Source organism: Cydia fagiglandana, chromosome 12 (genome assembly GCF_963556715.1).
Source record: "Cydia fagiglandana chromosome 12, ilCydFagi1.1, whole genome shotgun sequence".
Lineage (NCBI taxonomy): Eukaryota > Metazoa > Arthropoda > Insecta > Lepidoptera > Tortricidae > Cydia > Cydia fagiglandana.
This window is the reverse complement of record NC_085943.1, coordinates 2,781,462-3,069,819: the sequence shown is the minus strand read 5'-3', so window position 1 is coordinate 3,069,819 and position 288,358 is coordinate 2,781,462. Positions and strand designations below refer to the sequence as shown.

The window sequence follows — 288,358 nt, the reverse complement described above, 5'->3', positions numbered from 1 at the left end:
CTTTCTAAACACAATATGTAAGTACGTACAATTGGGTGTATACAATACCACTTAATCCAAGTCACTACAAACTTTAATTAACAAACGAAACACTGGATAAATGATATCAGTCTGGTCATTAATAACGACAGTACGAACAATTTATTAGCCTTCATACCCTCGTCACTGTTAATTTACCCCACTAGTGTATTAACATCTCAGACTGTTCAGAAACCGAGATTCAATGCAATACAATCATAATAATGGAGGATGATTCTGAGCGGCTACCGCGAAAACGGAAATTCACAAATTGCGGGGACCTTTCTCTTTTACTCCAATGAAGGCGTAATTAGAGTGACAGAGAAAAATGCCCGCAATTTGCGAACTTCGATTTTCGCGGTTATAGCCCTGATTTCACAATAAAATGAATTTTCATCAATTTTGAACGGTCTTGAATCGTGGATTCGTGCACCAATCAGCGTGTGCCGCTAAGGGTATTTTTCAGAGGGCCTACCGCGAACGACGTTCGACATGTTGCCTCCCTGTCACACTTACGTACGAATTTACAAGTGCGACAGAGAAGCAACACGTTGAACGTGGTTCGCGGTAGGCCCTCTGCTTGTAAACGGTCGTTTCGGTGGTATAGTCGCACCAAACAAAGTCTGCAGCGGATTTGATAACCCACGCGGTGTAAGTGTTATGTATACGTCATAATTTCATAGAAGTTTGACGTTTAAAATGACACTTGCACTGCGTGGGCTATCAAAATCGCTGCAGACTTTTTACGGTCTGACTATACGAGCTTACACGCGCGTTACATTTCCCTACATTTGGTTTTTACCTACGAGTGAGCGTTACTTTTCCTCACGTTTGGCCTTAAACGCGCGTACGCGAACTGGCGCGTCGCGTACGCTCGTAGTATAAAACGCTAATCTGAAACCGCCCAAACGCTGATCGGTGCTTAATACCTACGGATATGTTCGTCGTTCTTGTCTACGTGACAGCGTGATAATGATGAAACAGTACTGTTTTATCACGCTGTCATGTCGACAAGAACGACCATCATATCGGCACAGCGGGCCTATTATGGATGGCTTTATCCACGTGACAAAATGTCCGTCACTTTTTAACAGAGCGTGATTTAAAGTGACGGATACGTGTATCCGTCACGTGTGTGACGGATATTTTGTCACGTGGATAAAGCCATCCATAATATGTTATACCATTCGTGTCATATGTATAAAATAAAATCAGTTGGTCGTCACTGTCCCTATTAATTTACTTTAGCAACGTATCACTTTTTTTCAGTAGGTAGCTATTTCTTTTTCTTTTCAATATAATGCGTTTCAATTTTTTTTGTATACACTAAATGAAACGTTTCATTAGCAAGTTTGGCAAGTAAACGCTCAGTGATTTCCTCGCAGGTGCTCCACTCGAGCGGGTTTTATTCAATTTTTTACGTGACTTCCTCCGCGCGCCTCCGCTTCCGGCTGCTATTACTTGACTGCTACAGAACGGGCACAGCCAGTACTGTCTTTTCCATAAGGGCACACGGGGCCCGTGCCCAGGGCCCCAATACTCAGGGGGCCCGAGGGATAGATAGAAACAATATATTTGATTACCCATAATAAATAGGAGACCATAGTAGAACAATGTCAGTTTAATTCGCTCTCTTTACTTTCCAAAAGGGCCCCCAAATTTTATAATATGTGACCAAGGGCCCCAGTAAAGTTGAAGACGGCCCTGGGCACAGAACACCCTAGTAGCATTTTCGTTGGGGCCCACGGTGCCAACGGTAGGGAAAACGTTGGGATGAGGTTCGTTCCGTAGCCAACGTTAATTTTGTATTGGCCCACCATCGCATTTACCAACATTCGCTGTGGCACAGATGCCCAACAATGGGCCTTTGTGTATTTTGGTACCGTTGGCTAAACAACGATAATATTCGTTGGCCCAATGATGACATATATCGCATTTACCAACATTGGCAGTGGCAGTGATGCCCAACAATGGGCCTTTGTGTATTTTGCTACCGTTCGCTAAACAACGATAACATTCGTTGGCCCAATGGTGACGAATACCGCATTTACCAACATTGGCTGTGGCACGGATGCCCAACAATGGGCCGTTGTGTATTTTGGTAACGTTGGCTAGTCAACGATATCATCCGATGGCCCAATGATGACAAATATCGCATTTACCACCATTGGCTGTGGCACTGATGCCCAACAATGGGCCTTTGTTTATTTTGGTAACGTTGGCTAATCGACGATATCATCCGATGGCCCAATGACGACAAATATCGCATTTACCAACATTGGCTGTAGCATTGATGCCCAACAATGGGCCTTTGTGTATTTTGGTAACGTTGGCTAATCAACGATATCATCCGATGGCCCAATGATGACAAAAATCGCATTTACCAACATTGGCTGTGGCACTGATGCCCAACAATGGGCCTTTGTTTATTTTGGTAACGTTGGCTAATCAACGATATCATCCGATGGCCCAATGACGACAAATATCGCATTTACCAACATTCGCTGTAGCATTGATGCCCAACAACGGGCCTTTGTTTATTTTGGTTACGTTGGCTAATCAACGATATCATCCGATGGCCCAATGACGACAAATATCGCATTTACCAACATTGACTGTAGCATTGATGGCCAATAATGGGCCTTTGTGTATTTTGGTAACGTTGGCTAATCAACGATATCATCCGATGGCCCAATGATGACAAATATCGCATTTACCAACATTGGCTGTGGCACTGATGCCCAACAATGAGCCTTTGTTTATTTTGGTAACGTTGGCTAATCAACGATATCATCCGATGGCCCAATGACGATAAATATTGCATTTACCAACATTGGCTGTAGCATTGATGCCCAACAATGAGCCTTTGTGTATTTTGGTAACGTTGGCTAGTCAACGATATCATCCGATGGCCCAATGATGACAAATATCGCATTTACCAACATTGGCTGTGGCACTGAAGCCTAACAATGGGCCTTTGTGTATTTTGGTAACGTTGGCTAATCAACGATATCATACGATGGCATAATGACGACAAATATCGCATTTACCAACATTGGCTGTAGCATTGAGGCCCAAAAATGGGCCTTTGTGTATTTTGCTACCGTTCGCTAAACAACGATAACATTCGTTGGCCCAATGGTGACGAATACCGCATTTACCAACATTGGCTGTGGCACGGATGCCCAACAATGGGCCTTTGTGTATTTTGGTAACGTTGGCTAGTCAAAGATATCATCCGATGGCCCAATGATGACAAATATCGTATTTACCAACATTGGCTGTGGCACTGACGCCTAACAATGGGCCTTTGTGTATTTTGGTACTGGTGGCTAATCAACGATAACATTCGTTGGCCCAGTGAGCACAAATATCGCATTTACCAACATTAGCTGTGGTACTGATGCCCAACAATACCAGTTGAGTTTGCTTGTGGCGTCACTAGATGGCGTTACTGTCTCCAAACATCGAAGTTATAGTTATTTTCTCGTTATTCCGGATATAATCATAATATTTTTTTAAAGTAACTTATAAATCTAATAGCTATAACTATAAAATTTATACATAAATTTCAAAAATTGTATTTTACCAACATTTTCTCAATTTAAATCTCAAAAAACATAAATCTCGCTTACGAAGTTTCGACTTGCGGTTAGTATATATACAAATTAGAGTGTATAGTAAGTGTACTTGCTTCGGCAGTACATGTACTAAAATTGGAACGATACAGAGAAGATTAACAACAACTGCTGCCTAGGGCCTTCATGTGGATACAACCAATGCCTACCGTAGTGTAATTGTAATATTTATCAGCAAAGGCCCAACGTCGTATTACACAACCACTTACCTAACGTAGGGTAACTGTAGGACTCGTAAACAAAAGCCCATTACATAATTAAGACTGTAGGCCCACTATAAATTACACAACTATTTACCTACGGTAGTATTGTAAGAATCCTACACAAGGCCCAACGTTAAAGTTACAATGTTGGCCCTTTGTGGGACAAGCTGTGTTGGGCCTTCAACCTGGTGCACGACTACCTACCGACCTACCTGACTTGCCGATGGGTAATTGTTGAATTTGCAAACAGAAGCACAACGAAAAAATTGCCCTTTTTTATTTTTTTGCAGGTGGCCCTACAGCAAGCCATACGGCCAAATGTAACAATTAACCAACCATCAAACAAATGAGTATAGGCCCAACCACGGCCCAACCAAAACCACCACCGTTGAATAATTGTATGATTTATTTAAATAGGCCCAACGAAAAAATTACTCTAATGGCCCTCTGTTGGGAATCTTTGGGAGGGCCTTTGTCGAGGGCCCTCCAGCAAATCGTACGGCCAAATGTAACAATTAACCAACCATCAAACAAATGTGTATAGGCCCAACCACGGCCCAACTAAAACCACCACCGTTGAATAATTGTATGATTTATTTAAATAGGCCCAACGAAAAAATTACTCTAATGGCCCTCTGTTGGGAATCTTCGGGAGGGCATTTGTCGAGGGCCCTCCAGCAAATCGTACGGCCAAATATAACGGTTGCCCAACTAATACGTAAACAAAGGCCCAACAGAATCCCTACAAGAAAATGCTATTAAGGCAACCCCGGCCTATTCTAAATTTAAATATTAAACTTGAGTTTATGTTTATTTGACATGGCGGATATGATGGTCGTTCATGTCTACGTGACAGCGTGATAAAACGGTGTCCGTCACTTTCTATCTCTCGGTGTTAAAAAGTTACAGTTATTTTATCTCATGGATAAAATAAAACCATCCGATAATAGCCTACCTGCACACCAATAAGCAAGTAGGTACAGTCAAGAAATTTAATTTCCAAGCCACCTTAGGTTCAATATCGTATGGCAAACTGTCACCTTAAGAGCTAGCACGACGTTGTTTTTGACATTCATGTATTGTTTTATTTTAGTAACTAGGCAACATTAAATATGTTGAACAAGATGAACTGAAGAATTTTCTATAGATGCGACCTTTGGATGGGACACATGAGTGCGCCCGTGAGCGTCAGAGGGGCTACTGCAATAACCGAAATTCGCAAATTGCGGGGATCTTTCTCTTTCACTCCAATGAAGGCGCAATTAGAGTGACAGAGAAAAATGCCCGCAATTTGCGAACCTAGATTTTCGCGGTTATAGCCATAGCCAAGAACATACGCAAAGCGACGAAATTAAAAACACTTTTTAACTTTCCTGACAACATACCAAAAACAACCTACGTCGGTTGGTCGGGTTCATTGTTACCCATCAGAATCCGGTGGGCAACAATAATAATGGCCTCAACCATAGACAATAAAAATAAATATACCTCAACATTTTATTAGGAGTATTAGGACTGTCGACTTTGTAGCGGTAGCGTTATACGGGCACACCGCATGTGAAAACGATTTTCTTCGACTGAAATAGGCAGTGGATGGGTCAGTAAGCTTCGCGAACCAGAGGAAACTTAATTACACGTTCAAACATGTGGGCTTGTACAATGCAGGCGGTAAGTGAGTGAATAAAGGATTTTTTTAACGAAAATTATTGATTTGTTTAGAGATAACTACATATTTTTTGTCGCATGTGCGCGCACCGACATATAAACACAAACGTTTCATTTCTGCGACAAAATTATCCCACGACAAAAATCGTAGTACGCGTTGAGCGTTGAGCTTTATAACTTTCATAAGCTTATAAAATGTATAAACAGAAAAAATACTTACATCATTATCACAGCGATTTTGTACAGTTTATTATGCGCTATAATAGTAAAATTTTCTGCAACCGTGTTTCCCTGTTTCCGTTTCACAATCTTTTCTTTTTTCTTTTTTTTATTTTATCATCTAATGATCGTTCCAACTCACTTCCAACTAAGCTCCTAATGCTGCTATTTTGATTTTTAAACTGGCAGTTTTGACACCAAGGCCCCTACGTTTTCTGTTCTCTTTGACGGCGCAGCAACTAGTATCATTTCTCTCTCCTCGCTCTTTTAAAATGCCATTTATCAAAAAAGGACAACCATACTGTTGACAAGGTGAACTTCAAATCAAGTGTTGCCTTTTTTGATGCATCCAGGCTGTGTATGTGTGCGTAAAAACGTGTATGTGTGCTCTTTTAGGGATGTGAAAAGTCGATTTTAATCATGTTATATATCGATAAACGCTACACAGCGGAACGAAATAGCTATTAATTGAAGCTTCAATATCTTCGTTAAACATATACATAATTGAAATGCTAATGAATAATAAATATATTAGAATATAATAAAATATTTCAATTATTGCGGAACACGTATCTTAGTAGGTATTTATGTATTTTAATTAAATATCTGAACTTTCCCTTGGTTCCCTGCTAGGGCGTGACGATAAAATTGTGATCTGATAACCACAATAAAGAATAAAAGCGTTTTTGTTCATTTTAGATATCGTCAAACCTTTGAAGTAAAATTAAAATTGTAAGAAATGTCGATAGTTTATCGATATGACTTTATCGACATGGCTACAGCAAGGTGGTGTTAAATTGTTAATCGTACACTAACCAAAAGTGGCAACAGTGACAGCACGCTGAGACCGTGGCTGAGACACCGTCTCTATATATTATAAGTCTATGTTTGACACTGACAATTTTGACAGTTTGATGATTAAGTTGCCAGATGTTTTATTTTCTACTAATTCTTACTGCAGTAGAAAAAAAATCCTCATTGAATTTCGTGACGGTATAAAAATAAACCCAGTGCGTTCTGCCAATGAAACGTTACCCGCCAGGCTTACATGGAAACGAGGCCTAAAAGTATTACACCTAGTTATTATAATTACTTATAATACAGTAAAATTATACATTTTGCGTTTGCGTCAAATCCGGTAGTTCTGATTTTTTGCAAGCTTGTTTATGATGTTGGCCCAATGAATAATCCAAGTTTGTGACCTCGAGCGCCGAACGCAACTTTGTCAAAAATCGAATAAACCGCAATTTTTTTTAGATTTGGGCTTTTATAACCCTAAAGTACTAGTTTTTGATAGTAACTTCCTAGAGCGCTTTTAAAGTAGACTAAATTTGCTACAATAAGACACTAGAATTGTCTCTGTACATCTAATATTTTCCGAGATAAAGCCTTTCAAAATTTTATAATTTTACATCAGTTCTTAGCTATAATATAAGAGTTAGGTAGGTAATTTATATAGAATTCATCACCGGCAAGTTCTACAAAATATTTATTTTCCATAAAAAAATTATGAGTGCCTATTTTGAAAAAATATTTAAAAATACATATAAAATTTTGAAAGGCTTTATCTCGGAAAATATTAGATGTAAAGAGAGAATTCTAGTGTCTTATTGTAGCAAATTTAGTCTACTTTAAAAACGCCCTAGGAAGTTACTATCAAAAACTAGTACTTTAGGGTTATAATTGCCCAAACCTAAAAAAAAATGCGGTTTATTCAATTTTTGGCAAAGTTGCGTTCGGCGCTCGAAGTCACAAACTTGGATTATTCATTGGGCCAACATCATAAACAAGTCTGCAAAAAATCAGAACTACCGGATTTGACGCAAAAGAGCCAGGTTACAAAATTCGACAAATTTACTGGATTATTAGTGTTGGTAGCGATTTTGATAGCCCAGACTGTGCAAGTGTCAATTTTAACGTCATTATTTCATAGAAGTTTGTGATAAACACAATGGCATACTGTATCATGGTTCATTGGGTATCTATAATTTTGTTTATTTAAAAAACCGGGCAAGTGCGAGTCGGACTCGCGCACGAAGGGTTCCGTACCATAATGCAAAAAAAAAACAAAACAAAAAAAAGCAAAAAGAAAACGGTCACCCATCCAAGTACTGACCCCTCCCGACGTTGCTTAACCTTGGTCAAAAATCACGTTTGTTGTATGGGAGCCGCATTTAAATCTTTATTTTATTCAGTTTTTAGTATTTGTTGTTATAGCGGCAACAGTAATACATCATCTGTGAAAATTTCAACTGTCTAGCTATCACGGTTCGTGAGATACAGCCTGGTGACAGACGGACGGACGGACGGACGGACGGACGGACGGACGGACGGACGGACAGCGAAGTCTTAGTAATAGGGTCCCGTTTTACCCTTTGGGTACGGAACCCTAAAAAATAGGATTGAGATAGGATAGGATAGGAGGAGGATTGGGAGCGCGGACGTGGCAGGCCCAGAAGGAGATGGCGGGATTGGACGCCTTCATCAGTGGCTGGCAGGAGAAGGCACTACAACGGGAGTCAAGGAAATCAGAGGGAGGAGCCTTTGCCCAGCAGTGGGACACTAAAGCAGACTAAAAAAAAGGATGTGATAATGAAAACAAAATTAAGAGGCGATGTTACATTTTATTTTAATTTGAATCGTTTAGCACAAATGACTAAGACATCGCCACCTCTTTTAGATTTGTAAATTTTCTTGTCAGTTGAAATTGCTGAAATTAAAATAAATTACCGTTAGTGCATTAATTAATTTATATATTTATAGATATAGAAATATAGCCTGTCAAGCCATTTCCTTCAGTAGAAAAAAGCGGCAAATTAAAAAAAACGGGTTGCACTCCAGGAGTGCCGGCAGAAGTGAAAACTCAATGACATTGTAACAGTTTTTCCATCAAGTCACGTGTCCGTCTTACGAAGCGTCTTACGTCTTACTTACGCTGTCGCGAGTTTAACATTTTTTCCCCATCACGAAATCTTACGTCTTACGGACACGTGACCTCTCACGAGTTTAACATTTTTTCCCCATCACAAAAAGTGCGCAGCGCCGTTAAAGAAGTTTTCACTTCAAATATTGGTGCGAAGGGTTACCGTCCCATTGAAAATTTTAATTTCGCGCCTTTGTCTATTGATAAAATTGTTTGACCAGCTTTATTTATAAACCAGCAACACTCTTAAGGGATCATCCATTAATTACGTCACACGAATTTCTAGGTTTTTTGACCCCTCCCCCCCCCTCCTTGCCACACTTGGTCACATTTTGCAAATCCCTCCCCACCTGGTGTGACGTCACATTTTAGGCAATTTTGTTTTCAACGAAATCGGCAATACTAACTCGGCATTATTTTTTTAATATTTTTTTTTGGTAAGTGAAATATTAGTAATTTTATAACACAAAACCAATTAGGAACGAAAACTACCTACATCCAAAACCTCATTATTTAAATGTAAAGCAGAATAAAAAAATATAAATTAATTTTCGGTTACGACCGTGTCGGTTACTGATGAATAGTGATGAAGTTAAAATGACGTCACAATGTTTGTGACTCCCCCCCTCCCCCATGTCACAACATGTCACATTTTCTTGACCCCCTGTCCCCCTCCCACTCCCTAAACGTGTGACGTAATTAATGGATGACCCCTAACTGTCCATCTATGGACCTTATTACAAACGGCATAAGGTCCACCGATGGACAGTCAACAGTGTGGGCGATGGTACTCACCTGAATTTTGGTAAATAGGCAAGTATTTTGTAGACTTTTTGGTAGTTTTTAGTTTTTGCCTATTTTCTTTATGGAATCTGGCTAAGTGATGTGATCCAAGTTTAAGGCCCAATTCGAATATATTGAGTCGTTGCCTTAGCTTTTTATTGGTCAATATGATTTGTTTCCAAGTTTTGGTCACTCTGACAGCAGTCCTTAATGATGCGTCATCTAAGTATCTGAAATGTAGTATTATTTATTTAAATCGCAACTTTTGTAACTGTAACTAAATGTACCTAAATAAAATTTATGTAAAAGACAGTGAAACTACTATAAGGCCAATGTGGCTAATTCGGTTATAGGGGCTATTTCGTCCACGAGCGTAAGTATATTTCTTTGATTTTCAATCGTTGAAAAAAAAAACCATTTGCTTTTGATTGCTGAAACTAAAAGCAATCGCTACTCTGTCGACGAAATTATCAATATTGTTCGTTTTTCGAGAAAAACGCTAGTTGGCGGAATAGTCCCTATGACCGAATTAGCCACATTGAACTTAACGCATATTAAAATATTTTTCACCACACCAGCTCGGAAAGGCTTACTTTGCACTTCGAAAACGAATAGCAAAGTTGCATTTTATCCACATGTGAGGCAAAGTAATCAAATGCAAATTTTGAGTTGTTTTCTTATATTTGCTGGTAGAATTGACTTTTAAATGATGATTTTGGATGATAAATATTTAATAACATTCATTTGGATTTGATTTGGTTTGATTTTGTTTGATATTTTACATTTGCTTCGGGTTGGTGTGGTGAAAAATGTTGTGTTTCACTCGGGGGCAAATTTTGTTTAACCCTCGTGCTTTGAAAACCTCGCAACGCTCAAGATTCCATTTTTCGAACCACTCGCTACGCTCGTGGTTCAATTTTGGAATCTTTCGCTTGCTCGGGTATCAGTATTAGCACGAGCGGTTAAACAACAACTTTGCCCCCTTGTAAAACAAATAACTATTTTCTTACGTAGGTTCACGAATTCACGTCACATCAATAATATTAGTGCGACAGAGACAGAAGCATTTCGTTCGCTACATTGTCTACGCACCCAGGACTTAAGAAACTTACGAAAATATTTTCCAAGACATCTCCAACGGCAAAGACGTTATTGCGTCTTTCTTTATTTCACAAAATCTTTCAGAACCAAATATAAAAATACTGTTAGTATACATGACGTTTCCTGGTTCCATGTAGCGAAAAGAGGGTACATCTATGTAAATAGAAATTATTAATTTGAATCACGTTCAGAAATTGATGGAGACGGTGGCGTCTTTATTTACTCGCATACAGCGTGGGTAATTTAATATTTTATGAACATTTTCATACAAATGTAAATGCGCACATGTGAAACATGTAGGTAGCAAGGTTGGGTTCAGACTCGAACGCTCTTATTTATTTAAATAAAGTAAAAAGATATTTCAATAAAAAAAAAACAAATACAATACTCGTATTGCATTAATTTTGTTTAATAATTTGAAATATTTTTTACATTAATAAATAAAAGCGTTCGCATTAATATAAACATTATCATTATATAGCAAAAAGTTAAAGTGTTTGATCAATTATTAATCAATTTCGTAATTAAAAATGCTCAGTTTGCAATGCCATCTACAGTAGACTTAGGACATTAACTAAAACTGTATAAGGTGTGACTAGTCAGTAGGTGGACATTCTACTACAAGTGCTGCCATCTACATCTTGCAACGTCCATAACACTGGCTACTCAAAGTATTCTACTCGTTTAATTTAAAAATAAAAGGTTAAAGAACCAAAACAATTGTTATCAAAAATAAGAAAAAGTCATTAGAAACAATTTTTGAAACAATCTGCAAAATATTTTGGAAGAATATTTTTAAAGAACCTGGCAACATTAAAAATCAACAAGCAAGCGGGTCGGGGCTGCCGAGCGGCCGACTGTTTGACTTTCTTTCGTCGGTGTTTTTGCTTCACGTGTATTTCTTCGTAACATATTTGCCCTTTTAAATATTCTTTGTGAAATATTGATCGTTATGTATTAATACCAGCTCTTGGTCACGAAAACTTTCTCCGTTTAATTGCTTAGTTGCAAAAATGCCTAGTGTTACGGAGTGACAGATGTTTTGAGTGTAGAATCTCGTCATTTCTGACTTGAATACATAGATATATCATAACACTAAACTCTGGTCGTGTTAAGAGAGCTATCAGCCATGGAGTCCGACCCCCAGGAGACGGGTAAGTAGAGTATTTTCAATGCTAAATTCATTTTATTATCTCAATGAGACTTGACGTTCAAGCATATTAACCGCCAAAATCCAGAAGTCGTTCATGTAATTATGACATGGCATGAATTTCAATGGGCTTTCTTCAGTTGTCTTTTGTTTTACTTAAGTATTCTTTGAAAAATATAACAATTCGGGATATTTAGTACTTAAAATTCTTAATTTTAACGAAACACATTCGATTTTCGTTTTGCCTTGCCCAATTTTTCTCTGTCATTCAGTCCTTATTACTTGGTCGGGTTATAATCCAAACATCAATATTGTTAGCTAACATAGGTTACAAGTGCATTCATATCTAATCTTTTATTGTTTATGAAAACAATTCAACAACAGTCCTTTTATTACAAGTTTAATGCATATATCTTTTAGTTCAAGAGCAAATATCAGTCATTTTGATAAATGACCTGAATTTTTTAAAGTTAAAATATGAGAAATCTAACCTAAAATATTTACATTTCTCTTGACAAGTTCCTACAAGTTCTGTTTTTTATGATGAGGTCCTTGAGTTCGAACTCTCGACTGGTTTTTTATGTAAATTAGAACTTAGAACCTATAATTATGTAACTATTGGTCTGGAAGGTTTTTTTCATACTAGATTCATATTGGAGGTTCGCTTTAAACTTAAAAATAACAAGTATCATAGCTCTGTTGGTACAGTTAGGGTTGCCAGATGGTCGGGATTTGGCGGGATTCTTCCGATTTTTAGCATGTGTTCCCGATTCCCGACAAAGTGAAAATTGTCCTGAAAAACAGCTTCACATTATAAAACAATAATTTCAATAATGGGCAGAGCAGCTGACGTAGTGCGTAGTCGTAGTAGGGTAATGTAAAATATCGTTGTTTTTAATACAATTACTTTAATTAAAATGTTTTTTTTTCTCGACTTAAGTCCCAAAATCCCGAGAAATTCATATTTTTTCCCGATAATAGCGCCTTTCGATCTGGCAACCCTAGGTACAGTCGCCATCAGATCAGATATATCTGAGCGGCCAAGGTAGTCACAAACATCCGCACACGCCTCTATTGTTAAGGCGTTAGAGTGAGTGTTCAGATTTTTTTGAGCACCTCGGCCGCTCCGATATATCTGATGGGGACTGTACCTGTTTTTAAAAGTGTAAAATTATACACTGGTTGGTGGTTGGTGGTTTTTGACGACCGGTCTGGCCTAGTGGGTAGTGACCCTGCCTGCGAAGCCGATGGTCCTGGGTTCGAATCCTGGTAAGGGCCTTTATTTGTATGATGATACAGATATTTGTTCCTGAGTCATGGTTGTTTTCTATGTATTTAAGTATTTGTATATTATATATATTGTTGTCTGAGTACCCACAACACAAGCCTTCTTGAGCTTACTGTGGGACTTAGTCGATCTGTGTAAGAATGTCCTAGAATATTTATATTTATTTATTTATTTTACTGGTATAATGTAAGTATGGTAAACTAGACAATTATTTTTTATTAGACCATTTATTGACATAAGCAAGTGTCAATAAGTCAAGTGTAATAATGACTGGCCTTTCAAGTAAGTTGTATATTTTTAAATAAAGTAAAAAATTAGGGACAAAAACTTTTTTAGTAAGTTAAGGTTAAGCATCTTTTCTGTGGACATTATAAAATAAACCAATTTATAGGCTTACAGGCCTTAACCTTATAGACATGTTAAAGCCTTCTACTTCTTAACTGTTGTGCTGTCAGCAGCAGAAGTTGCTAAGCGGACGAGGTGTTCAAAGTTATCTTGACATTTTCTTAACAATAAAGTTGCATCAAGTTAATTTTGAACACTTCGACTGCTTAGCAACTTCTGCTGTTGTCTGAATGATGAAAGTTGTAGACAAATGTATCTAAATCGTAAACTTTTGTAATGTCCACAGTAAAGACCCTTGATCCTTAATAAATCTGGCAGGGCGCTATTCATGAATTACGTCATTTCAAATTAGGGGCGGGGGGTCTGGACATCGGATGATGGTAACATGGGGTAGGAGGAAACGAGACATGATTTTTGGATGATTTTAGGGGGGGTGGTCAAAAATCGACAAAAATCGATGACGTAATTTATGGACAGCCCCCAGTCGCAGATAGCTCAGTTAATTAATAAGCTTAATTCTTTAACTCAATGGCCTATAATATTTATTTATTTATTTTATTATTTTGTTCCGAACCTCAAGGCCTGTCCTCCGGAGATGCAGTAAAGACAAACGGTAACACGTCACAGCCGCTGTTCCCAGAGAGCCCTGTTTACGAGCCGGAGGAAGATGCTGACTTGGGGAAGGATGAAGTATGTTATTTTTTAATTTTTTTACATTAAAATATCAGGGACCGAAGAGCTGGAGGCTACCTTGCACAATGTATCAGCATTGCGATACAGCGAGGAAATGCCGCCAGCTTGTTACAATGCCTCGAGGGCCTATTATAGATCTAAGCTAATTTTTAATTTCGTTTAGTAATACCACTAGTATATAAAGTTGGTCAAGCAGATCTTGTCAGTAGAAAAAGGCAGCAAATTTGAAAAATGTAGGTGCGAAGGGATAGCTTCTCATAGAAAATTTGAATTTCGCGCCTTTTTCTACTGACAAGATTTGCTTCACCATCTATATCTTATTTGTAAATGATTTATTATTTTATTAACATCTTATTGCCACCAACTAATTATTCATTACCACTGGTTGTTACCAGCTCGGATTTTTTTTTTCTCACCTTTTACCACTGAGAAACAACTTGGTGGTAAATAGTGGGAATGGCCCATTTCACCACACAATCTAGCCTAGCATGACCTGCGTTGTCTGACCCTTGAAGTCTCAGCTTGACATATGGAGTCACGTGTGGTCAGATTTCTAAAATCAATTAAAATTAAAATCAAAATTTATTTGTAAACATAGGTCAAATAAAGATGTTATACAATAATTTATGTTTCACTATGTTTTGCGAGTTCTGTTTTGAATCTCTTGGAAATGATAGGAAGCCGTCTTTCATTCGGCTTTAAACTCTAAAAGAGTTAAGGCAAAAGAGTGTAGTTTTTAAATGACACCTTAATGCTCATATTTTGATCTGGTATGAAAACTGGGTGTAACGTGAATTTTATAAATTTTCAGACGTCAGCCATTCTTCTTGACGATAGCAAAGAAGAACCACTTGAAGGGAAAGGTAAGTCTTGACATTGGATGCGAATTCGTACTCAGGTCAGGTGTGCGAGCGGGACATGGATATACTTGTATAGCACTGTCACGCTCATAAACCGGAGCGACGTGCGAATTCTTATCAGCGTGATATCCGCGTACGATTATTGGGTATGCACTTTTAAGGTCTAATAAAGCCCTAAAAATATGTTTACACGATCTTGTTGCCTACACACTAAGGTGATGTATATATATTTTTGGCCCTTATCCGTATAGTTATTTTAGACCTTGACTGTACAGCCACCATAAAATATATTTTAGAGAAGCTAATGTGCTCCAATATATCTATACGAGCCTCTATTGTGAAAGCGTCAGAGTACATGTTGTGATATGATAATTTTAAGCATCTTGGCCACTCTGATGGCAACCATGCAAACCAGGTACCTATTCCAAAAAAAAAAGAATTAATCACTAACATTATTTAAATAGTTTAAACTAAAAAAAAAAAAAAAAAACAATAAACATAATAAGAGAGACCTCGGTCGAGAGACTGACCCTTGATCCAACCACCTAGCGAGATGCAGAAGGCGGTAATTTTGGACACGGCGCGTATAGTACGTCGATTCCTCACTCTGCGGCCCTGACCACCGGCAGCTTGGGCCCTGCCCCGCTGCCGGCGGCACCCTAGGTTAGGTTTTTTATAATGTGTTTATAACTTTTTTTTTATTGTTTTGTAAGTGTTTTTATATTTTACTTTTATATTCATATTATAATTAACCTAACTTAAGAAGAAAAATAAATAAAGAGAATAAGATACTTTAACTTAGTCAGAATTTAACAGACGAATTATATTTTACAGATGAGAAACCAACATTGCAATCCAAGAGGAAACTCTCAGATGAAGCAGACGACGGCAGCGCTAAAATACAGAAACTCGATAATACCGAATTCACAGTCAACACACAAAACCTCGACGAAGAAGTATCGGAAATCATCAGCGCAGCCAAGAAAGATATCCTACCCAGAGTTCAAACTCCTGTTCGATCCAGTCCTAGACTCAAAAGGAGCAACAGCGCTGATATCACTAAACCTAAAACACCAAGAACGCCTAAAAGCCGCCCAGCCAGTGTCGATATCACTAAAGAAAGAAAGACCCCTAAGAAATTGAAAATAGACGATATAGTTGAGCGTCCAAGCATTGATCCAGGTAAAGAACCATCCAAAGTTCCTGAAACTATTGCGGAAGAAAGTGGATCTGAAATGAATGATTCGCAAAATTTCCATCTAGTACTATCACCGAATACCGATGACGATGCATTGCCCAAAACTATTACTAATAACTACAGCAGTGATCCAGTATTAGTCAAGGATAGAGAAGAAATTATAAGTCCAGGGAAAATCAATGAAACTCGAAGCGAAGGTTATAACTACTCCGATCAGAGCAATCTTTCGCAACCGAAAAGACTGGAATTCAATAAAGGCAAAACCACTGATCAAGAGAGCACAGATAGTGTTGAATCTCCACCGAGTCCTGATCATTTACCTACGGTTGCTTCAAAGTTAATCTCTAAATTATCTAATGGAAATTCCTCGACACCAACTGAATTGTCATCGGGGAAAAGAACAGATGATAGTGACAGTACTCCTGATATGTTGAAGCTGACTAACAATTTAAAGCGTGGTAAAAATGAGTCTTTTCGTGTTAGTAATAACACAACTCCATCAACTATATCGCCGCTGCAAAACGGGCATGGCAGAACGGATCCTTTATCTGAAACTCAGCCGCAACCTATATTCGATGTCCTAGTAAATTATAATGAAGACGGCGAGTTCCTATCACTGTATGTTGTTAAAACGGACAATGATCTGGGCTTGGATATGTGTCGCGAATACCAAAGATTTTCGAAACGCTTCACAATCGACCCGTATTTAGGCGATGTGTCAGTCAGTACTTCGCCCTCTAGCGTTACTAGCACAGGTATGATCAATCTACCTATCAATAGAACATCTTTCGCATCAACCGTTAGTTCTACTTCAAGTTCAAGTAATAGAACTAGTGATGGGGCGTTCGTAGTTCCTCAACCACCAAGAAAATCAGTTGTAAACCCTATCAGCTCAGTTAAAGGTTTTGATGCTGTATTGAAGAAAGTAACTGATGTTTTCACTCACGCTAAAGAGGCTTTCGAGGGCTACCGTTCGTGTAGTGACGATAAAATCTCAGTTGGCGTCCAAACTACTCCCTCTACCGATTCATTAAGCAACGGGAATCTAAGTCCGGAGGAATCCTGCAAAACTGATAAAGCGACACCAAAGAGTTCTCTTAAGAAAACCAGAGTTAGAGGACGACGGAATCTTTCAAGCAAAACTAAAAGGAATATCTTACCGACTCAAGCGGAAGAGCCAGAATATATGCACGGGATGAATTCTCCAGAAATGGTGCCAACGAATGGAGATGCCGAAAAGATTTTGAAGTCTCCTAAATCTGAGAAACCGCTATCATCGCTAGTCGCAACTCCAAAGTCCGTGTCTAAGCTGAAACAGAAACGCAGACCTACATCTCCTAGGCCTGCTACACCGGTTGAAAAGGCTTTAGTTAAGACGGAGTACCCGGGTTATGCTCCTGACACTGCAGTTTTAGCTAAATGGGTGGATAAACGGTACTATTCAGGAAAAGTTTTAGAGATAACGGAGCCTAATAAATACTTGATCAAGTTTGACGATGGGCAGTCGAAAGTTTTGCTGGATGATTTCATTATATTTGGGGATACGAAGACTCTGCCGTTGCTTGGTCAGTCGGTGTATGCAATGGTTGATGAGGAGCAGAATTATGAGCCGGGTTTGGTGCTTGGAGTTGAAGAGAATGATAGTGGTACTGTCACATATAGGTGTACTACTGATGGGTAAGCTTTTTTATTTCTTTGATATTCTATTTTATTTCACGGCTATCAACTTTAGGATCAATATTTTATTAGACTAGGTACTGCAAAATTAAGAAATCAATCAAGTTAACCATTAAAATCATCTCATTTCATAAAGTGCCTTATTTATTTATTTAACCTTTATTGCACAAAAAAAAAACCTTACAGTACAAAAGGCGGACTTAATGCCATAAGGCATTCTCTACCAGTCAACCTTTCAGCCTTATAGTTGAAGGTGGTTATTTATTATGGCTATTTAGTATTTAGTCTTACTCTTCCTTGTATTTTGTAGCTTTATTTGACGTTTAGCTACTTGAAAAATAAACTGTTTTTATCTTTATCTTGTGTGAATGAAAACTCACTTTATTTATAACAATTTTTAATTTCGAGATGTTAAATTTTTCATTTCTGGTCACAAATTTTTCATTTTAGGCATGTATATAAGTCACAGTTTCACTGTCTCATTTATTCTCCCTTTCTTATTCACACTATTTTAAACGGGTTACTCACTTAATTTTAGATAAAACGAATCGTGAGTAACTAACAGGAGTTTTAAAGTTAAAATCCATTCACACTGTCCAAGCACGTATTTAGCATCAGTCTCTATCTTATCAGAGTCTGACAAAGTCATTTAACCTCTAGCCGCCCAGAGACCTATAAAAAGGTCTCCTGTTCCATTCTAATTTGAACTTTGTGTTGACAAAATAAAATTTCATTTTGCTTGGCAAGGTTTGACGTATGGTCGGCTAGAGGATAAGTCGATTTCACGATAGCAGTACCCAATTTTTATTAATATACACAAAAATATGCTCACTTAAATGAGATAATCAAGGTAGGTACACTAGGTACACATTCTAATCTGAATACCTAACTATATTATTTTACAAATTTAGAAACAAAAGTTTTAAGAATACTTACACATACAATTTCAATAATAATTAGTCAAATGGTTGATTCATATATGTTATTTCTTTCTTCCAGCGACACAGTGGTAATGGTGACCGCCAGCGAGCTGTATTTAACAGAAGACCAGGCGAGATCGCTGAAGGAATCATCTCGTCCTCGCTCGCCCACCTCCCCAGCGACGCCTCGCCGGCGACACCATCGAGAATTAGATCTTGACAACATTATACAGGTAAAGATAAAAAGTGCGAGTCGGACTCGCGCACTTAGGGTTCCATACCATTAAGCAAAAAAAAAAAAAGCTGCAAATAATCACGTTTGTTGTATCAGAGCCCCACTTAGATACTTATTTTATTTTGTTTTTAATATTTGTTGTTATAGCGGCAACAGAAATACATCATCTGTGAAAATTTCAACTGTCTAGCTATCACGGTATATGAGATACAGCCTGGTGACAGACAGACGGACAGTGGAGTCTTGGTAATAGGGTCCCGTTTTTACCCTTTGGGTACGGAACCCTAAAAACTCGTGATGATCACAATTAAATACGATATCTTGGTACAATGTGCATTGCGTCTCACTCTCTCATTAAGCCAAATGTGAGACGCAAATACAGGGGACCACCCTTACGCATCTTATTTTATTTCTTGTGTATATGTTTACTTGTAATAAAATGAAGTTATTTCTTATTTTCAGGGTCCTAGAAGTGCAAGATCGCGGGATAAAGGCAACTCCAGTGCGAAGAAACGCGTGACGTCACCGAAAAGTCCGAAGGCATCCACATCAGGTAATATTAATAATTAATATTATTAAGTTCCAAAAAAATACAATGTGAAGTGAATGGTCTCAAGTAATCTACGCTGAATCTTCCAGTATCTTCTTGGCGTAGCCCTTTAAATAGCATCTAATTGCCAAAAATTTGTCGCGTCCCTACAAGTACATGCAGCCCACACCAATTTTGGTGTCAAGCAGTAGTAGTTGCCGCGCACCACTACGGAACGGGCGCCTGCTCGATCTTGCGCCACCTGGCGGTCATATCTGTCGCAATAGATGCGTTTTGTTGACACTACTACCACAGATTGTATAATAGTACCGCATAGTAGTAGTATAGTAGTGTAGTAGTATTGTTGTAGTTGTGTTGCCTATACCGGCATTAAGTCCGCCTGTTGTACTTTTTTGTATGTGCAATAAAGTTTAAAATAAATAATAGTACATTATTGTCGAGGCTCGGAAGTAGCTACTTGCAGGCTGAGGATTCGTTTTAAACGGACGACCTTGGGAGTCCGTTTAATTGAATCCGAAGCCAGCAAGTAGCCTTCTAGCCGAGTCATATATAGTGCTTTTCTCAAACATGGTGCAAGAAATATAAATATCATAGAAATAATTTACAAAAGCAACATTCTTACGTATACATTTTCACAGAAAAAAGCCCTTGCCGCCTTTTTATTTTTTTAATAAAAAAATAGAAGTGTATTTTTCTGCCGAAAATACGCCAACCTATTTGAGACAGCTAAATAGTCGCGGTACTAATCATCTGTTTGGCTGTTTAATGGGCCTGTGCCTTCATTTGATATGGCCATTTCAACTTTTAAAAAGTTTGGAACTCGACAAATAATGGAATTTGTATGCAACATTGCAGTCCCAAAATCGAGACTGCAATGTTTATAACTTTTTAATTTTTGACTGACCATAAACTACGCGCTTCGCGACCTATTTTTAGACGGCAAAGTCGACTTTGCCGTCCATTTTTGAGAAAATAAATAAATAGTTCATACGAACAGATATTTAGGTATTTCAAAGAAACCTACCGTTTTGATACCCACACAAAAATACAATGGAGTGACCTTCGCGCGCCGCTCTCCGCACCGCGCGCACCGGCGCAACGCTAGGGTTGCTGACGCTTAGAAATGATAAATAAATACCTACTTGAGTAGCGGAGTGAAATAAAACGAAAGCTAAATCTTGAATTAAAATATAATATAATCTATTTTTCCAGGAGTAAAAACGAAAAGCACCCCTGTCAGTCGGAAACGCTTAGCGAGCGAAAGCAGCGAAATGAGCGAAAGCAGTAATTCAGCGCCGCCCGTCAGACTAGAGGAGGTTGCTGGCGTGGAGCCGGAGGTTCAGCGGACGCCACGCAAAATAGACGGCGTCAAAGGTAAAATACTGTTTTTTGAATATTATAAATCATGCTGTGGTAGTCTATTATAAGACAATCTAGGCAATATACTCTTAAGGCTCACTTGTACCATCATAATAACCCGGGGTTAAGCGGTTAAACCGTTAACTTAGTGTCAAATGGTACTGGTAACCATGGTAACTCCAGGTTTAGCTGGTTAACCCCGGGTTAGTGGAATGGTGCAAGTTGGTCTAAGACAACTAAATAAGCGAAATGAGCGAAAGCAGTAATTCAGCGCCGCCCGTCAGACTAGAGGAGGTTGCTGGCGTAGAACCGGAGGTTCAACGGACGCCGCGCAAAATTGACGGCGTCAAAGTTAATAGTACATTATTGCAGAGGCCGGGAAAGGGCAATTCGTGGATGAGTTTCGATTCGTGGACGACGCGGAGCGGAGTCCGACAAAGAAGACGAATCCACGAATTGCTATTCCTGCCGAGGCATATATAGTGCTTTTCTCCAAACATGCGAGGAAATAAGCTAAAATAATTATTATTTAACCATCAAGCATCACTCAAATCAAACCTTCACATCCAAAATGTCAAAAACAATTTCCCTCTTTAATTAATTTTTAAAAGTTAAAGTTACAAACTTATTCTGCCATTCAGTATTCGTTCATTCAATATAATTGTGCAATATAGTTGGTCAAACCAACTTTTCAGTCAGTAAGAACCAGGAAAACTATACGCATCCTTTTCTTTTGGGTGCTAGTACTAGTGTAAGACAAAGATAGTATGATTCTCTTTGTCTATGTTTGAAATGAGAAAGTCCTTTGACAAACTATATAAGCTTTATGAACACGGATGAGATTTAAAAAAAATATAAAAATAATCTTTGATTTTATTAAGCAGTATTCGCACGATCATACACGTGAAATGATAGCTGATCGGGTCGTATAGAAGCGGCTCGCGGCAATAATAATTGGCCGTTTGCGTTTTTTATTATTAAAAAGTAAAAAACACTACAGTAATAAGTTATTACTGTAGTGTTTTTTTACTTCCAGTCCGCTAGAACAGGACAGCGATAGTTTGATGTTTTTTAATTAGAGTTTGACATTAACGAAGAACTTCCCGTAGTATTTTTGCTACAGTAAGGTGAACATTTCCGAGCATATTGGAGAAAAACACTGTTTTTGAATATCATTAATCATGCTGTGGTAGTCTATTACAAGACAATCTAGGCATATACTCTTAAGACAGCTAAAGAAGTGAAATGAGCGAAAGCAGTAATTCAGCGCCGCCCGTCAGATTAGAGGAGGCGTAGAGCCGGAGGTTCAGCGGACGCCGCGAAAAATAGACGGCGTTAAAGGTAAAATACTGTTTTTGAATATTATCATAGAGAAAGTAAGAAATGAGTGCCCACTCCATACATCAGTTTTGGTACCAAAACGACTATTGTTTTCCCAGTCGACATCTAGCGTCGAGTAGCGGAATTATCAGTACCGCTAGTCATCATCATCTCAGCCATAAGACGTCCACTGCTGAACATAGGCCTCCCCCTTGGACCTCCATACGTGCCGGTTGGAAGCGACCCGCATCCAGCGTCTTCCGGCGACCTTAACAAGGTCGTCTGTCTATCTTGTGGGTGGACGTCCTACGCTGCGCTTGCTACTCCGTGGTCTCCACTCGAGCACTTTTCGACCCCATCGGCCATCTTCTCTGCGTGCTATGTGGCCTGCCCATTGCCACTTCAGCTTCCTATTCCGGTGGGCTATGTCGGTGACTTAATAAAATTGTAATATTGTTTTAGCCTGTTAAAATTATGGTTATTTGGTCCCTAATGTCCTAACTTTCGACAACAGAAATGACACAAGTCATTTGCCATTTTAACCTTTTCATTGTCCTCAGCGGGCCCTCTACAACTAAAAGGCGCGGCGAAACAAAATATCGGCAAGAAGAACTCCAAACTAACCAAATTTGAGAACGACGAGGACACAGTGTCGACTCTAGGCCCAATCCCAGGGCCAGACAGTAAATTGTTCGCGGGGCTACATTTCTTGCTGACTTGTACTGAGCCGCCGAAGAAACTCAAGTCTGACAAGGTAATAAATAGCGAACGGTCCAGGTTCGAATCCCGGTAAGGGCATATATTTGTGTGATGAACACAAATATTTGTTCCTGAGTCATGGGTGTTTTCTATGAATATAAGTATTATAACTTATAAGTATGTATGTATTTATCTATGTAAGTATATCGTCGCCTAGCAGACAGCTTAGCTTAGGTTTATCTGTGTAAGATATCCCAAGATATTTATTTATTTTGTTTATAACTATCATGAAAATCTCAATGTAAGGTACAGCTATACCACTTGCCCGATTCCAACAATGCTAATAAGAATTCACAGCTGTACGATACCGGTGTCCTTTCTCAAGCACCGACAGTGCGAGCAGCGTTCACGACGGCCGTGTATCGCGTACTGCGACGCGCCGCGTCGCACGCTGCGCGGACGCCTAGAAAACGCCTAGAGGTCGCACTGTTAATGCTTGAGAAAGGAGACCTAGGCTCTACGAAACTAGTCGCGCGAGTGACCTCAAACAAGTGAGTCTAAATCCTAAAATTATTCAATGTTATAGTTCGTTTTTTTTAGCATTAGAAATAAGGTAAACAATCTTGATGTGTCTTTTAATTGAAAAACACATTTTAAAAATAAGTTACGGCAAATATGTAACAATTATGAATGTAATACGATAATTTATATTCTTCTGCTTTCATAAATGGTAGTTGTTGATTTTTAATAAGCGTTTTTCAGTTAAAAGACCTGCCGAAATCGCTTACCTTCTTCCAAGTTCTTTCTAATGCTAAAAAAAACGAACTATAGTATGTCTCACAACAGTTAAAATTTGATTTCTTTTTTATTCCAGTGCCAAGATACGCGGCATTACTCGTCAGAAGAAGATGGCGAGACGACCGCGGGCACAGATTGCGAGGACCTGGAGTTCTCCGACCGACCCTTTAACAAGGAACGGCTCAAAGAGCAGTTGGAGGCAGGCGGCGGCATCGTCTACAGGTGAGGCCCAGGACCCTGTTTATATTCCTCCACAGACAAGACATCCTCCAGACTGAGCATAGAGCATAGTAGCTCTGCCACAATATACGGTAGTTTTACTCCATTTTCGAGTCGAAAGTGTCTTTGTGTGACGTCCGTGTGTTTGAACGGACCAATCACGACACGGGACCTCGCTCACCTCGTCCCCCGCACCCCAGTATTTTTGGCAGCATCGGTTTCATAAAATAATTGCTCTAAACTCCGTCTAGAGGATTCCTAGTCTATGTATTACTCAAAGGTTAACTGGAGAGATCCCTTAAAGGGATAAGTTCGCCTTTGTACTAATGACGAATGTTATTTTTCCTGTTTTGTTTTGAGTTTTGTACAATAAAGTGTTTGACTACTGCTACTACATTTGGCGACTCAGTGGCGTCATAACGGCGACCCTGTGCTGTGATAATGATGTAACGACATAACAGCAACATCTGTTTTGTCGCCCGTTTAATCTGGCAACACTGGAGTGACCGCTAAAGACCGATTAATCCGTCACAGAGCAACACAGACCTACGTGCATATGCATAAAGTTCAAATTCAGTTTTGACACTTCGGTGACGTGGCGTCCGAGTGACAGCTTTTGTGTTTGACACGGCGTCGAAAAGGTTAAATTTGTGCAACTTCAAATATCAGTTCATATCATATTTGGGAACTAGTAATTGGAAAATCGATTTCTGACAAGAAAACACTGTTTTAAAACTTTATTAAACACAAAGGCGTATTTTTATTTGTTTTACAATTAACACGTTCACCGCCAACGTTCGTAACGCTACGCTCGTAGCCGACCCCAGCGTTTTCCCGCGTTGTAGAGGAAAGCGACTACAAACAGACAACCCACCTAGCGGAAATCCGGCACTGAATGTGTTAAATGATTTTGGGTGTCATTACCAGCCATTTCCATTCAAATGTAGCGAACTTTTAATTATTTCTATGCCAATGTAGCAAAGTGCAGGCTTGAGTATTAATTTGAAACGGACGACCTTGGGATGGGAGATGGGGGCACTAATATGAATTGAATTACCGTATAATGTGCTTACTTTGCTAACATTTTATAATATTACATTATATATTATATCAATTCTGGGTGGATATCAAAGTAACACACACAACGCAATAAATAATGATTTTCGTTGGTTTAATTAAAATTTAATTTTAACCATTACCAGCCATTACGACTTAACAATTTAAAGACATGACTGAAAAAGTATCTGTCTGCTTCGCTACTCCACATGTAGTCTACGTGGTTCCATTTCCTGTTGCTTATTGCTTTGTTGTATACAAGATTAGGCAGCAGTTTGGCAAGGCGCTGGACGTCTATCACTGTTGCTACCTGATCATTTTCACCATACATTATAGCTGTTTTTGCACTTACTTTACTCAAATCGTATTCTAGAGGTGTTACATTCCCATAAACGCGTCGATTCTCCACCGGTCCATAGTCAAATTGCGCAAATTTACCGCTTAAAAATATCTGAGCATAATGCTCTAAGCTCTTTCGAGAAGTGCCCGCTGGATATTGAGTAAAAATGACCGAAACGAATTCTAGTTCTATACCATCAGGATTGTAACCACCGATCATACCCAAGGGTACGACTGAACAAATATTCTCTCCTAATACTCCTTGAGAGCAAAGCAGTTCTACTAATTTCTTCTCTGCATTATGATCAGCAAATAATTCATTTATCCGTAGATTTTTTAATGTCCGAAGGACAACAGGCCCTGCCGTCACTGAAGATGCTAAAACTGGTCCTGTATGGTCGAGGAATGCCACCGGGGCCAGAGCAATTAGCAATTCTATTTTCTGATTGTATTCTGGTCTTAGAGACGATAGCACTAAGAAAGAGGTTGATCCTTGCGAATGAGCAATTGCACAGAGTTTAGCTTCATTAGTTTCTTTCAAGACTCGATCGATCATCGCCGGCCAGTCGTAGTAACCTATTTCGTGAAAGCTGTAATCCCAAAAAGTCTCGTCTGTGTCCGGATTGAGAAGGACATGTTTCCTTCCATATCGGTTGCCCCTGACGTTGCCAGCCCACACATCGTATCCCTCACGCGCCAGGGCTATAGCCAAGGATTTGTTGCCTCTGAGGACCCAAGTGTTCGAAGTGTCGCCTATACCGTGCACCAAGAGTACCGGTTTCTTCTTCCCTGGTATGTGGAAGATCGTCAATATATAGCCATCTTCAGTTACCACTTCAAATTCTTTAGCGTTGAAACCGCATTGGCGTGACAGTTCCGTGAAATTCATTCGGACTTGTTTAGCAACCTTTATTTCACTGATAGATTCATTTGAAGCCAACGCGCAAAATATATTTAGTAAAAATACGAGTGTAACTTTATTTACACCCATTTTCACAAGAAATTTGTATTTATACTGACCGTGACTAGACAATGAGCAACATATGTAACCGATCCGATATAATGTCACTAGATTGGCAATAACCGGTCATTAAAACTTCATCATTATTAAATAAAAAAAGTAGAATACATAGCCTATTATTATTCAGTATATTTATTGCATCGTCATGTTATTAAGCGCGTGTATCAACTAGCGATTATCAGATGTCGTATCTCTAACGTTTTAAAATAGTGATGACATGATTGTCATGGCATATAAAAACGGCTATCATTAAATTACATAAAGAAAAAGAGTAGGAATTAGAAAGCTACCTTGTGGTACGCCGAAGGTGTGTCAGGAAGTTAAGATCTACACCGATATTGAAAAGTCGGCTTCATTCCGTCAAGTAGCTTGTAAACCACAGTGTATCCCCCGGAACCGATATGCTTTTAGTTTCCTCCGTAGGATGGGAAAATTGGAGATCGAGACTGTGTCGTACGCTTTGGCTAAGTCCCGTCCCGGGTCTAACCCTCAACTTACAGCGTTGTGACAATAGGGTGGTTGACAATTTTTTTTAAGGACTAAACGCTCCTAACATGATGACAATACATCGTGACGTCACCATGTAATAGAAGTCGTTTCGATGTATGGAAAATAAGTGGTGAAAACTATGACATAGGTATCTATGACATTTCGAATATCGATCGTCTAAGATAGTACTTGCGTTTAGTGGCAAATGTATAAACTGACACTAAATAATAAGGTAATCAATATGTAAACAAAAAGGCCCTAAGCACATGCTCGCAGGGGCCTTATCAGATATAAATAAATCATTATCTCCAAAATGAAGTTAATTAGAATAGCGGTGTTCTTTGAGAAAGTTACTTAATTTAACCTTAAGAATGAACCCTTAAAATAAACGGACTTTAAAAACTTACTAAATTTTTTTTCAGCCACTTCGATGACGTTCCAAAAGCAAAATACAGCGTCACCAAACTGATCGCCCCCCGTCCCTGCCTCACGGCCAAATACATCCAATCGCTGGCGGCGGACATCCGGTCCGTGACCCACCAGTGGGTCATACTGTGCTGCACGAACAACACGCTGCTGGACACCGATGCGTACGCGCTGCCGGCCGGCTGGTCTATTACCAAGCAGGCGTTCGTTAACTGGGTAAGTCTGTAAAACATGGGTCAATTTCTATAAATTCTCGTTAAAGTGACACTTTTTTAGTGCTCTTGAGTTTAGCCTTCCAAGTTGAATGTTGTAATAGTATCTCAGGACATAGGGTACGTATACACATACGCAGAACGCATTCAATGTAGAACGACATCACTATATAAAGTTATAAAGTCATTAAAATGTGAAGAGCGAAGCAACGAGCGAAGCGAGGAAAATTGTGTTGGAAAAAAAGAAAGTTGTTGGGTTAGTTAGGACGAGAGGAGAAGGGAGCAGTATGTACACACTGGTTCTCGGCCTGTCTCGGGGTGTCTCGACGAGTATGTACAGTCGCCATCAGATATATCGGAGCGGCCAAGGTGTTCACAATATCTGAACATGCACTCTAACGCCTTGACAATAGAGGCGTGTTCTGATATTTATGAGCACCTTGGCCGCACCGATATAACTGATGGCGACTGTACAGCCGTGATTAGATACACATTAAAAACAGAAGGACTATTTAAGTATGTTAGTCATCATGTGTCCACGAATGAAGCGAGGATCATTGTTAAATAAGGTACTTACATAGTTAACATATTTTTTCTATCGCAACATAATTACTATTAAAAAAAAGTTCTTTCAAAATTCGGGTTAATTTGCATAAAATTTACTCATTGAATACTTAGGGGTTATCCATTAATTACGTCACACATTTAGGGGGTGGGAGGGGGTCAAGAAAATGTGACATGTTGTGACATGGGGGAGGGGGGAGTCACAAACATTGTGACGTCATTTTAACTTCATCACTATTCATCAGTAACCGAAAATTAATTTATGTTTTTTTATTCGCTGTACATTTAAATAATGAGGTTTTGGAAGTAGGCAATTTTCGTTCCTAATTGGTTTTGTGTTATAAAATTACTAATATTTATTTACCTAAATTTTTTTTTATTTAAAAAACAATGCCGAGTTAGTATTGCCGATTTCGTTGAAAACAAAATTGCCTAAGATGTGACGTCACACCAGGTGGGGAGGGATTTGCAAAATGTGACCAAGTGTGACAAGGAGGGGGGAGGGGTCAAAAACCTAGAAATTCGTGTGACGTAATTAATGGATGATCCCTTATTTCCTGCTTTTTATTACAGGTACCATCATCAGGCCGACGCAACACCCAATTCTTCAAAGACAAGGTCATCCTCCTGTGCGGCGATCAGGACACATTCGTCAAATTCTGGGAACGCGTGTGCACCCTAGTCGGGGCGACCACGCGCGTCGTCAACGAAGAGGACCTAAACATGTCGGGTGCCCTAGCTTTAGTCACCGAATGGGACTGTCCCCACGAAGTCCAGAACAAAGCTAACCAGGACAATATCCCACTAGTTTCAACCACATGGGTGGTACAGTGCCTTATCGAGGCTAAAGTGATCCCCCCAACCAGCCACGATAAGTTCTCATTTATGTATACGGAGCCCGAATGATCCTGGGACTTTAAGAAGATACTCATTATACGTGAAATTTGACACTTTAGTGAGTGGCGGAAGTGACGCTGTGTAGGTTAAGTGATAAGTGAACGGAGTGGTACATTCGGTATTTTTTGTGATAACTTGTGACATGAATTCCTGGCTGGTTTCTATAGTTCGTTTTTTTAGCATTAGAAAGAACTTGGAAGAAGGTAAGCGATTTTGGCATGTCTTTTAATTGAAAAACGCTTATTAAAAATCAGTTACTATCATTTATGAAAGCAGAAGAATATAAATTAACGTATTAGATTTATAATTGTTACATATTTGCCGTAACTTATTTTTAAAATGTGTTTTTAAATTAAGAAACATCAAGATTGTTTACCTTATTTCTAATGCTAAAAAAAACGAACTATTTATAAAGGCCGACGCAATCGAGCAATACATCTAGAAAAAGAAGGATAAAAAAACATACTAACAGTTTTTTTATACTTCATTGGTTGCAAACAAGCATAAGGCTTGCCTCCAAGGCTTGGTTGCAAGTGTGTTACCGGCATTTAAGATGGGCGTATTTTCTTTTTTCGTCGTTCGTCTTTGTCGTTGGTCTATATCTGTCATTTTGACTTATGTATTTGTAAGAAAGGGATCCCGTAAAGTTTTATGAGTAAGGGGGTAAATATATACTTTGGAAAAAATATAGACAAGGTCCTTGTAATTAAAAATTCTATGTATTTTAGAATTCTTTGCGTGATACCTTTGGAGTTGGTCCATAGCTGTGTTAACCGCTTACCATCAGGCGAGCCTTATGCTTGTTTGCCACCGGTGTAGTATAAAATAACTGTTAGGTCATTTACTGTGATTTTTCTACAGTACCTAACATCCAACGTACTTTCTTTAAGTGTGGTTATACGGCCGTCATATGACAACGATGTCACAAGTTACCAAAAAAAGTCTAGAATTGCGCCTCAACAGTTCTGTCTCAGTTTTTAAGTGACGGATGTATTAAGTGATAAGTGAAAGTGAAAGGTACAATAAAGTGAACGATCAAAGTGAAGTGTACATTACGCGGCTTAATGTTAATTTGATACTAGTTTATAGTAAGAAGATAGTTACTGTCAAGATCTGTACTTGAAATTCAAGCGTCTTTTGTAACATATACCTGTGGTGAGATATTGAAACATTTTCGTAAAACAAAATAGGCTTCTTTACTATAAATAAATTAAATTGTTTCTCAAAGCGTTCATCATCATCATCATATGATGACAGTCAACCGACCGCCATAATTAAATAAATAAATAAATATTATAGGACATTTTTACACAAATTGCCCTAAGCCCCACACGGTAAGCTCAAGAAGGCGTGTGTTGTGGGTACTCAGACAACAATATATATAATATATAAATTACATATGTATATAGAAAATAACCACTCGGGAACAAATATCTGTATAATCATACAAATAAATGCCCTTACCAGGATTCGAACCCGGGACCATCGGCTTCATAGGCAGGGTCACTACCCTTTAGGCCAGACTGGTCGTCATAATTAAACTAAATGATCGCATCAAAGGACTATGCGTCAAAATTGCCCCAAAACCAACAGAGTTGAGAATTAGGTCATTAGATAGGTATTTCTATGTACTTCATTTTGTTCTATGAGCACCAAGCGGAATTCCATTGCAGAACTGAGAAATTGGTATTTTAGTCAAAATTCGTCACCCTTATTACCTAGGCAATAGAGTCCACCGCCGGGCGAGCGCGGAAAATCATTCGGTGTGCTCGTCCGGCGGCGCGCGAACATCTACCCTGCAGCAATTAATTTACTTGGACTCTATTGCCTAGGTAATAAGGGTGACGACATTTTGGCTAAAATACCAATTTCTCAGTTCTGCAATGGAATTCCGCTTGGTGCCCATAGAACAAAATGAAGTACATATAAATACCTATCTAATTACCTTACTCTCATTTCTGTTGGCGTTGGGTCCAGGCTCCATACAAAGTTGCCCATGGTCCTTTGTTCTGTTATAGTTTTTACAGTACAAATGGTGCTAAATGCTACTTTACCGTCCTACGGCGGGATTAAGGACAATACGTGTCTAGTCCAACATTTTAAGGGCTATATGTACTGTAAAACGTTGTACAATACACGTGCGAAAAGGTAATTCGCGTGGCAAAGTGGCAATAAATTGAAACACGACCGAAAGGAGGGTTTGAAACCGACACGAGTTCCTACTTTTCGCATTTGTATCGTAATGACTATGTATTATCTACACCCTTTCATGTAAATCATGACACAAGCACGCTGGTGTCACTAAATGCGATTCTGACACCCATGAACTGGCCTTATACGCAGAGCCCGTGCCCGTCTAACGAACGAACGAACGAAGTAGGGAAGACCGAGGAGAGTTGTGACAGAGGATACTTGTGATATTATCGATTTTTTGGAATCTATTAACTAGAAACTAGGTCGCAATAGCGCGCGTTTGTTAGTTCAAGCTACGAGCTAACAAACGCACACTGTTGCGACCTAGTTTCTAGTTAATAGATTCCAAAAATCGACGATGTCACAACTCTCCTCTGTCACAACTCATCTCGGTCTCCCCTAATATATAATTCAATCGATTATAACACGGGATTTTATAGTAAAATAGCCTATTTTATTTGTATTTTATAGTAAAATGTTGATTGATTGTGAAATATAGAAAAATGACGAAAAAGCCAAATGTATACGTCTTGGAACCTTAAGCTGCAGGTATTCCTAATTTTTAATAGAGTTAGACCAAGAAAAGGCTGCAGCGATTTTGATAGCCCACGCAGTGCAAGTGTTATTTTAAACGTCAAACTTCTATGAAATTATGACGTATAAATAACACTGCGTGTGTCAAAATGGCGGCAGACTTTTTTTGGTCTAACTCTAGTTAAACATAATGAAATTATTATCTAATGACTAAATTGTACTGAATGTAATAAAATTGGTATTAATGTTCCATAGGAATGATAGAATAAATAATTTAATTTGACCTCAATAGTTTTAAGTCGCAATTGGTTTCTGGATCTCGACTTTTGTTGCATTTGTTTTCATTATTTGTTACCATAGAAATGACAAGAAAATAATGATTCTTAACCTTGTAGGAGGTAGAGATACAATAGAGAGTACTCTCTCCAGGCGGGCGTTATGCCTGGGGACCGAAGTCCACTGAGAGTTAGTCGGAAGTTATACCGGGTATGGCATGTAACATGAGCAAAAAATTTAACTGTAGGCTGCACTCCTCATACTGACCAACATTTGTTCAGCGACTTTTAAAAATAACTTGTGGTGTGATTTTTAATACACATTAAAGTTTATTCTAAGACGCAATGTATTGCGAATTTTGTTATGTTTAAGACGTGACAAGCAACGTCAATTACAATGAAATGGCGTGGCGATGGCGTCCATTGAAGATAATATTTATTTTGTATGAAAAATAGGGAGTCTAAATACTTCATAATTTTTAAAAGTTGTTGAACAAAACTGTTACCGTTTGAGGAGTGCAATCTATGTTTTAATTATTTGCTCATGTTACAGGCCACACGACCCGGTATAGCAACTGACATTTAAAACTCCGTAAGCGCGATGTAGGTATCTTACTAATTGCGCTCTAGCTCCCTAACGCCATCTGTTAGATTATTAATGGCACGACGTTGGCACTGACAGCTAGAGGATTCGCCACAACCTTTTGACAGTCACGTCAACTGACGCGCGCGGCTACAACCCAATATCAACCGTCGTGCATTCCCATAAGGTTCACTATGGCGTGCCGCACACGATACGTGAATTTCAAAGGACTAATTTACTTTTTTTTATATGTGGACTTTATAGTATTTTTCAAACTGGAAGGCCCGATAGATGTCATCTCCATACAATTGTGACGTCCCACGGGTAAAGGTACTTTATGGCGGTTGGCGCTCACGCTATTATTAACGCCGCTCCAATATTATTGCGGCGCTATGCTACGTAAGCGCCAGCCGCCATAAGGTACCTTTTGCCGTGGAACGTCACAATTTATAACCTAAAAATGCCAAATGTCGCAAAATTGTATTGAATTGACATTTATCATCCTTTCCAGTTTGAATAATACTAAAAAATACCATGGTATAGAACAAAATTAGGTTTTATAATAAAATTATGATTCTTATTCCACTATGTTCGTAACTTTTGGAATTTCCGTAATTATGTAATCAGTATTTTTTGATCTTTTTTTTTTAAATGTATTGAATTGGCGAAGTCATAGGAGTGTATTAAAATTAACATCATTGTAGTGTTAGGTATAATACAATGAGAAAGAATATATCATTCTTAAATATGTATTGTGTTAGAGGATGAATTGCCTATTGACACAAAATGTACTCAATGTATTAAAGTTTACTGTCAAATAAAAGAGCTGTCCAAAACTGCCAAGACCCAGTTTTATAGAAAAAGGCCAAAGCATTCTTTTCAATTTGATTTAACATAATCCGTGTAGACCAAGGTAAGTCTGCAGTGATTTTGATAGCACGCGCAGTGCAATTTATACGTCATAATTTCATAGAACACTTGCACTGAACAACAAAATCGTTGCAGACTTGTCTTGGTCTATTTAGACCTAATATAATGTAAATGAAAATAATATTATAAACTGTTATCAAATGAAAATAAAATGTTTACTGAGGGCCTTCGACGTGTTGCCTCCCTGTCACACTTACGTACGAATTTACAAGTGCGACAGAGAGGCAACACGTCGAACGTGATTGGCGGTAGGCCCTCTGATACACAATGCAATGTTCAAAATTTCAGAGTAACGTGATTTCATATAATTGTTATTATTATGATGATATTTAACATAGGTAGGTATATGTAATCATAGTTGAGCTGTTTGCTCAAGTATTTCGCACATTTAGTCCAGGCAAATGTCCTGTGGCTTTAGGGGCTATTCATAAATTACGTCATTTCAAATTAGGGGGGGGGGGGGGTCTAGACATCGGACGATGGTAGCATGACTTAGGAGGAAACGGGGTCATTCGAATCGTCAAAAATCGATGACGTTATTTATGGACAGCCCCTTAGCATAGAGAAAAAAAATACATCAAATCTGATGTATGGAGTGAACACTCTATTCCTACTATATTTCTCTATGGTTTTAGGCAGTTTTCCGTCAGTGTAATGAGGCGAGATGCAAGGAGTATTACATCATGTAATATATTAAAACCTACAAAACTTTTTTTTTTTATATTTCAGGACATTTTTTACACAAATTGACTGAGCCCCACGGTAAGCTCAAGAAAGCTTGTGTTGTGGGTACTCAGACAACGATGTATATAATATATAAATACTTAAATACATAGAAAACAACCATGACTCAGGAACAAATATCTGTATCATCATACAAATAAATGCCCTTATGAGGATTCGAACCCGGGACCATCGGCTTCATAGGCAGGGTCACTACCCACTATAATTCGTTTTTTTTAGCATTAGAAAGAACTCCACAGAAGTAAGCGTACAGTTATTATAAGGCTCTTTAATTGTTAATAATGATTGAATTATCTAATGTAGCACGGTCAATACATATAATTTACTTCGAATTATTACCGCTAAAATTGCCGGATTTGGAACCACATGCTTACTTCTGCGAAGTTCTTTCTAATGCTAAAAAAAACGAACTATAGGCCAGACCGGTCGTCAACTCTCACTAGTGGTCACAAATAAAGTCTTCTTCCTCGCGTTATCCCGGCATTTTGCCACGGCTCATGGGAGCCTGGGGTCCGCTTGACAACTAATCCCATGATTTGACGTAGGCACTAGTTTTTACGAAAGCGACTGCCATCTGACCTTCTAACCCATAGGGGGAACCAGGCCTTATTGGAATTAGTCCGGTTTCCTCGCGATGTTTTCCTTCACCGAAAAGCGACTGCTAAATATCAAATGATATTTCGTACATAAGTTCCGAAAAACTCATTGGTACGAGCCGGGGTTTGAACCCTCGACCTCCGGATTGCAAGTCGCACGCTCTTACCGCTAGGCCACCAGCGCTTCATAAATAAAGTACTGTAAATAATAAATTGCCATTCGCTATTAATATTTTTTATCTTTATCTTTATTTATTTATTTAATCTTTATTGCACAAAAGAAAAATCTTATAGTGCAAAAGGCGGACTTAATGCCATAAGGCATTCTCTACCTGTCATTTTGTTTTTTTGTGTTTATCTGTCATTTTGACTTATGTATTAGTAAGAAAGGGAGAAAACATAAATTAACTAATTCAGACTCGTAATTTTATAAGGGGGTAGCTCTATATACTTTTGAGAGTAGAGTTAAACTTTAGTGGCGCCATCTATGTTGAGATATCAGTTCTTAACTTTTTGCCTCTTGCATTGACGCTAAGCGCCACTTCCACCATCCCACTGACCCGGGGTTAACCGGTTAAACCTGGAGTTGCCATGGTTACCAGTACCATTTCACACTGGGTTAACGGTTTAACCGCTTAACCCCGGTTTAGTGGGATGGTACAAGTGGGTAGGCCCACAAACCCAGTGCTCTATTTATGTGTACTACCAAAATAATATTTCTTCTGACATTAATATCCTATTCTATTTTTGGTCAAATCGCATGTGTGAAATTTGTACATATATCTAATATTGTAACTTGAATTGTAAATATATTATCTAGGTCCAATACTTTAGTCTGATCGTGTGTTAAACTGTACATAACTCGGTGGTAGAATTATTCTAAAATTTCTAAATGCTATGTATAATTTAAACATTTACTTGAAAGTCTGATATTGTTTAGTTTTCGAATGTATTTTCCGATGATTTAATAGGGTCGGCCGGTCAAATTTAACAGATGACGCCAGCGTAGTTTGCCCTGTCAGTCCCTAGAATTGTGTCAAATGATTGTTTTTTTCTTATTTAACGCCCTAGCGTCCAGGTCCTTAAGCCAAATCTCATGGAACTAAACTAGGGATAGGGGCAGGCTATGATGGCGCCATCTATGCAAACTTGTGACAGTCAACCCTATTGACTGTATATGTCTAGGTAGAATAGATATATGTTTAAAACATAGTTACGATCCACTAAGTATGTATATGGCTCCTAAAAGTACCCATATTTAAAAAAACCTGTCCTATCTTCTTAAAAAGGGGTTGTGCACAAATCACGCGAGGCTACTTTTGGCACAACCCCATTAAGAGGCATTGTGAAATAAAATACAATGTCAAAAAATTATCCAGTTTTTATAAAATCTATACCTACCTAATTTTGTACTGCTGTATTGGTAGCTACGGAATATAATACGAAAAAAATACTGAATATATGATTAATTGACGTTAGACGTAATAGTAATTCACTGATAATGTTTTCATATAACAAAATCAATAGTATATTTTAGAATAAATATGAACGCGCAGAACACAGGTGATTTAGTGAAAAATCGTACGCTTTTACAAATATATTTGTCTGGCTCGCAATGACGATTCTCACAACTAAAAATCTAAGAAGTTTACGAATTATCAATGAAGGCCAGAGCTCACTGGATGTATGTGCACGCACACGGCACGCAAGCGGTGTGCCGTCTCCCATAAAACACAACACGCACATGCACTTATCCGCATATCATTTATATCTAAGGTCTGGCCTTACGGGCACTAAAAATTGTACTAAATAGTTCAGCGGTGTCACTTGCGAATTCGAGCCAATCGTGCAGCCTAACGCAACTAATTGCGACCAATCGCGCCAGTGATGCGAGCTCGTCTACCAATCGCACGCGTGATGCGAACTCACCAACCAATCGCGATGTAGCGGTGTCACACCGCTGTACTGGCCCCATTCTTATTTGGCAAGGCCAGTACTTAGATATCAACGGCAATGCCGCATACGCATCCGGTGTGCACAGGCATATAACATGCAGTACAACAGATAGAGTACGTCTGCCCAATGCGGTCCCGTGTTCTGCGCTTTACCCAGTGTCTTAATCGCGTTCGAGACTCACAATTTTAAACAAATGACATTCTAAAACAAAGTACCTAAGTATTTTAGACGTTGCCTCGACGGGGATCGAATCCCCACCGTGACCCCAACAGGCATCTATTGTATGCTAATTGTTAGTTTAAAACAATGTGCTTAGCTGTAAATGGCATTTGTGAAATGTTTCGATATTTTTAGTTTTTTTTTTATAGGTATTGAACGTGTTAATTATTTTTAAATTACTTATGTTGCATTTTGCAGGCTTTTTTGAATTGTTTTCGTTGACTTGTGTCGTTAAGCGATAGTGGGTGTAATTATGTGTAAACTCAAAATAAAAATCATTAATGAATATCATATTTTTATTATTAATTACCAAAAACCTTTGACTCCAGTAAACCCAGATAGTTTGCAACGGTTAAATAGTTATTTGTTTTACAAGGGGGCAAAGTTGTTGTTTAACCGCTCGTGCTAATATTGATACCCGAGCGAGCGAAAGATTCCGAAATTGAACCACGAGCGTAGCGAGTGGTTCGAAAAATGGAATCTTGAGCGTTGCGAGGGTTTCAAAGCAGGAGGGTTAAACTAAATTTGCCCCCGAGTGAAACACAAAATTTTTCACCACACCAACCCGAAGCAAATATTAAATGTATAATATCAAACAAAATCAAATCCAAATGAATATTATTCAATATTTATCATCCAAAATCATCATTTAAAAGTCAATTCTACCAGCAAACATAAGAAAACAATTCAAAATTTGCATTTGATTACTTTGCCTCACATTTGCATAAAATGCAACTTTGCTATCAGTTTTTGAAGTGCAAAGTAAGCCTTTCCGAGCTGGTGTGGTGAAAATTGAATTATTGCATGATATTTAACGCCACCTAACGAAAAGTAACTAAATTTGTTACCCAGTATAACAGTCTGTAATTTGCGATGATCGTACCAGATGGCACTGAGAACCAACTAAAATTGTTAAGGGTATTTGCTTAATCATATGAATTTGGTACCTATACCGTAATACGAACTATAAAACTTCACGCCAGTTGTTGCCCTCTACAGTTTACACATGCTCCTTTACACGTTAGAGGGTCTGCCACCTCATAATCATCATCATGTCAGCCGAAAGACATCCACTACTTGACAAATATTATGTCCTATTCAACGCGATGGCCCGACCAGGTTAGCAAATCGCTATCCATGAAGGTCCATGATGCCTTAAAAGTCGTAAGGGATCGGATAGACTGGAAATCTGGAATCATGTGCTCCATTAGGCGGTCACGACCCTCGGCACAGGAGAACGAGCAAAGAGGAGGAGGATGTCCTATTCTGCTATCTCCACAACTTGAACAACGATTGGACTTGTGCCAAACTTGTGTGATTGACTGGATTTGGGTTCTGCTCTCATTCAACGCTTCCGGACGATTTTAATCAGATTGTTTCTCCACCCAGGTGCCTCCTGGTTAGCCATCTAATGTGACCTAAATCAGAATGACACCGTGTTGGTCTATATTACAAGCTTTTATTTAGTTTCACCTGACCGTTGTCTGTCTGTCTGTGTGTAATCAAATCTTGCAAGTTAAATTTGATCCAATTCCCGGTTTCCGATTGAGCTGAAGTTTTGCATGCATGTATAAATCGGATGACAATGCAATATTATGGTACCATCGAGCTGATCTGATGATGGAGACAGGAGGTGGCCATAGGAACTCTGTGATGAAACAACGTAACCTAATTGTGTTAAGGGGTTTTTATAATTGTCTCGATGAGTATTAGTTATCAGTCGTAAGAAAAGTACAATCAGCGATAAAAGCTTGTACCAAAAATGAAATTTTTGCCAAAAACTTATTGTTCACACTCGCTTGCCTTTTGTACTCGTAGGTAGTAAAGTAAGTGACACTTGACGTCTGAAGAGTAAAAGGTCTGAGAAACCCCGCGATAGCCTTACCCTATAACCAGCAGGTCACCAGGCTATTATAAATAGCCAGTGTCAAAACCATTTGCGTATCAAGAAACAATAGCGGGGTAAAGGTGAGTGATACAAAAGTGTATCGTCCTCAGGGCCAGTAAGGTTAGTCGCATATAAGACATCATAATGTTTTGTTGGCACAGTGTTGAACCAACTAACGCTTTTGACGGTCGTAGTAGCAATTTGACATTGCTTCTTGGGAGTGAAATGCTTTTGAAGATCTTTACGCGTCCGAGAAGCTTGTATAGCAGTAATGTAGATGAAATACGGCTCAGTACGACGAATAGTGTAGGATGAGTAAAATTATACGACCTAGTGGATCCATTCTAGTCGTCCTTGTAATATCACATTTTTATATTTTTATGGAAAAACCAAAACGCCGCATGGATGCAGTAGCTCCGAGGATTTGGAAACGGTGGTGAACGCCGCAAAAGCGTTTGGGGCAAAGGGGTTTCCAGCATACAGACTACTATTCGAATGTGAATAACACTGCGATTTGTTAACGATTAAGGATGTGTATTTATTTAATTACTCAATCGGGTCTACCGCGATATAATTTCATTGTTTTTACCTTTCATTCCGACGTTTCAGCTGAGTTGCACCAGCTGTGGTCACGGAAAGACTCAACTACGACTCAGCTGAAACGAACAATGAAATTATATCGCGGTAGACCCGTTTGTGTAATTAAATACATAAATATGTGTTCAAAACGCGAGAGATTAAAGTGTGATTAAGGATGTGATAAAAGTGAAATACGTGTAATGGATTTCTTCGGTGTATTTCCATTTGTCTCCGCCGGGCACATCCTCCATGCATGCATGTTGTCCCTGCCTCATGCATGGTTGTGGTCACGTGCGGCGGGGGCAAATGGGAATACGTCCACCATTTCTTCGAACCTCGAACTTGGCAGATACCCGAGCTAAAATACTGATGGAATCAATATATAACATTATCAAACTGCACAACGGGACTTAATCGCGTATTTAAGTTTTAAGATAATATAACAATATATAACATGTTGGTCCAATAGGCAACGTAGGCAAAATCAATCTAACGAAGCTATAAATTCTATTGAATCATTGTTCGTAATGTAAGATTATTATGACGAAATTATCAGTACCTAGGTATATATCACTATATAAAACAAAGTCCCCCGCAGAGGCGTAGCTAGAGGATATGGCGCCCGGGGCAGGCACCAAATTTGCGCCCCCCCCTCCCCCTCAAACGAAATGAACTAACGAAAGAGTTACTTTTTTACTTATTACTTACAGTTTACTTTTAATTGAGACAAAAAAGTGTTTTTGGTACATCGGTGGCTAACAAGCTTACGACCCACCTGATGGTCAGCGGTCACATGCGCGTTGCCGACCATTTTAAAACTTATACACTTATTTTTTGGAGATCTCCTTAGACTTAAAGGTTCAATATCGCTTGTGAGTTTGGGATCGTAGACTATTCACAGGTACATTTGGACTGATTTGAAGGGTCCAAGGTGGCATCCAGATGCTCCTGCCCAAAGGTGACAGCAGTACTCAATAAATGGGATCTGTCTACCCCAGAGTAAAGTATCGCCTCCCTTTATTGAGCACACCGAGTTTTTTTTTGGATACGAGCGCAGCCTACCCAGCAAGGTGGCTACGAAATTATTGGACGTCACTGATGGAGATCTCAACACCGAGGCTCCCAATACTCTCTGAGATGGGAAGGCTTGTGCCTTGAAAAATGAGGTTTTCTTAGCCCTAAACGCGCAAAATTGAGTCTTGGTGGGATTGAATTGGACTAGTTTGTCCCGATCCCACATCGAAACCTGACACAGGTTTTTCACGACATTCTAGTATCACAGAACGAGCGATGTTATCACGGCATGTCTTATACAGGGTGGTCCAAACCTTGACGTCCATAATTTTTTTAAATTTCTCACGCTGTGGGCTATCAGAATATGTACGTTAGCCGACGTTTCGTAGTTTTCGAATTATGATTTTTATTACTTTTAACGTTTGTTAAGAAATTCTGGGGTGATGATTTAATTTTAAAAAAAACTATTGAACTTTATTGTTTCTTTTTGTAACATAATCCTTGACCAACGGCGCAGTTGCTAAAACAACAGCATCCTCACTTGGCTGAGTTGAGCTGAGTTCAAGCTTAGATGTTGCCCTTACCTAAATAAATAAAAAATAAATAATGATAAAATAAAATACAAGCGATTTCAAGGACTTTTTGTTATTTTAGAAACTGCTAGACCCTAAGTTTTTTTAAAAGGTCAAAAAAGTGATACTTAATAGTCCTAATTTTTCAGAGTCGCCGGTCAAAGGAACTGAGGTGGAAAGCTTCCAAATTAGTAATTCATTAAAAAAGTCCTCTTTTGTTATTTCTACTATTATTTTATGGTGTCACTTCCCCATCGCTATTTCATGTTATATGTGCAAATACCACGAACATGTATTAGAAGACATAAAAGCAAAGCAAAGCTTCACCCCGGAATTTCTTAACAAAAGTTAAACTCGTAAACTACGAAAAATCGGCTAATCATGGGGTATATATATTCTGATAACCCACGACGACGATACTAAAAAAAATTTTTGGACGTCAAGGTTTGGACCATCCTGTATACAGGTTGGCTAAAAAATAACTGCATTTTCCTTGCCAGGGAGATTTTGGGATTACACCTACTGAGCAAGTCGCGAAAAAAAAATTTGGCTGTGTCCTACATTTTGGCTGGTCCATTTTCTATGGGAGGTATTTTGCCCATTTTGGCGCCCCCCCCTTGGACGGCGCCCGGGGCACGTGCCCCCTCCAACCCCCCCCTAGTTACGCCTCTGGTCCCCCGATGCGTCTGTCTGTTTTTTGTGTTTGTATGTTTGTTCGCGATAAAATCAAAAACTACTGAACGTATTTTCATGCGGTTTTCACCTATCAATAGAGTGATTCTTGTGGACGGTTTAGGTGTAAGTATAATTTGTTAACCCGTGCGAAGCTGGGGCGGGTCGCTAGTTAGGTATAATATTTGAATGGAATTAGGTACCTAGAGGAGACCGAGGTGAGTTGTGACACAGGAGAGTTGTGACATCGTCGATTTTTTGGAATCTATTAAATAGGTCGCAATAGCGCGCGTTTGTTAGTTCAAGTTACGAGCTAACAAACGCGCACTGTTGCGACCTAGTTTCTAGTTAATAGATTCCATAAAATCGACGATGTCACAACTCTCCTCTATCATAACTCACCTCGGTCTCCCCTACCAATGATCAACGGCTATGAAAATAGTGAATGGTAATTTTTCATGCTGATATGAGAAAAGGGCAGGTTTTTCAAGTGACTACCTACACCACAACACCTACGTTGGATCAGTAACGCCTACACCATAACGTCGATAACCATACGAATTACGTATTAGGTACTAGTTATGTAATAAAAATAATATATCATGCGCATATCGCATGAAATAAATTATGTTATTGTAATAAATGTCTTGGTCGATAAATGAGACACAGATAACGCTGTTATTATGAAAACTTGTTTACGTCTTCTCTTATCAATGACATACTCGTAGTGAATGTAAAAAAGTTAACCAACGCATAAAATACATTTCTTAAGTTTAGCATAATATATTATATATATATAACTTTACCCTTAAGAGCTCAAGAGGGGGCTAATCAAAGTTAAAGTCAAGAGTCTATTTTAAATCGTCTTAATATAAATATAATCTTAGTCTAATTATCAATTTCAATCAAGAAAAACACAATAAAATTTACAAAATCTAAGCTAACATGTGGAAGAAAGTAAGTTTAAACTATAACCAGACAAAAAACAGTAAGTACCTAAGTATGTAAGTACATGGTATTTTACTAGTACATACTTATAAAACCCCAAAATCTTCCTCTTCGCGTTATCCCGGCATTTTGCCACGGCTCACATAGGAGCCTGGGGTCCGCTTGACAACTAATCCCATGATTTGACGTAGGCACTAGTTTTTACGAAAGCGACTGCCATCTGACCTTCCAACCCAGAGGGGAAACTTAGGCCTTATTGTGATTAGTCCGGTTTCCTCACGATGTTTTCCTTCACCGAAAAGCGACTAGTAAATATCAAATGATATTTCGTACATAAGTTCCGAAAAACTCATTGGTAGGTACGTGCTATAAAACCCCAAAATAACCCCACAAAAAACCTCCAGACATTATCATTCACCGTCCCACTTAAAACCTTTCTCGCAATCACAGATCCAAATCTCTAAACACATTTTTACCCCATCTCTCGACAATCCCACACATTCGTTAAGCCATCCGTTTAGGCATAGAGAAATATAGTAATAGAGAGTGCTCACTCCATAGGGGAGACCGAGGTGAGTTGCGACAAAGAAACTAGGTCGCAACAGTGTGCGTTTGTTAACTCGTAACTTGAACTAACAAACGCCCGCTATTGCGACCTAGTTTCTAGTTAATAGATTCAAAAAAATCAACGATGTCACAACTCTCCTCTGTCACAACTCACCTCGGTCTCCCCATCATCAGTTTTGATATCATCAGACTATTACTCTCGCAGTCGACATCTAGCATCGAGTAGCGGAATTATCTGTACCGCTACTTGATACTAGAATTCTCTAGTGTCGCGACTCACGAAAAATGTATTGAACAACAATTTACAACTAATATTAAAAGCAGGAGTTGAAAATACAGTTCCGGTTAATCCAGTTATAATATGTATTAGCAGAAAATTGTTGACAATTAGACTTGTACTTAGGTCATCGGAACATCTATAATTGTCAAGTAGGTAGCAGTATTGATAATTCCGATGCTAAATGTCGACGACGAAAATAATAGTCGTTTTGGCACTAAAACTTATGATGGAGTGAACACTCTATGTATTTTGTTCTCTATGGTTTAGGTACGACAAAGTTGCATAGCGGTAAATCCTTTAAACCCTATTGGAACCCTTGCGATCAATCCGACACGATTATCTTCCACCACCACCACTTGAAGACTCGGTGATTCGTAATGTAACCACCAGTGTACGAAGGCCTCTCTCTATACCCCCTGTTAAGGTAAATAATATATCGACAGAGGCGTAATTCAGATAGGTGAAGGAGGTCAGGTTATTTTGGTATTGTATTATAGGGTTACCAGATGGCATGCATTTTACGGGATAAATAAGTATACAGCGTTTATTTTTGATACGACCGCATAATCTAAAGATAGTTTATAGTTCGTTTTTTTAGCATTAGAAAGAACTCCACAGAAGCAAGCGTGCAGTTTTTATCAGGCTCGTTATTTGTTAATAATTATTGAATTATTTAATGTAGCATGGTCAATAGATATAATTTACTTCAAATTATTACCGCTAAAAGTGCCGGATTTGGAACCACAAGCTTACTTCTGCGAAGTTCTTTCTAATGCTAAAAAAAACGGACTATAGGCTCTATTAACATATTTTTAAAGGTTTTATAAAATATATGTACCTACGACTTTTATATTTCCTATAAAATATAAGTATTTCCGATGACGGAATCCATGAATTCAAATTACATTACTTACTTACTTACGAGTAGGTACTTGGCTGGTGCGATTAGACTTGCGGCGCGATTCGAGAAATGAATTAGAGATTCATTAATAGAAATGAAATAGTAAAGATATGTGACGTGCCACTCTATCTAGTGAATCTCTAATTAATTTTCCGAATCGCGCGGTTAGCCTCCAACTCAAGACGACGCGCACGCCACTGTTCACTGAATTGAGATGCTGAAAATAGGGACGTCCCGAATAACTCGGGACATCTGGTCACCCTAAGTATACCGTACTTGTAACACCCCCATGTTAAGCGTGTTTTAAACGTTTAAAAGATTTAAGTGTATCGAAGTGTTGATTGCATTATGTTTGTGTTCGCGAACGGATAGAGCTGAAGTGAGGAAGGTGTTTTGTTAAACCGATTCGATTGCCTACAGTGAATAAAGTAGGAGTTAGTAGAACTAATAGGATTTGTTTAAAGCTATATATAAAGAAAATGTTTCCTTAAAATTCCATTTTTCAAACTTTCCTTTATGTTACCGCCATACAAAGTAGGTATTTTTTATTTATTTTTATTTTATTATTCAAATAAGCTACAGAGCATGACAGTATACACTAAGTCACTGCGGAACTACAAGTAAATTTAAATATGTATAAACAATATGACAAAAACATTACGATACAAACATACTACTATATATTTTACAATTATAGTACCTACTTTTCAAACTGTCGAAGGCCGGTTATCAATCATCTCGCAAAACCTCAAGCATTCATCACGCACTATATTCCACCCGCCAGCAAACAGATCGCACTCAGGAGCTGATGCTAAATACCTAATAGCGCATCCAGGAGGTCGAGGGCGCGAACTAGCGGCGATTTTCTGCGAGAAACAGTTCGTGACATCTGTATATACTGGAATCAGTTATGTAACGCTGCCATACATGACCCAAAAATTTTTTATTAAGCTATGAGCTTCATCACATCTGATATTTGAGTAATTCTAAGCATTTCTAGCCTGGGGTGGGGGGGGAGGGTGGGGTACAAAGACGGCCGCCACCCGTCATCTTTAAAAAAAATCTATTCTGATCCTGGTGGGTACTTGGGCAAGTTTGGTATCATTTTCGTATAAACCAAAGACGTAGAATTCATTGCTGATATTTGTTTTTTTCAGTTTCATAGTAATTTTACAAGAAAAACGTAAAAAGGTGAAAAATTTGGTTGGAGATTTTTGCTACGCGGAGCCGAAACTACAAAAGATAGAAAGTTGAAATTTGCACACTAGATTACATTTATAAAGTGTACAAGAGATAAGAAGCGATTTTGGGAAATTCAACCCCTAAGGGGGTTAAAAAGGGGATGAAAGTTTGTATGGGGTTCAAGTTTTATTTTAAGCTAGGAATTTGAAACTTCGTAAAACGATATATTATAAACATACAAGAAAACTAATTTCAGCGTTTTTGAAAATTCATCCCCTAAGGTGGTGAAAAAGGGGTTGAAAGTTTGTATGGATATCAAAAAATTTTTCGAACGCGGGACTTGAATCTTTGTATTTGGGGATATTATTAAAAGACAGGAAAAGTAATTTCAGCGTTTTGTAAAATTCATTCCCTAACAGGGTTAAAAAGAGGTTGAAAGTTTGAATCCATTACAAATCCGAGTAGACACACATTTCTTATTGCCTCCCAGGCTTGAAATGCTTAGAATTACTCAAGGAACATATATGATTAAGCTCATAGCTTAATAAAAAATTTTTGGGTCAACATATTCAATTACACAAACGGGTCTACCGAATATAGGGTTGAATATGTGTACAAAACGCGAGAGTTTAAAGTGTTTTTGGGTCAACTTTATAACTGCCTCCGCTAATATGAGGAAATGGTAACACAATAGGAAAACGACACTGGGACATTTTTTTTTATCCCATTAGGATCGAAAGAGCTCGTGATTCTGAGTAGAAATAACAGAAAAGTGGCAAAAAAGGTCACAATATATAAAAATGGCAAAAAATAAAAGAAAGTAGATAGTCTAGTTTCAGTGTGAATTTTTTCATGGCATTTGCCCCAAAACCATTTCAAAACCGACACGTCTGAACCGGGCCAGTCTGCGTAGCCAACATGCCAATCATTAACGCTCCGTAGCGAAAGAATACAACTGTTATTATCGCACTAATACAAAAGAGTGATAGAGAGAGATGACTACGCTACACCACGGGGCATTAACCATTGGCACGTTGGCTAAGCTTACTGGCGTGCACCAATCAATCGCCTCTCAATATTCGCTCGTTAGCGAGTGGCTCTAAACAGGCACAAAAGCGCAGTTAATTAACAGGAGTGAACCCGCACTGTCAACAAACTGCTGTACGACTTTTTTGTGTAGAATTTAATAAGATTTAGTTTCGCCATACACAATGTTTACATCAAACCCATAGATACTGAAATCTAAAAGATTGTATTAAAAAAAAAAGATTCTGAAAAAACAACAAAAAAATCAGTAATGGCGTTTACTTTCAAACATGACGTCTGATCCATGTGGTCCCCGAAGCTGAGATTATACTTAAGACGCAAACAGGGATCAGCCGGCCTAGCCAAGGTTACAATCGCTATCGCTTCGACAACGAAAAGCTTTACGTCTCTCTATCACTCTTCCATATTAGTGCGACAGTGACAGTTGCGTTTCGATCGCTACGGAGCGTAAGCGATTGGCATCTTGGCTACGCGGCCAGATTGTTGGTGTCGCGCGGTGCGAATCGCCAAGGCCCAAGACGCTCGTATCAAAACCAGTTGAACTTCATAACACATTGTTAAATCTATCGGGCTTTCAGGGCTGCGCCAATCACCTCTCAATATTCGCTCGTTAGCGAGTGGCTCTAAACAGGCACAAAAGCGCAGTTAATTAACAGGAGTGAACCCGCACTGTCAACAAACTGCTGTATAGTCAAAACTACTGATACTGCGGACTTTAGTCAGTCTACCGAAATGCATACGAAGGCACATTTGGCGTGTGAGAAAACTCTGATTTCTATTAAATATGTTTTGACTCCGATCCCTGTTGTTTGACATAATTATTGAAAGTCAATGTAATGATTGTCAGATAGGAGTTGATAGGAGCGCTGGTAGCTTAGCGGTAAGAGCGTGCGACTTTCAATCCGGAGGTCGCGGGTTCAAACCCCGGCTCGTACCAATGAGTTTTTCGGAACTTATGTACTTACGAAATATCATTTGATATTTGTCAGTCGCTTTTCGGTGAAGGAAAACATCGTGAGGAAACCGGACTAATCCCAATAAGGCCTAGTTTCCCCTCTGGGTTGGAAGGTCAGATGGCAGTCGCTTTCGTAAAAACTAGTGCCTACGTCAAATTATGGGATTAGTTGTCAAGCGGACCCCAGGCTCCCATGAGCCGTGGCAAAATGCCGGGATAACGCCAGGATAGCGGATAGCGGAATGTAATGATTGTCAGATTATTATTAGTCATAATTCCGAAACCGTTAACTTTTTAGGATTTTGTTGAGGTTATCCTGTAGATAAGTTAGGTTTGTTTTATGGCAATCCTGAAAAGTTACGCGTTTCTGAGAAAATTTAACTAAATTATGACTAACGAAAATGCGGACAAACAATTATGACTTAAAACTTTATGGAAAACAATAGGGACCCGTTTTGACTGTATTATAGTATAGGGAGCGTGTATAGGAGCCGTCACATTTTTGGCGCGAGGCGTAAATGTGAAGTTTATGCTTGCGATGTAGCCCACAAGATGGCAGAACCTAATATGCACAAGTTATTTTCTACTTTTTGTATGTCATTTGGGATAGTTTAGTTTAGTTTACCTCCGTACTAGTAGAGTTTGTGCGGAAAGAGAAGAGTCATGGAATTTATAGGGCCCAATACATTGTACGACTCTTCTCTTTCCGAACAGACTCTATCTATTTTTTATGTGAATAAAGAGTTCACTTGGATTCTCCGCAGACGTATAGATACCTACCATGATTTTTCATGCACCTAAAAAATGGTAGGTATACAGGTACTGGTATTTTGCATCCGACGGATCCGACCCGACCGACGCTACTTGTATTTGTCCTGCTTCACAGTTTCAGTGGTCCCCTCCGAACATTGAGTACTAATTGAACGGGACACGCGCATAATTTGTACACTACTGTACACAGTTGTACGTGTACGGAGGTGTATAAACAGTCGCTTCAGGGGTGGATTGATTAGGGTATCGGGTTTTATGTCGGGATAATTTAGTGTTGTCAAAGTTTAGGTAAGTTTAGTTTAGGGTTGTCAAACTTTGCAATTTATACCTACGGGTACCTAAATATTTTTTAAGTATGAAAATAGGTTGTAAGGTACTCGTAGGTATGAAAATTGCTGCCAAAAATGCTCAATTTTATATTTGATCGAACTCATAGATTACTTTTTTTAGGGTACCGTACCCAAAGGGCAAAAACCCTATTACTAAGACCCCGCTGTCCGTCTGTCAATACGTTATTAGGAAAGTATTCACGTCCTATATTTCATTCTCATCGAAAATAGCTATATAAATTGTACAGATGTATGTATGTAGGTACTGCATAATAGTTTTCCATCGTATTTTCTCGGAAACGTTCGTATTTGTCATGCTACTTCAGTCAACTTCTTTACCTACTTTTAGTTCCAAAACTGACTGAAATAGCAAGACACGTTCGTACATTTCCGTGAAAATACGATGGAAAATAATTAAGTATGCACTACATCTGTACCTACTGATAAACCATCTCCATGCTAAATACGATTGTCAGCGTTCTTCCATATGTTAATAAAATCACACTTTGATCCCTGACAGCATGCCTGTAATCCCAGTTTACGCCGCTGACAGTGGAGGGTTACCTTATCTTAACTTAACCCTTCAATAGCTTCGTAAATTTTGCTAAAGATTTTAACATTTTGTGAGATAGCGCTCGACTCGACTGTATGTTGCAGGTCTACGTCAAATATAATTAGGTATGTTTACACTTCTGCACTTTAAATACTCTTGTAATAAGGCGATAAATTTAAACATAACTAATTGTAAAATCTTCGCTGGTCTCAGGTGTTGTAAAGGTGGTGAAATAATAAGTGGACTGTAGTTTACCACTGGTTTACTTTCCAAATTACAAAAACTGGCAAAGTGGATTGTCGTTGGGATTCGAGAGTTTTGAAAGCTCTATAGCTTATTCTATTACATAAAATTAAATTATTTAGCAAATTATATAAACGGCGTTTTTAAATGCGAATATATTATAACTTAACCTAACGAAGCCAGGGTCAAAAGTGAGTCCATTTTTGAACGATTCGTAACATAATTATTTTTGACGTCGACTGTACTTACCTAAAAACAACTAAACTGTTTATTAAATACTTTACGCTACTTTACGGGATGACAGCCAACTAATAACATTATTCAAAGATAATAAATTTACTACTACTACTTACTTGGTTGGCGCGATGACCCAAAATAAGTCTTGGCCTCCAACACAAGAGCACGCCACTTTAATCGGTCAGGAGCGGTATCCCGCCAGCTTTCGCCGACTCCGAGCTCACGGAGATCTGCCTCCACTCTATATGCCCAACGGTATTTAGGACGACCAACAGGACGGCGTCCATTTGGTCGACCCAAGTAGGCCTTTTTGGCTGCCCGATCTTCACCCATCCTTTCGAGATGGCCAAGCCAGCGGAGACGATGCGCTTTGGTCTCACCTATTATGTTCGGCTCGGCTATCAGATGTTAATAAATTTTCTCAAAAATGGACGGCAAAGTTGACTTTGCCGTCTAAAAAATTGGTCGCGAAGCGCGTAGTTTATGGTCAGACAAAAATTAAAAAGTTAAAAACATTGCAGTCTCGATTTTGGGACTGCAATGCTGCATACAAATTCCATTAGGTATTTGTCGAGTTCCAAACTTTTTAAAAGTTGAAATTACCATATCAAATGAAGGCACAGGCCCATTAAACAGCCAAACAGATGAATAGTACCGCGACTATTTAGATGTCTCAAATAGGTTGGCGTATTTTTGGCAGAAAATACGCTTCTATTTTTTTATTAAAAAAAAATAAAAAGGCGGCAAGGGTTTTTTTCTGTCAAAATATATATGTAAGAACGTTGCTTTTGTAAAATATTTCTATGATATTTATATTTCTTGCACCATTTTTGAGAAAAGCACTATATATGACTCGGCTGGAAGGCTACTTGCTGGCTTCGGATTCAATTAAACGGACTCCCAAGGTCGTCCGTTTAAAACGAATCCTCAGCCTGCAAGTAGCTACCTCCGAGCCTCGACAATAATGTATTATTATTATAACAAAATTTTATAATAAGGTAGGTAGGTAATATAAATCCTGAAGTAGTGTGTAGAGGAACCAAAATATTATTTTGTTCAAAATAACTTCATATAGTTTTACAGTATGTGTTTTACTTAGTGTTTACAAGTTTATTATATGCGTATGGGCCTGATTCGGATTTTGAAATAGACATCTATTAGATATCTTATAGACATCACCAAGATACGATAACGATATGTTTAAGATCTAACCTGTGAAATTTGACATTTGCGCGATTCTGGAGATACTCTTGAACGATTTCCACAGGATATGACTTAGAGATCCAATTCACATCTAATAGATATCTTACTCTAACGTAAAAGTGACATTGGTTGCCCGAATTACGCTGCAAATGAGAACTAGTTGATATCTAAACTATAACGTATCTATAATGGATCTAGTACGTGTCGTCTCTTGTGAATATCTTGCAGTTCGAAGACGGCAGTATGCATGTAGAATGTAGTTGTAGACGGAAAGGCGGTGCAGACGTGAGATCAAAGGAAAGCGTCCGTAATGAGGGCGCCACTGTGCTCGTGTGACTCTAAAGGATGGCACACAAACATTGTAACAAGGGTTGAGTAGTGTTTCATACGCTCATTGTGCGAGGAATCTACGCGCGTTAAAAAAGTGTACTTACTGAAAATGTTATTACGGAATAATAACATTTTTCAAAGATAAATAAATAAGTTCCAACATAATCTTTATATTTATGCTAACAATAGAGGCGTGTTAAGATATTTGTGAGCACCTCGGCCGCCTGATAGCGACTACTTTTTTATTTTTTTAATACCACTTCGGTGGCAAACAAGCATACGGCCTGATGGTAAGCAGTTACCGTAGCCTATGAATGTCTGCAACTACAGGGGTGTTACATGCGCGTTGTCGACCCTTTTAAAAACCTATACACTCCTTGAAGAACCCCATACTGTAGCTCCTCGAGAAAACGTCGGCAGGTAATTAGATACTCGTATAAAGGCAAGTCCGTGGTGCGTAGCCAACATGCCAATCGTTTACTCTCCGTAGTACCCCGTGCGACCCGGGGCGGGCCGCTAGTATATTATTATTAGTATTATTAGTATTAGTAGACGGTCGAGGTGGCCTCGTACTACATGGAGGCGATCAGTTGAGGAGGCTGGCTCAACTGGTCTCGGCTGGAAAGAGCTGGAAGTAGCCGCTCAAGATCGTGACAAATGGAGGATCCTTCTGCGAGCCCTATGTCCCTAATGATGTATAACAGGAATGCATTATCAACACCTTTCACTAACCCGCATTGTATTTATGTACCATATTCTTGGTAATAAAGTATTGATTGATAAGTAAGTACAGTGAAACCTGGTTAATTGGCACCTGGATAAACGGAAAACCTCAATAATTGCAACCAAAAGTCCGGTCCCGGTCCCTTGAGACCAAAAGGCCTCTATAATTGAAATTTTGGAACCTCTATAATTGCAATTTAGATTTTAGTGCTTTTAGTAATTTTGCCTCTATAATTGACCACATCGCAACTTAAGACCTCTATAATTGACACTGTGCTAAAAAAATCCGTTATTTTTGCTCTTGTTTTTACCTCTATTATTGAAACAAGTCTTGCTTATTACCTCTGTAATTGAAATAATGTAGTTGTATACAGCAGAAACAATATTTTAATAGCAATGATCATTTTATTTATATCTCCATCCAGAATTTATTTATTTATTGGGTATTTATCACAGCCTGTAGTAGGTGAAATAGTTTTGATCAATAAAAAACAAAGTGCTTATGCTTTTTACATTCTAATAAAACTTTCTTCTACAATTCAAGGGAATTTTTTAAACCCAAATGATAAGAAAATAAAGTGGTAATTAATGTAGTGTAAAAGTGCAAGTATAGACGGAAACAATATATAGAATGTAAGCGTGTAAATCTACTTAAAATGGTTATTTGCACCTCCATAAAAGAAATTTGTCAGAACGCAACCTCTATTAATGAAAACCTCTATAATTGACACAACGATTTTTTGAACCTCGTTAATTGACACGACCTGCTTAAATGAAAAACCTGGTTAATTGACAAAAATTGGCCGGTCCCTTGAGATTGCAATTATCCAGGTTCCACTGTATATATAAGTATTCGTAATTAGACAAAAGTCCAGCGTCCTAACTCCCATCTTGTTTATACGTATGTTCGCAACAAAGGCTGGCGTCTTGCGCGCCGGGGATCAATACCGCGCCCGCCCCGCCCTGGCCTTGCAAAAACTTTACACACTTGCCTATTTCACGGACGCTGATTTGACTTGAGCATTGTGATTAAGCCTGATAAGATGCTATTTGGCCCTGGGCCCTGAGATACAAACAGCTTACAAATATTTATTACACAAACGGGTCTACAATACAAGTACAATATAACTAATTTCATTGTTTTTACCTTAAATTCCGACGTTTCAGCTGAGTTGCACCAGCTAATAATTAAATATAATAATTTCGGGTAGTTTAGTGGTGTTTTATTTATAATATCTCCGTTGACATTTGCTGGGGCGTCAGTATTTCCGTGATCATAGCTGGTGCAACTAGCTGAAACGTCGGAATTTAAGGTAAAAACAATGAAATTATATCGCGGTAGACCCGCGTAGAACGCATTACACAATCCTTCGTCCTTTTTTGACGCAAATATTCTACTGTATTCAAAATAGTTGGATTATGTCTTTTGGCATTTTGGAAGTCAAATTGTTCGTGATTACCTAATGGAATTCAATAACTTTCAACGTTCGTTGTGAAGCCTAAGTGTGGGGCCACAGGACATTGACAAATGTTAATAAGGATTTCTTTTAAATAAATATTCTTATTCTAGAGTAGTCTCCAATTGCCCCCCAAATTGAAATAAAAATTGCTATCATATTTGTCCAATCCGAATAAGCTAGTTGTGACTTGAACTCATGTTTTCAGCCAGTTATTTACGAAAGGGCGTGGCATGGCGGGGTCGTGACCCCTCCGTTACTATTGGACGAATCTGACACCCACTACGTGCTTAATACGGTTACGGTGCGTACTCCAATGTTTAAAAAGGCTTGTAGGATTTGTAGGTACAGGCAGGTGTAAAAATTAAATATGGGTGCATACAACTTTATTCTTTATTCAAACCAACACAGGTATAAGTTTACAGCTACAGCTTGGCAAAAAAGAGTAGAAATTAAAAAGTGGCATCACTGCAGTGTCTTCCCTTTCAAACCAATTAATATAAGAAAACGGGACGACACTACAGTGTAATTTCTACTCTTTTTTGCGAAGCTGTACCTGTAGTTAGCGGTTATATCGAGTTAGTGTGATCGTGCAAGTGGCACTTAACGGTTTAACCGGTTAACCCGGGTTAGTCGGATGGTGCTAGGGCTCTGAAACCGTTCTCATTAGTTAAACCGGTTTCGTTCATTCGCCCGGGAACGAAAAGGATTTCGTTTCCGTTTGCGGTTACCGGTTAAAAAACTGTTCTTTTGAGATAACGGTTTATGCCATATACGTTCTCATTTCGTTCTTGAGGAACGAAATTAACCGGTTAAATTTAAAATATCGAAACGAGCTAGAACGAGCAAGTATTGCTGTCTCTTTCACGTATTTAACCGAGAGTCTCCGAAAGCCAAGAGTAACCGGTATTATATCGTTCCTTGCGAACCATAAAGTTTCGTTCCCTCTTCTTACCGGTTAGGAGAGAGAACGTTATTTGTTAGTTCGCATTCCATCAATTAACCGGGTTTTTAATGAACGAAATAATATAACGGTTTTGGAACGATATTAACAGGTATTTCAATACCGGTTCCGAGCCCTGGATGGTGGAAGTGGCGCTTAATAGCTGTAGGTAGGTAGGGACTATACATAAGACCCTCTACTCGAAACAATACACATTTAACCAAAAATATCCATAAATATCTCCAAATTTCGCTTCCTACCGATATCTGAAGTGCTACTTAATCTATTACCGTCATAACACTCGTCCATAAAAAGCGCGATAAGCGTTTTTTCTCCGCTCAAGTTATCTCCGCTCGCGTGGACGGCCCTTCGGGAGTTCTGAGATCCCTTTTTTAGGGTATTTTTACGTAAACGATCGTATTGATGGCTATATGAAGATTGTTTTGATGATACGCTAGTTGAACACCCTTGGAAATCGTAAGTATAATTTACTTGATGGTACCTAATTTTTATTTAATACCTTTGCAAAATATTATGTTTTTTCTATTTACTTAAAAAAGCGTGACTTTAACGTCATAATAGAAACGACACGTTTATAATTATTTAGACGTTGGAGACATGCAGCTACATTTTTTGTAGAGTTAGAAACGGATGATATCGGATATAAATGTGGAAGAAGAGAAGACTTTCCACTAGAGAAGGGTCCTTATGCTTCATCTGCAATAAGGTCGTTTCTATCGGAATTTCAGATGGAAATGTCCTTATTGCACTTGAAGCATCGGGACCCTTCTCTGTGGATGTGGAAAACCACAAAATGCTATTGTAGAAACCCGTTTTTAGTGAAAACGCGTTATTGTATCCTATATTATATCCTAGTGAAATTTAGTTTTCCGTGTCGCTTTAGTAAATACAACAAGATGACAAATGTTACGAATAGCCGCGTGACTATTTCCATAAGTTCCATACATTTGATACATTATAGGTATAAGTGTCGATTGGTGTTTTATATTAACGATTCGATACAAGTTGCAGTCGAGTTGCAGTCCGTCTGTACTAGACGTGTGCGCCGCGCCGGCGCGCCGCCGCCGCCGGGCTTTTTGACCACGCCGCCGCCGCCGATGAATGATCGGCGTGAAATCGGCGTGACCTTGAATGTTGTGAATTAGCTATTCCAAGTTGGTTTTTGGATTACAATATGGTTTTTTTTTGTAATATTTATGTTACAGTTGTCAAATACCTGTACATCAATTTTCATTAAATGATACTGAATAGCCAGTTGCAGAAACTATTTGACACACCAATTAAAGTAACTGAGTAATCCTTGGACCCCTTGGACCCGGGTATGTCCTTAAACTACGTCCAAGAGGACCCGGGTATGTCCTTAAACTACGTCCAAGACCACCGGTGGACGGGCAGCAGCGTCCCTCAAATTCGGTGTACTCGACTGCGATCGCCAACCCGCCTGCCAAGCGTGGCGATTATGGCATTCACCCCCCATCATGATGAGCACAATAAAACCACGGCCCCGAGGTTCCGGCGACCCCCGGTGCTCTGGCTATGGTAGCGGTCAGGGCATTAGCGGGGTCAGGGGTGCTAAGAATCTCCGGCAAAGATCCGGCTACCCGCCCCGACGACGACTGGCCCTGGTAACACACAACATACGCACTATGAGGACTGACGAAAAGATCTGCGAGCTGGAAGAGGAACTGAGCAGGTTACACTGGGACATTGTAGGGTTATGCGAAGTCCGTAGAGAGGGGGAGGACACGACAACCCTGAAGTCTGGTAACTTGCTCTACCACCGGGAGGGCGACCAACAGTCCCAAGGTGGTGTCGGGTTTCTCGTTCACAAGTCCCTCGTAAACAACATAATAACCATCGACAGTGTGTCGAGCAGGGTGGTATACCTAATACTCAGAATATCCAAAAGATATTCGCTGAAGGTCATTCAGGTATACGCACCGACCTCGTCACACTCCGATGATGAAGTAGAAGCTATGTATGAGGACGTAAGTAGGGCCATACATACTTCTAAAACCTACTTTACTGTTGTTATGGGGGACTTCAACGCAAAGTTGGGCAAGAGAAGCGGGGATGAGTTGAGAGTGGGGCAATTTGGGTATGGGCAACGGAACCCTAGGGGTCAGAGGCTGGCCGACTTTCTGGAGAGAGAGGAACTCTTCATGATGAACTCTTTCTTCCAGAAGCCGCCTCACAGGAAATGGACCTGGATGAGTCCTGACGGTTCCACGAGAAACGAGATAGACTTCATCATGACCGACAAGAAACGGATATTCAGTGATGTCTCTGTGATCAACAGGGTAAAGACCGGTAGTGATCACCGAATCGTAAGAGGCACACTGAATATCAATATTAAACTTGAAAGGTCCAGCCTGATGAAGTCTACGCTCCGACCTACTCGAGCCCATGTTCAAAACCCCGAAAGCTTTCAACTCGAGCTCTCTAACCGCTTTGCTTGCCTAGAGAACTTGGCTTCAGTGGACGAAATCAACGACGGGCTAGTGGAAACTGTCCACACAGTAGGTCTAAGTTTTTTAGACCCCGCCGTAAAGATAGACCTCAGAAATTGACCGAGCAAACCTTAAACCTCATGGCTGAACGACGCTCGCTACAGTTGCAGTCTCCCGATGACGCGGAGTCATATAGGCAGCTCAATAGACGTATATCTAAGTCCTTGCGACATGACCTGCGTCTCTTTAATACTAACCGTATTAAAGAGACTATTGAGCGAAACCAAGGCTCCAAAGTGTTCGCAAAGGACAAGTCTATTGGGCAAAGCCAGCTGACAAAGTTGAAACGGGAAGATGGCAGCATAGCGTCGAGCAAAGCGGAGGTTTTAGGTGAGATCGAGAGGTTCTATGGACAGTTATACACTTCGATCGCAAAGCCCGTTGACAGCTTGGTAGGAGATCCAAGAGCCAAGCTGTCCCGACATTATACCGAAGATATCCCGGACATCAGTCTGTACGAGATTAGGATGGCCCTGAAGCAGCTTAAGAACAACAAGGCGCCGGGCAAAGACGGAATCACTTCAGAGCTTCTGAGAGCGGGTGGAACACCGGTACTTAAAGTCCTCCAGAAGCTCTTTAATTCCGTCTTGTCCGAGGGCATAACGCCTGAAACATGGAATAGAGGCGAGGTGGTGCTGTTCTTCAAAAAAGGTGATAACAACCTATTGAAGAATTACAGACCCATCACGCTTCTGAGCCATGTCTATAAGCTGTTTTCAAGGGTCATCACGAACCGTCTCGAACACAGACTTGATGACTTCCAGCCTCCCGAACAAGCCGGTTTCCGAAAAGGCTATAGTACCATAGACCACATCCATACGCTGCGGCAAGTTATACAGAAGACCGAAGAGTATAACTTGCCATTATGCTTAGCGTTTGTGGACTATGAGAAAGCCTTCGATTCGGTGGAAACATGGGCGGTGCTTGAGTCTCTTCAGCGATGCCATATTGACTATCGGTACATCGAAGTGTTGAAGTGTTTGTATAGTAACGCCACCATGTCGGTCCGAGTACAGGAGCAGAGCATGAGGGCGATTCCATTGCGAAGAGGCGTAAGGCAGGGAGACGTTATCTCTCCGAAACTGTTTACTGCCGTAATGGAAGACGCCTTCAAGCTCCTGGAATGGGAAGGACTTGGCATCAACATCAACGGCGAATACATCACTCACCTTCGGTTTGCCGACGATATCGTAGTCATGGCAAAGTCGATGGAGGAACTCAGCATGATGCTCGATGACCTCAACCGAGTTTCACAACGGGTGGGCTTGAAAATGAACATGGACAAGACGAAACTTATGTCAAATGCCAATGTTGTGCCCATCCCAGTCTCTGTTGGGAACTCGGTACTCGAAGTTGTTGACTCGTACATCTACCTAGGACAAGTAGTCCAATTAGGTAGGTCCAACTTCGAGAAAGAGGTCAACCGCCGAATCCAACTCGGTTGGGCAGCGTTCGGGAAACTACGTAATGTCTTTTCGTCCGACATACCTCAGTGCCTCAAGACGAAAGTCTTTAATCAATGTGTGTTACCAGTGATGACTTACGGCTCCGAAACGTGGTCTTTCACTATCGGCCTCATCTCAAAACTCAAAGTCGCTCAACGAGCTATGGAGAGGGCTATGCTCGGAGTTTCTCTACGTGATCGAATCAGAAATGAGGAGATCCGTAGACGAACTAAAGTCACCGACATAGCCCACCGGATTAGCAAGCTGAAGTGGCAATGGGCAGGCCACATTGCACGCAGAGAAGATGGCCGATGGGGTCGAAAAGTGCTCGAGTGGAGACCACGGACTAGCAAGCGCAGCGTAGGACGTCCACCCACAAGATGGACAGACGATCTTGTTAAGGTCGCCGGAAGACGCTGGATGCGGGTCGCTTCCAACCGGCACGTATGGAGGTCCAAGGGGGAGGCCTATGTTCAGCAGTGGACGTCTTATGGCTGAGATGATGATGATGAGTAATCCTAAGTATTCACCGTCAGCTGTTAACGAACGAACGAAGACTGCTGCTAGTGCTGCTTATACTTTGGACAGCTAGAAGAACAAACCCCTCCATTCTCAAAGAGTTCTATATCGCCACTCATCTCTTCCCAATATGCCATGGCTGAGCCCTTAGATTCTACGGACATATTATTATCCAACGCATGATGTGGAAAACACATGAATTTAATCCGAATGAATGGCAAACATGTTTGGAGCATGTGTGAGATCGAACGCTATGAAGAGGTCGGCTTGCGGCAGTCTGCATCGTGCAGTCCATACGGCTTATGACCGCGAAATGGAAACAAATTACATGTGGTCGCAAGCCTCAGCAATGAGAAAACGAGAAAGAAGATACGTCTCAGTGAGCCTGGTGCTTGTACGAGAAGAAAACCATTAAAAAGAAGTCATGTCATAGCAGTCTATTATGTCTAGCAAATGTCAAGGATGTTTGGAGTTCTGTTTTGTTAAAGTACGTCATTTTTAATAGGATAAGCCATGGACAGCTTGAAAAAACGGAGAGTTACAGATCGGATCGAAGGTCATTGGGACTAAGTAACCTCTTAATGCAAGCCAGTTACTAGGGAAATCAAGTTATTACACCTATCCTATATTCATTTACTAACCCTATTTTATTCAAAGCATATTCAAACTATACGTAGTTCACTGACCAGCAACCTGCATTGATCAAATTTTCAAGAAAAACAACTAATTAATGATGTTTCTTAAGAAACCTAAAAGTCAAGGTCACGCCGATTTCACGCCGAAAACACGCCGCCGCCGCTATTTTTTTGGCAAACGCCGCCGCCGATCATTTTTTAATCGGCGCACACGTCTAGTCTGTACTGCCGGCCTAGCCAAGATTACAATCGCTATCGCTTCGACAACGAAAAGCATTGTGTCTCTCTATCACTCTTCCATATTAGTGCGACAGTGACAGTTGCGTTTCGATCGCTACGGAGCGTAAGCGATCGGCATCTAGAGGCTACGCGGCCTGGCTCTAAACCGGACTAAGTCATATTTTTAAAATAAAACCTCATAAAAACGGTAACGCATATTCGTAGATGTAGTCGTGATCGTCACGAGTAAATGCATATTATCTAGAGTCTGTGCGGAAAGAGAAGAGTCGTGGCAGAAACGGGAACTAACATTTTAAATTTTATATGGCAATCAAACCTTTGACACCTGTCTTGTAAAAAGTAAACAAACTTCTGTCAATGTATATTTTTATTAACAAAAACCGCAAGTTTTATGTATAAAATATTTTCAAAACACGATAAAACCGTACATAAAACCACAAGGAAAATTATATTTAATATTGTTCGGTTTTGTCAGCGGGAAGAAAACGGCTAAAAGCCGACTATCGACTTACAACAAGTCGCGGAACGTGTTTCCGCTATTCGCGGGTATTGATGTTGTATTTAATATTAAATAATTACCTATTTAATAATCCCCCTAAGTAACTTGTCTCCGGTACATAATCGGTAAGTATATTCATTCAAAATATATTCATTTTCATAAATATGCAGGTCATTCATGATCTTTAAAATAACTGACAAATAGTCTTGATACTTGCCATTTTATGCATATTTATATGTAATTTCTTTTTCAGGATTGTGTAAAAGTACCTACGGTATCCCGAATAAAAGGCCGCTAAGTAGGTGATATGCAAGAATTCGTAATCTACGTGCCGGATTCAAGCACATCCAGTTCAGATGAAGATAGTTCTATGAGTGTCCCTGGTTGTTTTGAAGCTAGCTCAAACATAAGTGACATTGAATATTTTAATTCAGACTTCGATTACAAAGAATAAAACTTTTTCTAATAAAATATTTCTTTATTTGTAAGTTCGTTTACTAGGTTCTGAATAAAACTTTTTCTAATAAAATATTTCTTTACTTATTTGTAGGTTCTGTTAGTTACGAAATTATATTTCATATTTAGCAGTGACTTTCCGGCGAAGTAAAATATCGTGAGAAGAGAGAACCGGACATATCCCAATAAGGCCTACCTACTTATGCACTTTTTTTATTCATATTCATATTTATTATTAATAATGTACATACACATTACAAGTCAAGTTTACAATGGGTGAAATATATCCCAGATAAAATTACAGTTCTATTGCCCAATTTCTACCCGATCTACCCGGTTTTAATAACTGTTGGACTGCACAGATTAGGCAGTACATAAATGAGACTATCTTGTTTGGTACTAAAATTACAGTTGTATTGGGCAGATTCTTAACTAGTTTTAGCAGTTTTGTCAATCGCACTGTCACTTTTTAGTATCTGAGACATAAAAACAAGTGTGTTTTAAAATGAAAACTGGTGCCTGCGCTAAATCAGAGGATTGAGTTGACGAGTCGACACCACCACCAGGCTCCGTTTAGTAAGCCGTGGTAAAAAAACCAGAACAAAAGGGATTCAAGTATCATGACCTTTAGTGTCGTACTATAATCACGTGACCAGTGTTGTCAGCATAGCAAAAACCATAAAATAGCACTGGCGCGCCCTCAAATCCCACGACTCTTCTCTTTCCGCACAGACTCTATAAGTAGATATCTTTATCTTTTAAACGCTGTCTCTTATGACTTGAATGCTTCTTTATTTTTACGACAGTGTTGCTATTTTAGTGGGAAGATATACTCGCAAAGTGGCCAGTTTGTGGTTCCAGAAACTACCAATTTGGGAATATTATCTCTCGGAGATAACTCGCAGTAGTTTTTTTATGGTAGAAATTATTTATGACAGTGTTAAAAGAGAAATTTTATTTATTGTGCGAGTATTTCGAGTTGACAAGTGTTATATTCAGTCCATAAAATGTTGTCTTGGGTTGTTTTATATTGTATCTTTTAACAATGATAATAGTTTATTAGCCTTTATAAGTATCTAATACTGTTTTATAATGTTTTTACACTTTTACATTGTTTATCGATAAAATACCTATTCTGTTATCTTAATTAACTATCCGTGATGCCGTACACATGAAAAAAACTAACTTCGAGACCTTTCCGATTGCACACTGGCACTAACAATGTTAAAAACGGTCAAAATTCATGAAAAACCTTAATTTGGCAATAACTCGAAAACCGTGCCACTTTTACTGGGGTCATGTTAAATTGGTTTGGGTCCTCTTGGCTTGGTCTACCTCCAGTGTCACTGTGACGTGTCACTTATGGGACACCCTGTATATTGGCGTTTCCCTTGAGATTCGTGCTATCGAGGTTCCACTGTTCGTTTCATTTAGGTGCGCCTACTGTATATACTTTGCTTGTTATTTAATACTACTACCAATGTTAAACAAATGTTGTGGATTTGTAAATACAGTAACGGCTCGATTCGGAAAATGAAATAGATCTCTACTAGACCTCAACAAGTTACGATATGGATAATTTAAAGATATTTGTAAGATAGATATGTCAAAGTTGACGTTTCCGCGATTCTGGAGGTCTAGAACGATTTCGACAAGTTATGCTTTGATATCCAAGTCACATCTAGTCGATATCTAATGTAAATCTAGTTGATCTCTATACCGTTTCTAGATCTTGTGATTATCTCGTTTCCCGAATACGCGTGTAAGTAACTGAACGAAAAGCAATTACTGAAACCCGTTAATGTTTAGGTCATTCTAAGCAACTTTTACTATGGGACCAAACCCCAAAATCGCAAAAAAAATTTAGTCTCCCATAGGAAATATCAACATCAGACCAGCAAAATGTATGAAACATTCAATTTTTTTCCGCGTTTTCGGGGTTGGTCCTATAGTAAAAGTTGCTCAGTATGACCTTAACATTCACGGATTTGTGTAATTGCATTTCGTTCAGTTACATACTGTATAAGTACATATGTAGATTTATTTAGCGATAAAAACAATAGTTATTTGTTTTACAAGGGGGCAAAGTTGTTGTTTAACCGCTCGTGCTAATATTGATACCCGAGCAAGCGAAGGATTCCAAAAATGGAATCTTGAGCGTTGCGAGGGTTTCAAAGCACGAGGGTTAAACAAAATTTGCCCCCGAGTGAAACACATAATTTTTCACCACACCAACCCTAAGCAAATATTAAATGTAAAATATCAAACAAAATCAAATCCAAATGAATGTTATTAAATATTTATCATCCAAAATCATCATTTAAAAGTCAATTCTACCAGCAAACATAAGAAAACAACTTAAAATTTGCATTTGATTACTTTGCCTCACAAGTGGATAAAATGCATCTTTGCTATTCGTTTTTGAAGTGCAAAGTAATTCTTTCCGAGCTGATGTGGTGAAAAATTAGAGATTTGTGTTGTTTATACAAATTAAGACTTAGCTAATGAAATACGCTTTAAATTTCTAATTAGAGTAAATTTCAAGACTCATTGATTCCAATTAGATCGTAAAAGACCGTCAGAATTAACGGCAAAAACCACGGAATTTGGGAAGACGGGACCATCTGCGTTCCGCATACCTGAAAGCTACAGGGTGAATCAACTTTCACTTACTCTTTATACTCATTAGAAATAGAAATATAAATAGAAAATATTTATTTGGCGTAAAAAACATACATTAGGTAAGTACAACATAAAGTTAACAATACAGTAAACATACTTACACCAAATTGTCAGTTATCCATTGCCATGGTTACGTCTCCTGAATCAATTTTGGGTTCATTGGATTGAATTGAAATACACTAACATTAACAACACACATTAACTCCGTCTGTGCACCAAAAACCAAAATCAAAAACCTGCCAAGTGCGAGATGGACTCGCGCACGAAGGTTTTCGTACCATTACGTACCATTACGCAAAAATCTGCAAAAAAATCACGTTTGTTGTATGGGGGCCCTACTTAAATATTTACTATACTTATTCTGTTTTTAGCATTTGTTGTTATAGCGGCAACAGTAATACATCATCTGTGAAAATTTCAACTGCATAGCTATCACGGTTCATAAGATACAGCCTGGTGACAGACAGACGGACAGCGGAGTCTTAGTAATAGGGTCTGTGTTTACCCTTTGGGTAGGTACGGAACCCTAAAAATGAAATAACGACAACATCATTAACCTCTAGCCGCCCAGAGACATATAAAAAGGTCTCCTGTTCCATTCTAATTTGAACTTTGTGTTGACAAATTCAAGATTTCATTTTGCTTGGCAAGGTTGGACGTATGTGCGGCTAGAGGTTAAAATCGGCACATAAATGTGGCTTTTTCGTAATCTGCAGGAACTGAGACACCCTGTATCTGCAATAGGATCCCGTGGGAACGGAATGGTTCATCTCCAATAGTCAATAGTTTGAGGAAGCCGGCGTTTTTGTTAGTCTTATTGGAATTTTGGACTTTTAGTGACGGAAGCGAAGGAGACATAAGCACATAAGTGAGAATTAACAACTTTTGAGGTCTTTTCTCTGTGTGATAATGATAAGTTGTGTTTTAGTTAAATTTACTATATAATGCTTTACTTCTGACTATTAATTTAGTCTTTGTATCGTAAAAGCCAATACTACTAAGCGACATATAAGTACTTAGTCCTAAATAAATCTACTTTTAAGGATTCTATAGGAAGAATTCTATACTTATAAGTAAAGGATGGCGTTAGACCAGGCCAGAGCTTCTGGCGCATCGTTTTCTATGGAAAGCATCACGTGATCGCCTGTCATGTCATAGAAAAGTAAGCGCCGGAAGCTCCGGCCCGGACACGGCCCGGTCTAACGTGAGTCATCCTTTACTTGTTTAAGTATAGAATTATGAACACTAAGGGCAATGTAATGAAATAAAAAAATAATATGCATAAAAAGACATTTCATCTTTATTACATAATAGATATTTGGTACCTTCGTTACGTTTTCTATTTCGTACTTGTCATTATATAAAAGATGGTTAAATATTCAGTCAAATTCTTATCAATTATCACACAGCCAAAAGATTCAACGGCTGGGAGAACTTCTATTCAATCCAATCTTCATACCTCCTCAGAGGGCCTACCTCGAACACCGTAATTCTTCTTTTTCTTTTACACCAGTTTAACCCTTAATTAGAGTAACGGAGAAAGATGCCTGCCATTAGCAAACCTCGGTGTTCGCGGTAGACCCAGATGGCCGGGCAGACCATATGCAAAATTCAAATTTAAAATTGGAACAAATCTACACGTGCGTTCCGTTTGACGTAGCGTGGGAACACACACAGGTGCAATCGGGACAAATCAGGAAGTGCATGCCAAAACAATGTTTAAAACTAAAGTCAGTTAGCGTGCGTTCGAATTTCAACCTTAATGTAGAGTGTTTAGAGTGGAAATTAGCTTAAGAGAATAATGGAAGTCGGAATTAAATTAACTAGGGTTTTGTTGTGATAGCTGTGATAGGGTGTATTATTGGATAATTATGTTGTTATTGGTAACAACTAACAATTAAATATTTCATAACTTACACTATTAACTGTGTGTGGAAAAATTGGCTAATGGTGTGTGTAATTAATAGGGGGATGAAATTAAAAAATATCTTCGATTGGACGGTGTTTACCGTGACGTGATAATAAGCTAACAACGTAGTTGATGAGTCCCTCAAATCTCTATAAACGTTACCCAACAGTTTATGGGCAACCCCAGAAGGCCGAAAGGGTTAAGGATGACTCATGCTAGATCGGGTCGGGGCCGGGCCGGAGCTTCCGGCGCTTCGTATTCTATGGAAAGCACCACGTGATCACCGATCAGCCGTCATAGAAAATGACATTTCGGACGCCTCGGCCCGGGCACGGCTCGGTCTAGCGTTTATCAGCATCATTTTTTGTACGAAGTTACCTATATTGGACTACAAAAGTTTTAAAAACAAGCAATGGGCTTTAAGTAAAGTACCTTTTCCAAGTATAGTATTTCCCAAATACGTTTGGCTCATGTTGGTACTCGTTTAAAAAATTAATAAATAAAAATAAAAAAAACATAAATAAATTAATAAATTAATTGCATGTAAAAAATACGCAAGTAAGTATAACGGGTTAGCACTGATTGACTAGCACGTTATCTTTTACGCGGATTAGAAAAGTAATATTTTGGTTTTAATTAAAAAAATATAAAAATTGTTGAGCGACTCTGCAATTATCAAAAAACGCACACACAGTTCCAGCATCGCATAAAATTAATTAAGCGATCAGAGGTAAACAACCCCTGGCACGGAAGATAGCTGATAATTTATTACCGTCGTACGATGCATTGTCTCTCTTACTTCATTAGGGGAGATGTTAAAAATGTTTATTTTGTTATAGGGTCGATTAAATTTGTTTTATAGTTGTCTTGCAGACCAAATGACATAGTTTTTTGAGAGTTTACTCCTTAAGAATCGATTGTCATATATAATCCCGGGGTATGAAAATGTATGGGAGTACCTAAAATCAAATGTCAAGCGGTACACGTTAAAGGGGCATTCCATTTCCAACTGCAGCTGCAATACTGTTCATTTTACTATGGAAATTGACAATGACAGCGACGCGTTTCCATAGTAAAATGAACAGTATTGCAGCTGCAGTTGGGAATGGAATGTCACTCTTACAGGCTACGTTATGTTACAACAACAACTGTCAATTTTTCGGAGTTTTCATCTTAAATTTTATTCTGTTTTTTAAATAATCGTTTGAAAGAGTAAAATCCGTCTTGCGTCGGAGCTGACACACACACACACACACACACTTTTTTTAGATAAGCGTTTGTATAATACAATCAACATATTTAGGAGATAGCTTATACAGGATATCGTGTATTATAGCAGACTTGAACCCTTTAGAATTATGATTTATTTCAGAAACGACTCCAAAGGCAACAGCCTTTAGGAGAATCAATTTTAGGAGAATGTTTTTAAGGCGAATCTAACGAAATGAACCTTTTCATGTGTAGGAAAAGTTTATAAAGATATGGAGATTAAGTTAATTTACTGACGCGTAGGAAACTTTATCACTTAGTTACGAAAATATAAATATGTTACTATTTGCCTTTGAATCAGAATCAGATTTATTGCTAATTTTACACAATATTTCTATAAGAAAATACTTTCTTTAAATTCTGATGCAATAAACATATATCTACCGTATGTGAATTTGAAAACCACACCTACCTTTATTTCATAAGAACAAATCATACAATTGAATAGACTTGTAATACAAATACAATCTAAGTTGGATATGGGATGTCCAATACAAAACCAAGATTTATTGAAGAAACGTGCATTTCGAAATTAAAAAAAAATCAAAGTGAACCCTCCTACGTCTCCGGAAGTCCAGGTGTAATAAATCAGGCCGTTGACGGAACACGGTGCAGATTAATTTCATTCCTCACCGACTTAAAACTTTACCATACTAATTTGAATCGGCTCTGTCGTTAGCGGTTGTGCACCCCTGGATTTTTTACGCAACGTAAAACCAACCTTATTATATAAAGCTTAAGGTTTAAAATTGATTGGAGATCAAATCTAAATTGGACGTTTTAGCGCATTCTAATTTGAACTCTAATTTGTTTATCTTAAGGTTGAGATTTGGTTGAAATGGAAATTGTCACAGAATGTCCTAAATAATGTTGGAATTCATAATAAATGGCTGCAGAGTCGTGACGTATGCGAGTTGAATCCTTCGCTGTCATTCTATCACTTGCTGAACCTTAGACTTTAAGGGCCTCAACAGACACATCTGTTTAGAACCTGTCTATTGTCTCTGATATGTGAACGCATATATTCTGATAAATTCAGATTTGCGGAATAGGCCAATTCGACTTTTAGTTATTCGATTTGTTTCCGATATGATATGTCAGTCAGTGTCACTAGGGGTCTTTAATGGGTCACATAATAATTGATTGCCCTAATATAATGTTAAATGTTACGCATAAAACTCATTTCGCATAATTGTTATTGTGCTGAAACTATTAATAGTCGTGAAAAATTTCAGCCTACCCCTCTCAACCCCCTAAATTTCCCCCCCAAAATACGAAATAAGCAGTTTTGACTTATTTACAAGATGAGTGGTGGTAATTGCTACAACTGTACCAAATTTTAGGTATCTACGTCAAACGGTCTCTGAGAAAAACGCATTTACTTAACTGTTTTGCAAGACCGAAGTGATCCCATAAGTGTTCCGTGAACAAAATTTTGTACGGAACACTAAAAATGATAAAACAAACCTATTCTAAACATAAATGTTAAACAACCTATGCAAAATATTTTCAAAAATACATACTTAGTGTTTCAGCTGGAGAAAAATTATGCGAAAACAGTTTTATGCGTAACATTACATTAGGACAATCAATTATTATGCGACGAAATAAATTAGCACTGATTGCATATTATACTGATTCGTCAATAAAATTAATAGATCTAGAAGCGATATGGATTAGATGTGTCAGTGTCAAAAGTGACGTATTTGTTTGAAAAAACGTCACATTTGACACTGACATATCTAATCTATGTCGTTTCTAGATCTATTATTTGATGTAGGTATCTTAAAGTTCGAATTGGGCGTTAGCCATTTTGTGAGTTCCAGTTGGAACTTCTAACCTTTCATAACTAAAATAATTATCAATCTGCATTTCAGAACTTTGCTTCGGTAATTACTTACAAACTTTACCATCAATACGCTGATTCATTAAACATTTCACCAATGCACATATTTCCATACATTTTCCAATCACTACACTTGCCAAGGTTATACCAACTTACACATGCAGCTCAAAAACCAAACTATACCTCCTATTCAACAGCATTACAGTTCATATTTGATAACAATAACTGTATTCGTATTTGCACAAAAGTCAGATGCGCGTGTGAGAAAAGCGAATTAAAATAGCTGTCTAAGTAAATAAGGAGAAACCCCACTTCCATGTAAATAAACAAATTTAAATATAAAACTCAAAATGAATAATCAATATTACTTCTATTCCCATTACTGCCTAATAACACTATGTTTGGCGTATAATTTAGGCATAACTTGTCGTTAGTTATTTATTTACCTTGGTTCAAAGTATATACAACTGCTAAAACAATCACTGGTTGTTATTGGGGTTATAAGTATCATAAATAAAATAATAAACACTACATGTGTTGAAAATAAAACTGTTTATTAAAGTCAATCATCCTATTTATTCACCTTATTATCAACAACTAATAAATATAATTACTAAGAGTAATTATTCACTAAGAGATGATTGAATTAATTAATCCATCTATTTAATTAATCAAGTAAATACTTAATTATTATAATACATATTATTAATTATCAACATAGTATTTACTTAACTTTGAATATTCCTTTGGCGACGATTAACTCAGTGCTGATGCTCAAAGCAGACTGACCCAAATGAATTTGGTCGGGCCCTTTTATGCCCATCGCTAGCCAGCCACTTGCACCTGGTTAATTATGCCACTTGTCATTCCACAAATGACGTCACAATCGTGGTTTCTCATGTACCTCGTCCATTTATCGAAATATCCAACATAAAATGAATATAACATCTTTTCATTAAATTCCGTTATACATAATTACTAATCAGTAATATATATACATAATAAATCACTTAAAAGTAATGTACAAATCTTAGTAGTAGGTTAACTACTATATTATTATTAAAGTTACCACTACCCCTGTTTCTCTTATCTACCGTGGTTTCGTATCGTACCCACATAAATCACCAATTGTGTAAACTTCACGTGAAGTTGTGTTTAAGTGTTTAAATAGTGCAATATATTATCAACATTGGACTTCAAAGAGAAACAGGTCAGTTTCATACGTAATACAATTTGTACATAGGATAATAATATTCTAACACGGCCATACTGACTTGTACTTCGTTCCCGAAGTACACCTCATTATGGTCTGTTAGGTAAGTATTGTATGATCATACAATTTCGATACCCATTACTATAGTTTGGCCAGAGACTGTCTCATCTCAAACATAGATAGAAATAATCATATTATATTTGCCTTATGCTAGTACTAGCACCCAATAAAAACAAAATATAAGATAAACATATACATATATATTGCGCATCTCTCTTTTTTTTTTTCAGGCCAACACTTCAAATGCACCATTTTTTTTTTTGCATTTCTCTTTTTTTTTTTTTTCAGGCCAACACGTGTACAAATGCACCAGTTATTTCTTTTTGCATTTCTCTCTCTTTTTTTTTTTTTCACCATGGATTTCTCAACTTCATCAAGCATTCTTTCATACATCATTCTCTTTTTTTTTCATTGGCCATAAAGTGATATATGACTTGCTCATAACATCACCATCATCATCGTCAGTCATATGACCAACCAACATACATCTCTTACATACATCTCTTTACTTTGTCTTTTTATTTATAATACATAAATTATCACCATAAGTATATAAACTTCTTAGTCCCATAGCAAGCTCAACTAGCTTATGTTTCGGGCACTAGAAGACGATAGAGATGTATAAATATATTTATGCATATGTACATAAATATTCATACTTATATACATAAAATAAACATTCACGGCTAAGGAACAAATCCTTCCGATAAACACACAAATAGATGTACCCACTGGGTATCGAACCCGGGAACTCCAACCTGGTAGGCAATCTCTTCTTTTTTTTTTGACAAATGAAAACGCCAACACATGAAAGTTTCCAATCCAAGACCTCCAACCTCCGTAAAACTTACTAAGTTCTTCTTCTATAAGCTTACAACCACAATAAATAATGAACTTAAAAGTGGGGAAATAAAACTAAGCTTTACGTATCTGTTCAATACAAAATTATTTTGGCATTCAGCTGGCATTTAGATGGTCGGGGAGGCCTTGTACAACATGGAGGCGGTCAGTTGAGAAGGAGGCTGACTCAAGTGGACTCGACTGGAAAGAGCTGGAAGTAGCTGCTCAAAATTGTGACAAATGGAAAATAATTCTGCGAGCCCTATGTCCCTAATTAATTTACAATAAATTATGTTTAAAAACCATTCTCCTGCCACTGGTAACGTCTATCCTACAAGGAGATCTTATCCTTTATTGTTTAACAAAAATAAACATTTTTTTTCATTTTCATTCTATTAGAACTTCCTACGTTGGATCGCTCCTAAGAATTTTATATAAACCTAACCTAACATAATTTTTAACTCCGTTCGGCCATCCCACAAAACAACTAGGTACTCTAAAAGTCAGTGGTCAGAATTCTCTATAATGTATTCAATATGTATAGATCTATCTCTGAAGCTTCGATGGCAAAAATGCGGTTACATATAATAGGAAACGTACTTCTTCTTAAATGTTTTTTTTTTTTGAGCTTCGATCGTAACTGTATTTAAACCTATTTAGCAGATAACGAGATAATCTCCTAGTTGAATCTTAATTGTGCAAAAGAACTTATCGTACAAAGGCGTACTTTTCATACAAAAGTCATTCAGCGGACAGCGGTATTATGGTCGCATTTTATCACCCGCCATTCCATGAGTTACTCTCGTATTACATTTTTGTTAGAACGTGACAGGCATGGTGGCAAATGACAAAGAGCCGACCGTATTAGCCCTACAGAAGGTCATAGGTACAAAATTGCCTAGTACAATTAATTACCACCTGACCATGTGAATGGTGGTACATATACATATAACGGTTTAAAATATTGTATTATTATTTATTTACGTTCCTTACAAGTCAGCTAGACGAATTTTCCTAAAGGAATACGTTTATCTTATACTCATTAATCGATCGTACCTACTCTAAGTTGTGTATTTTTCTTTTTTTTTTAATAAAGTAATTTTATTACCAAGAGAATATGTCCTTTTTATTTACTGAATAATTTTCATGTGCAAAACACTACCTTTCAACTTTCACGGTTTCAAAACATTATTTACTAATACGGGACTTCAATTTTATTACCTCTGATAACCACAAGAACAACTGACTAGTCTACTTTTTGTACGACGTAATTGTCTAAAGTTGTCACTGAGGTATCTCTTATTTTAGTAGTCATTTAATATTCAATCAATTAGTAAATTTATTAAGCTAACTGGAAGCATACTATCAAAAACGCTTTTATGTCAAAATTTTAAAACACGTATTACTATCTGTACACGGAACTAGCAGTAAGTCTCCTATCTTACGACGGTATGTACAAAATTGTAAATAACCGTTATTACTATTTATGCAAGTATCACGACTACAGACTGTTGTATATCGATAAGCTTACGAGGAGCTTGAAGATTAAAAAGTATGCTGACTTTATCCTATACAGTACTTTACAACGACCTGACAGTTGAATATTATTTATTTTATTTCATTTATTGTTCTTACTTATTTAAACAGTCTCTTGTATCTTTAAGATATGTGACTTCGATATCAGACTATTAAAAAAACTAACCTAAGTAACTGGCATTATATAAATATTAAGTACCTAACAGATATTATAATAATATTTATTATCGTGTCAATCGTAACAAAAATAAGAAATAATGTGACTATTCAAATACAAAGAACGTACAAGGGCATTTTCACTTTCCCGTATACCGTTAACGGTCGGTTAAGAAAAGTCACAAAACTGACGATCAATATCAAAACCGTGACACTTAAATAAAGTATCAAATTCGTAACTAAACCGGCAGCTGAACGTGACTTGAAATACCTAACTTATGACACGCGGTAAGTTACAATTCAAATGCCCATTATATTTAACCGCTTAGCTAAATTCAAACGTAGTCTTTAATGGAGACCTCAAACTCTTCTAATAAAATAAGATTAGAGTTGTAGCTAACTGATTTCGAAAAATAATTATCCGGGCTATAAATAACGTTATTTCAACGTTTTCACAAATAACCCTTTTTTATTCTCCTATTCAATCATTAACCAAATCGTCGTTTTAAATAGAATATATTTATTTAAGTCTCATTATGGCTGGTTACATACGACCGGTTATAAAAAGAGCAGATGTTTACGTTTATCCAAATCAGTAACTATTCGTAGGTAGTTTTGCGGTGAAGGTAATAATACTGATGTTGACGACGTTTAAGGTATTTAACATAAATAGTCCTACTTTTTAAATTAAACCAAATTTTAACATACCAGAAACAACATAGGTAATTCATCAGTCATCCTTCCAGACAGGCGCCACTCCGCAGCGTCTCACAGGCGCGGCAGTTTCTGTTTCGCGATTTCCTTTAAGCTGTTTGCTGCTGTTCTTCATAAAAAGTGTCATGCTTAGTATACCAAATATCTTGTTTCACCTGGGGTTTTCACTGAAAATGAGATACCAGCAGTGTCCTTGTGTCCAGTATAGCGCAGCATACAGTTCTTAGAGTTGGGTAGCGTCCGGCTTTTGACTAGCATAATCAGTCGTATACTCGTACTGCTCCTGAAACATTAGTTTTGTAGGCATAGAATGTGTGTAACATCCCACTTCTGATGTGAGAAAAGCGAATTAAAATAGCTGTCTAAGTAAATAAGGAGAAACCCCACTTCCATGTAAATAAACAAATTTAAATATAAAACTCAAAATGAATAATCAATATTACTTCTATTCCCATTACTGCCTAATAACACTATGTTTGGCGTATAATTTAGGCATAACTTGTCGTTAGTTATTTATTTACCTTGGTTCAAAGTATATACAACTGCTAAAACAATCACTGGTTGTTATTGGGGTTATAAGTATCATAAATAAAATAATAAACACTACATGTGTTGAAAATAAAACTGTTTATTAAAGTCAATCATCCTATTTATTCACCTTATTATCAACAACTAATAAATATAATTACTAAGAGTAATTATTCACTAAGAGATGATTGAATTAATTAATCCATCTATTTAATTAATCAAGTAAATACTTAATTATTATAATACATATTATTAATTATCAACATAGTATTTACTTAACTTTGAATATTCCTTTGGCGACGATTAACTCAGTGCTGATGCTCAAAGCAGACTGACCCAAATGAATTTGGTCGGGCCCTTTTATGCCCATCGCTAGCCAGCCACTTGCACCTGGTTAATTATGCCACTTGTCATTCCACAAATGACGTCACAATCGTGGTTTCTCATGTACCTCGTCCATTTATCGAAATATCCAACATAAAATGAATATAACATCTTTTCATTAAATTCCGTTATACATAATTACTAATCAGTAATATATATACATAATAAATCACTTAAAAGTAATGTACAAATCTTAGTAGTAGGTTAACTACTATATTATTATTAAAGTTACCACTACCCCTGTTTCTCTTATCTACCGTGGTTTCGTATCGTACCCACATAAATCACCAATTGTGTAAACTTCACGTGAAGTTGTGTTTAAGTGTTTAAATAGTGCAATATATTATCAACATTGGACTTCAAAGAGAAACAGGTCAGTTTCATACGTAATACAATTTGTACATAGGATAATAATATTCTAACACGCGCAACTTCAATAAAATTCGTCTCGCCGTGGGTGTACGTAAATCAATGAAAAAAATCAAAATGGCCACCGCAGCTGTCAATTCATCAATGAAGATATCATTGTTAACACGTTTTGCTATTTTCTATTCAGAAAATTATATGTAATCTTTATAAATATGAGGATAAAGTTTAGTTTACTTTGTAATTAAGTTTTCAAGTATTTTTTTTATGTTGGTAGTGATATTTGTATAGAAAGCCATTGGTCATTAGAAGGTCATTATTGGCGTGTAAATGGTTTTGTTACAATTAATTTTATGGACATTTAGCTAATTGTCGTGGTAAAGAGATATGTGGGCGAGAATGGACAAATTGCCACCTTTGGACGTTTCTTAAGTAATTTATAGTGGTCAGTAACACGTGGCCTATTTGTGTGAAATAAAGTTAACAATGTCAAAGAAATGTGTTTTTTTTTACGATATAAACCAGTGATTGATCCTAGCATTATTCGAGTTGAGGCGAGGAAAGGGCTAAATAAATTATGTCTATGGGCCCGATTCGGATTTTGAAATAGATTAGATATCTTTTAGACATCACCAAGATACGATAACGATATTAAGATCTAACCTGTCACGTTTGACATTTGCGCGATTCTGGAGATACTCTTGAACGATCTCCACAGGATATGACTTAGAGATCCAATTCACATCTAATAGATATCTTACTCTATCTAACGTAAAAGTGACATTGGTTGCCCGAATTGAGCTGCAAAAGATAACTAGTTGATATCTAAACTATATCTAGTATATATCTAGAATGGATCTAACACGTGTCGTCTCTTGTGAATATCTTAAAGGTCGAATACGGCAGTATGTCACCAAGAATCACATCTGAATGACCTGAAAGAACTCTAGATTTACTTAGGTTTTATTTTATTTAGTTTTTCTTATGAGAGGGCGCGTATCTAGGTAACGTGCCAACGTGTTAACGCTCCGTAGCGTATCGTAGTCATCTCTCTCTCCCTATAACTCATCTACAAGTGCGACAGTGACAATTGCATGTTTTTCTTCACCGAAAAGCGATTGGTAACATGGGCATTTTCACTTAAAAATGTACCATTGAATTTTTTTCGAAAATCCATCAACTTTTCGGTTGTTTCTACCCAGAATCGCGAGGACGCTCGATTTAAAAAGAAAAAAAAATGTCCAAAAAATTACAGCTTTGTAATGCATTTTCACATACATTTTGTATGGACCGTTACAAAACTGACACCCAAAATTTTTATGAAAAACACTTTTTTTCTTTGTCTCATTCAATAGTCCCAGTGATTCTGAGTCTGAATAACCCAAAAGTTGATGGTTTTTCGAAATAGTAAATGGTACCATTGTTTCTGAAAACTCCCAAATATCAATAACCAAAATGTCGCTTCTACACTTTATATCCATAATTAACCCTATTTATTGCTACCCTAGCGCAATCTATCAAATGTCTTATAAGAAAGGTTTCTAATAGCATTAAGACCTAATTTACGCTAATCCGCAATAGGAAGCCACCCTAGTGCTCATAGAAAAGTTGCCATTTCGTTTGTGATTCGTTCCTTCCGCTGTAGAAGGTTGGCGTAGGGTGACCATGGTTTAGGACACGCGATTTGGGACTTTTTAGAGTTCCGTACCCAAAGGGTAAAACGGGACCCTATTACTAAGACTTCGCTGTCCGTCCGTCCGTCCGTCCGTCTGTCACCAGGCTGTATCTCACGAACCGTGATACAGTCAGACAGTTGAAATTTTCACAGATGATGTATTTCTGTTGCCGCTATAACAACAAATACTGAAAACAGAATAAAATAAAGATTTAAATGGGGCTCCCATACAACAAACGTGATTTTTGACCAAAGTTAAGCAACGTCGGGAGGGGTCAGTACTTGGATGGGTGACCGTTTTTTTTTTGCTTTTTTGTTTTTTTTTTTGCATTGTGGTACGGAACCCTTCGTGCGCGAGTCCGACTCGCACTTGCCCGGTTTCTTTTTACAAGTTTTTGTTTAACTTGCAATGTTTGTATGTACAGTCAGCATCATAAGTTACGGATCAGACTACGCGTCAAAAGTATGTAAATAAAGATAAAAGATAAAAAATAGTTTATTCAAGTAGGAATATTACAATGCGCTTATGAACGTCAAATAAACCTAAACCGGCCCCAACCGTATACCTCTGCCCCGAGAAATTTAAATCCCACCACCACCACTCCACCACCACTCTACCACTCTACCACCCACCATCACCACCTAGTATTAAGCCTAAAATGTTACAAACAAAATACGAGTACGGATCGCTTTTCTGAAATAAAGAATTTCAATTTTATTATTTTTAATTATTTTTCTTAAATAAAGGCCATCCTACAATCAGCGGTACAGTCGGCGCAAGTATTACATTTCGAACAATCCTCTTACCGCGTCTTACTGTTAACCGTACGGCTTCCATGAAACTTGCGGTGAGGCCTAATTTACCCATACGCAGAAAAAGCATACTCCACAAGCGATATTGAACCTTTAAGTATAAGGCACAGTTGCACCAACCACATTTAACATCAAACAGCAGTGAAGTGGGTACGAAATGTCCCATACAAATAAGTTTAGCGAACGCTATATAATAGCCGTTAGGTGACAGATGGTTTAGTGCAACCGACCCTAAAGGGGCCCACAGATTAACAGTCCGCCGGACGGTATCGGCCTGTCAGAACTAAATTTTGACAGTTCCGAACAACTGACAGGCCGATACCGTCCGGGGAACTGTTAATCAGTGGGCCCCTTAAGAAGATTCTTTGCCTTTTTGGGTGTGTTCTATTTTTACTGCCTGTACAATGGTCTACGTCAGATATTCTGAAGAATTTTTTGACATGACGCCAACGGCCGCTTTCTATCACCGCACCGCTCGCCGTCGGCAGGGTGTTCATCCTCACACCCTAGAACATGGTCGCGCATTGTGCGGTTTAGCAGGAATTTCCTCTCCCAGACGCTCTGGCTGAGGAATGAGCTCCATGCCGAGTGTTAGCAACATTAAAAGTAGAACTAAACGTTCTGTAACCTATATTTGAAATATTAAAAAACATTGTTATTTAGTTGCCATAGCGGCACTTCTTTAATTTTCTTTCGTGTAACAATGCATGTTTTGTGGCTCCTGGAATAAATTATATTTTTTCCTACAAGATCTTTATTTAGATATTACAGTCCACTTATGCTCCACCTATGAAAGCCAAGATCGCTTCACCGAGGTTTTCTCGAAGTCGGGTTCTTCAAAATAGGAGTGTAAGGGTCGGCAACTTGCGTGTTGCACCCCTGAAGTTGCACGTGTCCATACGCTACCGCTTAGCATCAGGCGGGCAGTATGCTTGTTTGCCACCGTCGTGGTATTAAAAAAGGAAGTTATAGATTCTTTAGTGCAATTGCTCTAGCTTATTCTTAACAAGAAAAGTGCTTACATTTTAGACAAATCTTGACATGTAAAATTGTATTGCCTGTTAGAGGTAAGAGATTGCTTTTTAGCCTACCCTTTTTGCTTTTTAGTGATTACACTACCTTACGAAGGTCGAGGAGATCGTGAAGTATGTACGAGTCAAGTCCGGATTCATCCTGAGGGTCGTGAAGTTGGAATCTCGACACAGTGTGAATTTTAATTCTTTTGTGCTGAGCGTTCCGACTGAACATCTAGCGACCTTCACCAAGGAGGAGTTTTGGCCGAAGGGTGTCAAGTTCCGGCGGTTCCGCGGCCGGCTCCCTGACACTGCGGGGTTGCGAACTGCATCGCAGCCGTAATTGTGTTTTTAGTTTTAAGATATATTTTGTATTAATATGTATGCTAGTTTTAAGGTATTTATCTATGGGCCAATAGTTGCCTGAAAATAAATGTTTTCATTCATTTTCATTCATTCATTCATTCATTAGCGATAAGACCGACTGTTTTTTACCTTACTTTCAGATTTAAGTTAAGCGTAACTTAAGGTACTTTCAGATTTGTGACCTGTACTTGGTTTTTATGTTACCTCAAGTCATCATCATCATCATCTCAGCCATAAGACGTCCACTTCTGAACATACAGGCCTCCCCCTTGGACCTCCATTCGTACCGGTTCGTGCAAGCGCAGCGTAGGACGTCCACCCACAAGATGGACAGACGACCTTGTTAAGGTCGCCGGAGGACGCTGGATGCGGGTCGCTTCCAACCCACATCCAACCGGTTACCTCAAGTAATGAAGAGTATATGCAAACATAGGTAGGTATTTTATGTTGGTATTGCGTTAAATTGTTCAAATCATTATGGCTGATAATCATACCATCAATCTAAAGAAATAAACATTCACTTTTTACTAGAATTAAGTAAGACGTTGCTACGAACGAGAGTGATAATTAGATTAAAAATATTAAATCAGCTCATATACCACATTCACTTTAATTTCATTAATGTTCACAACATCCGCCATTATTCTGTCCAACTATTCCATAATGAGTCAAAATAAATCACATGTGCCACCTTTAACCAAAAACACCGGCCAAGTGTGAGTCGGACCGGCGTTTCTAGGGTTCCGTACATAAGTCCGACTCACGCTTGACTGCACAATGCACATTTCTAATAGGTTTTCCTGTCATCTATAGGTAAATAACTATTTAGTGTATTATTTAAAAAAAATTGACCTTGTAGTTTCGGAGATAAATGGAGGGATTTATTAACTATTTTCATAATTAACTTCTAACCTACTTATTTAAAAATTCTATTAAAAAAAATACAAATTATTTAAAAATAAAAAATATTTAAAACTCACAAAACGAGCTCTTTCATTTGAGATGTAAAATGATATATGTAGTTTGAAAAACTTTTTTTTTATATTTCTCATTTACCCCGCAAAACTGGGCCCCCATGTTTAAAATTAATTTATTTACTTTACATGTCCGTCTTTGGGTCACTAATTTACATATGTGTAAAAAATTTCAACTTAATTGATCCAGTATTAGTTTCCGAGAAAATAGGCTGTGACTGACGGACAGACAGACGCACGAGTGATCCTATAAGGGTTCCATTTTTTCCTTTTGAGGTACGGAACCCTAAAAACTACCATTTTGGTAGAAATAAGTAAACATCACAAATGGCGGATTTGACCCCCACCTTCCGTTTCCCACCCTCGTAATTTACGATGTATTAATAAATCAGTTTTACATAAATCATTAGGAATCACACTCAAGGGAATCAGGTTATTAGTAATTTGGGTATAAGAGCTAGAATTGTGTGGGAATGGTAGTTTTAAGATGAAAATAGTTTAGTGGGGGTGTTTTGGTTGAACAAATGGAATTAAAACATTAGTGCGTTATGATCTTAAGAAGTGTTTTTTCATGAAGTTTTTAAGTAGAAATTTGTGGATCTTATGGCAGAAGAGTGTAGGTAAGTATATGTCTATTATGTCTTTAATTTTGTCATTTACTTATAAGTTCGAAACGTTTGCTATGCATACCTAAAGCAGTTTAGTTTTTTTTCTTAGACTTTTGGTGTCCCACTGCTGGGCAAAGGCCTCTCCCCTTGATATCCACGACCCTCGATAGTCCAGATTTTGTGCTTCCTCCGGCTAGTTATTAAGGAAGGTGTCCAGGTCATCCCGCCAACTCCGTCTGGGCCTGCCGTAAAAAACCGGAAAGTGCGAGTCGGACTCGCCCACCGAGGGTTCCGTGCTTTTTAGTATTTGTTATTATAGCGGCAACAGAAATACATCATCTGTGAAAATTTCAACACGGTTCGTGAGATACAGCCTGGTGAGAGACGGACGGATGGATGGACAACGGAGTCTTAGTAATAGGGTCCCGTTTTACCCTTTGGGTACGGAACCCTAAAAAGTAAATGTGTAAAACCTTGCTTTTGTAATAAAATCCTATTTTATCGTCCAATGTTTTTTATGCCTGCATGTCTTCTTTCTTTCTGTACTATTTTGTGGCGTTAAATAAATGTAGAGTCAAACCAAGAAAAGTCTGCAGCGGATTTGATAGCCCACGCAGTGCACATGTTTTAAACGTCAAACATCTACGAAATTATGACGTATTTGAAGCAAATAATATGTTCAATGAAACTGATTATCTACCTATAATTATAATTTTATTTAGAATTTGATTAAGCTTTAAGACTGGTAACATAAAACCAGCAAAAAAAGCTCGAAATAACGAAACTTTAATAAGTGGTATTATTTAATAAAAGCTTTCTATACACAACCTGTTCCAATGTTTCGTAACAGAACAACCCTAACCAGTTTAACCCTTTCCTACCCTTTTGTCAGGTGTTTGGTCACTAGCTACATTGTGCCCAGAAGGGTTAAGACTTTTGAGTTTTTTTTAAATATATATTTCGACGGTTAAGTTGTTGTATGCTCTATGGTCTAGACAAGATGACAATCCTTGATGGAAAACGCCTATCGTAGCTTAAATGATATAGGTATGGAAATAGGTAGTCACGCGATTTTTCTTAGCAACTGTCATGTTACATTCATTAATTTTTTGGTCGTTTGTGATGTTTAAACTTAACGTAAAACCGTAACTTTAATATTTCAGCCATATTCCAACAATGAGATACGTCAAATACTAGATATTGAAACGATATGGAAAAGATATGTCAGTGTCAAACAAGTGTCAAAAGTGACGTTTTTGTTTGTAGAAATGTCAATTTTGACACTTGTTTGACACTGACATATCTAATCCATATCGTTTCAATATCTAGTATTTGACGTATCTCATTGTTCGAATACGGCTGTTAGGCTCTCCACACGACATACGATCTCCATACGACAAACTTTTACTATGTCCTAGTCTTAATTGCATTATTTGAAGCGATAAGAAAACGTCTATTAAGTATAAAGACCAAAAGAGAAGGAAAATACTGATTTCAATGATATATTTCTAGTCTACTTACGACAAAATTACGACATTTGAAATTTCCACCGTCGAGATATAACTTTTTCAATTTGCTATTTTTTATGTTTTTTGCAAAAATATTAAGATGTTTAACACTTAACCACCCATAACTCCTTAGTTGGAAGTAAGGGAGTGGCATTTTATTTATTTCGTGTTAACGAAGATTTCGTCTTATCGAGGTTCGAGTTAGCGAGGTTCCACTGTATTATAAAAATAATAATAGAACCATGAGTTATAAAAGAAAATTACATTTCAACAGTTTTCAACGTTGGTGTTGTTGGCAAGTCCAACAGAAGTAGAGTCAGACCGTAAAAAGTCTGCAGCGATTTTGATAGCCCACGCAGTGCAAGTGTCATTTTAAACGTCAAACTTCTATGAAGTTATGACGTTTAATAACACTTCTATTGCGTGGGCTATCAAATCCGCTGCAGACTTTCATCGGTGCGACTCTAATTCCCTTTTACATTTATCTATTCTCAAATTCTGTTACCATGTGAACAAATACTTGACATCACCACCTAAATATGTGCTTATCGTAACTGTGTTTTTATATTCCATTATATTTATTGTGACTACAAGACGGTTTTACTTCTTCGCCCACACGGAACCAGCCTACTTCACCTCACCGCTTGACAGTTATTGTAAGTATATGTTGTACAATTGTGTAGACATAGCTAGACGGCTCTTGAGTCAGATCGTCCCCCAGGAATCGGATAAGGTTTGTCTTGCCTCGGTTTCCGTTCGAGGAAGTCGCACGTGCTCGGTGTCCGTTACATGAGGAACTTGCGGTTGTACGGCCCCGGCCCTTATGGGTCATAAGGTAAATAAATACTCTTGATACTAGTCCACTAATGGTTGGCAGTCCACACTGCTACTTCTCGCATTGTACTTTCTATTGGCTCTATACGATGGCCCAGCGCTAAAATGTGCAATCTTGATTTATTTTAATATTTTAACATGAGTGGCAAGTCTACAGTTTCAGTAGTTGTAGTTTTAGTTTTTATTGCATTTTGTATATAGGTACACCCACTGCCTGAAATAAAAGCTTTAAATTTTATTTTATTTATTTATTCTTTATTACAAATAGATCAGCGAGATGGCCATGCGATGGTTGAAAACGCAACTACGCGATATATGTATACTTAGTTCTAATAACTTCATTACATGATAAGGCCACGTAGACGTCTTGTTAAGCAAAATAATCGCAAATTGGTACAAAGCACGCATGTCCACACTCAACCGCGTTTTAGCACGCCTTCGGAATGGGCCACGTGTAGATACGTACTGCCATCGCTGGCCCATTACCTTTGATGTGGGGACGAAAAACCGACACCGTGGCCATCCCATCGCCATCCCGCCGCGCCATAAGCCATCCGACACCACTACCCTCTCTACACGCCGGCCTATCTTAGTGGGCCAGTATGATGGCCCATCGGAGCCATTACAGGGAGTATTCGAGAAATTATTAGAAATAATACTTAGCGCTCTTTCCTTAGCGCGCATTTTCACCGCTTATTATTTATTTATATTTATTTAACATTTTAAATCAGGCAACAAGGTCCATATTAGGTACAAATACCTTACAGTGGCTTACAGACTAATATAATAATATATATTATGCATTTTATAAACTTAAAAAACTAAACACTATTTAATGCTTTTATGTTACAACACTTACAACCATAATACCTAATTAAAGGTAGGTACCTACGCAACCTGTCTCAAATTTAAATTTACATAACGTGCATTAATTAATAACCTTAAACAATTTATTTTAATGTCAATTGTATAAAAATAAAAGCATCCGTGATTTAAAAATAAAAATAAACGTATGTCAATTTAAAATTCATCGGCTCTAAACATCTTTACATTGCCTTTTATATTTTTATAAAGACAATTCGTAAGCAACTTCCCGCCATAATATTTCCATACCCATGTATTTACCAAGTTAAATCTGTAATCGCCGAAATTCTAATTGTATAAAAATGTTCCCTATCACAGTAACATACGAACGTATTTCCGTTTTTTTGAGTCGACTAGTTAAGTTTGTCCACAAAAGTAATATAAAACGTCGTAAAATTTTAAATTATTCAAAAGTAGTTCATATTCTCAGTGCGTAAGGGTATTATTGTAGTATCGTAACAGCAAAATGTTAATTTGCAAAGGTGTGCAGTATGGAATAATCGCGACGCAGGGGAAGTAGGAATGTCTCCGTTACGGGGGTTTAAAACCGATGGTTTTAAATCGAACAGTTTATTTTTATTCATGGATGAAAGTAATATTTACATTATTTACATAATTTTGTGGCATACATATTACATACCTACCCCTTTTTACAAAACCACGCCTCGATAATGTATTGGGGCGAAATATTTGAGGTTAAAAAAACTATATTATACTTTACCGGCAGATTACACCACCATTAGTTAGGCAATGAAGTCACATTTTTTTATATTTTTATATATATCATCTAATCGATTTTACCTAACTTGGCAATTTGAACTCTAAATAACATAAAAAACAAAATTTACGTACGAACGTGTTTTTATTTTTCAGTCAGTCTCGTTCCAAAAATACTGAGGTTGACTGAAGTATGTAGCATAACAAATACGAACGTTTCCGAGAAAGTACGATGGAAAACAATTATGTATGCACTTTACATACACTTTGATACCTAAGCAAAGGTAAAGGTACAAGGTACCTAACTACCTGCTGCTTCTTTCTTACAAAGAGATGCAAGTTATAAAAAACTTGGAACAAAGTCTTCATTGCACTTCGAAGAGTCGTTACAAGTTACAAAAATGTCCTTTTCGTTCTGAAACTTTTTAAAACATTATGCATTCTATCTGACTGTCATTAATTTTTAGTAATTACGAGGACATAGTCGTGAGCAAAGGCTTGTTAATAATAATTTATTTACAGTAGCTATTACTGAATCGCAATTAAAAAGGGATTGAGATAGCTGTCAATCCATATTGATTTAGACGTAAGTGTATGGAAATCTGTCATTTCTATTCCCTTTCTGATCGCGGCATGATAATACCTCTGATGCTCCATTATGCCACCCTGTGCTATAATAAGCATAGTTATTACGTAACTACGTCGAAAATTTTAAGGGCCATATGTCCAGTAAAACGTTGTACGATATACGTGCGAATAGGTAATTCGCACTTATATCGTAAAAATAACTAATAAACAAGCTTTAAAATTAGACCTTGGATTACATTATTACAAAAGCAAATAATTGACGCAATCGCATATTATTTTGAACCAGACATCACTGTGATTTTGCTTGTATTTTTTGGCTCCTCTACACGATGGGCCAACGCCGGCCACTCCAAGGGACGCAGCCATGCGGTAGAATGAGATAGTAATATCACTTGCTCCCTCTAACGCATAAATGCGTCCCTTGGAGTGGCCGGCGTTGGCCCATCGTGTAGAGGAGCCATTTGACGGGCTACCTTGTACCATCACGCTCCGTGATTGTTGCGCGATTTAGTTCTAGCTAAATTGGTTATTTAATGCTATAGAATTTACAATATAGCAAGAACCCTAAATGGCACAACAATCCCGTGTGGTGACTGTACTTACTGCCGTATTCGAACTTCAAGACATTGACAAGAGACGACACGTACTAGATCCATTCTAGATACGTTATAGTTTAGATATCAACTAGTTCTCTTTTGCAGCGCAATTCGGGTAACCAATGTCACTTTTACGTTAGATAGAGTAAGATATCTATTAGATGTGAATTGGATCTCTAAATCATATCCTGTGGAAATCGTTCAAGAGTATCTCCAGAATCGCGCAAATGTCAAATTTGACAGGTTAGATCGTTATCGTATCTTGGTGATGTCTAAAAGATGTCTAATAGATGTCTATTTCATAATTCGAATCGGGCCCACATTGTAAGTCTGTGGTTTAAAACATCGAGCCCCTAATATGGCGGCGCAATGTTTCGGAACGCATCCAATGTGGTGTAATGGAGCGGGCTCTTTGAAACTATGGCGATTTATTGATGCCGCGGTTATATTTATTATTTGGATTGCTAGTATGACTGAATCCTCCTTGCGTCGTAATCCTGTATCCTCCGTGTATCCCCGTTCGTGTTCGTCTCTGTGTGTGTGTGTGTGTGTGTGTGAGTGTGTGTCTCTGTGTGTCTGTCTGTCTCTCTCTCTCTGTGTGTGTGTGTGTGTGTGTGTGTGTGTGTGTGTGTGTGTGTGTGTGTGTGTGTGTGTGTGTGTGTTTGTGTTGTCTCTGTGTGGTCGTGACCTCCCTTTTGAATCACTTTCTCTCTCGCGATCTTTTTCCATCTGGTTCTGTCCTTGGCGGTGTGGAGAGCCATGTGAGCTGTGGAGTCGAGAGCGGTGCGGATCTGGTCGAACCAACGAATTGGACTGCGTCCACGTCCAGGCCTTTTCCCATCCACATGACTGAATATACATCCCGCATTTCCGGACAGGGGGCCTAGCCAAGTAACAATCGTTTACAGAAAACTGCAATAGATTTTTCTCTAGCCTGTTTGAGCGGAGACGCCATGTCTATAATTTTCGGTACAAAATAGTCTGCCGTTTTTTGCGGGGGAGGGGCACATCAAATGTATACGTAACGTTAACATATTAGCCATGTCAGATAAACGTCAGTCCATACATGTGGTTGACATGTCGTTGACCATTGGCCGCCTATTTTCGACAGAGGGGAACGCCTGTTAATGACCACTCCGTTTGGTTATATGTATTCTCTAAGGTTTGAGTGTCCCTTTCCTGAGCAAAGGCCTCTTCCCTTGATGTCCAAGACTCCCGATTTAGTATTTTCTTCAGCCAGTTGTTCAGGAAGCTGTTCGACGTGTTGCCTCTCTGTCGCACTTGTAAATTCGTACGTAAGTGTGACAGGGAGGCATCACGTAGAACGTGGTTCGCGGTAGACCCTCAGGTCATCCCGCCATTTCCGCTTGGGCCTGCCACTTTCATGTCGGCATTTTTGACATTTGCGGCAGCAACGCAGTCGGCAGTAATATCGCTGCATACTGCTGCACTAATGCTGGTGTTGTGTAAACCGGAACAGTACCTTTACTTCTTATGAGGACCTTAAGTCTGTATCTTTAGGTATTAAAATAAAAGTAAATAAACAATTTGTAAATTTTCGGGTATAAGATTTTTATTATATTGGTTAACCAACCAAATACAAAACCGCCTGGATCAGTCATTGATAACCTGACTTTCCGACCTACATTATTTGATCATGTAATGTCATCTACTCACAACTTGAGGGTAGATTTTGTTTACTTTTATTTAAATATCTAAAGATATGAGTAGATACAGAGTATGGGTAGTTACATCAAATTCCATAGTATCAGCTATCCAGTAAAATATTACTGTTCCGTAATATTATTATGCCAGAAACGCGATTTTGCGTGCAATTTTATTTTTAACCCCTACCGTGACCAATGCGTTCTCTATTCCCGAATTTTCTATTAAAAATGCGCAATAAACTTAATGTTACCAACATACAAACTTAACTGTCAATCTCCACAGGCTTTGTAACGTTGTAATAAAGTTTATTTTTGGTTGTTTCTTTGTATTTGTAAGTTGGTACGGCTGTATTGACAACAGCGGAGCTTGGACTAGGGCGATTTGATTTATTGTTCTAAATAAAAGTAATTGTGAAAAAAATGGACATTTAGGTTGGACCGTTATGATGTTGATACAGTTTAATATTTGAAAAATATAATATTAATTCATTCCTGGACTGTATAGGAGGTACCTAGATTTAAATTAGGTATAGTTGGTCAAACCAATTTGTCAAGTAAGAACCAAGAAAACTAGACTCATCCCTTTCTTTTGGGTGCTAGTACTTGTGTAAGACAAAGATAGTATGATTCTCTCTGTCTATGATTGAAATGAGACAGTCCTTTGACAAACTATATACAGTGTGGAAAGATAAGTCGGGCCCTGGAGGGAAACTACCTTAAATCCTTAAGCTGGCTCATTTTACTTAAAGAAAACATTCCTTTATTTAAAAAAAAAAACAAAACTGCATTCATAGTATTTTTCTTTTTTTCTTCAATTTGGCTTGTCTAAAAAAATCTTGAGTACTAAATATTCGATTTTATGGATATGTTGTACGACAGACGAGTGTAAGACCTAATGTTTCTTGGAGAAATGTTATCATTAACATTAACTGTATCGACTAGTAGAATAAAATTGCGAGTTTTTATTTTTTGGAATTTTTAGTCCGTTCGAGTCCCGGGCGAGGCAAGCGAGTTTTAGAAAATCATTGAATGCAGTTTTGTTTCTTTTTAAAAATAAAGGAATGTCTTCTTTAAGTAAAATGAGCCAGCTTAAGGATTTAAGGTAGTTTCCCTCCAGGGCCCGCCTTATCTTTCCACACTGTATACATATTTTTTTGGCACCTTGAAACCGCCAGTCTTACATACCTATTACTTAACCTACTTAGGGGTACTTGCACCATATCACTAACCCGGGGTTAACCGGTTAAACCTGGAGTTGCCATGGTTACCAGTACAATTTGACACTAAGTTAACGGTTTAACCGCTTAACTCCGGGTTAGTGGGACGGTGCAAGTGGGCCTTAGTACGTTTTTATTACATCAGTAGGGCTAAGATGGTCGGCTCTTTATCATTTATCACCATGCCTGTCCCGTTCTTACAAATATGTAAGTGTGAAAGTGACGCATGGCATGACAAGTGATAAAAATGCGACTATGACACCGCTTCTGTACGGATATGATGCTCGTTTTTGTCTACGTGACAGCGTGATAAAACCATGTCCGTCACTTTCTATTCCGCGATGTTAAAAAGTGACAGTTATTTTATCACGTGGATAAAGATGGATAAAGCCATCCATAATACACCGGCTGGTACGGATATGATGATCGTTCTTGTCTACGTGACAGCGTGATTAACCGGTGGCAGTCACTTTCTATCCCATGGTGTTAAAAATAAGTGACAGTTATTTTATCACGTGGATAAAGATGGATAAAGCCATCCATAATACACCGGCTGTACGGATATGATGGTCGTTCTTGTCTACGTGACAGCGTGTTAAAACCATGTCCGTCACTTTCTATTCCGCGATGTTAAAAAGTGACAGTGATTTTATCACGTGAATAAAACCATCCGTAATACGCCGGCTAGGTCATATAAAAAAAGGTCGTTGTTATTCAATACTTTTTCAATAAAACAGCAGGTTAAATAAATATAAATTTAATTCCTACTAAATAATTAAAATTGGAAATGAGTTAAAGCATACTTTTCCATTAGATTGATATTTACCAGTAAAACTCGTCAGGGCCAAAAAACCTATTATATTTTTCTTTTTGTGTAATGATTAACACTTGTCCTTCTTGAAAAATATTATTTTTTGTTTATGGTTGAAATTACAATAAATTATCGTTTAGAATAGAAAATGGGCATGATTTTAATTTCCTTTTCTCGTTTACACTAAAAAACCATAACAATAAAGAACAGTCAAATCGCAGTAAACCGCCAAACCTCACGAAGTTCCAATTTTAAAATTCAAATTTCTTTTTCGAAAGCCATTTGGAACACTCAACTGCCAGTGAGATAACTTTACATTGGCCAAGTATTGTCATTGCCTAAAGAGTAAAGGCGAACCCAACGCTTAGACCGACTAGTTTAACTATGAACTCGCGAAGCTTAATAATATTATAGGGAAATTATACTGGTTTTCACTGAGTCAGATTTGTCTGTGCTATGTAGGCTTTTGGAATGTTACCTCTGAAACGGATCTTTCGGTTTAATGGGTGATATTTTTTCATGGGTGGGGTTAAAGGTTAAGATCGACCAATCGTGGTGCAGCTTTTGTCTTTGTCTGTTTAATGTGATTGTCGGGTGTTAGAGGGAGATAGGATAGGTTTATTCTCGGTACGTCTGGAAGTTTGGTACAGGTGGGATGGAAGTGGTTTGAGATGGCTTCATTATGTTCTTTTTAATGGCTGAAGTTGGAAATAAATGTTGAATAGGTTCGTATCTTATCTACTTTGAGTTCACAGTAAAATGGGAGTTTCCTTAAAACATAACATAGGTCCTTGAATAAAAAAATAGGTCGCGAAAGAACTAATTAGTGAATGTACAACAAACTAAACACCCTGTAGGTTTTTTTTGATAAATCATTAACTTTTATCGATTAAAGTATTTTTCGTGATATAAATATAATTATTTTTTTGCTAGCAGAAGCTTTTGATTGATATAAAAAACGAAAATGTTCCCTAACATAAGTACCTATCCACTTTTCTATGCAATTAGTATGGCAACTTGATGGGTATGGGAGTTAAGTACTTATTTAAGTTGGGGCACCGACTGTCCTTATGCTTTTTTCCATACACTCTGCCATTAAGTATCAAAAATATTTTTTTATGTAAAACCCACCCTTTTATTGCTACAGCAAATTAAAAAAAAAAAACGAAACAATTCACCAAAAATCGCTCCCAAGCGCCTCCTCATTCCAAATGACACTTCATTTGCAGAGACAGTTCATTTACCAGTTCTACCAACATGATATTTAACGAACAAATCACCTTTAAAAAGTATAAAAAACCAACGTATCAATGACACAAGATAACCCTTATGACGTACCAACAAAGTTTACAATCGTGTAATTGTAAACATATATAAGTTTGTCGAAGTACGGAAATAAATAAATTCCCGAAAAGAAAAAAGCGGCCTGCAATTAAAAAAAGACGGGAGTTATTTGGATTTCCATAAATACTGCGCTTGAGATATATCTTCCTGGTTTTTTTGGGGTTGCCGGGGCTGTCGAAACGAAGGCGATTCGTTATCGAAAATGAAGATGTGATGTAAAGTGTTTGTGTCAAAGGTTAATATATTAAACCTTCGCCTTTTAGATTTTCTTCGGCTTGGTCCAGACAGGCCAGTTTTTCGCCAAAGAGACCTTTCTTTAACCATAAAGGTTTAATGTTTTAATTAATTTACATACAACTCTGGATGCTATAGTCAAATTTTTAAATTAAATGTAAGTAAAAGTCATTTGTTTTATATCATCAAATTGTATGGTTCACCCGGTATTGTATTATCCTAGCTCTAAGTGGGTATATTGTTTTGCATGGTACCTAGATTTTAATGAAAACTGTACCTACTCTAACATTAGTATTAAGTCCTGTTACTAACTTTTATATGGGTCTTGCCTGAATTAAATGATTATTTATTTATTTAACACCCTTTAAGTTCTACACGGTTGTATATTAGGTATACTAGAGTCGGACCAAAAAAAGTCTGCAGCGGATTTGATAGCCCACGCAGTGCAAGTGTCATTTATACGTCATAATTTAGAAGTTTGACGTTTAAAATAACACTTTTCACTACATGGGTTATGAAATCCGCTGCACACTATTCTTGGTCTGACTTTATGATGGTTTCAAAAGTGTTAAACTCTCAGCGATTGTGTAATTGTATTCGAACAGAAATATTTTAGCGAAGAGAGGCCCGGTTAAGCCCCGACTCTATACACTCATTGTTTCACAGTTTGACAGCATAAATTGTCAAAACCGTCCCTCTACATCTACTAATAACATTTTGTCCAACTGTCTGTAATGATTTAAATAAAAATAGTTTTGGGGAGTAATTTATTGTTTTTGTTCGGCTTTTTAAGGTGGAGTTAACGCTTGAAGTAATGGTAACGATGGGTTTTACTTTTACGTTGTATTTGGTAACTAATAAAATACTTAAATGGGAAAAACTGGCACGCCTGAAACGATGAAATGTTTATCTATGATAAAGCGTTTATTTTATTATAGTTTCGTTTTTTTAGCATTAGAAAGAACTTCATAGAAGGTAAGCGATCTTGACATGTCTTTTAATCGAACAACGCTTTTTAAAAATCAATAACTATTACTTATGAAAGCAGAAGAATATAAATGATCGTATTAGATTCATAATTGTTGCATATTAGCCGTAACTAATTTTTAAAATGTGTTTTTCAATGAAAAGACACTTCAAGATTGTTGTCGCATAGCGCCGCAATAATATTGGAGCGCCGTTAATAATAGCGTAAGCGCCAACCGCCATAAGGTACCTTTTGCCGTGGGACGTCACAATTAGCGGATGTACAGGGTGGCAAAAAAATACTGCATTCCCGTTGCCAGGGAGATTTTTGGATTATACTGAGCAACTTTTACTATGGGACCAACCCCGAAATCGCGAAAAAAAGAAATTGACTGTTTCATACATTTTGGCTGGTTCATTTTCTATGGGAGGGTAACTTTGTTTTCGCGATTTCGAGATTGGTCGTATAGTAAAAGTTGCTCGGTATAATCCCAAAACCTCCCTGGAAACGGAAATGCAGTTATGTTTTAGCCATCTTGTAGTTAAATTAAGTTAGGTATCCAATATGTACTGTAAAACGTATTACAACTACGGTCCACAAGTTTAACACGTAGGTACATAAATTAAATATACATACCAGTCTTCTTCTTTTTTTTCTTTGTTTTGCGACAGTGTTTTTATAGAACAACGTCATTCATATATACGTAATAATATAATGTACATGACTTTACATGCGCAATAAATAAATTATTATGGAGTTAGTTTTCCAACTATTTATGATCCAAAACTAACTCAAAAGCTAAAACTAAAGTCAGGTTTATAGCTTTTGGATCAGTTGGAAGTCCAACTATTTCACTGGTCAAATAGTATCCACCCTAAATAGTATCAACCAGGAAAGCGGATCATCGCATGCTTATAAAATTCCCTCTCGGGCATAATCAAGCTCGATAAAGAAAAGCCCATATCTACATGCCGATATAATATATCGGCAGTTGATGGATGACCGCTTTTGGGGATAAGTGGAATTTTCCCTTTTTTGCAATCTCTGCCTTTATGTAGGTTTAGGGGACTTGTCACCCTGCGGTCATCTGTGACCGAATTACGACTATTTTGGGTAGATGAAAGTTAAAGCCTAAGGCCCACTTGCACCATCCCACTAACCCGGGGTTAACCGGTTAAACCGTTAAGCTAGTGTCAAATTGTACTGGTAACCATGGTGACACTCCAGGTTTAACCTGTTAACCCCGGGTTAGTGAATGGTGCAAGTGGCCCTAAAGGGGTCCACAGATTACTAGTTCGCCGGACGATACCCAGCCTGTCAGTTGTTCGGAGCTGTCAAATTTTGCGTTTAACTGACAGATTGATATCGTCCGGTGATCTTTAATGTCATTGATGTTTTTTTTTATCAAAGCTGTGTTGGTGGTTGAGTGTTTGCTGAGTATCAATACAGCTTATAAAACAAAGTCTCCAGCCGCGTCTGTCTGTGTGTTTGTTTGTATGTTCGCGATAAACTCAAAAACTACTGAACGGATTTACATGCGGTTTTCACCTGTCAATAGAGTAATTCTTGAGGAAGGTTTAGGTGTATAGTTTGTTAACCCGTGCGAAGCCGGGGTGGGTCGCTAATACAGTCACCTGAAGTAATATGTTACACAACGAAGGCCGCAAAAATATCTGACACGATCTTATTTGTAAAGCCATAATGTCACATATTTTTGCGGCATTCGAAGAGTAACATGTAGTATTGCAGGTGTAGCTGCTAGTTACAAGATTTTTTAGCCTAGCTATTTTTAAAATTATTATAACGGAAATAAACTACCCACTTATACTTATTAGCATTAGCGTACAGTCTGACTAAAAAGAATAGAAATTAAAAAGTGGCAGCACTGTAGTGTCGTCCCGTTTTCTTATATAGATTGATTTGAAAGGGACGACACTACAGTATTGCCACTTTTTAATTTCTACTCTTTTTTGTCAGACTATATATGGTATACATACATATAAGAACTTTAAAATGTGCCAACATTAAGATTTAAGGTCAAACCTAATCAACACGACGCACATGTTCGCATAAACATTAAATAAAATCGTTTACGACTTGATTAAAAACAAAAACAATTGAACAGATTGTACAAACGGAAGGTCAGTCTGCTCACCTGCTTCGAAATTTAAATAATAATAAGATGACAGTGCACGCACATGCGACAGAATATATTATCGCACAATAGGCTGGCCCGCTCACACAATAGCACTGTTTTCTTAACGGCCAGTACTGTTTGGAACCAAGGGGATATTCAAATTTTAGGGTCGCGAATTTTGAATATCGATTTTTTTCACCGGCCAGTTCTCACGGGTCAAGCGATGACCTTTCGGACAATAGTCGATAGATCAAAGTTGCGTTCAGAATTTATAATTAATGTTTTGCTTTGTGAGTATTCGCGGGTTCTTAAAATTGTAAAGATTCTTTTGAATTTAGAACTAGTTGTGGAAAGTGGTTTGAATATTGATGAATGTATGAGAACTGGACGGACACTTGTTAATGTGTTTTGTTACTGACCTTCCCTTCTTGACCTAACGATGTATTTAAATTCGCGACATTTGTGCTCGGGAATATATTATAATGATCGCGACATTTTGGGTGTCATTTTAAGAATTTGTTGCAAGGGCGAAAAAAAAATCTATACACTAAAGTTAGCCCAAGATAAGTCTGCAACGATTTTTATAGCGTCATAATTTCATAGAAGTTTGTCGTTTAAGGTAACACTTGCACTGCGTGTGCCATCGAAATCGTTGCAGACTTATCTTGATCTAACTCTATTCAAACTGGGTCCTCTAACACAGGTTTTCCTAGCTCAAGGCACAGGGTCGTGATTTACTGTATTGTAAAATCTATACAATAAACTTTAATAATTATTTTCATTTTTCATTTTCATAGTTGTGTGCTTTTACGCTAAAGTAGTACCAAGAAAGGTCTGCAACGATTTTGATAGCACACGTAGTGCAAATATTATTCTAAACGTCAAACTTCTACGAGCTTTGACGTATAAATGACACTGTGTGGTATCAAATCGTTCCAGACTTCTTTTGGCCTAACTCTACGCACATACTTTTTTAGGGTTCCGTGCCTCAAAAGGAAAAAACGGAACCCTTATAGGATCACTCGTGCGTCTGTCTGTCTGTCCGTCTGTCACAGCCTATTTTCTCGGAAACTACTGAACCAATTAAGTTGAAATTTGGTACACATATGTAAATTATTGAACCAAAGATTTGACATATTTCTTATATAATTTTAAAATACATAGGTTCGAAGTTATTTAAGAAAATAGCCAAAAAATGACCATTCCCGCCCTTTATCTCCCAAAATACTAGAATAGAATAGAAATCATTTTATTCGTGAGCACAAACACAAAATAAAAACTTATACTGAACAGAGAAAACATAAAAAAGAGAGAGTGCCACGAAATGGTCTCACCTCAGCATGTTGCTGGCGACTTCCAGCGCTGATCTTCCGATAAGACCATCCGGTGAAACAAGTGAAGTTTACTGGGTCTAAAATTTTGAAAAAATACTCAAAATAGTTCTTTACCTATAGATGACAGGAAAACCTATTAGAAATGTGCAGTCAAGCGTGAATCGGACTTATGTACGGAACCCTAGAAACGCGAGTCCTACTCGCACTTGGCCGGTTTTTGGTGACGGACAGCGCTTATTCATATATTATCTACTTAGATATTATATTACGTAAGTACATTAAAGCCGCACAGTGGACACCCAGCTTAACCCCAAGCGGTATACCGATCTCTAATGTACGATCCCGCAGTGTCCAGGGTGAAAAGTGTGGTGAATAAATCGCAGGCGTATTACGGATCCGGAACGAGGCCGATAAAGTTTTACGAGCCGAGAAGCGTGGGTATCCGTCATTTGGGTGGGTCTCCATTGTCTATAAGAAGGTTTAAGAAATTGAGGTTTTGGAAATTTATTAAAGTGTGAAATGTGGAACTCTCCGTTTACATTTAATTTTGCATGTTAATTCTATTTTAAAAATAAACAGTTTAAATTTTTAATATTTTTAAATATTATTTTTTTACATTATCTGGCTACGAAAAGAATGTGGGTACTTAATAGGTAATAGGTCAACCCTGACCTGAGTCTGTGCGGCAAGAGTTTTTTTTTTTCAAAAAAGGTTGTGTTGTGGATGTTGAGTTCTGTAGTAGCCAAAGGGCCACTGTAGTGAGTTTTGGCCAAAAGCCGGGGCAAAAAAAATGGTTGTCTGTAAAGTCTGTTTACGGACGATAATTTTGCGTGATAACGTCATAAGAAAACATGACCATTACATTACGTAACGTTACCATGTAGATCCGTCCACAACGTTACCATGGAGATTTGCACAACGTGACACTTTCGTGCATGCTACCGGTGTTCATCGATTTATAAGACGTTATTATTATCACGTCAAACATGATGATCATTTATCGTCTGCAACAATGGAAACCTACCCGCAAATCTCAGTAAAGGGTTGTTCATCCCCAAAGCCGTAAATGCCGTAATGTATGCCGCGCCTAGCCTACCCAGGTTTAGTTTAGCATATGGTCGTTTATTCTTATGACACGCTTATGGTGATGGACCTCTATAAGTAGTGGCTGGATCATCATAACTACATGGTTTAACGGCGTTTTAAGGTTTCGTGGCATAAATGGACCCCTTTTCGTTATGTCCGTCTGTCTGTCCGCAATATGAAAGAAAAACAAAAAAAAAATACTTCACAGGAAAATTTATTTATTTATTTAAACTTTATTGCACGATAACAAAATGTACAAATGGCGGACTTAATGCCTTAAGGCATTCTCTACCAGTCAACCATTGGGTCAATCAGAAAACTTGTACTTAGTGCAGGATTGTAGACAACGAGAAGAATTATGAATCACAAATCAGGTTATTCTAAACAATATTCTAATTATAAACTACACATATAAAGATAATAGCAATAGACACCTACATATATACAAACATGCATACATACATACATATATAAATAAATATGTTATATTCTGTTATGTACCCAAGAATATAAGTAAAATGCGGATCATTTATCTTTAAGCGAGTTAGAGAGGTGTTTACGTAACTTGCTTTTAAAAGAAAATTTGCTCTGTGCTTGCCTTAAGGGAAGGGGGAGATCATTCCAAAGACGAGCAGCCTGAAGGGCGAAAGAGTTGGAAATAAAGCCAGTGCGGTGATATGGAATAGTCAGTTTAAGACTTCGAGATGTACGCAACTCGCAACCGGGACGCGGTGCTACAAAATTAAATTTAGATTTAAGGTAATCGGGAGCGGCTGGATCAAATAATATAGAATAAAGTGTGCAAAGAGTTCTTAGTGACCTACGTTCACGGATGGGAAGCCACTTCAGTTTGCGGCGGAAGGCCGATACGTGATCGTATTTACGAAGCCCATATATAAACCTAATACAGCTATTCAGTAGCCTGTCTAGTTTGTTGAGTAACTCCTGGCTAATATTGGAATAACACACATCTGCATAGTCAATCACGGGCAACACCAATGCCTGAATAATAAGTTTTTTTGTGCTAATGGGGAGAAAGTGCTTGAATCTATAAAGAGATCTCAGCATGTTGGTAACTTTGCGACAAACATCAGACACCTGGGGGGTCCAAGTCAAACCACTGTCTACGATTAGACCAAGGTTTTTCACATCAGACTGAAACGGGACTACATTATTTTCGAATTTAATCGGATCTATAAGCGTGATGTCAAGTAAGGACAGCAGACGTGGGCTACCCAGTATAATGGCCTGACACTTGTTGGGGTTGACAGAAATCCCAAAATTGCGAGACCACGCAGATATGCTTTCTAGATCATCATTTATTCTCTGGATCGCTTTATCCAAGTTACTTGGACTTGCTTGGGCATAAAGTTGCAGATCGTCAGCGTATAGGTGATATGAGCATTTAATTCGATCTGTGATTAAGTTTATAAATACAGAGAACAAAAGAGGAGACAAAATACCACCCTGAGGAACGCCGGAAGAAAGCTCACACCAATCGGAGATGGTACTATCAGCTCGAATAGCCTGTTGACGACACTGCAGATAAGAAGCGAACCAATCAGCCACTGATGACGAGATATTCAGGTGTTTCAAGGTGGTAAGTAAGAGCTCGTGGTCGACGGCATTAAACGCGTTTGAAAAGTCCACCAGAACAAGCACAGTTAATTGAGAAGACTCCATACCTTGCCTCACATCCTCAATAACCTTCAGTAATGCAGTAGTCGTGCTATGGCCACAACGAAAACCGGATTGTACTGGTGAGAGAAGACTGTTATTAAAGATGTGTGAAGACAGTTTCTTATGCACAATCGCTTCCAAGACTTTTGACAGAAATGGCAGTATGGAGATAGGGCGAAAATCTTTCAGTGCGGTAGGATTAGAGACTTTCGGTAGTGGAATGACGTGAGCATTTCGCCATAAACCAGGAAATACACCAGAGCGCATGGACAAGTTGACAATATGCGTGACAACAGGTAAGATACACTCTAAGATGTGGACAATCATCACTCTGCTAATTTTGTCATTACCAACCGCATTTGATTTTATTGACATGATTGCCTTACTAACCTCGTCTTCAGTGGCAGAAGAAAAAGACAATTGAAATTTGGAAGGACAGGGCAGGGCATTAATGCAAGAAATACTTTGAGTTTTAGTTGTGTGGTCCAAAGAAGAAGACTTGGCGAAGTGGGAATTGAGATCATCCAACGAGACAGACAATAGAGAATTTGGTTTGTTGCAAGAATTCCCAATTCCCAGCGTTTTTAGAAATTTCCAGGTGTTAGCCGGAGATGAAGAGGCAATATTATCAAATACGTGTTTACGCTTGGAAGCTCTCACTATTTGATTACAGCGGTTCCTCGCAATTTTAAACGACGCCCAGTGCTCCTCACATCGGTTACGTTTAAATTTACGAAAAGCTCGATCCCGCCTGGTCATTGCCATCCTAACAGCGCTAGTCATCCACGGCGCGGGCGGGCGCTTTAACTTAACGTTTCTAATAGGCGCATGCTTGTCATAAAGTTTTAAAACTACCGCATTAAGTGAAGATACCGCCTCGTCTACTGACGGAGTTGACAAAATTGACGACCAATCCTGGGCATTCGCGTCCTGTCGTAACGCTGCTATATCAAGTCTCGCAAAACAACGCATCTTTATTGACATAGATTTAGCTTTAGGTGGTCGGATACGATAGCTAAGATAAATCAAATCGTGATGTGAAAAACCCGGTGCAGGATATTGACCCACGGTGACTACATGATCAGCGGAAACGGTAAAAATCAGGTCTATCCAAGAGTCTGTCGTGTCTATATTGTGATGAGTAGGTTGTAGCGGAAGAACAGTCAAATCAGTAGACTCTGCGACTAATTTTAATTTGCGTGACCTTGGATTGTCTTTTAGCAAATCGGTGTTAAAATCACCCATGACTATGAGATGTGTATACTCGATGCTAAATGGGTGAACTAATGCCTCAAAATCTGTAAAATAATCAATGGCCGGTGGGCAGTATACAACTCCAAGGGCTGCATTCACTCCTTTTATTGTGACTTCAATGAATAAATGTTCTAATGACCCTGAAAATTGAGACGGAGAAGAAGACAGAATTTTGAAGGGTAGATCACTACGCAAATAAATAGCAACACCCCCACCTCCCTTACCCACGCGGTCATTTCTTAGCAAAATATAGCCGGGTAGGCTGTAAGACGTAGAAGATAGGCTCGGTTTAAACCAAGTTTCTGAAACGAGAAGTGCGTGAACGTTCGTAGAAGAAAATGTGTCGCAAAGTTCGTTATAATGGCTAGGAATGCTTTGAGCATTTATGTGGCAAATGTTAAAGAGTTTGTGTTCAGTTTGAAATGTGCGAGTGATGTAATTACCGAGCGTGTCGGGCTCATCAGAATTTAAACTGTGAAAAGATTGAAAGGAAGAGGACAAGTCACAGGCAGAAAGAAACGATTCATCATCCGACATAAAAACTTATACAAAAGGGTACAAATAATAATATAGTGTAATAAAATATAATATAATACAAAATAATATGGCGCACGGATGCGCGCAATGCCAAGAAAACTACTAGTTTTCTGTTATCCCGCCAGTTGACCGTTTACACTTGCATAATGATACACAATTTTTTAAACATAACGAAGAAAAATCATCTAATTATTATGATATGAAAATTATGATTGAATGAACCATTAATAAGTTTTATTTTCTGAAATAAATCTCTTATTAATAGGACGTAAGTGCAAGATAAACCAATTTCTGGTATGGCTTTTTATATGGTATGAAGGTATGTATGGAACCCTAAATTATGCGTGGCCCGATACGCATTTGGCCGGCAAAGCCGAGGCTTCGAGTGACTCTTAAGAAGAATTATTCTTCTAAAACAGTTAACGGACCAAAAATTAGGTCACCTATAATTTTTTAAGAAATCGACATCTACTTAATCTATATTTTAAAATATATTTTCGGAAATTTCTTGAACTATCCCAAATAAATAATAGCAGCTATCAGTAAATGCCGTATCTTACATACAAACGTAAGACTCCTTTATTGTTCTTAAGCCCCACACAAAGCCAATGTCCAAGAAATTTTACACTAGAATTTTATTTATAGCCAAATTATACGGACTTCGTGAGACTCCTGTTCCCTACTTCCGAGTTACCTAATGTGACAAAGTTCTAAGTTCGCGACAGTATTGAGCATCTTAGGCCCTTTTAAAAGTAAGAAAGCCTGGCTGGGGGAATGCGGATTACTGTTATCGGGAGTGGCGATTTCGAAAATGGAATGTTTGATTTCGAATTTGGAATAAACGGTTTTTTATACAATTTGACAGCGACACTTTGACAAGAATTTTGACAATGACAAAGTGTGACAATGTCATAAGTAATGTCAAATTTCTATAAAAATATGACAGTGTCTCACATCAGGTTAGCTTATACGGACTCTGTACAGCTAAAAATATTCACATAAAAACATATGAATATTCCCAAGGAATGCATCATATAAAAACTTATGAATAAAATAAGAGGTTTTAGCATTATGACGTCACTACCCCTATCCATCAAGAGGGAGGGACTATTGACAGAAAATTTACGAGATTAATATTTGCGGAGCTACCCTCTTCTAGCTTGTATTTACTTGGTATAAGCATAATGTCTAAAATTGTTGTAAAACAGAATACTATAACTTGAATCTTCATTAAAATCAATCAAATTGCATTACTAGAGTTAGACCAAGATATTTTTTTTAATTACTACCTAAAGAAATATCAAACAATTAAAATACCAAAAAAAAATTAAGGCAAAATATTTTTGTACACAAAATGTATTTTTGTAAAGTATTAAGAAGATATTTTTATTTAAAAATAAACCGAACATGCGACGATATATATATTATGCTAACCATGCGAAGTTAATAAATCAGATTAGGTATTATTAAACGGCGACAAGCCAAGGAATTTTGTACTAATATCTAAAATATAAAAAAGCGTCCCAAACGCATAAAAAGTAACAAAAGATGTTTTCTTACGCACTCAAGGTAAGTGTTGTACAAATTTACAAATCTCTTGTAAAAGAAAAAAAAACGACTGACCACTAACTAGCTGTATACATTTATTTTTATAAAAAAGTGTCTCACGCCCATGAAATAATGTAAGCGAATTGGAGCGGCATAAATATTTTTTTTGTACAATAAGAACGGCCGGTTTTTTTTAAATTTAGATTTATGTAAGTACTTACAAATCAGTAGGTACGCGTATGAAAAATGTACAATGGTTATGTTATGATAGTAGGTAGCTACTTTTTCTTGTCTTTAAATATTCATTTTAGATATAGTTTTATTTTATTATAATTATTTCCGTTATTGAGTAAACAGCAAATATGTCTCTTCAGTTCTTGGAAATACCAATACGTAGGAAGATATGTAGATACATTATAATTTTAATGAGCAATATACTCATATTTACCTATACCTACTTATAAAAAATATGTGTACTTACGTACTTACCTACACGAAGTAACATTCTATTTAACTTTAAAATACACTATTTTGTGTAATAGAATTGCCGACGTATAAGAATTGTAATGTTTTTCCTTTAAGTTTATTCTCATTCCTGTTGTTTTAGTTAAATTACCTATTTTTATTTGCATTTCCACGGGGTTTTTATAGGTGTCGTGTTTTTAATTACAAAAATATTCTTCTACACACAGCTGTCAACGCACCAAATACCCTGAATCTGATTAAACACAAACAGATTCATTATCTGACCCTATCTGAGAAAATATTCCAAAACATTTTCTAAAAGATAATCGGACGTTCGCAATCTTAGCAAAACATGTCGGCATTAATAGAGACACGTCCAAGACGTGCACCCTATGCATTGTAGCTTTAGAAAAAAAATAGAATCCGCTATTCATTGTACTGGCCGAAAATATAATTGCTCGGGCCCCTTCGTCCATTCTTAAGAAAAAATGGGACAGAAAAAAATGACGTTCGGTATTCAAAACACATGTCACTTTTCGCGTCGATTTATCGCGCGACGAATCGAACTGTCCCCTCGAATTCTTTGACGTAATAGGACGTAATTGCATTAAGAAAACATTCGATTTGAGACTATATTTACTTAAGTATAAAGTTTAAATTCTTTTGATGGTTGTATTTGATTGTGTTGGTTGAGAGAACTAGGTTAGTGGACGAAATCTCTTATTAGCTAGAGCGTAAATTTGGTGACATTTCCCATGACGACTGAATTTTGAATTTTACGATTTCTCATTGTCGGTTTTATTAAGAATTCGGAAGTGAAACGGATTATCTGCGTCGTTGCATTTATTGAAAAAAAAAAATACTCACAATTTGTCCATTTTGCACGTTTTGATTTATTTGTACATTGGAATTATGAAATTTTGTAATTCGTCAAGGGTAGAAATCCGGAAATGTTGACAAATTGTATAAAATGATAATATTGTTAAAATCAGACTAAATTAACCCTGAACAGAGCACAGATTTGCATTGAGAGAATGTGGAAAAATCACCATGAAAATTTATATAAGTAAAGACAATATAACGCTTATTTTGGTACTGCCACACTTTGCCAGCGTAAATAGACGGTCTTTAGGTACCTAATTAGGGGATCTTTGACAAACAATCCCAAGTTCATATAATCAATTTTTAGACATTTACACTTATTTACAAATTATTAGGTTAGATCAGGATATTTTTACTAATGTATAGTGTTTTTATTTTATCTGGCATCGATTCTGATCAAGAATTGATTTTCATGTGCTGAGCACTCGTTAAACCAAGTCGAATTTGCTTAACAACATGTAAATATCAATTTCCACCCGCAAACCAGCGGTACGCAAAAAATGACAAAAGCGAAACCCCAGTACAGTCCGGCTAATAATGCAGATCGTCTGATTGCGGGCTAGATGGCGAGATAACCCGGATGACTGTACAGGGGTTGCTATAGGGTTGACGCAATATTTATTTTTTATTTTTTTTACATCATGTAGCAGCCCTCAGTGCGTTTCTCTAGAACTAGAAACTTCCTGCCTTGCACAGCTTAAACTGTGGAATGAACTGTCACCCGCGGTATGTCTATGACATGATCTTCAAATCTTTAAGAAAAGAGCGTACCTACCCATCTTAAGACGAAACAGGAGCTGAGTTTTAAATATTGTAGGTAAATATACCCGTCTCGCTAACGGAAGCGGCACCTAAAAGTAGTGCGATAAGGACAAGGCGAAAAATCCTGCGTAAAAATCTCAAAAATCGAGGTTTAGTACTCCTCTGTTTCCTCCTCCAAAACTTAACCAATCGTAACCAAATTTGGAAATCTAAATGATTATGAAATTACATATCTGTGTCGGACCGTTTTGCTTTTTTGGCTAATTGATATCAGTTTTGAATGCCACGCCTCTCATTACGGCATGGTCAATTAGGCCATTTTGGCCATTTTTGAAGGGCTCTAGCGCCTTAAAAAACAAAAATATCAAATAAAGCAAAAAGGTCTGACACAGATATTGACAATATTAATCTGTGTTCAAAAAATCATTGCTCTAGCATCAAAACCCACGGAGAAAAACGAGGAGTACGTTTGTATGGAGAAATGACCACTCCTGTTGGCTCTTAAATGCCGGCAAAGCGCAGCTAGAAGATGTTGATGTCAACTTTAGTAAGTCTTTTTTCGAGACTAGGGGGACAATTCCGTTCTCAAAACGTCAGAGGTAGTTTTAAAACTGAGTGACAAAGTCCCATTTTCATAAAAAATTATGTATCATTAACAACCTTAGCAGTAGTACAAAAGGTGACCGAAAACCGCGATATAATAACCAACGAACAGATCATAGATACGACATTAATTGGCCAAACTATAACTCGAACTCATTTGAATTCCAATTCTATTTTCAAAATCGTTAATGTCAAAGTTCGATGTCACATTCATTCATAATAGAGTTGGATAAGTGTCTCTATTTTCTACGTCATAGAGTTTATTATAGTGTGAGTTTTTGTGGTATTTCTGAGTGTAATTGATATTTCCTTTTGTGTAAAAACACAATGGCTATATTGTTTTGTGCGGATTTTGATGTAATGATGCGGTTGATTAGGGTTGTGGCAAGATTGATTACGTTTCTCATTCTTTTGAGATGAATGGGAAAATATTAATGTTTATATTTTATGTATTGGTGCGCATTTTATATTTCGATAGTGGCGGTTATACTTGGTCAAGCAGATCTTGTCAGTAGAAAAAGGCGGCAAATTTGAAAAATATAGGCGCGAAGGGATATCGTCTCATAGAACAATTGAATTTCGCGCCTTTTTCTACTGACAAGATCTGCTTGACCATCTATATCTAGTACCTATCTAAGTAGCGCAATGACATTATTTAAAGGCTTATTTTTATTTTCGTTTGGTCTTGCTGTCGAGTTTTTTTTCTTTGGTTTAGACAACATTTGGCTGGTTTGAAGATCTCTTCATTCTACGAAATCACAACCATAAGTTTTGATTTTCTGTTAGGTTTTCAGAATTAATAATTGTTAGAATATTGGGGAAGAATCTACTACACGTCCAGTCTCATAATAGTACACGAAATAACACTTATTGCTTTTGATTGGATTGGCTACAATATTAAATTTTAATACATATTTTTATTGTTAGAATTATGACTGTACTGAACTACTTTTTTTACTTTTACACGGCATTCTCCTGCCAGCTATGCGGTCGCGGCTGCCGCTCTCGCATTGAACTCAACAGTCATTTGCGGAAGTGACACACTGTTAATATGGACGCTGCTTAAACCATCATTTTATTGATGTTACAGGCCAATGATGAACTACTTTTGATGTGCGTACCTACATTATTACCTACCTACTTATGCCCACAGACAAAACATCCTCCAGACTGAGCATAGTCGCGCTACCCCCTCTGCCACGCATACGGTAATTTTACTCCATGTTCGAGTCGAAAGTGTCTTTGTGTGAAGTCCGTGTCTTTGAACGGACCAATCACGGCACGGGATTTCGCTCACCTCGTCCCGCGCACCCCCGCATTTTTGGCATCATCGGTTGCATGAAATAATTGCTCTAAACTCGGTCTAGAGGATTCCTAGTCTATGCCTATGCCTAACTTACTTTAAAAAAGATATGAAAAACTGATATAACGGACTTTCTGGTAAGTACCACCTATCGATCCATAACTTAATATTTTTACCGCAAAAAGTTCCTACTGATCCTTTGACAAATTTACGACGGTTTTTGCTTTTGAACTACCAACTTATTTGTGCATCTGAAAACATTTTGACTTAAGGCCATTGTGACTGACACAGGCGGCGTTTAACGGCAAATTTAAGTTGGTAAAAATAGTTTTTAGGTTAGTTTTTGTAAGTCGGTTTCATGATCCTTGAAACATGTTTGCGGTTTTTTTGCTGTAGCGCGACCCTTAGGTGTTAAATCCAGTTATTTTTAATCCATATCTCTTTCGAGAAGCCGATTTCTAACAGATGTTTTGAGCTGCTGTGTTTCTTTTAACTTACATGTTTAGATACCTACAGATAACCCCGTGACCTCATATAACTTTTGTCTTTTTGACAGAGTTAAAATTAACCTGGCAAATTTTTAAGCCCAGTCACATAAACTCGTTTCCAATCACCGCTCTCATACAATTGAAGATGCGCTCTCATGTTAAAACTATATTATACCTACTTAAAAATAACTGATTTGCAAGACCGAAGTGATCCCATAAGTGTTCCGTGAACAAAGTTTTGTACGGAACACTAAAAAATTACATGAAACTTGGCGTGAACTTTAACGTAACATGTATGTCTGTCTGTCACTAGTTTTCGTAGCTGAAAATTTGAAACAATGCAAGTAGAAATTTAGTAATGTAAATCTTCTCCTCCCTCTTTATTTTTAGACCAAATATCTGAGAGACTGAGCTCTGCTCGGAAAACATTTGAAAAAATCCAAAAATATGCATTTTCCCACATATAAGACCTGACTAAATCGATTTTTTCCTCCGAAAACCCCCAGAAAGTTTCATCGGAATCGCTAGAGCCGTTTCGGAGATCCCCAAAATACATATATGTAAGTATAATATATGTAAATATATACCTACCTATTAAGCATTGCTCGTTTAAAGGTATAAGATAAAATGTACCCTTTTTCGTCACATACCTTGTATGTGTCGGCGGCCGATCGTAAGATTAGGCATATCGTGAAATTCCTAGGCATATCGTGAAACGTGAAAATCTTCGACTCGTTCCCTGAGTAGACGAAGCCCCGCTACGCGGGGCTCCTATTTCCGGGCAGTTTGCCCTTCGGGCATCTGAAGCAACCTAACGAACCTATCCTACCAATATATTGATTTAATGTGACTATCGTCAAAACATTACACAGGAACATTACGATCTGCCTGATCTTACGATCGGCCGCCGACATATGTACCGGTGTAAATTTAAAAAAAAATTCACGTCAATAAACTTCTACCTGCTATGCCCTTCAACCACCAATGCATATCAGGAAATATGTACACCATAAAAGTCACATAAAGTATGAATATTGTTTCCTAAACGCACTAATTGGTCTTTAGCTCTGCTTCATTAGAAATATTTAAATATTTAATTTAGGATTTGCCATTTTTTATGGCCAAAATGCCGACCAAGAGCACATCGGGCTATGCTTAGTGTAAGGTTCCGTGAACACCACTATTATTTCACTTGTTGTAGGTACTTACTTTAATCGCTTTTTATCTTCGCTGGTTGCTCGGTCTTTCTACCTAAATAATTGTAGTTATTCTGATTAATCCCTTTATAAGTTAGGTATAACTTTTAATTTTACTAAGATTACTAAATAGGTATAATTACAATACAAGTGCGAATTACCTATTTGCACGTGTATTGTACAACGTTTTACAATACATACTAACTAACTATTTTGGCTCAGCGATCCAAAGAGAATCTTGGCCTCCGAAACGAGAGCGTGCCACCTGTCCCGATCCTGCGCAACTTCCTGCCAGTTACTGACGCGAAGCTGAAGCAGATCCGCCGCCACACTGTCTTCCCAGCGATACCTGGGCCGACCCACTGGACGGCTACCAGTCGGTCGTCCCAAGAACGCCTTCTTGACAGCCCGATCCTCTCCCATTCTGAGTAGGTGACCGAACCAGCGAAGTCTGTGCGCTTTCGTTTCGCCGATGATATTGGGTTCGGCCACTAACTCCTCGATCTCGGCATTTTTCCGGATCCTCCAGGTGCCGTCATCTCTCTGAATAGGTCCCAGGATCTTGCGAAAAACTTTTCTCTCTGCTACCAGGAGCTGACCTTCTTCTTTTAGTGTTAGGGACCAGGCCTCACAGCCATACATTAGGATAGGCCGTATAACGGTTTTATATATCCGTAACTTTGTATGTTTGCTGAGAAGCCTGGACACCAACACTTTGTGGAGGGGGTGGGGTTTTACAATACATATGGCCCTTTAACCTTTCGACATAGGCAAGGAAAGTGCTCATTTCCGCACTAGTGTAGCTGTCACGTAAAACAATTTTTTTTAGTTATTTATAATTAAGCCCACTGAAATAGTACATTTCGATGCTAGTGCGGAAGGTATGTCATTACGTCACGAGTACCGAGATATCTTGCCACGAGCCGCAGGCGAGTGGCAAGACTCGGGACGAGTGAAGAATGACATTTCCGCACGTGTATCGAACGACGTTTTTTAATACAGTTGCGAAAAAATAAGAAAAACATTGTTAATCGTACACTAAACAAAAGTGGTAACAGTGACAGCTCGGTTAGACGTCGTCTTTAAGTATATTATATCTATGGGCGTTTGGCAGCTATTCCGTTCCATTCAGTCAACTTATTAAGAACGGAATTTTCAATATTGAATATTAAAAAATAAACGTGTTATAATGATGAAGAGGTAAGTAATTAAATATGAAATATGTAATATTTTTCGTATTCTTACATTAACGGTAGGTTTTTATGCTGATTACGACGTTTAAAGGAAACTAATATTAACACTCATCAATAAGTAGTCGTGAATTGGAATAAGTATAAATTTAAAAAAATTGGAAAAGTAAAAAGCACTAGTTCGAGATAACCAACTTTCCGCACGCTAAACAGCTACGTAAAGTAGCACTTTTAGAGCAACTGTATTAAAAAGAAATTTTAAGGGACGTCGTATAACACGAGAGGTATAGTATGTTTAAATATCCCAAATATTCTCTTAAAAGGTTTCCCACTTACAAGATGTTTATACGTTTACTTAAAAACGTCAGTCGCGATACAAACACGCTATTTATTTGTATTCACAGTTGAAGTTGCCTCACACCTTCTGTCTACAATTTTCAAAATATCATCACAATTTCTTGCAAAAACGCCTTAATGAACATTTGCGTCACTTTAATAATTAACCTAATTCGCTAAGCGCTAAGACTTAAAATGTATTGAACATGAGTTATGGTTAAGTTTATTTTAAATTTGTGTGGATAAGTGAAACCGTACTCAGGTATGGCATTGTGTGTTAATGAATGCATATTAATTAGCTATTTATATGCTGTTACCTGTTTTACGGGTACAAGGAAATACTTGGTATATTTAAGTGGAAAGAATATATGTCCTTTCAATATTATTTACATTGATTATGCCGTGTGGTGGCCGACTTTAGAATATCGCCAACCATAGGATAAGGGGCTAAGGGCTCATTAATTTATAAGGTGCGAGAACTCGCATGCGAGTTTCATTACATTGCGGTATTAGATTGGTCGGCTGAATTGGATGTAACCAATAGTCCTCAATGGTCGATCCTTCGCGTTTTCTGGCCAAAAACTATTCGCAACGAAGACCTATGGCGTATATGCCGACAAACACCCATTGGCCAAGAAATCGCGACACGGAAATGGAGATGGATAGGACATACTATTCGAAGAGGGGAAACCAATAACACAACCATCGCTTTCGGTTGAAAACCGCCGGACGGAAGCCGTGGCCTCGGGCGCCCTGTACACTCTTGGCAGCTGTCCGTCACAAATGAGCTACGAGCGGTCGGGTTGAGCTGGAGCGAGACCAGAGCGGTCGCTGAAGATAGGAAGGCGTGGCGCGAGCTTGTGAAGGCCCTTGCTTTGCACCTCTGGGGTGCCATAGGACAACAACAACAACAATAGTCCTCAATATAACTAAAATCGCATGCGAGTTCGTGCGTCATCTAAATCAACCCTAAGGGTGTCGTACGAGGCGATTAAGTTCACAAACGAAGCAAGAAGCTGTTTCGTCGAGTCTCTATTGTTTCCCAAAAAGTTTTAAGTCATAATGTAGGTATTGTTTGCCCGCATTTTCGTTAGTCATAATTTATTTGGTTCAGAAACGCGTCACTTTACAGGATGGCCATACCTAACCTAACATATCTATAGGACAACCTTACGATAATCCTGAAAATTTATCGCTTTCAGTTTTATGACTAATGATAATATGACAAGCAATACATTATGACTTAAAACTTTATGGGAAACAAAGGTCCGACACAGGGGAGATGGTCCTCTTAGCTTATGGCTTGTAATCCATCTACTAGGAGAAGGATACTTCAAAATTAAAACCCGGAATGGAGTTACCGGGCCCGATTCGGATTTTGAAATAGGCATCTATTAGATATCTTTTAGACATCAAGATACGATAACGATATGTTTAAGATCTAACCTGTCAAATTTGACATTTGCGCGATTCAGGAGATACTCTTGAACGATTTCCACAGGATATGACTTTGGAGATCCAATTCATATCTAATTCGTATCTAGAATGGATCTAGTACGTGTCGTCTCTTGTGAATATATCTTGAAGTTCGAATACGGCAGACCGTAAGGAGTGAGTAGTGTCCAACCTGAAATAAGCGGCAGATTCCTGTGGGATATGACAGTGAAGCCGAGAGGGTAATGCAGGTGCTGGGCATCCCTGCGTTTCCTTAATTCCGTCCCAGGCGGTAATGTATGTTACATCAAAAATCGTCGGCAATAGACGCAAAGGCCAATGAAGACATTGATTTAGTCCCTGGCAATTTCGTTAAGTCTCATATAAAATGGAAGTTATGCTCTCGTTTTAAAATTACATGCTTATTTGTACAAGATTTGCTATATAAATAAAATGGTGCCCGACAGCGGTGGTGGCCGAGTGGATATAACGTCCGACTTTCAAATCGGAGGTCGCGGGTTCAAATCCTAGAATCCTCCTCCGAAATATCATTTAATATTTACCACTAATGGTGAATGAAAACATCGTGAGGAAACCTGCATACATCTGCGAAGAAATTCAAAGGTGTATGTGAAGTCCCCAATCCGCATTGGGCTAGCGTGGGGACTATAGCCCAAGCCCTCTCGCGCATGAGAGTAAGCCTGTGTCTAGCAGTGGGAGTGAGTGGGACGTTTATAGGCTAAAATTATTATTATCTTTATTTATTTTTCGTCTTAAGTTAGGTTATTTATAATATGAATACAAAAGTAAAATATAAAAACACTTACAAAACAATAAAAATACATATAAACACATTATAAAAAACCTAACCTAGGGTGCCGCCGGCAGCGGGGCAGGGCCCAAGCTGCCGGTGGTCAGGGCCGCAGAGTGAGGAACCGACGTACTATACGCCCCGTGTCCAAAATTACCGCCTTCTGCATCTGACCAGATCCAGCCACCCAGCGAGAGTCTCTCTAGGTGTTGGTCGAGACTCTTCGCTATGAGACCGTTCGCTGATTATTATTAAATAAAATGGTGATATTTACAAAAACACGACATACGACATTTGACTAAACCCTTACTAATAATTCTTAAAAAACCAGTTAAGCACGCGCAGCATCCCTTTCTGAGCCAAAGTTAACCCGTCGCGTGCCGGATCAAAGAGATTGAGATCCATTGTGGATCTCAACCCTTCACTATCCTATGAGGATAGTAACTTACCAGATTACAAACTCCTCCTCTAAGACTTCTGAAAAAGCATATCTCACACTGTAGGTATATCATGCGGTGTTATTACAATATAACGGTTAAACCAAGATAATTCTGCAATGATTTTGATACGCAGTGCACTTGTAATTTATACGTCAAAATTTCATAGAAGTTTGACGTTTAACATAACTTGCACTTGCGTGTGCTAGGGGCTATTCATAAATTACGTCATTTCAAATTAGAGGGGGGGGGGGGTCTGGACATCGGATGATGGTAGCATGACGTAGGAGGAAACGGGGTCATTCGAAGCATGAATTTTGGATGACTTTAGGGGGGGGGAGTCAAAAATCGTCAAAAATAGATGACGTAATTTATAGACAGCCCCCTAACAAAATCGTTGCAGACTTATCTTGGTCTTACTTAGCCCTATGTTTACTTCTGTTTTCTGTGATCAGTGTACTTTCCTTTCAGTAATTTATTATTGTGAAATATATAAACCTCCCTCATACTGCACCCGCCTTAGCAAGTTTCTGTAAGCTTCTAATGATCGCTTCATACCTACAGAATGCCCTTAAGTTTTAAGTCCGTCAATATCTAGGAGGCCGAGCTTTGCTTGGAAAACATATAAAATCTCAAAAATGCGCGTTTTCCCAGAGATAAGACCTAGCTAGATCGATTTTTCGCCCCCGAAAACCCATATAACAAATTTCATCGAAATCGTTAGAGCCATTTCCGAGATTCCCGAAATATGTATATATAAATAAACAAAAATTGCTTGTTTAAAGGTATAGATGAATGGGGCTTTCAACTGCCAAAGGTTTGCATATAATGGCCCCATCATAGCTTGCTCCTTCCTCTTGTTTTGTTCTATGAGATTTGGTTTGAAGGGCTGACAGCCAGGCCAAAAAATTATAAAAAAAACAACAATTTGACACAATTTTAGGAATTGACAGGGCAACCTATGCTGGTGCCATCTGTAAAATACTTCAACCAGACAACCCCATCGTAGTGTTTTTTACATATTTATGTTAAACATAATTTAACAAATCAATTATTACAGATATACTCCACCCCAAAGTTTCGATCTTGAAACCCGTTGTGCACGCGCACAGCATCCCTTTTCGAACCCAGAGTTAACCCGTCGCGTGCCTGGTCTAAGAGATTGAGTTCCATTGTGGATCTCAAACCCTTCACTTGTAACGCAAGTCTAATCGTCTGATGAACGCCAATTCACGTATTAACCGCTACTGAAATCTTAAAGATTAATTATGACACATTTTCGTTGATGTTGTGAAGACTCTAAGAAAAAACGACGTGTTTTTAGGACATTAAGAAATTTATTTTTTTAGGGTTCCGTACCCAAAGGGTAAAACGGGACCCTATTACTAAGACTTCGCTGTCCGTCCGTCCGTCTGTCCATCTGTCTGTCACCAGGCTGTATCTCACGAACCGTGATAGCTAGACAGTTGAAATTTTCACAGATGATGTATTTCTGTTGCCGCTATAACAACAAATACTAAAAACAGAATAAAATAAAGATTTAAATGGGGCTCCCATACAACAAACGTGATTTTTGACCAAAGTTAAGCAACGTCGGGAGTGGTCAGTACTTGGATGGGTGACCGTTTTTTTTTTTGCTTTTTTTTGTTTTTTTTTGCATTATGGTACGGAACCCTTCGTGCGCGAGTCCGACTCGCACTTGCCCGGTTTTTTTTACTTTATAATGAACGTAGCTACTAATAAATACTGTTCTGTTGGAAAAGAAGTAAAATTAGTCTGTAATTCTCTAATAGCGAATGGCAAAAAACAAAGAATACTCCATCTGGTATATCTAGTGAAGTTAAAGTTTATCGTTCTACTGTCTTCCTTTTCATAACGGCCATGGCCATAGTAAAAATGCCCCAGAGTTGTCTTTACCAGCCCTTATATTACACTTATATACCTACTATTATGCTATATAATATGAAGTACATAATAACTACACATCAGTATACATATTTTGAACCGACATTCCATTTAAATGTGTCAACACATAAAAGTAAAAAAATAAAGAAAACCCGTTGGCACGCGCAGCATCCTCGGTCTTAACCCGCCGCGTGCCGGATCAATGGGATCGAGATCTATAGATCCATTGTAGATCACAACCCTTTACGTAAGGGCGCAGGAGTCTGCACACGTGCTTGTCTTTTTGTATGCTTATATGTGACGTCTTTGTACATTATGTATTATTGTCCGTGCATGGCTATTAGCTATTTTTATTGAGTACATATGTACATATAACGGTTTTTTAAAATCAGTAGTATACTTCATCATAATACTTGTTTTTTAATTTTTTTTTTGTTCCCACTTGTGCTTTTTATAATGTGCCTACCTATCTACCTATTATTTAAATAGCCTAGAGTTGTAGGTACCTCATATACTAGACCTATATTCAGATTTGTACGTTTGACAAGTAACAAAAATCATGATAGTAAAGTTTTTTTTTTCACACACTCAAAAACCAGTACCCATCAAAATCAAGTTCCGAACACGTGAAACCGTGAGACCACACGTCGTAAAGCAAACCAGATTCCTTTCTTCATCAATATTCACAATATTAGCTGAAGCCCCTTTTTTCTATGTATTTCTAAGGGTAACGTTTTTCTTTCTGACGATGGTGACCTATGACCCGAGGACAACTCGTTTGAAAAAAGCGTGTCAGCCAGTTCTGTGTGAATGGATGTCCGATGTGGTTGGGGCAGTTGCGTTCCTTTTTTGAAAAAGTTCGTTATTTTTTTTAACCGCTTCAAGAAGGTTGTAGAACTTTGCTTCTTTTTCTATATATTCGTTATTTTTATTCTCTTTATTTATTATTCGTCTTAAGTTAGGTTATTTATAATATGAATAATTTTTATGTTTAGTGCGTCATCTATTTAATTTTAATCATATTTCTGGCTCTGTAAGATGTACAATTAAAACAATAACAGGTACTGAGGTACTCATATATTTTTAAAACTCTAGTTTTAAAAAAATAAAGTAACTTTTAGAGATATATATAGAGATTCTGGGTATGCACAATTGCACATGCATTGTGCTAAGTATATGCATTTGTTTACAATAATTATTTTATTCTTTCTGTTGTATAATATGATCATTTAGCCTTATACTTAACAGGGTAACTTAAATTAATACGCTGTTTTAACAAAACTAATTCTAAGAATTACATATCTCAAATAACCTAATAAGATATCGTACAAAATTTAATAGGGTACCCACGTACATAAAATTAATGACCCTATTTCATTCATAAAAATATATCGCTAAGTTCTTTATCTAACTCTTACAAGGAAAATAACTCCAATTTAGTTAATGAATGAACCCATTTAGGTTCCCTTTTAGGTACAAGTAGTGAAACTTATCAACGACGTAATATCCATTCATTATTTCTTAACAAGTCCTCTTTAACGATAACTGGGATCAGATGACTTCATCATTAATAATTTACTCTTATATTAATAATTTATCAATCTAATAATTATTTACTCGTGCCATTTTAGCCGGTAGCTGAACACGCAAGCGTTAAAAAATAAAAAAAAGTTGTTTTTGCTGCATCTTTTGCGTCCCTAAAGATTGCACACAATGGGACCGCGCTCCCGATAAGTAACCCAATTTTTGCACCATAAATAATATGTAAAAAAAGTTAAAAGCTAACGGTCTTCTTTTTTCGAAAAAACTTACGACGTATGAATTAATTTGTGTTACGCCCTAATGCTTACACACAAAGTGGGTATTGAGAGTAAAAATTAGCCTACATTCAAGTTTTTTTAATGTTTTTGTCGTTTTTTTATGTTTTGTAACAATATTGACAGATCCGGGAAGGAGATTTGGCGTCTCGAGGATTTGTAAATAATCTCATTGAAAATTAATACCATTCTCGGCGGCTGATTGGCTCCTTTGTGAGAAGTTTTTTGGCGGAATAAGAGCGTTTTGAATTTTGATTTAGGAAACAAACGGTTTTGATATTCATGTTTATTATTCGTGACACGGTTCTGATTAATTTCTTGCAATTAGCTTATTGTTTAAAAATTTTGGAATTTGATTGCTAATATTAAAGCAATTAAATTCCGAAAATTTCAGCCTTCTGTAAAAAATTAAGAATCAGTAACATCATTTAATCTAGTACATATGTATTGTTTAATTTAATTAAAAAATAGATATACTTTCCAAGATGGTGGCTGAATTATATGCTTATGGCATATGGCCCATCTAATGATAAGGAGTCAACGTAGAATATGAACGCTTGCAACTTCAGAGCTACGTGCCCGTTTCCTAATACGTTTTTTGAGGTTATTCGTGTTAAAAAGAAAATTAAATTACAATTGGTACCCCAACAAAAAAGAAACACGAATATAACCCCATCAAATCCAACTAATAAACGTTTTAAAACTCGTCTGAAATGTCAGCTGACACAAAAAAATCTCCCTCAGTACTTATTAAATTAAGCTTACCGTTTCAACACCCTTTTTTGAACTTTTTACAAAAAGGGGTTGCTAACCCACTAATACCGCGCAGCATCCTTGAGCAGTTTAGGGTTAATAACGTCTCAACCCTAAAGATAACACGTGCGGTAGAACGAGGGTTAAAGGAGATAAAAAAGATAAGTGTTAACTGAGCGTTTAGGGTTAGTTATGTTTTTGTTGATTTTCAACGGTAAGTTGAACCGAAAAAATATTTGTTTGTATTTGGAAGAAGGATCGATGTGCTTGGTTATCACATAAAGCAATGTTGGTATGGCGGTAAATTGGATAGGTGACATATAAATGATACAAATTAATAGTGTTAAAAGTTTTTTACGTTTACATATTTGTTTAAGCTCCTTCTCTCCTTCTACCTCCCGTTATCCCGCCCTTTGCCAGGGCCCGCTTTCCTACTTGCTCTCCTCCACTTTGCGCGATCCTGGGCGTCGTCACAGAATAAATAATAAGTAGTACGAGTACTAGTGTACAGAAGACTCACTCTCTAACAAAACGTGTCTGTTACGATCAGCACAGATATGGCCGCTAGGTGGCGACAGCGCCACGCGCGGCTTATGGCAAACCCCAAAATTGGGGTCGAATGGATGTAGTTTTAGCTACCTGTAGCAAAGCGACGAAATCACGGAGTGAGCCACGCCTGGCGTCGTCTCGTGTGAGCCCGTTGACGCTCATATCTGCTTTCACGACATCGGCCATCGCTGTCTTGGTCTGCCTTGGGGTCGACTTATTTAAGCTCCTTAATTAATGAACAAAAACAGATTCTTACGTAGGTATAGGTAATGAAATAAAAATGGTAGTATTTTTGTGCTTGTGAATTTTGCAGAACGGAAGCTGCCCGATTTGCGCTCTGCCTATCTGTTTTATGGTCAATCATAGTGAGAAGAAACTGTTGATCAATATCTACTATGTATATAAAAGTTTCATAGACCACTATGCTCATATACGGGCCCGACACCGTCATGAATAATGACATTACTTTGAAGAAATGACATTTTTAGTGATAGTGTAGGGTAGAGATTGGCATGAAGGAATGCAGGTAAGTAATTAAGGTAGTTTAAATATCTTGCTTCAGTATTGGAGCAATAACACTAGAAATAACATTACTATTGACAGTGAATTGATTGGAATGATGGAATCAGAAATTACAGAAAGAATGATAGAAGATAATGAAGTTATCAAAATAGTTTGATATTTTTGAAGTAATTACAAAATAATGACATTATTAAAGTTATTATAAGTGAAATCTAATAGGAATGGTTTAAGCTGACCACTGTCTTCCCAATGATTTATAACTCAAAATAGGTTAAAGGAGTTCCAAAAGTGAAGCGCTTACCTTGTGACAAATTGTACAAGTTGCCTGTAGTCGCGGCTGAGCAAGCGAGAGATGTGCACGTGATGATGAGCACACCGAAAGAGATAGAGACAAGCTTATGCATAGTCTAATAAAACATGGTCTTCTCTTCCCAGGGTGACACAAGCCTACGTCACAATAACACGGCCGCTATATATAGCGCTATCACATGTTATCATATAGCACTGTCGCATGATGACGTAGCTTGTGTCAGTCACGTGACCACGAAAATACGAGACGGGAAGAGAGTACCAGGCGGAGTATATTATTATACCATGAGCTTATGTTTAACAAGGAGACTGACAAATATGGATGGAATGCGAAAATTAATCAAATATTATAGATGTCTTCGTAGGTATAGAAATAAATAAATATGGAAGTATTTTTTGTGCTCCTTAAATATGAGTATAATCTATCTATAGTTTTATAATATCATTGTGTCTTCCTAAATTTACTTGAAATTACCTCGAGTGAACAAAAATATATGTTATCATAAGTAAATCTAATAGAACGGGCAGGAGGGCTTTCAGATGACCGCAGATTAATCAGGACCCCTGGGAAATATGGACCCCGAAGACTTATCGATTGCCGGTCAAATGCAAACTTTAGGGCCTTGAGATATTTTATCTTTGTAGATGGAACAATGTGAATGATTGTCGGATTATGCGGTGAAAGTCGGGGTTTATAAAAAACCGGAACAGGGGGCTGATTTTTGAATTTCAAGCGCTCGAAGTTCCCTTCACTATACCTCCACTACTAGGCATTTAAATTCTACTAATGGAATTGAAAACGAGCGGTCAATACCACTAGATTTCCAATTTTTATCGCTCGTGTTTCAAATATTAGCATTTCGCCGTTTTCCACCAATTGACGAAATCGAGCGAATCCAGCACTTGATTGGTTCCCGTCAATATACCGCCACTACTAGGTATAATTTAAATTCTACTAATAGAATTGAAAACAGGTGTTCAACACCTCTCAATTTCAGTAGCTCGTATTTCAAAAATAGCATTTCGCCGTTATCCACAGATTTTCGAGTTTCGAATTCGAGCGCTCGCAATTAAAAAAATCGGCTCCAGTGCGAGTCGGATTCGCCACCGAAGTTCCGTACATTTATAGTTTTCAGATTTATCTTTGTAGGTACCTACCTACAAGGATAAATTTGATCAAATACCCATAGGGTAGGGTATAGGGTAGGTACCTATACTCGTAAATTTTCATTCTCTTGAGAGTCTTAAGTGTGTCAAAAGGCTCAAAATATACGTTTTCAGCGGTTTTGGATTTTTACCTTTAGACACATATCCAAAGGTTTTTTTTGCCTGACATTCACTGATTTGATATAAAAACATGTCATCTAGTTAGGAAGTTCTATCAGACAACGAATTTTAAACTGTAATACCTCCCGGGCTCCGCTGAGCCAATCGCGTCGCCAATCCTATTCAGAGTGCACTTTAATCCGATATCAACGGATTGCCGTTATTAAGGACTAGCCACAGTTTGGGGCGCGCGGTGTACATTACGGGTTTTTTTTATTTTTTAGGGTTCCGTACCCAAAGGGTAAAAAAACTGGACAAGTGCGAGTTGGACGCTGAGGGTTCCGTACTTTTTAGTATTTTGTTTTTATAGCGGCAACAGAAAAACATCATCTATGAAATGAAAATATCAAATGTACATAGCTATCACGGTTCACTGCTAGACACCAAAATTGGTGTGGGCCGCATGTACTTGTAGCGACGCGACGAAATATCGGAGTAAGCCACGCCTGGTCTGGTAACGGCTATAGCTTTTTGGTACATATTGAAATATTTGTTTCAACAATAAAGCCTTGCAAAGTTTGAACGATTTTTTGTATATCAGCAATGTATATCAGCCAATGCCATCCGTCCATTTCCCATCGGCACTCCAAAAACCTCGCTCACTAGTCAATTAAGTGATCATCCAGGGGCGCCGCACAATTGGCCGCCTCCGCACAAAGCGTTCTGAACCACTGCGCTTATTGGGATTAAGGTGTTCAAGGTAGTGAACTTAAAATATTAGCACCAGATGGGATATATTATGCCATGCAAAACACATGGTATAGCGGATTCTGACCGACATATGACAGAAATTTAAGTAAGATTTATCATGTCAAAAGCGAGACTAATACACATGCTGATGCCGAAATCAGCGAGTAGTTATTAATGGAACTCAATCGGCGGGGTCCCCGGTAGCCCTCGGAGTGCCTCAAGGTTCAATTCTTGGTCCCTTCCTGTTTTTGGTATACATTAATGACTTACCAAAAGTTGTGCAAGATAGACATGATATAGTGTTATTTGCAGATGACACTTCCCTTATATTTAAAGTGGACAGAAAGGAAAATAGCTTCGAGAGCATTAATGACGCGCTATCTACCATTGTAAACTGGTTTACGGCAAACAATTTGCTTTTGAACGCCAAGAAAACCAAATGCATCAAGTTTACGCTACCTAACGTCAAGCAGGTAAATAACAGCAAGATTAAAATAAAAGGTGATACGCTGGAATTTGAGGACCGAACTGTTTTCCTGGGAGTCACTCTAGACTCCAAACTGCAATGGCATGCACATATAGGCACTCTAGCCGGAAAACTTAGTTCAGCAGCCTATGCAGTGAGGAGAATCAAACAGCTGACAAACGTAGAGACGGCCAGTGGCCTATTTTATAAAGCTACTAGTTACAATGTACAAGCGGAAGTCTCGTTCTAACACATAGGGTTAGAAAGAGACTTCCGCTTGTAAATTGTAACTTGTAGCTTTATAAAATAGGCCACAGGCTGGTATAATTTAGTTACTTCCATAGTGTTATGTCTTATGGAATTCTGTTGTGGGGAAAAGCGGCAGATATTCAGACAATATTTGTGCTGCAAAAACGAGCTGTACGTTCCATCTATGGACTGGGCGCTCGAGTATCCCTAAGAGAGAAATTCAAAGAAGTTAACATTCTTACCGTTGCATCTCAATACATACTAGAGAATATTATGTATGTTCGGAAAAACATCCACGAATTCAAGGTTAACAGTGATATCCATAACTATAACACTAGAAACAAACATAAACTTGCTGTGCCCGCCCACCGCCTCCGTAAGGTTAGTACGTCTTTCGTCGGGAACTGTACACGTTTTTATAACAAAGTCCCCACTGATGTAGTGAATTTACCACTTCATAAATTTAAGTTACACATTAAGCACTCCTTGTTACGTAAGGCGTACTACACTGTAAATGATTTTATAAACGATAGAGATGCTTTTAAGCCGGTAGCTTGATTTCATTAGTATAATAAGAATTAAATAAATATTGTTTTTTTTTTTACATTGTGAATTAAATATGCTAGTGTCCAGTAGAATTGACACATGAGACAATGATGTTTTCGCTTGATTATATTGTTTAATTTAATTTTAGTTTTGGACACTTGGAGACCTTATACACATCTCTAAGTACATATTTATTTATTTGATTTTTATTTTTGATTGTACATACTTACCTATATTTTTAATGTTTCTGACACTTACAGACCTTTACATCTCTAAGTCAACTTAGGCTAGTAATTATGTGAAGCTATATTACTGTCTTTTTATGTAACATATGAGCACAAAATGCCGTGTCTTACAGCTACATGTTATTACTATTTTAATATTAATATAGGCCGGTAGCTTGAACATGTCATGCTCGCTTAAAAGTCTTTGCTTACGGTGGCGTTGTTGATCGGGTCGCCACTTTCCCGAATGAAGGTTGAGGGAGGCGATGGCTGAGATACGCGTCATACTCGTGAACGGGTGCTGTTTGTGGAGACTGGTCTGTTAAGCTAACACGAGCTATTATACTTAGTAACTTTTATTAATTAATTACAGTGAGACGCCTCATTCTGTTCTCGTATGTTTCTTTTCTTTTAATGAATGTATTAATTATACAGGATATTGACTCTTGGAGACCTTATACATCTCTAAGGATAACTTGATAAACTATATAATCTTATAGTTCTGACACCTAGAGACATTTACACCTCTAAATATTATAGATTTTTTTTGTGTGTGTTTTTTTATCTGTATTTTGTATGTAATTCGACATTAAGAGACCATATACATCTCTTAGTAATTGTAATACGTTAGATTGAATTGTTAGTTTTATTTTATAAAATTGTTGATGTTATTATTTTTGCTTTTATGTAAATTCAATGTTGACGTGTAAAAGTGCCCTTGTGGCCTATTTGCTGAATAAATGTTGATGTTTGATGTTTGATGATGTTTAAATGCGTAAAGTTAGACCAAGAAGAGTCTGCAGCGATTTTGATAGCCCGCGCAGTGCAAGTGTTATTTATACGTCATAATTTCATAGAAGTTTGACGTTTAAAATAACACTTGTACGTGTGGGCTATTAAAATCTCTGCAGACTTTTCTTGGTCTAACTCTAACAGCCTCAACATCATTTTTTTTATCGTCAATGTATATCAGCCAATGCGATCCGTCCATTTCCCATCGGAACTCCAAAAACCTCGCTCACTAATCAATTAAGTGATCATCCAGGGGCGCCGCACAATTGGCCGCCTCCGCACAAAGCGTTCTGAACCACTGCGCTTATTGGGATTAAGGTATTCAAGGTAGTGAACTTAAAATATTAGCATCAGATGGGATATATTATGCCGTGCATAACACATGGTATAGCGGATTCTGACCGACATATGACAGAAATTTACGTAAGATTTATCATGTCATTTGCCAAAAGCGAGACTAATACACATGGTGATGCCGAAATGCGTAAAGTTAGACCAAGAAGAGTCTGCAGCGATTTTGATAGCCCACGCAGTGCAAGTGTTATTTCTACGTCATAATTTCATAGAAGTTTGACGTTTAAAATAATACTTGCACTGCGTGGGCTATTAAAATTTTTGCAGACTTTTCTTGGTCTAACTCTAACAGCCAGCATTTTAGTACACATTATATTAAAATGTTTGTTCTAAAAGTGTGACCGATCATTTTTTTTATCGTCAATGTATATCAGCCAATGCCATCCGTCCATTTCCCATCGGCACTCCAAAAACCTCGCTCACTAGTCAATTAAGTGATCATCCAGGGGCGCCGCACAATTGGCCGCCTCCGCACAAAGCGTTCTGAACCACTGCGCTTATTGGGATTAAGGTATTCAAGGTAGTGAACTTAAAATATTGGCACCAGATGGGATATATTATGCCATGCAAAACACATGGTATAGCGGATTCTGACCGACATATGACAGAAATTTACGTAAGATTTATCATGTCATATGCCAAAAGCGAGACTAATACACATGCTGCATGCTGATGCCGAAATGCGTAAAGTTAGACCAAGAAGAGTCTGCAGCGATTTTGATAGCCCACGCAGTGCAAGTGTTATTTATACGTCATAATTTCTCTGCAGACTTTTCTTGGTCTTACTCTAACAGCCAGCATTTTAGTACATATTATATTAAAATGTTTGTTCTAAAAGTTTGAACGATCATTTTTTTTATCGTCAATGTATATCAGCCAATGCCATCCGTCCATTTCCCAGCGGCACTCCAAAAACCTCACTCACTAGTCAATTAAGTGATCATCCAGGGGCGCCGCACAATTGGCCGCCTCCGCACAAAGCGTTCTGAACCACTGCGCTTATTGGGATTAAGGTATTCAAGGTAGTGAACTTTAAATATTAGCACCAGATGGGATATATTATGCGGTGCAAAACACATGGTATAGCGGATTCTGACCGACATATGACAGAAATTTACGTAAGATTTATCATGTCAAAAGCGAGACTAATACACATGCTGATGCCGAAATGCGTAAAGTTAGACCAAGAAGAGTCTGCAGCGATTTTGATAGCCCGCGCAGTGCAAGTGTTATTTATACGTCGTAATTTCATAGAAGTTTGACGTTTAAAATAACACTTGCACTGCGTGGGCTATTAAAATCTCTGCATACTTTTCTTGGTCTAACTCTAACAGCCAGCATTTTAGTACACATTATATTAAAATGTTTGTTCTAAAAGTGTGACCGATCATTTTTTTTATCGTCAATGTACATCAGCCAATGCCATCCGTCCATTTCTCATCGGCACTCCAAAAACCTCGCTCACTAGTCAATTAAGTGATCATCCAGGGGCGCCGCACAATTGGCCGCCTCCGCACAAAGCGTTCTGAACCACTGCGCTTATTGGGATTAAGGTATTTTGCAAAGTTACTCGGGTACTCTTCTTATTGTGCTGTATTTTATTAGTTACATTTTATTACGCTTGAGGATAGAGAGGGGTGGAATTAAAAATACCTGTGTCATAATTTAATTTTATAACGCTTTAATTTTTTTAAAGCTGATAGAGTATTATACAGCCGGTCTAACAACTTTGTCAAAGAAAAAATCTCAAATTTATTTATTTTTAACGGACTATAACCCTTGACGCCGTCATTTTTTATATTTGCCGCCTTTTTCTACTGCCAGAAATTGCTTGACATACTATTTCTATTCACCTGTTATCTATTTTTTTTATCAAATTTTATGTAGCCTACCGACATGAGCTGAAGTTTATATATTTATTTGGATTTTATTACTTAACAAGTAAAATGAAAAACGGTACTCGTTAGTTTAATTAAAGTAACGTTTTATGTAACATTAGTAGTTAGGTATGTACCTAGATGTCACTTACATTAAATTTTGTGTACTGTAGATACACTTCTAAGGTCATTTATTTATTTGGGGATTACAAAAAATACTTAGGTAACAAATATAACATAGATAATAATTTAAGAAGAGTTTCACAAAACCGTAACACTATGGCGTGAAGCGTCCTGCATTTCCATTGGCGCTACTAATATTTTATAAATGCGAAAGTAAGTCTGTCTATCTATCTATCTAGTCTGTCTGTCTCTCTAGTACCTAGTCATGCCAAAACCGACACGGAGATAGTTTGAGGCCCGAGGAAGTACTTAGAACAGTTTTTATAAATCATCATCATTATCAATTTTCGCAGAAGAAGTCGTAAGAAGCTAGTTATCCATAATTAGCTATTAAAACGAACTATGGCTAAGACATAGCTATATCTAGTTCCTCTAGTAGTCAGGAAAATGTCGAAGCATCAAAAATGCTCGTCAAAAGCGACCGGGTGGAAAATCGCATCAGCCATCGGACTAACGGTCAATCTAGGGTTGTCACTCCAATTATTTCATTTGACATTCAAAATCGGAGCGATCGATTCGTTTGAAAGAACCTTTACATAATTGTGTTTATCACCTTTATTTGTGTGGTAAAAACCCTTTTAAAAATTTTACAATGCATAAATTTGTTATATGTAGTGTATTTTTTACTCCATACATTTTCTATGCAATAAACAAATGTGCGTTCCATATTTATTTTCGATGGACAATACTTCATAGCTAAAAAAACTGACATAACTGACGTAAGAACCAGTTTTTTAAATGGCCTATAATAATTAAAATTAATGTTGAAATAAATTTAAAATCTTTATTTCAGGCAATTAGTGGCCCATACATAAATGCCTTAAATTACTTACATATTATAGAAAATATATCTTAAAACTAAAAATTACAAAAAACAGATTATGGCTGAGTTAAATCACTCCAACAAGGGTTAAAATCCTGATTAATGGCGATTTTTTCGGAATAAATGCACACAACATAAAATTTGATGAAATTACATTGGTAAAGATCAAATAAAATTGCGTAGGTACATAAGTTCCGAGAGACTCATTATTCAACGGAACTATAATGCTACTTCTCTTCATATAACTTCTATTTAAACTTTTCCCTCAGTTCCAAATACCGGCAACCCTAACTGTTACCAACGTTGCGCACTCCTGACCGACCGCGGATTACTCGGGTCCGTTTTTTCATGAATCCGCTTTTGAATATCCGGGTGCGGTTGTGGGGTTGGCTATCTCTGGATTACCGACGCTTCAACCTTTACACTCGAAGAAAATATGAATATAGTCACGTTATTTAAGAAACCTAGTAAGTACTGATTTTAAGAATATTTATTTATTGCACAATAAATAAAGGTTGTCTGGAAGAGATCGCTTACAGCGATAAGACCGCCTGTTGCTACCATTATTTACACTGTAAATCTGTTATTGTATTTTTCTTTGTGGTGCAATAAAGAGTATTTACTTACTTACTTAATAAGTACATCAAAGGTAAAAATAGCCGACTTAGTGCCAGAAGGCATTCAAGTAATAATATTATGCAAGGACTTAAGTAGGTATACAAAAGTATAGACTATGATAAAATGATTTGAAATAATCATTTAATTAATACTGTTAATCTCAATAGGGGTCTTCCATTAATTACGTCACACGAATTTCTAGGTTTTGTTGTCACACTTGGTCACATTTGGCAAACCCCTCCCCCCTAGTATGACGTCACATTTTTTCTACGAAATAGCCAAATCGAATTAAGTAAGTAGGTACCTAAGTATTATTAATATTTTATCAAAATATTTATCACGATATAAATAGTAGTAGTTTTATAACCCAAAACTGCTTAGGAAAGAAAATTAAACGAATACAAACGATTATCATTTTAAAAACTTGTTATTTAAATGTACAGCGAATATAATAATTTAAATAAATTTTCGGTTACTGGTGAAGTTAAAGTGACGTCACAAAGTTTGTGTCTCCCCCCTCCCCCATGTCACAATATGTCACATTTTCTTGACCCCCTCCCTCCCCCTAAACGTGTGATGTAATTAATGGATGACTCCATAGGCGTATACATCACCACAATCAACTAAGTATAAATATTTACCTACTTCATCTGACAGTCACGCAAACTTTAGGGGAGACCGAGGTGAGTTGCGACAGAGGAGAGTTGGAACATCGTCGATTTTTTGGAATCTATTAACTAGAAACTAGGTCGCAATAGCGCGCATTTGTTAGTTCAAGTTACGAGCTAACAAACGCACACTGTTGCGACCTAGTATCTAGTTAATAGATTCCAAAAAATCGACGATGTTCCAACTCTCCTCTGTCACAATTTACCTCGGTCTCCCCTACATGCAAAGATACTAATTATTAGTAATTAATTTAGTAGGTATAGTCGCCATCAGATATATCGGGACTGCCAAGGTGCTCACAAATATCTGAACACGCCTCTATTGTCAAGGCGTTAGAGTGCGTGTTCAGATATATTTGAGCACCTCGGCCGCTTCGATATATCTGGTGGCGACTGTACTTAATTGGAATTAATATAAAGAAAGAAAAGTACAGTCAGCTATAAAAGATCCGATTGTATTTAAATAGTTATTTACGATACAAGTGAGGAAAATAGGAAGACACGAGTTGCGAATTACCTATTCGCACGTGTATCGTACAACGTTTTACAGTACATAGTCCCTTAAACTTTTGACATAAGCACGAAAAGTGCTTTTTCTCGCACTAGTGCGGAAAAATACGACCATATGTACTGTAAAAACATTTGTGTTATTTGTTAGGTGGTTTGCTGTCGTTGCATCTATCTAATGTGGTCATATTATACAGGGTGTTTGGTACATCGTTTGCCAAATTAAAACAGCAGATATGTACGTTGAGTCATTTGCTGTCTTCTCAGGCCTAGAAATTTTTAATTTGGTGCAAAAAACATTTTTCACTTCTATGACAGTTTTTCGTAAATTTCAAATTTTTACTTGCGTAGTATAGTAAAAAAACCATGACCAATTTTGTTTTTCTAGGCGTGAGAAGATAGCAAATGACTCAAGCTATCTGGCGTTTTAATTTGGAAAACGATGTACAAAACACCCTGTATATAGAGCCCTTCTTTATATATAGGTATATATATATTATAATATCATTTTTAAGTGCCAAACTGTCATAAATAATAATTAGAACTTAGAATTATACAGTTATAAATAATCTCTTAGCCTTATCATTATGGTTACACATGCGACGATAGTTCGTTAAGATAATATAAGTATTTATATGACCGGGCGAGAGGGAGATAACCTCTGACCTCCTCCGTCTCTTTCCCTCCGTTATCAAGAAATATGGGTCTGTCATCATACATATTTTAAGTAACAGAACGTGCATAATACATATTATCGGTTCTTAAACACTAATATGTAGGTATAAGTGTATGGAACACATATTTATGATTAAGTAGGTACATATATGTAATAAATTCAGTTATTATATGTAGGTAGGTCAATGCGGGTAATTTCGTCATAGGGACTATTCCATCTACGAGCGTATATTTCTTTGATTTTCAATCGTACGAAAAAAAACATTTGCTTATGAGTGCTGAAACTAAAAGCAATAGCTGCTTTGTCGACGAAATTGTCAATGTTGTTCGTTGTTCCAGAAAAACTCTAGTTGACGGAATAGCCCCTATGACGAATTTAACCACATTGAAACATTCCTGCACTAACTGCAAGTTTCTGTTTGATCCGGTGGTAGACTAGTAGCGAATGCCTTAAGGTATTAAGTCTGTCATTTTTAAAACTTCGGAACGATGGGTTGACGAGATCAGACGGATAGGCGGAGACAGATGGAGACATGAGGCGCAAGATAGAGACGAGTGGAGACAACTGGAGGAGGCCTTCACCCTAAGAGGGGTCCGTAAATAATTTAGATAATAATAAATAAATATTTAATTTAATTTTAATTATACATATTGACAAATGATATACCTAAGTGATAATTTAATTGTTGATAAAATAACCAATAATGAAAGCATGCAAAATTATGTACCTCAATTAAGGAATTAAAAGGCTTTTTATTATTTATTATATTTATTTATTAAGTCTGTCATTTTTAAAACTTCACATTGTGTAGTTATAAATATATATATTTTTTTAATTTGCTGAAATTTAAGTCCCCCCTCTTAAATTCCATTCTAAACATATCTCACCCATATAGCTCACCACAAAAACAACACAAGCAAAACAACGGCAAGCAAGACGCAGAACAAAACAGTGATTTAAGGTTGACAGACCCGTCTGGACCCTTTTGGTCTTTTTGCCAATCGATCTTCACTAAAATGGTCTATTAACTTCCACAACATCTTTATCAGTTTTCACTACACACTCGGTTTTCACTTTTATTTAAGTAGAAGTAAGGTACATTTTACAATGGCATTGTATATTAAGATGAGAGTTTTGTGAAGTAATGCGGAGCGCAAAGTGTCCTGATTGATTTACTTGCAGTTAGCAGCTAAATTTAAACTTGTCGGTTGCGATCACTTTTATGGACGCAAATGGTTTGCTTCAAAGGATGGTACGATCTTAGGTACTGTTTTAATCATGATTAAAAGCTTTTTCCTAAACATCCTGGAAGGCAGGATTGAAAAAACAAGCGAAGGGGGAGACCTAGAATTACTTATCTCAGCCAAATAAAAAATAATGCGTCGTATGAGGAAATTAAAAGACTGGCACAAGAAAGAAATGATTGGCGATTACTCCACCGACAAGAGCAAAGCTCTTAAGTTATGATGATGACGATGATGATGATGAAAAGCTTTAAGGCTTTAGCTGCTGTCAAGACAATACTACATATACATTGTACATAATACAAGGCTCACTTGCACCATCCCACTAACCCGGATTTAAGCGGTTAAACCGTTAACCCAGTGTCAAATTGTACTGGTAACCATGGTAACTCCAGGTTTAACCAGTTAACCCCGGTTAGTGCAATGGTGCAAGTGGCGCTAAGAGTCACAAAAATTATTATACAAAGAAAATACTGCGAGTAGAAATTTTGTATGTGTGACTTAAACTTGCAATTTTTTTTTGTTTTACAATATCTTGCAGACATTTATTTAAACTTAGGTCATACTGAAAATTTCTGGACTGGCCACTTAGAAAAAATAAGTCGTCTCATATATCAGAATCCAAAAACTGTCAGTACCTATGGTCCACGTACCTACTCGTATAATATTTATTTTATGAGCACTCCAATATATCACTTAGCGTCAATTGCACCATCACTAAACCGGGGTTAACCGGTTAAAACTAGAGTTACCATGGTTACCAATATAATTTAACACTGGGTTAACGGTTTAACGGGTTAACCCCGGGTTATTGGGTGTTGAAAGTCAAATGTCGTTCTAACAGTTTTAATCTTCTGTCGAAAGATGGTAGTAAATGTACTGTAGCTACATAATTCTACTACAGTAACTTTCTATTTCAAATTCTCTTAGGCAATATTAATTGGCAGAACCATTTAAGTTCTATGTAAATTTGTGTCATACTGTATTTGAGTGAATGAAGACATCTGAGTCAGATGCCGACGATTGACTAACGGTGTTCCTTTTGTGCCTTACCCGATACTTTAGTACCTACAGCGGTCGGCAACCAGCGGCCCGCGGGCCGCATGCGGCCCGTGAACTTCTCACTTGCGATCCGCGAGCCCCCTGGTTATTTATAAACGAACCACTTTACGGAGACAGAACCAAAGCGAGCAAAATGTACGCATTGTTATAGAATAGGTACTCGCCATATCGGGAAGCTTCATAGGCAATTATCTGCCTCCGAAACTTACATACATATTACATAATTTCATAATTTATAAGAACTAACAAAAAATCTTTCACATAACGGTGACAAAACGCAACGCGTAATAAATAGATCGATCGCCGATACGGATTCGAGACGCCCTAGAATCACTAGTTTATATGTAAAATTGACAAACAACAGTGTCTGATAAAGCTACAAATATTAACAAAGTGCGGCCCGCGTCAACTTCCTTAACTATGTGGCCCTTGGCTTTAGTAGATTGATTATTCATAGAATAGTTACTGCACCAGATAATAGCACTAATCTCTATAATATTATGAAAAAAACCGGGCAAGTGCGAGTCGGACTCGCGCACGAAGGGTTCCGTACTATAATGCAAAAAAAAAAAAACAAAAAAAGCAAAAAAAAAACGGTCACCCATCCAAGTACTGACCACTCCCGACGTTGCTTAACTTTGGTCAAAAATCACGTTTGTTGTATGGGAGTCCCATTTAAATCTTTATTTTATTCTGTTTTTAGTATTTGTTGTTATAGCGGCAACAGAAATACATCATCTGTGAAAATTTCAACTGTCTAGCTATCACGGTTCGTGAGATACAGCCTGGTGACAGACAGACGGACGGACGGACGGACAGCGAAGTCTTAGTAATAGGGTCCCGTTTTACCCTTTGGGTACGGAACCCTAAAAATCATATAGATTGGGAAACGTTTCAAGTTAAGGATGGTATATTTTTACTAACGGCCTCCTAGCCTAGTCGGCCTCCTAGCCCTGCCTACGAAGCAGGAGGTCCCGGGTTCGAATCCTGGTAAGGGCATTTATTTGTGTGTTCATCACAAATATTTGTTCCTGAGTTATGGATGTTTTCTATGTACGAGTATGTAAGTATTTATATATTATGTGTATAGGTATATCATCGTATAGTACCCACAACACAAGCCCTATTGAGCTTACTATGGGACTATTTAGGTCTATCTGTGTAAAATTTGTCCTATAATATTTGGGTCTCTATTGTTTCCCAAATAGTTTTAAGTCATAATGTATTGTTTGTCCGAATTTTCGTTAGTCATAATTGGTTTTTCTCAGAAACGCGTAACTTTTCAGGATTGCCATAAAACAAACCTAACCTAACCTATATCTACAGCATAACCTTACGAAAATCCTGAAAAGTTAACGGTTTCAGTTTTATGACTAACGATAATATGACAAAAAATACATTATGACTTAAAACTTTATGGGAAACAAAGGGACCCCATAATATTTATTATGTCTTTTTTTTAATCTCGTCCATCAATTTTATTATGATTTCGCCAATGTCATTTGTTGTTTGGTCTCATTTTGTCTCATCTCAAAACTCGTATTATACAATGTTGCTAGATATTATAATAAAAATAATCTTCTATTCGCTCAATTTTCTTTGACGTTTACAAAATGCATGTGCTATCAAAATCATTGCAGACTTATATTGGTCTAACTCTAAGTGGTTGCTAATAATGCTAATATTGCTGTTTTATGAATACCCCCCATATATAAGTATAACCCGTATACATCCATCCACCTTTATTCGTCCTAAACTTGTGAAAGAGCAAATAAGGGCGAAAGCGTCTCGTACCTGCTCCCAATTAGGGAGGGTGGGGACAGACGGATCGATGGAAGTATATAAGTAAAGGCTGTGACACACTGATGACATGCTTATTAACACAGGGAAAAAGCATTCGTCTACCTACTCCAAAGACATATGTAACTTCGTATAAGACGAATAAAGTCTAAGGAAAAAACGTGCCTCGGAAATCAAGAAAAAGTCATTCTCGAATAGATGCCGCACACACCTTTAGCCTATTCTCGGCTAGATGGCGTGATGACACCGTTTAATATTTAACAATTTTAACACATAGATATCAGTGAATGAACATGGATCAAAATGATATAAAAATAATAAAATAATGTATCCATATATATACATTTTTTTGATAATTTTATACGTTTTCATTTTGAGTTTTAGTCGTGTGTCGATAGATGGCAGTAAATTTACTGTGACTACAAAATTTACTATGACTGGACCCCTCTATTATTTACTCTGATGGAAGTTACCGTCCTAAAATCAAAGGTCGTATAAAATCCTTATAAATTACTAGGTAGGTTAATACTTTAACACGATTGTATGTACCTACATGCACTCATGCAGTTGCCATCAGATATATCGGAGCAAGCGACATGCTCACAAATATCTAAACAGAGCCTCTATTATCAATATATTAAAGTGCATGGTCAGTTATTTTTGAGTACCTTGGCCGCCTGGATATATCAGTATATCTGATGGCGACTATACTCTGCTTATTTTTAGGGTTCCGTACCTCAAAAGGAAAAAACGGAGCTCTTCTAGGATAAATCTTTAAATCTACTTAGATCATTATGTTTAAATATACCTAGGCATCTAATCATTACAATAGTAGGCAGGTAGGTACTCTGGCCCTCTTATTACCCCTATTGGATGTATGGCCATTCCTATACCAATACCAGCAAGTACTAAGTACAGTCACCTGCAATAATATGTTACTCTTCGGAGGCCGCAAAAATATCTGACACTGTCTTATTTGTAGAGCCATAAGAGCGTGTCACATATTTTTGCGGTCTTCGAAGAGTAACATATTATTGCAGGTGACTGTACCTTTAGTCCAAACAATGTATCACGGCTGATTTCTAAGACCGTCCAAGCATAAAGAAACCGGCTGTCGAAGTACTTTTGACTTCGCCCCTTCTTTACTTTTCCGTATTTGTTAAGGAATTTTAGACTTTATTGCAAGGTGAAAAGGATTAGGATTGTCGGTTTATACTCACAAAGAAATAAACTTTTCTAGACTGTCCCAATTTGATCTTTTGTGGAAACTTTGTTGAAGTCAATACTTGAAGGTTTTGTAAAATTTCTTGGTATACAATCTTCTTTTTCGGAAAATTTTAGTCTGTCTTCCTCCATTCATCATTAGATTTGTAAAAAAATAGATTGAAGATACTTATAACTGTACACAAATAAATACGTAGGTAGGTCCAGTCGCCATCAGATATATCGGAGCGGCCAAGGTGTTCACAATATCTGAACACGCACTCTAACGCCCTGACAATAGAGGCGTGGCGTGCTCAGATATTTGTGAGCACCTTGGCCGCTCCGAGATATCTGATGGCGACTGTACTAACAGCTTACAAAATTCGTCCTTGTCGATTCATAATTCCCTGATTTATCGGGTTTTGCCTTAAGCATGAAATATATTATTTTATAGAATAGAATAGATGAAAATTTATTTAGTATTTTTATTTACTAAATAAATTTATTCGTTTTTTTCCGGAATCACATTTTCCTTGTCGCGATCCACCTATGTTAATAGTCTACTTATTTCAGAAACTCGTGCACATTTTATCAAAAAATTTATCGTCACAAGGCCTACTTAGGTGGTAGGTACTAATAAACATAGATCTATAATTTCACTAAGATTCAAATCGCTTTCGCTTGATATAATGATGATGATGATTGTTTATGTTTATATTATAAGACGGTACTTCACAATCTACACCCTAAATATTCCATTTCAGAAACTCAAAGACGCATTTTGCCAAAATTTCATCTGTCACAAAACGCACCTACTAATAAACATAGAACCATAATTTGACTAAGACGGCTGGGCGGGCCAGGAGGCGCGACCTCTGACCCGCCCTACCCCCCCTCAACCCTCTACCCTCTACCCTCCATTATTAGCTCCGACGTCGCTAGGATTCGGTCGGGTTTATGTCGGGTTCTTGAGTTCGGTAGCTTGAGATTCGGTAAAATGGCGTCTCAATTTTTGTTTGGTCTGATAAGGTTTTTGTCGAAGTTTTCATTTTATTTTTAAAGTCTGGATTTTGCTAGTCTTTAAGATGTCTAAATATTAGTCCATGAAGTTTTTTACGTGTTTAATTTAAATATGATTGCATAATATCAGTTAAACCTGATTTTATGAAATTGAATTAAGTATGTGATATTGGTTTAGGAAATGGTACCTAGTTAAGAAAAAATCTTATAAGAAATTAAAAAAAATAAGGAATACTAATAAGAAATTAAACTGCCGTACCTATAAGATTTTTTTCATTTGTCCTGCAATGTGGAACATTCATTATTTAATTCACTTTCTTTTATTTCTTTATAATGTGGCGAAACCTTATGAATATAACATTTACTTACTAAAGTTATTTACTTGCTAAAATTTGTATGTAAACAAAATGTATTTGTATTTTAATGGACAAGCACTCAAGTGATAAAAAATCTCATCAAAATCACGTAATTTTGCTTCATGAAAAACTATTCACAAAACGGTATTTAAAAACCCGTGGCGCGGCCGGGTGGCAAAAGCGCGTAATCCCAATTATCGTTTTCACGCGACGTCACGCGGCGTCACGCGCAGGCGGCGCGCGCGCATGCCCCGCCTCCCGCCCACGCTGATCTAGATCGATCTAGATCATCGGCGTGAGCGCCGTTATGCACGTAGTGCGATATTCGGAATTAATACTTATTTTTGTATTCCAGATATGACCGTGGCTGAGTCGGACTAAATCGATTTGTGTAAGGTTATGTGACAAATTTAATATTTTTCAAAAAACAGGTTGCTCAAATTTAAGTACAAATTTAGAATGTAGAAAAGAGGGAAGATTGGACAGTCAAATGAACTTTTCGACATATTAAATCAAATACCTATCATTTATTTGATGACGTATTTATGTAAAATTATGATTACAAAGAAATAGAGTTACGGAAACAAACGTAACTTAAAGTCATAACAAGTAGTTGTAAGATTGATACAATAACACGGAATACACGCCAGCAACTATCAACTTACTCTTTTTATTTCTTTCTTCATACCTAGAGTTAGACCAAGAATAGTCTGCAGCGATTTTCATAGCCCACTCAGTTGAAGTGTTATTTTAAACGTCAAACTTCTATGAAATTATGGCGTATAAATAACACTTACACTGCTTGGGCTATCAAAATAGCTGCAGACTTTTCTTGGTCTAACTCTATCAGTTTAGATAGGCAATCTTTTCCTTGGATAACATCGATTTAGAATAATGATGACAAAAAGGTATTTGGTGCGAAGAGATAGATGTTTATAAAAGTGTCGTTAATTATATTTACACACCCAAAGTATACTACATATTCAGATTTTGATGACTTTATTCTCTTTGTAGGTACATATTTAGTTGTTAAACTACTTCGACATTTTAGGTTAAAACAGTATCATTTTTTATGGAGCATGAAAGATATCGCCGTTGATAAAGATGATTTATGAACAGTTGACTGCTTACACACTACGTTTCACTCGATTAAAGTTTTATTCCTTGAAATGTAATGCAGCGTTAAATAGTTTTATTTTTGGACAGCAATTTAGTAAAAGTTAAACTTAATAAATATTATGGAGACTATTTTATTTTATTCCTTTTTCATTTCAGTAAAAAAAATGTGTTTTTTTATCATTATCAAATGATTATTCATATACATAGGTATAGGCATTACCTATGTACTTTTGGGTTCATTCGACTTGTGCTATATTCGTAATGATAACCTACATTATTCGCGATCTCTAATATACTCAGCGTAAATAAAATCCCATCTGCTGAAGTGAGGTACCGCCTATCAGTGAGAAATATGGAGGCGAGCTCTCCCGGCTTTCAGGTACCGTCTGAAACGAAAGATAAGACCGCTGAAAAATAAAATGTTACGACATAGTATGAAACACACAAAGAAAGTAAGATAAAGAAGCATTTTAGCATTTGGGAGCTTTCTTAACATTTCATAATTGGTAAGTGAAGGAAATGCAACATTCAAAATGAATATTGTAATTTTTAAGATTTGAAATATCTACCTACATAAGTACATACATATAAGTAGGTATGTAAAACCTTATAAAGTTTCTAAAAACAAATAAACTGTTCATTCCGTCTTACATCAAACAGAATCGTAAAGAAAAATCATAAACCCGGCGTAAACAAAAAGAAAACCGCCCAGCGAATTTCCCGACCGTACTTACGTTGTTGCGGTCTCGGTGGCGGGGGGGCCCGGTCGAGGTGGCGGGGCCTTCGCTCCCTGCCCCCGGGCCACCGGGCCAATGGCGGAGCGGCGCCCTGGCCCGACCTGAGCTCAGTCGCGGCTCAGCGACCCTTGACACACGACGCGCCGCGCGCGTTCGCCCCGCGGCACGACCGGCACCATCACGCACGGCGCGCTAGTATACGGCGGGGTCGGCGGCCCCGGGCTCTGCCCGCCGAGGGGCCCTGACCTCCCGCCTCTGGAGCTCGGCTTCCGCGGAAGCTGGAGGGATGACGAACTCCTGCCCTCGACTCCCGCGAGCCAGGCCGCCTCGACCCAGAGCGGCAGCTCTGCGACGGATAAAGGACAGAATGTGGAATGCGTCGTTTGTGGAGACAAGTCATCTGGGAAACACTACGGGCAGTTCACTTGTGAGGGTAAGGGAGTGACAGTGACGTGTTAGTTTAATAATTAGTGCATGGTGTTTGTGCGTTAGGGAAGTGTGTACTTGCGTCGGTGTTTTTTTTTAGTTTTTTGCAAAATGGGACTTAGGCGGTTTTATCAATTAGGCAAAGTAGGTCACTCGAGTTTTATGTGTCATATCGATGTTTGAAGATTATGTGATTAGTGTTGTAGGGTTTCGTTTTAAAACTGTAATGAAAGTAATAAAAAAGAAAAAAAAGCTCTTATTTTCTACAAAATACTTACAGAGGCTTAAGAAGTTTAAAATTCTGATCTAGATCTTTAAATATGATCTTATCCACCAAAATAGATACGTAGTTGCGTATAATCAGTCATACGTTCAAAATAAAAATAAAAAAACTTAAAAAAACTTTAAAAATTTAGACATCCTCAAAGCGCAAGTCATCGTTATTTGTAATATAATTTATATTATAATATAATGCCTAATTAAGTAATTAGGTGCTAAATGGACTTTGACTTTTCAACTCCGCCGGAAAGATACTCCTCTTTACGGAAGTGACTTCCAGTTCACATTTATGATCTCATTAGTTCTATATTAGCGACAAACGTGTTAAAAAAACGTTGATCGTTAAATAACGCTTTATATTATTCAAAACTCTTTTAATAAATTGAATTGTTTATTTTTTGCTGCATTAATTTTTAAAATATTGAGATAAGTAGCGCTTCGGTGACAAAAATTACGCTACCCTTAAAACAATATAGAGAATTAAATCCAATTTAATATTAACAGTAGGTACCTGAACCAAAATACCGTAACAAAATAAACTTAGTTATTTAAATAATGTTATTTAATTTTTTTTATGAAACTATTTATTTTTACATACAATATATATACAGTGGTACAACTAAACGAAATTAATAACTAGCTTAAATCTAAAATTTAATTTTAGTTTAAATCAGTATATGAACAAAAACTGTGTTTATTTAAAATGTAACGTTATAAAAACGACTCAACGCAATCAGAGAGAGGTGTTTTGGCTAAAATAATATTTCGTATTTTGAATAAGGCAAAAATAACTGATACAACAAGATTTACCTATAATATACCCAACTACTTTAAAAATATAGATCTACCTTTGTGTTTTATACGGCAAACATCCAAATAATCCGTAAATTTCAGAAAATAATTTCAATCAAAAAGCTACTAAGTCTTTTAAAACTCAATTAACAAAAACAATAACAACCCAATTAATCTCCCCCGTAACCTCAAAAATCTCAATTAGTCTAATCAGAATGCAATAAGACAAAGTTTTCACAAACTGCCTGCTCCTGGAGATAAGGGGTGCTCCACTTTTATGCAAATGAAGCAATCGCGTCAGTTTTGAGTTACAACGTTTTGTCTTTTAATGGCGCGTGACGAAATTATTAGGTTCAGATAAGTTATGAAAAACTGGAAGAATGTAATATTTAAAACTTTCGCGTTTTGAACACATACTAACGTCACATTTTAGACGGGTCTAAGGCGAAATTTATTCAATTATGTACCTTTATTTACCGACGTTTCGACACAGGTTTCACTGGTCGTGGTCGCGACTGGTCTGGAAAAATGTATCTAGGATACTAGGATGTGTCTATGGCTTCGTTTTCTAATAGATATAAACTTGAGACTCGCCTAAGTATTAAATTAAGTATAGAAATATATAAAAATTCTAATAAAAATGGCGAAAATTATCTAAATTGCGCGTATTCGTTACTAGGGGTTTTTGTGTTAAAAATACTTGAATATTTCATAGAAAATCTTTATTCATACGTAAATAAATTCAGAAATACCTATCCTACCTAAACATAGGAGACAATTGTTCTTTAATTAAGTTTACTCGATTTACTTTTAAATTAAAAAACGACAATCAATGTAGACAAAATAATTCAGCATAAAATTTAACAACTACCGAAGACGTCAAAAGCTGTAATTAGCTGTCACGTCACCAAATAATTAACTAAATGATGGCGATAGCCTCACGATAGCGTTGAATGGGTTGGGAACGCGAAGACAAAGGGTGAGTGTTGTAAGAAAATTCTTGGGTTAATTAAATGAAATTGTGGACTTACGGCACTTTGCTGCGCGGCCGTTTTAAAAATGGCCGAATACCTACATAAAGTGTAATAACGGGTATATTTTACAAACATTACCGTAAAAGTATAAAACTTTGCCCCTTAACACAACTTTGCCCACCGCGTCACAGTTCAGAACTGTGACGCGGCTGGCAAAGTTTTATACTTTTACGGTACTTAACATACTAAACCGTATTTTTGTATCCGACTAATGAAAAGGATCCTCTTCATTTGAAAAATACATCTTTATGATGATTTCACCAATGTCATACCTAAGTGTGAACGAAAAGAATGACGTTGTTCGGTATTTGCTATTAGCAAAGTGATGGTTGGACTTTACAAATAGCCAGTACGGATATGATGGTCTTTCTTATCTACGTGACAGCGTGATAAAACGGTGTACGTCACTTTCTATCGCGCTATGTTAAAAGGTGACGGATATTTTATCACGTGGATAAAGCCATCCATAATAGGCCTGCAGGGTAGGATTCCGGGTGTTGGCTAAAGAATGGTTAAACGCGATTCAAGACTAATTCTTCATTAGTTGCAACTTTCAACATTATTTCGTCGGGTGACAACTTGACATGCAAAAGTCACTAAGTACTATCAAAAAATTAAAGTAACAATGCACTTTATTATACTTGTAACACGGTTTATTGTCCAATAATTTCAGTGGTGTTCGTTAGTGACTTTTGCTTGTCACCAGAAGATTTCACTGCATAATAAGCTATATTATATTTTAGTAAGTAAGTAACATTTTATTGTACGGAAGAGAGGAATACAGGTACATCAGACGAGCCAAAAACAAAAACAAAATATTGAGGTGACTTCGCCATTTTGAAGTTAAACCGGAAATCCAACGAAATATATCGCGAAAGTTTTAAATATGTGTGATGTTTGTCGTATTTTGACGTGCGAGATGTCGTTAAATTTGTCTCGGTTGCAAAAGTGACATGTAATTATTTATGTGACAAGTTTTTTCCTTGCTTTGCTTGTTACATTGCTTGACATAAATATGTTTTAAGTATTTTTGATTTATAATTATCAATATCTTTTTACCTACATCACAAATGATTTTTTTTCGTTTGGGTACCTCCAACAAATATTTTTTCAATATTTAATTAAATTTAGCTAAACAATAATATTATTAAAGCTGCTTAACGCCACTAGCACCAACTAACCCGTGGTTAACCGGTTAAACCGTTAACCCAGTGTCAAATTGTACTTACTGCTAATTCCAGGTTTAACCGGTTGACCCCGGGTTAGTGAACGGTGCAAGTCGCCCTAGTGGTTTGGCTATTAGAAACGAAAGCTAGACTTTACTCAAAATTCGCCTTCCAAGTTGCGTTGTTTCCGCGTTATAAAAAAAATTACTTGACTCTGAATCCAAGTTTTGTAGTAACACATGCATTTCTATATGACCTAAGTGTTTTTACGATATCCATTTTCTTACGTTAATAAAAACTTTAAGTTTACTTTTTACCGATATTCCTATTAAAAGATGTAATATCATATCTTCTGTAAATATTCGTCACTTCTGTATCCGCCAAACAACTGTCCTCAGTTTGGCGGAATATAAAAATGTAAATACCAAGTAAGATTTTTGTGATAAAAAAAATTCTTCTACTACTTATGGACAAAAGAAACGCAGAATATTTTTTTTATTACTGAATTAATAAAAAGATTGAATACCTAAAGTAGGTAATTTCAAAATTAGTAACTTATTTTTTTGCGTTCCTCTAAGTCCATGAATGTATATAATACGTAGGATGTGGGTAAGAATGTCCGTGTATCCTCACCGTATCCACGTTATGTAGTTGTAGTACCGCATGCATTGCCATACCTGTTATTATCTCACCTTGACCTCTGACGGGTTAAAGCGCTAACCGATGCGCTTTTACAACGACTTTAATGCTTTTATTCAGCCTATTGAAGTAATTAAGCCTAGTGGTGTGCACAATGCGTTTGAATACGTCGCTTTATTTATTAGGGTTCCGTACCTCAAAAGGAAAAAACGGAACCCTTATAGGATCACTCGTGCGTCTGTCTGTCTGTCCCTCTGTCACAGCCTATTTTCTCGGAAATTTGGTACACATGTAAATTAGTGACCCAAAGATGCACATGTTTTTTTTTATAATTTTAAAATACATAGGTTCGAAGTTATTTAAGAATATTGCCAAAAAATTACCATCCCCCCCCCCCTTATCTCCGAAACTACTGGGTCTAATATTTGGAAAAAAATACACGAAATAGTTCTTTACCTATAGATGACAGGAAAACCTATTAGAAATGTGCAGTCAAGAGTGAGTCGGACTTATGTACGGAACCCTGGAAACGCGAGTCCGACTCGTACTGCTGGCCGGTTTTTATTTTATTGATGCGCAGGATCGGGACAGGTGGCACGCTCTCGTTTCGGAGGCCAAGATTCTCTTAGGATTGCTGAGCCAAAATAGTTACGGAGAAGCCAATTTTGGGAGTCTTTAGTTTTGTAAAATAAATGCAGAGTTAAATGCGTTAGATACCTCTACCTACTCTACTAACGAAAGAGGACATTTGTGATGCTGCGCTGCATTACACGAGCGATCTTTTATTTTTTTGCCATTTTTATATATTATGACCTTTTTTGTCACTTTTGTGTTATTTCTACTCAGAATGACGAGCTCTTTCGATCCTAATGGGATAAAAAAATGTCCCAGTGTTTTTCCCATTGTGTTACAATTTCGCCATATACTTTGTATGTCGGTAACAAAAAGAAAAGTTTGAAAAATGTATAGAAATTTTAGGACACTTTTTTTCTCAAAAACACAAGAGTGGCAAAAAAGGTCACAAATGTCACAATTTATAAAAACCGGACAAGTGCGAGGCGGACTCGCCCACCGAGGGTTCCCTACTTTTTAGTATTTGTTGTTATAGCGGAATACGAAACGCAATAAGAAAGCCGATGTGTGTAATGACCAATGCACTCGTTAAATACGACGTTTTTCAACACATTTGCGTGGAAAAATCAGTCATTAATGATTTTGTTTGTAATTCGTTATAATTTAAATAACTTGTTATTTTTCGTTATTGTTGAGACTAGACTCTAAACTTATACTTACCTAGACATGTTTTTAAAAGATACATTTAAAGATACATTAGAAAGCTGAACCTTTTTTATTACTTCGGGTTTTTATTAAAATCAGGAGTACTTACCTAAAAAAGGACGTTTTAGACATTGTTGTCATGCTTTTTCACAATTTAATTTTCACAAAACTCAAAAAAATAAAACTTTCACTCTAAAAAAATATTCTTATGTATATCTGATGCAATTACAATTATATTCACCTATAAATCGCTTATATTAGTGCAACTGCAATAATATTTGAATGAAAACATGTATTTAGTTATAACAACCATTTAACAATGCAAAAAAGCAATAATTAATGTAATATACAGCCTTTGTTAACTACACAACACCGTAACGACACCATTCAGCGTTTCCAAACTAATTAGCTCACAATATAAACATTGTATAAACATCATATAAATATCTAATATAACACATATACTATGTGAGTTGAGGAAAACATGGGGTAATACAATGTTGAACAACCATTGATGTGTATTGCGTACCTACAGTACCAGCCAATAATATGTCCACTACTACTACTATTTATTTATTTGTTAGCCTGTTGTGTCCCACTGCTGGGCAAAGGCCTCCCTCTCTTCCACGCGTCTCCATATATGGCAATATTAGGCCAATCTTTCCGAAAGACGTCAAGATCGTACCGCCACCTCCTTCTAGGTCTGCCGTGATGCCGCACTATGTTTGGTGTCCACTCGGTAGTTTTCTTGGCCCACAAGTCGTTTTGCATACGGCAGATGCTACTACTACTATTACTACTATTTAAATTTCCCCCTTTCATGCTATAGAATGCAGCCTATAGCAGCAGCGATAAATAAAAATGTTTTATCTATGCATTCGGGAGGAAAATAATCGAATTTTGTGTTAATTATTAAAATTAGTGCATCAATAACGTAACGATCGATTGGATTTAGCAGAAAATGATGGAAAGTTTGTGAAAAAACACCTCTGGAGTTGCCATGGGTTAATTTGTTGACTGTTTGCTTAAATGTTAAATGTAATGTTGGCTTAAATGTTAGCATTACTTACAACAAAATTTGCGATGTCATGGCTTGATAAAAGTGGAACCACGCATTAGGGAAATGACGGATGATATTCGCTCGAAAAACTTAAAACGCAATATGATTCATTTATAATTAAATGAATGAAATAATATGTAGACACAACACGTGTGATAGGTATTATCAGTATATTTTAAGATACGCCTTAAGATGGGCGTACTAAATTACTGCTGTTACATATACGCCTTTATGACCTTAATTTGAGATAAGCGTCTTAAGATACAGATGCGTATCTCCGATACTTCGTTTTGGCACTTACGCCCTTATAGCTTTCAGTTTACGATACTAACACCTCAAAACTCGAAAGGAGTAATGGTCGTATACGCCGATGGCGTTTAAGCTCTTTAGTTGTTAAGATATTATTGTAAGTGTGTTGATAACAGAGTTCGTGACCTTTTTGGCGCCGGCCAACATCCTACTTTAAACATAAGTTAAATATTAATATGAGTATAGAAGAAAATTATCGTAGAGAAACAATATTTGGGGTTTTTTATAGAATCGAATCAGGTATTAAAACGTGTCTAAGTTATTTTATTTTATTTACATATGGCATGGGCGGTCAAACACGAGAAGTTGAGATATTTTGTCACTTAAATAAAAACTCTACGCACGTGACATATAGTTTTAATTTCAAAAACCTATTTGTACGACTTATCGAGTTTGACCGTCCATCCCTCGATATTAGGTTTATATAGATAACGATAACTATTAAAAAACCATAAAATTTAAGTAATGACATCCTGTTAGTAGGTACTTATAAAATCTTATTCGCAATGAAAATATAGAGAATGTTAGGTAAACGTCATAAAATCATGTAATATAATAAGCCTTATTGCCTAAACTAAAGATAATGATTCTTGGATGAATTTACCATTTAATTGTCTTCAAGTGAAATCAAGAGATTTGGCTTGAAATACGTTTTATAAAACACAATACTTGTAAAAAGTTGTGAAATATCTGAAGCTTTTAAATAAAATTAACAATTTTAATTCTGACACATTTAATAGACAATAGGTACAATGCGATGGCCGTCTCCATTGCAAGACAGTATTGAGTTATTATTACTATGGAGAAGCCATACCAAACAATGAAATTGTCGCAATCACAACCTGTACCACGCGAACAAAACGTCGTAAGGGCCATAGAAAATCATGGCGCTTACGTGTTTAGGTCGCGAGAATCACGCACGGTTTGTTGTCAAAACAACATCAACTATTGGCGAAAAATACTGACTCTGCGTGCCGGTTCTATACGTTAGTTATAAATAATAGTTCAAAGCAAAACAGGCGTCCGTTATAAGGCGCAAATTTTGCTCGTATTTTGCCGTGCATAATTAAATAACGTGATTCAAACCTATTCTGATGTTAATATATAAGTATGTCCGAATTGGTCTGCCAGTCTATTCTCTAAAGATATCTGATGCAATACGAATACCGCGTAGCGCAAATTGCTTACGCGATTACTATAAGTTTTTATCATGGTCGTAAATAAATATTTCGATTGCTAACTAACTTATTACCCTACTAAATGAAAAGGGGGCGTAAAATTAAAGATAATTACTATATAAAAGTTATTTCTAAAAATCATGCTTATTCCTATCTTCCCGGCCATAAGTTTCACACGTTCAAGCGGGTCTAATCTCATAATAGATACATGTATAACTAAAGATTACAGGTCCCACGTCACATCCCTAAGTGCAATAATCCATAAACGGCTAAAAACATTACACCCATCCCTATCTGTTAGTGATGTGCCATAAACTGTTATTTTGATGTCGACAAATCCACTTTATTAAGTTTATTAACACTTGGACCTCCCGCTGTCCGTGGTAGGACTTTGTCGCAGTGAGGGCTGACGGTGAGTCGCGTGTTGGCGTTGATGGGCCTTGGTGCGACAGGGTTTCTCGGCGCGGGGCCCTTTTTGACTTAAATGCTCGCGTCCGTGAGCGACAATACTGATCGCAGTTGACACCTGTACGTAGTGATTGGGTGATATCGATTTGGAAAGTATCGATCGAATGCGCTTTATCGATTTATAGATTTAGTGAGTCAGCACTTAGCACAGTTTGCAATGTTAACCTGGGATTGAACAGAAATATCATGAATACATTAATAACTTGTCAATCATTAAACTCCTTGTTAGTTATGTTATTGAAGAAAAAATGCTCTTTGGGATATCTCCCAAAGAGGATAAACGATATCTGGTTATCCAAGAGATAGCCCATTTCAAATCGCGAAGTACGAAAAACTTCACAACTAACATAGTGTCTATTTATGTCAATGTCAATAATGGATGTTAAGATTTGATCTCTCATTATATTAATCTCACTACAGACCCGTAGTGCTTAATTACTATTAGAAAACCTTATAATATTAAAGGCCTATCAAAGGTCTGTAAACTGTGTTGACGAGATACATAGGTAGATACATAGTATATCATTAAAAAGAAAATAGGACCATCTTACAATAATCGCCTTAGTCCCACAGTAAGTTAAATACTTAAAGCTTTGTGGATACTAGACTACTATATACATAACAGATAGATATAGAAATAGTAAATACTTAATACATAGAAATAACTCAGGAACAAACATCGTAATAAACACAAATAAATGCTCTTATCGGGATTCGAATCCCAACCACCTATATGCAAACTAAACTTCTACCTACTATAAAACATAGACATAAAGCGCGGTATGCCAACGAAACGAATCGCCAGTTTCACAGCAGATTCCAGTGGTCAATTATCGATAAAGCGCAGCCCTATCCTATACCGGTCGTTTTATGGTATGTTTTGTCCGCGACGCCGTGGCAGTTAACCCTATCTTTATGGCCAACTCTAAACATAAGTGTCTGCCCCAACTTATTTATTTTTATCTCATTCCATTTCTTAAATTGAATCCGAAATCGGCGCGTGTGGCTACCATAAAACGGAACGTATTTTAATGAAAATTTGACGCTTTTAACGGATTTGTGTTTATATTAAAATGTGTTTGATGTTCTTTTTGACGCTCTTTTACGTATCTTTGGTTATAATTACTACCTAATTGTAACTATGGTTTTCGTATCACATGTGCTCTGTTGGCCTTCGATGTTTTTGATTTATTTTCAGTGGCATTTCAGTGGTACTAATTTTATTTAAAGGAGACGCTTAGATAACAGACGTTGAAAGTCATCGATTGTAAACAAGAAGAAAAATTTGTTGAACTTTTAAGCGATAATCCCACCAAAATGCAAAAAAAGATTTCGAAAAATGCAAGAAAAAAAAATTTACTACGATTAAACATTTACATCATTAAAAGGACGAAGATTTGCGTAGCATTCCAATAAACAATGCTTTGATGGCCCCTCTACACGATGGCCCAACGCCGGCCACTCCAAGGGACGCAGCCATGCGGTAGAATGAGATAGCAATATCACTTGCGCACTCTAACGCATAAATGCGTCCCTTGGAGTGGCCGGCGTTGGCCCATCGTGTAGAAGAGCCATGAATCCATTGACATCACCGGTACTATTTGACTGTAGGTAGGACGTCCGTCATGACTATAAAATGAAGTTCGCACGTCATTGCCACATGTAAACTGGTTGTAGCAACACTATCTCAGGGCCAAATATAATCTTGTCAGGCTTTACCTAAGTACTTGTCTATGGTCATTTTTAGGATTTAACCCTTTACCTGGCTCATCATCAGTATTTAAGAGCTATGCTCTTGTCGGTGGAGTAATCGCCACTCTTCTTTTTGCTGCGCCAGCCTTTTAACTCCCTTGTAAGACACGACAGAAACTTTTTCTTTTATTTGGCTGAGATATGTGAGCCTGGGCCTTCCTCTGTGTCTTTTCCCCTCAATCTTGCCCTCCAGGATGGTTAAAAAGAATCTGTCGTGCCGTATCAAGTGGCCAACCATCTTGCCCCTTCTGTTAGCTTTACCTGGCTAAAGGATATATATTTCCCACATACGGCACTTCAAACATGTTCTATTTTCGATTAGTAAGACATTCGATTGTCATTTTTTAACTGTCAGCCTGTAAAGGGTTAACAGCCTATCTAACTTCGTTGCTTAAACCCTTGAAAAACTACCCTGAGTCACATATAGGTATCTAGCTCAACCTACCACATCTTCTTCTTCCTCGCGTTATCCCGGCATTTCGCCACGGCTCATGAGAGCCTGGGGTCCGCTTGACAACTAATCCCATGATTTGACGTAGGCACTAGTTTTTACGAAAGCGACTGCCATCTAACCTTCCAACCCAGAGGGTAAACTAGGCCTTATTGGGATTAGTCCGGTTTCCTCACGATGTTTTCCTTCACCGAAAAGCGACTGGTAAATATCAAATGATATTTCGTACATAAGTTCCGAAAAACTCATTGGTACGAGCCGGGATTTGAACCCGCGACCTCCAGATTGCAAGTCGCACGCTCTCACCGCTAGGCCACCAGCGCTTCGAGCTCAACCTACCACATAAGGGCTGTATTTTACCATTTGCCACAATCATGAGAATGCGGCAGAATGCAAACATAAAAGTACTAACAGAGATGCCACACTTGCGTCTAGTCGTCTATTCAACGGCTGCTGCTTGACGCATCGTTGGCGCAACTGCGTAGCGACGCCATTTTCCAAAGCGCTGACTAGACATCGATGCTCAAAAGACGCTAATGTAGGAACTCTCTAACAGCCACCCCACAGAAGCTAGTGTAAGGTCTCTCTAAGTTACAATGAAGTATTTGAACAAATTAAATTATTTTCCTGGAAATATTTTAATTTGTTTTGCTGGTTCGATTCCAGCCTGGGGCACTGGAGGCCTTGGTCACTTTTTCTTAGTATATGACATTTATTTCAGTTTCTCTCTAAGTTGATAAGGACTTATACAAATACAAAAATGCATATATCGTAGGGCACTTAAAACTTTCAAGTTCAAAGGGAATTTTCGACCAAAATAACTAAAAAATCGGCCACGACAAAGTGGCCATAAATTCAATGAATCAAACTAAAATTTATATGAATTAAAGTACCCAAAGCAGCACGGGATAGTGACGTTTATGAGGTCTCTAATTTAAGGCCATATTTGTTAGTTCGCTTGTCACGCTGTAAATCGTAATTTATGTGTTATTGTTTAAAAAATTTAAACGCTTCCATGTCGCTTTTTTAAACGATGTAGAATTTATGTTACCCTTACAACATAGTTTTATCTATTGACGTATGGAGTTGTATGATGCTCTTTTCACCACACCAGCTCAGAAAGCCTTTTTTTGCACTTCAAAAACTGATAGCAAAGTTGCATTTTATTCACATGTGAGGCAAATTAATCTAATGCAAATTTTGAGTTGTTTTCTTATGTTTGCTGGTAGAATTGACGTTTAAATGATGATTTTGGATGATACATATTTAATAACATTCATTTGGATTTGATTTTGTTTGATATTTTACATTTAATTCGAGGTTCAGTTTTGGAATCTTTCGCTTGCTCGGGTATCAATAGTAGCACGAGCGGTTAAACAACAACTTTGCCTCCTTGTAAAACAAATAACTACTTTATATTTATTGTGCTTTTATTTTTGTTATTCACGTATGCAAGTATCACTATGACACCTTATAAAACAAAGTCCCCCGCTGCGTCTGTCTGTGTGTATGTATGTTCGCGATAAACTCAAAAACTACTGAACGGATTTTCATGCGATTTTCACCTATCAATAGAGTGATTCTTGAGGAAGGTTTAAGTGTATATTTTTTTAAGGTTTTCTGTAACCCGTGCAAAGCCGGGGCGGGTAGCTAGTAAAAAATATACTCAGGTATTCAAGTATAAAATATATTAAAACTTGTTTAAATCTACAAAGTGGCACACACATAAAGATAGTAAGGTAGTATAAATCTGAATAATTAATCGATAACAATACACAGTTCGTTGTCCTTTCTTAATTAATATTCATTTTTTTATACTAATTGATTCCTTCTTGCACAATAAAAAGTATAACTGTGTATTTTATGACTGGCTTCCGATACTCTAAATTTTAAAATTCTAATTTGTGTGTTTATGTTGATCATAAAAACGGATTTAATTAGGTGTATCTTTTGTCTTTTAAGGTTATACGAATATATATTAAGCACATTAAATGTGCTTAATATATATTTTTATCATATGCATATGAAGACGATATTTAAATTAGTGCCGTACCGTAAACCAGGTAACTATACAAATACAAATACTCTTTATTGCACACCTCAATAAAATAAGACAATACAAAAGAAAACAGAAATACAGGCAGAGGTAAACAACAGGCGGTCTTATCGCTAAAAAGCGATCTCTTCCAGACAACCTTTACAACCCAACTACTTTTAGTTTATACTAACTTAGTCCAAAATCCCAAATAAATATGGTTCAAAATGAATACAGATACCTGCAATAATGTTACTCTTCGATGGCCGCAATTTTTTGCAAATATGTGACGCGCTCTTATGGCTCTACACATAAGATCGTGTCAGATATTTTTGCGGCCTCCGTTGTTAACATATTATTGCAGGTGACTGTACAAGCCATCGCAAAAGCTAAGCTAATTATAATTAAAGACAAGTCGATTAGACATCCTGCTGTTGCCTCCGGTACAAACGAGCAAATCAATGAAAAATTACAGCACTAATGACTCCTGCGCATGTCTTAACGATCTAGGTCCTGTGTTTGTCGTGGCCATTTATTTTTGATACTTGACGTATCATCAACCGTAAAAATGTATGGTATGCCGGTAATCAATGAATTAATTCATAATTTTTCCATGCAATTTCGCTCACTGTACCTAAGTATCGAATGAAAGGAATTTTCGATGCATTGTGGAAATTTATTTAGTATAATACTTATTTAAAACTTTCGCGTTTTGAACATATATTCAGCGTGATTCGGGAAATGAATTAGACATTCACTAGATATGAAATAGTAACGATATGTGACGTTCCACGACAAAAGGCACCTTATGGCCGCAATCATATTGGAGCGGCGTTAATAATAGAGTAAGCAAAGCACCAACCGCCATAGGGTACCTTTTGCCGTGGAACTTCACATATCGTTACTATTTTATATCTAGTGAATGTGTGTGTGTGTAGTGAGTGTGTATGTGTGTTATGTGTGTGTGTGGGAAACACATTTCCCGAATCGCGCCGATTAACTCACATTTATAGACGGGTCTACCGCGAATTTTTTTTATTACCTTTGCTAACTGAAGTCTGCCATCAGATATATCAGAGCAGCCAAGCTGTTCACAATATGTGAACACGCCCTGACAATAGAGGTGTGTTCAGATATTTGTGAGCGCCTTAGCCGCCCGATATATCTGATGGCTAGGTTTGAGTGACTCTTAATAAAAGCAATTTACTCGTAATTTTAACCCTATTAGGGTACAAGCGCCACTAACACCCATAATTAGTGCTCCAATCGTCCACTAATGATTTACCCTAACGCCTCTAATGATTGATGGTAAGCAAATTAAAATTAATTGATTTATTCTTATTTTATTTATAGCGCTAAAGTAATAGTAAATGTGGAAGTCGCCTCTTTGGCGTATGGCTTTAAATGTAAATGACTGTGATACAAATAGATCATGGAAGTGGAATCGAAATTGAATCTTTTATATTTTATGAATAATACCTATCTTTACTAATATATTATACAATTCTATATTTTAAATACAACAAAATGAAATAATATATGCAACTAAAAAATTTAATTATGCATGCAAAGGAAATGTAAAAAAATATGTTTATATGATGGAATAAAAGCTATTTTTATTTTAATAGTAAATGTGAAATTGATAATTTATTAGAGTCTAATTCGATTTATTTTATACATAATTAGTTTCTACATGTTTTTGATAAAATTAATGCTGTGTTCCAATAATTGGTGAACCGAAGTGATTATCTAAAAGTAAAGGAATATTTGTGGGATGTTAATTTTGCAACCGACACCTTCTTTTTATTTTTTACTGACATTCGTTTTTAAATTCCAGGGTAGGAGCGTTGCATAGTTAATAACGACAATCTTTAGTATAAATCTTAGTTTATATTTTAATTAACAGTTAATGAAAACCAATTAAATTGTTTCAATGAAAAGTGGAAAATCTAGCCCTGAAGGTTAGCGTACAGCTTCAATACAATAAGTTCATTACACTACAGACGAATCATTATAATATAACGAAAGTCATTATTACACACCTATAAACCTTAAAGTCTTTCCTATAAAGTTGAAATTCCTAGAATCATAAAACCACTAGAATCTGTACAGAAGGCCGTTGGTGTAATAAAAAATACTTGTATAATTGACCACTCAGCCATTATGTAATTTGTGTTTTACGATTTTATTATACCAATACAATATTTTTTCATTATGAGCGACCGTTAAATCAAAGCTATAGCGTGTTACTTTGTTTTAAATGTTCTTATTACGAAGTGCATAGGTACCTAATTGAAAAACCAACAAGAATTATTGAATCGCGATACCATTTTAGGGTTCCCTACCCAAGGAGTAAAAGCGTACTAAGACTCCATCTGTCCGTCTGTAAGTTTGTCCGTTTGTCCGTCTGTCCGTCTGTCCGTCTGTGCGTCTGTCCGTCTGTCCGTCTGTCCGTCTGTCCGTCTGTCCGTCTGTCCGTCTGTCCGTCTGTCCGTCTGTCCGTCTGTCCGTCTGTCCGTCTGTCCGTCTGTCCGTCTGTCCGTCTGTCCGTCTGTCCGTCTGTCCGTCTGTCCGTCTGTCCGTCTGTCCGTCTGTCCGTCTGTCCGTCTGTCCGTCTGTCCGTCTGTCCGTCAGGCCGTCTGTCCCAAACCACAGGATAAATAATAGTTTCCTCATACTCGTATGTTGTGGAATATAGAGAAAAGCGTCGTTCTATATGGTCATCTAGTAGGGTCCCGGGTGTTGGTGGTATACTTCGACCCATAAGTATCTTTAGTGTAAAAGTACTCACTAACTGACCTCATATCTCACACAAAAAGATGCACTATAGCCACGTCGTCCTTGCTTTACGCAACTTTAGTCATAACCGGGCTTTATGGCTACGCTAATTCATAGTTTGCGGTAATCGGCCAGTCATTATAGCCAGGTGTTTAATGGCTGTGCAGTAAAAAGAAAATTGGACGGACTCCGTTCACTTGTCGAGTCATCTTGAAATATTTACTAGATCAATAAAAACTGTGGTATTTGGAATGTACAAGTGGAGGTGTGTGAGTGCGTGTATGCGTACACATGTTTGTTTTAGATTGTGCGCCTAATAACACGTGCCATACTGGAAGTTTATGGATTCTGATATATGAGACGACTTATTTTTTCTAAGTGGTCAGTCCAGGAATAAAGTAACTATAAGGTAAACGTTCTGGTGCTCGACGCGGTCCCAGTACATGTGATCTTGAAATTTAAGTCATTGTCAATAGAGGTGACAACAAGGTGTCATCTATTGGGCATTAGCATGTCGAGCACTAGTACGTTTAACTTAAGGCTGGCAAAAAAACGTATGGAAAATATGCATGCGACCTCGCCTGATCTGGATGTGGCTACATCTTTACCGGAATTTCGCCAGATTATCTGTTAGAACGCTAGTCTTTCTACTTTACAAGATTGGAAAAATAAAACAGATTCTAATCTGATAACATATTTATAAGTGAGAAATTGTAACTTAGTTTTCTAGCATCCGATTGTTTTTTTTATAATTTAGACATCTACTATGATAGCTATTTTCTTATAACTACATTTTAGAGTTATAATATCTCTGGAAAGAATAAAATAGAAACTGAAGAAAACGAGTACCTACCTACAAAATACTGTCGTACGAAGACTCCTACTAATCTGTACCTATAACTAAAAAGAATAGATAGTATAGAGGGGTCCTGTCATAGTAAATGTTGTAGTCACTGTAAATTTACTGCCATCTATCGACACACGACTATAACTCAAAATAAACGCGTATAAAATTATAAAAAGAATGAATATATCTGTGCCTCCAGTGTAAAAGGGTTAAACTAAAAAAATGAAATTATTATATATTATAATGAAATTATATGGATAAATGATTTTATTATTTTTATATCATTTTGACCCATGTTCATTGTTAAAATTGATAAATATGAAACGGTGTCGTCAACGCTATCTAGCCGAGCATAGGCCAAAGGTGTGTGCGCCATCTATCCGAGAATGACTTTTTCTTGATTTCCGAGGCACGTGTTTTTCTTAGACTTTATTCATCTTATATGAAGTTACATATGAGTCGCTTAACTTCAAACTCGGGTAAATCCATCTGTCAGATTATGCGATTTTGGTATTAAGAAAAGGTAATAAGGGTAGCTATTTGCTGAGAGGTCGAATGGATTTACCCGAGTTTGAAGTTAAGCGACACATATGTCTTTGCTGTAACTATAACGTTAGGTATAACACTTTAAACTCTCGCGTTTTGTACACATATTCAATTACACAAATTATTGTGGTCTTTCCGTGACCACAGCTGGTGCAACTCAGCTGAAACGTCGGAATTAAAGGTAAAAACAATGAAATTATATCGCGGTAGACCCGTTTGTGTAATTGAATATATAACGTTAGGTGTCATCGCCAGATGGCGTACATCGGATGATGACATGACATAATTACCTTACATCGTCTCTCGCTACAATCCAGTAATAAAGGAAAGTGTTACATCTTAGGGCCCCCCCACATCTGGCGTCTTTCGAGCGTCGGCGTCTACAATTCTATGGCCGACGTCGACGCAACGTCGACGCAGCGTCGACGCAACTGCGCAGCGACGTCATTTTCCATAGCGCTGGACCGACGCCGACAGACGCCGACGCTCGAAAGACGCCAGATGTGGGGGGGGGGCTTAGTACGGGGGACAAGAAAGTGTTTAATCCTAGTTTGACTGACTAGTGTGCTAAGTAGAGATGCAACGGATAGTTGTTTGGCCGGATACTCGGCCAGCAGAACTAATACCTACATTTCGGTTTTTCAGGTGCGCATTTTGCAGGTTTGACCTGTTTCATAGTAAACGTTCGCGCGCACTCATTTCTAGGTTCGAAATGAGTGCGCGTGCAAGTCAGTGGAATGATTAAATTGTTTTAAAATAATAAATAAATACGATTATAACCGTGTTAGTTTCTTAAATCCAATTTTATTACTCCGAAATCAAGCAATGTTACTATCCGGTATCCGGCCGGATAGTAGGTCACTATCCGGTATAAGGCCGGATAGTAATATAATGGCTGGATAGGCCGGATACCGGATAGTAACCGGATATCCGGTGCATCTCTAGTGCTAAGGCTTTTAAGCTGGAAGTGTTCTTCTTAGCTCCAACTTACTTTTATACTCATGTTTGCAAATTTGGAAGGTGTTGTCTATTAAATCCATTCATTCGGCCATTCTTCAAACACGTGTGAACAAAACGGTGGTTTAAACACCTTGATATATATCCGGTCAAGATCTTAACAAACATCTAAACACGCCTCTATTCTCAACCCTTTAGAGCGCATGTTCAGACAGTTATGAACACCTGAACCGCTCAGCTATATCTGATAGTGACTAGGGGCCCGATTCGGATTATGAAATAAACATCTATTAGACATCACCAAGATACGTTAACGATATGTTTAAGATCGAACCTGTTGAAATTTGACATTTGCGCGATTCTGGAGATACTCTTGAACGATTTCCACAGGATATAACTTAGAGATCGAATTCACATCTAATAGATATCTTACTCTATCACATGTGACATTGGTTGCCCGAATTGCGCTGCAAAAGAGAACTAGTTGATATCTAAACTATAACGTATCTAGAATGGATCTAGTACGTGTCGTCTCTTGTGAATATCTTGAAGTTCGAATACGGCAGTGGTTTTCTTCTACCGTTTAATATTGTCGTAAACCCACGTCGCGGTACCCAATTACTACTATCGTTGGGAATATCTGCAACAAATTGTATTCCGCCGAGATAAAGGTTCAATGAACTTTGCAACAATGCCAGATCACGGTTACGGTGGTTATTTTTGAGATAAACGGGGGAGGTTCCATGTTTTGAAGTTAGTCAGCAGGCTTATTATGGATCGTTTTATCCGCGTGATAAAATAACTGTCGCTTTTTGATTCCGTGGGATAGAAGATGGACGCCATTTTATCACGCTGTCACGTAGACAAAAACGACCGTCATATATGTACCTAGGTGTAACATCTTGCGCGCGAAAACACAACAATGTGATTTGCTGAGCCATACTAATGCGTCATACCAATCAATTTACGATATAATATGATTATTTTATGATATGTTATTGTATATTACATCTATACATGAAACGTTCGTATGATAGTGAATACTAGCCAGTAAAGTATTTTAAATTAAATTAATACGTAACCTAAATGCGACTTAATTAAATAATTGGACAAGAAAAACGCTACCTACATCTTTAGTAGAGTAACTTACATTATGAAATGGTTGGTGGTCGATAAGGTTGATTTCAAATTGAAGCTACTACTTATACGGAACTAGCGCCTTAATGACAACCGACAATAAGTAGGTTAGGGACCCTTCTGGTTGAGAATGGGTCAAATGGTCCATGTTGAAGGAAATGAAAACAATGAGAACACAAAAAACATTTTAATAGCAACAATTTACGTAAAACATAAATATTTTCTACTAGGTATAAAAAAACTACCGATACCGATACCGCAGCACCTAATCTTTCTTGTGCAAAACCTATACTTGAGCAGCGAGTCTAAAGTTGCCTCCAGAAACTCGCGAACTAAATTGACAGGACAATGTGCACAAATGATACCACAGTTTGGCCAGTGTTGTTCATATCGATATTTTCAAAAAAGTTTGAATTAGATAATGTCGGTATTTCCAAAATTGTGCAATTTTATAGTACCTAATAGAGACAAGGATATTGAATAAACATATTGTAATTAAATAAATATTTTATTATATTTATTTTGTTTTATTTGTTAGGAAAACTTACAGCTAGAGTAACAATTAAGTTGTAGGTGATAACATAGAAAAAGTGATTTTGGCTCAAAATACAAAAAAGGCCGGCCCAGACGGGGAAATATTTCGTATAATGTGATTAATTTCTCATTTAATTCGAGTGGTGTGGACGCAAAAATTAATTCGCCTCGGTATCCCTATTGCTTCGATTGTGAAGACCAGTCCCTAAACTGGACGTTTAAGTTGACAATTAGGTCAAGATCAAGCAAATCTTGTCAGTAGACAAAGACGCGAAATTCAAATTTACTATGAGACGATATCCCATCGCGCCTTCATTTTTCTTTGCCGCCTTTTTTACTGACAAGATCTGCTTGACCAATTATAAATAATTATGGATCAATCTCATCTACCGGCCACATGTATAAAATTAAATCACCAATTTTAGATTTATGGCGACAACCGAGCTCTTGAAATAAAGAACGGCAAGTTGTTGCACACTAACATGACACTGAAATTTGTCAGTTTCTCATCCGCACCTCCTGATTTGATTGGTAACGACACAATCTTACAATCGAATTAACCACTTTTCTCGTCACATTCATATTAATCGAAATCGTTTGTGACCCCTTTATAATTATGACATGGGTAGTAAGTGCAATATTTTACTTATCGATATCATTTTATCGACATATACCCGTGACTATTTTTTCTTTGCTATTCCTGGTATCATTTTATTTGTCAAACTCATGTCAATTTAGTTCGCGAGTTTATGGAGGCGACCTTAGAGTGCGGATAGAGGACACTGTGTCACAACCCTTTAGAGCTGAACGAGGAGTGCGGCAAGGTTGTATCCTGTCACCGCAGCTGTTCAATCTCATCGGTGAACACATAATGAGAAGGGTATTGGAAGGCTGGGAGGGGGGTATCCAGGTTGGTGGCCAAAAAATCAGTAACCTCCGTTTTGCAGATGACACGACTATAATAGGTGCCTCTGAAAACGAACTTGCACTGTTGCTGCGAAGGATTGAGCTCGTCAGCAATGAGTATGGTCTTAAAATCAACAGAAGTAAGACGAAGTTGATGTTTATTGACCGCTCTGGTAAAGCGCAGAGAACATACGAGTTGCACGATCTGGAGGTGGTTCACAAGTTTGTGTACCTGGGATCTCAAATAAGTGACGATGGGGAATGCGGCTCAGAGGTAGTTAGAAGAGCACAGATGGCCAAAGCTGCGGTGAAAAGACTCGAGAAAATATGGGATAACAGAAGCATAAACCGCAAAACAAAGATCAGACTAATGCGGACCCTTGTTTTCTCGATCTTCTTATACGCGTCCGAAACCTGGACCATCAAAACCGAAACCCGTCGCAGGATAGATGCGTTCGAGATGTGGTGCTGGCGGAGAATGCTCCGGATCTCATGGACTGAACGCCGTACAAATGCATCAATTCTCGACGAACTTAACATTACAACGAGGCTCTCCACTGTTTGCTCCCAACGTGTACTTGGTTTCTTTGGCCATCTGAGCAGGGCAGGGCCAGATAGCCTAGAAAAGCTCCTTATTACTGGCCGTATGGCAAGGAAGCGTAGGGGTGGACGTATGGCCACGCGTTGGGCGGACAGAATAACGTCAGAGACAAACGCCACATTGCAGGCTAGCATGCACTGGGCCCAAGACAGAGTGGCTTGGAGAGCGCTGGTGAAAAGTGTCCACATTCGTCACGTCCCTCAGCCATGAGGATACGACAAGGAAGAAGAAGAGATAAAAAAACTACTCCTAGGCTACAATGTAATGCAGAAATGCATTTCAAAGTAGCATCCCGGTTTATCGTGTGTTATGCGTATCGCAGTTCCCTCCACGCCTATTGTCGCAGAATGCATCTCAGTATAAAATAAACGTATTTCAAAACATATTTCTTTAGGTTTCGCTTCAGTACTGTTACTATTACTAAGAGCAAATCCAGTATAACAGGATCTCTGATTCAGAATTAATGTTGCAGAGCTCGAGGTTTCACTTACGTTGGTCGGTTGGAGGAATTGTGTTAGCGTTAGATATAAGCTCTGTATCAAGCCGCAGAAATGCTTTACTTTATATATTATATGCCACCTCTTAGTCTGCAACTGATAAGAATAAACCAGGCTTTATTCTTAAATGTACATTTGATGCATCAAAATATCATTGAAAAGGTATTGGTTGTGAACTTACTTTAGTATTTCGCGTGTGTGAGCGCGATGAAGATGCTCATATTGAATTGGTAAAATATATGTAGGAGCTCCTGATTCTGAATAAGGCTCCACATATCGTTTTTGACATATGTAGCTCTTATTACTTCAGAGCTAAAGCTCAATTTTGATAAGAAAAAATTGAATAACATTATTTTAATCGTGGACAAGAAAGCTTACTCGTATCACCAGCATCTTAAAGTAAAGGCTACTTAAATACTATAACTGTTTAATAAAAATACTACTTTATATGATACTTTTTACTACAATTAATCATTAATCACGTGTCAATATTCAAAACCCTGGTCATTTAAAGATAATAGAAAGATACGATCCTAACGAGAAAAACCGTAGCCGCTTTTAAACAAACAATGTAATAACTTAACAACTCAATTTACAAAACGATCACATCCTATTTGGAATCCGATATTACTAACAAACCCAATTACAATAAAATTAATAACAATTCTAATGATGGAGAGGCACGCAAGAAACTGGATAGTGTTTTTGTTAAAGAGTTGTTTAATACCGAAACTGATGTTTTTATGTAGAAAGTTGATTTAAATTGTTACACAAATGAGCACGACTACCGGGATATAAACATTGTTGTTTATATAAGAAATCCAGTTAAATTAAAAAGAAGTTATATAGCTACTTGGTGATACGACGTCAGCTAAAGCAGGCCATAACTATGTCAGATTTAATAACGGAATGTCACATTATGACATTTGTGATGTTCTTTTTCTAATTTACCGCTTATCAGCATAATTCTTCTCATGAAAATTTAATTATTTCCGCTTAGATTAGAGAATTCTTTCTCCAATTTTAATCTGCAAAAATGTATAGGCAATATTTAAATTTATTGTATTTGGATTCGTTGTCTAACCGATAATGTGTCTTATTATAATTTTTACGCATAATAATATTCATGAGAGCGTTCTTAACTGTCTTAAGCTCGTTAAGATAGTATTTTAACTATTTTATCGATTCGTTTCGATTCCATTCTTCCATACGAATAGTCGAATTATGTGCCGAGTAGCCTTTGATTTATAGTTTATGGTGATTCTTCTAATAACATTATATCTACAGCTAACAAGTGATAATTACTGAAGATGGTTTTCATTGGTTGATAATGTAAATGTACTGATTAGTCACAAAACTTGTTTAATAAGTAAACATTGTTATTGATACGGAATTTTCAATTACCGGATTTAAATGTTGATGACCCTGGGTTTATTTTACCGGTCTTAAAATGCAAGAATAAATTACATTGAGTTTCGAATATAATCATTATCATATAAGCTGTGACGTGCACTGGACATGGGCTCCTAAAAGGCCCATAGCGGCCACTCATGCGTTGCTCTTATTCAATGGTTTTTTACGATCTTGACTTATTCTCAGATCCTTAGTTGTTGAGGCGTCCTCAGAGCGTATACGGGAATAGTTGGATGATCTTTGAAGAAACGCAGCTGTTAGATAATGCCATATGACATGAAGTCTTTTCTCTTGATTTAAAGTTTTCTTTTGAACATTAAACATTTCATCAATGAACAAATAAACATACAATAGGAAAGCATTTCCAGATCTTTACTTTTTTGTGGTCGTATCCGACATTCGATAGCAGATCGAATCACACTGCGTCTTTGGGTTCTGTTCATTAATCATAAACTAAGAATCATCCTGACAGCGGTTTTCGATCCGATGAGGATTGTGCACTATCCTCAACTTGCAGAATTTAAACAAATAATTTTCACGTTCTTCTTTTGTTCCACAGGATGCAAATCCTTCTTCAAGCGGTCAGTGAGAAGAAACCTGACCTACTCCTGCCGAGGAAACAGGAACTGCCCCATAGACCAGCATCACAGGAACCAGTGCCAGTACTGCAGGCTCAGAAAATGCCTCAAGATGGGCATGAGGCGAGAAGGTGAGTCAACATTTTATGATAGACTTACGTTTTTAGAGTTAGAACAAGAAAAGTCTGCAACGATTTTGATAGCACACGCGGTCCAAGGGTTATTTTAAACTTCAAACTTTTAATGATGGGCAGGGATATTAAATGTCCAACACAGCTATTACAAGCACCATTAGTGTATTCACGCTAGTCTGATCGGTCGACCTGGAGTAAAAAAAAAACTTAAAGATGATAGGTACTTTTGTTTATTGAAAATTATACAAGTATTCAAACAGATAAAGGTACATACTACTATTATTAGTACTATAATAAAAATACACAGGCTTGGTCAAATTGTGTCCATTATATTGGGCTTCTATTATCTAAGATTTTTTTATATCCTCAAAAGCCAATTCATTAATAGGAACGTATTTATTATCAAACTCCTATTTTTTGGCACTCGAAGAAAAAACAGCATGTTTTATTCATACATAACTTGTAAGCATCTGGTTAGGTAAAAACTTGAATACTAAAGCTTCTTTTTTTTGTTCGCCGGTAGTTATCCTTACTCTGTAGGCACTATGTAATAAGTTGTCATTTATTGCTCTATGTAACGTATGAGGTCCGTCATCGTAAATTTAATTGCTTCTAGAAGTACCTCTATTTATAATTTATTTTATGATACAAAATTTTTTATGCGTAGTAATAAATCGGGGACTAGATGTCTAATATTAGTAGGAAAATATTGGTTTTGAAGGATCAAACAAAATATTTGTTTTTTTTTCAACTAACATAAATAATCATACCTTTTTATATCCTTTTGACAAAAGTAAAATAAAAATATACCCTAATTATACGGCAAAATATACTATTCTAAAAATATATAGTTTTTTTTTTAATTAGTCAAATTGACTCGTGTACAGGTTTACGAAAATTTTCTGAAGTATGTCATATTGGCCTTCGGAAGCCTTGTCTATTTTTACGTAAATTTAGGATGTGACTTTGAAAAGTCATCTTTTTGTTAACAATGTCATTTTTCCAACTTAAGCGATCTCGTATTGTAACTTATCCGTGATATGAATAGATTGAAAAATATGCAAATAGCTTAGCTTTACGATGAATGCATTGTCGCTGGTGTAATTAGTGAAATCATCAATCTTGTCGAGTCATTAGGCGATCTGCTCAAGGGCAACTCTAACTAACTGTTGACGATCAATGTTAATATAAAGTTATGAGCCGTAATAGCTTATTATTACGATGGAATTAATATAGAGGCTTATTGTTTTAAAGACAGCGATGTGATTAATGGAGATGGCAAAGAATCTGAGAATATTAATGCAAGAACTGATTTTAATCAAGTGAAATAAGAACAGTATCATTAAAAAGTTGGAGTCTTAAATAAAGGTCAAATCTTTGATATGAATGTCACAGTAATTACACAGATGTAGACATAATCATGCATTTATTATACCTATAGGTAAGATTACTAGAAATGTTTAACAAATTCCTGATACAAATTTGATTTTAAGCAAAACTTTTAGTGGACCTGCAAGTAGACGAACTGCTTAGCTTAGTAGATAAAATGAAAAGCGACTATTTTGTCTCTGAATGTACAGACTGCGTAAATAGCTGACGTGTCAAGGCTAAACAAGAATAAGCCATGACAGCTTATGACATAGCATACGACTTTAACAGCCCATTGATCAACTTTGTCCGAACTATTGTCGGCATTTGCACATTCAAGCTGATGAAGAAGTTAAGAAAAATTCTAATAACAGTAAAATACTAGGACTAAAGAAAAATGTATCTTTGTTGATATAAAATATGTGATGTTACATCAAAATTTTGATACATAGTTACAACTCATTAAATAGTAGTGTAATAAAAAAGGAGCTTAAACTATTCTGAAAATTTTGAATAGTAATGGTAAGTAAAAAGGCAAATATAATTTATGTTATACTTACCCTTTGAACCTAAAAACAGCCTTCCAAATAAATAAACAAATGCAATATAAACAACCCTTAACCGTGTTCAAGACCTTGTTAACGGAATTAAGTGCGCAGCAGACGATAATGCTCACAATTTAAAAGATAACAGTTGGTTAAGGAAGGGCCGGAGGGCAGAGGCAGGTCATAGCCACCCGCGGCGCGCATTACACTTGATGCGTACACCTGTCTGGATTCCTGAGCGGACGTGATTTGAAAATGGAGCATGGATGTAGATTTCGTCGCTTAAATTTTGAAAAATACGTGTATGTATAGAAGAAGAATCTCCATGTTTGAAAGATTTTAAATACAGCAATAAATAATCTTTGGCCTTGAAACTTCGAGCTTCAATTTGTAGATGATTATGCATAGACTTGAATACGGACATTGATTTTATTAAAATATTTTGAAACATATTACGGGTGGTTAAGTCTTTAATATAACGTTAATATAGTTGATTTTCATAAAAGTGGAAATAATCTTTGATGCGTTTCACAGATTGATAAACAAAACTAAATACCTGTTCACATTTATCGAATTAAGCAAATTAGTAACATTCAATAGAGTAAACATCTGATACAGTTGATAGTTTTCGCAGACAATTATTTCTATTAACCTATCCAATACCTTTGAACGCAGAATAATTTATACAGTACCTATTTACTAGACTCACAATACGACATAAACAAAAGTAGGTACTATCTGCTCCTCCACAATAGCTACATCTTTGACACGCTCGCAAGTTTACTAACCAAGCACCACAAGTAACTGAACACCTTTTATTACCGTCATAAGGACCCACATTCACACTTCCTACCTCACCCGGAAAGGACACGGTAACCCGCTGCTCTCCATTCCACCCTTAAGCACCCTTTCGACCCTAACAAAGTACCCTGTATTTTGCCGAAACGATTTGTTTGCTGTCAACAAAGATGCAGGCTCCTTTTTTAAAGCAGATCATCTTTCACACCAAGCAATAAACACTATTTTAGAGCAGCAGATTTGTGGCGGGTAAAAGTGTGCCTCTTTGTACTGATTGTAATCGTCTTAGATATCAAACTTGAGCGGAGATGCATTGACGCTTCTTTTATGTTTTTTGTCAGTATTGTTTTCTGTATAGTTCAGCGTTTTAAAAGCTTGAAAGACCCTATTGAAATGTGCTACTAATACTTTTAATTGTAGTCGATCTGTAGATATGGTCAGTCTTTGTTGAGCAGTATCGGATAATGGTTACAAAAATGACTAAGCTTTTAAATTGTAGTTAGTAAATGAAACTTTTGTTGAGCTTAAAAATAAAGCGTTTAAACTTGAGAAATATAATGACGAACTTAATTAAGAAATTTTCAAAGAAGATAAAATCAGAGATAATGTTGCAAATTTCAGAACCAGTACAACGCTTAAACTTGCATGTTCAAGCGTTGTACTGGTTTATTATTATCAATTAGACGATTAAATTTCCCATGTTAAATATGCAAACTCAGACAAAGCACACACCGATTGATTAATTAACAGCATTAAACTGGTTTAATATTAGAGTGCATAAAACGTTATCTACAAAGCCCTTTGGGCGTTGAACAATGGTTGGTACCTTTTGTCTGAGGCGCATCCATCACGGCCACATTGTTTGTAATATCTTAATAAGTTTTTGTGTTCGTCCGGTCATTTAGAAAGATTCCTCGTATCGCTTCCGATTTTTTCCCCCGAGTTCGAGATGAATTTTAATGGAGAGGTGATTTATGGCGAAATTGAAAAGGTATCAGTCGGATCTTTGTTTTGATATTGGCGTTCTTTCAACTTTTGCTAAGTTTAATTATATTTGTGTTGAATTATTATTTTGCAGAGTTTGTGCATACTGACGCAAAAGCAGTTATTTTTTTACTTTAAACTATTACAATGATTCCTTTACCATAAAAACATAATTTGCATATTCTTATACATCCAGCTTGCTGTGCCAAAAATAATTAAGCCTTAAAAATACATGAGTTATTTTTGAATAATGAATGCAAAGAAGGAACTCAACTTCCCTTAAACTCCCAGCCCCATTATAACCGTTACTTATTAACAGCTTGACCGAAACTAAAGCCCTAATCTGCTGTCTTCCCGCATATTTCCTTAATCCAAGCGTAAACACAACGGCACACACACAATGCAACTTCAAGCCCACAAGACATGTCAAAATCGTCATCCGAGTATGCTTCCCAGGGGTATTCCGGCACAAAAACGACGGATATTTTAAAAAATCCTTTCAACTTACGCCATTTTATACGCAGAAATTTGGCAATGTTTGCGTCTTTTATTTAAATACGCCTATATTTGACAAAGGTCGAGAAAGGAAGCGCTCGACCGTCCTGAGGGTGTTTCGAAGGGCCAGGTGTGGTCATTGTTTGACCTTTGTTGACCAACTGACCGTCCCATTAGACCCGTTTGCTAAACATTGATTGCGTGACCGTGAGAAATGCAAAGTAATGCTTTGAAAATAGGGTTATGGTCAACCAAACTGACCCGTTGTCCTGACGCGATGCATTTTTGCAACCTATAGAAGAAGTGTGACAGTAACTGTCTTTAATAATATCGATATCGCCATGTTCGATATGAGTCGCGTTGTCATTGCGATTATCACTTGAGATAGAACAAGGCTTCTTGACTTAATAATAACGAGATAATTGAATTCCGGAAAACTCTTTAAATTGCTACGACATTACAGGAGATAAATTAAAGAATACATTCTAGACGCATTAAATCTAATAAGTTAATCGTATCAAAATCAACTTACGTGTCTCATTTTAGGGTACAGTCCTTACTATAAGGACAAGCATTAACTATGATTTCTCAATCAACAGACATAGAAATAATTTTGTTAGTTCTTTCTGTTTAAAGAAAGTTTGTGTCAATTAAAATGTTCATTGCAAGTTTCCATATTAGCAAGCATAGACATAAAAGGCTTTGCGTACCGTCCATACAGTTAACTGAAAATTCGTATACCTTATTGCAACGTTATAAGGTCTATTTAAGGTCAAAAATGACACTGATTAAATAGTCTGCAATGGACTGGGATTGATCGATGTCATTTGTAAATGGAAACTGAACTAGTAGCGGCGAGATGACAAACAAATTTTGTTATAAGTTACCAGCTTTATGCAAATATTTAAATTAGTGTCTAATTGGAGAGGACGTTAGAGTGCGTGTTCAGATATTTGCAGCACCTCGGCCGCTCCGATATATCTGATGGCGACTGTACAAGTAGAGTTAAAGCATCACCGATGAGAGGCTTGTCAACATTATCAATATTATAAATGCTTAAAATTAGCGTAATTTGCTGATACTTTTGACTCCACCCAGTAAAAGAAGTGGGTCAACAGAGTTCGGGAAAAACAGCGTCTTTTCTGCGAATGTTACAAAAGTTAACTATTTGGTTTGTACATTTTTCTATGACTTTAGTCATACAAAATTTTAGGAGTAGTAGAGACAAAGTACAAAAATTAAGCTTTAAAGTTCTTTTAATTTATGATGTCCACAGGAAAATCCCATAACCTGCAATTATCCAAAAACATGTTTTTGTCCAAGTGTATTTATAGTCAAGTGCACAATGACGATAGAACAAGCCAGAATCAGTGCTTTTACCCCGTTTGTTTGCCGCGTCACAGCCGTATGATATTATCTTTTTTAAGCATAATAACTGTGACATGTTTCGTATGACGCTCCAGGCCGGATTTTATGGCCCTATTCTGGGAAAACTGAGTCTTGCTAGCCGCGGCTGACATAAAGATAGCATCGCGCGTGAGGTGGAATGGAGCGTTCCCACGCCGCGAAATGCCCCAATACTGCACTGACCCGCGGTCAAGAAAATTGGAAATTAGAACTGGTCATGAAAGAAAACTTCAACACGATGATGCAAAAAATCGCGCAGATAAAGAAAGAGGCAAAATTTCAAGGAATTAATACTCAAGATGAGCAGGATATCCCACAATGGAGGAGTACTGACGATCGGATTGTTAGTTGATCAGGAAGAAAACGTTTAAGTTCAAGACAGGCCAACATTTACAGAAGTCCAAACATCTTGCCGAAATGACTAATAAATGCCACAAAATTCTGTTTCTTGTTACTCTCATCTCATCCACCGAAAATATACGACTTAAAGATACATAATTTGTAAAATGTTGTGTCTTAATTCTGAATGGGCTTTCCAGATTTATTGCTGATAAATATTTATATAAACGTTATCGAATTATTAATATTGTCCTAATCATAAAAAAAAAAGTTAGCCTATATACGTTTCACTACTAGACACATGCCTCCTCTTATGCCCAGTTCAGGGCTTGGGCTATAGTCCACACGCTAGCCCAAAGCATAAGTCATAAGTCGCCTAAATTTGTTAATTTAGAGAAATAATTGAACCTTATTAAGTCGCATAAAGTCATCATAAAAGTATGGTTGGTTTTTTAAATATTACAGCAAATCACGTCACACAAAGCTTCCTTAAAAACGGGTATTCCCTGTTCCCCAATCTCACTTAAATTCCCGACCAGTCTCACACTTTTTTCAAGTGACCTATGGTCAAATATTACAATCCGGTGCAAACATTAATTACAGCAACAAACGGACCGGTTTGCACGGTCAAGACCCTAAGGTCTAAGCCGATACGCAGGCGTCGTAAGCTAATTATATTTCTGCACGTTTTGTCCAAATTTGCATATGAATCGGAGTTCAACTACAATAGAAATAGCGCTAATCTGTTATAGAATGGTTCAGGTAAAACTCAAAGAGACAAAGGTAGTCCAAAAATTGATATTAATTCATGTCAATTGAAACCTTCAGCCGTCGATTTAAGGTTGATTTTTATATAGTGAAAAAGAGTAGCTTTGGCCCTTTTGAAAAAGCACCAAATATGGGAATAGGGCTGCTTGAATGCCCGCTAGAAACTTGATAAGTTTTCTCTGTAAACATTGAACGGTAGAATGGAATAAATATTCAATTTCACTTAATGTTGTATGGAAATTTCAACGAGGCCATCTATTGTGGATTTATGCGAATAACTGGCACAGAAACCTTTGAACTGTTTAAGTTAGATCTATTATAGGTTCAAACGCATTATTTGCTTATACGGGCAGATACAGACAGAGACAGCTCTTGGTTACTAATTCCTTGTAAAATAAATTTATAGTTTTGCGTTATTTGTTCTAAGTATACCTATTTTTTAAAAGCTTAATGATAGCAGATAACCGACTATTATTATCGTTGCTTTGACCTAATTCTGTAATAAGTTAAATGACAAACATCTACAATTCAGGAATATTTAGAAAAACATATTGATTTGAACATATATTATTGCAAGAAGTTTAACGAAAATATTTTTAGCTTTCTCATAGAATGCTCACATCCTTATAAAGAAAACATTGAATAAGAAGGACCCACAATCAGAATCCAATACGAACACCTCGTGAAGCAAAATAGCGTTACAAAAAGGAATCAAAGTGTAAAATCATTTGTGTCGGATTAAAAAAGGAGCTAGCAGGCTAGCCCACGAGTACGAGCGTGAGATATACACCACTATCAATCATGCTATGATTTATATTCTCCCACATGATGTATCGTCCAGGACTGCACCACTGTGAAAATATTCGATAATTAACTTTTTAAAATTTGACTGACGCCTTCATCTTCTGGGTGCGGAATCGAAAACCTCACCATCAAGCCATTCTCATCACTAATACGTAGCGAAATTAAGATTAGTCTCCGATGGACACACTCTAAAAACCTGTTGAGCCGTGGAATGTCTTCTATAGCTTTTCTAATACCACAAAAGATTCTGTACCATTATTTAAATTCTTGCATATTTTACTGCGAATGGCGTGATTTTCTTGGCCATTTCCCTCAATGGATTAACTCATAGTTACGTCAGGCACCCTACTGCTCGGAACTCATAACAGTCTAAAATACGGAATCTATAAACAATTGTTCTAATATTCAGCGATGTAAAATTGTAATCGAACTATCATGTAAATTTCTCGTTTTGTCTCAAAAACAGATCGTTTTCACTATTTGTGGGCCGCTCCAATGCTCTTTGGTTTAGAATTACTTCGGAAAATCCTTATTTGGGCATTCAGTATTTAACTGTAGCATCTAATTCGTATTCAGACGTCTAAAACGCAAATTAAAGTTACTTTACACATTGAAACATTTAAAAAGGCGGCTTCTTATAAGAAATTATTGACCAACATACAAAATTAGAAATCATACAGAACCACAATTTATCAGCCGCAACACGACACTGTGAGCACGTCAAAATAATCACCTCCACACGGGCCGGACCGAAGCTGGACCCCCGCGGAGCGCGGGCGGTAACGAACTATGCAGGTGATTTATCTGGCCGGGCCGATGCTAATTCCTTTACAACGTGTGATGTTAATGAAATATTGGGCATCTTTTATGTTTTGTTGGAGTTAATGCGTGTTTTGTCGGTATTTTTATCTGAATCTATATTTAGCCTTGCGAATTCATCAACCTGGACTTCACCAAGGTTATCCTGGAAAGTAGATTGCTTTTACGGTTTATCATCTGGGTAAACTTAACTCAAAAATTAACTTAACGTCAATACACTACATTATATCAAATAAATTAAAGTATTCTCTCTGTTATATAATTTTGATCTGAAGATCCTCTCTGCCTGGCCTCATTTTAACTTTAACACTTCGGAATAATTCTAGGATAATGTACTTTGCTTTAGTATCCATTTAGTAGTAGTTTGCTTTAATAGTATATTCTACTAACCTCGAAGTCTCCATAAACTTTCAACAGTTTCAACCCTGTTTTCACATTCAGCCCTTAAGGAGATAATAAGGTTTGTAAGTATTTCCAATAATCTTGTTTTTTTAATATTCAATATTTTATTGTGGAACATTACTAAACTCGAAAAGTATGTTACCAGTTTTAATTAAGGTTCCACCTTCAATTCTTTCACCTGTAAGTGTACGTTGTCTATTAGTATCTATATACATATAACACTAGTTTTATATATTTAGATTTAAACAGTTTTCCTTCTGCGCAAACATGTTTCTAAGCAAAACGAGCATCGCTTTAACATAAAGTGAAACTATGGATACGCCGGTACAGAGGGCACGGGCTCGGAACGGGTTTGGTCGTACTAGTAACCAATATACATGCCGTGCATTACTCTCGGCGTTCAAGTTTATAACCTGGGAGGATTTCACCTGCACAGTCTATGAGGCTTCCTCATTTTGTGTCTTTCAATTTGATATACTTATCGACGTTTTTCTAGTTATTGAGGTTGTTTCTATTTGTACTTTAGATTTGCCATACCTATCTTGAAAGAACTTTTTTTAAAGCCTTTTGGATTATTGATGAATAAAACAATGTAGAAAATTTAAAAATTAAATAATTTATGATCTCAAAATTGGTAAAAGCGGCTGAATTTGTATTAGACTGCATTTAAATTTAACAATTCTGCTTTCTTCGCATTATATTATGATAAGGCGTATAAATTTGGAGAGATAATGCATTTTATTTATTTTGAAAGCCCGATATGGAGATGCGCCGTTAAGTCAGATTTTAGAATGCGAAGAATCCAGTACGAATCGTAAACAAATACTAAATTAGTATGCTAATGTAAATAATGGCTTAATAAAAGCAATAAAAGCTGATCGAAAGTTTAATCTTGAAAGGTTTGTGGCCCTGTGTGGTCAGATACGAGTTCAAATAACGACTAGTAATAGGGCAACAATAGGGATTTCATTTTGAATAGTAAAGAATTCTCGTCAATAGACTGTGTCGTGAATAACATTATTATAAAGTTTTCCAATTTTTGTTATATAAGTATACTCCGATAAGAAATTGTAGAAAATTATTGAGAGCGCCATTACGTAACTGTCACATTTTTGACGTACAATGCTTAAACATGGCAACAATTTCTTATGGAAATATTCTAGTTCCATTTTATTTAATTTCTATTATTTTATGTCGCACTATAGGTAGACTGGACATAGTTATGAAAATATGATTATCTTGTTTTATCCCCGAGTTAAACTGAAAATCTAAATATTTTCTGATTGCAGAATTTGTAGGTTAGGTCGGTAGGTATACATTTAGAAACCTAATCAAAATTCAAGTGCTCAAACTCAGTAAAATGCGTCATTTGCTTAAATTAGACCCCATAAAACTATTGCGATGGTCAGACTTTAAAAAACGGTCGTGAACATACGTGAGATTGTATTAAAAATCTGTCTGTACGTTCCTTCATTATTAGTGAATCATCAACATCATATCGTGCGCATATTTCGTGAGGTCACAGTTTACTATAGCGGTCGGAGAGCCTACGGTCGTTTGCTAGACAAGGACCGTCTAATACAAAGCTTGATGGGTTGAAACAGGGAGGGAGATATTCTCTCCGTCTAACGCCGACCGTTTCGTGACCCCGAAGTGTAGTAAAACTAAAAGGTCGTAAGCTCCTTAGGAAGTACAGGTGTATCAGCTGTTTTGGATCAGGCAAATGTGAAGCTAATCACATATCTGCAGTAGTATGATTATCGCAAGGTTTAGTTTCTCGTGTGGTCAGTGACTCGGCTCTTTACGATGAATATTGTTTTAAATCACGACTTTTATTAGGAGGTCATACCGAATGCGTTACTATTGGAATTTCTGCATACTTTAGTGTGCAAGCTTTTTGGGCTAATGAAGTAACAATGACTGTTTACAAAGTCACTCAAAGATTAACAATTTCGGTGCCGGGCGCCCCGTTTTCAGTAGGTACAAAATGAACACACATACATGTTCTTGGCAGTGAATGTGTAATTACTTAAAGGGATAAGTTCGCCTTTGTACAGTCCCCTGCAATAATATGTTACACAACGAAGGCAGCAAAAATATCTGACACGATCTAATTTGAATAGCCATAAGAGCGTGTCACATATTTTTGCGGCCTTCGAAGAGTAACATATTATTGCAGGTGACTGTACTGCCTATCCTGTGCCATTTTTGTGTTTTATATTTATAAAGAGTTTATACATACGAGTACATACAGTTTTTATCAGAATCTTTTACCTTAGGTATTTTTTTCCGTAATCTAAATTTGCCTTTACTAAATGAATAGATTATTTTATATGATTTTATCTTCAAATCTTTTACCTACAGGTAGATACACTAACCTCTTATTCCGTTCGCTTCGACTTATTAGTTTAGATACATGTTTTTTTCTTTACTTATTTGAATTTTTTTCTTAACCTGTTCATACTCGTTCTCTACTACATTGTCATCAGTTACATTATTTAGTATACTTTTTTACATTCCATCTTAAATTACCTTGTCATTCTAAACATTATTAATTGCTTGTCTAATTTGTTATAACTCTTCTAATTGCTATCATCTCTCTGTATATCTCAGTAAATGTTCATCGTATTCTCTAATCTGGGTATATTATTTTGATTTAAAAGTTTTGAGGGTTTAGGTATTTTAATTATCATCAGTATAAAAGTCAAGTTTAGTAAGCATTCTTTGTGTAAGGAATTAAAAACATAAATATTTTGTTTAGGTATAATGCAATCAAAAGTAAAGGTAAATCAGGGAGAAAAAGAAATACAATACTGAAGTAGGTATGTATAGTTATTGTTCTGGATTTTTTTACTTTGTTTTACTTTGGGATTTTACTCTTACCTATTCATAAAACATCCCAATTCTCCCGTTAAATTTTGTCTCTTACTAACGAACGAAATAAGGACTATCAAGGGCTTGTTAAGCTTCATGTGATTCACGTCACATTTTATGAATAACGCCGTAATAATCTGCCTTAATCAACAATTTTCTAAGCATCCACCTCCATATATCTTTCATCCAGCCATGTGTATGTTGCTCTTCGACACATCGTCTATAAATTTGGGCATTTAATAAGTCGATAATTACCAATCCGGTCTTGGCATGCGTCGCGCACGCGTCGAATCACTTTATTATACAATCTAAGATTTTTATCTCATCTATTTTAATTAGATTTCGTACTATTTTGGTATTCGTGTCCGGTAATTTAGATAAGTTCTAGGTGGGCTAAGCTTTCCAAATGTATTTTGCGTCATTTTTGGTTAATTGATTAAATTGGTGCATAATTATTTTCCATCGTATTTTTACGGAATAAACGTACGAGCGTGTCTTGCTATATCAGTCAGTCTCGGTACGAAAAATACTGAGATTGACTGAAGTAGCATGACAAATACGAACGCTGCCGAGAAAATACGATGGAAAACAATAATTATGCACTAAATACATCTGTAGTGTATATTATGTTCTGCAGAGTGCGATTTTTTTGGATCATGTGACTGTTTCCATACATTATTCAAGTTACGATAGGCATTTTCTGTCAACGATTGTCACTTGGCTATGCCCCTTGGCATCTCAAGCACGATGTTTACATAAACTAAACATCTCTTCAACAATAAATAACTGTTGTAGTAAACAATAATTATGGTTTTCTTCGAACGAGTAACTATTTCGAGAAAAATGTTTTAAATTAAACGACACGTGCTAAAGCATTTATTACGATAATTGATGGTACGGATCACTTCCTATAAAACACGTACAGTTGGTTACATAATTGTGTCGTTGGTATTTAGATTTTATTCTTATAAATATCTAATGGTAGCATGAGAGCGTTTCTTTTAATTTTATATAGGTATTGTGACCTTTTTTGGCACTATTGTGTTATTTCTACTCAGAATCACGAGCTCTTTCGATCCTAATGGGATAAAAAAATGTCCCAGAGTTTTTCTTATTGTGTTACCATTTCCCCATGTACTTTGTATGGCGGTAACAAAAGGAAAGTTTGAAAAATTTATGGAAATTTTAGGACAATTTTTTGCGACACATTTACGCCTCGCAACAAAAATCTAACGGCTCCTATGCTGCCCCCTATTGTTCATGCACGGGGCCTATACGATTTATATCGGTTGCCATATAAATCTGTTTTAAATCAATAGTTTTGCGATCGATTGTACGAGATTTAGTCACGTACTACTACGATTTGCGGTTGCTGAGTTCATGACTCGAAGACAATTAATTACTTGATGGTTTTATTATATCACCCATATTCATAAAACTTAGCAACCTCTTACAACTTTTGTTAAATTGCATAAAAGACAAAATGTCAAAATGACAGATAACGAACGATTAAAAAGTGCTTGTTAGACTTGATATTCGGTTATGAATAGAGTTAGACCAAGAAAAGGCTGCAGCCATTTTGATAGCCCACGCAGTGCAAGTGTTAACTTATACGTCAAACTTCTATGAAATTATGACATATAACACTTTGCGTGGGCTGTCAAAAACTCAGCAGACTTTTCTTGGTCTAACTCTAACGACATAATGCCATTTATTTATTACGTAATTTAATAGAAATATCAAAAATATGCCGCTTTAAAAATCATTATTAATGTATTTTTGGGCCTCCCTGTAAGTACCAACTTAGGTATCTATATATTAAAGTCAGAGTAGCCTTCGAAAAGGCTAGTAATGAATGTTTTACGTCACTAGGGCTGAAAAAGCGTTGTCCGCACCAAACTTACTAACTTATTCATAACAGCCTATAAATTCCAACATTAACGATAGTAGGGTTGGTCCTAGATAGAAAATATATCATGTCCTCCTTTTATATGGTACTTATAAATACGTATTAAATTTGTTGACTATACATTTGAACACTTCATACATTATACCTGTTCATATATTTTATACAGTACCTATTATAACAGTTCTTATATTTCAATATGAGCTGATATTATTACTTTTTTCATTACAGCTTCTTACTTATTAACTTTGACAATACAAGTATCTATCTCAAAATCTATTTTTTTATTATTTCTTAAATATTCCTTACTTTTTAATTACTTGAACAACATTATAATATGTGACGTCGCACGGGTAAAGGTACCATATGGCGGTTGACGCTTACGCTATTATTAACGCCGCTCCAATATTATTGCGGCGCTATGCGACATAAGCGCCAGCCGCCATAAGGTACCTTTTTCCGTGGAACGTCACATATCGTTATATTCGTACTTTTATGGCATACACAAACAAAGTTAACACTTTTTAATAACAAACCTTCCGTGAGACACAGACATTAAATATTTTAAAAACGGGTCACTCACGTGTAACACACACGTAAGTTAACATTTTAATAATAAATAAATTAAATAAATTCGGCAGCTTCATTGAGTCTAAAGCACAAACTGCGGCCAGAAAGCTGGGCGTCCTAAATAAGGTGAAGCGATACTTCGCACCTGAACAGCTTCTAACACTTTACAAAGCTCAAGTCCGGTCGTGTATGGAGTATTGCAGCCACCTGTGGGATGGCTCAGCTAAATACCAACTCGCCGCTTTGGACTCAGTGGAGCGCAGAGCCAGGAGGATGATTGGCGACAAGAAGCTAACGGCTAAGCTTCAGTCTTTGGCCCATCGGCGGAAAGTCGCCAGCCTGTCGGTATTCTACAGGCTGCACTTCGGGGAGTGTGCCCAAGAGCTACACGAGCTTATTCCACCGTCCCCATTCTACCATCGGACTTTTAGACGCACGGCCGGTTTCCAACCTTACATGGTAGATATTCCACCAATTCGCACGAAGCGCTTTGCTTCTACTTTCCTTATGCGCACTGCCAAGGAATGGAATTCCCTGCCGGCGTCTATATTTCCGTGTTCTTATAACCCGGCAACCTTCAAATCAAGAGTGAACAGGCACCTTCTGGGCGAGCTCGCTCCATCGTAGGCCACGTCTACGCCTCGGCTAGTCTGTGGCCATGACTAAGCCCATTCATAATAAAAAAAAAAACCGTAATCAAGTTTTCTATAAAGTATCACACAATAGCAAATACCATATTGTCTTCACTAACACCTCAGATTATACCCAACATACCAAAAGCGACAACCTTACCTCCATCCCCTATTACCAAGACACATGGCCCTCAAATACATCACCATTACCTCCAAACCTGGGCCATAACAACTGATATATCTTGAACCTTATTACCATTAAAATAAGGTTCATATAAGGTCTGTGTCAAAGATAGTACAACTTTTTACCTTTCACTGATATATCTTAGACTCTATGCCCTTGAAATAGGGTGTACTAATGGTTTCTGTATATGGTACAACTTCATTTACCGTTCGCCTATTTATTTTACTTGTATACTTCTATCTCGTTACGTCCGGATACCAGTTGATAATCTGTTATTTATGTGTACAATTTTATTTATGTCCACGATTCTTTATGTGGGTCTTAAGGCGCGTTTACACTGACGCGATGTCGCAATGGCGCAATGATGGTTCAAATTATACGAAACCACGAAATGATGCACATTTGATTTGAGTATCTGTCGTATGGAATTAAATCTTGTATGAAAGGCATCATACCAATAGACAAAGACATTTGCTCCAACCATGCTATTTGGAATTGAATAAAATTTAAAACTTACATGAGGTTCAAATAAGGACCTGATAGTCAAATCGGTACAGCACCTGTGCCATATTCTTTTTGATTTACGCGTTCAGTGAAAAGGACATACTAAATATCACACTGATTCTTTTTTGTCTAGTCAGAAAAATATCTATGGTGGATACAACTTTCATTAAAATTGACACTGTCGCGTGTCGCATGTCCTTATGCCACAAAGTTTAACCTTGCCTTAATTGCGAGCACGCGCGAAAAATTTGGGAATTTGTTCCCCACGGTCCTGATTGATATGAAATTTAGAAGCGGTGCGACACGACGACGCGACTTGCTGTCGCATAGTGTAAACGCGCCTTAACAGCGCTCGCGCACGCGACAAATGGTCGACAGTCTTTGTTCCTCTAACGGTTGTGTTTGATATCATTAAGATTTTATTTTTACGCCTCGAATACCGGGAACAGATAACTCACTTAATGTATAGAAAGCGACGTGTTCCCAAAATGCTATTTAGTCATTTTTATCTAAACATTTTTTAAATGGACGGTATAAAAATTACAAAGACATTTAAAATGCCAAGGGAATCTTGTATGATGAAAATTAATTTATTCGTATCAAATCATCGTTTAAATACCCTTTTTTTAACATAAATAGGTAGGTACATAAATATATCAATGTTATCAACTGTGGGTAACTATGGTAAGTACTCAAGTACCTATATATGGTCATGTTCTATCAAGCTTAGAGTAAATTTAATGGTGGAAAAATTACTGTTTTGGATGAGACTTGAACTTACCCAACACTCCACTCAATCACTCCAGAGGCCGTGAGTTCAAGTCTCACCCAAGACAGTAATTTTTCCACTTTTAAATTTATTCTAAGCTTAATAGCATCGTTCGCAGACGTTTCTGCTTGTTAAAAATTAAAATTATGTACCTACTATCAAGTAGGTACAAAAATGTGACGTCCCACGGGAAAAGGTACCTTATGGCGGTTGGCGCTTACGCTATTATTAACGGCGCTCCAATATTATTGCGGCGCTATGCGACGTGATGTAAGCGCCAGCCGAGGTACCTTTTGCCGTGGAACGTCACAAATACTATTTTTATCTGAAACTGTTTTAATTTGTTTACATTTGAATCATTTACAAGTTCACTAGAAACAATCTAGTGCTAATCGATCTGGAATCTAGACTTACTGTGACGATTAGACTTGGACTACGATTAAGATCAAGGACATACGCGTGTATCTTAGGTTTATACTTAGGTAACAGACCAGCGGCTCAACACTTAGGTAATAAAGATAATATTGCACGATTTAAAGAAAAAAAATCTGGGAGCTTAGTCAACATGCCAATCGTTAACGCGACGTAGCGTAGTCATCTCTCTCTTACACTTTTCTATAGATATAAGTGCGACAGGGACAGTTGCGTTTGATGTCACATTTGTATTTGTACCTGAGGTACGACTTGTTTTAATGACCGGTCGTGAAATGGCTTAACAATCAGGACTTAGGTAAAGTGTATTATTCGTCCTTACGTATCTTATCATGTAAACAAATGTGTCCCTGTCGCACTTATAGCTATAGAAGAGTGTTAGAGAGATATGACTACGCTACACCGCGGAGCGTTAACTACTGGCATCTTGACTAAGATCCCAGAATTATTTTTTTCTTTAAATCATGCAATATGATCCTTATTGCCTAATATTTAAGGTTTATAATTCTCCGCTGAACGAGTTTTCTTCGTTATAAGGATTTGTACGTGCCCGGAATAAATATGAACGCTAACGCTACGTCTTACGTAGGCGAACAACGCGCGAACGCGGCGCGGCGCGGCGCGGCGAAAGCGGCCGCCGCCGCGCCGCGCCGCGCCGCGCCGCCTGACATTCGCGTGCAAATCGCGCCGCACCGCGTTCGCAACGAGATCGCTTACGTAGGACACTTCTATGGGCATCAAAGGATTGATTTCGCCGCGCCGCGCCGCGCCGCGTTCGCGCGTTGTTCGCCTACGTAAGACGTAGCGTAAGAAAATTTATAAATGTGGTATTTTGATGCATTTGGCATAAGTAGGTTGTGCGAGAGAAGATTTTTAAATAGCTCCGTTTAGTTGTAGGTAAGAGCGCTGGTGGCCTAGCGGTAAGAGCGTGCGACTTGCAATCCGGAGGTCGCGGGTTCAAACCCCGGCTCGTACCAATGAGTTTTTCGGAACTTATGTACGAAATATCATTTGATATTTACCAGTCGCTTTTCGGTGAAGGAAAACATCGTGAGGAAACCTGCATACATCTGCGAACAAATTCAAAGGTGTATGTGAAGTCCCCAATCCGCATTGGGCTAGCGTGGGGACTATAGCCCAAGCCCTCTCGCGCTCGAGAGGAGGCCTGTGCTCAGCAGTGGGACGTATAAAGGCTGAAATGATGATGATGATGATGATGAGTTGTAGGTAGTACAAACTTTGTAAAATGTGACGTCCCACGGGTAAAGGTACCTTATGGCGGTTGGCGCTTACGCTATTATTAACGCCGCTCCAATATTATTGCGGCGGTATGCGAAGTAAGCGCCAGCCGCCATAAGGTACCTTTTGCCGTGGAACGTCACAAATAATAGAAAACACTAACTTTTTTAAAAAGCTATTAAAGTACAGTCAACTGTAAAAATATGGTGTAGCCAACTTATTCAAAAATATGTCCCATAGTTCTTAATTCGCTGACATAAGGTAAATGTACGCTTCACCGAATGCTTAAGCCCTAGACTTACGTTTAATTTTTTTATTCGTTCTGATATTTTCTTACGAATATGTTCAATACTAAAATAGAAACATAGATAAATTTGTCCTCATTTAAACATACCTATAAATTACTGAAATGATTGGACGTGTATTAAAAACATTTTTAAAGCCATTTCTTCCAATTTCCTTGTTTGTACCGTTTACCGAACTAAGAAACGTGATTTGCACATTATACCGAATAGGGAGCCCGCATTACCGAACTAGGAAATAATTGTATGAAAATATGGTGTTGAGTGGTGCTCAAACTTCAGTAGTTCACTATTAAATCCCTACTATGCTTCGTTTTTTAGCATTATAAAGATGGTAAGCGATCTTGACGTGTCTTTTTTATTGAAATAATTCTTTTGAAAAATAAGTCAGTAAGTAAGGTACGCAACAATTATAAAACATGTACGCATATGTATAAAATAATTTGGCTGTTTCATAAATTTTGGCTGGTCCATTTTCTATGGAAGGGTAAATTTTTTTTCACGATTTCGGAGTTGGTCCCATAGTAAAAGTTGCTCAGTATAATCCCAAAACCTCCCTGGGAATGGGAATGTAGTTAATTTTTAGCCACCCTGTATGTGAACCACGGAATTTCATAACAAAAGATAAAAGTTTAAAAAATCACAATCGCCCACGACGAGAGGAATCTAAAAAAAATTTTTGAACATAATGCTTCATTATTTTTATTATCCTATTCAGTTTTTTTGTCCACATTCCAAGACTATTATCAGGCGTCCAATAAGTATGTCTAAAGTTTGGAAAGCGCTGGCATTGAAATAATGGTCACAAAAAATAAACATATAAATATCGACCTAGCCGTTATCGTAATAAGGATGATATTCTCATGAACGTCGAATAGAAACATGGCCAACGCAAACATGAGTTCGGTAGCAGAGACCATGGGTACCATTCACCGAACGGCCGTTCGGTGAACGAAACATGGAAAATATGTGGAACCTATTTCGCGAACGAATTTTGAAAATAGTATTTTAATCGTAATCAATGTGGTATAACTACAAATCTATCATTAAATTTAATACTTGAATCCATTACAAAACCGTACATGTATAAAGTTCTTGTTAATACTGACGTAAAATATCTAAAATTATTGTTTGATAATAGTCTTGCCAAAAACCTTATTTTGATGCCAAAAAGTCGTAAAACATGAACATTTCAAACGCAGTTTTATAATAATCTATATAGGTTATTGTTGTTCGGCAATTGCTCATAAAATTACAAATACATTAAGTTATTTGTGAAATTAGGTAGATAATCTAAATAGTTCGTAATCAACCATTAAAAAAATAATTTCAAAAACATACGCTTTCCCTGATTTCGGACGCTGTTCGATAATACCTTCCAATCAAATTGTCGGTGTACTCATCACCGAACTCACATTAAGCTTAATTTCTGATAATATGACTGCACTAAATTAATTAAATTTACTAAAATACACAAACTAATTAAGTAGTCACACTGAAAAACCATACTTTGAAACACAGAAATAAATTTAAAAGGTTTTATGACCTTAAGAAATATATGCAACTTCTTACCGATTTCTTTAAGGTTGCCCATACAAAGTGGCAATCGGGAGCAACGATCCGTTTCGATCAAATGCCACGTCCCAACTGCGGGACAAATTGGCCGACTCTGAGGCATAGTTGAAGGGATAGGTATTTAACTCGTGGAAAAAAAATACGCAAGTAAATATCAGCTGTAAATAATCGACTTATAGCCTAAAATAGAAGAAATTCGGTGATACGGACGGATATTGAGCGTTCGGTGGAGCGTACTTTTACCTTAAGAGCTATGGGACATATTTTTGAGGTGATTTGTGCACCCATATTTTTACAGTTAACTGTACCTACATTACGATAAGAGTGCGAAAAGTAGAAAATTCGCAACGAGTAGCGATAATTTGAAACACGAAGGCTAATTATCGCACTAGTGCGGTAAAGTCCTACTGTAAAAATCAAAACCCCCCGTAGTCGCAACAATATTTTATTGAAAAATTAATAACGCAACCCGGATGTCAATATAGAAGTCAAAACCAAGGCGCCAGCTATATGTTATACCGTAACATATGTATGTTAATCTTCAATTAACGTCTTGTTAGAAATATATATTCGCATAAATAATGGATATAATATTTATTTACAATATATGACTCATCTATTAGTCACGGCGTTTACTTGAATTTCCATTTTATTGATTATACTAATTTTGTTTATTATAGGAAAAGCGTTAATTTTACTTAATCCGCCGTGGTATGCGCTTTTAAGTCCACGCGCACACTAACGATTGGAATGTATCTTTAGTCTGCGTCCATTTTCCGACAATCATAAAAAAGAAACGGTGTAAAATATAATACGGGCCGATTCGAACACACACTGACATCAGAATGATATTTCAATCATGTTATTTAGTTATCCTGCGTCTCGCCCGCGCCAATACATGTACGGACAAGTACGAGCGAAATGCACGATAACTCTAGGAAAATGACAGCAGTTAAATGTCATTCTGATAACTCTGATATCAGTGTACCGTCAACCGGGGTGAATAGGGATGGCTGGGGTGAATAGAGACAAAACATAGAACGTGATTTACCTGACAATTTCTTTAAAAAATACTAACTTTCCATAGCGCTGACTAGACGCCGACGCTTAAAAGACGCTAGTGTGAGCCTTAACTCGTAATAAATATAGACTTACGAGTGAAATCCGAAATGAGACGTACTCGTCGTATGCAAATGTCCACTAATGGACAACTCCTACGGAATGGAAGCCCCTGTTAATGCTAATTTACATTATTTACATTAATTATCATCTATAAAGATATGGTTAACGTAGAATTGACAGTATTATGACTGATTGGGAACGTTTTTGAATCACCTGCAAATATTTTAGCGATGCTACATATCTTCCTATACTAAACATATACTTCCTCATACAACGTGACCTATACAACATTAGTGTCGCATTTCCAACAGAATAACATACACCAGAGTATGACACTTATGTAAAACTGTAATGTACCTTCTCAGCTGTAGGTTGATTAGCATATACTGCCTCCTGGCTAACTGGTTTCGAAGAAACAAGTCCAAAGAGTATGCCACTTGAACGGAACTTGTCACCCAGATTGTGCAGAGATTATTGGACCAAACCTGGCTTCACGCATATCAAAATGATCCTCCTGGTCTACCCTAACTGCTCAAATAGGTCACATCCTAATTTAATTTGTATTTTAGAATCATTTATGAAATTATATAAAAACATAAAAAAGACTTTCGTTGGGTAGTCGTAAGTTTGACAGCCCGGTGACAGCTAAGAATATAGGCGTTTTGTTCAGGCATAAGCAAGGATATATTCCAAAGGAAACAAAGTAGAAACGTACGGTAAAAATGTAATTATTAGTAATTATTATTAACCAATTAAAATATTACGAGTATTAACGAGCATTGATATTTTTCGAGAATCATTTGATTTAGAAAAGATTTAAGTTGGTTTGACGTTTAATGTGTTGATGTGAATCGAAACGCAACGTGTCCGGTAGGATTTTATTTCGAACTGTCACGGACACTACACTTAGACTTGGAATAGGAATACGCTAGGATGTAGATGGTTTCTAATTAAAGATTAAGAGGAATTGCCTCGTCTCCTTCCGCCGCCTGGTCCGGCTGGTGGGAGACCGATTTATAAAGTGCGTATATCGCTGTGCGTGAATTGTGCGCGTGATTTACTTAGTGCGTCCCGTGTCACCGATGGACATGAGCACGGTTGGTGATCGTGTTCCCAGGCGCGCTGTTGCGCGTCCCCGATTTTGCTGAGCGTCATGCTGACGCTGCTCCTACGCCGTAGGACGCGGCCTCGACCTGCAGGCCGTGTGTCGGATGGCTATGCCGCCGTCCGACGACTCCAAGGTGTCTTCGTGCGGGTCCTTCCCGTGAAAGTCCGAGCGCCGCGGGTTGTTCTCGCCTTAGCTTGTCACAGCTGGGGCTCGATGAACGCCCGCCGCTGATCTACGTCGATCTGTCTGCTACGCTAAGTTCCAGGATGAAAGCTACACCCGGTATCCGTGAGTGCACTAGACTTTTGTTTTAGGTTTTGGCCAAAACTCCGCGTTTCGCCCGTCTCGCGATCGTAGATTAAGGTTTACTATGGTGTCACCCCATAACCGCCAACGGCTTATAGAAACAAATTGTATTTTGAGTAGCGCCCGCCCCGAAGCGGAGTGCCTTGTAATTATTTAGCGGGGTATATTAAATTGCATGTCAAATATTTGGTTTTATCTTTTCAATATCCTACCAAGTTCCCATTAACCAGGTTAGAATAACAAGAGGACCCTTGTACTCCAATAGTCCAATGTTTCACTGCGGATCTTATCCGAGGCATATTTCCATTAATTATTTAAACATTTAAAAACATTATTATTTTTTATTCACCACAGTGCCAGCGCTACTTTAAATGTAATTATTTTTTATTCACGACAATGGCGCCCGAACAAAGCTTAAATTAAATATATAGCCTGGTTATTGCGAGCTTGGCAGAGCAATAACATAAATTTATAAAATTTTTGTCATTTAAAAAACTTTGTTTAAAAAAAATTTAGTGAAATTATTTGTATTAAAAATATAAAATTAATTAATTTGTAAGTTTACTTGTGACAGGGTAGCAAATTCATCAATTATTACAATTATTATTAGGCTACACTATGACTAATTAGCATAGCGCTCAGCCACATATTATTTTTTTTTCACCATGCTCCATTTGAGAGGTAGGTAATTTATTTTAGCACTTCCTGTATAAAGTGAAGTGTTACTAATTTATTATACTTTATTACATACCCTGACACAAGCAAACCATTTTTTTTCTACCGACATGCCGGACGGGGAAGGAGAGGAATTTTATGAAGTAGGAGGGGGGGGATACCTTATCTACTCACCCCTACCCATGCCTAATGCCTCATTGTTTAATACGCGACCATGGGGTGCCGCGTTAGACACCCACCCGCCCGACCCACCCATTTCAAAAGTATTAAAATATTTATTCATTTTTATTTCTCAAACCAACTCAAACTTTTCATTCCGGTGACTTAGTATGATAGACGAGACACTCTAAATTTCTTTGTTTTTGACTTATTCGGTTCTAAATAGAACTACTTTATAGAACTTAAATGTTCATATTATTTGTTTTTGTTTTTTTTTGAAACCTGAGGAAATTGGTCTTAGAATCAACCTCAATTTCAGCTATCTTAGCATAGCATTTTTTAAAGTTCTGCTGAAACATGCACCATTTGTATACGCTAAAGGTAGGGACATGTTGTTGAACGGCATGCTGCATTCCATTTGGAGTAGTATTCCTGATTCGTCACATAACCTCCGAATTTCCGACTGCTAGAGCAAACCGCTTTGTAGTTAAGGTAATCTGAAAAAAATCAGTTACCATTTAATTTTAAAGCATTGGTTCAGTGACATTATGCTCAATATTATACTTTACAAGGTGTATTTTCAAGTTAGTAACTTATTTTTTTATTTGGGTGAACTTAGGTAACAACCCATTTTTTTTGAGTACGCGTACCTCCTTGACTCATTTGGTCAAGATTTTTTTCAAGCGTTTCTAGGGAAACCAAATTTTTTTGTGACTACACACCCTAAGGGTCCAGGGTGATGTAATTATATTGGATATAATTCACTGACTTAGACATGAAAAAGAAAACTAAGTTTTTTTTTCATTTAGTGTAAGCCCGCTGGCTACACATTGGGATTTGACTTGAGTGTGAGCTACAAGTTAGCCTCCACTATTATTAATACTATTTATAGATATAAATTAGCAACTAGTTACCACATTACATTAAGGTACTAGTCATTTAATTTTGTAGTCCTATGACATGCCATATTAAAACTTAATTCTTAATATTGCATTATGTATATAACTACTTGTAATATATTAAATAGTAAGAATTTATAAATATAGTTGAAAATACTTAATATTTAAATTGGAATTAAATACTTTAGTGAACCTTAGAATAGGGAGTTAGCTTATTATTATTTAATCTTATGTTGAATAGTGGCTAGACCAGTCAATATAGGATTACTTGAATTAAAAAATATTTTTTAGTTAGGTTGCAGAAACCACAGTGTAGTGGCCATGCACTGTGATTTCTAATAGAGTTAAAATTTAGAAATAAAATTTACAGTCCCAGAGATGGACATAGGCAAATTAAGTTTTAATGACGGTTAGCATGCTCAGTAAATACGGTTCTAAGCATAATGTTAAACGAGTATGTATAATTAACATCCTAATGGATTTGTTGATTAGGTACCCGGTTAATTTACTTTTCTCCGGTTACCCCGGCTGCCTCGGTTAACCGGTGCTTAACCTCTTTGCCGAGAGAGGGGATATTGTAGCGATGCTACATATCTTCCTATACTAAACATATACTTCCTCATACAACGTGACCTATACAACATTAGTGTCGCATTTCCAACAGAATAACATACACCAGAGTATGACACTTATGTAAAACTGTAATGTACCTTCTCAGCTGTAGGTTGATTAGCATATACTGCCTCCTGGCTAACTGGTTTCGAAGAAACAAGTCCAAAGAGTATGCCACTTGAACGGAACTTGTCACCCAGATTGTGCAGAGATTATTGGACCAAACCTGGCTTCACGCATATCAAAATGATCCTCCTGGTCTACCCTAACTGCTCAAATAGGTCACATCCTAATTTAATTTGTATTTTAGAATCATTTATGAAATTATATAAAAACATAAAAAAGACTTTCGTTGGGTAGTCGTAAGTTTGACAGCCCGGTGACAGCTAAGAATATAGGCGTTTTGTTCAGGCATAAGCAAGGATATATTCCAAAGGAAACAAAGTAGAAACGTACGGTAAAAATGTAATTATTAGTAATTATTATTAACCAATTAAAATATTACGAGTATTAACGAGCATTGATATTTTTCGAGAATCATTTGATTTAGAAAAGATTTAAGTTGGTTTGACGTTTAATGTGTTGATGTGAATCGAAACGCAACGTGTCCGGTAGGATTTTATTTCGAACTGTCACGGACACTACACTTAGACTTGGAATAGGAATACGCTAGGATGTAGATGGTTTCTAATTAAAGATTAAGAGGAATTGCCTCGTCTCCTTCCGCCGCCTGGTCCGGCTGGTGGGAGACCGATTTATAAAGTGCGTATATCGCTGTGCGTGAATTGTGCGCGTGATTTACTTAGTGCGTCCCGTGTCACCGATGGACATGAGCACGGTTGGTGATCGTGTTCCCAGGCGCGCTGTTGCGCGTCCCCGATTTTGCTGAGCGTCATGCTGACGCTGCTCCTACGCCGTAGGACGCGGCCTCGACCTGCAGGCCGTGTGTCGGATGGCTATGCCGCCGTCCGACGACTCCAAGGTGTCTTCGTGCGGGTCCTTCCCGTGAAAGTCCGAGCGCCGCGGGTTGTTCTCGCCTTAGCTTGTCACAGCTGGGGCTCGATGAACGCCCGCCGCTGATCTACGTCGATCTGTCTGCTACGCTAAGTTCCAGGATGAAAGCTACACCCGGTATCCGTGAGTGCACTAGACTTTTGTTTTAGGTTTTGGCCAAAACTCCGCGTTTCGCCCGTCTCGCGATCGTAGATTAAGGTTTACTATGGTGTCACCCCATAACCGCCAACGGCTTATAGAAACAAATTGTATTTTGAGTAGCGCCCGCCCCGAAGCGGAGTGCCTTGTAATTATTTAGCGGGGTATATTAAATTGCATGTCAAATATTTGGTTTTATCTTTTCAATATCCTACCAAGTTCCCATTAACCAGGTTAGAATAACAAGAGGACCCTTGTACTCCAATAGTCCAATGTTTCACTGCGGATCTTATCCGAGGCATTTTTCCATTAACTATTTAGACATTTTAAAAACCTTATTATTTCTTATACACAACAATATTATTTTTTATACACGACAATGTCACGCTACTTTAAATCTAATTATTTTTTATTCACGACAATGACTGGACATTACGTAGAGATAGACCAAGAAAAGTCTGCAACGATTATGATATAATACGCAGTGCAAGTGTCATTTATACGTCAAAATTTCATAGAAGTTTGTTATCAAAATCGTTGCAGACTTTTCTTGGTCTAACTCTAACTTGGTGCTTCATGTTGTGAGCACGAGCCAATTATGATTTTTTAGAATCTGATATTTCTAACGGTTCTCTTCAATTTTATGTACCTAAGTAAACTTTATACTTTAGTTTTCTTATGCTGATTTAATATGTAAATAAAAATAAAAATTTACAGAAACGATAAAAGTTCAAAATGTGGTGGGATTCAAGTGGAAGCAATTATCACCTTGTGTCATAATTAATTGCACACGTGGAAGGTGTGGAGTAGCGTAGAGTTAAAAAACTGTTTTCTACACAGACTGTGTTAAAAATTCTCGTCCACTATCTCAAAAATCGATTCGATTTAATGGGAAAGTGTACAGCGTCCTTAACGAGTTGTTTATTGTATGAATTCGGATTCCGAGTCAATTTGTTTGATTTAAATCAATTATAAAATGTAAATGTTCCTTAAGAATAAATGTGAGGGTTCTGATTTACCGATTTGTGATGGTTTTGATCTTGTATAAACAAGACAAAATACAATACAAGATAGTTCATACCAATATGCATACAAATATAGTTGGTCAAACCAAATTTGTCAGTAAATAAGAACAAAAAACTATACTCCTCCTTTTCTTTTGGGTGCTAGTACTAGTGTAAGACAAAGATAATATGATTCTCTCTGTCTATGTTTAAAATGAGACAGTCGTTTGACAAACTATATAGGTATAATGATACGAGTTTCAGTCCTTTCGCTCGTACCATCGCGCGCACTGTTAACTAGACATCGGTGGGCCCTATGCCTTTTGTAATAAGGTCCACCGATGTACAGTAAGGAGTATAGCAGTTTGTACTAATCAGCGTGAGTTATCGTCCAAGAGTAGTTAGATCAGTGTCCCAAACGCGTATAGCATTATTCCCGATCGCATTTTTCCCCACTCGCGTTAGTTCCGCGTAGCATTATTTCCGGTCGCATTTTTTCCCCACTAGAATTTGTTTTCCAAAAAACATTTAGTTCACAACTTATCTAGACGGAGTCCCGCTTCGCGGGGCTCCTATAACTGGGCGGTTTGCCCTTCGGGCACCTGAAGCTACCTAACGAACCTAACCTACCTAACCTATTAATTTAGTGTGACGTCCATGAAAATATTACACTTAGCTAGGAAGCTTCAGTTAGGTAGCTTCAGATGCCAGAAGGGCAAACCGCTTCGCGGGGCTCCATCTAAAAATGCGACCGGGAATAATGCTACGCGGAACTAACGCTAGTGGGGAAAAATGCGACCGGGAATAATGCTACGCGGAACTAACGCGAGTGGGGAAAAATGCTATCGGGAATAACGCTACGCGGAACTAACGCGTTTGGGGCACTGATCTAGCTACTCTCGTCCAAGTCGTATCAAAACAAGATCGATAACGTAACAAATTGTGAAATCAGAATTGCCATCACAGAGGTATTATGCAAGGCTTCTAAAGATGGCTACTAATAGTACTAATGCTACTATTATAAATTTGTCACCAAAGTAGCTTTTGTTGTTCGTGTCATTGGGTGTTATTTATTGGGTAAAAAAGCTTAACGTATTTATTATTGAATTGATGAATGTTCTAATTATTGTTTATTAATGACATTTATATGTAAATTAAAACTAACTTGTTCGTGATACCAGACTCGATATTCCTTGTACAGTCACAATCAGATATATCGGAGCGGCCAAGGTGTTCACAATATCTGAACGCGCACTCTAATGCCTTGGCAATAGAGGCGTGCTCAGATATTTGTGAACACCTTGGCTGCTTCGATATATCTGATGGCGACTGTACACAGAATTTTAATTGTTTTGACCAGCCTAAAGGTTGTTTTTAAACAGTCATCGGCTATAGTTTCAATTTGTAAGGTAAATTTTGGTTTATGAGTTGACAATTGACTTTTTAACCGAGATTCTTCAAGTTTTTTTGTACCATATTCAGGTTAATGTTTAAAAGTAGTAGTAGTACTTATAGAAAACAATTTATTGTACAGAAAATAATATATAAAATACAACAAAATACACATCCTTAGTACAAAATATGTGAACTTATCTATTTTAAATATCTCTTCCAGTTAACCTTTGAGCAAATGAGGAAGAATATGTGACGTCCCATGGGTAAAGGTACCTTATGGCGGTTGACGCTTACGCTCTATTATTAACGCCGCTCCAATATTATTGCGGCGCTATGCGACATAAGCGCCAGCCGCCATAAGGTACCTTTTTCCGTGGAACGTCACATATAATATCCTAAAAAAAGGAAAAAGAAAAGTTCTCACTATTTATCAAAACATTTCTGATATAACGAAGACAATGACGGCTCAAACATTAAATTATATATCTGACAGTATCCATAGACTAAACAAGACGTTATACGGCGCGATTCGGGAAATGAATTAGAGATTAACTAGATACGATATAGTAAAGATATGTGACGTCCCACGGGTAAAGGTACCCTATGGCGGATGGCGCTCACGCTATTATCAACGCCGCCCCAATATTATTGCGGCACTATGGGACGTAAGCGCCGGCCGCCTTAAGGTACCTTTTTCTGTGGAACGTCACATATCTTCACTATTTCATATCTAGTGAATCTCTAATTCATTTCCCGAATCGCGGTGCCAGCCGCCATAAGGTACCTTTTGCAGTGGAACGTCACATATCTTTACTATTTCATATCTAGTGAGTCTCCAATTCATTTCCCGAATCGAGCCGATAGTCAAATGTTTAAAACGTCAAATGAATGACAGCGGGCGCCGTTTGCGTGTGCGCATAGACACCACGAAAATGAGATATAATCGAGATAGGTACCTACAGAAGGTCCTTTTCTTTTTTGGCAATGTTTTTTTTTTGCTAATACATATAGGTATGTCTGTGTGGTACAAATCCATGTGTGCATATTACGCCACAATAAAGCATGCTAGCTAATTGTAGTACCCTGAAACACTATAACATTGCCCTTGTTGAAAGGGCAATGTTACCTATAGTGTTTTACGGTAAGGGTTGAAATATATTTTACCCTCCTTTTATATTTTTTCAGATATTTTTTGTTCTAGTAGGCCCAAGCGAGAGTTTGACACGATTTTTGCTAAGACTAAGCAGAAGAACAGAACAGCATTTAAATCTAAATCAGATCCCAGCAAAACTGTATTTACAGTTTGCCTGCAGTGACACCTTTGACTGCAATGACAACACTTTGCAACCAGCGAAATGCTATACATGGAAGTATTCTGTCCGCTCAATTATGACCCAACGCAAACTACCCCGCGATAGGCGGTACTTACAAACTGCTCAATTGGCAATCTCAGTACGACCGAGATGACAGTCAGTGACAAATGGCTAAATTGATTTCTAAAAACAACGTTTTTTTGTAATTAAAAATATATTCATGTGTCGTGAAGTGGTGCAGAAGTTATTTTAGTTCATACCAAGGACAGTGGAATCACTTTTCACTTGTAGTAAACAGATAATTTCAGTAGAATTTGGAAAAAACATGACGATTTGTTTTCAATACTACCGTGCTAAGCTAAAAGGTAACAACTGCATACGACTTTCATAACAACATACGACTTTTTAAATTGCGAGGATAATAGGGATGGTGTTATGCTAAATGAAGTAGACTATTTTATTAACTTGTGTTTGGTTTAGGTATTTTGTATATAATTATAAATGTAGTAATAAATTCCTTCTTACAGATTTGTATTTTCCTTTTTTATTTCATGAGATCCAAGCTATAAAAAAACTACCTAGTTATTTCAAATTAATAATCAAATTAGGTATTGTCATTTTACATTACTTTCCATTCAGATTCCCACAAGATGCTATTCGCAGAGAACTATGGAAAAAAACTGTCCAATTACATGAAATTGAGTGGATGCCTGGCAAGATATCTAGAATATGTTCTATTCATGAGATATAACCCGTGAGATAATCATACTCGGTCTCCTATATGTAGATACATTTTTCCTATCATGCTTTCACTGAATTAATTTATCAAATACACACATTATCTGAAAATGTTGATCATTTGAATCCACCCTCTACTGTCATATATATGTAGGTTCTCTCTCAAGCCATTTCCGTCAGTAGAAAAGAGCGGCAAACATATTAACTCACATTATAGACGGGTCTAACGCGAATTATATTCAATTACCTTGATTTACCGACGTAAATCAGTTTCGTTTCGTATAATGTGAGTTAATATGTAATCAAAACGCGAAAGTTTAAAATATTATAAGAGCGGCAAATTTAGAAAATGTAAGCGCGCGAACGGCTGTGGTCCTATACAAAATTTTAATTTTGCACCTTTTTCTACTGACAAACTTGCTTGACCGGCTATATACATATAAAATATTCTGAACTGAAAGTGGGGATTTATTGTGACTCCGCCTGTTCAAATATTTTTGACCCGATTCGTGTACCCATGTAAATTTTGCAGACTGTATAGCCAGTCCGATTTCTAAGATCAAGTTCGCCATACATTTACTATGGCGTGCTTGATCTTAGAAAAACGGACAGACTATACCTGAACGTGACTTCGCACTGCCATGCAGATTGATAATAAAATATACAAAATACAGTAGAGTCCGGTTAGTACGACTTCGCATATAACAACCAACCGCTTATAGCGACGTAAGTATAAGCACTTGTTTGGTTTTAGTACAAGCTACTATGAAAGTACAACCGTTTATTACGACTCCGCTTATAACGACCGACCGCTTTTAACGACGGAAATTGACACAAAATCCGTCCGTCAAGTCCGGTTACAACGACGAGCGATGTAGTTTTTACAAATAAATTATGGGTAAGAAGCTTACTCCGTCTCGCGCACCCAACTTCCCTCCCCCTTTTGCCTATACGGACCAAGATGAAATAATCATGTGACTTTTCGTAAACTTGCAAACTAAATAAAACCCAATTAAATTCCCCATATTCAATTAAGCTTAAACTTCACATACATAATTATGTAAGTTGGGTAACAATGCAATATTTTAGTAGGTACCCTCGAGCTGATCTGATGATGGACACAGGAGGTGGCCATCGGAACTGTGTGATAAAAAAACGTCATCTTGATTAGATCCCCAAGAATTACGACTTTATTTTACGGGATTCGAGTAATTTGCGGATGACGAGTGAGTACGCGTATCTTGAAAAGTGGCTTCTTCTAACTAAACACACAAGTCTCTCCATTTTGACAAGGTGTCGTAAGTATTACGACTCGTAACGTAATACTAACGTAAAAAAATATTTTAAAAGAAATGTTTTCTTTTTTCTTTGATTGTCGCATAAGTATTAATAAATACAAAATTATGTAATTATTTTGACTAAAAAAATATATTAAAACTGGCAGTTCGTTTTGTACGACGTCCGGTTAGTACGACGTAATATCAGCGGTCCCTTGGGCGTCGTTATAACCGGACTCTACTGTACTTATTATAGCAGAATACATTTATACAACAATGATATATTTACTTATGTTGAGTTAGTCTGTCATGTCATAACAACATTTTAACTAGTTATCTTTTAATCTGCATTAAATTATTATACGTGAATTATTTGACTGGTTCTTCACTGTATGGCATAAACCTATCCCTGTCCAAGTCATATTCTAATCAAATATGAACCGCGAACTCTCAGCGGCCAGTACATACAGCAAGAAGGTTATTAGCGGATTAATGTCGCTTATTGGTAGTTATTGACATTATATGCATTTCATCTACACTTAGCTATGTACCATTAGTGTAATAAAGATGACTATTATTTCGTTTACCAGCTTTGATTACAGGCTCTGTAAACGCGTCGTCTTATTTGAATGTAGGCGTAATTGTGTATGTGTGCTAATTTGGCCCGAGAATTTGAACGGTAATGTTCCTAAAGGCGGTATCCATGGTTATATATGATCGCAGTTTGCAACCCTATTAACTCGACACTTGTAAGACCAAGATAGCGTACTGTATTATATGCACTATGATCGATTAGTGACGTACCTCGGTCCGAGATGTATCGACGGATAGCGTAATGACGCTATTAAGTGAGGTGTCGACGCGTGGGAGCGACCCACATTCGGACAACACTTAACTGACCAAATTTGAGCCTTATTTCTTTGGAATAAGGTTTACGAATGGCAGATAATGATAGACGTTCGTACGTCACGAGTTGAGCGTCATTTACTATGATTCGGACGGTGTTATATGGATAATTTAGTACTTACTCGTATTGCTTCCGCGTGAAGATTTCTTTTAATTTATAGTTTGTTTTTTTTTTTTTTTATTCTCGTAGTTCAGTTACCTAGTCACAATTGAGTACTGTTTAGTCATTCAGAGTGGATAGATTGGGGGAGTACCTATTCCACAAAGTTTCATTATACGTAATTTAAGAAAGTTGGGTAGTCTTTGACCACGTTAACTTTGCACAAACTTGGCAGTAAGAGCGCATTAATATCTCTATAAGCTCCATACTTGACGTAGCACTTGGCATTAAAACTTAGCGTAGTCCGACGGTAATTTAGTAATTTAGGCACAATATCTTTTATTTACGTGACTATTGATAACATCTCTCTAGTATTAAACATAAGCTTACTCAAAGACATTGACCTCTCTTAAATCTTCATAAATACAACCTGCTTACGATTTTCCCTGAGAAAAAACAAAAGCCGACCAGCGCGTGCGCGAGCATTCGAGCCGGTGACAGGCCGACCAACTTGTAAACTGTATCAGATCAAGCGAAAATAATCTTTAACACTGATCGATAAGGGGGTCCTTATCTATAATTGTAAGTTGGTAGGAGCGTACGGTTGCCGCCAAAAAACGAATTCACAAGAAAATACTTCGGATGCCTAGCGCGCTGGGCATTTTTATCGGAGTACAATTTGGACCGTTCGGTTTGAATTCGTTCGGCATTTTAGAGCGGATTCGTTCCGTATTGTACAGGTGTCTATACTATTACTATTTTGAATAATTTAGTTTGACAAGTTACCGGACTAAAATATAGGTATTTTTGTTCGATAAAAAAAAACAGCCATATACAAATATAAACAAATAGATAAAATCTTCATTAAGTATACTTACTCAGGCAAACTTTGTTAGTACCAAAAAGAACGAAAATCAAAATTTGTATGGGAATCGATCCTTCCCGCCTCATATTTCATATTTTTCGCCTTTTAATATAAAAAAGCTACTTTTCCCAGAGTATAGACGAAATAGGGACCCAAAAACTCTTTAGCATTTGCTTATAAACTACACCACGAAACCAAAGTGCTTTATTAAAACAAGAATTAATATGAATTAACCCAATGAAAAGTTAACGTCATCGCTGCATTAGTCTGTCTGTCCGTCCGTCAATCACTGTGAGAACTGAGAACTCATTGAGCTCATAAAAGTTTGGTAATAAACACTATACTGCTTTATTGTCTTTGGGATGACGCGATCGTCTATTATGCAACACCGTGGGTAAATTAAGCTTTTACCTCGTGCCGCCCAATGTACATTAGGATGTACACTCAGTTTCGATGGAATGTCAACCTTAATTAAAAACAAAGTAGGTAGCATTTCATTTGTCTCGTAAAAATTTCTAACAAATTAAATTCAACCTAATTGAAAATACAACAAGATTCTCACTTGTTTGGCTATAATTTTGTATAGTGGGTGGCACGAGGTTAAATCACTTTTCAGGGTTTCGGACCCAAAGGGTAAAAACGGGACCCTATTACTAAGACTCCACTGTCCGTCTATCCGTCTGTCTGTCACCAAGCTGTAACTCAAGAACCGTGATAGCTAAGACAGTTGAAATGTTCACAGATGATGTATTTCTTTTGCCGCTATAACAACAAATACTAAAAACAAAACAAAATAAATATTTATATCATGGTGGGGCTCCCATACAACAATAGTGATTTTTTGACATTTTTTGCGTAATGGTACGGAACCCATCGTGCACCGGTGATTTGCCGGTTTTTTAATAAGAGATTAACTTTGTATGGGAGCGGCTTTGGCGCCGGTGCGTGTGACTCTTAATATCAGTTCTTATTAGTTTACTCGAGCAAATTGTCTCAGTTTCCATTAATGCGTTTTAAATCATGGCTGACCGCTTTTGCCATTATTACCTCTGATTTCTATGTCAACATACAATAAAAAACTTTACTCATCACTTTGAGGTTTTAATGCTAGCATAAGAAAAATAAAGTATACTTCTCTGACAAGCGATGGTTGCCAAACTATACCCCACAAAAACATTACGCTCCGACCGAATGACTGTCTGTGGTATTTTTTCGAGTAGACATTTTTTGAATAGCCGCGTAGATACCTGCCCGTCCAAAGTTTTTAGATCTAACGTCATGTCACGAACTAGAACTCACCGGCACAGATGACTACATTCCCCCCCCCCCCCAGCCCCCACCTATATTAAAAGAAACTTTGAACATTCTAATAATTAAACGCAAATACAGTCAGCAGCCGAATTTGCTAAGCTAGCGAGGTGTTAAAAATTAAAAAAATTACCTTGACACGCTCATTCTCTTAACAATAAACTTCTGCTGCAGCTGACTGTACATAGTACTTACATCGTTTTCTCTTACTAATAATGTATATAAATACATAATTTTGTGTATATTCTCTACCTCTAACTCTGGCAAAAGCCCTAGCGGCTGCAATTTCTCTAATTAATAATAACAGTAAAATTATAGTAACGAATTAGCAGATAGATCTAAAAGTAAGACAATTATGAATTAATTAAAATTATACGATACTGTAACAAATGTCCCTATTCGTCGCTTATAAAATTGAATTTTATCGCCAACTCAATTCTCCATAACGCGTGAATCCATGTAAATTGAATCTAAAACATCTAGAGTTACTAATTTAACTGCACTCCCCTTCGACATGCATCTCACAGAAACTCTTTAAAAACTTCTCCTTGTTTTCCGATTCTCAACTTTATTTTCAATTAAACAAAGTTGTGAATTGTATTTCGTCAGTTAATGAGATAGGAGGTTGCGGAAGGTTTTGTGGTTTCTATTGTCGGGGGTCATAAAGTGAGTTATAACAGTGACGCGGGCAATCAAGATGCTCATATGCTAATGGGGCCCAGGATTGCGAATTGCTGCAGTTAAGTTTTAAGGGACTCTAAATTCATTAGACTGTGGCTTGTCTGCCATAAATAATTAGAGTTAGCATCGATTGTCTGCGCAATATGAGAACTCAAAAAAAATCTTCCTTTTTTTTCACTGTACATCTTGTCGAAATTAATTGAAACTAAACTTTCGTGAGACATATTTTAAACTGTTTAGAGGACAACGGTTTCACTCACTTGAATTTTTAGTCGCTATTGGCGACATGTTTCGGGCCCTTTGGGGGTCCTTCCTCGGGCTCGAGTGCTCTCTTATTTAACTCAATTTACCAATTTTATTTGGTGACCCTGTGATGTTATAAAAATTCCTAAATATAATATATGTTTCATCAACTACGCGACGTCATTGCTATTTTATGTTTATTTGCCTATTTCCTTGTTCCAGCTGTCCAGAGAGGCCGAGTGCCGCCGACGCAGCCCTCCGGCCTCGCGCTGCCCGGCCAGTTCGCCCTCGCCAACGGCGACCCCGCCGGCGGCCTCAACAGCCACCCCTATCTCTCCTCCTACATCTCCCTGCTGCTCCGAGCGGAACCCTACCCGACGTCAAGATACGGCCAATGCGTCCAACCGACCAACGTCATGGGAATAGACAATATCTGCGAACTAGCTGCAAGATTACTCTTCTCCGCTGTCGAATGGGCGCGGAATATACCCTTCTTTCCTGACCTTCAAGTCACTGATCAAGTGGCGTTACTCCGGCTGGTATGGTCGGAACTGTTTGTTCTCAACGCGTCCCAGTGTTCCATGCCCCTACACGTGGCTCCGTTACTGGCGGCCGCGGGTCTCCACGCGTCACCCATGGCGGCGGACCGAGTGGTCGCCTTCATGGACCACATCCGGATCTTCCAAGAGCAAGTGGAGAAGCTGAAAGCGCTCCACGTCGACTCTGCCGAGTATTCCTGTCTGAAGGCCATCGTCCTCTTCACGACAGGTAAAATTTTGGATAGTCTTTTTGGGGAAGCGCGGCTGTTGCTTTACAGGGTGGCCGGCGCTGGTGCCACTGTTACCAACTATGGAGAACTCCTTGTGTTGGTGAAGACACATTTAGACGCTTATGCGGAGGCTAGCAGAGTGCCACCGGCGCCTCCACCACCATCTGCCGCTTCCTCTGGCTACTATTCAACTCTGGACTCGACTCTCGGCGTCAACTCTTCGTTATCCTACGGCAGTTTCTTATCAACTCCTTCTCGATTACCCCCAAATTACACAAGCAGCCCTAGAATGGCTGAAAGTACTTCATCACCATTCAAACCGTGGGATGGTTTAGGGAAGAGTCAGAAGGATCTCGGGGGTTGACGCTGAGGGTTGTTCAGAGCGGGCCTTGGATAATTTGGATCTGGGGTGCTATTTTTTGATACGTCCTGGTATCTTGAAATCTCGCGGGATCTGATTGGGGTTATACCGGAAACCAACCCATTTTTGTGCAATACCTCGGAAGTGTTTTAGGTTTCGTGTACAGTGCACAAATCAGTGTTATCGTTCAGAATTTTGCGAGGTTTTCGTAGGAATGCGGATCGTGTTTTGAAGAATAGCATGGCTGGTGTCGGAAAACGTCCCTTGAGAAGTTGAGAACGTAGGGTGTTAACGTTACCTTCGTAATGTACTTGGGAATAATAACTCTCGCTCTTCAAATCTTCAAACCTAAAGTAGGTAGTCAACCGAAACTAGGTAGTCACGTCCTAAAGTAGGTAGGCTAGACCTAAATTAGGTAGGACTATACGGGGAGCTCGCGACTTATTGTTCTCCAATCGCGCCTTTTATTTGTGATATTTATTAAAATATATTGTAATATAATTATTCGCCATTATGTGCCGGTACACGCGTATCGTTTAATTTAAGTATTTATTTAATGTAAATATTAATTTATTACTAATTTATTAATACATTCGCGTAATTTATTCGTAATCGTCTTTTGTTTCATTTTTCATTCTTTTCAAACTTTCCTTTTATAGATAGTTAACGTTAGAAAAGTCATTATAGTTTTAAAGGCGTTTTTATTTTGCATTAAAGTCTAAAAATCTACATAGAGATCGTAAAGCGTGTAGTCTATTGGGCATTAAAGTAAACGTAAGTATTTAAAAGTATGCCCATACACACCGATTTTATAATTTATGGGATATTAAAGTTAGATAAATATTTTAGGTGCATGTAACTATTGAGGGTGCATGTAAACTGTATGTTATAAACCATGTCGGCATTTAGGTAGCACCTTAATCTTGGAGAAATATAGTATTCCTCAAAATGCCTACGATAAAGCATGTGTGGTAAGAAAGAGATGTAATTTACTCCGATTGGAGAGTTATTAAATATTCCAACTAGTTATGTAATTTTCTATTGACAAAAAAAACGCCAGGTTTGTAATAGTGAGCCCCTGTGATATCTAAATTGTGCTAGAAATTTAATTGAGGTTATAAAATTATAAATGACATATTTTTTAACATTTTATCACTCATGAAAATTTTGGCACGACACCACTTATTTTAGGATCAATATGTTATAGCGTTTTTAGCGTATTAACTAGAGATGCCCCGAATAGTGAATTTGGCCGAATACCGAATACCTAATATTCGGCCCTTCTCTTGGCCGAATACCGAATATCGGCATGACATGCGAACATTTTGAATCACAATTATTGTGAAAACTGCTCGCCAACAAAGCACGTTTGGTAAGATGCATAGATGTATATTTTTACGTTGAACAGAATTAATGAAAGTAGTCAGAGTCAATCAAATCAGACCCAGGATAAAAATAAAATATTTTGTAACCAACAAATGCTCAAAAATTTGTCTTCGTATTTAACTACTTTCCAAGAAATACATTTTAAATATTAAATATACCTAGTTATTGGTTATTTTTTTGTGTATTTTTTCTTTTTAGGTAGGTGCAACAGATATTCGCTATTCGGTCGAATAGTAGGCAACATTCAGCCGAATACCGAATATTCGGCAAAGAGGCCGAATAGGCCGAATACCGAATAGTTACCGAATATTCGTGGCATCTCTATTATTAACCTACGGAACGTCCCGCGCGCCTATGAAATGATTATGATTATGATTATGATTATGACTATGTCTGCGGTGAATTATTTCGGATTTGAAACCTAGCATAATTCGTGTATAAACAGATTTTCATGGATAAAAATCTTAAAAGTATAACGTAGTATCTGGGGAAAAGGCTGAGGGAGGCAACGGGCGACCCCCGCGCGGGCAGCTTTCTCGCGCAGAGAATTGCCATCGCAATCCAGCGCGGGAACGCTGCCTGCGTGTTGGGCACCCTCCCGAAGGCACCAAATTTTGACAGGTATTTTTAATTTTTAGTTTTAGTTTTATATACCTGTTTATGTCTTTTAATAATTTAAATTTATATCATTAAAAGTATAATAAAAATATCTCGCCTCATCTGAAAATAATAATTGGGTTTCTTTACCCAGATAATGAGCTATGTTTACAATACTAATTATTATGTATCTACAAGAACATACTTGGAATATGACATAAATCTACTAACAAATCTAATGTGACATACCAATAGGTAAATAGAAAATCGATTTTTTCACCACTAATGTAAAATTCTGTCTCCAAAAAGCTCAACTAAAACCACATATCGACGTAAAAATCAATAAATCCCACCACGTCGTCTCGCAAGTTCGCAACTTAGACATTGATTGAGACCAGCCCAATTCACGAAACAACAGTATCCATAACCAAAACAATAGTAACCACGTCCAATATAACTAGACCTCAAGATAAAAGGCAACTACGAGTAGGCGGGGATCACGCTTATACTGGTTGATATGTGAGGCCTAGCATGTACGGATTATCTGTGACATATCGTGTCGCGTCGACACTTTTGACAGGGATTATTCTCGGCCATGTGATAAATGAAATTAGTTATTTTATGAATGGAAAGACAGTGATTTTGTATGAATAGGTATGTATTTAATTGATTTTGACTATGATAGTAAGATTTTAATAAAAAAAGAGCTAAGATATCCAATTTGGCACAAAAATATTACATATTGCGACTGAATGATAAATATATTATAAATGATAAATATATCATACGACTGAATGATAAATATATGTACTACACCTCATTAAAATCAGCAAACTGTTTGCAACTGAGTGCGCAAATAATAGGTACTTACAGACTTACCTACTTACGCATAGTTACGCATAGTTTTTCTTCTAATTAGATAAAAAAAAATTGTCCCTTTAGATACTGTTTTCCCGTTTACTGACTTAATTTAAACGGATAATATTTTACATAAAAAGAAAGTCCACTTTTCCCACATATTTCAACGTAAAAACCTTAAACCACGGACTAAACAGACTTCAAAAGTAGTTACCGTCGACGCACCCAAAAACCAGTTCATCTTGGTCTTTCCCTCACTTAAATTTGTTCCAACAGTAAGGGACCTGAGAGGTCCACTTTAAATGGCTAGGCCTTAGGGCGTGTTGAATATGCAATAGTAATAATGTAGTTTTATAGATAGCTAACTTTCTCTGTGAGAACTTAGTTTGAACGGTAGCTGGGGCTGATTCAGAAATGGGAAAATGATACTTGTGCCAAAATCAATGGGATATAAATAGGTCTTGAATATGGGTGTCGTCTATGTGCCCTAGGAAAGATCCGTATTCAAGGCAAGATTAAACTATTACTGAACCAGCAATTAGACCTATAATAATAGGATACTACAACTACAGTTAATTTTGTTATGAAATTTTTAACGTCATCGGTGAATCTGTAGATGTAGCTAGACTACTTGTAGCTAGGCGCCAAGCTAGGCACCTCTTAAGGGCGCCAAGCTAGGCACCTCTTAATGATATCATCATTTCATATCAACGAATATATGATGGAAATATTTTCCGCAATTGGGTAAGCTTTGGTTCAGTTGATAGAACGGCGGGTAAACGGGATAATTAATTTTTTATTTCAACTAAAAATAAGACTTAAGCTACTAAGTATATCGCTGGTCAGTTTGTGATAAAAAATAGCGTCTAAGTTGACTATGCACCCAATTTACAGTGACAAAGCATTGAATTGACTCCACAAAAGTCGTATTTTAGTAAGAGTTTTTAACGTTTACGCTGACATTCCCACATTTTGTTCGCTAAAAAAACTGAGAAGAATTAGGTTACCTAAAATACATCACGCGAGCTTCAATTAAGCAGCTTTTAAACGCAGTTTCAATATAAAATGTATATGAGAAAGAATAAGGTTGGTGACTTGTTAATATCGACTAGTGATCGGGTTAATTTAACCTTATAACCTTTGGTGTAACTAGTAAATCAATTTGCTATTTATTGAGTCGAGTCGCTTAGTGACTAAAATACGTTGAATACTCGTAGTTATACAAATTTATCGATCGATAAAAAAATGGTAGAATAAGATTTCTCGGGTATAATCATATAATTAGCATCTTCATCATTAAGTTAAGATTTAGGATAGGTATCATGATTTCCTTGTTCCTATGATGATCCATCGTCGACCTCGGCGATGCAACTGAGGAACTTTACCTTCACACATCAAAAACAATCAAAAAACGCCCGAGGCGATCCTTCAGGCTCCCCAAATCGACAAAAACATATCTATCCCTGTCTAACTTACGTATATATCCGTTAGAGAGAGCAGGGTGCTAGTAACGGGATTCGGTCGTGACCGCCGGCGCGGGCGAGTCACGATTTTGAAAAAGTGTCGGACGGCCGGCCGCGTCCCAAGGGTCCGGTGTTTGGCGTAAGCTATGGAATATCCGTTATTTGGAAGTGTAAATTATCTTAGTGTATTATTTGTTAAGAAATACTTGCCTAGAGTCGGACCAAGCCTACTCTGCTTGGCATTCGCAGGTACAAAGTGTGGCAATGTCTTCATTATGCTAAAAAATTCTATGAAAATAATAACACTCCCTAACTTGGTTTTCAATTCGGTGCAAAATTAGCTTAGACAGACAATTGACCCAAAAACCAAATTAATAGAAGAACAGCAATTTTCATTTCAGCAGATGCGATTGACTTACTTACTTACTTGACCGACAAGCATGATGACTTACGTTGTCACGCGTGTCCGATATCTATCTTCAAGTATGGAGACGCGCGCGCCAGCGCAAGTCATGCTAGGCGGTTTGATCGGTGTTTCCAGTTTAACCTCGTTATTGATAAAATCTGACACTTTAAAATTACGTCAGAAAGCTGACGGTCAGAGGTTCAATAATAGCCTAATTCTTGTTTTAAAAATACCTACATAGTTTACCAGGGAATACAGATGACAAGAGCGAATTCCATACCTCAGCAGTCGTGTGTAACAAATTTCGTGCGGTAGATAATGTATGTAGTACATACTTATATTGGGTCAAATTGACCCTAAATATTGATCTAGTAGTCTCTTTAGTCAATAGGATAATGAGTTAAATAAAAAGTAATTAGAATCCCATTTTTAGGATTCCGTAGTTTTTACATGTTTTTTTTTTTATTCTGATCCACGGCCTAATTCGAACTTAAATGTTCGAACTTAATAAGTAAATTACGTCAAATATTAGTGACGTTTTTTTCAAATAAAAACGTCACTTTTGACACTGACATATCCGATCCATATCGTATCTAGACATAATATTTGACGTATATTAAAGTTCGAATCAGGCCGCCAGTCCTGAACGGGCAACTGAATTCGAGCGGTCTAGAGAATTTTAAGAATCCCTATTAGGATGGTCCATCTGTCCAATATCTTGGTCTAGCGCTGGACCTATCCAATGTGTATATTATTGCGTCACACATTTTGCTTAATGAGAGACTGAGACGCAATGCACATTGGACAAAGAAATTGGATAGGTGGAATACCATCCTTAGAAACGTATGGTCTCTTGTGGCTTAAGGCGCCGGTCTCTTCGCTGCTTCCCAGCCTGTATCGCATGTCCCCGATATCTGGCGAGAGCTATGTACGAACACACAGGACACCGTCATGTGCTAGTATAGCTATAATAGCTATAGCTTCATGATGTACTAGCTAACCGGACAAGTGCTTGTGGAACTCTACCGTAAAAGGGTCATAATTTTGATAGTTGAGGACATATGATATAAAGTTATTGCACACCAAAAAGTGATAAAGAAAATTGTTAAGTTATTCATAAGTAGACAGAAAGACTTCTGCTTACGTAAAGAATGTTAGACCTTTATGTGATTTTATTAATACCTCGTGTATTCCATCAATCCATCCATTTTAGTAATACCACTGTATATCTTGTTTGTAAATAAGCAATAAAAAATGTCCAAGTAAAAGTAATAGGTTATGAAATGAAGAATTTTTCAGTGACAAAATTTTAATAGTTCACTCTACAATATTATCCTTTTGTGCTAATCGGTTAACAAATATGTAATCTACTCGCACAATAAAAGCAATACGTTTCAATTTCTAAAATGCGTATTTTGCAATTTCGGCCTATTCAGTATTTTGCGCTATCATAAACATATTGTTAGTAACGAAATTCACAATAAATAAACCAATTTATACGGAATTCTATTAGCCTGTGCATGCATCCGACATTTCAATCTTGCAAAACCCATAGTCATACACACAAGCCGGGCCGGACCGCAAACCACAAGTCCTTTTATAGTAGCGGAGAAAATACAGTAGGAGATTGGGAACAGTAAATTCGCTACCATTGTCGGTATTCCCGTTCCCGGACAGTCGAGCTTGCAAACATCTTTACATGCCACTTTTCCAAAAATATATTTATAGCCGGTCAAACAAGTTTTCAGTAGAAATTCAATCTCAATTTCAAGAAGAAACAGAGGGATGTTTCTTGTTCTACCTAGCGTTATCGGCGGCCTTTGCCAGGATCCGCTTTCCTACTTGCCTTTCTCCATTTTGCGCGATTCTGAGTGTCCTCTCATGTGAGCCCGTTTACTTTATAGTCATATCTGCTTTCACAACATCTCCCTCTGTTTATAATTTTATATGTATTAAATCTAATAACTCTTACCATATCTGATAATGACCTACTGTATTACTTTGCTCCAATTTCGGGGCTACGTACATCGCTGGCTGCCTCAAAAAGCCTTAAACTTTTCACTCCCACGCGTCATTGGACACATCATTAAAATTCACGTCAATGCCTCACAAGTTTCCAAATTCTGCAAGTAATGTACTACAATGGTCAGATGATTGCTTACAATCTTCCAATTTTATCACGACATTGGAATATAATACTTAACCATTTGATTTAAGGTTCAAGTACAAATACGTCGAATAAATCGTGTGGTCTCTTTTGAAACAGACAATGACGTAAATTGAGTCTTCTTCGGAATTAATTTTTCACGGTGCCATTTTGAATTAATTGTTATGATGAAGAAGACATTCTAATGCAATCTTATGTCATAGAATGACGCGAAAATTTTTTAAAGAATTGTAGTAGGGAAAGAATTTTGTACGCACATTTGGAGAAAAAAAAACACATGACTTCCTTAGAACTTGTAAGCTTTTTTTTCTGGTGATCTTTTTTCAGAACCTTCCGATTTTAGTAAAAGCAGGAGACCGTTTCCAACTTTCGTTTTTTTTTTGTGAAATAATACTAGCTTCTAATCTTAAAAAGTACCTATCATAAACTTCATAAATATAAATCTAGTATTTGTTCATTTCACTAACAATCTATTTCGACTAACTCATAATACAAAAGTCAGTTAATTCGATTTAACTTTCCGATGTTCCAACTAAACTGTCAAATATCGGTTTGACATTCGTGTAATGGGGCCCTAAAAGGGCGTCGAATGTCGGCAAGGGCACAGATGTGTGCCGAATCATGCGGGCGCATAATATTAATAAAACACGACATGTCACAAACACAACACAAACCGAAAAACGAATATGAAAAATAATATTTTACCAAAATTCTGATTGTAATTTTTGTGCATTTTTAACTCTCATCGAAAGACAAACACGTACTTACATAATACGATTTGGTGGTATGATTAGAACCATAGTGTTATTTAAATTTATTTATAATTTTTACGTAAAGTAGTCCTGAAGAAGTGTAGGTACACAACGGGTTTTTATAATAATTTAATTTCCTATTTATAAGTAAATGTCACCCGTCTGATAGATCTTTGAAATAATGAACCGAGTCTATCCATAACATTTACACTATATTTACCCATGTTTTTTAATAATGATGATCCGTTTTTAATTTATGAAAAGTTATAAATTTCAAGTTTGCTTTTTCGCCTAAATTTATCGCAAAACTCCCAAAAATATATTTTCCGACCCTCTGCACCCAACACGTACAATATAAAACTGTTAAACAGTCACCATAAAGGCCGCGGGCAACCCCGAGATTAGTCGTGAACATATACAATTGTATATCAGGCCGTCTGATAGATCTTTTTTGCTCTCCATCTCGACAGGAAGCGGGGTAAAAAGAACCCTGAGCGTTTAGCATAAGGTCAAGTTTAGGTTGGAGATATTACCCTAAATGGTTAATGTATGGAAATATTAATCAGGCCGATAAGTGTAAGGGTGCGACTGTCCTTTTTTACAGTGAAGATTTTAGAAACAGTAGTAAAAATATTTATTCAATTAGAGTTTTCGTGAAATATCTGTACCCACATAATATTTTGTACTCCTCAAAAGATACATTTGTTTAACTACTTTTAAAAATTATGAAGTCAATACTTCCTATTTTTCAAACGAATAAACTATTATCTTCAATGTACGCTATCATCATTGTAATTGACGTTACTTGTAACACTTTAACCATAACAAAAATCTTAACAGATTGCGTCAATCAAATATGTACAAGTTTTTTTTAAGTCGCTGAACAAATGCTGGTCAGTTTGAGGAGTACAGCGTACAGTTTAATCATTGCTCCTGTTACTAGGCCCACCGATAGGCCTAGCATATGATCACTCCGCCCCCCGTCCCTCTTTTATTAACATAGAAAAAGACGGGTAGTCTATCTCGCCACGAGATACCTACTATCGCGATAATCATGTGCTAACCCGGCTGGTTAGGTAAAATTCTCCCGGTATAGCTAAAGCTGTCCCGGTATAGCTGAAATTCTCCCGGTATAGCAAAAGCTCTATGATTATACTGTTCGTTAACTGTCAACTGTGCCAGCTTATCAGATTCGGGAAGCCAAGGGTTTGGGGTTAGGATAACACGTGCTCCGATATCGGCCACTGAGATGCATTTGAATTTTAAATCCGCACTTCAAGTGTTGTGGGGGACATTTGAATACGGAGGCTGAGCTATTTGTACCGAGTTAAATCTTTACAAGACTGTATATATAATTTAAATCTTTATAGGTGGATTTTACAAGACTGTATAATTTAAATGACTGCGTTTTGTACTGTGAGATTGTAACATAGTTTAGTTTTTATTTGAAGGATAAAGTTGACTGTGTATAAGTCACAGGGTCAAAATGACCCTCCAATGCAAATTTAAAGTGTTGTTTTTGTTTCAAACGGAGAAAGATAGCTATATAGGTGTATTACACATGTGCTAGAGTGAGAAAGTAGCGTGTAAGCACCTACATGTATAATTTCAACCCCTGTCTTTGTTTTCTATTGCTAGATGGGACGAATGAAGGGTATGCCTTTGAAATCTCGAAAAGGAACAAAGCTTTATAAGGAAATGGACTTAGACGGAAAAGTATATCAGACCAAAAAAGTCTGTAGCGATTTTGATAGCCCACGCAATGCCAGTTAGGTATAAACGTCAAACTTCTATGAATATATGGCGTATAAATAACGCTTGCACTGCGTTGGCTATCATAATCGCTGCAGACTTTTCTTGGTGTAACAATAAATAACTAAATAGTTATAGCAAAAATATTAGTTAAATTTTATTTCCACCGGCTACTGAGGTCAATCTTTATGAATACTTCGATCGATAAAAAGTCAAATTTAATCAGGTGACGACAGCACCGATAACTTGAATTTTCGCATTTCGCGTTACACAAAACTTTACGTTTCAAAAAGGCCTATAAATAAATTTAATCTTATTCGATATGTACAACCGTAAAATAAAACATATTGAAAATTTTATGACCCATTGTGAGTCAGTTTAAACATTAAGCGCAATTTATTTATATCAATATTGTTTTTATAGAAATGTTTCGATTATGGTTTTTGGAATATGGGTTTCTGAGTTATTTAAAATAAAATAATAATATAAACAATAGCATAATAGAAAATTTCAACTGAATAAGTTGGCTTTTGAAATGAGTAAAACTCAAAGTAGGCATTATCGCCATACTTAATAAAACCTTCAATCTTCAATGTCCATTCTAACTTTATAGTATAACTAGCGACCCACCCCAACTTCACACGAGTTAATAAATTATACACCTAAACCTTCCTCAAGAATCACTCTATTGATAGGTGGAAACCGCATGAAAATCGGTTCAGTAGTATTGGAGTTTATCGCGAACATACAGACATACAGACGCGTTTGTTTTATATAGTATAGTAATTAACAATAAATGTGGGAAGTAACTCTGATAATAATACCGACATATTCCAAAATTAATTAATGAAATATTTCCAGTAACAATTTTTTTCCACTCTACGTATCACTAACTACTCTTCATATTTTAAATTTCCCTTTCCCCTGTTTATCTTTTCACAAGCTACAATTATGATTTAAAAGTTTTAATTATGGCGGTCGCATAATGGGCGCCATGATCGATCTGGCCGGTCACAGATGTTTGAGAGGGTCGCTACTCGGCCATCCTGACACTCATCTGTCTCTGAACTAACATAAATAAATATACATATAGATAGATGGTCAAGCAAATCTTGTCAGTAGAAAAAGGCGCGAAATTCAAATTTTCTATGAGACGCTATCCCTTCGCGCCTACATTTTTCAAATGTGCCGCCTTTTTCTACTGACAAGATCTGCTTGACCAAGTATAGATTGGTCAAATCAATTCATAGTTTTTTTTTTCCTAGCCTACTTTGGTGTCCCACTTTTTTTTATTTTAAGCTACTAAAACCCATGAACTCACTTTACATACTAATATATATTGTATAAAATTCAAATAAAAAAATACGTACCTAACACTAAAATATAGCTTGGATTTTGTTTATAGATCTACGTATGAACGTAAGAAAATTCGAGTTATTTTTGACAATAGGAAACTATCGTCCTTATTGACACATCTGGCATTTCAGCAATCAGTTTATTGTTTAAACTACCAAAAACTAGCAAATAGTACTCTAGACGAACTAACTATACAAATAATTAGTACAAACAGACGGACAAGCATCTAATTCGAACGGACACGCAATTTCGTTAACACTGCCAACGGTGGTGACCTCATGTTTGCACAGTGGGGTCGAAATCACCCCTTACTATGTGCAAAGTGATGAACCAACATGGTAAACTAAGAGTGTGGTAGGTATTATTAAAATTTTCGTTTTCACTATAGTTCTTTTTTTTAGCATTAGAAAGAACTTGCAAGAAGGTAAGCGATCTTGACATTTCTTTTAATTGAAAAACGCTTTTTAAAAATCAAAAACTATTACTTATGAAAGCAGAAGAATATAAATGATCGTATTAGATTCATAATTGTTACATATTTGGAGCATTCCACGGGCTGTCCCGTACAAATGTATTTTATTTCCTGTGTTGCGACTTTTTTCTCGGCATTTAAAGCAGGCGATTATTCTTCTGTGCATATTTTTGACCATTTGTCATTGAAAAGGAAACTCTTATACCTTTAAATGTTCAGAAACTTCGCGTTTGTACGGGACAACGGTAGACAATTTCATGGAATGCTCCATTTGCCGTAACTTATTTTTAAAATGTGTTTTTCAATTAAAAGACACATCAAGATTGTTTACCTAATTTCTAATGCTAAAAAAAAACGAAGTATAAATAACAGAATGAAAAACTTCGTTATTAACTAAATAAACTTCGTAAACTGGTGTAAAAAGACATTTGGTGTCATAAGTATTGACAACTTAAACTCACTGATTAAATTAGTTACTAATTTTAAATACCTATACCGGGTGTGGCCTGTAACACGAGCAAATAATTAAAACAGATTGTACTCCTCAAACGGTGACACTTTTGTTCAACAACTTTAAAAAAATATGAAGTATTTAGACTCGCTATTTTTCATACAAAATAAATATTATCTTCAATGGACGCCATCATCGCCACGCCATATTATTGTGATTGACGTTGCTTATCATGCCTTAAACATAACAAAATTCGCAATAAGTACATTGAGTCTTAGAATAATCTTTAAAGTGTATCAAAAATCAAACTACAAGTTATTTTTAAAAGTCGCTGAACAAATTTTGGTCAGTATGAGGAGTACAGCCTACAATTAATTTTTTTGCTCATATTACAGGCCACACCCAGTATATTTTAATTGTGAATCGATACTGCGATCTTTTGTGTCTATCAATTAAGTTTCGGCTGTTAAGTAACAATACAAACTGGAATACTTTGTTTGATATTTTGTTTGTTTTATTTTGTTGTTTTTGTATGTTTTAAAGTATTTTTCGGAATGTTGTAGGTATCAATTCTAATGAGCATGCGTCTAATATATCATTTATAATTTTTACATCTTAGAAACGTAAAGTGGCATTTATTTACGAGATTTTACAAGCTGTTCAAAAATATAATGGAAATACGCCTTAGGATTTTGAAGAATACTCCGGATGACCGGTGTCCTATACGTAGAACATATAGGCCCAAACCACACTTATTTTGACTTTGTCAACTTTACAGATTTAAATTTAAACTTGTAAATTTTGATAGCCAGTCAGTAGGTTATACCCATACGCAGTTAAGTCCCGTTACGTTAACCACATGCCCAGTCTGACTCGTTTAGGTCCTGAGTTAGTGATAGCCCAACTTGGTAGGACCACACTAGACTGTTAACTTTCGCAAAATACTACATTGTTTCGGCAAGGGTGTAGTGCCGCTTAAGGTGAAGCTCTCTCGATTTTCTAAGTTCACTCAATATTAACCTCCATTATAAAGGGAAGACCCAGACGTAGCTTTTTGGAGCAAGTGAAAGAAAAAGTGGGGGGTCGTGTCGTACCAAAAAGTCAAAGAGCTGGCGCAAGATAGGGAAAGCTGGAAGATACTTCACCGACAAGAGAATAATAAGTTAATGATGATGATGATGATGATGAAAGGGTCAAACGAATCTTAAAAGAGTAAGCCAGCTTGACAAAAAATATTTATAACTAAAGAAATTTTTCGAATGTTCAACTACGCGAAAAAGACATTGTTTCCCCAAGTGATATTGTAATATACCTACATAATATATTTTTGTTATATTTACCAATTACAGCATTCTTAAATATAAACTTCTATGAATACGAGTCTCTCCTTCAATTTCACTTTGTTGAGACTATCGTCAATTTTAGGTCAAATATTGTAGATTGTCGTTCAAAAAGGGCTAACGCTACTCTAAATAATTACTTACCTTGAGAATTATTTTTATACAAGCAAACTGTACATTTGATATTCAACAGTCATATTGGTGCTACTGACCCCTTCGTATCAGTAACCTATGATTAAATCAAATCAAAGATTATTAATTTTATTTTTTATGCCTCTGTAGCGTGTGTTCAGTCTGCAAGGCCACAAGACTAGTATTATTTTTCTTTGACAATCGCATTTTCTTGATTCATAAGGTTTAGCGTTAGCAATAAATTAAAAATTGAAAAATTTACTGTCTCGGGCGACAATTTTTTTTACAAATATGTCTACAAATCTTCATTTTCTGGCCTTCAAATGACAACTTTGCCACATAACGTCCCCTTAAGGTGGTAAAAGTCAGACAGGCGTCACTCGCATTGTCTAAGGAGTTGGCGATAAGGCCGCGGCCACAATGGATAGGTCCTAAGTTGGACAGCTGACAGAGCCTATAAGGGGCTCTTGGGGAAGTGCGATAGAAACTGTAGTGTCAAGGCTTTAGATGTTTTGACTTGTTCTTTCTTGTGATTTTAGGTGATGCATGGCGATAAATATTCAAATTCAAATTCAAAATTATTTATTTCATGTGAATTACACACATAGCCATACACAACAATAAACATACAAGAATTACACATAAACACAACATATACACATTTCCTAGTTTTAAAATAATATTTCACATTAAAATTGACAAATAGATATAATACAGTGGTAGTCAAACTCTTGACTGCCACCACTGTATCAAACTAATATTATAACAAGAAATAGGGGAATATTTTTACCACCAGTAAAATGACAATTTTGACATAAGTTCAACAGGTTATGTGTCTAATTGACACTTTGACACTACTTCTTAGCGTCGGACTGGTAAAAAATCTCAAGACATAAATAAAATTGAAAAGGTTTTTATTTCATTATTTTAACATGTAGGTATATAATGTGTAGTTGCATCCGCGAAATTGTACTTAATTGCGCTTTTATGTTTTCCTAAAGCACTAAATATGAAAATGTGCTTGAGGTTTGTATCATTTGTATGAAAAAAACCATCATCATCATCATCATCCTGGCGTCAATCCCGGCTGTGTCCCCACGCGGGGCGCGAGGACCCGGGGGTCCGCCTTCCGACTCCTTCGTGATCACTTTGCCCGATCTTCGGCATCCCTGGTAGTGAGTCCGTTGGCACGCATGTCCTCCTTGACGACATCAAGCCATCGCTTCTTGGGCCGGCCTCTTCTTCCCGTACCGGGAGGAGGCGGCATGGCCAGGCATTTGTTACCCACGTAACTTGCCGTATGAAAAAAACCCAATCGTTATAAAACTTCTGCTAACTACCTAGTTAATACCTCTAATTGTTAATCATTTCAACGTCAACGGGTTACACCCACACTTAATCCGTCCCACACGTCATCTAATTTAACTAATTTACGAGATCACACCTGAAATTGGAAGAAATAAAAACAATCTTATTCATGCGGGTGGCAAAATCTACCACTATAATTTTTCTTACATAAACCGGCTCAAGAGGACGACAGTAGCGCCACAGGTAACTGCTTCTGTAAATTGGTACCGCTATAATCGAATCTGTCATATAATTTCCGAACAGAATGACGCTATTTTAAATTTGGAGTTGTACGTTAATTTTAAGTTTTTTTTTTTAATTTGACAACATTCTTGATATCGGTTTATAACGAGCCAGTAATGTAACTGTATTTTTTTTTATTCTCGCGGCAATGTAATGTAACGTAGATTCCGTAAAGATACCTGCTTAATTTGTTTTCTTGTGAAGAATTCTAATTCTATGTACTTAATCCATCAGATTTTTACGATTATTAAAAAAGTGAAAATTTTAACGAAACCTTTTTATCGCGTTTGTGGCCTAATATTTCACGACAGACTTAAACTTTGACTCAATTTACTACTTAATGACTTTACAATAACGTTTAAATACTAATTAAAAACTGCTAGTAACCCGCTTTTCCATGATAACCCACCCAATGCCGACACCTCAATCTATTTGCTTAGGTCGAACTATAACAACAAAATTACCTAGACCTTTGATGGCAATTATAGTGGCTCTAATAGACCGTAATGACTACGAGATAGAGGAGCGCTGAGGGGTCAAAGAGGCCTGGTATTAGAGGGTTAAGAGTCAGCAGTGTTTAGACTGTTTAGGGTTCGTCTGACCCCGCAATTGATTTGTGTACGGAACTGTTATGTTATGATAATGTAATGGTTATGATTATGTAACAGGTGCGATTATTTTATAACAGTTGTTTGGTTTGTTTTATTATGAAACCTGTTCTTTGAGCACAGTAAACCATTTTGATTATAGCGTTTTCTATTTAATTTATGGGCTATGAGATAGGTGAGTTAAGCTAGACTTGTATTTCATTAGGTACTTACTACAGATAACTGTTTCTAGTTATAATTTTAGTTGAACTTGATACTAATATTATTATTCTTGTAATTTAATTTCATGTTTTTCTCATTACATATCATTAATGGCCTACTTGAAAAAAAAGCTTTGTTCCGTAATGTATTATTTTTATAACATTTCAATTTTGGCTGTGTAATGAATAGTCCTTCTTTATCTTATCTTATACCTTTCGAGAACCAGCAATTCTTGTACATTTATTTATTTATATATATATTTCGTGGATTTCGATAACGGCTCTAACGATTTCGATGAAATTTGCTAGATGGAGGTTTTCGGGGGCGATAAATCGATCTAGCTAGGTCTTATCTCTGGGAAAACGCTCATTTTTGAGTTTTATATATGTTTTCCGAGCAAAGCTCGGTCTCCCACATATTTAGAACTAATATAAAATGCTATAGTAAAAAACTAAATTCTTACAATTTGCAATCCGATTATATTTCCATTTAACTATATTCGGGTAGGAATCAGTACACAATATCCTTAGAAACATTCAAGTGCAATTGCTTACGTCCCCTATCAGCACATTTACCAGACAACGACCATTAGCGGGGTCCTTACTGTCCTTAGGTAAACTTGAGCAAGAACACAAATCAGGCGATATTCAATCTCGGCACAATAACATTAGAATATCGCATCGGATGCGAACTAAAGGGATTAGCGATAGTACGGAACAAGGGCTAGGTTAGATTAGCTGGATGTGACATTACCACAGAATAAATAATAGTACTAGGTACAGAAGACTCACTCTCTAACAAAACGCGTATATCACGATCAGCACAGATATGGCCGCTAGGTGGCGACAGCGCCACGCGCGGCTTATGGCAAACCCCAAAATTGGGGTCGACCGGATGGAGTTTTAGCTACCTGTAGCAAAGCGACGAAATCGCGGAGTGAGCCACGCCTGACATTACGCAGACATAATTAGAAGTTTTTATGGCAAAATAAAGTGATTGACAAAATGAAATATCGACATCTGTTATCGATGTTACCTTAACGTTATGTACTTGGATATTTATTACATTTTATAAGAAAATTGCTACCGCGAAATACACAACACGTTCGTCTTCTTCTTTTTTGATACTTTCGGCACTATCCTATATAATTTTTAAGTACTAAATATATGTAATAAATAAATTATATAGCGCTTTGTAATTGATTTGCATTATTAAAAATTTCTCGGTAACTTACCTACAGCAAGTAGAAGTTACATATTTTAAATATTAATCTATGACTTATCGATAACAGATTTATCGATGTTTCATTTTCTGAAACACTCGTTGATGCCACGAAAACTTCTATGTATGGACATTAGTTTTACTTGTGAATTATTTAAATGGCGTTGGAATTTTTTTCTTGCTATAATTTTGAGTATCAAGAGAAAACGTTCCTACGTACCTACGTATCTTCACTTCAAAGACAATTTAGGTAGAGTCAGACCGAGATAAGTCTGCAACGATTTTGATGGTACACGCGCAGTGCAAGTGTTATTTTAAACGACAAGTGTCATCCATTCCTACCCCAATTTTGGGGAAAGCCATAAGCCGCGCTTGGCGCTGTCGCCACCTAGCGGCCATATCTGTAACAGACGCGTTTCGTTAGAGAGTGAGTCTTCTGTACCTAGTACTATTATTTATTCTGTGCCCATGAGCCGTGGCAAAATGCCAGGATACCTGAGGAAAATGATGAATGATGATTAAAATCATACCAAAAATTACACAAAACTATTTAATTCTAAATCTTGTACCATATCCAGCTGCCCTAGATCGCCCTAACGATCCGTAAAGGGATACGGAAAGGATAGGTGAAGGGCTGCGAACAAATTAAGGGATAATGGCTATCGAGACCGTATCAACGGCTGCTGGGTTGTCTGGGACGAATTTTAATGTCGCCTGTGTAAGTGTTGCTTAAATTTTGACGGAAGTGTAACGGAGAGGGAATGGTACTGTGTAGAAACAAACGTACTGCCGTATTCGAACTTCAAGATATTCACAAGAGACAACACGTACTAGATCCATTCTAGATACGTTATAGTTTAGATATCAACTAGTTCTCTTTTGCAGCGCAATTCGGGCAACCAATGTCACTTTTACGTTAGATAGAGTAAGATATCTAGATGTGAATTGGATCTCTAAGTCATATCCTGTGCAAATCGTTCAAGAGTATCTCCAGAATTGCGCAAATGTCAAATTTGACAGGTTAGATCTTAAACATATCGTTATCGTATCTTGGTGATGTCTAAAAGATATCTAATAGATGTCTATTTCTAAACCCGAATCGGGCCCGTAGTCTAGGGATGAAATGTTAATATCTAGAGAAGATAACCTTTTGCTAGAGATTTTCATAATATACCAAGGCTAATTTCAAATAATTTATGGTTCAATACTCTCTCGTTTTAAATACAAAAAGCGGATTATTTCTTGGATATTTTTTTATTAAGATAATCTTACGTAAAGTTCTTGTGTATTTTATGCAATTTTCCATGAGTCCTCTCTCAAACGATTCTGTAGGATCACAGTTTTCAATAACAATAGTTTAATGGAAGGTTTTTGGTGATTAGCAAGACCGTATCAGCGGACGGCCGTGGGGATGAATTTAATGTTGCCATAACAGGCATAAGTGTGCTGTAAATTTAATGCTTATGAAATTATTTCAATATTGTTGTAATGGTTTAAACTTGTAGGGATGATAATTTAGACTATACTCGTACATATTGTATCACAAATGTACGAATATTTAGAGTTGAGTGATCTATTGGACGACGTAGGTACCTACAAAATTTACAAGTGTAGTTACCTCTTTGTATTTCAAATCATTTACATAAATAATATTAATGTATTGTTTGTTACATTAATAGAACTTATTGTTTATTGTAAATATATAAAATTTAAATACATACCTACTCAAACTATATTTCATTCAAAATTGTGGTTATTTAAATTGCAAAACAACGCAAGTATATAATTAGATCTATCAAGAACGAATGATAACAGAGTAATGATCTCCATCAAGCTGAGTTACAGCAATTTGAACTTTGACTTCATAATAACAAAGCTCAAGGCGCATGCAAGTTATATTTGTTCTCGAAGGAGGGCTTGAAAACTGCCATAGAATGATAAGAGCAGTAATTTGAATAATTACTACAGACCTGCTTTGAAGATGAATACAGCTTCTTAGATATTATTACGAAAGTTATTATTTATGGGTTACATTTCATTATTTATTGCAATATGGCGGCGGTGGTTTATAGCGCTGGTGTACAGTCGACGTCAAAGATATGTTTACACTTTTTGCCTTATTACAAAGGAGTAAGGTGCAAAAGTGTAAACATATTTTTGACGTCGACTGTACAGTGGCTCGTATGAGAAAGATGAAAGTTGTATTGAAAGTAAACTAAACTACTATTTAGTTATATTATTCACTTATATACGCGTATTACGTAAAGTATTTTACTAGATAATCATCTTACGACCAATTAAAAAAGCAGCTGTATTAAATATTTGGGGACAATCTAACATAGATGACCTAGCCTAAAACTAAATAAAACTAGTACAATGGGTACAAGTAGGTACATAGATATAAAATCATATTTTTATATACCCATAACTCAGGAAAAAATATTCACCATATCATAAACACACAAATAAACGACCTTTTGGGATTCGAACCCAGGACCTTCTGTTTGGTAAGCAGAGTCACTAGTCACTACCGTCTAGCAAGAAGCTAGAAGGCTGTTTATACGACAAATTTTAATCTCCCTTTTTGTAATATGACATTTCATTTGTTTCTGTCGTTGCCAGTCACAATATTCGATAACCGTTCCTATATTTTTTAACGCTCACAATTTCTCATAGATTCTAAATTCAAATTTCATGGCAGTAAGTGGCCGGTATCTGCGCCCATAAGTTACATCCCGAGATATCGATCTAATCTATCGATGCACGTTTATCGAGCAGTGCTTGTATCGATACTCGGTTATCGCTATAGTATTTGTCACGATTTTGGTACCGTAAGACAAATCGTATTAAGGCCCAGCGTGGTGGTAGTTAGAGGTACTTTGTTAGTCTGACAAATTTACGAGTACCTACTTAACTGCTTTTTGATATAAACTAACCAATTAACTTTTTTGATAAAATTCGAGTTATGTATTTTTATAAAAAACGTGTTTACGCTATTTGTAAAGGATTCAGGATTAATTTTAATATTGTGAACGTGATTTTATTTTTGAAATCGTCATTTTACTTGATTTCGACCGGAGTTTGATTCACTTCTACCAACGTATTTTTTTTATAAGTTGTGAAATAAATACATTATGTAGGTACTAGGTACATATACATACTAAATCGAAATTTATAATCTTGTTATGAAACGGTTCCATGACCGTTTACTTATGATCATACCCGTATATAATCATAATACATAACCGTTTCATGACAAGAAATCTCTATCTGAATAGGCCTCCAGGATGATTTACAAGGAGCATGTACCAATTTGTTATTTATTACAAATTCTAAAGTATTGATGATTTGTTAAAATAAATTATTGTATTAGTTACACACACACATACAATAAAAAATAATATGAAATAAATATGAAATAATATTATATAAATCATTCAGTGTCGGAAGCAAGCACACTACACTTCTCGTAAATTAGCGAAGCAATTATCCAAACACACATTCGCCTTAAATCTTACACAATAGTAATTTCGCTTGCGATACCAACAAGAGAATCTCAAGCATACCGATCATCGATTATCGATTATCGATTACGTCCGAGCCATCGTCGTCCCATTGTTTGGTTCATTCGATTTATGTACTCAGATATGCGATTAATCACGAGTGATATTTTATATCGATTGTACATCGATAGCGTCGCGTTTTGGTAGTTTTCACATCAATTACACGGTGATAACGTTGTTTTACTAATTTGTCGATATCGGGTTTTGATAAAAGTTTTTTTTTTCATTTATTTTCTAATTTTCATATTAATAGTGATAGCGGTAAACTGTCACGTAATTTTATCATGGTTATCATTTGCCTTAAAATTCCATCGAAAATTAAAATCTTAAAATAACACTTATACAAGATGTTTGCATTTATTTAAACATGTAATAAATAGGTACTTACATAAAAATTATTTATTTAAAATTAACTCATAATAAATTTAGCAAAATAATTATGATCAACAAAAATCACAAAATTATTTAACAATAGATAAACAATAAATGAGAAATAAAACTCAAATGATTTACTTATGGAAGGTCAAGTATGAATACTTATTCTTAAATCTATCATAATATAGGTACTTAAACCAAAAGCTAATTTCAAATTGCGTAAATACATATGTGTACTACAAAAAAGTTTGCGTACAAGTGAAAGTGTATATTCTGAGGGTCGTTATTTTAGTTGTTTTTGCGTGGTCAGAACTTTTGAATTGCCAATTACAAAATTTCTAATTTTCGTTGCGTTTCGTCCTAATTCGGACCCCAACTTGAGAGGATACATATTTGTGACGTCCCACGGGTAAAGGTACCTTATGCCACCAGCCGCCATAAGGTACCTTTTGCCGTGAAACGTCACATTTGACTTCTAAGCACTACACATCACGGAGGCTAACAATATACTCAATATATTCTGATTATCTCCTGAATGCTATATAAAATTAAAGTCAAAGTCAAATATACTTTATTCATATAAGTAGGTGATATTTATTTTTTTTTATTTATTTTTTATTTATTATAATGTCACTTACAGTATACACTAAACATGACACATAGGAATATAAGCATGAAATTGAATTATACATAACTATAATAAATTATTAACTAAAACAAACAGTAAGTCAAAAACTTAAATAATATTATTATCTAGTCAGTACTAATGGTGCTCGGGGCGACTATAGCCTCGAGGTAGCGCCCGGCTGTGGCTAAGAATCTCGGTTCAGGAGTCGAAAATAAGTCCAATGAATCGTCTTGGGTCAATATGGCGTTAATAAGCTTTAGAGCTCGGTAGAGAGGGGAGTGCGAATTCGACTTACTGGTGTTTGGGAGGTTGAGTAAGGGTAGTTTACGAGGACGGAGATTGTGCCTTGAAACAGGTGGAACGTTGAAAGATACCTGCGCTAAGAGGTAGCTGTTCTTTGTCTGGCCTCGTAGTAAACGAAGCAAGAACCGTACCAAGGCTACATTTCTTCGAGCTTCGAGTGTCTGGTATCCCACCATACCCAATACGTACGGGGTTGGATACAGATACGGATAGTAAAAATACATTTTCTTAAACAAGTATCTCGCGAAGGATTTTTGCACTTTTTCGACTGTTAGGACATATTTGTCTTCATGAGGATTCCATACAATGGCGTTACAATCTAGTTTGCTTCTAACATATGAATAGTACAACAGATTCAGAGTTCGTCTATTTGAAAAGTGCTTGGTCTGCCGCTTAACAAAACCCATACGTTTTTGGGCCTCTTTGCAGGTTTGAAGAACCTGGTGATGAAATGTCATCTGTGGATCAAACCAAGTGCCTAAGTCTTTCACTAAGGCAGCTCGCCTTATCTTTTCACCCGCTATGTGATAGTCATTATGGTATGGAGATTTTGATCGTGTATATGAGATTATAGAACACTTTGGAATGTTAAGCGAGAGACTATTTTTTATGCCCCATTGGTGTACTTGATTTATATCAACCTGAAGTACGGCCGTATCCCGCAAGTCGTCAACAGGATAAGCCAGTTTTACATCATCGGCAAAGATTAGACAAAAGGAATGAGATATTTGTGCCGGAAGATCATTTATTAATATTAAAAATAATAAAGGTCCGAGATTGCTTCCTTGACCTATGCCAGATGTTACTTGATAATGTTTAGACTTGCATCCTTGATATTGCACAAATTGCATCCGTTTTGACATGTAGTCAGCCATGAAATCAAGGAGCTTCAACGACAGACCACATTGAGCCAGCTTGTGCAATAGTATTCCGTTATCAACCCGATCAAACGCCTTTTGAAAATCAAAGTACGCTACGTCGACCTGCCTGTGAACTTCCAGATTATTTGCTATAAATGTAGTGATATTCATTAGGTTGGACGTGGTTGACCTTTGTGGCAAAAAACCGTGTTGTTCATCACAAAATTCCCCCTTTAGCTGATTGAATAGCCTTTCATATATTATCGCTTCGAAAACCTTTCCAAATACACACAAGACTGCCACTGGTCTATAGTTTTTTATTTCGGATTTAGAACCGCTCTTATGAATGGGTATCACTTTTGAGGTTTTCCAAAGGGAAGGGTATTGCCCTTGTTTGATTGAGAGATTGAAGATATAATGAAGGGGTGCTGCAAAGATCTCGTGGCAATCCTTGACAACAACCTGCGGGACACCGTCTGGTCCCTGAGTGAATTTAGACGCGAGTTTCTTCAAAACCGTGCGGACTTCACTTAAATGGATATGCTCAATATGCACATGGGTTGAGCCCACGGTAGCTTTGTTAGAGGACTCCATCGCTTCTTTAGCGTCTAGGGGAGGCGGCTTATCGAGGAAGACGCTCTGAAAAAACTTAGCAAATGAGTCCGCCACTTGTCGCGGGGACAAGTCGCCGAATACAGCTGGCTCGTGACCCTCGCGATTCATTTTTACGTACGACCAAAAGGAACTCGGGTCGCGTGTGATGTTTGATTGTATAATATCTCGATAATTACTCATAGCTTCCTCAGACATTGTTTTAACAAGTTTTCTATAATAATAGAAAAATGCATAATATTGTTGATTTCTAGTCATTTTGTATAACTTATGGTAACTATTTTTCAAGTTGATGTAATAAATTAAATCAGCCGAAAACCATTTGGGGTACTTTGTGGCACTTGTATATTTTCTCTTAAGCGGAACTGCTATCTCAATTATATCATTTATCTTATTGTATAGAAAATCTACTGCCTCATCTAACTTATCTATAAGATATAGCCTTGACCAGTCTACCTGTGATAGTAGTGAATATAGAAGTGGATAGTTGGCTTTACGAAAATTTCTCACTGCTTCGGTATTATTGGTTTCCGAAGTATGCTTTATTTGAGTAGCGAAGAGTGACCTTATTTGTATAGATATATCAAGGGGCCTGTGATGCAGCTCTTCGGACACTAGGCCACTCATGCTCTCTGATACCGAGATTGAAGCGACTGCCGGGGTTGCAAGTACCAGATCAAGTATACGCTGATTGCCATTAACAATATAATTCTCTTGGGATAAATTACATGCAGATACAAACATTTCATAATCTTTGCGTATAGAAGCATTTGTCGAATATAAATTAAAGTCACCTAGTATAATTATTGGTGAAGAGTATGAATTAACAATTTTTTCGATGCATTGAAATATAGAGTGATACCTGGAGTCCGAAATACGTGGGGGTAGATACACCACACAGCAGATGAAGCGCGTTGAACCAGCTGTAATATGAGCACAGACTATTTCATCCTCTTTATTGGCTCCACACTCTAACCGGCGGAGGACTAGCGGTGCACGCGCAGCCAATAGTACGCCACCGCCGCCGCGTCCCCGTCGATCTCCGCGCAGCACTTGCCAGTTGCTTGGAAAGAGTTCGGAATCGAAAACAGAGTCGTCAAGACGTGTCTCTGTCAGTGCAATTACGTCAGCGTTGAACGAATGAAGTTCATTTTTTACAGAGGTCACTTTACCTTTCAACCCTCGAACATTTTGATAGAATAGGCTATATTTTTTAGTTCTATGCTTGGATTTGGTTATTGGTACGAAAAAACGTTTTTCCCTGGTTTCGCTTTTTAACATTTGTATACCATTCCTGCAAAGCCGTGTTCCGCGGCCAGACTGCTGGTGACATGAAGAACTCAAATTCTCGCGCTGAGACGCCTATTATGAAACAGGTATGTCGACTGTGTACTGGGCTGGGTTTCTTAACAGTATAGTTATCGCTATGCATTTTTTTCTTCATATACGATATAATATTATCCTCTGTAGTGTCTCCGTGAAAATTCCAAGCATGGATATATTTACGTGGTTCCGTCACCTTTAAATCGGAGTCATCTTCGCCGGTCGCTCTTATGACAGTTCGGCGAAACCGCGGTTTAGTTGTCCGTCGCGGCGAGGTGCCACGGTTATTGATTGCATTTTCCCCGATTACCCCATCCTCCTTTGTGCACGTAGATAACCTTGGCATTCTTGTGGGCGTGTGTGTATCAGACGCCGTCTGCCTCGATGGCATCATAGGTTGTGCGGGGAGCTCCGGTTGAATATCGTGCGGTATGGTTGACAAAAAAGAGTTAGACAAATCGGATTGCTTATTGGTCTGGGATATCGTTTCACTTATATCATATAGGCCTAGCAACAAGCACGTATAAACGTTCGTACTCGTAAGTATTACATATATATTATCTTAAACTAATTATCAGAGCAATTTATTGATGTAAATATTATTCCATAATAATATTGGCTTATTATACAGATCAAAATTAAGACTAAGAATTTCATAAAAAAAATCGTCAAAACATAAAAAATGTATCAAAAATAGTCTAGAATGTTTCTAGAATAAAAACTAAATGTCAAAAAAAACATAACTAAAGAAGTACATAATGCATCCAGCCCACATTTTACACACACTGCTGTCAGTGCACACCGTTGATAGGTGTTAAATCGTTCGTGTGCGCGTGATCAGCCGAGTCACGGCTGCTTGCGCGTGCGCTTAGTCGAGTCGAACTGACCAATATAAAGTGACCTAACTAAACCTTGTTTTTATATAAAATTGTGTTATTTACTTAGTAGTGTTACTAATTAATAATTTATCAAAAAATAACCTCTCTAAATAAATTAAATATACATATACCGGGTGTGGCCTGTAACACGAGCAAATAATTAAAACATAGATTGTAATCCTCAAACGGTGACACTTTTTTTCAACAACTTTTAAAAATTATGAAATATTTAGACTCCGTATTTTTCATACAAAATAAATATTATCTTCAATGGACGCCATTATCATTGTGATTGACGTTGCTTGTCACGCTTTAAACATAACAAAATTCGCAATACATTGCGTCTTAGAATAAACTTTAAAGTGTATAAAAATCAAACCACAAGTTATTTTTAAAAGTCGCTGAACAAATGTTGGTCAGTATGAGGAGTACAGCCAACGGTTTAATTTTTTTGCTCTTATTACAGGCCACACCCGGTATATGTTTGTTAATTAACTGAATTCTCGACTCGTCATTATTAAATAAACAATTGGAATACTCAAAGTTGTGTAATATGCACCATAATTACTATTACATATAAGTTAAAATGGACATTGAATAATCGCGGAACAGTCGTGATTTTAGAGTTATTTCCGATATAATTGCATAAATACACTTATCATATTAGGTAACATGAAATAAGTTTTACCGCTTTTTAAAAGTCAGGTGAAGAACCATTAGAGTCAGACCAAGAAAATTCTGCAGCAGATTTGATAGCCCACGCAGTGCAAATGTCATTTATACGTCATAATTTCATAGAAGTTTGACGTTTAAAATAATACTCGTACTTTCACTGCGTGGGCTATCAAATCCACTGCAGACTATTCTTGGTCTGACTCTAATAGCCTTACCACCCTAGCCTTAGTAGCTTAGAGGGTATAACCAAACGGAGTAGCCATTAACAGGCGTTCCCCTCTGTCGAAAATAGGGGGCCAATGGTCATACACATTGTATGGACTGACGTTTATCTGACATTGCTATGTTTACGTTACGTATACATTTGACGTGCCCCTCCCCCGCAAAAATCGGCAGACTGTTCTGTATCGAAAATTACAGACAAGGCGTCTCTATTTAGTTATATCCTCTAAGCTTAGCAGTGTCAAACTGACATATTCGCTAACGTCTGCGTATGTACCTTACTTTCTATGTACGTTATACATAGAGTTGGACCAAGAAAAGTCTGCAGCGAATTTGATAGCCCACGCAGTGCAAGTGTTATTTATGTCATGATTTGTAAGTTTGACGTTTAAAATGACACTTCCACTGCGTGGGCTATCAAATCTGCTGCAGACTTTTCTTGGTCCGACTCTACCACCTACGCTACGTTTTGCCTGTGCAGTTAGCAAAACTGCGCAGGCATACCCTAGTGTGTATGGCCAGCTTAAGTGTAAAAACACTTAAGCTTACTATACATTCTAATGGCTCCTCTTCACGATGGGCCAACGCCGGCCACTCCAAGGGACGCAGCCATGCGGTAGAATGAGATAGCAATATCACTTGTTCCCTCTAACGCATAAATGCGTCCCTTGGAGTGGCCGGCGTTGGCCCATCGTGTAGAGGAGCCATAAGATTTCATGCAAAACACATTACTTTGCACAACACATACTTCTTCCCAGGCAACCGTTACATACAGGGTGTCCCATACGGAGGACATTGATTTAGAATCGCGTTTTGTGAATAGATGATCATGTGCACATACCATATGCGGCATGATTCGACTTGTTTTATGGGTGTTGTGACATAGCTAGCAGCGACAATATATATAGGAAGCTCCTAGTACATTGTTGACTTCGAAAAATGGCCTTATATGTCTGATATCAAAATCGTTCATATTTATAAACTGAAATAAAAACAAATTAAAGTATTTTCTGAATATAATACTTCTAATAGTTTCGTTCATATTTGATTCACTTTCTACTGTGTGTAAGATAAAAAAAAATTATATGTTGGAATGGAGGAAGACCTATTCAGTATGTCTAGTTGCTAATGGCAAACATTTCTAGTACAATTATATTGTCTTAGTGTAAAATACTGCGAGAAAGGGACCACGTTTGAGTACACTCATATAGCCAGGTCGCAGATTAAGTAATGATAGAATAGATAGAAGATACACCACTCTGTGAAATTCTTTTTACCGTACGGCCATCCACAAACCAGAGCCATTTCAAGTGTATCAATGAATTTTTTTAACATAACAATTTCTTGCTATTGCACTTAGGTGAGGTGTATGTCGTATTTTACACAAAATTCACTGATATTCGTATCTATGACACCTAACAAATATAAAAAAACCGGGCAAGTGCGAGTCGGACTCGCGCACGAAGGGTTCCGTACCATAAAGCAAAAAAAAAACGGAAAAAAATGCAAAAAGAAAACGGTCACCCATCCAAGTACTGACCACGCCCGACGTTGCTTAACTTTGGTCAAAAATCACGTTTGCTGTATGGGAGCCCCACTTAAATCTTTATTTTATTTGTTGTTATAGCGGCAACAGAAATACATCATCTGTGAAATTTTCAACTGTCTAGCTATCACGGTTCGTGAGATACAACCTGGTGACAGACAGACGGACGGACGGACGGACGGACGGACGGACGGAAGGACGGACGGACGGACAGCGAAGTCTTAGTAATAGGGTCCCGTTTTACCCTTTGGGTACGGAACCCTAAAAAGCTAAAGCGAAATTTAAATTTTTTTTACGTTATCTGATTATGTCCCTCTTTTATTAACCGTGACCATAGCTGAAACGTCAGATGAGCTTTTTAAAACATTAAATATGAGTACAAAACGTAAGAGTTTAATAAAATAACCTTAAGTAATTCTCTTAAAATAGTGATTAATATGGCCCCATTATAATCTGTGCCCCGGTAATAAGGGAACGTTAATAATTGAACTGTCTTCCCTCTCTGTCTCCCGTGGACAATTACGCAGAGACGGCTAAATTACACTTAATGAAGTGAGAAAATTGTTACTTTTCATTCCTCCATTTATTTCTGTTTAGTTGAATTATTACTATCGGTCGCGTAGTAATAACTGTAATAACTATTTAACTAATAATAGTTATGAAATTAATTATAAATACAGGGTGTAATGAAAATAGGATCTGTTTAAGGGCATCGGTATCGTGCTCTGATTAAAAAACAGTAGAAGAAAAAAAATCGCGCTAAATTTTTTTTTATGGGACAGATCGTTTGAGTCGGCCCATTTTTTTCATACAAAACTAAAAAATTTAAAAAATCATTCACTTTTTCGACTTTTTCTTAATCAGACAGAACACGATAACTAATATGGCATTAGACGGATATTTACTATTTTTGTAACCCTTATTTAATTTGGTAACTATTTACTTATACCTACTAATATGCCTAATACATATATCCATGCTCTCATCTCGTAAAAGCTTCATTGTTTCTAAACAATAGATAGATATTATTCGAGACATAACCGAATAACATCATGCTCATACAACTAATAGCCGTATAATATTCCAAGCTGTTTTAATAGATCAACATCAAACAAAACCCACGGGCCAATAAAAAAAAACACCGCGTGCCTTACTAATCTTACTATCTTAACATCTTTACCCGATAATTAAAAAAGTCATCACCGAAGAAAGCGCGCGCGCACCTGACGTGACTCCCCAACATGGCAGGTTAATGCAAGTTCACACGCTAAAGGTGAGAGCGATCCAGCGGCAAGGCCGGTCACAACTATCAATTCTAAACTGAACTTAAAACCTTTATAATAAGGTCAATATTCCAATAACCATACATAAAAGCACAATTAAGAAAGTATCCGATAAGGATGTTATGGTAAAGGATTAAGGACTTTATTGGTTGTTGGTTAGAGTCGGTTTTGGGTTGGAGTGGCGATGGTGGACCGGTTGGTGCGGTCGCGAACTTTTACCTATAAATTTGTGTCGGCCGGCATGCGGGTATGTCTAGGAGATCTTCTATGGTCTGTGCCTTAAATAGAAATCATTAAAATACAAATCACATTCAATTTTTTTTTAAATTGACACAACTGAAACACATTTGTATAGTAATCCGTAATCATCAGAAATAATCAATGTTGTTTATTCGCCCCGCGTAATTAAAACTAATTTATAAAAAATTTGAAACCGTACTTCAAGTTACTCAATCATTCATTTGTAATTACACAAGTAATAACTTAAGTTACCTAATAACCAAATCTTAACAAATTAACTATTATATAAAAAGTCCTAATTATGATATTAGATCATAGTGAGCGACTAAGATTTTTTTTCGAGAGTGGTGTATCCATAAATGCATAGTTTAAATAATCTATGCCCATTTTTGATTGATCTAATCTCAATTAGAGAGAAAATTGCATATCTGAGAATAAAAAGTTTTTTTGTGAATAATGGTACCTAATCGTTTATTTTATTACGTTTAAAATACTTTTATTAACTACCTCGTATATACAAACCTCTGTTAGTTTACGTCTCTTTCTAACAAAGAGCAATGTTAAAATGGCAAAAAGGGACAAAAGATTGTAAATGTTTTGAGATTTCACAGACGTTTATGAATTACGCCATTGTCATATTGTCATTAGCGAAAATATGGCAAATTGGTACAACTCTCTGTATTATTAGGTACTTAAATAGAAATAAACAAATAATTTGTACTTTTTCGGGTAGTTCTAACATTTACTGACCAACCGACCAAATACAAAACCACCTAAATCTGTCACTGAACGACCTGACTTTAACCTACATTATTTGATCATGTAATGTTTTCATCGACGTTCAACTGGTTTAAGAAACCATTTGAGGGTAGATTTTGTTTGACTCTTTTTTTGAATACCTAATGATACAGACTATAGTGATGAGTGATCAGGAGCTGTCAAAAAGGGGATTTTTCCCCACATTTTTTTAAAATAATGATATTCGCTGCCTCTCATACATTAAGACTGTCTAGCCAGCAGTGCTTACAATTCACGACGAGTCAATTAAACGGAGCGTCATTATTGCGATCTCGGTACACGACTGAGAACCTAATACTTTTCACTTATAAATACTTCCAATCCGGATTTCTGTTCCAACAGAGACGGCAATAATATAGACGACACTGTTAACGCAAAACCAACGAATTAGAATAAGGATGCTGATAAGCAATAATGTGTTAAAACACACTAATAATGATATAAAACAACAATATGCTCAAAAATGATGCTTAAAGTTGATAATTTATTGCAAACTTAATGGGGGTTGACACATTTTTATCACGGTTCATGAGACACAGCCTGGTGACAGACAGACAGACGGACAGTGTACAGTAGACAGTGCAGTACTACGCGCATCGCATGTTAACATCGTTAAAATGTTGCAATGCCGAGCAGGTTTCGCATTATAGAATGTTGATTAACGAACATACCTACATATCTGCAAACTGTTTTACATCAAAACTGACGATCTGAGAACCCAAATGCTTGAAAACTATATAAATCAAAGTTTAAACCAACTTTGTTGAATAATTCAAGTAATATAATTAAAAAGTCAATAGGCACGTGCTTTTCTTTCATTAGAAGAATTAAGTATCGATATGTAAAAACCAATCGTTTAATATAGAAGCCAAATGTAACACGAACGTCATTTAAATACCATAAAAATCGATGAGGTGTTATCTTTCACACAATTTCGGGTGGATGTATACCTATCCCATAACCATTTAACATAGACCTCTAAACTCTTATATATTGTAGGAGAATAAGTTAGTTATTAATTTGGTTGTATTTAGAACATAGGTTTTCTAAAGGTGTAAATTTCTTTAACGACATCTTAATCTGTAATTTAATTTTGTGTAAAAAATATATACGGGATATCTATTGATTTGCATTATTTATTACAAGTTTGTATGTTAATATTGTATATTAGAATTGATGCAGCGAGCGTATTACTTTACAAAAACATTTAGTTAATCGAAAGACCAAACATATTATCTTATTTTGGCTATAAATATTATCAATGTTGTGGTAGACTTTATTCTTTCCAATAGTTAACTACCTATACCGAAACATATTTATATTTATAGAATATTTAATTTGTCTGTATTGCTCGCAATAGGTACACACAAGTTAAAGTTCTATTTTCAGATTTTGACAAAGGTACCTTAATCCCTTGCCAGTTTTTTTATGTACACAATAACAAGAAACTAGAGAAGCAGATAGTTCATGAATTTTCTATACGAAAAATCTTTCAAACGTCACCATTCAAGCTTCATAAACAAAAACATTTTCGCAAAAACGCCCCAAAACACATTCTTTCATTCAATTCATTAGTTACGTCAGAGGCGTTTTTCTCCCGCCAAATCTCGCGGTGACCCCACGTTGTAAATAACGCAAACACTTCCAAGGATAAAACACTCGATATATCGCAAAAAACAGGGTGCATGTGTAATAAGCTTTTAGACGTAAGTGACATTGGTGTAAGTAGATGGACCATTATTTAAGCGTTGTAAGTAAGATTACTTTTATTTCACTTTTTAATGAATTGAGTGTTGATTTTGAAGATATTTAACATGTGGCTGACACTCGCTCTTAGTCTACATCGCAAACGGTCCAGAACTCAAAATGCCTACATCATTTTCCGTCTTTTATCTTTACGTTAGCGATGTCGACGGAGCCCCGCTGCCGCGGGGCTCCTATTCTGTGCGGTTTGGCCTTCGGCCATTTGAAGATAACTAACGAACCTAACCTACCTGTGTAATATAAAAAAGTGGTCATTTTGCGTTACTAAGAGCGATATAGGCAAAATATTACACTAGTCATTTTGCGTTCTAGACCATCCGCGAATAACCCTCAGTATTGACCAACCTGACCATCGGTATCGGCACGGCTGATTTATTAGCCCAACCCCTGGAATGAATAAAGAACCTTCGCCATTTGTCTCTATCCTGTATAGTAAATGGAAGATTTAGGGAGCATTTTATCTTTAAAAAATGTATTAAAGCATATATCATGGTTGATGGTTGCCTAAGGCCAAAGATAAATATACAAAACCTAAGTCATCAAAATGTAAAACGATGTTTGCATTACAAAAACTGTAATGCAAACATCGTAATTCAGTAATCTCAGTTATAAACATTTTTGAACAAACAAAACATTGCGATATTATATAGAGATTTTTTTGAATTCCTATTTTATTATTTTCACACGATAGGGAACTACTTTGCGTTACCAACGCCATTTTGTTAATTCAGTATTCAGTTGTGTCATTTTTACGCACGCGCCAATTCGATGTAACTGTCTAACAAAATTTCTTAAAAATCATCCCACTTACAGCATCAGGCAAATCTCCGCGAATCCTATTAATTGAGCAATAAAAAAAAATCTGTCAGTGCAGCGGAAAAAACGATGAAAAAGCGGGGAGGATGGCAACACCTCATTTCACGCTTTACCCGTACCAAGGGCTGCGAGGCTGGCAATAAATCTTAGACCGGATGCGATTTTTTGTTCGACGAAAATAGTTTCCTCTTATTCTGTCGGGGGAAGTTATAGATATTTTCACTTACGTTTAATGGTTTGGCGGAAATGTTGGTTTCATGCTAATATAAGTAATGCTGTTTTATAATGATTTGATTGTGTCTTCGGATAATGTTTTCGAGAAGAGTTTTCTTTTAGCATTTTAAACTAATTAAGTATAAGTACAGATGTAGTGCATAATTATTTTCCATCGTATTTTTTTGGAAACTTTTGTAGTTGTCATGCTACTTCAGTCAACCTCAGTACTTTTTGTACCGAGACTGACTGAAATAGCAAGACACGTTCGTACGTTACCGTGAAAATAGAAAATAATTATGCACTACATCTTTAAGTAGTACCTACAGAAAATTTTGAATCATTCCGATTCAAAATATTCATTCAATCATTCAATTCATTAAATTACAGTTTCAAAAGGTCTCCGGTGCTAAATAATCTGTTTATGATATAAATGAGCTAAAAATATTTTTTTACTTTTTCCTGTTTTTGTGTTTGCTAAAAAAGTGTCATCCGTCAATGTCATTAAGTTGATATTGCTTTTTAACTTTTCGATTATTATTTGGTAGATAGAGATAGGTAGATAGGTATGTGTATGTATGTTACATACACTCACATCTTTAAAAACAAACAAATCTAATTGAAAAATATCGTCGTATAGTTATTAAAATATTATCTTAACCTCCTAAAGTGTCTTAAGTACAATTTTTTGTACATATTTCACAATCAAGTTTAAACCTTCATTGAGTAACCAAGGGTTCCAAATTCAGAAACAAAACAAATAGGTACTACTGGGTCTCAGGAGGCTAAGTTTTCACTCCGTACTTACCTCATATGGCGAAATACGTATTTTATCCCAAACATAACCTATAAATCTAACAAGTACGCCACTCAATAACAATAAAAAACCGACCAATGGACATTCCCGTCACGCGCGCCCCCGCGTGTCGCCGTGCCCATTGCTGAAATTGATATACATTACTTACCATTCCTACACACCCTATAAATCCTTAACCTTTACTAAACAAGGTCTATAATTCTCTGACCGAAACGTATTAGTAAAATTGTCGCATGATAAAAAGACCAATACACCGTGACCTCTTATGAGACGCAAAGATTCCCTTTTTACGGGCGTAGGTCTTAAGGTCGCGCGGGGCGAGGTATGTCTTGATAGTTTGGTGGTTTTTTGCCTACTGACCGCACTTTCAGTGGCTCTTGGGCGCCTGCTATCAATTGCTGGGAAATATTATTAGTATTAGGTTACAAGTGACCAGTCGATGTGACTCGGTAAAGATGTGGCGCTATTTTTTAGACGTGTAGGTATATTGCAAGAGGGCAGAAATACTTACACGAATATGTTTCACTTTCGAGCTCCTGCTCGAGCGAGCAAGAAAAAATGTATTTCTTTTTTAAATATATAACATAATAAACCATCTGGCCTATATGTACAAAAATATTGCCTTCGACTTCTTTTGGACAAATATATTCTATGAGTTGGCAAAATACTCCTTATTTTAGGGCAGACACATCTTTATTGAATACATTAAGTGTCTATTTTCAGACATAATATCATTTGCATAAAATCTATTTCAAATAATACGAATCATTTGTATTTAACCTACCTAACAAACAAAATTGAAACAATTTCCAAAACAACATACGAACAATATGATTTGAACACTAGAGCGTAAAGTTGTACCACTAGATCGCAGATACCGCAACACGGTGTAGGCGTTACCGGGGCGTTCCGTGTGATATACGACAACGATACGATGCCGATGCGATACAGATCCCATCGATTTAATTAATCAGAAATCTGAGACTGTTTTCAATTTGAAATTATATAAGTCGAATTAAGTTTTGTCTATGCGAAAATAATTTGCATGGAATGGTAACCTTAAAATGTTAGATTAAACGTCACTTGACACTTCTGGATGATAAGGATGGACGCTTTATCTTATCATTGTTATATCACCTATCACCGCGTCTAGGATATCTACGCTAGGTGTGCCTATAGGTATGTCCAACATAACGCTCTCATGTTTAACCAAGTAAGTAGATGTAAATATGAAGTTTAGGTAAGAAGGTATGTTATCTATAGATTTTTTTTTTAATTTAACAGATGTAATACAATTAATTAGACAGACAAGTTTTTTATATCTATGGTAAAAAATCGACGTTTCAAAATTATTGCGCTATTGCGAATCGATATTCATGGAAATTGAAGTGGATTGATTCAAATCGAATCAGTGTTTCAGATAGGTATCGTCGCGATTGGTTCTCAGTTGTGTCGTGTCTAATCTGTGGTCACGGCTTCACGCCTGACGATAGGTATTTTGAAAAACGCGGCCGCTTTACGATAATTTGATACGTTAAATGAGCTGATGTCACCGGAACTTATACACAGCGAGTCTCGAGTGGATTCGCTTGATATTGGCTGCGGCGTACCCCATAGCACTGACTATAGTTCATTTATAGCATTAGAAAAATACTACGCGATCTTGACGTGTCTTTTAATTGAAACACGTTAAGATTGTTTACCTTTTTTCTGATGCTAAAAAAACGAACTATAGATATCGGCTTTCAAAAGTTAATGGGAAATTCGGGAATAATTATATCGGTTTATATCGGCTGGTGGTGGGTGGGTGTTCAGATGTTTTTTGCTACTTTGCATGAATACACATTTTCTCTACCTAGAATGTTAGCAAATATAGTGCACGTTTTTTCACTTTATAAGCTTTTTTCATTATTTTATGGTGACTTTCTGTTGCATAGCAACTTGAGAAGACTCGTGTGAAACTTCAGACTTGTTTTAAATTTGTCAACTCTGCAAGTTTTTGGAAATTGCTATTTGACCGTGGTATTTTTATTTGTTAAAATTTTGGGGGAAACATTTATCACGAACAAAATATTTATTGTCGTTCTATTACTGTATGTCGTGTAGGTAATGTGACAAGACAATTGTGGCTAATAATATGCATGTTACTCCAAAAGTATTTACAGTACACTTTCCATTAAGTACTATATTTCGTCTAAGCTAACTCTTCACTTCGCAAACGACAGAGTGTGGGTACACCAGTATAAACATCAAATCCAAATATGACGTATACAATTAAAGACTCTGTCACACTTTGTCGGTACCAAATCCGTACGGAGTTAGCTTAAATGGATTCTACAAATCTTTCTTTAAACAATCACGGCATGGAGCGGTAGATATTTGAACTTTAAAAATCTAATCTATTTCTGTTAAGAAATTTAATTCTCAATGCATTTTGCTTGGACACACAAATATAACTGAGATTCAAGTAATTTCAAATCAATATCAAATCGAGGTCAGATTTTTAGAGTTCGAATGCCGTTCCTCCAGAGAGCCTACCGAAAACCACGAACGAAGTTTTGCTTCTCTGTTACACTTATGAACAAGATTACAAGTGCGACAGAGAGGCAAAACTTCGAGGTTCGCGGTAGGCCGTCTGTTCTTGCGGTCTGGTGACGGTTTCTCGGTGTTGGTCCTGTCTCTAATGTAACATTCACTAACCGTTTCTCTGTTCTGAGCACCTAGTCACCAGGTCACTAAACCCGTCACTGTCACTAACATCTTCAAGTACATCGATCATTGGAAACGTAAGTATTATCATTTTTTTATTTTTTGTAGGTGTTTTCTGTTTATTTTATACCAACTTCACTTTTTATTATACCTCGGACTACTCAGTCATTTATTAATCAAATTTAATATTTTTTCTTGTATTTTTTTTGTAAGTACCTTTCAGTTCACATAAATTGTTAGATTATGTTGATAAACAGGAAATGCCGAGTTTTCTTAATTTTTTAATACATTTTTTTATAGGCACTTATTTGTAGTTTAATCTAGCAAACTAGAGTTAAATTAGACTAGTAAGGTCAACAAAGATACTGTACTGTATTGTTTGTCCTCTAAATAGGAATTCATCTACCAGATTTTCAATCTTGTAAGAATTTCTAATATTATTTCTGAGAGCACTACAGTCTATATTTTCGTTGACGTAATAACTAAAAAGTAGTTAGCACTAAAACTCTTCACTGTCTACTAATCACTGTTTACTTCATCTTTCATTTTCGCAATGCATGAAATTCATTCCCCAAAAACCATTAACTGGACGCAAAACATTCCTTAGACTCCCACTTTAACCCTTCCCAAAAGCCATCAACACAAACCAAACAACCCCAGCTAATAAGTGAAACCGAGATTTATGATCCAAGAGATATGCCGAGTATACAAAAGAGACTGTAGGCCGATTGGCACTTATGTCCTAAACGGCAGCAGTTAGAGCATTGTATGGAATTCGTACCATGTGACCAATATTATGAGTGTATCTTAGAAGTATCTCTTTCTGTGATAAAAAAGAGAGAAATTTACTTAAAAACTAATAATCTATTTATGTGAAAAAAGGCGATAAAAAACTAAAGAAGTATGTTTAAACGGGAAAGATCCGTGCAGAGCTCCATTTATGGTTTATAAGGGCGTAAGTGCCGATAGCTAAAAGACCCTTTCTAAAACGGTATGAGAGATATGCAAATAAAATGCACCCCCGCTAAAAAGACAGGGTACCGTCGGGTGTTCTAATTATTTTGTATTAATATAGATTTATTTATGACCACAGGGACGTTCGTTTATCAATCATCAACTTGATATTCGTGTTACTTCGAAATGTCATTGCGGTAAAGTACAGTGGATATTCGAAAAAAAATGAGACTCACAGGCTTAGGAAACAATTAAATTAGGTTAATAGATTGAAAACAAATTGCTAATTTGCTACAATGTGTCAAAAGACAAGTTTGCTTTTGAGACATTCTCGACTCTCGACAAAAATAGGTAAGATATTAGTGGTTCCATCATGACATGTAATAGCGCTCCTCTCTTTAACGACAGATGTCAGTATGTAACAATATATGATAAGCTCAACCATATTACTACTTCAACTAGCATAACCGCCGTAATGTAAGACCCATTGTAGGTACATAAATAATAAATATAGCATTTTCGACTTAAAAAATCCTAACTTGCCTATTTTTACAATCTGTTGTGGCTTTTATGTGTTGTATGCCATCCGCCTGCTATATTCGTAAGCGATGGAGGTAACAGTCCTGGGGATCTAGCCAAGGTGACAATCGTACTACGATAAATGCCAAACGAAAAAAAAATACAGGATAACAGATGTTACGAAAAGTCATGTGACTATTTCCATACATTATTTTCTTTTTTTATGTTTGTATAGATAGACGATTGTCATCTTGACTAGTCCCCTTGATTCGTTTGTCTCCCCAAATAAGGGAATTACTAATTACTTGCACCGGCGCGAACCGAATTAGGAGAATAAGGAATGTTTCTCGCAATGGGGTTGTTTTATGGCGGTTTTTATTGCAAACATTGTAATTTAATTATTAGCTTCACTAATAATAACATAATTAGACCTCGTTGTATCCACGTACATCACATATTCTCGTGTACGTATGTCACTTTATTAAACAAGGTTACATAAAAAAAAATGGTTGTCTGTAAAGTCGGTTTACGGACGATAATTTTGCGTGATAACGTCATAAGAAAACATTACATTACGTAACATTACCACGGAGATCTGTCCACAACGTTACCATGGAGATTTGTCCACAACGTGACACTTTTTCGGCAATGCTACCGGTGTTCATCGATTTATAAGACGTTATCACGTCAAAAAAAAGTAAATAAAATATATAAGAATATGTCAAAAGCAATCCCTGTGTACTTATTGCATTTACTATATTGATGGAAATCATCGGTAAAAATAAATATGAAACATGCCAATCAATTAAAAAGGAACTAAGTGAAAACAAGCAAAGCAAGATAGACGTGAAATCAAAGAGGCCAGCAGAGCGTGAGAGACGCCTGCCTTATACAGAGTGTGCCTTATATCAACGAAAATTAATAAAAAAAAAACATTTATTCAGGCGAAATAAATCCTATTTGTACAGTTTCTGCCAAACTGGTTACTTTCTGATAGTTACGTTTCAGGGACATTCTTAAAGTTAACTTTTCCTATGTTGTAGTACTTTATCAGTCTATTTTAGACTAAAAATAACAATCACAATATCGTTATTTTATTTAACAATTAAACAATTTAATTTTAAAAGCTTCCTCAATTTTAAAACTACTTTCTCCTTACTAATCATTTATTTTACATACCTTATCGTTAAATGAACATTCTGAATTACCAAGCATCACAGCCAGATTTGTAATTTGGAAAACTTCTTAAATTCTTTACTTTACTGCATTTCCTCGGCACAAATTGTACCTAGTTACAAACTGTTCTTTCAACAATTTTTTTTTACATAGCTGTATAAATTGATATGTGTAAAACTGTGCCCTACCACGCCAGGCAGTATATTTTTCTATGAAAAGACTGCTCTTTCAATAAACTTAAATTACCTACTCGTACGTGTCTGAAAGTAGAAATCTCAAATTCTATAAACCAATCCAACGCACGCTGTATTAAAAAAAATATGTCGTCTGCGGGTCTGTTTGCTCATTAGAGGTACAGTTGACATTGGCTATTTTATCGTTATTATTAAATCCAATAGTATTCTGCGTTAATATAATAGGCATTTGCATCTATCTGCGTTTGAGGCGTCATTTGTGACTTATGTCTAATTTTATAAAATAATAAAATCTCGCTTTATGTAAAAGGAAACCATGGCTCGCATTGGCAAGAACAATTCATATTTAGATTTTAACAAAAATGTCGATTTTTGTTTTTGCGGTAGGCCCTCTTACATTTATTACATTATTCTTGTATCTACAATATTGCTGGTAAAAGAAGAACTACAAAGACATTTTTCATTTTAAAAATCGTGACCATTTATACACGTATTAGTACTAATTATGTTTTGTTTTATCGACTAAGAAATCAGTTCGTGTATGAACACCTATATTTCCCACTAAAGTGATGATCCCATATGCCAACACAACACACACATGTCAATGTCCACCCCATGTTAGCTGACCTAAAGAGTATCATAAATATGCAGCCTCAATAGTATTAATTTTGTTTTGTCGGCTAAGAAATCAGGTCGTGTATGAACACCTCTATTTCCCACTAAAGTGATGATCCTATATGATACACATGTCAATGTCCACCCCATGTTAGCTGACCTAACAAGTATCATAAATATGCAGCCTCAATAGTATTAATTTTGTTTTGTCGGCTAAGAAATCAGGTCGTGTATGAACACCTCTATTTCCCACTAAAGTGATGATCCCATATGATACACATGTCAATGTCCACCCCATGTTAGCTGACCTAACGAGTATCATAAATATGCAGCCTCAATAGTATTAATTTTGTTTTGTCGGCTAAGAAATCAGGTCGTGTATGAACACCTCTATTTCCCACTAAAGTGATGATCCCATATGATACACATGTCAATGTCTACCCCATGTTAGCTGACCTAACGAGTGTCATGAATATGCAGCCGCAATTATCACGACACCTACACCTCCCATGTCGGTTTGTTTACAATTTCATTCTTTAGAGGAAATCTGGAATGGAGATTTTATTTTCATCCTTATAAATCAAATTATTTAAAAAAAGATTAAGTATTACCGTTACGAATAAAATATTTCTACACCCATTTACACACATAATATTTGATCATCAGAAGATTATCGCCGTAATAATTTACGATTTTATAAATATTATTCAATATTTAATTCAAAATTATCATGATTACCATCCACGGAATGTTTATTTAATATATTCTCTGTAACGCCACCAATTATGTACTTAATATTTTATTCATCACACTAATAAACGTCAAATCACTTTCACAATTTAAAAAGAAAATGAAGTATAGTCTTGTATCTTTGCGTATTTAAATAAAAGCAAACAAATAGTTTTTACATTTTCGGGTAGTTATAAGATTTATTGGTTAACCAACCAAATTACAAAACCGCCTGGATCTGTCACTGAACGACCTGGCTTTAGTCACAAAAGAGATAAGTACAGAAGTCAATCACATGTATGTACTTTACTTTTCATACCTACGCTCGGCGGTCGCTCTAGGGTTGCGAACTATGGCTTATGCATAAAAAACTATCGTGGTAGTGGCACTCGTATCTATCGTATCGTATCTCGTATCTAGTTGTTTGATTTATTGTTGAGGATGAAACGGGAAGAATAGAAATATAAATTAATAATAACATTAATAACTCAAATAGGTATTTTAATTTTAATGTCTTTGTTATATTACAAATTTGCAACAGAAAATATCTTGCGATGATTTCGAGATTGGCGAAATGCACGATTATTATATTTTAAAGTGTAATAAATTCGCATTCTCATGTCATGTACAATGTAATAAATTCGCATTCGCATTCTCTCTGAAACTAAACCACTGGTAGCTAAAAACGACAATTCACCGTTTAATGTTGGATTTAAACAACCGTCCATTGTACAGTTATAATAACTTGATGTTTTGTTTCTCCATTATTGCACAAAAAAGTTCACAGACGCGTGCCTCAAGCGGATGGCACTCGCGCTCACAGTGGTCCCAACCGGTCCGAGATATCGTGTCCGTGAGCAGTGTCTATGTGTGCGTTGCTCGAGCGCACTTTGTATGTAGATTGATTTCTGTACCTATCTGTTTTGTGCTTTAGTCTACATTATTTGATCATGTCAGAGATGGACATCATTCGAATAAACTTTTATCGGATTACTAGCAGTCTTAATTTTGGTCGCATAGTGATTTCGTTCAATTAAACCTCAAACCCATCAAAACTCCAAAATATTGTTACAAAAAGTAATGTCAAGTATTTCACGCAAACACTTGTGTCACAAAATAAATAATAGTACTAGGTACAGAAGACTTACTCTCTAACAAAACGCGTCTGTTATGATCAGGACTGGTATGACCAGTAGGTGGCAATAGCGCCATGCGCGGCTTATGGCTAGCCACCAAAATTGGTCTGGAACGTGTGTACTTTTAGCTACCTGTAGCAAAGCGACGAAATCGCGAAGTGAGCCACGCCTGCTTGTGTATGCCAGCTTTAAATTTGGTCGCATAATTGCTACTGAGCTAGTGGTTTAGTAACATCGTAAACCGCAGCGCCCGGTAGCGCCACCCGCCGCTTTATTTATGTCCCGATGCCACGATAACAGCATTGTGTACACGCACCTTAGGTATAGGGTTTCGCGCCTTTTTGGTGTGCACGCTGCCTTATACGGCGGGGAAATTTGTTTAGTATGTGGTTGAGATTGTTTTGCGATTTAAGTTATGGTGTAGTTTTTTTTATTAATTAAATGTACCTACTGCGCTACTGAATACTGACCAAACCAATTGAATACAATTTTATTCTTTGAATTGAAAGAAATATATAAAATTAAATACGAGAATTATTTGGTTGTAAATATCGTTAGTGTCAAACTGACATATTCGCTAACGTCGGCGTAACTGACTTTATATATGTACCTATAATTTCGCTCGCACCAAAGAGAATTTAAACTGAGGAGTATTGTCAAATGGCGTTCTAAAAGTGTTAATCATTTGTGTCGAAAGATGGCAGTAAATGTACTTGACTACATAATTTACTTTGACAATATTCCTCTTTATCAAATTGTCTTTGCTCGCACTAATATGCCAGTATTGCAGGCGTGGCTCACTCCGCGATTTCGTCGCTTTGCTACAGGTAGCTAAAAGTACATCCGTTCCACCCCAATTTTGGGGTTTGCCATAAACCGCGCGTGGCGCTATCGCCACCTAGCGGCTATATCTGTGCTGATCGTAACAGACGCGTTTTTTAGAGAGCGAGTCTTCTGTACCTAGTACATACTATTATTTATTCGGTGGTATGAGCCAAATGCATAGAAAGTAAGTTACGCTCACGCTAGCGAATATGCCAGCATGAAACTGTGTAGCCAGGTATCGTATCAATGAAGTTTCTAGAGAATGGCCTCAAGATTGCTAATAAAATTTTTGCCAATCTGATCTAAAAAGCGCTACGATTTTTCAAAAACTCTGCTGGTGAACCTACTGCACCTTAACGATTTTACCACGAAGCGTCACAACACGTTCCTTTGCCCTTTGGGTGACCTTTCTTCCATTTTTTATGACCCTTCTGAACTTTGCGGGACAGATAGGGCTCATAATTTTCGCTAAAGGTCAAATCAGTACTTATCTAAGTTTAATAGGGAATATAACTATGTATTTGACCTTAAACTCGTAATTTGAAAACAACTTCGCTAATTATAATCCGTTTTTTTAGCATTAGAAAGAACTTCGCAGAATTTCGCTTGTGGTTCTAAATCTGGCACTTTTAGCGGTAACAATTTGAAGTAAATTATATGTATTCACCATGCTACATTAGATAATTCAATAATTATTAACAATTAACGAGCCTGATAAAAACTGCACGCTTGCTTCTGCGGAGTTCTTTCTAATGCTAAAAAAAGCGAACTGTACGAAGAACCGGGTATAAGCGACGAAAATTTTAGGTCCTGTCTTCTTAGTAGGTATAGGTAGTACGTACTTACAATGTGAGTGGATCGGTCCATTCGATGTCATTATTGACGATTTTGACTGTATAAAGCTAGCTTTTACTGGCAAATTTACGCATATTTTAATTTACTATAAAAATTTGTTGTTATAGTGTTGCCACAAAAAACTTAAGTAATTATCTTAAGGACCACGCTTACGTATTGTTTATTTGTAATATTCCTATACAATATGGACTGCATTATCACATTTTACAACAACGGCAGCCTGTCGCCAAAAAAAAACGTAATTTTGAAAAGAGTACAAATTGACACTAGCATTGTATTTTTTTCTTGACAACGCGCGCATTAGGGCACGCGACAATACTGTCAAATACCCCGCAGGACATCGCAAAAAACACGAAAAAAATCTATTGTGGCTCCTCACAAAACCTATTTACAAATACTCCGCTCCCGCCCACTCAAAAGGTGTTTATTTAAAATTTTCGTGGCACAATACGATTGTCACCTTTTTCTTTTCGCGCCATTTAAATCTATTCGGGACCATTAGGATGACGCGCGAATTTTGCAACTGTCAAAATTGTCCGACTTCACCTCTGCTAGTCATAACGTCTACAAAATGTCATGAGCTTTATGTCTTCGAGATAAGATTTATTTTAAAAGCATTTTTAGCGTCTATTCGGAGACTGTGTTTTTTTTCGGACATGTGTAGGTAAGGTATAGTGTTAAATTTGTGCCTATTGAGGCTTTTGTAGTGAATGGGATTTATACGCTTACTATAATGTTCATTATTGGCAATAAACTGTATGGTCTAATGCGTCCATTGATAACACAATGCTATAAACATGACAGATTCCAACGGCCTTTAAAACATCAGCAGATATAGTAGAAAAAACTAATTCAAATTTTGCATGGGACGATAACTCTACTTACATTTTTTGCCGCTCTTTTCTACTGAGGGAAATGGCTTGACAGAGTATATTACCTTAGCATGTCTTACAGAGGAAAGAACTGTAGAAATTTTATGTTCCTTTCTTTTTTTCTCTCTAGAAAACGAAAAAAAAATTGTTTATTTCTTTATTCCAATCCAAGTAATAAAATGTCAGCCAATCATTTCACTTATGTACCTAGTTTGTACTGAAATCACAGAACTATAGTTGCACCAATAAAAATCTGCAGCGGATTTGAGAGCCCACGCAGTGTAAGTGTTATGTATACGTCATAATTTCATAGAAGTTTGACGTTTAAAATGACACTTGCACTGCGTGGGCTATCAAAATCGCTGCAGACTTTTTACGGTCTGACCCTACCTTTCTACATTTTTTATCTTTGAGAAAAAATAAGGTTTCGCTACTTTTTAAGTTAACCCAAACACAAACAAACTCGCATACAAATAAGATGCCACATCGTTCTCCATTTCCCCACACAAAGCAACTAGGTCACTCGCGCCGGTGTCAGAAAGTGTCCCGAAGTGTCGACAAGTGTCAAGTGTCAGCGTCAGTGTCGAGATAGGTCCAGCCATAATGGCGGGGTCTGATTGTGTTCGGTATTCAGATGTTTCGAACTTTGTGCCTGTGTTGAACTTTCACCTTCCATGTCACCTCTGTTTTTTTGCAGTTTTGTTAAGGGTGATTTAATTAGACCCAGATTATTTGAATTTCATTGTTTATCTACGTGAAATACGTGTACGTACGTTTATAAACATTATGAATAAAAATATCTATAATGACTTTAATGTAGGAAAGTTTAACTTACCTACGTTCCAAAACAACCCCTTCTGTTAAATTGTCTCCGGTACTGTGTTATCCATTCATAAACTATTTAAATTAAACGGATTATATCTCGTATAATTAATTTATAATAAATATAGATTTAATCCATTCAAATAGCTTTATTTCATGAGCTCGCTTGTTATTCCCGCAACTTATTCATTACAGACTGTCTAAAGCTGGCTATACACACTAGCCTGCGCAGTTTTGCATATTCAACTGCACACTTAAAGCTGGTTAATGAAACTGCACAGACGAATGATACATACGCTCCTTTTTACCTGTTCAGTTGGTGTGTATGGCCAGCTTAATATGTCACATGTGCGTTTTAAAAACTCTTCTCAAAGAATTTTATATTTTAGTAAAGATCCTATGATAAATACGGCCGTATAAACCGCGTGATTTAAGCGTACTTTAAACCTAATCTTGCACAGACCCGATATTTATTAGCTAATTCTTCCGCATACTTCTGAACAACCCATAACTGACTGAAAACATACCTTATACCATTGCAATAAGGCTTGTAACCAGTCAGTTAACCGTGTGTGCCTAGGCTCCATACCAGCAAACCAATAGATGTGACCCAGACGTGCGTAACAAGTATATGGAATTAGAGACCACGTTAAAAATGGTTTTGTAGGGAGCCCTGTCATGGGTATAAGTCTTTCTACAACCGAAGATGCGCCGGGTAGCAATTTTGAATGTATAGTCTAGTCAAGTTGACTAACGAAATAGTTAAATAAAAATTCACTTTTAAAAATAATTGTGATCTCCTGGGTACTTTCTTTTTGGGCACTCACCTGATCAAATTCATAACCTGTTATTACATTTATAATACGCCTCCAAGTCGATTATACTCCATGTTAGTTTCATGAAAAACAAACTGGACTTTAAAAACTCCTCATAACTCCTTTCTTACCTATATCCTAAGGGGCCAGCCGTATAAATTCAAAATCCACTGAAAACTTACCACTGAAATTTAAACCTACAGCGTCGAAAATAGAGTTGAGTTTGCGTCGATTGAAAATTGAACGAAACAATGCAAAACTGACTCTGTTCTAACTGAATATGATTGAAATTTCATCGAACTGAAGAAGTACTATAGGCAGGACCATGGGTCTTAGGAGGTCTTACCGCTTGTCGAGAAAATGCGCTCATTCAACAGTCACGGTTCGCTTGTGAAAATCTTCGATCTTTCAAAGTCAGGCTTCAGTGCGAACAGGACATCGCTATATAAATACACAGCGCCGTCCCTCTCGCACACAGTGTGATAACCAAAGTCGGATGCGCCCGCGCAAGTTTACGACGTCATTAACGTTATCACGCGCGCTTAGGACCTAGGACCTAACTTAGAACTTATCGCTTCTCTTTAGGTCCTGGTTTTATTTTGTGCGGTACTGTTTTGTTAAGGGTTAGGTTATTTCTTGGAAGTTACTTAGTTAAAGTGCTTATAGCACAGAATAAATAATAGTACTAGGTACAGAAGACTCACTCTCTAACAAAACGCGTCTGTCACGATCAGCACAGATATGGCCGCTAGGTGGCGACAGCGCCACGCGCGGCTTATGGCAAACCCCAAAATTGGGGTCGAACGGATGTACTTTTTGTTACCTGTAGCAAAGCGACGAAATCGCGGAGTGAGTCACGCCTGCATATAGCTTAAATTTTCTCTATAGAAATCGTATGTACAAGGTTAGTTTTTGATAGAATAGCTGAAAGATTGATAAGTCGTTAAAATTTAAGTATATACCAAAATAGTAGACATGGCAGATATGCTTTAAATATTTTGGTACCTGTTTTATTTACGAAACCATTTTCATTGGTACTTATTTATATTTGAAAAAGCAGAAGGAAATCACAAATTCAAATTAATTCAACTCGTAAGGCCTACAGCGAAAACCAAAATAAGTTTTTTTTTAGTTATACCTTTGACGGCGTCTTTTTTGCCTATAATTTATTTCTGTTATGTACATTTGTTAAGCTATTTCTATTGTCAAAATTCTATTTAATATATATCTATAAAATTCTATTGTCTATGTACCTAACAGCGTTCGTCTACATTTCCTTCTAAAATTCATATTTTAAAAACGCATCAGTTAATTATTCCCCCGCACAACAGATGGCGTGTTAGATTTGAATAACAAAGAACTGACCGCTCGCCGCGTCGGAAAAACGAAAGATTGACACCGAGAGGGCGATGTGCGACGTTCCTATCGAAACCTTCCGTCTCTTTCAAACCAGTGTAAGCTAGAACCCGGAAAGTGAGAGCAATATACGTAATAAGGTTTCACTTTTATACTAGTTTATCTGTGCAACGCTCGCTTATACTTTTTAAATGGCAACTCATACGAACATGCTTTTTTTTAAATGTCGTATGTTTCATTACATCAGAATACACATACGACCTTTTAACAGTAAATTTAAAACGTGGATGAGCTCATACGTCAAAAAGCATAATGTCATATGTGACCATAATTAAATCAACATTTAAACCCTTTTGGAGTGAATGGTTTGAATTTAAATGGGATCCGCAAGTGTTTAAAGAGTTGATTAGATTTGGAAGATTTTATTACGATTTAAAAAAGGTTTTTCACTTTTTTGTGTTGTCGCGACGGTGCAACCTTTTAAATTGAGCAAATAGTGTAATGGCAAAGAGAATTTAGTACAGAGGCGTATTGTCATAGTAAATTTTGAAGTCACAGTAAATTTACTGCCATCTTTCGACGCAAAATAAAAACTTTTAGAACCTCATTTGACTTAGATCCTTGTTCTTTCACTGATATGTGTGTCTATTTCAAATTCTCTTTGGTGATGGTAAATATGGGTGATAAATTAGGCACTTAAAGCAATAATGTCTGGGTAACCGAGCTTTGCTCTGAAAACACATGAAACCGAAAAATGCGCGTTTTCCCAGAGAGTGCTCGTTTAAAGATATAAGAAAAGAAGGTATAAGATGTATTTTGGAACTGTGATTGTTTTCACACTTTTAACTATGTCACGATCTATTGTTACCTGAATTAATATTATCAAGTTATTCAATCGATATACGGAAGCATTGGAGATCAAAAACTGAACGCCTATCATACTTGATCGCCCTCAGAATCTACGATAACGTCGAAAAGTCACGCGACAGACAATGGCGTTGAAGAGCCGATATCCGTCCAAAGAGTTTGTCAACAAAACCAGGAATCTTTGTATTCTTATTAGCTTTTATTTAAACGTGATAAGGTCGTGATTTGATTGATTTTTTATCGTTTATCGTGGTTTTTAAAGTGAGTGTCAAGAGCGCACTGATCTTCCAGCGCCCTCTATGAGGACGTGATTAAACCGCGAATGTCAAAGTGCAGAGATCGGCCCTTTTAAAGCAATGGGACAATGGGGGATTAGACTCCAGGTTTTTTTGAAGCTGAGGTCGATAGTCGGTTCTGGGGTAAAAAAGGTCGTACAGTCACCTGCAATAATATGTTACTCTTCGAAGGTCGCAGAAATATGTGACAAGCTCTTATGGCCCCACAAATAAGATCGTGTCAGATATTTTTGCGGCCTTCGTTGTGTTCATATTATTCCAGGTGTCCGTGAGAAGTTAATGTAAATAAAACTGAGGCTTATTGAGGCAATTCCAACAACCCCAATCAAAATTAGTTTGATTTATCACAGAAAGTGGGTTAAATTTAGCTTCCAAGATTTGACTCACACATGGGCAAGTTATCATAATCGTTTATTGCAATCAGCTATTAGAGAGTTACAGAAAGGTATTTTATAACAAGCTTTTATAGCTAGAGGGTAATAGACTAACATCAGAAATGTTTGCACAGAATAAATAATAGTATTAAATACGAGAAGACTCACTCATAACAAAACGCGTCTGTTACGATCAGGACAGATATTGCCGCTAGGTGGCGACAGCGCCACGCGCGGCATGGCGCCACCAAAATTGGTGTGGAACGGATGTATGTACTTTTAGCGACCTGTAGCAAAGCGACGAAATCGCGGAGTGAGCCACGCCTGATTTTAGTGAAACCACAGCGCCGTCAGTAGTCTGCATCGATTCCATCCAAGTTCATCCATCACCCATCACCGCTCGCCGGCGGCGGTGCATTGTTCACATGATTACGACGCCATTGTTCTGTTTGTTCTCCTGTTTTTGGATAGTTTGGAGTCTTGGATGGATTGCATTTATTTAGTTTGCTTAGAATTGTATTTGGTAAGGAGGTTGAAGTTAAATCAAAGGTTGATCACATCATGTTGCTAGGTACAGTTTTAGGTCAGCGTCTTGATATGCGGGAAGGCTTACCCCTTGTCAAATCTAATAAAAGTTTACCAGCCAGCGTATTATGGATAGCTTTATCCATCTTTATCCACGTGATAAAATAACTGTCACTGTTTAACACCGTGGGATAGAAACTGACGGACACCGTTTTATCACGCTGTCACATAGACAAGAACGACCTTCATATCCGTACAGGTATTCCAACCAAACTTATTAAATTTTCAAAGTAATTTACGATTAACATAAATAAAATGATTTCAGACAAATTTAATTCTCATACAGGTTTACCTTTCTTAAAAAAGCTTGTGGACGGTCTTACCTGATTTAGAATAATCTATAATAATGTACCTACACGAAAAAATCTAGTCATGCATGATATGATAAATCTTTTAAATGAATGTGGATTTTCAAGCAGCACTTTCAACCAACCGTCAAATCAGAACCAAACTATACCCAAACTGTACGACATCCACCAGCATATTGCCAACTGTACAATTGTACATGCGTGGCACAAACATATTGCCAACTGTACATGTGGCATTATCCGACTACACCGAACGGGATGGCCACTGTCCGAGTTGGAAACTAACGCAGGGCTGTCGACGCGGGGAAATTAAAAAACGTTGACAGTTGTGACAGTTGCGTATTAGTCTGTAAAGTTTCATCTGGATAATGTTAAACTGGTATTAACTGGGAGTAGTTTCTCTGTACGATTATATTTACAATAGAATAAGAGTTTTTACCGCATGTTTAACTAGATATCGGCTATCGTAACAATACTAAAACTGAATAAAAAACCCTTAAAATGTAGTTAATATAGCTATTTGATTTCATTTTAAATCGACCGTCTTTAAGTGTCATATTGCATGTTGTTATTTATTAAAAATAGGTATACCTACCAATACATTTATCTGTGTTATATATTAACTAAATACGGATCTACATCTTGCTCTTTAACAATTAATTTATTTAGTCACCTGTTTCGTTAGTAAAAACGCTCGCGCCTTTTATCTTTCAAAGAGCTTAATTACTAATAACCTAAAAAACTCTATCGACACACCCATTTTCCGATAGCACATGTATCAAAGCACGAAATAAAAAAGGAAAAGCACCTGTCAACCCTACTGGCTGATGGGGTGAAATAAAGCCTGCCTACACGGCGAATGGAGTGAAAAAATTCCAGTTCAAAAAGCCACGCTACACGGTACCTACTCGACCGACAAAAAAGCATTGTCTGTGGTTATGTATGTGGCCAGTGTTTTGTCTTTTGAGTGGTCTAGGTTGTCTATTATGTTCAGTTAGAAGCAATGAAAATGGGGACATTTTGTGTAGAATTTCTGTTCATATATAGGAAAAATTCCTTTAGTGGTAGTAAGAACGGTTTGGTGAAAACCTTTTTGGTTTTGGTATATTAGATGTTATCTACGTGTAGGTATCGGTTACCGAAGATTTCAATCTATTTTGAACAATGCAAAATTGCAAATACATAATAATACACGTCCTCTTGTTAATCCATCTCATACTCCCCACACATTATCCGAAATTTAAAAAACCGCACAAAATCATACAGTATTAATTTAATAATACGGTAATCGCCTTTTGTTCTGGTTGTAAAACGATATAACACTGATATTTATCAATGGCCATCACATCAGAGGGTGCTCTGAAGCCCGGGGGACCCGACCGACAGCTTTTGAGCTTTTGACGCGTGTCGAAACACGATACTGGCTGAACCCTCATTACCGTTGCCTACTTAATTAAATAATAAAAAAAAAAGAAAAACGTCAACGCGCCGTTTATTTTTTAATGAAATCAGCGTTCGATTTTTGAAAGCGCCGTGTAGTTAACCGTAGAGTAGCATGCGGGTGCCTTAGGCGTTTTTAGATGGTGTACCTAATTGGATTTGATGAAGACGAATACCTATCTGTTTTTTCGTGATTATTAATATCGGTATAAATATAATTATTAAGATGCAATGATTGATATATAATTTACCGGTTAGTTAACGTGCCCTTTTATTAATTCAGATTGTTATTATCCGAAAGAAAATACTTTTTTTTTTATATAATTTATATAAACTTTTTTAAGCAGCAGATCAAAGTCTAAAGTTTGTATCGACAATGACAATTATAGATCTCTAACAACTGTTAAGAAAATAGTTATTTATTTTACAAGAGGGCAAAGTTGTTGTTTAACTGCTTGTGCTAATATTGATACCCGAGAAAGCGAAAGATTCCAAAATAGAACCACGAGCGTAGCGAGTGGTTTGAAAAATTGAATCTTGAGCGTTGCGAGGGTTTCAAAGCACGAAGGTTAAACAAACTTTGCCCCCGAGTGAAACACAAAATTTTTCACCACACCAACCCGAAGCAAATATTAAATGTAAAATATCAAACAAAATCAAACCAAATCAAATTCAAATGAATGTTATTAAATATTTATCATCCAAAATCATCACTTAAAAGTCAATTCTACCAGCAAACATGAGAAAACAACTCAAAATTTGCATTTGATTACTTTGCCTCACGTGTGAATTACTGATAGCAAAGTGCAACTTTGCTTTCCGTATTGGAAGTGCCAAGTAAGCCTTTCCGAGCTGGTGCATGGTGTGGTGAAAAATACCTTATAGTACAGTTGGGATATAATTCACTTATACTGCTAATAATTTAAACCTATTTCCTTACTTTTTACATGAATATAATTTAAACCTATTTCCTTACTTTTTACATACAATAAGTATTTTAGTTTTAATTTTAATGTTGTTTTTATTATCACTTTATTTGTTATTGGTAAATAAAATAACTATTATCAAAAAAAAAAAAAAAAATAAAATAAAAAAAAAAAAAATAAAGTATTAATACAATAACATGCACAGATACAAAGCCTGACACTTGAACATCAAAAACAAAAGCCTGTAATAGGATTGCGACACCGTGAAAAAAAGAAAATGGCGTCGAGGGGTGTCGGCGCGAGTCAGCACTTTGCGGAATAAGCCGCGGCGAAAACCCAATTTGACGCTTCGATTAACCCCCATTTGCGATTGATTTTTAGTTTTGAGGTCATTTTTTGTTGAGTGGTTAGTAAATAAAAAAGTTTCAATCTAATTAAGCGTTTTAAAGATGCACAATTAGCAAATAGATAAAATTTAATATCGTTATACATAAAGGCTTGTCAAATCTAACAAGCCCTTGATAATAGTTTGTCCTTATCCGTTAGAGTTAGACCAAGAAAAGTCTGCAGCGATTTTGATAGCCCAGTGTTATTTCGTCATAATGTCATAGACGTTTGACGTTTAAAATGACATTTGCACTGCGCGGGCTATCAAAATCGCTGCAGACTTTTCTCGGTCTGACTCTACTATTATTTTCACGTTTACGAATGTATGTCGTAACTTGGATTGTAGATTAGTGTGGTTCTTAAGCATTATTAGACACTAGTGACCCGCCCCGGCTTTGCACGGTTTACACAAAACCATAACAAATTATACACTTAAACCTTCCCCAAGAATCACTCTATTGATATGTGAAAACCGCATGAAAATCCGTTCAGTAGTTAGTAGTTTTTCGTGAACATACACACAAACAGACAGACGCGGCGGAGGACTTTGTTTTTTGAAAAGTTTGTTGCCCGTCGCATATTGGGATCATCATCATCCTGGCGTCAATCCCGGCTGTGCCCCCGCGGGGCGCGAGGACCCGGGGTCCGCCTTCCGACTCCTTCGTGTCCACTTTGCCCGATCTTCGGTATCCCTGGTGGTGAGTCCGTTGGCACGCATGTCCTCTTTAACGACATCTAGCCATCGCTTCTTGGGTCGGCCTCTTCTTCCCGTACCGGGAGGAGGCGGCATGGCCAGGCATTTGTTACCGACGTAACTTGCCGGTATGCGCGAGATGTGGCCATACCAACGAAGGCCGGTCGCATATTGGGGTACCCTCCTCCAATCGAGGGGCGACTTAAATCTTTTCGAGGCCGAGGTGTAGGGTTGGAGCCGGTGTAGCTTTATTTGACGTTCATAAGCGAATTGTAATATGACTAATTGAATAATAAACTAATCTATATCTTATAAGGTGTAGTGATTTACCTAACTAGTGCACACTGCACACTGCACACTGCACATCCCTTTGAAGTTCCCGTTAACCACAAACACTGTCCTTTTACCGCTAACAACGCCCAGCTCCCATATAGACCCAAGTCGTGCGCAGGCGCCCATTGTACTCCACTTAATTGTTTTTAATTCCCGTGTGTATTTGTCTTTTAATTACGCCCACGGCTCGCTAATGGCCAGTGAGCAGATCACGAATTTTATTTAATTGTAGTGATGCTGGACTTTGGATAGGGATCGGGAAACTAAATAAGGACGATTCTGTGTTGAGTCAGGTTTGCTGGTGATATTGATGGTTTTGTGACATGGTCCGATCACGGAATTTTAGTAATGCGTATGATTTTTTTATGTCGAATCGTGAGTTATAGTCTTAGACAATATAACCAATCGGAGACGCCTTGTCTGTAATTTTCTGTAGGTACAAAACAGTCTGCCGATTTTTGGGGGGGAGGGGCACGTCAAATGTATACGTAACGTAAAAATAGCTATGTCAGGTAAGCGTCAGTCCATACAATGTGTTATGACCATTGGCCGCCTATTTTCGGCGGAGGGGAACGCCTGTTAATGGCTCCTCCGTTTGGTTTATGGTCTAAGGTTATACTCATAGTTATAGATCTCCTGTGATAGCGCTTTTTTTTAGAAAAAACAATAGAACTAAAATTTCAAAAATCTAGTAACATGGTCATATTTATTTTGCCGTATTAACAGTCGTAGATTTTACAGTTTTGTTCATAGGCCTTATTCGATTTTTTTATGTTATTTCTATTCAGAATCACGAGCTCTTCCGAATAGAAAAAAAATGTCCCAACATTTTTATTTCTATTCCGTTACCATTTTTCATAGATTTTGTATGGCGGTCCGGAATGGAGAGAGCGGAAAATAGTTACCTATAATTTTTGGGCCATTTTTTGTCCTATCAGGATCGAAAGAGCTCGTAATGCTAAAAAGAAATACCATGAACATTCCCAAATCAGAATAAAACTAGTTATACAGTTGTAGTACATTACCTACCTGTATTGCATGCAACTATAAATATGTAAAATGATCCATATACCAACCAGTCCGTGTGTAATACTAACGTGATTTAATACAAAAATGTTACATTGACCAGACGAGCTCTGTAATTCAGTTTGGCTTGATTACACATAACACTGATAAATGTCATAATATCCATTAATCCTGTAATTTCCCCTCATCCAATAGAATATAGCCATATTATATCAAAGGATAATGAAGCATTTTCGCATCCGAGCGTACGGAACACGCCAAGCCGGTGTGTCGCCTCATTTGGTTAATTCGCCTGATCTGCCCGAGCACCCGAACTGTCCTAACATCCACTAAAGGCTCGCACACATACGCCCTTCTTGTTACGGAGATACGAGATATCCACAATTAACCAGGTACAAAGTTTGCGGGGAATCACGACGGCAACTTTTAAACGCGTTTTAATGAGCCGTTTGGTTCGAAATTTGAACTTTAATTATGGAATTTGGGAAGTTTTTGGTGAACGGTTTTAATTTGTAACAATTTTTGAATGGCAATCGAAAATTTGGAAAAGAGAGTTATGACTGATGACTGACTGGCTCCGTACAATCATTTCACTGGCTTTAACCTAGTAAATAAAAATATATACAGGGTGTTTGGTACATCGTTTGCCAAATTAAAACGGCAGATAGGTCGAGTCATTTGCTATCTTCTCATGCCTAGAAAAACAAAATGGCCATGGTTTTTTTACTACTATGCAAGTAAACATTTGAAATTTACGAAACACTGGCATAGAAGTGAAAAAAAAATACGCCAAATTAAAAATTTCTAGGCCTGAGAAGATAGCAAATGACTCAACCTATCTGCCGTTTTAATTTAGCAAACGATGTACCAAACACCCTGTATAATTATAGCAATTTCTATTTATTCTCCTCTTTAGATATTTTTTTGACGTTACCTTCTGGGCGAGCTCGCTCCATCGTAGGCCACGTCTACGCCTCGGCTAGTCTGTGGCCATGAGTAAGCCCATTCATTAAAAAAAAAAACACGGAGAATATATCACTGCATAGTAGTAAAATGTCAAGCAAATTTCTGTACCATTTCGTACTGTTTCACGGTAATAATATATCCTTAACGGCTATTAATTATCACTGTGAATGTACGAAATGATACAAAAATCTAATTCCTTGGCTTTACATGTTTTAAACGGCTATGTCTAAAACTTACCTGTTAAAATATAATTTACATACGTCGGCGTCATTCTTAAATTACGGTTACAACGAATTAGGTACTTAAACATTATTTCACGAAAATAAAAAGAACCCATAAAATTCAATAAACACTAAAAATCAAAGACCCGATAAAATAAAAAAGCCAGAAACATCTAAACACGCGACAAACCGCAGATGAGGGGAGCACCCCTACACTGCGGTCCGCGGTCCGGACCCTCCAGACCGCAATCTAACAAGCGACTTTTGGCTCGACCCACTACGCGGGACGCGGGTAGATCCCGGGATAAGTGCGGGGATAGTTTATTCATATATTTATTTAAACTTTATTGCACAAATGTACAAAAAAAGAGTAAAAATGGCTGAATTAACGTCTTAAGGTATTGTCTACCAGTCAACTATTACGGGTAGTAATGATGTTCTTAATTATTTCTTTATGCTATTTGAACCCTTACTTTGGCATACAAAAATTGAGGTACTGACAATGAGTTTAAGCCTCCTTGCTCAATTGTTTAAATGATTTTGATTAGAAAAAAATGCAAAAAGGGGGTAGACTAAAGATGTAGGGCAGGCAATAATAAATATTTAAAAACCTAAACAAAATAGATTTGTAGGTCTAAAACACAAATTAAAAATGAGAGGTAAGTATATCACTAAAATAAAAATAGAAATGTTCGAATTCTTCCCCATGCCGACATTTCATTTGTACTTTTTTGACATTCATCCCCCAGGCAGGGATAATCGTATCAGCACACGTCACTTGCGACACCCCTGACCACTAATCAATGAGGACCTCAACACTGTCATTATACGAGTTGAAACCCTTTTGAATACGGCGAACTACAACTTAAAACAAAAAATTTAACTGATTTGCAAGACCGAAGTGATCTACCATACCATAAGTGTACCTACCGCGAACAAAGTTTCGTGCGGTACACTAAAAAGTTCGTGAAAATACGTACAAAAATGGAATGTACGTAATTTATGAAAAAGGATACAATCTCAATCTACAAAAATCTGTAAAATTTAAACAATCTGTCAAGAAAAAAAGTCACTTCATTAATTGAAATGACAAATTTTAGAGGTCGGATCTTTTCCGATGAACTGCGTTCAATTAGAAAACATATAATGGCTTTTGTTTTGCGGAACTATATGTATGTTTTATAGATATATTAGATATACATAACAACATTAATCTTATAAAGCTTTTACTATAGCAACTTTCATAAATTCTTGTCTACAAATACATAATTACAGTAGACAAACAATAATTATTTTTTATTAAATTATGCTTGACAGCTTCAACACAGCTGTTTAAAGAAAAAAAAACACGAACGACTGAATGTAATGTATAACCACAACAAAAATGTACATGACCACCAATCAATGAAAAGTACAAAACACTATACATTTATAACACACTATGAAAAAATAATACTGTTGACTTCATACAAAATAGGGACAAAAATAATCATAGATTGGACAAAAATATAATTACAATAGAAATTGCAAAAAGGGTGACTTTTATATTTGTAATATATAACCACAACAGAAACGTCGCAATGATTGTTAGGCGCGTGCCAAAATGACGGGTCTGAGATGAAAATTACATACTGTCGGTTGTGGGGCTAAAAGGTATGATTATTTGCTGCTGTGCGCTGGGGACCTATTCCGTGTTTTTTAAGCTCATGTTGTTGAAAGTCTTGTAGTAAAGTTGTCATAACTACTATGTCAATATTTTATTAGTCCGTTTTGATGTTCGGCCCGATTCGAACATTAAGATATGACAAATATTATGTCTAGATACGATATGGATTTGAAATGTCAGTGTCAAAAGTAACGGTTTTATTTGAAGAATCCCTTGTGAATCCCCATGCCTCCACCATTTTGAAGATAATCTTAAAACAGAATCGACAAAAAATTGCATTTAATTATTGAACCAACTCACATAATTTCTCAAGAATCGGCTAAGAAATACTAGTAGCTACATTTTTGCCCATGCTGAAACGGAGACCATTAGCTTCAAAGATGACTGACGCTAGACCGGGCCGGGGCTGGGCCGGAGATTCCGGCGCTTCGTTTTCTATGGAATGCACCACGTCATAGAACATGAAATGTCGGACGCCTCGGTCAAAATAAGTCTAGAAACTTTGGCTATGTCAACGACCTTTTAAGTTAACATTTACATTGGTTCCCAGTCAAATCGAGTCGCGATTTGAACACAAACATAACCAAGATGGCATCTCGGTGACAAACACCGGGTCCCATTGTGGGTGCTAAATTTGTTTCGCTATTTCGATCTCCTTACAGATTATATTGTAAGGAAGCCATTGTTAACGGTATTGTGATTTAAATTATAGGTTATGTTATCGTCTTCACATTGTTATAGAAGAAATATAGAGGTAGAGATTGGTTTTGTAGCTAATTTCATAACTTGGAGGGCATTGTAAAAAAATCCATAAAGTTAGTTTTCATAATTCTTATTTATTCAGGTAATTACAACATCGATATTTAAATTAAATAATAAAATTATCGTTAAACCAATAGGGTTTGTCTCTACCTATATACTCGATAGATTTTATTTTCCAGAATATTAATTGGTATAAATGAAAACATTACGATTAGATAGTATTTAAGCCAAATAAATAAACACATAATTTTTAAATGTCCACATGTAGGTAACTTAAGAATTGTTCATATTCATAACATTCGGACACCTTAAATTCTAACACGAAAAGAATTTTCATTCCTGTTATTAACCTTGATTGTCCATCAGTGGCTTTTTTTCGTGGATATGGACAAGCCTTAGCATCAAACGCCACAAAGCATAGGCCGTGTTTAAAAAAAAACATTCAGAGATACTCATGTCCGCGTCACTTATAATAAGATACGATCGAACAGAGATTCAAAAACAAACTTACTTTTACCTTTAGAAAAACCGATATCGGAAACAAATGTTGTCAAAAGACGCTGCTGCGGCGGCATTCATAACGTTGTACGAACACCTTTGTTACACTAATACCCGCTATTCCATTCTACAAGATTATCCCAATGTTTGCAAAGTAAACATCTGTCGTACAGTCAATCTTTGAGACCAGTTTAATTTCAACCTTAAATATATGAGATGTAAGGTTGAGATTAAGATATTGGTTGTTGCCTTGTGTACCGCCTACGTTGTGTTTGAGTAACCGCCTCTTTGAGGCATTGACGGATTTTGTATTCAGTTGATCGACTTAGTACTGTAGAATTTAAACTATTGATAGCAGAATGTGTCAGTTAGGATGTTATTTATAGAAAATTCGAAATAAAAAAAAACATCGCGCTTATGTTTAAAATAAAATCTACCAAAAGACCATAGTTACAACAACTACAACGTCATGCATAAGTTAAATTACAAATTTCCAATACAGTCAAAAAATCACATTAAAATTCTAAGGTCATCAGAGACAACAAGTCTTAGTTCGGAGCAAATATAAAAATATATATTCATTTTTTAATCTTATTTTATTTGTAGCTTGGTAAGATTGCTTGGCAAACCTATAGCCAAGTTCATTATATTATCTTAAAAAATCATAACCCCAAATAGCATAAAAACTGTAACCCGCATATAGTTTAATAAGGGATAATTATATATTTTATAAAAGATAGAGCGTGAACGATGAATGAATGAGTGAATGAAACGAATGCGGGCTCGATTTAACTCGCTCGATTATCACCCTTTACTCTAATGAACGATAAATTGAACATTACGAGTATATATCGAAAGCAAGCGATTGATGACACTTGAAATCATACAATTTATTACAATTGTAGATGTAGATATATAGGAATATGTATATATTTTACTTATATTTTATTTAAATAACGAAGATGAGTAAGCCCATTCATAATAAAAAAAAAAAAACGAAGACCTGTACGGCTACCACCAGTTTTGACATTGACACATTCGCTCACGTCTACGTAACTTACTTTCTATGCATCTCGCTCGTACTGGCATAGGCTACATTAGCCACCTGAGAGCTCACGATCGTCGCTCTCACTATCCAGTGAATACCCAGTCGCCGAGGCCGAAACCGGCTAGGACGGGATGATGATGATGATTAGTGCAAGCGAGATGTACCGAAAGTAAATTAGTAGACGTGAGCGTTATGTCAACATTAAAAGTTAAAACTGGTGGCACTGTAACCTATACCAACACTGGGCTATAACCGCGAAAATCGATGTTCGCAAATTACGGGGATTTTTCTCTGTCACTCTAACTACGCCTTCATTGGAATAAAAGAGAAAGATCCCCGCAATTTGCGAATTTCGGTTTTCGTGGTAGCCCCTCTGTTCTGTTGTCTTAATCAGTAGATTAAAGGGTTTTTAAAACTTGTTTGATCCCATGACCGGTAGTAATGCAAGTGCATATTTTACACCCTAGAAGGCTTTTTTTTCAAATTTGTTATTGTCCCACTTTGAACAAAGGCTTGCTCCTTTTCTGCCTTTTCATTCCGAGATATTAATATTAAAGTAAACCAACTTCAGGCAAAAATGTCGTCATTATACGGAGTGAAACGTTATATGGAGTTTACACTTTATTGATAGCTCCAATGTTACATGTCAAAAATTGAGAGAAAGACTTGAAATATAGAACGGTAAATAAAATCTCTTGGTTTGATGATGGAAATGATCGCCAATTCGGCGCCAAGCTCATTCCTGTTGTTCATTAATGCCGATGGGACATTGATTCACAGGGCGCATCGTTTGACCCCGCCATCAATACTATTTAAGCCACTAACTGCTTGCTTCGACGAAACTGATTCATTTCGGGGTACACTGTATTATGAATATACATTGTTATAGTTTGTAGATTTCCAATAAGCCCCGGAGTTAGCCGCCTTACTTAGCAATAGACAAAGGTTTAGCCGTCGGGGCCTATTAGAAATCTACAAACTATAACAGGGCTGCACAGTCAGCAGCAGAAGTTGCTAAGCGGGCGAGGTGTTCAAAATTATTTTGACGCGACTTTATTGTTAAGAGAATTAGAGCGTGTCAAGGTAATTTTGAACACCTCGCCCGCTTAGCAAATTCTGCTGTTGACTACACATATGAACCTTATGTTTATTTTGTCTTAGTTCATTTTCTTAATTAAAATACTATATTTACATAATATGCATGTGCATTCCGTTTCCTTTCATTAGAATCGTGTAGAATATCATCATCATCATCTCAGCCACAAGACGTCCACTGCTGAACATAGGCCTCCCCCTTTGGGGGGTGTATGCCATAATCGCCACGCTTGGCAGGCGGGTTGGCGATCGCAGTCGAGTACACCGAATTTGAGGGACCCTGCTGCCCGTCCACCGGTGGTCTTGGACGTAGTTTAAGGACATACCCGGGTCTTTAAATGTAGAATATAATTTGCATTATTTGTGCAAACTTATCATTTCATTAGTTTTTCCACTAATAAAAGATTTAGATTAGACTTCGGTTCCACTTTTGCCTGTATATTATGCTACTTTGGCCATTACATGTCAAATATTCCACATTCTTTTTTCCACATAGATTAGGTTCTTCGAGATTTTAAACTCCTACTCGTATATTTAGTCAAAAATGGATTCAATACTAATTTAGTCGTTTTTTCCCTCTTTGATTATTGCAAATACAAATATCTCCTCATTTATATGTCTGACACATTTTTGCAAGCCTCCGTCATCATTTCATTCATTCAATTCATTCACTCGTTCGTTCATAGCACCAATCAAAGTTATTACATTGTTAGGCGCAGGGTTAACAGGCGATCCTGATCTCTGGTCTGTAGCAAAGCGTATACCTTTTGAATCAGGGGGGATCAGAGAGGTGAGGGGGCTTGGTCAATGGAATTAGTGGTTGTTTAATTGATGTTTTGTAGACAATTTGTTGATCAAATCGTTATGGAATTTAATGAACAAATCTTAACAAGACCACGAGTCTGAACCATCCAGCATGATCCATGCAGATAGAATTCTAGTCTAGGTATAGTTTCGATAAATAATCTTGAATGGTACTACTCGTGCTTGGAATGACAGAGAGGAAAATCTACGTTAAGGTATTTATAATGTTCAAAAGCTTTATTTGCAATGGATCATAAAACAAACACAGTCATGTTTATTCCTTTTATCCATGAATCTTGTCAAAGTGCAAGTTACTAACACGTGAAACTTTTTTTACTTTTACATTTACGAAACGAACTTCCTAATATATATCTGTCACCGTGCACCGTTAAATATTAGATAATCTATAGTAGGTATGTATACCAATGTAGGTAAGCGGCGGAATGAACCACGTAATTTTCTCATTAAGCATTTAAAGACCAACTGGTCGTTTTAATTACTTGAAGCTATTCGGAATTTAAAAATTAACTTCTCTAAATGTTGGTGTTTTGAAAGAATAAATTAAATATTGCTTGAATTTCGGTATGGTAATACAATTATTGGTTTTGGTTATTGAATTGTAGGGTTTTAAATGTAAATCTGGGATCGGCGAGATTGAAGGTTGTGGGAAAATTAGTTGATGTTCAAATGATGTAAATACTTATATGAATAAGTAAGTAATGTTAAACTTATACATAATCAAGTGGATAAATCTCTTTGGTATGTACAAGGTACACTATGTAATTCGAAGATATTTACATTATCCACTCAGTTTTGATGAACTTATGATTGATTCAAAATGCAGGTATTTCACACAATAGCCCGATTTAGCAATATTAAAATGTGCTTTGGTACATACATGGTATTTTTCAAACTGGAAGGGTACCATGACAGATGTCAATTCAATACAATTTTGCGACATTTGGCATTTTTAGGTTATAAATTGTATGGAAATGACATCTATCATCCTATCCAGCTTGAAAAATACTATAAAAGCGAAATTCACTCTTGATTGCCGAAAATGTAAACTTTTAAAAATATTTACTCTTCTATCTGACATATGTCAACTGTCCAATAAGTATTAAGTATCCACCAATACTTGATTTCATTTCGCCTTTACTTGGCCAGCATTGTCATCTTTCCCCTGACGTCACTGCGCACGGTAGTGCACAGCCAAGTCTACAAACCAACATTTCGACAGATGCGTATAATGAATCTAACCTAGTTCCCCATGAATCTATTAATTGTAATACATGTGTCCACGCCTTCCAGCGTCTCGGGACATGACGCAACGAGACAATTGCGATCACTTGTACTAATTGTCCGTTAAATGGTCACAGCTGCTTGTAATTGATGGCCACCCGAGTAAGGCGTATGGAAATATTGGGAGTAAAATAAATAAATGGACACAATGATTCTGCTGCTGGGTAATGAACTTGGCTTTGTCTTTTTAAATGTTCATTTTTGGAAAAAAACCCTTCACGCGGTGCCAGTACCTGTCATCTTGAAACTTGACGGCCCGATTCGAATTTTAATATACGTCAATTAATAGATCTAGAAACGATATGGATTCGATATTCCAGTGTCAAATGTGACGTTTCTTCAAACAATAACGTCACTTTTGACACTGACACATCTAATCTATATCGTTTCTAGATATATTAATTGACGTATCTTAAAGTTCGAATTAGGCAGTAAAGTCATTGCCGATAGAGGTGACAGCAAGGTGTCATCTATTAGGCATTAGCATGTCGAGCACTAGTACGTTTACCTTATGAGTGAGTTAGTATGTCTCGCAACTGCTTAAATTTGGTTTATTAGGCTTGTTACTATATAAGTTTTCGTTACTTATTGTTTACTAAATTGAACTAAGACGATATAATCTTGTATGAGTATGATCACCAGGCCACCCGTCGCATACAAAACGTCCATCCCAGCAAATGACGGCAAAAAACGCAGCAACGCACAAAACGAGTTTTTTGACTTCAGGAAAATTTTACGATTTTGTTTAGATTTAATCAAGTCTCTCATTTAACTTATTATTATAGTCTGGCAAACCAAATTTGTCGGTAAATGGGAACCAAAAAAATACTCATCCCTAACTTTTGGGTGCGAGCGTAAAGGTGACAGTCCATTTCCAACGACAGCTGCACTACTGTTAATTTTACTATGGAAATTGACAATGACAGCGACGCGTTCAGTACCGGTAGTGCAGCTGCGGTTAGAAATGGAATGTTACCATAAGTCGAACAGCCCGATTCAAGAGTCCCGAGCCCGAGTCAAAAGTGACATTTCTACAACCGTCAAAAACCTCACTTATGAGTATGACACTTGGCAGATCGGTATCGTACCACTGTGACTTCTTATCAGCATTTTTCGAATCAGGACGAAAGACAGTATCATCCTGTAAATTTTTGAATTGAGACCCTGGCCAAACTAGAGTCAGGCCGTAAAAAGTCTGCAGCGATTTTGATAGCCCACGCAGTGCAAGTGTCATTTTAAACGTCAAACTTCTATGAAATTATGACGTATAAATAAGACTTACGCTGCGTGGGCTATCAAATCCGCTGCAGACTTTTATTGGTGCGACTCTATATCTCCCAAATACAAAATATAAGACGTAGACCAATCTAATTATGCCATAATACTAATTATGTCTTGCCAGACGTCTGTATACTGTTGTTCGCATCATTTCTGTTACAATAAAAATATATTAATGTCGGCCGCAAATGTAGCCGGCCCCTAATCCGATTAGGGGTGTTCACGGGTTATTATCTGCGGGTTTGGGGTTCCGTACGTCTAAAAAAGTTATTCCTGTAGAAACACTCTTGGTTTTTACTTTTTCTGTCATTATCAGTGATTTTGTAAAGTTAATTATTGTAAATTAATGTAATCTTAAAAGGTACCTTAAAAGATCACAACAATAAAATAATAAATCTACATAAGTAGGTACTTAAACTAGACCTAACTTAAAACCTTTTAAAGCCTCCCATTATAAATCCGGAAACGCACTTGCAACCCCTATGGTGTTGCAACACCATGGGGATTGCAAGTGTTCATGGGTGACGTTAATTGCTTACCATCAGGCGGTTTGTCCGCCCGTTTGTCTCCTATATTATAAAAAAAAATCGACTGAAACTGAAAATTAATTATGACTCAAAAAAAGACTACTACTAAAAATTTAATTTATCCTCCCTTGACTACGACCGCGTAGAAGTCTAAGAATGTTAAACCCCTAAACCCTAAAATATACTGCCGTATTCGAACTTCAAGATATTCACAAGAAACGACACGTACTAGATCCATTCTAGATACGTTATAGTTTAGATATCAACTAGTTCTCTTTTGCAGCGCAATTCGGGCAACCAATGTCACTTTTACGTTAGATAGAGTACTGTAAGATGTGAATTGGATCTCTAAGTCATATTCTGTGGAAATCGTTCAAAAGTATCTCCAGAATCGCGCAAATGTCAAATTTGACAAAAAAGATATCTAATAGATATCTATTTCAAAATTCGAATCGGGCCCATATGTTCTTGAAAAAAAAATCAAAGAAAATAAACCCTTTTTGGGCAGAGTTCAGCTCGCGCTTAACCAGCTTTGACTCAGGGGGAAGGATTACATTTGTGTCTTGTAGATTTGTTTCTCAAACTTTTCCCTTTATCGAAATTTTGAGTGATGCAATTCATTCGAATGCATCCAAGTGGAAATTGTCGTTTGTTGGTGTTTCATTGAGCAATTCCATTTATATTATAAGCTTGACATAAATTTAAGTATTGATCAATGAACATTGTATATATTTTGTTTCTAGATAAGTTCTCTTTTGGTTTTCTAATGCACCGCCTACAATATTTTCTGCTTGGCCTTAAGGTTGACTGGTAGAGAATGCCTCATGGCATTAAGTTCGCCTTTTGTACATTAAGTTAATATTCTTTTGTGCAATAAAGTTTTAAATAAATAAATTAATGAAAGAACTTACTTGGCTTAAAATATTATTTGACTTGAGTCACATTGCGAATTAAATGTGCCCCTTATGCTACGTTTACACTAGATAAAAAAAAATTATTAGCACTAAATCACTGGTAGGTAGGTAGGTAATTGTTACTCTTGTTAGTATGTGACCAGTAGCTGTTTTGTGAATTGGTGTTAAATATATAACTTTAATGAGGTTGTTTAATAGGTATCGTGTAACTGTTTATTTATACGAGTATTATTAGATGAACGAAAAGTACTTAGGTAGGTACCTACGGACAAATTTCTATTGAAGCAAATGCTTGTCATATAGCAATATCTCATATATATTCACGGTTTAATAATGTAAAGAATCCTAACTAGTTTTAAGCATTAACTACTAAAGACAGTTACAAATACGTGAGGTTAATGTTATTACGTAGAATCCTACCATATTAGATACCTAAGAAGATTCGTCTGCCTTGTATGTAGGTATATTTTACCCACCCTTCAAGCAATTTGCTGAACGAGCACCATAACTGCTTCTATACCATTTAATTCGTGCATTTGTTTACGGAAGTACATTATAAGAACATTTAAAATGAAATAAAATAGAGTAATGCTCAATTTACATCAAAACAACCGTATTTTTTGTCCTTATGCGATATTTGGGATAAATTATGAGAAAACGGGATTCTCTGTGCACTCTACGTTTAAAGTAAATGACTCGGTGCTTAACTGCATTCTCAGTAGAGGTCCTCCTCCTTGTGTCATATTCCTCATTGCTGAGGGTCGTGGCCTCCACGAATTATTTTTTGGACTAATTCCTTCCACTTGTTGCGATCTTCAGCAGTGTGCAGTGCATCGTGGATTTTAGATTTAGTGCCTTCGCGGATCTGATCTGTCCATCGCATTGGGCTTCTTCCAGGTGGTCGCCTTCCTTGGACTTTCCCCGTTACCAGAAGCATTTCCAGGTTGTCATTTTTCTTTCTGACTATGTGTCCAAAGAATTAAAAAATAGAGTAGAGTTAAGCCACGAAAACTCTGCAGCGATTTTGATAACCCTCGCAGTGCCAGTGTTATTTATACGTCATATTTCATGGAAGTTTGACGTTTAAAATAATACTTGCACTGCATAGGATATCAAATCCGCTGCAGACTTGTCTTGGTCTGACTCTAGGCACTTTCAATGCTAATATGTATAAAGGTGATAAACAAGGTGTTTATTATTGGAATTAGGGTAAACACACTGCGACGTTAACCATATACTTAGGTAACTAACTGATGATGATGATGCTCTCCTGACCGATCTCGGCTACAGCCACTGTGTGCTCTGGAGTAGGCAATTTTTAACTGTTATTAGAGTGTAGCTGATCCACTCTGTGGTGTGCCCTTAGGTGGCTCACGTACCCTATCTTCTTGCTAAATACTCGAGCGCATTTTGGGCACGTCAGCACACCACCTATATATGTAATTGTAGCAAATTATATTATATAATTGTGTAACTAAAACTACATATAGGTTAAGAATGTTTTTGCACCTTTTCTTTTGCTAAATTTGACGTTTCTTTTACAGACGCCTGCGGCCTGTCGGACGTGTCCCACATAGAGAGTTTACAAGAAAAATCCCAGTGCGCCCTCGAAGAGTACTGCAGAAGTCAATACCCCAACCAGCCCACAAGGTTCGGGAAACTGTTACTCCGGCTGCCCTCGCTCCGAACCGTCAGCTCGCAAGTCATTGAGCAACTGTTCTTCGTGAGGCTCGTAGGGAAGACGCCCATAGAAACGTTGATCCGGGACATGCTGCTGTCCGGGAGCTCGTTCTCGTGGCCTTACATGGCGACCATGTGACACACGATGTGGAGACAGCTGGCGGCCGCCTGATCCTCGCCGTACGGCTTCCCGCCGTACTTGCCCAGCCAGCGGTTCGATCCGTTCCAACGTTTCCAACGAGAAGTCCCCCAAGAAGACGCCGTCACCAGCTCCAGCGAGTTCCAAGAAGCCTCCGAAGAATACTTCGGATCCAGGAGCAGGGACAGCGAGCGAACTGAATGCCCAACCTTCGATCCCATATCAGCTTTTTACCCCCCGAAGACGAGTGAAAACCAGGAGTTTGAGACGCAAAGTGACACTCAGAAGAACGCTCAAAAGACTTCCATCATGATCGACAACCTACTTAACTTACGGCCCGAACCGTGCGACATGAAATGAACATTTAGTGGTCTAATAGTTCAAGATTTTTTGTTCCTCTGTAAAAATACTTAGGCTTATATTTAATTGTACATAAAATGTTTTATTGTAATATAGTTATGATAAGGTGCGAAAGGCATAGAAGTTTTCTACGACGTTTGTGATAGGTCGGAGGAATCCTGTTTATTATCCATTACGTTAAATGGTCCTTGTATATTATCATCCTAAGGCCGAAGGTCATAGTACTTCTTCAGTTTGATGAAATTTAAACCATATTCAATTGGAACAGAGTACAAAAATCAACTCTATTCCCTGCACTATGGGTTCAAATTTCATGGCATTTCTAGATCATAGTAATTCTTCAGTTCGATGAAATTTAAACCATATTCAATTGGAACAGAGTACGAAAACAACTCTATTCCCTGCACTATAGGTTAAAATTTCATAGACTTTTGTGTTTTTCATTTGTATGTCTCGGCCTTAGGAGATTATGCGAGCGCCTTAAAGGGGCCTACTGTTTAACAGTCCGCCGGACGGTATCGGCCTGTCAGTTAGAACAAAATTTTGACAGTTCCGAACAACTGACAGGCCGATACCGTCCGGCGGACTGTTAATCAGTGGGCCCCTTAAAAGAGTCAATGGACAGGGAATATTATTTATATTTTCTCCTGTAAAGCCAATGAGGTTTTTATATCAAATCGATTTATATAATAAAAGGCAATAAGATTACATCGGTCGTGCAATGTTGGTGTGTATGTAGTAATAGTGTAGATACTTAGTCAACGACATCGTTTTTGGATATTTTTTATTTCACAGTGGTGCTCTTTGGTATTTATTAATTCAGAATAAATCGTCGGATGACAAGCAAAAGTCACTAACTAACACCATTGAAATTAATGGACAATAACCTCCTCCTTTGGGATTTGGAAGTCGGTTAATAAACCGTGTTACAAGTGTAATAAAGTGCATTGTTACTTTAAGTTTTTGATAGTACTTATTAGTGACTTTTGCTTGTCACCCGACGAAATATGAGATTTGTATGGCACTACCAAAATTACTTGGACCTCTCAACTCTCACAGATATCATGGGGTATGTGATTAAAGTTGTAAAGTTAGACCAAGAAAAGTCTGCAGAGATTTAAGGTGACAGTCCATTTCCAACGACAGCTGCACTACTGTTCACTTTAGTATGGAAATTGACAATGACAGCGACGCGTTCAGTACCGGTAGTGCAGCTGCGGTTACAAATGGAATGTTACCATTAGACAGCACATGCAGTGCCAGTGTTATGTATACGTCAGAATTTCATAGAAGTTTGACTTTTAAAATAACACCTGCACTGCGTGTGCTTCTCTTAGTCCAACTCTATCAATGTAAGAATGTAGAGATTGATTAAGTAAAAGATTGTATTAAAAGTATTTTGGTAGAGCCTAAAGCAAAATTTTGGTTTAATAAGTTTTGGCGTTATTTTTTAAACTGTAAATATTTATATTTGGTACATGTCTACTTAAATAATTCCGTAAAAGCATTTATTGTACACCTATCGTTCCTTAACTTTTTTAGAGTTTTACGTTTTATATTATTGAAAAAGTAGCTTTCATAGAAATATTTTTTTAATTATATAACACTGCAGTTTATTTTCTACTTCTTAAAAGATTTCTTAGTGAGAAATTAATTATATTTGTTTTAAAGGATAAAATGCACAATTCTTGATTTCAATCGTCATTTGGATCTACCGTTTCGTCAACGAAACATTATTAAAATTGTTTTGATACTTTTATTCATACAAAATAATGCTTCGTACTTTTTCAATCTAATATGTTTTATTTAGAATGATTGTTTTAACATACTTTAAATTAATTGCATTTCTTTTTAAAGCATTTGATATTCCTTCAAAAAATTCAATGTCACAACGTAAGTGTTACTAGAGTTAGACCAAGAAAAATCTGCAGCGATTCTGATAACCCACGCAGTGCAAGTGTTATTTATACGTCAAAATTTCATAGAAGTTTGACGTTTAAAATAACACTTGCTCTGCGTGGTCTATCAAAATCGCTGCAGACTTTTCTTGGTCTAACTCTAATTATTTGGGGGGGCGAGTAACTGGCAGTGTCCTACTGGCCTAATGTTAACATCCCTTAAAGCGGCTTTGCTTTTTGAAAATATTTATTTTGTATGAGAAAACAATCCTTCTAAATAAAACTCCAACTAATGTCGTAATGACATGTATCCTGCCAAATCTGTAATATAGATAAACCAATTTTAAAGTGCGCGTCTCTAAATCTAAAGACTCTTACTAACCTAACGCACACATCATGTCGATAGTGCATAATTGTTTTTCATCGATTTGTCACGCTATTTCAGTCAGCCTCAGTACTTTTTGCACTGAGACTGACTGAAATAGCAAGACACGTTTCCGTGAAAAAACGATGGAAAACAGTTATGCACTAAATTTGTAGGTACTTTTATTTAGTTTGTGTGCGTTGCGTTAGTAAGACTAGTGCTATGAAGTTTTGCGTATTTTAAAACTAGTTTATCTCTAAATGTAAAAAGCAATGTAGGTATTTATTCGCAATAATGTACAGTGAAGGTGTAACATAGGTCGGTGTGTATGAGACTGTATGAATTGTATGATGTCTGGAGTAATGTTGAGGAATAAAAAAATGTCTCTCTGGATTTCGTTGTTTGTTTCTTTAGCCCTACACTGAATATAATATAAAAATATAGATTTCACATTTTAATGTAATATAACATAAAACAATTCTACTAAGTATATCTATGATGTGAAAACCTACATTCACAAAAATGGACGTTATGTCACTAGATAATATTAAAACATCAAGAATTCACCTCCTCACTTTAATTGCAACATACCTACGTTTTAAACAAGGAAAATCACAACGGTAATAGCCTAAAAGCGAAGAAAATGCGAATCATATTTAATGAGACTATGCTAAGGCAAACTTACTAAAACAGCAGATATACTAAGGCCCACTTGCACCATCCCACTAACCCGGGGTTAAGCGGTTAAACCGTTAACCTAATGTCAAATTGTACTGGTAACCATGGTAACTCCAGGTTTAACCGGTTAACCTCAGGTTAGGAGAATGGTGCAAGTGGGCCAAAGTAACTTATATTTTAACCATTTGAATTAATAGTCCCATTATAGTAAGGTCATTATAGTCGGACTCGCGCACGAAGGGTTCCGTAACATTACGCAACAAACGGCAAAAAATCACGCTTGTTGTATGGGAGCCCCACTTAAATATTTACTATTTTCTGTTTTTAGTATTTGTTGTTATAGCGGCAACAGCAATACAAATCATCTGTGAAAATTTCAACTGTCTAGCTATCACGGTTCATGAGATACAGACAGACTGACGAACAGAAGGAGTCTTAGTAATAGGGTCCCGTTTTTACCCTTTGGGTACGGAACCCTAAAAAATAGGGTAGGTACCTAAGTATTTACAGTCACCATAAGATTAATCTGAGTTTGAACCTTACCATCTTGATAATAGAGGTTTTTTTCAGATGTTTATGAACACCTTGATCACTCCGATATATCTAATTGCGACTGTACAGTGGCGTTCAAAAGTGCATGGATAGATGTCGACCGTAATAAGGGTTACCGGATGCTTCAGAATTTCCTGACAAAATTCCTGATTTCCGAATATTTTTCCTGACATTCATATTTTTGACAACGACGGAGGGTTGGTCTAGCCGTCATCTATGCCCACCCAATTGAGCCAATGAGTTACCTAATATTTACTATTCTTTTACAATGTTTTTGGATTGATTTAAGTAAATAAAAGGGTAATTTATAAAAAAGTCTATCAATTCAAAAAAATCCTGACATTTTCGTGTTCCGTCCCCATTCCTGACAAAAGGCCAAAATTCCTGACATGTCAGGAAAATTCCTGTCATCTGGTAACCCTAACCGTAATGCCATTGAAACATATCCATGCACTTTTGAACGCCAATGTAGGTTACCTAGAGACAAAACAACGAAAAGGGTTCAAATAATACAAAAAACCGGGCAAGTGCGAGTCGGACTCGCGCACGAAGGGTTCCGTACCAAAAAGCAAAAAAAAAAAAACAAAAAAAGCAAAAAAAAACGGTCACCCATCCAAGTACTGACCACTCCCGACGTTGCTTAACTTTAGTCAAAAATCACGTTTGTTGTATGGGAGCCCCATTTAAATCTTTATTTTATTCTGTTTTTAGTATTTGTTGTTATAGCGGCAACAGAAATACATCATCTGTGAAAATTTCAACTGTCTAGCTATCACGGTTCGTGAGATACAGCCTGGTGACAGACAGACGGACGGACGGACGGATGGACGGACAGCGAAGTCTTAGTAATAGGGTCCCGTTTTACCCTTTGGGTACGGAACCCTAAAAATAAAGAATCACCCCTGTAACCAATCAACTGTTTAGTTGTTTACCTACTGTAAAACTTCCTAATCAAAAAATAATTAATTTAAATATTTACACATAAAAATCTCCCAAATAGTATGACATCTCATAACCCCCTCATATCTGCCCAATCAGAACATATGATTGCCACATAGGAAATTCCCATGCACAGAGCCGTGGCGTGAGCGGCCGCAGCACGCGAGCCCGCGGACACGTGGGAAGACTAATTACTGTTGCCGTAATTATCTGTTGACGGATACTTTGTTAGGTGTAATAGTACCCATTATACTCGTACTTACTATAAGTTTTGTGGGTAGAATCGAAAGGCGTTTTAGGGCATTTGACAACCAAAGTTGACGTCTTTGGCTGTCAAAATGCCCTGCCGCGCTTGATAAATAAATAAATAAATAATATACAAATACTTAAATACATAGAAAACACCCATGACTCAGGAACAAATATCTGTATCATCATACAAATAAATGCCCTTACTGGGATTCGAACCCAAGACCATCGGCTTCGCAGGCAGGGTCACTACCCACTAGGCCAGACCGGTCGGTCGGTTGATAATTGATAAATTATGAATTAATTCATTGATTAAAGCCGAGAACTGACTAACAGTCCGCCGGCCGATATCGGCCGGTCAGTTGTTCGGAACTGTCAAATTATTGTTCTAACTGACAGGGCGATATCGTCCGGCGGACTGTTAGTCAGTGGTCGGCTTAAGTCGTCATGCACTTTTACGACTGATGGAATTTCACATATATCGGAGCGTTCAAGATAGTCAAAAATATATGATTATGTACTTTAATAATATAAGCCACCATCTGAATCCTGGCTAGATTCGTTTTACACCAACAATGTGGCACAAACATCAGAAGTAATCTAAAAGTGACATTCCATTTCCAACTGCAGCTGCAATACTGTTCATTTTACTATGGAAATTGACTCTTGGAATGTCACTCTTAGTCATAAACCTTACCGGCCTCCACGGTGTGGTCTTTTCAGGTAAGTTTAAAGTAAAACACTTGATAATAGAGGCTATATAATTTCACTGAAGACGGTAAGTTCCAGCAACATTCAAATGTCACTTCCGTCACCATCTCCTGCCTAACAGGAACAGTAAAAGCAATGCAATCAGGTGGTAATGATATAGGAAACACCTGTTAGGGTTGTCACGGGGATGCCGTGACTGTGATTGTTTCCCACGGCCCACCGCGACACCCCCGACATGTTAGTGCATGTTAGTCAAGGTCAAATGTAGGTATTAATAGTTACGGCTCGATTCGGAAAATGAATAAGGTAACGCTGCCAGCGTAATGGGGACGTTTGAGCCAGGTACGATTCGTGACGGTTAAATATTGTTTAACTTAGATTTTATAATGACGAAGCCTGTTGCGGATATCATCCTTGGTATGTTTGGGACGAGGCATGTTGCTGATTTGCATTTGTAGCCACGGGACGAAGCCTGCGTTGCGGATTTTTATTGCAAACATATGTAAGTACATTAAGTTAAATAATAATAAATAAGATTTCTACTAGACTTTAATAAGTTACGATAATTTAAAGATATTTGTAAGATAGATATGTCAAATTTGACGTTTCCGCAATTCTGGAGGTCCTCTTGAACGATTTCGACAAGTTAAGACTTAGATATCCAAGTCACATCTAGTCGATATCCTATGTAGATCTAGTTGATCTCTAAATCGTCTCTAGATCTTGTGATTATCTCGAAATCCGAATAGGCCTGTTATTTGTTTTACAAGGGGGCCAAGTTGTTGTTTAAAAGTGCTCGTGCATTGATACCCGAGCAAGCGAAATATTCCAAAATTCGAAAAATGGAATCTTGAGCGTTTCGAGGGTTTCAAAGCACGAAGGTTAAACAAAATTTGCCCCCGAGTGAAACACAACATTTTTCACCACACCAACCTAAGCAAATATTAAATGTAAAGTATCAAATAAATCGACCCAAATCAAATCCAAATGGATGTTATTAAATATTTGTCATCCAAAATCATAATTAAAAAGTCAATTCTACCAGCAAACATAAGAAAACAACTCAAAATTTGCATGTGATTATTTTGCCTCACATGTGAATAAAATGCAACTTTGCTATCAGTTTTTGAAGTGCAAAGTAAGCCTTTCCGAGCTGGTGTGGTGAAAATAATTTTACGGTTTAGACTCACTTGTTTTAGTCAATCTTCTTCTTCTTTTGTTATGTCGCGCGAGTGACTAAAACAAATGAGTCTAAACCGTAAATTTATTTAATGTCATTATGTCTCATAACAGTTTAATGATAATGAATTCCTGTTATCGCTCATTAGGGACATAGGGCTCGCAGAAGAATCCTCCATTTGTCACGATCTTGAGCGGCTACTTCCAGCTCTTTCCAGCCGAGACCAGTTGAGCCAGCCTCCTCAACTGATCGCCTCCATGTAGTACAAGGCCTCCCCGACCGTCTACTGCCGGCAGTGTCTCACTCCGCGATTTCGTCGCTTTGCTACAGATAGCTAAAAGTACATCTGTTCGGCCATAATTTTAGGGTTTGCCATAAGCCGCGCGTGGCGCTGTCGCCACCTAGCGGCCATATCTGTGCTGATCGTAACAGACGAGTTTTGTTAGAGAGTGAGTCTTCTGTACTTAGTACTATTATTTATTCTGTGCTGCCGGCCCCATGCCAGCGGAGACCCTGCTTGGCTAGATGGCTGACAACACGCTGATTAACTGATTGCCTGATTGGCTGTGCTAGTTGGCTCACAACAGTTTAAATTCCATTAAATGCAGATATGCAAGTGATGTGGTCTAATGGCCCCTCTACACGATGGGCCAACGCCGGCCACTCCAAGGGACGCAGCCATGTGGTAGAATGAGATAGCAATATCACTTGCTCGCTCTAACGCATAAATGCGTCCCTTGGAGTGGCCGCCGTTGGCCCATCCTGTTAATAAGACGTCTTACTTTTATGTAGGTACATGCCTCCCATACAACCATTTCCAGTCGCCGTTACGACGCGGTGTAGACACATCTTGTGTCGACACCGTCTGTTTCGGTCACAATTCCAGTCGCAGAGTCGTCGCCGTGTCGACACAGTTACCAGAAATGGGGAAGGGTCGACACATGACACAAAGTGACATAAAGTGTGGTCGCCGTGTGCACACATTGTTTCGAGTTTGCGACTACTTTATGCCAAAATCATTCGTTCATTCGTTCATTTTGTTCCTGTCAAATGTCAGATGTCAGATGGAAAAATAGTTAAATAAAAATAAGTGACATTAAATACGCCATCTCTAAAACGGATTACAAGACGTAATTATATATTGTTTGCATTTATATTACAATAGGACTTAAATTATAATGGGGAATTAAACTGCTCGAGTGATTTGATAAACTAAGTGTAATATAATCAACGCGCCACCACATTGTTTTAGTTTAGCCGGAAATGAAATTGTTTACTTCTCAGTGCCTGTGTTCATAACTATATTATTTGATGCATTTTTAGTACTTCGATGCGTATACTATACTTAAATAACAGAAATAACGCTTTACATACTACGAAAGTTATTAATTATGATGTATAAATATGGTTTAAGGCTGAGAAATATTGCAGTCACAAAGTAGTCGCAAATGTTTCGACTTTGTGTCGACTCTGTGTAGACACATGACACGCGCTGTCAAAAGTAATAACAAAGTTACTGGATTTGCAAAATGGCTCCTTGTGTTCATTTGTTTTCAGATATTCTCAAAGTGTAAAAATGCCGTGGTTAGAGATGGGACTTAATAGATTAACTGTATATTCGACTAATTAATGGAATAAAAAAAGTTAATCCTCAAATTTTAATCGCGATTAGTTTAGTCGACCTAACATAAATTAAAATTGAATTAATCTGAATATTAATCCAATAAATTATCGATTAAATCTCGGTTGGAAGTTGACAGGGGGCCATTTTTGTACGTAAAAATAATAGAAATGTCTTGCATGCAGATGGTAGCCAAACACTTTGTTTTTGATTTATAGGTTTTAGGGAGTGCCGATTTCGAAAATGATGACCATTTTGGAATCCAAAATGGCGGCCATGCACTGTGTCATAAAAGTCGTCATGGATGTCGTTTTATACGTTTTAGGGGGCCCCAATTTTGAAAATGATGACCATTTTGGAATCCAAAATGGCGGCCATGCACTATGCCATAAAAGTCGTCATGGGTGTCGTTTTATAGGTTTTAGGAGGCGCAGATTTCAAAAATGATGAGCATTTTGGATTCCAAGATGGCGGCCATGCACTATGTCATAAAAGTCGTCATGGATGTCGTTTTATAGGTTTTAGGGGGCCCCGATTAAGAAAATGATGACCATTTTGAAATCCAAAATGGCGGCCATGCACTATGTCATAAAAGTCGTCATGGGTATCGTTTTATAGGTTTTGGGGGGCGCAGATTTAGAAAATGATGACCATTTTGGATTCCAAAATGGTGGCCATGCACTATGTCATAAAAATCGTCATGGGTGTCGTTTTATAGGTTTTAGGGGGCGCAGATTTTGAAAACGATGACCATTTTGGATTTCAAGATGGCGGCCATGCACTATGTCATAAAAGTCGTCATGGATGTCGTTTTATAGGTTTTAGGGGGCCCCGCTTTCGAAAATGATGACCATTTTGGAATCCAGACTGGCGGCCATGCACTATGTCAAAAAAGTCGTCATGGATGTCGTTTTATAGGTTTTAGGGGGCCCCGATTTAGAAAATGATGACCATTTTGAAATCCAAAATGGCGGCCATATATGTCATAAAAGTCGTCATGGGTGTCGTTTTATAGGTTTTGGGGGGCGCAGATTTAGAAAATGATGACCATTTTGGATTCCAAAATGGCGGCCATGCACTATGTCATAAAAGTTGTCATGGGTGTCGTTTTATAGGTTTTAGGGGCCCTGATTTCGAAAATGATGACCATTTTGGAATCCGAAATGGCGGCCATGCACTATGTCATAAAATTTGTCATGGGTGTCGTTTTATAGGTTTTAGGGGGCCCTGATTTCGAAAATGATGACCATTTTGGAATCCAAAATGGCGGCCATGCAATATGTCATAAAAGTCGTCATGGCTGTCGTTTTGTAGGTTTTAGGGAGCGCAGATTTCGAAAATAATAACTATTTTGGAATCCAAGATGGCGGCCATGCACTATGTTAAAAGTCGACATGGATGTCGTTGTATTGGTCATGGTCATCATTTTCGAAATCTGCTCTTCCTAACACCTATAAATCAACATCTATGACAGCTTATATGACAAAGTGCACGGCAGACATCTTGGAATCCAAAATGGTCATCATTTACGAATTCTGCACTCCCTAAAACCTATAAAACGATATCCATGACGACTTTTATGACAAAGTGCACGGCACACATCTTGGATTCCAAACTGGTCATCATTTTCGAAATCGGCACTTCCTAAAACCTATAAAACGATATTCATGACGACTTTTATGACAAAATACGTAGCCGCCATCTTGGATTATAAAAATTTTAATGATCATCGTTTTCGAATTCTGCACTCCCTAAAACCTATAAAATCGACATCCGTGACGACGCAAGTTATCTTTATTTTCAGATCTAACAAATTGCTACAGAATACAAAGGACAAAAAAAGAAGCGAGGAGGTAATGAAACAAGCAAAAATACAGATGATTCCTCGACACAATTGGATGCTTCTTAAATTGTGTCCAGATTTTTTGTCATAAAAGTTTTTATTTTTCACATATTACTCTCACAAGTTCCGTGACATTTCGACCTTGTAATTTTTTAAGTAAATGTTTTTGTTTATCTATGAGGATCTCACTAGAATAATATAATCAAGGTATGTTTATATTTGATGATTGAAATAGTAACGCAAAAAAAAAAATTACATTTGTGTCTTATATTCCTGCCGAAGACTTTTATTTTTCCTTTTCCTTCTACACAAGTTTGGCCAAGTAATAAGAATTTAGGGCTCTCAATTTTATTTTGACTTTTACAACAGTAAAGCTACGAGGCCATGTTTGGTATCGTTTTCGTATAAATTAGCAGTACCAAATTTAGTTATGGTATCACATTGACACCATTCCAAAGTAAAAACATATAAACTTATTAAAATACTTTCTTTTAAACTCCTCTTCACGCTTAAACTGCTGAACAGTTTTAATTTAAATTTAGTACACATATATTTTGAGTCCCGAGACAGGACATAATAAGTTATCTCAAAAATCATCCTTTAAAGGTGTGAAATGAGGTGTAGGGGGGAATTCAGAATTGACTTCTTGAAGTTAATACTGTTTAAGTTTAGGTTTGAAGTCATGTTTTTTTATCATTTTTAACTAAATCAAAGATGTAGACCATACCAAATTTAATATAAATCGGTTCAGCGGTTATTGATTTCCCGTACAAATATCCACGCCACTTTTCACACCTTCAAAAGATGATTTTGGTTATAAGATTTATCCTATGTCCTGTTCCGGGACGCAAACTATTTCTATACCAAATTTCAACGAAATTGGTTCAGCGGTTAAGCGTCAAGAGGAGTTTAAAAAAAACCGGCCAAGTGCGAGTCGGACTCGCGTATTAAGGGTTCCGTACATTAAGTCCGACTCGCGCTTGACTGCACATTTCTAACAGGTTTTCCTGTCATCTATAGGTAAAGAACTATTTTGTGTATTCAGACGGACAGACATACAGACGCACGAGTGATCCTATTCCGTTTTTTGCTTTTGAGGTACGGAACCCTAAAAAGATTTTTTTTAATTTTGTGGAATGGTGTCAATGTGATACCTTAAATGGATTCAGCAACCCAGATTTATACGAAAACGATACCATACACGGCCTAGCACCTTCACTGATGTAGATATATCAAGATAAAATTGAGAGCCCTAAATAAACTTTCAAGAGCGGATATCTCAAAAACTTCAACATATCGAAAAAATTGACTGAATAAACTTGTAACAAATTAAATTAACTTTCATTTTGTATAAATGGCCATGTCGCTAAGATGCATAGTTTCCGAGATATAATCGAAAAACCGGAAAATGAGACCTTCAAACAAAGCCCCCTCTCTTCCCCCCGCTCAAAGGCTACGGCCGGGGACTTTTGATATGTTCACCTCCTAACTTGTCCAAACCAAGTTACAGAGTCAAAAATTGTGTTCCGAGCATTTCCCTCTATAACTTTTTGGAGCATTCGTTGGCTGACCTAAGTAGCTTATTGCATTTCTTTAAAAACTTTTCTGTAAAAGGTTGACGGGTGTTGGGTGTTTATATGGTTTTGGTCGATTATTATCATTTGCATCGCCCATGATGACTTACTAGAATTACTTACGAGCACACGAGACACTAATAGTAGTTTGACAAACCTTGGTTTTCAAGAGGTATTTTATATTGACATTTGCTGTCACAAATTTGCTGTCAGATTTAGTCGCAAACCGCACGCAAAGTGCACACAAATGTGTCGACACCTTGTTACGGAAAAGTGTACACACGGCGACGACACTTTGTTTCGAAACAATTCTAGACACATTGTGTGGACTCTGTTACGACACATCTGACATTTAGTTACCACTTTGATGATTCTGCGACTGGAATGGTTATATGGGCTTCTTCTTTGCCGTCACACTAACCTTACCCAACTTCGGCTCTAGAAGATAAATTTGAAAATCTTGAGAACGTCAAAATTATAAACAGCTAAAAATATCACATAAATATCACCTAATGTATTTTTTTTAATTAGGCATATGAAAACTTCACCCACAGACAAAACATCCTCCAGACTGAGCATATTCGCGCTACCCCCTCTGCCACGCATACGGTAATTTTACTACATGTTCGAGTCGAAAGTGTCTTTGTGTGACGTCCGTGTCTTTGGACGGACCAATCACGGCACGGGATTTTGCTCACCTCGTCCCGCGCACCCCCGCATTTTTGGCATCATCGGTTGCATAAAATAATTGCTTTAAACTCGGTCTAGAGGATTCCTAGTCTATGACTTAACCTAAAGAAAAGATACCTACTCAACATTACAACATTTACAACGCTCAATGTTTTTTTACTACTAAACCAATTCAAGACATCACTTATTAAATATCTAAACCATATAATTATACCTTTATACATACTTCCGAACTAATTAAAGTAATTAATTCCCATAGACGTTTCACTTCACTTAATGACAATTTGATAACGCCCGCAGGTGCTTCCGATCACAAGTTAGGGGTGTCGCGCGCAGGAATGCCGCCGTGATTGCTTCCCACGCCAGATTAGCGTGACGGGCAACCCTGTCGAAAGGGGTTTGTCGTGTGGGTAAAATACAAGTCATATGGAGTAGTTGAAATTAAGGAAAAAATATTGAAAAAATTGTGATTGCTTTATATGACGGGTTTTTCTACGATATTGTTTTTAGAGACACAAATTTCTCTATATCATAGGCCTTTATCATCTGATTGTCAGATGTTTCATGCAGCATTCCGGTTACGACACTTGCGTTCGCTGTACAGCTCTAAGAGGACAGATATATCCACCTGTGTAGATATACCCAGAGAGGAAAATATGGACTACGTTTGTATGCAGAAGCGGTCACGTCACTTCGTCCTCTTTCATTTTAATAGAATTACTTCGCAAAAGGTATATAATTGTCAAATAAAAAAAGTTAATACCACGTCTTGCATTTCCACCACAGTCCAATAACCAGCAGTGTGGGCAGGTCAAGCGTTGGGTCAGGAGTCGCCAACCGTCCGTCACGCTACTGCGTCTTTTGTGCGCACAATTAGCCAGTGGTTTAACGGTCGCACTGATTTATTTCAAAAATGGAACGTTATTTTTTGACGTGATTGAGTTGGTGGCGCTGTTTTAACCGTTTTTACCCGATAAAGAAGGACGGGTAACGTTTTTCGAGTCTATCTCTATTAATTAAAACCAAAATATTCAAGCAAGCGAATTAATTCTTTTCTATTCCCCATCTCTATTTTTTGGCATGCAGTGTTGCTCAAACAGGCGGATTTTGACGTGAGTGTCATCTCATTAGGAAAAGTGACATTTATGGACAATTTTTGTGTATTTGAATACAGTAGAGAGTAAATACCTACTTGTTACACTAAATACAGGTTTTGGTTTTTGTTGTGTACTTACCCCCTCATTCATAAACGCGCTACGAGTCTCAATTAGCTAATAATCGTTTGACTTTATCTGTCATTTTGAACTATGTATCTGTAAGAAAGGAATAAAACATAATTTAACTAAACCAGGCCCGTAAATTTGTATGAATAAGAATAAGGGTTAGGCGTCAGCAATCTTTTTGACACGTGATCCACGGTCAGGTCACCGGTTCCTTTTGGTTTGCTTGAAATTTGATTATTTTAAGGGTCGGCTTGGCAGGACCAGCAGTGACCAGTAGTTTGGAGACCCCTATCACAGCCCATATTTAGTTTAGAACTCGGGCTATATTTTGTTTTTGAAAGTAATTTGTAATCCCATCAAAAACATGAGAGCCAAGAGTTCAATATTAAGAATATCGTTGTGATTGACTTTGCCGGAAAAAGAATTGAGGTCTATATGGGTGCCAAGTTCTAGTTTGCTTGGGGTGTAATTAAAGTTCAGGATTTGAATTACGTACACGCTATATTATTTTTCCTAAGTTATCATCATCATCATCATCAGTATTTAAGAGCTATGCTCTTGTCGGTGGAGTAATCGCCACTCTTCTTTTTGCTGGACCAGCCTTTTAACTCCCTCGTACGACACGACAGAAACTTTTTCTTTTATTTGGCTGAGATATGTGACCCTGGGCCTCTGCCTCTTTTCCCCTCAATCTTGCCCTCCAGGATGTTTAAAAAGAATCTGTCGTGCCGTATCAAGTGGCCAACCATCTTGCCCCTTCTGTTAGCTAAATATTGTGTCTAACAAGCATCTCTTCTCTTCTGCCATGCTCTTTTCTAAAATTTAGTTTTTTGCTATAAAAACAGTTTGTACACTCTTGGTAGCTACAGCTACAACTTAATTATTACGCCACTATTAGATATTAAGGTATGTTACGTTAGCCTTTTCGATGGGTAAGGTTATAACTATGCGTAAGATTTAACTACCGTTTATAATTTAAATTACATCAACAAAGCCCTTTACCTCGACGTGTACGTAACAAATTGATGTATTTAGTCAGTTTTTACCGATTGATGAAGATTTTATAGTTTCACTTTTAAAGTAGGTAGTAGAGTTTCGTATCTTCGCCTGGGTTTTGACACTTTTCCCAAAAAATCTCTCAAATTTGAAAGCGTTTTAATCCGTTAAGGCGAAAAAACGTTTTCTAGTACTCCTAACTATCAGTATACACCACTAAAACTTTGAATTTTATGGGTTAAATTGGTAATAAATGGCCCCAAAGGCAATAGGCGATGTTTGGGTATTTTTCCCAATCTTCGCCTATGGCATGCCTTGCCGCTAATACTTACTTTTCTGTGACTTACGCATGTTAAGTCGTATCTCCTTGGAATGTCCTATTATGCTATGAACCTTAACTACACCAGACTAGGCATATATTTAAAAAACGGGGTAGTAGGCGAAGTTTGGTAACAGTTTGAAGTTGTTTTCATACATTTTCTATAATGAAACTAGGGCTGCCAAAAATTAACCAACATGTTAAATAAAGGGGAGTAATGGTTTATAAGTTAAACAAATAATTACTTTTAACAAAATTGTTTAATTGTTGCAAAATTGTTGTTATTATCGTAATCGACATCAAATCAACCTTATTTACACAAAGTGAGACATAAAAATACCTATTTGGTACCTATTCAATATCGGTAAGAGTAGAAATAAACATTTGCATATAGCGTAAACTAAAATAACCAAACATAAGAAAATATTTAAATTTGGGAACAAGTAATGTCATCCACCAATGAATGTGGTACAAAAAATTTGTCAACCCTAGGGGTAGGCGAAATTTGGCAACAAGATGGACGCAAAGTACCCTAACCAATGTTTTATCCAATTGTGACTTCTAAACGTAAGCTAGCCATTAAATAATAGTTTCATATGAAAAAGGAATAATTATAGGATATAATCATGTAAAAAGTTTACCATTACCGGGTCCATAACACCGTTTAAAACTAAAGTTAAAACACTGGTTTAAAAAAACGTGTGGTCGACGTCGCGAAATAACCTCACTAAAGGACAACTGTGTGAAGTTAGCCGCAGAATGTTCGAAGAATCTTGACACCCGTAAAAAATACTTTGTATTTAGCAGTTTTATGTAAGGCTTACATTAGAAACATTTTATTGGTGACAACTTATGTCAAACTAGGCGAAAATAGGTAGCGCAGGCAAAGATACGAAACTCTACGTACCTATGTACCTAAGTATTGCTTTGTACATTTCCGTTGATCTCCAAATAGTTCTTCTTCTATTATAATATATGATCGATCGTTTTTGAGTAACAAGAAATTCAGTTCAAGAGACCATGACATAGTATTCCTACATTATAAAATCCATTGATAGCCAGTTTTTTCTGGTACGAGCAGCAATTCCTCCAGCAAATGAGTTAGGTATTAAATTTTTCGATACAAAACAAGAAAAACGGTACGAAATGTTTAGGCACGAATAACTTTTATTAATTTTACTAATTGTTCCGCACACCCACATGAAATATGTATATATACCAACGCCTTATCACAATTACCTACACACTTATCTAAACCACCATTGGTATACATCCTCATGCCATCTTTTTCAGTTTCAGCGGGGGCGGGGCAAAGGTCGTCCAATGAGGTCACAGGTCGCGACCCTCGACCCGCGCTGTGCGATTGATTTGTACTTATGTGCGGAGGTGCGCTGTGCCGAAGGTTTGACGCCCCTGCGTTGGATAGGCTGAGAAGGCTTCAATATGTGTTCGAGTTATACTATAGCATAGCGAGCAATAATAGCAGGGGTGCGAAACTCCTGACTTCGGCCAAACTCGGCTCCGCTCGGCTCAGCATTGCTCCGAGCAATTATTAGGGTTGACACAACGTCCCTTTGCGTGCACGGCCACAGATAAGATAATGGCTCGAATTGGACAACCCTAAATACTCGAAAGGGATAGTGCCATATATTGAAAGGGAAGCATGATTCGACCCTGAACCGCTGTCAAACTTCGGTTTTGTAGGAAGTATCCTTTCTGTACGGTAGTACTATTATTTATTCTGTGGCAATAGACAACGTCGGCTTAGTACCTACCGAAGTATAAAGGATATTACGGTAGACAAAGTGTAATACATTACTTACATAGAGATATTTTTTCGATTGACTGCGAGAGCTTACGAAGGAAATAAAATTAAACAAATTAAGATGGACGGTGCATGGATTTGTAAGATGTGCGAAGGTGCGCTGTGCCGAAGGTTTGACGCCCCTGCGTTGGTTAGGCTGAGTGGAAGGCTTACTAGATGTGCTACAGATATAAAGATATACGTACGTCGGTTGACTGCCTAAGTTTATGAAGGGAATAAAAGTTAGATCGACGCCGGAGGTGATGATAGGTACCGAAGGTTTCACACCGCTGCTTTAGATGTTCGAGTTATACCGGGTGTGGCCTGTAATATGAGCAAAAAATTAAACTGTAGGCTGTACTCCTCATACTGACCAACATTTGTTCAGCGACTTTTAAAAATAACTTGTGGTTTGATTTTTAATACACTTTAAAGTTTATTCTAAGACGCAATGTATCGCGAATTTTGTTATGTTTAAGGCGTGACAAGCAACGTCAATCACAATGATATGGCATGGCGACGGCGTCCATTGAAGATAATATTTATTTTGTATGAAAAATAGAGAGTCTAAATACTTCATAAATTTTAAAAGTTGTTGAACAAAAGTGTCACCGTTTGAGGAGTACAATCTGTTTTAATTATTTGCTCGTGTTACAGGCCACACTCGGTATAGGTAGGTACACAATGTATCTTTTCACCACACCAGCTCCTCAACTGATGAGAAAATATCATTTTGTCCACAAAAGTAGCAAAGCGCTCATGTTAGCTGGTGGAATTGACTTTTAAATGATGATTTCGGTGGTCCCTTTTTAGGGTTCCGTACCCAAAGGGTAAAACGGGACCCTATTACTAAGACTTCGCTGTCCGTCCGTCCGTCCGTCCGTCCGTCTGTCACCAGGCTGTATAGATAGACATTGTGGTTTCTATTGAATTTTACCATGGAGAGTTTTTAGGGTTCCGTACCCAAAGGGTAAAAGGGAACCCTATTACTAAGACTTCGCTGTCCGTCCGTCCGTCCGTCCGTCCGTCTGTCACCAGGCTGTATCTCACGAACCGTGATAGCTAGACAGTTGAAATTTTTACAGATGATGTATTTCTGTTGCCGCTATAACAACAAATACTAAAAACAGAATAAAATAAAAATTTAAATGGGGCTCCCATACAACAAACGTGATTTTTGACCAAAGTTAAGCAACGTCGGGAGTGGTCAGTACTTGGATGGGTGACCTTTTTTTTTGCTTTTTTTTTTGCATTATGGTACGGAACCCTTCGTGCGCGAGTCCGACTCGCACTTGTTAATAGAGTTAGACCAAGATATGTCTGGAACGATTTTGATAACACACGCAGTGCAAGTGTTATTTATACGTCATTTAATTAGCGTCATGCAACGTATTATTACGTTGCAGACTTTGTTTGGTCTAACTCTAGCGTTCATTTGGATTTGTAATGTTTTGCAGTTCGGTATTAGAACATTTGGTGTGCAAAAGCTATTATATATTGAACTGGACTACCTCCAAGCTCTCATAAGAGGTTTGTTCCCAGCTGTGGATCGCATTACATACAGGTAATGATGATGATAATACCGTAAAATGGGGTGGTCAAAACTGAAATTCAAAGCTCGATAACTTTATTTTTACATATGAAAACTGAATTGTGTATATAATAAGTGTCCCGGACGTTTGTATTTTAGTTTTTATTTTATTTTGGGTAGTTCCATTTCATAACTTTGACGATAAAGAGGAAAACCCTCCTCACCCCGTAGTATTTGGGAAAGGTGATTTTGGAAGATTGTTGGATCGATTTTTTTTTTATTATGCGTATTACTACAGCTCCATTTTGAATTGGAATACATCATTTTTGTAGCAGTAGCCTTAAAATCCCTTCTCACCCCCCTCTCAAACCTTCTCTCCCCATTCATAACCCACCTCTCCCCGCGAAACCTACTCACCGTTGTACGGTACAGAATAAATGACAGTGGCACTTGATATTATCGCTGTCACTACGTCACGCCGTGTCGCATCAACTACAAAAATTCCTTTTCACCACACTAGCTCGGAAAGGCTTAATTTGCACTTCAAAAACTGATAGCAAAGTTGCATTTTATTCACATGTGAAGCAAAATAATCAAATGCAAATTTTGAGTTGTTTTCTTATGTTTGCTGGTAGAATTGACTTTTAAATGTTGATTTTGGATGATAAATATTTAATAACATTCATTTGGATTTGATTGGGTTGAGTTTGTTTGATACTTTACATTTAATATTTGCTTCGGGTTGGTGTGGTGAAAAATTTTGTGTTTCACTCGGGGGCAAATCTTGTTTAACCCTCGTGCTTTGAAACCCTGGCAACGCTCAAGATTCCATTTTTCGAACCACTCGCTACGCTCGAGGTTCAATTTTGGAATCTTTCGCTTTCTCGGGTATCAATATTGACACGAGCGGTTAAACAACAACTTTGCCCCCTTGTAAAAGAAATAACTATTAATAACCACTTCACTAACTCACTTAACTAGTAATCGTGAGTAAAAAATCATTATTCATACGTTCGATCCATCCATACATTACCCTATCAAAGGCAACACTTTGAACGCAACTCAATGCCATGAAAGCCTTCGTACACTTGTTAGTTTTCCGCTACCACGCCTTCCAATTTCTTCTACACTTTGAACAAACCACCTATCCATTGCGAGCTTGAAAACGCTAGGTTAGTTAAAGTTAGGTGTGGAACGGGTAATGGATGGGGTGTGAATGGGTTTGGTGGTGTGAGTTTGTGTTGAATGGTGTGCTGTGACGTGGGATTGTCAATCACAATCAGGCCCGACCACCCGCGCGATTAGGCACGGGTTAAGGCTTCAGAGATGGTTGGAGTGGATTTAGATAAAAATAAATAGTTTTTCTGAGAAAAAGTTCTAATTTGACAGTCAATTTCAATAGCTGACATCCCTTTTGTCACCCTTACTGCTTGGAATTAAGACTGAATTTGGTAACTATTGGAACAGTTTCCCGCGCTATTGGTTAGGGCCACAACATTACTTGCACCATCTCACTAACCTGGGGTTAACCGGTTAAACCTAGGGTTACCATGGTTACCAGTACAATAAGACACTGGGTTAATGGTTTAACCACTTAACCCCGGGTTAGTGGGATAGTGCAAGTGGTGCTAATCAATTATTTTATGACTTTACAGCTTTAAACATTTTGAACAACAACTTTACTGTTACTGCCTAAAAAGCTGTCGTAAGTTTTCTTGGTAGTAGAACGCTTATTAGAGTTAGAAGTATTATGTATTATGCTGTCGAAGTAATTCAAACGTTCAATTAGTTCATATACCGGGTGTGGCCTGTAATATGAGCAAAAAATTAAACTGTATGCTGTACTCCTCATACTGCCCAACATTTGTTCAGCGACTTTTAAAAATAACTTGTGGTTTGATTTTAAATACACTTTAAAGTTTATTCTAAGACGCAATGTATTGCGAATTTTGTTATGTTTAAATGCGTGACAAGCAACGTCAAGCATAATGATATGGCGTGGCGATGGCGTCCATTGAAGATAATATTTATTTTGTATGAAAAATAGGGAGTCTAAATACTTAATAATTTATAAAAGTTGTTGAACAAAAGTGTCACCGTTTGAGGAGTACAATCTATGTTTTAATTATTTGCTCGTGTTACAGGTCACACCCGGTATGAAATATGTAATTTGTTTTGCCAGCCTGTACTTCATTACCTATTTAAAAGGCGTGCTTTCTTTGTCGAAACACAACAAATAACATTTGTCGAATATTTAGGTATTTTTACTAACAAAATATTATGTTACTAGTTACACAAAAATATATGCGTTAACTGTTACTAAATTTATCCGTTATAACTGTTGTAAGGTTAAGGCAAAACTAATTTCTTTACTAACTTTAGTTATTTTTTAATTACTAATAAATGAGTTTAGCTAATATTTTTCAGTGCACCGTCTCCACAGCACCGCTGTCCAATTTCAACAATCGCCTAGGTGTACAAGCAGCGCCGTTTACCAGATATCCGTCCGTCCGTCCGTCCGTCTTATCTCCATCTCACACATAACTCACTACGAACAGTTATTTCTAACTTTTGTTTCTCGTCACGTTCGGTTAAATTGATGTGAGAATTGTTATCAATTAAATCACTACACATTAGAAAACAAAGTCCCCCGCCGCGTCTGTTTGTGTGTTTGTATGTTCGCGATAAACTCGAAAACTACTGAACGGATTATCATGCGGGTTTCACCTATCAGTAGAGTGGTCCTTGAGGAAGGTTTAGATAATTATATAATTTGTTAAGATTGTTTATACGACAATGGTTTCACTCACTTGAATTTTTAGTCGCTATTGGCGACATGTTTCGGGCCCGTCGGGGGTCCTTCCTCAGGCTCGAGAGCTCGCGGCGACTGCAACTCGTGCACTCTTGTTAGTAGTTGCAGTCGCCACGAGCACTCGAGCCTGAGGAAGGACCCCCGACGGGCCCGAAACATGTCGCCAATAGCGACTAAAAATTCAAGTGAGTGAAACCGTTGTCATATAAACAATTTAAAATATGTCTCACGAAAGTTTAATATCGATTATTTGTTAAGATTTTGTGTATCCCGTACAAAGGAGTACTTTTTAAAGATACGATTACCACTATGGCGTCTACCTTAAGTAAGTAGTATCAAAACAAATTACCTTGTTCTAGCTTTCTGATTGAAAAGGTAGCACAGTGACGTCAAGACACACCGAATCACGCACGTTTATGACGTCACTCTATCCCTCGAATAGCCTTCGCGAGGGTGATTTTTTACGCCGCCGCTATTCCATCAAAATCGGAGTACACATGAGATGCTAAAGTATAATATTATTTTGACGACCGGTCTGGCCTAGTGGGTAGTGACAGTGACCCTGCCTATGAAGCCGATGGTCCCGGGTTCGAATCCTGGTAAGGGCATTTATTTGTATGATGATACAGATATTTGTTCCAGAGTCATGGTTGTTTTCTATGTATTTAAGTATTTATATATTATATATATCGTTGTCTGAGTACCCACAACACAAGCTTTCTTGAGCTTACCGTGGGGCTTAGTCAATTTGTGTAAAAAATGTCCTGTAATATTTATTTATTTATTTATTATGTAATGTTTACGCTGGGGTCTTGAGGTTTAGGTTTTAAAATACAATCACAATAAATAATAAACATCTTAGAAATTTAGAATAGAAGGAAGGTGATTTTCATCCTTGATAAAAGGTGATTTTTATAAAATAATAATGAAAAATAATCCACAAAATTAAAAAGGCAAAAAGTTTAATAACTTCAACCCGACTACGGATTTTTTATAAAACTTCCTCCTTTTAACACCATTTATTTATCTAAATGGGTCTCAGAAGTTTCAATGCAACGACTCGACAAGTATCTAAAAATTTCTAGTTTCTAAAAATTTCATATGGATATAATTTATTTTTTCTAATTTCCCCACATGCTCACTTTTTTACATGCACAATATATCTCACTAAAATATAACCGTCCCTTTTGCCGAAATGGTTCGAACGACGATGATCAAGTTAGGATAAAAATCAAATGCCAAATATCTGAAGACGTATCGTCGGATACCACCACACTGATATTCGGCCCTCATTTCATTTGGGCACTCACGGAAGTGCCGGCACTTGTTCTGCGGATAACTTGTCACTTAAGTTATAGTGCGTGGGGCTAATCAGGGAGATTGGACGTAACGTTGGAGATGTGTTGAGTTTTTAGAGAAAAGTTAATGCATTTTTTTTCCTCTATAAATGCACTTTTCCCAATAGGGAATATTACGCGAAACTCTTCGTAGGAGGCGCCACTACCACTATCCGTCACAATCTGGAGGTCGCGTTTCCCGGTAGACCCTTGTTAACAAACCGTGTGCTGCACTCTGGCGGCAGAAATCATCATCATCATCATCTCAGCTATAAGACGTCCACTGCTGAACATAGGCCTCCCCCTTGGACCTCCATACGTGCCGGTTGGGTTCTGCATGATGGGGGGTGAATGCCATAATCACCACGCTTGGCAGGCGGGTTGGCGATCGCAGTCGAGTACACCGAATTTGAGGGACGCTGCTGCCCGTCCACCGGTGGTCTTGGACGTAGTTTAAGGACATACCCGGGTCCATTGCAATAATACCTATTGATGAAGATTAAAGGGATGATGATGTCCTTTGCGTTGTGCTTATGTATTTGAATGCTTTTGTCTAGTTTAGTTGCACTCTCTGCCCTTTTTTCTTCAGTTATTCCGTCAATGCCGAGTATCGTCACATCATGTCCTGTTGAGGACCAGGTTCCTCCATAGGATTTTGTTCCTTGTTAAGATGTCGATGATACATGCAGTAATTTGGGCACACCATCTACTCCATCTAGCAGGAGTGTTCTTAGGTTCGTGTCTGTTCTCCAAGTTTAGACAGCGAGTCAGGAAATTTTTTTATGTTGCAAGTTAATAAAATGTTCAAAAATGCGGGTGTCAACTCGCTCTATCAGTCGACGAATTGTAAACGCGACAACTGTCAGCCGTGACGGGTCTTATCTGGCGGGTAAAAAACGAACCCGAGGGGTGGTTTCCACCCTTACGGTTGTGGCTAAAAAGTAACAGTACAATTGAGTGAGAAAAATCAAACTTTGAGCCGGAAAACCATGACAATGACAACTTAAACAACTTATAGGCTCATCTTATGTGGAATTATTAATTAAGTAGAAGACATCCTACATACCTACTCCTTACGTAGGATTTCTACTACTTAATTAAAGATTCTTAGCACCCCGATGTCGAACCTGAGCTCGCGGCAAACCTCGACGGCGTTGGTGAGATGATCTCGACGCCTTTACAGGCACTTGAGGGAGATGGGTCAAGACCGGGATACGTGGAAAGGGAGGAGGGAGGCCTTTGCCCGGTAGTGGGACACTCTAGGCTCATTAGGCTAGGTAGGTATTGCTTGCAAATTTTTAATGCCTCTGTATACGTATACATTAATTGCCTCCTGTGCTTTACTGCAATTTGTCACCAGCATGCCCTCAGCTGTTTCGCGGCTACTATTTTACACTTTTTGTTATATTTCACTATGAACCATTGAAGGTAAATCTCGGGTTATGATTAAAACTATTACTTCGCTGGCTTAGTGATCCAAAAATTATTTTGGCACAAGAGACCACTTTGCCTTGTTCTGCACCACTTCACGCCAGTTGGATACTTCGAAGGCAAACAGGTCTTTTAGGTTTTCATCCCCAAATAAGGTCTTCTCACAGCTCGATCCTCTTCCATTCTCTTAAGGTGACTGAGCCAGCGTAGTCGTTATTAAAAATTCAGGTAAAATTTAGTTAGTAAAATTAGTCAAGTTTAAGTTTATTAAATTCTTTAAAATACAAAACTCAAAGGTTTATATCTAGCCTATTTTATTACATTTGCACCATCTGTTCCTAAACCGTCTGCGCGCAACACCTCAAGATTGTGTCGGCGGGAATCAAATGTATTTATGACTATGTAAATTGCCTAAATCCACGGCGAATTTCAAATCGCGGTCCGAAGTATCAGCAGTAGGAACACCTTGAGCGACATTCGGACTTTAAAATTCTTGATTTGATATTTTGATTTTTGTGGGACAGTTGTTGTAAAAAAATTCTTACAGATCTGGACTTTTTGAGTTTATACCATACCATTAGTAATGAATCTCCTTTATTCATAATTAAATTCCAAATTTTACACGTCAAGCTATTAACATACACAAGTACAGAACAACAAAGAAAGTTAAACATAAAATTTACTTAAAAACTACGAAATCTAAAACTATAATTACATCTAAACCTAAACTAACCTATAAAAACTAATCAAATAACCCACCCCGCATCGCCCCCGGCGCAAAGGTGCCCATCACACTTGCTGCATTACCGCGTTGAACCGCGATGGACAACCTCTGCGCCAGGAACAACCCGGAGCGGGGGTCGAGACCTCTCTGCTGCAGGCGACGCCCCAGCTCCCCGAGAAAAGTTTTCACCTCCGCGCACCGTATTCGTAATTATTACTAGCTATTATAGCTAGTGGCTCTATATGATCTGTAGACCTCGTGAACCCCTATGGCTATTATTATCTAAAACTGAACCTTCAAAAAAATCTATGCATAATTATCGAATCTGCTCACCAAATATCACGAGATTCGGTTGGAAAATAAGACTTGTAGGCACGAAGCGCGAACATCCGGATATATGAAAGAACAAAACCCAAGCTGAAACGGCGATCTTCGCTTTCGCTCGTTCAATTAGCATTTTTGCATATGCGATTTAGAAAATCTCAGATTTGCTGGTTCAATTGCGTCACACAATAAGCGTTTAACGAAACATGATTCAGAGATGTCTTTGTCGACACTTATTTTCGTACTTATTACAAATTACTCCGAGTGAGATTTACTGACACCGAGAAATGTCGAATCAAAATAAAATTTTCATATCTCGAACGCCGTTCCGGTTACCTTGTTAGGGCAACAGTTGTGGATTATTGGGGACGCTGTGGCTTCATTTATAGGATACGCAAGATACGTTACTTGAGTGTGACATGTAATATCAAGCTCCTTTAGATAATAAAGGCTTAGACGACGTTCATCAAGTATAATCTTACTCTTTTATATTTTTAGCAAGTATACTTTCAATCATAAGAA

At 37.2% G+C, this 288,358-nt stretch overlaps 3 protein-coding genes across 3 annotated transcripts; 2 read left to right on the top strand and 1 right to left on the bottom strand.

The window, feature by feature from the left end:
• Positions 1-8,367: 8,367 nt before the first annotated feature.
• On the bottom strand, positions 8,368-10,674 carry LOC134669315 (uncharacterized). Its single transcript, XM_063526822.1, has 3 exons — positions 10,562-10,674; positions 9,462-9,679; positions 8,368-8,453 (listed from the first exon to the last, which is right to left on the bottom strand). The coding sequence occupies exons 1-3, from the start codon at positions 10,663-10,665 to the stop codon at positions 8,368-8,370; spliced, it is 408 nt and encodes a 135-aa protein (XP_063382892.1). The 5' UTR covers positions 10,666-10,674.
• Positions 10,675-11,358: 684 nt separating this feature from the next.
• LOC134669386 (TP53-binding protein 1-like) lies at positions 11,359-37,183 on the top strand. The gene is made up of 11 exons (XM_063526907.1): positions 11,359-11,704; positions 13,914-14,023; positions 14,838-14,889; positions 15,721-17,761; positions 18,761-18,914; positions 19,379-19,469; positions 20,679-20,840; positions 22,706-22,899; positions 23,719-23,864; positions 27,189-27,408; positions 28,542-37,183. Exons 1-11 carry the CDS (start codon positions 11,680-11,682, stop codon positions 28,872-28,874), a joined length of 3,528 nt encoding a protein of 1,175 aa, XP_063382977.1. The 5' UTR covers positions 11,359-11,679; the 3' UTR covers positions 28,875-37,183.
• A 97,740-nt stretch (positions 37,184-134,923) lies between these two features.
• Positions 134,924-263,514, top strand: LOC134669314 (steroid receptor seven-up, isoforms B/C; the record flags this gene model as incomplete). Its single annotated transcript, XM_063526821.1, has 4 exons — positions 134,924-135,224; positions 158,434-158,583; positions 194,388-194,933; positions 262,402-263,514. Coding segments are annotated over 4 exons (1,272 nt in total), but the record flags the coding sequence as incomplete, so codon positions are not given.
• Between the last annotated feature and the right edge of the window lie 24,844 nt (positions 263,515-288,358).

Bases quoted from the DNA above. Each gene is read 5' to 3' on its own strand.
- LOC134669315 (XM_063526822.1), bottom strand. From the start codon at position 10,665: ATGTATACTAACAGTATTTTTATATTTGGTTCTGAAAGATTTTGTGAA. The intron at 9,680-10,561 runs GTAAGTTTCTTA...ACTACATTTCAG, and splicing joins ATGTCTTGGAAAATATTTTC to ATACTTAGATGACGCATCAT. The intron at 8,454-9,461 runs GTGAGTACCATC...TTTTAATTTCAG, and splicing joins GCCTATTTACCAAAATTCAG to CAATTTCAACTGACAAGAAA.
- LOC134669386 (XM_063526907.1), top strand. From the start codon at position 11,680: ATGGAGTCCGACCCCCAGGAGACGG. The intron at 11,705-13,913 runs GTAAGTAGAGTA...CCGAACCTCAAG, and splicing joins GTCCGACCCCCAGGAGACGG to GCCTGTCCTCCGGAGATGCA. The intron at 22,900-23,718 runs GTAATAAATAGC...TTTTTATTCCAG, and splicing joins AGAAACTCAAGTCTGACAAG to TGCCAAGATACGCGGCATTA.